Source organism: Marmota monax, unplaced genomic scaffold, assembly GCF_021218885.2.
Source record: "Marmota monax isolate L192 unplaced genomic scaffold, Marmota_monax_Labrador192_F-V1.1 WCK01_AAM20220418_F8-fsc00076, whole genome shotgun sequence".
Lineage (NCBI taxonomy): Eukaryota > Metazoa > Chordata > Mammalia > Rodentia > Sciuridae > Marmota > Marmota monax.
The window spans coordinates 8274637-8509756 of NW_026692843.1; the positions used below are offsets into that span (position 1 = coordinate 8274637).

Below are 235120 nucleotides of genomic sequence, written 5' to 3' on the forward strand. Positions count from 1 at the left end.
GAGAGATGCCCCATATCTGTCATGGCCTCACCCAGACACATTGTTCCCAGGACCCCAATGTCTTCTAAAACAACCCCAAACTATATGTGGTCACTTGTGCTTTGGCAGTGTGGCTTTAGCTTGGAAACTTCTGGGCACCAAGTGCCACATTCCAGAACAGGCCCTGGGCATCTCCTGATGCATGGGATGCTGGCCAGAGGAGAGTTGTCAATAGGCAGGACCTGACCAGCATCTGCTGCTGGGCCAATTGGGACTCCAGGTGAGGGGTGGCCCAACCTCCTCCATTCTCTCTGCAGTTGGGCAGGAGGCAACCCAAGGAGTGTGATGGGAGAGGTGAGGGCAGGGCCAAGAGGGTCATAGGCCCGCCCTGCAGGCGCTTCCCAGCTCCTGAGGCATACCTGACACCCCACGTGGACTCTGGTTCTCTCCCTGCAGGATGTGGGCTTTCGGAACCAGCGTTCTTTCAACCTTCAGCCCACTGATCTCCAGTCACTGATCTCCAAACTGGTGAGCAAATGCTTCTTTGAAACAATTTTAAGACAGGCGGATGTGATGCCGTTAATGTTAGCACCTGTGATCATCTCACGGCAGCTCCCAGAGGCTGAGTCCAAAATGGGATGCGCCGACTGTGACCTAGTTTCTGCTGTCAAACCTGCCAGGATGGGTCCTGGAGTCAGCCTGGGCTGCGCCTGGCTGCATCACAGCTGATTTGTGTCCACCGTGTCCTGGGTCTGAGACCTCTTGGATGGGAAATCATTAGAGAAATGCAAACCAAACTCTAGTGAGAAACCACCTCACCCTATTAGGATGGCTACTGTGGTTACTGTCAAAAAGCTAGCAAGTGCCAGGGCTGGTGAGGATGAGGACCGGAACCCTTTTGCATTGCTGGTAGGAACATAAAATTGTACAATTGCTGTACAGAGGAGGTTGGCGGTTCCTCAAAAAACTGAAAATATCATTACCATGTGACTCAGCAGTTCTGATTGTGGGTGTATACCCAGGTGAAATGGAAAGTCAACAGCAGCACTGGTCACAGTCGGCAGGGTAGAGCTCATGTCCTCTGACAGGACAGAAAACCAGGAGCATGGCCTGCAGGCTCCATGAGGTGTGCCGCAGGAAGGAGCTCCGGACTGCTGAGTACAAGTGGACCCAGAAGGCAGCACCCGAGCGAAAGGGTCAGCTAAGCAGGACTGGAGGTGCCAGGCAGTGGGCACAGCCGTCCCAGACACTCGGGAGGCTGAGGGGCAGGGGCAGGTTCCAGGTCAGGGGTGTCACTCAGCTTCAGAGCACTTGCCTGGCTTGTGCAAGGCCCTGGGTTCAATCCTGGGTAAAATGACCAAGATGGTAAATTTCATCTAAATGTGTATTTTACCACAATAAAAAAATCAAAAAATAAAATTCTGAACGTGCAGTTTGTAAAATTATCTTTTAAGCTTTAAGCTCAGTTTAACTTGAGGTTGACCTGCTGGTAATGCATTTCCTGACAGCTTGGGTTTGATTATTTTACAACACTTTTCTTCTTCTTGAGGAAGTCGACCTTGCCAACGAGGAAGGCAGAGGCCTTCCAGAAGCTTCTGGGATGCTGCAAAATTCCTGTCCTGGAGGTTGGGGCTGGACCTCCCAGCCTCCACAAGGTCACACTGGTGCCACAAGCCTGCTGGCCACCCACCCTCATGACACATGGCCCATCCAGGCTGAGGCCATTTTTTTTTTTAATCTCTTTGGCATTTAAAATAATTAAATAGCTGCCCTCCAACTCTGAAGACTTCAGCCATTGATCTTTTCCTTCTGTCTGTTGGACCACACCCCTCAGAGCCACTAAAATGTGCTTTCACAGGGAAGGAATGGAGTCTGAGATAACACCCAGCCCCATGTCGTATGATTCTGTTTCCACAAAGCTCCCAGAACGGGGAGCATCAAGAGGGGCAGGAAGTTGCCAGGCGTGGTGGCACATACCCTTAATCCCAGGGACTAGGAGGCTGAGACAGGAGGATCACAAGTTCAAGGCCAGCCTTACAACTTAGTGAGGACCTAAACAACTTAGCAAGACCCTGACTCCAAAAACAAAATGAGTTGGGGATGTAGCTCAGTGGTAAAGTGCCTCTGGGTTAAAACCCTAGTACAAAAATAATAATAATAATGAATAAATAAAATAATAAAAAACCACAAAGACATGCAGCAAAATAGATTAGGACTAGGCAGGGGGCAATGCCAAAGAGGGCATGGGTCCACCTCAGGGTGACATAGGTGTTCTACACATGGCTGCAGGGGAGTTTATACATATGTACGTGTATATGTATATTTCTTACTAGGGATTGAACCAGGAGCACTTAACCACTGAGCCATAACCCAGCCCCTTTTTTTTTGAGACAGTCTCACTAAGTTGCTTGGGGTCTCACTGAGTTGCTGAGACTGGCTTTGAATTTGTGATCCTCCTGCCTCAGACTCCCAAGTCACTGGGATTACAGACGTGTGCCACTGCTCCCAACTGGTTACTCATATTTGTGAATTTAGTAAAAGCCACACTTCAGGTGGGTGGGCTGAGTGACCTGTTAGCCATATGCTAGTGAAGCTATTTTCAAAACGATGACATTTCAGTGGTGCAACTTAGACCCTGTCTCAAAATACAAAATAAAAAGGATAGGGTATAGCTCAGTGGCCTGGATTCAATCCTCAGTATCAAAAAATAAATAACATCTCAAGAAAGGACTTTTCTCAGAAGACTTTAGAATAGCAGTTTTGAGCAGGGGGCTGGGTCCCACCAGGGCCAGGCCATCTTGACGGCTGGTGGAGGGGCTGCTCTGCACAGGGGCCGTGAGGAGCCTGCTGCTCAGGTACACCTGACCCGCCTGCCCCAAGGCAGTTGAAGGCTGGGTCAGCCTGACTGTGCACTGCCCACTCTCACACCCCCACCCACTCTGTGACCCCCACCTGCTCCTCCTCACTCCCTGGCCCCCTTTTCCAATGGATGTGTGAGAAGTTGGATATGGATATGGGCCGAGCCCTCGAAGGCCAAGGAACTCTTGACTGTTCTGCCCCTCCTTGCGATGCTGTAGGCCGATGGTCGGGGGCCTGCCTGTAACTCGTTCAGAGCCTCAAAGGGAGCTTACTGCTGAGTGCCACCCAATCTCAGCCCAGAGCAGGTGGTCAATCATTGATTGCTAGAGAAAAATCAGTCCCAGGCATAGCTCTGAGGCTTCCGGGTTTCCCTCCTGGAAGTGGCACCTGCTTTGTCCTCACAGAAGTTTCCAGAAACAGCCCTCACAGCAGCACTTTTGGACAGCAGGGATGCCCATTAGTTGACTTCCTTTGCAGGACTCCAGGGCAAAGGAAGGGGTCCCCATGTACAGGACTGCAAGACCCCAGGGCCCCACAGAGTCCTGCAGTGTTTTCCACCAGCCCCCAAGGTGGTCTTCCATGGCTGCGGGGATAAGCCTTTCTAGCCTCTGCCCGGACCACCAGAGGGGCCCCCATCTCCTGGGTACCTGCCACACACCTCCCCTCTGGGAAGGGCCTAGCCTGGTGCAGGTCTAGGGCCAAAAGGCACAGCCCCCCACCCCCCCGCCCCACATGCCACATGTAAAAAGCAGAGGAGCTGCTTAGGCCACGGGGTGTCCACGGCCCACATGTCCTAAGGGGAGAAGAGCAGCTGGGGCTGACGCCCTGGCTGGTGACTTTGTTTTGCACCACACACAACCTGGAGAACCACTGTTTCCTGGGGAGACAGCTCTGGGTGATGTGCTACTCAGACAGTTTTGGGGACAGCCGTGTCCAAAGCTTGTCGATGCAGAATGGAGATGTGGCCTGGCCAAGACAGGCAGCCTTGACAGCCGCAGCCCGCCTCCTTCAGGTAGGCCCAGGCTTGGTGGACTCCATGGCCCCTGTACTCAGCTGCTCCCCTCCCTTGGGGCGTCCTGAGGTCCCCAGGAGCTGTTGGTGCCTAGATGTCAGAGTCTGGCACTTGCTTCCCAGGGCCTTTCAGCTGCAGGGCACGCCAACCCCTCCTGATGGACAGTAGAGAACTCAGGCTCTCGGCCTCTTCCAGGGAATGCTGTCAGCCTTTGGGGACCCCAAAAACTCATTCTTATTGAAATTTTCTGAATCTCAGATAAAAAATAATAATAATAAATTGTCTGTTTGTCCCAAGACTTGGACTCCCAAGTACTCAGGTTAAAATTGTGTCTAGGCTGGTAGATATAGGAGGTGACAGAGGGTCCCAGGGGGCCACAAGTCTACTGACAGCTTCCCCTGAGAAGCTGCCTACCTGCTCAGCAGGTCCTGCCATTTCATCTTGGGACTTGTGGGCATCCTCTGCCCTTCAGTGTTTCCTGGGAAGCATGTACTTGGAATGGCTGGTGGGGAGAGGTAGGAGTGGGGGAGCCCTGGTGGGAACAAGAACAGAGGCACAGGCAGGAGGAGGGCCAGGAGAATGGGTGGACCCAGTTGTATTCATGGCTGGATGGTCAGAGGTGGGCCAGCTGGGGCCATGGCTTGTGCCTGCTAGGATCTGCTGGGGGCCCCCACCAGACTGAGGGGGGCTGTGTCTATGGGGAGGGTGCAGGGAGAGCAGAGCTGCTGGGCCCTGCAGGGTCTTTGGGGTCACTCTGAAGATAGCCTGGCCTGAGGCTGTTCCACCCTCAAGCACTAGGAAGGGTAACAAGACCTGGTCCCCGTGTGCTCTGACTCCGCGGTCCCTGCGCGGACCACAGCTCTGGATGTGGGCGAGCTGCATTCCCGGCCTCTGTGTCCCCTGAGCCTTGCCTCCTTGGTTCCCTGACAAAGAGCCCACTCGCTGACAGGTGCGCCCCCAGTGACCAAGCACCAGCAGCTGCTCCCAGGCAAACTCGACACTCCGCACCTGGCAGGGACGTGGCCTGACCCTCTCCACTCACCGTGGCCCTGCAGCTGCTCATCTCTTTCTGAACAGAGGTGGAGGCTGGCTCTTTTTCAGACTTCAGGGAGGATGAAACACAGAGGGAACAGCCCTCCATAGACAGAGGGAGCCTGCTTCTGCAAGGGCAGGGTGTTCCAGTCGTAATTAGGTGGCTCACATTTCAATTCGGCAAAGATATTAAAAAACATCCCGGAGGAGGCCCTTGGAATTCTGGGCAGAGGAGGGAAAGCTGCATGGAAACCCTCAGAAAGAGGGCATCCAACAAACCTTGGCCTCTGAGGGCCCATAGCGTCCGGGGTTTGGGTCGCATTTCGTTTCATTTTCTTCTTGTTGGACAGACAGGTGGCTCTGGGAGTGCAGAAGCCTTTCTCTGTGCACCCAAGGAGGCCACTGAAGGTCATCTGGCCACCACAAACCCTGAAATACTACCAAGAGGCCAAGGAGACAAGCACCCTAATCCAAGGCTGAGGCCAGTGTGGGCCCCTTTCTCCACTGAGTCCACCTGGGGTCACACTCTCTCCCCCGTGCACCTTCACGGGCATACCCATCCTTCACAGGACACCTGCCCTGGGCACACCCCTCCTGCCCGGGTACATCTGGGGATGTCTCACTCCCACAGAAGACGCTCATGGCCCATGCATCATGGACAATGGCAGCCTGACCCTCTGGCAACACACCTGAACCCCTTGGACCCTGCAGGCTCAGCCCCATTTCCAAGTCAGTCCTCCAGCCTCCTTGAAGGTGCTACTTTATTGATGGACTCCTGCCACCTGACATACCTATTGACCACTGAGCCAAACTGAGACTTTAAGGAAGGGCGCCCCATACAGAGCTGGCCTTGCAGCACTGAAAGCTGAGCTAGCCCCACAGAGGCCCCCACCTGTCCATGGCCTCTCTGGTTTCCCCCGGCTTCCTTTCTAGGAAGTCTGATGCATTTCTAGAGGAGTCATGTGGCCACTGACAGGTGACGCATGGCTCAGGCCCTGTTAGCATTAGGTTCTCTATCAACAGACTCCTGGACGGGGGGACTGGGAACCAATCAGTGTAATATTATCTGCCAGGAACCATTGCCAGCAGGGCCCAGTCTGCTTCTTATCTATCTAGCCTGGACATGGGCTGAGGGGAGGCAGACCCTGATACCCAGTGGTCAGCCTCAGCCAGAACCTAGGTGTCTGAGAACCAGGTCTTGGGCCAATTTGAGTTTAGAGTTTATTATGCAGACTAAGGAAAATCTTCCCAGATCAGTGCTACCCCAGATCAGCGCATGTGCACACTCAGGCCCCAGGCTTCCCCAAATAGAAGACAGTGGACATCTAACAGATAAGGCCTCCCAGCAGAGAGAAGTGGACACAATCTGGATGGAGTAACGGGGAAGTTGCCCTTCACAGACTTGCCTTACACAAGGCAAAAACATTTTGAGTGCTTTACACGCTGTTCCTCAGAGCCACACCAACAAGTGGCCACACACAGCAGGACACCTGAGCAGAGCCTGCCCTGGCCTTCTAGGATGTTCCTAGGGAGGTGAGCACATTTTCCAGAGAGCAGAGAACCTGTGGCCCTGCTTCTCGCAGGGCCGCCTCCAGCTGCTGTGGGCCTGGACAGCATGAGCTGGGTGGTGCAGGAGGAGTGGCTCCCAGGGAACAAAGCAGTGGCCGTCCTCACTCTGGTCAGGGGTGGGGTCCTGCACTCCCCAGGCCTGAGGGCATGGCCAAGACCCCACATTTCTGCCTCCCAGGCTGTGCCTCACACTCCTGAGAGACCCCCAGGAGCGCCTCGGGCTATACCTGCTTCACCCTCAGGAGCAGCTGAGCAGGAGTGTGCCTGCCCAGAACTCTTCCAGTTCCCACGCCAGCGCCAGCACAGACCTCCTGCTGCCCGAAACCAGCCCCTCCCAGGCCCCAGGCCCCAGCTCTCCAACAGGGGAGGGCCCAGGCAAACAAGTGAACTGAAGCTCAAACAAGGTCATGCCACAGCAAGATATTCTGGAAGTGACTAAAGACGGTGGCAAGGTTGAGTGAGGGACCAGGGACCAGGGACCAGTCAGGGGGATGGATCGGAGGAGGTCTCACAGAGGCCAGACCAGAAGCCAACCATGCAGTCCCAGGGAAAGGGCTCAGGCAGAGGGAATCACAGGTGCATAGGCCCAGCGGCTGGGTCAGGTTGCAATTTCCTGGTTCAGGAGGAGGCCGGTTGTCAGGAGAAGGGAGAAGAAGAGAAGGGGCCAAGCGATGGGCAGGATGGAGCAAGGCAGTGCCACCCACAGAGGCTGAGGCTCACTGTGCCTGGTTAACTCCACAGGATGCTGCTTCACCAGAGCAGCTGGGCAAGGAGAGAGAGGACAGAGCCCAGGGAGAGAGAAGACCACCATGCTACAGAAGGAGACCCAGTGGGGTTCTGACGTCAACTCTGGAAGCAGGGGACAACAGAAATGAGGGATTCTGGCCAAAGGATGGGGTCCAGCCATCAGAGTCCCACAGTGGAGGCTCCTTGGTTTTCTGGAAAGGCATGGACAGTGTTCCTGCTGCTCTGGGTCCTCACCAGGCTGAGCCCAGGCCTGAGACTGGGGTTTCCCACCAAAGAAACCTGTCCCCAGGACTGGCCTCCTCTGGGTGGGCCCTCAGCAGGCTGGGCTGGGCCCTACCCACCCCTCCCTTGGGAGGAGCTCCAACCAGTTCTCAGGTGACCTGATACCTGTGCCTGGACCTTGTGCCCTGGCCTTGTGGCCACACCCTCCCTGTGGCTGTCATATCATCCCTGCCCCCATCCCTGCCTCTGCCAACCATGTCTTTTTCCTGGAGGCCTGCCTTGTGTCCCTCCCTGTCCTCGAGTGGTGTCCCTCCCTCTGTCCTACACAAAACTGTGCCCGGCTCCTCAGCAATGCGGTCCCTCCTGGCTCCCATTTGTCAGGCCAGGCCAGGGCCAGGAACCACTTATGGAAGAGACTAGACATCCTTGCTCTGGGACCAGAAACCCAGCCTGGCCAGCCCCATGATATCCAGGGTGAGGACCGAACTCCAGGCCAGGCCAGGTCCTTATGAGGAGCCCCTACTGCCTGAGGGTGGTGCAAAGCCACCTGGTTCTGAGAAAACTGCTAAAGGCCTGGGCCAAAATGGCCAGAGTGCTGCCATCTCACAGGACACAACTGACCCCTCACGAGCAATCGATCACACTATAACATGGAGAGAAGAGGTGGGGTAGGGCAAGGCTAGTCCTGATGTCCGATTCACTCTCCGTCCTGCAGGACAATCCAGCTGTGAGCCCTGGGGAGGACTCCAGAGCAGGCAGGAGACTGTGGCCAGTGCAGCCAGCACGTCTGCCTGTTTGGCCTGCAGCCTGCCCCGGAGAGTCAGCACAGCCCTAGGAGTAGAAGCAGGGTCTCCACTGGACCCCAGTCCCTCAGTGGCCTCCTCACTTCCCAGGTCCTCTGGGAGCCCTGGCCCAGCAGTCATCTCCACTGCACACACCCAGTTGGAAGTGAAACCCCAGGCAGTCCTGACCCTCCTGCCCAGGTGCCCTGGGGTCACTGTGACCTCTCTCTCTCTCTCTCTCTCTCTCTCTCTCTCTCTCTCTCTCTCTCTCTCTCTCGCGCACACACACACACACACACACACACACACCACACACCTGAGCCCCTAGCCCAGGTCTGGAACGGTCTGCCCCTCTGGTCGCGTGCCCTCCCTGCCAGGTGAGCCCACTTACTGTCATCTGGGAGCTGTGCTTACAGCTGTCAGGAGACGCCACTGAGCAAAGCGCTGTGGTGAGGGCCTCCCCGAGGTGGGCTGCTCCCCAGCCTCCTCTACCAGCTGGCTGGTCTCCACTGGCTCCACTGCAGACTATGAGGTCTTGTGGGGAGGGACCAGGAGGGGCTCCCTCAGCGTCCCCCCACACCTGGGCCTGCCACTCCATTCAGCTCCGCTCTGTTGGCCCCAAACAGCCCTGGCTGAGCACCGGAGGCTCACCTCCTGCTTCCATGTTCTCTCCTGAGAGCTGGGCAGAGGTCACCAGGGGCCTGACCTGGCTCCACGGCTCCTGTGACCACCACCTCCTTCACCTCCCTGAGCCTGGGGCAGCCTTAGGTCCACCTTCTAGACTAATTGGGACAGACTCAGCCAGCCTTTTTTGTGGCCCATGGCACACAATAAAGATATTAGAAGAAAAAAATAGTGTAAGAATGTCAGGAGTGGATTTATAATTTTTCTAATTTTCTAATTTTTTTTTAGCTGCAGATGGACACAATGCCTTTATTTAGTGTTTTTTATTTTTTAATAAGGTGCTGGGGTCAAACCCAGTGCCTCTCATGTGCTACGCAAAGCGCTCTCCGTGGAACCCCAGCCCCAGCCCGGGATTTGTAATTTTATCAAATCCCTGCTTGGCATTTATCGAGGTAAGGTTTTTCTTCTTCGACCTTTGGCTTGTAAATTACTTGAGATGAAGCACTCTGCATTCCTGAGATAAACCCCCTTGAGCGTCAGAGGTCACTCTGCTCATATCCTCTTGGGCTTGACTTGCTGATGCCTCGTTCATGATCTTGGCCCACAATTTTCTTTTCAAATCAGTTTCAAGGTCCCAGTCAGGTTTACACCAGCCTCACAGAATGAGTCAGATGCTATCTAGCCTTCCTCAGAACGTCGCTGGCGCTCCAGACGGGTTGTTCTGGGAACATCTGGAAGGCTTACCAGTCGCATGTTTATTAGCGAGAGGCCCAGAGAACTCTTTACAAAAGCCCGTTGTAGCTCCTGGCTGTTCAATCCTTATGCTTCTTAAAACCATTTTATTAATTTATGTTTTTTTTTCTTTTTCTGGTACTTGGGATGGAACCCAGGGGTGCTCTACTACTGAGGTGCATCCCCAGTCCTTTTTATTTTTTATTTTGAGACAGGGCCTTGCTAAGGTGCTAAGGCTGGCCTTGAACATGTGATCCTCCTGCCTCAGTCTTCCAAGTCACTGGGATGACAGGCGTGCACCATTGAGCCTGGTGTATTAATGAACTTTTATTATTTTCCTATTTTTTTAGTTTTTACTTTCAAAATGATCAGTTCTTTCCCAGTGTTTGTTTTTAACTACTGTAGTTGAATACTTCAAAAATAACCTATTTGCTTCTGGGAAGAGTTTTTTGACACATTCCAGAATTTTAGCAGGTAGTATTTTAGTTCTTGTTTCCTGAGCAGGCTGTGATCGTGGTTCAAACCCCTGGTGGCTGGGGGCAGCACATGGCAAGCAGGGGACTCCGGCCCCCTTGGGCGTCCTGGGGCCCCAGGCTCGCCCTATGCTGGAACAAGTGTCTGGGCCCCTCTGACCCTTGCTGAGAGTGGCGCTCATCCCTGGTTTGAGAGAAGGAACTGGGGCACCTAGTGCAGCCCTGGCTCCAGCCCGGGCTGTTTAAAGGTTGCCATCCATGGTTATTCACTTCTAGGATATTTCATTAGGGAAAAATAATGAATAAGTGGTCTTGGGCTGGTGGAGGGGCACTTGCCTGGCATGCGTGAGACCCTGGGTCCATCTCCAGCAGCCCCAAAAGGCCAGCAGTGGTGTCTCCCAAGCCAGCTCTGGAAGCCAACCTCAGCGTCTGAGTGTCACTGTGGGCACTTTGACTGTCCCTCCAAGCCAAGTCCCAGGTTGTCCCCGTTATCTCCTGTTGCCGTTTCCTCTTCTCTCCCTTGTGTCTCCCCAGAGAACTCTGCTGCTCCCCAGGGTGCAGAGCTCTTGGGTTTCCAGACGTTCATCAGAGGTGGGTTCTGCTGGTCTAACCCCAGAACGGTGCCTCAGTCCTGCTGCAGGACGCTCCTGTGGGCCCACGAGGTGGTGGGGAGGCTCAGGGAGTACGTGGGTTGGGTGTCGGGGCATTGTATGAGTGTGTGGTACATGTGTGTGCCTGGGGTGGGTATATGTGTGGCACGTGTGTGTGCGTGTGTACCTCTGCATGTGCAGGACTCTTGACTCTGTTTGCCTCAGGCTGGATGAGTGGGTGGGATTTCTTCTGTGGCAGTCCACTAGGACTTGTTCTTCCCCTCCCAGAGCTGAGGCTGGACAGTAGCCTGGGGAGTTGTTCCTGGGTGCCCAAGTGCATGTCCAGGACACTCCTCTGTCCTCTGAGCACCTATGCTGGAGCCCCTGCACTCAAAGCCGGGACAGCGTGTGCACTTGGCTGCTGCCTCCCCTTGCCCAGCTTGTGGTGCCTGAGCAACAACTCTGAAACCTTGTGACACAATTACAAGAATCCGGATTTGAAGAGGGGGTCTCCGTGGCTGCCTCAGTTTCCTTGTAGTCCTCTGCCCTGTAACATCCTCCTGGGGCTGTGGGGAAGGGTCCCTGTGGCTTAGTTGGCAGTCCCTAACCCTCCACCTGCTGGATTCTAGAGATGGGAGCCCAGCACAGCTGTCCCTAAAGTAGACCCACAGACATTTCCAAGGGGCACTGGCCAGGATTTCCAAATAGAAAGCCACCACTTTCCTGTGCCTCAGCACCCTGTGACCACCAGTAACATTGCCCAGGGTGTCTGCCAGTCTCCTAGTTGGTCAAAATCCCTGCCAGATGCCCATGGAAGATGACAAGTCCTAGTTTTGCTGGTGCTGTGGGGTTGGTGTCTTCATTTCAGGGCATCTCCCTGGGAAGTTCAAGGAGGAAGTACACAGTCAGGTGGCCGGCCAGGTACTTTAAATGGAAACCGTTTTCCAAGGGACTTTGAAGTTAATGAAAAACAGCATAATGCTTTCATTCTAACTTATTATAAATCTTTCTATTTTCCTTTGCTTCATTAAAGTCAGACTAGGAGACAAAAAAAAAAAGTGCAGGATCAACAAGGTATAATTTGCTGTTATTATCCATGTTTAGGAAGCAATTTTCTTCTCTAAATATAAAGCACCCTAGCTCTTGAAGCAGAGAAACAATAAAGAGGGGGTTCCATGTGCTGTGACCCCCAGTGCGGACATGTCTTCCTTGGAGAATTCCATGGACACAGATATGGGAGCCAGTTGCTCCACGGAGAGATCCAAGGGAAGCCTTGGAGGGCTGGGTGCTAGTCAGCCTGCAGACAGGGACTGGCCCCAAAGAACGCAGAGGGACTGCCTCACCCTGCCCCCACCAGAGCTGGTCATACAAATAGAAAGCCACCACTTTCCCATGCCTCACTCACTACAAGGCCTCCTTGTTTTCCAGGAGGGTCCCCAGTGTCCCCTCCTCCTGCAGAGACAAGTGGTGTGGTTCTGATGGAGCCACAGCCCTGTCTGTGTTTGCATGCAGTCCCCGTACATGATGCACACGTGTACACACGTGACTATGCGTGTTCATAGGTGTACCTGCACATAACGTGTGCAACGCAGAAGCACGCACACATACAGTGCACACCCCAGCTCTCCTGGTCTGCTACTTTCCTCCATCCTGAAGCAAGACTCTTCTAGGAGTGGGGAGTTGGGGCTTCAGCAAAGCCCAGGAGGTCCAGGGCTAAAGGCTGGGGCGGGTGCTGCCCCATGGCTTCACGACCACCCCCCATGACCAGCCCCTGAAGCTGTTCCAGTGTCAAAGCTCTGGGCAGCTGCACCAACAGTCTGGCTGCTGAGGCCAGGCCAGTCCAGGGACATGCCGTGTGGCACATTTGGGTGCTTAGCAGCAGGGCAACACTGTGGGAGCCAGTCAGCCAGGATGGCAATGGGGACCAGGCAGAGGGGGAGGGTGGAGGGCCCCCAGGAGAGGTGGCCTGGTAGGAGGAGGTGGCCCCAGGGTGTCCAGAGATGCTGGGGGGGGGGGCCCAAGCCTGCGCCCTCAGGCGCTGGGCATGGCGGCTCTGGGAGGTGAAGGTCAGGCCACATTCCTTGCTGACGCTGGAATTCTGACATCAGATTTTCCATGCTCCAGTTTGGGGAGGAGCCCGCTGGGAGCCAGGAGGGCGGTGGTGGCTGGGGGCGGGGAGAACACTGCGCTGTTCCAGGCTCCGCAGGCCATGCTCCCAGGCCCCAGGTCCTGTGGCGGGCCTGGCGCCCCGGCCCTCTGCGTGCCCCACCCCCCAACATCCCTCCAGTGGCAACCACAGCTCTCTCATCCCAGCTGGCCTTGCTGAGTCACACCAGGGCTGGGCAAGGGGACTCTAAAAATAGCTGGGCTGGCGCTGGGAGTCATTATTAGGCGAGGACAGAGCCCTCCTCCAGGTGGCCTCTCCTTCTGGAAGTACAGGAGAGTGAAGAGCATGGCGAGGCCTGTGGAGTTGCTGGTGCCCCACGCTGGTCACTGGAGCCTGGGCCCTCTGCTGACCTCCACCCATGTGCCCCATGGTGCTGTGGGGGGTTGGCTTCTGGCTCTTCCTCCGGGAGCCCTCCCAGGAGGAGGCCTCTCTGTCCTGCCCTGCCCTGCCCTGCCCTGGGGTCATCACAGGCAGGCCTTTTCCTGGACTTGAGGAAGCTCTCTTGGACTGCTGCTTCCTACGGGAGGCCTGTGAAAGTGAAAATGTGGGCCCCTTGTTCACAAACGACTCGGGGTTTCAAGGCAAGCGTAAGGCCTGAGAAGAGTCTCTGGGTCCATGTCACGCTGCCGGGAAGCAAGCCTGCCCCCTGCTCCAGCAGTCAGGTGGCTCGCTGGGGCTGGGGATGTGGTGGCACATTTGCCAGGCAGGAGCCAGGCTGGGTTTGTCCCCTGAGAACTGCCTGCAGTTGTGTGATGTATATCATGGTGGCCAGGAACACCCAGGCCTAGAACGGGCTTCTTGGGAACAGCAGCTGCCACGGGGCCAGCACCGCGCCTTGCCAGCTGCTTTCCATTCACATCAAAGTCACATGAACAGGGACAGTCACTTCTGCTGGTACAGGAACAAGCCACCTCCACATAGCCCCAGGGCACCCGTGCCTCACCCAAATCCTCAATTATCTTCTGAGCTCCTTATTAGGGCCCTGACCCCCTCAGAGGTGGCCTGCTGAACCCCCGCACAGGCCACCGCCCACCCCATCTGACCAGGGGCCACATTTGTAACCAGGGACCAGGGTAACTAAGAAAGCCCAGTGCAAACTGTGCCAACCCAGCGGCCCCACCCCTGAGCCCAGTACCAGCCCTCCCAGGCAGACTGCCTGGGGCAGGCCTGCCCCCATCCAGAGGCACAGTGAAAATAGCTCATGCTTTGTCTGATTCTAGAAAATGATACGGGCTTTTTGTAAGAATCCATACCCTAGAAAAAGCAGAGGAATGTGTCCACCGGAGCCTTCTCGCCACAGGCTGCGGACCCCCTCTCGTGGGATGGGTGGGAAGGCATGGCGAGCGAGCAGGTGCTCTGCCCACTGTGTCTGCATCACCAGCTTCACCAGGACATTTCCTCCTGCCCTTCCGTTCAGACAAACCTGCCCCGTGTGGAAGGCATATTTGAGAGCCGTGTAGTCATTTATTTGAGCCATACTGGTCAATGGACATTTGTGTTGGGCCTGTGCTTTCTTTTTTGGGGGTTGGGTGGTGTTTTAACCCAGGGTCAGTAGTACCCATGCATTTACCAGAGGCCTAACCCACTCGCTCCCCAGCTGCAACCTCCCACACCTCTTCAGCCCCCTCTGGGCCTGGCCTTTCCTTTCCTGTCAAACAGAAGCTTGAGGTTCCTTGGTTCCCAGTGATATTGCCCAGGTCCTGTGAGGCCTCGCTGAGGCTGAAGATGGGGCTTGAAAGGGGCCAGCACCTCCTGATAACAGGGTGTGTGGCTGGCTCCCCATGGGGGAAAGCCCTGGTCCCTCTGGACTTCTGGTCTCTGCTCTGTCTCTGTCAGACTTACCTCCTGGCTTGTCCCCTGGGGAAGGATGTGAGAAGATGCCAATGCCCTGTCCCCTCAAGTGCATAAATAAAGTCCCATTTATTTATGGATGGCCCAGCCCTTGCTGTCCTCGGACACCCCTGACAGCCCCAGACACCCTGGCATCACCCTAGCAGAGCAGGTCCTCTCTGGTGTCAAGCTGTGTCCACAGGTGTGCAAGGAGACCACAGAGCACGGGTCTGGCTCTTGGGTCAGAACTGAGTAGAGCATTCTGGGGAGGATGGGTTTGAGGGCTGCTGGTGAAGCTCTTGCAGCCAGGCTCCCACGGCCCAGTTCCTCAGGAAGCCCTAAGGCAAACAGGAACTCCTGCCCAGCACAAGAGCTGTCCCCGGAACTTCCCTGGGCGGGGCGGCACCGACCAGATACAACAGGGACTTGCCCCAGCACGGCCACTGGGGATTGTCAGGGCTGGTAAACAACACCTGGAGGGACACTGGGCTCTGTAGGTGAGGGACGGGGCAGTCTGTGGCCACACCTGAGCACAGGCTCGAAGCCCTCATGGCCATGACAATGAGGGTCCCACGGCTGAAGCTGGGGTACCTATGTTTCTAGGAGGCACCTCCCTCCGCTGGGCCCTGCTTGCCACTGTGTGGCTCTGTCCTTCACTGGATTTGCAGAGGAGAGAGCCAGGCCCAGGGTCACAGGCTCATCAGCTGAGGCTCATGGGCACTTCCACACCCACCTGGCCCTGTGCTCTTTCATATCTGAGGAGAAAACCACCGAGCCTTGTCTGCTGCCCTCTGAGCAGTGGCTTGTGGGCCCCAAGGGGCTGCAAGCCGGCCTCAGTCTCTGCCTTGGGGCACTACTCTGGGCCTTCGAGTTGCCAGAGCCCAGCACACATGTGGTGAGGCGGCTGTGGAGCCTTCCTGCTAAACAGCCACCCCCGAGGAAGGACCCCCAGTGCGGAGGAAGCTCTGAAGGAGTGCCCTAGCCCTGCACATCGTGTGTGGCAGGGCCAGCCCACGACACCAGGACTCAGGACACAGACACAGGACGACACCAGGACACAGGACACACAAGACACCGAGCAGCCCCATCTGAGCTGCCAGGGAATGGCTTCTTCCAGGGTCCAAGGGCTGTCGTGCACTGACGTGCCACCAAACACCTCCCGTATGGCAGCAGCCACCGGTAAACATCCCAATGTCCCTCGACAACAGGGGACACTAAGACTCCTCCTGTCATCATCAATAAAAATGTTGAATTTTTTAAAGGCTGAGGAGAAAGCCAAGGTGGTGAGGGGACATGAAGCCACAGAGCAGCAACCACTGTGTCCCTCACCAGGGTTGGCTGGGTCAACGCGCTGGCTCACTTGGGGAAGGAGGCCAGCCAAGTGACGTCAGGCCCCAGAGGAGCTGCAGCAGGGAGGCTGTCTGTCCACCTCACTTGGGCCATGCTGGTTGATCCCTGGCAGGGGAACGAGGAGCCACTGAGGACGCCAACCCACAGGCAGCCCACGGGGCTCAGGGCAGGCCCTGTCAGGCACCTTTGGAGTCCACCTACACAAGCCCCTCGTAGACCTCAAGTGGGGTGCCTCAGCCCCCGTCTGTCTGGACACGGGACAAAGCTGGTGCCATGATGGGGTACACAGGGGTTCTCATCAGGTCACACCGGGTACATGCCTCACCTGTGCTTTGTGTCTGGTCCAAGTGTCCGGCCCTGACATGGCCAGGCCAGGCGAGGGACAGAGCAGACAGAGGTGGGGATACAGAGATAGAGGGATGATGAAGACGTCTACCCCACACCAGTCTCCCCTCCACACTGGGGAGGTAGGGAAGGCACCTCTGTGACCACCTGAGTGGATGCGGTATCCAGGCCACTGCAGGCCCCCCCCTGGCCTATGGAGCTGAGGGCTCAGGCCCCAGGTGGCAACAGGCCTGTTTAGTGGGCGGGGCAGATCTTTTGCCCTGCTGCCCCGCGTGGGCGAGGGTGCAGCGCTGTCCCTGCCCTGGCTCCACTGCCTTGGGCTGGACCCCTGGGACCAGGCATCTGAGCAGGGGCTGGCAGGGCAGTACTCACTCACGGGGCAGGCACACAGCCCTGCTTGGAATTCCTTGGGGCTCTGACTTGATGGCAGCCCTGTCATCAAGGTGGCACTCTAGGTCCAGCTCAGACTTTGAGCTTGGCCCTGGGGCAGGACATGCTGGCCCAGTGTCTTGACAGGGCGCCCTGGGGGCTTCTGCCCTGAGGCAAGCTCCCTGGCTAGCTCACCCCCCAGAGCCTGCTCCTGGGATCTGACCAGAAGCCCCCAGCTAGACCCCTAGCCTGGGAGGCAGAGGAAAGCCAGAGGGGCACCCATGATTCTCCCGGGCTCGCCAGAAGGCTCGGCTGGGCTGCAGGTGGGGAGGGAGAGTCACAGGAGGACAGCCGTGGGGCTGGCCAGCTCTGAGAGGGCAGGGCCAGGCAGGCATCTCCAAGCTGTTCACTCTCCTGAGCCCCAGCATGCGGTGGGCCCCTGGTTGAGCCCCTGCCAGACACAGCAGACAGGGCCTCTGCCACCATCGCCACTGGATGCAAGACAGCAACTTGGCACTGACGTTGGCCAGGATCATTGTGGAGAATGTTGGGCCTTGCCCCATGCCAGGTGGAGCTGGTGGACGCCTGGACACCAGGCTCTGTCCAAGCAGCTGATCTGGCTGCCAGGCCCACTGGCAAGCCTCTCTGTCCCATCATCCAAGGAAATGGAAATGTTCCTGAAACTTTTCATTTTACAGCTGCTTTTACTTTATAAGTCTGTGCTTAAAATAGCTCCTAGTGGGGCCTCTGGTTTACCTTTTTCGAGGTTAAAAGCAGCTAGCTTTGCACTGTTGGGAGCCGCGGGAAAGGCGGTAAGGAAGAAAAGCTCGCCGGAAAGCACTCTTCTTTTTATATAACATCAGGTTGTGATGCTTTTATTTTGAAAGTTAAGTAAATACTGGGTTTGATCCTGGGACTTAGTCTTTTCTGGTGGATTAGAAGGGTGGTATATGAGGAAAATGCAGGAGACACCAGAGTCTCCCAGCACAGCTCTGCCACAGAGGCTGGACTTGAGTCAGAGACTGTAATCAGCAAACACCCCTGGGGGACCCCTGAGCCAGGAACTGCTGGGGGTCTTCTGTCCAGGCTTCTGTCCTACAGCAGTCTCAGGGGCAACACAGCTGTGGTGCATCATCTCACAGACAGGGAAACCAAGGCTGAGGGGCAAATGCTTAACCAAGCGCCGGCCACCATAGAGGGCAAGGGCTCAGAGGCAATGTCTGGGGGCCCTGTCCACACCCTGCATTTCCCTGTGGAAATACAGGAAGCACCCCCCAAGCTCCAGATCTCCCCAAAAAGAGATTGCAGAGAACCAATCTGTCTCAGGGCCCCTGCATCTCCTGAGCTCACTTTCTTGGAACAAGATCCTGAGAGCTCTGGCTTTCCTGGCCCCAGGGCCCAGTGGAAGAGACAGCATCTGCGTCTGGGAAGCGCATCCATGAGTTCCCTGGTGCCCCACACCCTGGCTCTACCATAATCTGGTCAGCCCTGGGAAAGGATCTTCCACCACTGGATGCTCCACAGGTGCAGGTGGCCAGGGGACTCAGTGGTGAGCACCAGCCCCTAACTACTATGATGGCCATAAGCAGCCACTGCACACAAGGACCCTGGAAGGACCCCCTGAAAATGGATGACAACCAGGGTCCCATTTAGACCACCTCAAGAGGGCCTGGGCAGGCCTGGCCAGATGCCTGCATGCCACCAACCACACAGGACTGAGAGTGTGAGAAGGGTTGAGAATCTGCAGGGTCATCCAGGTCTGCCCTCTCCCTCGACTGCGGGCTCCGGTGCAAGGTCTCCTTTGACAGTGGAAATTCAGAAGGGAGCCTTTGTGCACACAGCCAGCCAATCACATCATCTATGGCCTATAACGTTGCCACCGGTGTCAGGCCGTGACTGGTAGCTCACAAGATCCCAGGGTCCACCCTCCTCCTCCTCCTCCTCCTCCTCCTCCTTGCTCTGAGAGACCCAACAGTTCCCACAGCTGGAGGTAGGAGACGGTGGTGCACCGTCTATTCCAGGTAGCTCCTTTGCTTCCTGCCACTCCTCAGCCCTGAGGCTGATGCACCAAGGACCTTCTAGGTCTCCATCAGAGTCACATCTCCCTGAGCCTGTCTGCGTAGCCAGCTGAGCTAGGTGCTGCAAACCCCACAGGCTCTGTCCTCTGCTTTTCCCCGAGGGCTGCAGCCCTGCCTCACTTGCCCACTGACGGCTGCAGCCAGGCTTCCTGGACACACTGGATGGCACTTAGCCTGGGTCCAGGGAAGGATGGCTGTGTTGCCTGGTCTGGGGCAGGCACAGGGGCAGCTTGCTTCCCTCCAGCATACATGGCTCCCTGGTGGCCATAGCAGGGCTACAACTTCTGGAGGTGTGATCTGGTCACCTGTGTAGCCAAGGTCCTGATTGGGGTGCTTGGAGGACCAGGACAGAGCATGGACCATGAGCTCCAGTGACAGGGCAGAGCTGTGCAAATCCAAATGACAGTGATGATGGTTTGACACAACTGGCCAGAAGGACCCGGGTCCCTGGAGAAGGACTCTGTCCTTGGACAGGATACTCCTGAGCTGGTACCCAGGCTGGAGGTGGAGCTGCCGGTTGAGTCCTGCGTGAGTCGTGTTCTTCAGCCCCCCAAGCCTCACTGTTTTGGTTCCCTGTGCACACAGGGCTCCGTGACATCCCAGCAGAAACGCTATGCAGAGATGGACATCCACGAGCTCGTTCCGAGAGCTGGCCTTCTGCTGTCTCAGTCAGAGCTATGGTGAGTCTGCTGAGAGAGGGCCTGCAGGCAACAGGAGAACCCCCCATACCCCCTGGCAAGCCTCTCTGTCCCATCTTCTGAGCAGACAACCCCTGGAGGAAGGGAAGACTCTCCTCGGCCACAGCACCCCTCACGGTCACCCCTCCACTTCAGAGTAGCTGGCAGAGCCCAGACCACCAGGGGCAGCCTCATCCTGCAGGTGTGAGGCCATGTATGTGAGATATGTGAGCGTCCCTTCCCAGCCCTCTCCTAGCTCACAGTCCGCAGCCAAAAGGACCACTGTGGGGGAGGGATGGACCCCGCCACACTGCTGTGCCCTGCTCCCTCTGTGCTGCCCATCTCACGCTGTCCCCTCTGCTGTAGCCCCAGAGCCAAGCCCAGTCTCCTTTCCTGCTGGTGTCCAACAGGGCCCAACCTTGGGGTGGGGGGACCGTGGCAAAGTAGCAGGTGCTTCTTCCCACTCCTCCCTGGGGGGCTGTCCTGATGGCAGCTCCTCAGGAAGGTGGCCCTCCTCCACCTGCTGTCCTGGGGCTCTTGCCTGTGACCTTCCTCCCCTCCCCATCCCCTGGGGCTAATGATTCCCACACCTGGGTGCAGTCCCTTCAGTAAAGGGTCTTCTCCTGCCAGCCTGCTGACACCTTCCACGCCCTGTGTTGGCACGCCTGTGGCTCATCCACGGGCAGATTTTCTCCTTTGGCTCAAATTCTATTCTAAGGTTTTATTTCCGGTCTTATGAATATTCTATGTCATACTTAATTAATGTCGTCCTTTGCTTCTGGCCCCTCATTTCACAACCACTGCCCTCACAGCCCCACCTTCTGTCCCTGATTGTGATCACAAAGGAAGTTTCGAGGTCATATCATCACTCAGAGGACTGGTCAATGTTGGTCCCAGCCTCCCAAATGGCTGGGGACAAGCTCAGCCCTGGGGCACCAACAGAGCAGAGGAGAGGGTGCCTGAGTCTGGCTGGGCTTGAAGAACACCAAGGAGAGCAGGGAGCCGGCGTGCTGAGCATGGCACACAGAGGACTCTTCCCTGCCACCGGGGGCAGCCAGAGGTGGGACAGCGACCCCACACCCTTGGGCAGTGAATGGGGGCTTCACCCTTGCTCCATCTCCCCCAGAGAAGACAACTCAGGAGACCAGTCAGGAGAGTGTGGTGGGTGGGACAGACCCTGCTGGGCACCCTCAGCTAAGTCCATGGGAGGCCTACAGTGGACAAGGACAGACATACAAGAGGCCACGTCACCTCTCTCCCCCCAGGATCAGCAGACCTAAGCAGGCCAGGTGCTGAGGCAGGGAGACACTGTCACAGGGTTGTGCTCTCAGCAGGGACTATACCACCTGTTGGAGGGCTTTTGTTGTTGTTTTTGAATGGAGATTAAACCAAGGGGCATCCTACCACTGGACTACAACCCTAGTCCTTTTAAATTTTTTTTTATTTTGAGACAGATTCTCACTATATTGCTGAGTCTGGCTTCAAATTTACCAGCCTCTGCCTGATGAGTTGCTGGGATTACAGCTGTGTTCTACCACACCTAAAGCTTCTTGCTTTTAAAGAATTATTTTGGAATGGCTTATTACTCAAGGTGATTCACTTCAAAAATTATGATATCACGTGTTGCAAAGCAAGTATTTTACTTGACTCATACTTTAAAAAACAGTTTAATTAAATTTGTGGTTTGGAAAAAACATGCATCAAGTATTTTCCATTCTCAGGCATATCCTAATTTAGCTTTAAATGGCACCATGGTCTTCATTTCACCTGCTAATATGATGGTCTGCCTGAAAAATCCAAAACATCATAAAAAGAAAACCAGAAGTGAGAGCTTTCAAATGTTAAATGTAAGTTCAGATCCACACTTCTATTTATACACCAGAGCCAGTGGGAATCTGTGGCAGAAGTCGACACATGACCAGTGAAACACAGAAGATTAAAATACCCAGGAATAAATTAAAGTGTATGACAAAAATGATGTGGTACCCCTTTAGTATGTACATTTTTATGTTTTTATGTATCAGTTACAAATAGATTAAAAATAAATAAATTGGGCAGTAGTCCCAGCTACTGAGGAGGCTGAAGCAGGAGGATCACAAGTTCAAGTTAGCCTCAGCAACTTAGTGAGACCTTGTCTCAAAATAAAAACAAAAAATAAAATACAAAGACTGGGGGTATAGCTCAATGCTTTTGCTTTAATTTATTAATCTCTAGGATCAATAAATTAAAAAATAAAAAAAAAGAAAGAAAAAATTTAAAATGGAATAAAATAAAATGGTGGTTACAAAATTGTACTGAAGGATATATAAGAAACTTTGTATTGATAGAAAGTCCTGTTTTATATTAACATGCTTCAATTTTATAACTGAGAGGGATAATAAAAACTTTTTCCACCAAAGAAAGAAAGGCATTATATAACGGAATACTCCTAATATCACCAACTGGATTTTTCTGTTTAGTTGAGAAGTCAGAAAACCATAAGCACAAATAATAAGAAAGTAAAAAAGTCGAATGTTTAAACTTGAATTATTCTTACATTTGAATAAATTGCAAACTGCAGTAGCTGAGTGAGTCAGTGAGGAACTGTCTTAATCTCAATTATTCTAAGACATTCTTGTTTCAGGTGTGAGCCTGTTTCAATAACGCACACTTGCTTAAATGTGTAGAAATTAACAACACAGTAGTTGAAATGAAAAGAGTTTTGAAAACATTAGCCTTTATGAGTCCTGGGGACCAAGCTGAGATCACAGTCAGCTACAAGTAGACGGGGCAGAACTGTTAGTGACCAACTGCTTTCAACACGTGAGAGCTGTTTCAAAACCCACACGTGTCTTCTTTCCTAACTCAGAAGAGCTAGCCCAATCGCACTGTGTCATCAGTTGTCCAAGCACAGTGGCCGCACCTGACATCCCAGTGACTCAGGCAGGAGAATTGCAAGTTCAAGGTTAGCCTGGGCAACTTATGGAGAAAACAAATAGAGGTCTGGGGATGTAGTTCAGTGGTGGAGCATCTCTAGGTGCGGACTGGACACCTGTGCTGGTGAAGGGACACCTGTGCTGGTGAAGGTCCTGAGTGCAGAGGAGACCAGCCCCCTCACCGCTGACTCATCTGCTCTGCTCTAACTTGGTGCTTTGGGTGTGGTCCCCCTGAATCTGGAGGGGATGGACATCTTGCAAGTTGATGGGCCTGCTTGCCGAGCTCACCCGTTTTCCCCAAAGCCTGGGGGACTTTCAGTCCTCTCATTAGTCATCTGGGCAGGTGCAGCTGCCCCTCTGTGCTAGACCATAGCCGACAGCGCCTACCACTTGTGTCTGATCTAACCACCCTGAGTCTACTTTAGTTTATGGAGAGTTCCCTGATTTTCAGGGTGGACGTGTGCTCAGCCATCCCTCCCCTCTCAAACTCTTCGCCTTCCTCCTTTCCAGGCAATGTTCCCGGCTGTCTCCGTCCAGAGCCTCCAGGTGCCATCTCCACTCTGTTGCCTGCTTTCTTGGTCACCCCATTATGTTGTTAAGATCGCTCTCCACCAACATAGAAAATGACCCTCCATGTCAAAGCCAAGTCCAAACTCCGCCCATGCTCCTGGACTCCCTCACGTCTGCGGCTGTTGACCACCCTCGCCTCTGATGGCCCTATGTCACCCTTTCCTCATTCTTCTAAAAGACAGGGAAGGAAAGTGGCTGGCCAGGACCACCGGAGCAAGACTACTTGGTTGAAAAATTAATTGTCATATAGAGAAATGTCTAATGTATCTATCTGGTGAGGTTTATTTTTGAACAGAAGGTACCCAGTATAATAATGTAATTGAATAGCATCTTCTCCCCAAAACCACTGGGTTTCGCGTGATTGTTCATTCACAGGCTCACCTGCTCTGGTGTCTTCTAGGGCTGGAGTCTGGCCTGATCCAGGGATGACAGTTAACCTCCACGGTAAAAAGGAACAAACTCGACTCACCCTCTGTGCATCGCTCAGAGGAACAAGAGACAACGCTCACCGGAGGTGTTGACTAAGGGCTTAGATGCTTGTTGAGTTTTTTCCATTTAATATAAGTGAGGATATTTTTTAATCTTCTGCAGATTTAAACAATGGACAACGCAGAGGAATCTTTATAAAGATGATTTATTAAATACAAAGTTGCAAAAAAGAGGTCACAGCTGAGCTGAGAATTCTTGACAATCTATTGCCAACGCCAGTCATGCTGATTATTGGAGCAGGAAGTGGTACTTTAAAACTTGGTTGTCAAGGGAAAGTGTTAGTGTTCTTACTTTACCTTCAAGAAAAGCAGCTTTGGCAATTTCAAGTGCATCGTCAACCCAGAAAAGGTCATCTTGGCATGGTTTTCCTGACTTGTTTTGGTCGTTTTGGGGACTGAGTGGTTGGGAGCCCATTTGTTCTTGTGGCATAGGGTTAACCCCTCCTTGGGAGCGAGGCCGTTTACTGGGGCCTGTTCACAGGTGGCCTGCCGTAGGGCTGGGTTGGTACAGGCCCTTCTGACTCACCCCGTGCCAACATTTTCTGCCTACATAATTTTATGTAAATAATTTGGCCCTGTCCACAATCTGTTTCTGCCAAAGGACAGGGATGCTTTCCTGAGGAGAGCGGCCACCTGCGTTCACTCTGTCCACCTGGGAAGGTGTCCCTCAGCTGCCACAAGGAATCAAGGATCATTATTTACTTTCCTTCAAAGCCAAGAAGAGGGACAAGTCCTCCTGCCTCCAGGGCTGTAAGGAAATGTCAGGATCACACATGCTGACTTGAGGGCAGAGGCCCAGGTCTCAAGATGTACCTGGGTGGGGTTGCCCCACCTGCTGAGAACCATTATCAGCACCTTGGTTTGCAGAGCTGATTAAGAACAAGCCAGAAGGAGGGCTTGGCCACAGCCCTCTGAGAGCAGAAGGGCAATCCTCGGATGAGGTGGCAACTCTCACTGCCAAGGACTCATGACGTGTCTATAAGTATACAGTGATCTTAGAGTGGCTTAGTGGAGCAGGGAGGCAAGATGTGAAGTCAGGGTGGCGACAGCTCTCAGAGCCAGACTCAGCCTCTTACAGGTGTGTACCATGGGTCCTGGCTCTACTTGTGGTAAGGTCAGGATGTGGTGGCATGTGCCTGGCACTGTCCGGGCCTGCCCACCCAGGTGCCTACCAGAGTCAGACTCTGTGGGTGTGTGCCATGGGTCCTGGCTCTGCCTGAGGCTAGATCAGGACATGGGAGCTGTGGACCCTGGCTCTTCCCGGGATGAGGCCAGGACGTGGTAGCATGTGCCCGGCACTGTCCTGGCCTGCACACTCACAGGCCTCTGCTGCTGCAGGTCCTGGGTGACAGTGAGCAGAGGTGTCATTTCTGCCCAGGGACCAGGGGGAAGCACAGCAGCCTCTGCTACTGTGTTTCCAAAAGTTCCACTTTTGGAGTGTTTTCCTAAAGAATAAAAAGGCGTCTGAATGCACTCTGCTTTCTAAAATATTGCTATTGTTAAGGCTCCACAAGTGCTGACTGAAGCCCTGGGAACTGATGTGATTTAGAATTCAGATTCTGTCCCCAGGGACAAAAGCCTGCACATCCCACAAATGACACTTTAAGTGGCAGGAGAGCACCCTTACAACAGTGTCCCACATCTCAAGCAGGAGGGCTCACACAGGCTGGCTTTCCTTATTTTGAATTAGGCCAACAAATGGATTTAAAGACAACTTTCTGTGGATTGTTATCACACCACACATAAAAATCATAGAAGTACATACTCATGATTATGAAATCATTTCCTAGAAGTCCCTAGCTTTTGTGTTTGGGTCTATGAGCCATTTTAAGTTTGGCAAGGTGTGTGTTGAGGTCTGGGTTGACCTTGTCTCCCATGGGCCTCTAGATTCCAGCTCCACTTGCTGCATTTCCTTTCAACTGGCATCTTTGTGTAGACCGATGGGTCTACTTCTGGATCCTCTGCTCTGCCTCCTCTATGTGCCAACCTTAGGCCATCTTGACGTGACCTCAATGACTGACCTCAGCTTTGTGACACACCTTGTACCTAGATGGTGTGAGTATCCCAACTTAGATGTTCAAAACTCTTTTGGTGCCAGGCACGCGGTAGTGTACCCCTATAATAGGCTGAGGCAGAAGGATCGCGAGTTCAAAGCCAGCCTCAGCAAAAAGCTAGGTGCTAAGTAACTCAGTGAGGCCCTGTCTCTAAATAAAATACAAAATAGGGCTGGGGATGTGGCTCATTGGTCGAGTGCCCCTGAGTTCAATCTCCAGTACCCACCCCCCAAAAACAACAACAAACCACCTCTTTTGGCTGTTCTGGGTCCTTTGCAGTCCATATGTATTTTAGAAATAATGTATCGGTTTCTAAAAAGAAGGAGGAGGAGGAGGGAGGGAAAGAGGGAAGAAGAGGGGAGGAGGAGGTAGCAGTGGCTCCAGTTACCTTGGGTCTATAGATTGATACAGGAAAACGGGCATTGAAACACCCCGAATCTTCCAGCCCAGGACCTCGGTGTGCCCTCCATTCACTGTGATTTTTTGATATTTCTCTGCCCTGTTCCATAGTTCTCATTGTGTAAGTTTTGAACATCTTACGCTACCTTCACTCCTAGACATTTTAGGTTTTATGTTATTTTCAGTGGAAGCACCCAGTACTTCACTTTGTTGTTCATTTCTGGTATATGGCAACACCCTTGAGTTTTGAGCACTGACTTATGCATATCATGACCTTGCTAAATTCACTCTCATGGTATTTTTTTTTATAAATTTCTTAGAATTTTCTATCAGAAGATTGTGTTGCCTGAAAACAAAGACAGCTAGCTCTTCCTTTCCCTCTTCAATCTGCATGCTTTATGTTTCTTTTTCTTATTTTATTGTTCAAACTGGGGCCTTCAGTACAGGGTTGAGCCGCAGAAGTGAGAGTGCATGTCCTTGCCTGGTTTCCAACCTTAGGAGAGAGTATATTGCCTTTAGCACCAGTCACCATGTTCTCAGAGGCAAATCTTACCAGATTTAGGAAGGTTCCTTTATTTTTTCATTTGTAGTGAGTTTTTAATCATAAGGGGATGTTAAATTTTGTCAAGTTTCTTTTTTGTGTCTATTGACCTGATTATATAATTTCCTCTTAATTTATTAATAGGAACTACATTAATTCATAACTATATTTATATTAATAGATTAAGTAAATCAATATTAATGGATTAATTAATTGCATTGATTCTATTAATGTGAGTTAAGAGTCTTGGATGTAATCTAATCTTGGGTCAACATTACTTGAGAATGAGGTATATTCCTTCTACATATTGATCAGAATTACAATTAGTTTGTTAAGAATTTTTGCTACTGTCTTTATGAGTGACATTGGTTCATGAGTTTCTTTCTTTTCTTTTCTTTTTTTAGATTAGAAAATAACTTTATTTTGCTTTGGGGGGTGGGCAGGCATCCAGTCCCATAACTTCTGGAACGGCTTCTTGGTGCCAGCAGCCTTGGTGACCTTGAGTGCATTGAAGCACACTTGTCTTGCTCAAGGGGCTGCACTCGCCCACTATGATGTTGTCACTGATCTGGACATCCCTGAAGCAGGGGTACAAGTGCACAGACATGTTCTTGTGGCGCTTCTCAAAGCAATTGTATGTGCAGATGTGGTGGAGGTAGTCCTGGGGGATCACGATGACCCTCTGCATCTTCATCTCGGTCACCACAACAGTCAGGATCCTCCTTTGGATAGAAATATCACCATGAAGGGGCATTTCTTTTCAATGTAGGTGCCTCAATGGCCTCTTTTGGTGACCTGATGCACTGGCCAATATTTTTATAGTATCGAGGGAGTTTCTCCTCCCCAGTTGCTCCCAGCAGGACCTTCTTGTTTTGAAAGATATCAGCTGCTTTTGGTAGGCACGATCCGTCTGGATGTCTGCCATCTTCCCAGATGCCTGAAAAAAAAAAAAAGAGCAAGAATTTCTTTTTTGATATTGTCTTGGTATTAGGGAAATATAGCCTCATAGAATGAGTTGGAAAATGGTCCCTCCTTTTTTTTTTTTCTGGAAAAGTTTGTATAGAATTGCTTTATTTATGCCTTAAGTGTTTGACAGGATTTACCAGTTGAGTCACCTGGGCCTAGAGCTGTGTATATGTTTAAGGAGATTTTATCTTTTATTTAAAATTTTCTTTTCTTTCTTTCTTTCTTTCTTTTTTTGGTCCTGGGGATTTAACCCAGGGGCACTTTACCACTGAGCTCCATCCCCAGCCCTTTTTATTTTTTATTTTGAGACAGGGTCTGGTTAAGTTGCTGAGGCTGGCCTTGAACTTGTGATCCTCCTGTCTTTTCTCAGCCTCTTGAGTCACTGGGGTTACAAGTGTGTGCCACTGGGTCTGGTTGTGTGAGATAATTTTAAATCATGGATTCAAAATTTTAATAGAGTGCTATTCAGATCATTTATTCGCGGATGGCCTTTGGTAATTTGTGCTTTTCAAGGAAATTGCCCATTTCATCTAAATTGTTAGTTTTATTGGTATAAAGTTATCCACAGTGTTCTCTCATTCCTCATGAAGCATGTAGGGTCTATAGTGTTACCTTTCCCTCGTATTTGGGTCATTTGGTCTCTGTCTCTGTCTCTGTCTCTCTGTCTCTCTCTCTCTTGGGTCATTCTAGATATTGGTTATTAATTTTATCAATTATTTAAAAGAACCAGTCTTTAAATTTTATGTAGTTTCTGCTTGCTTTATATTTCATTGATTTAATGCTTGTCATTGTTATTTCCTTTTTGACTTTAATTTGCTTTCTTCTTTTAGCTTTTTAATTTGGAACTATATGTCATTTATTTTCTGAAATAAGCTTTTAAAGCTATGCATTTCCCTCTAAGCACTGCTTTATCTGCACCTCACACATTTCCATTTTCATGCTGTGTGTGTGGGACGCTAGATATTGGCCCAGGGGCTTGCACATGCTAGGTAAATGCTGTACCTATGAGCTGCACCCTGGCCCTTTCATGTCTTTTAACATATTATTTGACTCTAACCTAAGGGGAAAAAATCCTAAAGGGGCCAATATTGTGGCTCAGTGGTAGAGCACTTGCCTGGGAATGTGTGAGGCACTGAGTTCGATACTCAGAACCGCATAAAAATAAATAAAATAAAGATAAGGTTTCCATCTACAATTAAAAAAAAATCCTAAAAACCAAAAATGCTTCATGTACAAGGATGTTTATCATAGTATTTTAAAATCATGTACTATTGGAACCAATCTAAACTTTCAAATTCACTGGTCGGTGAATCTCAGTGTTTCTATCAGGTGACACTACACTGGCATGGAAAACCCGTAGGAAGGGTCTGTGGTTGCATCAGGAAACAGTGTCGCTGTAGCCTTGGTGTGAAAGGAGACAAGCTGTGTGTATGGCAGGATCCCAGGGCTCACTGTTGGACAAACAGAATCAAGAGGCACCTTCAAAGCAGCCACTGTGCTCCATTTGTGGAGTGTCCCTCTTGCCAGACTGTGTGCCATTCCATAGTTCCCTGATGTTCTTGACTTGTGAGGACAAGTTCAGGAAGCTGGGGTACACTCGCATCATTGGAGGCAGGCTGTGTTGACTGCAGACTCAGCTTTTTTGGGACAGGTCTTCTGTCTTGACCATCTCCTCCTGGGTGTCTGCGTGGTGCAGCACAAAGCACCTGACGATGTGTCGAGGGCATGGTTGAGTAGTACGTGTGTGTGTGCGCAGGTTTAGGCTGTGTGGTGCTGCGGGGACCAGCTGGCCTGGAGTCCCCCAGGGCTTGCCCTGGCTCACTCTCTTAGAGGCTGTGTGAGGGTGGCAGACTTCTTAATCTGACAGCTTCAGTTTTCTCATTCATGAAACAAAAACATCTCATGAGACAGTTGTGAGGATTAGAAATGAGGATGGTGAACCCCTCATACACAACTGGTACCTATGAGAGGATAACTATTACTGACAAACAAGGAAAGTATCCAAATAACTCAGAAGGAAAAGTCCTCCTTTTCCAGATTGGTCCCAGGTCCAGTAGAAAGTGTGCCATTAGCTTACTATTGGCTCAAGTGATGGAGGCCAGTCTCTCCCAAAGAGGACCAGGCCCTGGATTCTCTTCACTGTGTATCTGGCCAGGTTCTCTCTCTACAGGAATTATCTTGAGCGAATAACTTAGCCTAAGCATTTTGGTATACAGTGGTATAAAGCTGGTCTCCTCTGCAGGAATCCTGAAGTTTGCTTATTATATGATTGAAACGTGCTTTGAAGCTAAGAGTGCCATACATATATATGCTGAAGGATGACTTTAAAAAAATTTTTTTAGATGTTGACAAACCTTTATTTTATTCATTTATTTGTACACGGTACTGAGAATTGAATCCAGTGCCTCACACATGCTAGGCAAGCACTCTACCAGTGAGCCCCAGCCCCAGCCCCTGAAGGATGACTTTTAAATAGGATTGTGGATACCCTTGAGGAGTTCAGGTTCAAAACCCCTAAACCTTTTGATAACTCTGAATCCATAAATAAATTGGTACCATCTTTGAATAAGTAAAGATGTGATGTTTAGTGGCCACTCTAATGTAAACTTTCTAAAAACATTACAACATATTGCTATTTAACAAAAGACTTGTGCCAAATTTCCCTCCTGGGAGCCCAAGAGCATTGAGGCTAGTGGCCAGGACTAAAGCAGGATTGACATCACAGCAGCAGGAGGAGAGAGCCACCCACGGCCTCCACTGCCATCTTTAGCCCTGGGCAGACCAGGGGGGCTGGGCTGCTCTTGCTGAACCTGGGAGGCAGCCCTTCTCATTGTCTTGGCATAGGTACCACAGGAGACTTGGGATGATGTTCAGACGGGAGCAAAAGCACAGGGCAAAGAGCTCCTTCTTTCCCTGATTTTATCTCTTAGCTTGGGGGATGTAAGTGCTCAGTGTTTTTCTGAAGATTGGACCACACTGGACCCAGCTCTGTGATGGGCCTGACATGTCACCAATACACATGATAACTATTTATTGAGCATTTTCCGTATGACAGCCACATAAGATCAAGGAGGCCACTCTCAAGCTGTTGATCCTAAGGGGTGGGGGATGCAGCCAACAGTAGGCCAGGGAGGTGGCAGGTGACAAGGGCTGTGAGATAGACTGTGGTGTGATGGGGTAAGCAGGGCATGGTGAGTGGGTGGGTGCAGGGCCCATGGAGGAAGGGGCATCATGACAAAGGAAGCCTGCCAGGCTGACAGAGAGACACCATGCCAAGGCCCTGAGCTGCTGTGAGGCTGGTGTGTCATCAAGCTGGCGTTCTGAAGTCTGAGGCTCCGGAAGAAATGTGTGAATCAGGAATGTTTCCACTGTGGCTTTGACACGGCCCTTCCAGTGCAGCAGTCAGGCATGGTGACAAGATCTAAGGGGTGTGCCCAATGAAGTCAACCAGGAGGAAGTGTGGCCCCAGGAAGGACATACGCAGGACAAAGACCTAGGACACCAGGACCTCAGAACCCCAGTCAAGGAGACCACAGATGTGGTCATTAATGGCAGGGGCAGAGAGCAGGAATGTCATACATGCCAGGAGGGAGTTAGAGGTCAGTCATGATGGGAGACTGGCTGAGAGCAGGCCTGGGGAGCTCTCTGAGGGTCCCTGGTGGGGTGTGGGCATGCAGAGCTTGAGTTGAGGGTCTGGAAGAGAATGGTACTTTGGCATGCTAGGCAGAGACTCTGGGAGACTTGGAGCAAGACTCACAGCAAGGCAGCAGTAAGGTGCAAGGGAAGGGAATTGTGTAGGGTGAAGGAAGATTTTTTTTATAGGAACCGAGTCAAAGAGACTGCCTACAGGCTGATGGCACGGACCAGGAGTGGGTAGCCTTGGGTGGGGTGGGCACCTCATCTGTGCAGCAGGACCCAGGAAGTACAGAGAGGTTGCCAGATGTTGGGGGGCTATTGACTAGGCAGGAAGATTGCAGTCTGTCAGTCCTTCCTCATTGAAGTGCCAGGGCATCTATCAGTGGTGGCAAGTGATTTTGAGAGAGGGGCAAGTAGAAACAACCAATATCTTTGAATGACAAGGGCACTTGTGGAAGAAGCCGGGGATGTGGGAGTGGAGTGCTCTCCAATTTAGCTCTCTAGTTTTTCTCTAGTTTGGTTTTGTCTAATTTAGAGCAAGCTCAACAGAAGAGGATAGTTCAGGTATCAGTCTTGGGAACCAGACAGGCAAGGGAAGGGGACAGGAAGAAGCAAGGGATGGGATCCATGGGGGTGATTCTGCCCCCAGGAGGAGCACAGTAAGGCAGGAAGCAGAGGCTTGTGCACGCATGTTTGTGTGTGCAGGTGTGTGTGCTGGGGGTGACTGCTAATGAAGGGGTGGGAACAACAGCAGGTTGGAGGTCAACAGGTCCCATACAAGTGAACTTGAAGGAGAGGGAGTACAGAGAGGATTAGGAGTTTGGACTAGGACAAGGTGTGGTTATTGTTGTTGAGAAGAATGGGCATATGACCTTAGCAGTGGTGTTGAAGTGGGATCAGCAAGAGACTAGGACCACCCACACAGGTGCTGGAGTCTTTAAGAATGGACACATGAAGGGGGGACAGGAGTGAAGCCAGATTTAAAGTTAGGTAGTCAGTGTAGATAGGTAAATTGGGTCTAATATCGAGTGAAATCTAAAATGGAGGCCATGTTGAGAATGAATTTGCGGAAAAGTTGAGCAACTCTCGGAATGTTAATGAAGTCTAGGAAAAGCCCAAAGAAGTGTTAATAAACAGCCCCCAGCAAACATGAAGATAGCCCATCCCAAAGAAGTGTTAATGAACAGCAACTTGAAGATGCTGACTCAGAAGTGCCCAGATTACTTCTTTGGCCCACCTGTGTCCCACCCCTCGGGCCTTCCCACCTACATGCCATCACTGAAAGAAACTATAAAATGGAGAGACAACCGGACTTCCACGGATTTCATCTCTTGGGTCCCCTTCTTCCACCGGGAGAAGTCTTTTCTGCTGTCCTTTAATAAACTTCTATTTTCCACTCTAAACTTGCCTCGGCGTGCTTCTCTGGTGTTATACTTCAACATTGGGGAAGCAAGGACTCGTCACGGTCACCAGCGGTAACAGGAGGACTGTGAGGGTGCTGAGTCTTGAGTAAGTGTTTGGAAGGAGAGGAGATTGCCGCTTCAAAGAGGGCTAGCTAGAGAAGGAAGGAGGACCAGAAAGGCTGGATATGCTACCCCAACTTGGCCAGGGTGTGCTGGGTTGCTTGGGAGAAGATGGCTGAAGGGGAACAGGAAGGTGATACCACCTCTTGTAAACAAGGCCCAGACCTCAGCAATGCCCTTACATTTGTAAGGTTCCTGACTTGTGAGACAAATCTGCTCCCTGTGTACTTCCAGGACTTAGTGTGCAATGAATGAAGGGGTAGAGAGCACATGAGCTCTCTTATGTCTCCTTTTAAAAGGACTCTGTCCTTTTGGATCAGGTACCACTCTTAGAACCTCATTTAATGGCAATTATCTCTAGATAGGCTCTATCTCCTAACATATTCACATCCAGGGGCTAGGGCTTAAATGCATGAATTTGGGGAGTATGTAATTCAGTCCGAGGCAGTTACATACCGAACAAAGTGAACACCTATCAATCAAATGGATCTTGGTGGAATCAGGTTGGTGGTCAGTGTAAGCAGAAATCTTGGATTTAGTATCTCAAAGCGGTGATGCCTACTGCTCTCTGGCCTGCCACCTACCAATTTGTGGCTCACCAACCTGCCCAGCCATCACCCTCACCCCTACAGGTGCTGTTTTTTTTTTTTTTAATAGAACATAATGAGCATGATATACCATTGGACACTACTATGCTCTCAGCAATTGAGGGTGGCCTCCTTGGAGTCAGAGGGGGAAAGCTGTGTGTGTGTGTGTGTGTGTGTATGTGTGTGTGTGTGTATGTGTGTGTGCGCGCGGGCCCCTGCGCCTTGTCTCTTCTCGGTGGGCATCCTCCACCCCCACATCTGTGTCTGAAAAACTCTGGAGTGACCTTGTCCAGCATGGTGGCCCTGAGCATGGCCCTGACACACGGCTGTGCGCCTGGAGCTGGGCTCCCAGTATCAGATATCCATTTTAAAGTCCGGGTGTGAAAAAATATTAACATTGTTAAATATTATACACATTTTCAGGGTGGATCCGCCTCAGGCCTCAGACTGGGCATGGCTCCCCGTCACCCCCAGCACGAAGGTCTCTGCCCCAGCACCACCTTGTTCTTGCCTAGCCCCCTGAACTTGCGTGGTGATTAATTAAAAGACCCTGGCCCAGCTCTGCCGCCTCATCCTGTCCAGAGAAGCAGACCCAGAGAGCTGTCTCTAGGTGCGGGATGTGGGCAGCAGCTGGCTGCTAAAGCACCTCTAACTCAGGGTCTGCCTCTTAAAAGAACTTTTCCTTTTAGTGTTTTCTTGGCTACAAATGCCTTCTATTTCTTTTAAGTAGTCAGCATCAGGAACTCGGTTGTCATATTAGGAAGTTGCAAAATCCCGTACACTTGCTCTACAGGGAGGGGCTGGGGTGAGCGACTGGTCCCTGCAGACCCGACTCCGGGAGAACTGAGGCGCCTCCCCAACCCTCAGGGACGCGGCCTATTCCCGACCCTGCTGATCTCCCCACGGGCCGGAACCATAGCTGAACAACAGCTCTACACTGCGCTGCAGGGTCAGGAGGAAGGGTCTCTGAGTTCCAGGGATCTTTTTGGAGCCGCAAAGCTGTGCGCTGGCCGCTGGCTCCTAGAGAGAGAAGCCTCTTTAAAAGGAGGGGTCGGATTCGGGCTCTGACGTCGAAGAGTGCGGAGGCGGAGTCTGCGCGCAGCCGCGGTGAAGGGGGCGGGACGCGACTCGCTGAGGCCGAGCGGGCTAAACCGCGGCGCGGTCACGGAGAGGCTCCGCCCCTCCCGGCGCAGGCCCCGCCCCACCAACAGGCGCGGCCCCTGCATAGACTGCCGGCCCCGCCCACCCCTGGCCCCGCCCCACCCCGGCTCCGCCCGGCCTCCACAGGCCTTGCTCAGGCAGGCAGATCCCTCAGCCTCAGCCCGCGCAGCCCCGCCCCGCGCAGGCCTTGCTCCGCCCCCCGGGGGGCGGGCCTTGCTGAGCCCGAGTCCGCGGCGGCGGCTGCGGGAACTTTCCCGGCGGGTCTAATGGCTGCGCGCGGGCCGCTGTGAGGCGCGGTGGCGAGCGGGCGCGGGGCCGCGGAGCAGTGAGGAGCGACGAGCGCGAGGCCGGAGCTCCGGCCAGGCCCGGCCCGACCCGCCGAGCCCGCGATGCGCCCGGGGACCGCCCCCCGGCGCAGCTGACGCCCCGCGGCCCCGCGGACCCCGGCCCGGCCCCGCAGGAAGCGGCGCCGCCGCCCAGCCCAGCGCCCGCGCCGCCCCGCACGATGGCGGGGAAGGCGGCTGCTCCGGGCACCGCGGTGCTGCTGGTCACGGCCAACGTGGGCTCGCTCTTCGACGACGTAAGTGCCGCGCCGTCCGCCCTGGAGCGCGGCCCTGGCGCCCCGCCGCTGGCCGCGGCCCCGCGCCCGAGACCCTGCGCCCGGACCCCAGCCGCGAAACCCGCGGGCCCGCCCCCAGCTCGGCTCTCACCCGTGTAGGGCCGCTAGCCCCTGGCCCTGATCTTGGAGCCCAGAACTCTAGGACCCAGCCCGTTCCCAGCCCCTGCCCCGATCCAGACTCCAGAAGCCTGGTCTGGGGGCACCGAACCCCCCACCTGGCTTGACCGTGGTCCTGAATTTGACGCCGGTGCTTGAGTTCCGATCCCTGATTCCCAGCCTGGCCTGCTCCCCAAGACTGTGGTCACTGAAATCATGAGTCTTGAGCCTGGATCCCTGGTTGCTGAACCCTGGCCTCAAACCTGTCTCTAGCACCCCCGCCCCCCGCAACTCTGGCCTCCGAACCCTGAGACCTCACAACAAACCCTGGAAAAAATTCTGGAACTCCTGACTGAATCCTGGCCCCCAAGCCCCTGAACCCCAGGGTCCCCAAACTCCATCCTATGGCCCCTGTCCATCTGCCCCGTTCTCCCTGGGTGCTTGAGGTGTAAGGTACCCTCATTTCCCCTGCTAACTTGTGATCTCCTTGCTTATCGAATGAGGGGACTGTTGGAAGCTCTGGAGGACTTATTTATGTAGGAAAAGGTGCTGAGAAACTCATCAAGGGCAGAGTGGGATGCTGGCTACTAAGGCCTTTGCCGCCCAGCCCCCCAACCAGTCCTCAGTCCCACCCAGGAACCCTAGAGCCTGCCTTGAAGGCAGGAGGCAGGTTAGGCCCAGGGTGCATTGGGAGCTCCCCAGAGCAGGCCCAGGCTGACCTAGTTCATTATTTCAGCCATGGTGCCACCCCCTGCCAACCCAAATAAAGCAGAATGCGGCTCCAAGTGGCATGCTTGTTTAAGAAGAAAGGGTAATGTCACAGATGGAGCTGTGGAGCCACGTCCTCCCTCCCTCCCTCCCTAGGTGAAGAGTTGGGGCTGTGCCAGGGTCGGGAGGTGTGTGCTGCAGATACAAGCCTCATGTAGACTTCAGGGGATGTTCGTGTTTCTTTACTGACAGCAAGTATGGTTGAGGAGTTTCATTAAGCTGAGTTCATGCACAGACTAGGTTTTTTTTTTGGGGGGGGGAGATTACTGGGGCTGAACCCAGGGGTACTCTACCACTAGGCTGTATCTTCAGCCCTTTTTTCTTTTGAGGCAGAGTCTCACTAAGTTGCCGACGCTGGCCTCGAACATGGGATTCTCCTGCCTCAGCCTCCCAAGTAGCTGGTATTACAGGAAGGTGCCACGGTGCCAAGCTAGTAGTTTTTGTTAATAAAAGGTGGGCGCAATTTTTGTGTTTTGTAATTTAACTTCCAGGCATCTGTGTTATCCTTACCTGCTGGAGATGGACTGTTTCCCTTTGGACTTTGTTGTAGACAACTTGTAGTTTCATATGTGATCCTTCTCTACTAGAGCCTGTATGGGTGTGTGCTTGTATATTTAGCATTCTATTCTAAGCTTTCCAGTAACATGTCACTGTAACATGGTTTTGTTCAGATGATTCAGATCCGTTAACTGTGGCTTCAAAGCCTCAGAAATGTCAGGAAAATTAAGCATGGTAGGGCATTTTAGTCTCAAAGGGAAAGAATTTTTCTGTGCAAACATTCTTTCCAGTAATCTTTTGATTCTGAGTTCTAGCATTCTTGTTGTATTTCAACTGTATACACATATTTCTCTGTGTAGGTATTAAAATGGGTAACTTAATTCACTTTTGTTTAGTGATATACTCTCTCTGAATCTTTATTTTTTCTTAAAGTCTATATGGAATTTTGCATTATGTTTGCATTTGGAAGGAGCATTTGTTTTAGTAGAGAGTACCTGGGTAACTCCATAAGGTGACTTAAGATTCAAGGCCAAGTAGAACAACATCTGTCCGTTTCCTTCTCTCTTTTTTGGTACTGGCAATTGAACCCAGGAAACTTTATCACTGAGCTACATCCCCAGCCCTTTTATTTTGAGGCAGGGTCTTGTTAAGTTGACAAAGCTGGCTTCCAACTTGCGATCCTCCTGCCTTAGCTTCCTGTGTCTCTGGGATTACAGGCATGTGCCACCACGCCCAGCTCCTTTTCTTAATGTGTGGAGCTCTGTCCCTGTGCCCCTTTTCCCCCAGTGACCTGGCAAAGCCTGGCTCACTTGCATTCTAGGGCTTCCCTCCTTGGCAGAGGCTTGGGTGATGGTGCTCATGAGATATAACCCTGTGAAAGCAGTGGGTTCTCTAGTGAAGGAGACTTTACTTTCTTGGCTTATACTCTGTTTCAGATCCTCGGACTCTTGCCTTCACTCAACATGTGCCCCTCCTGACAAACACCCCTCCCACAGTATTCAGCCTTGTTAAAAGCAAGCTCTTCTCTGTGCCTTATGCCTTAGCTGCTTCCAAGGGAGTCTGATTCTGGGGAGAAAGGTGTCCAGTTTGAAACAGACATGCTGACTGTGAGGACATTTTTCTTTTTATGCACAGTATGCACAGTGATAGGAGGTTTGTTTCTGATTTTGGAATTTTGAAAGTCTCCCTTTTCCTCTCCATGTAGTGGCGACCCCTCTTAAACACTGCATATGTAATTAATTAATTAATTTATTAGGTGCTGGGATTGAACCCAGGGCGTTGCTGTGCTGGGCACAAGCTCTACCGCCAAGCTCCCTGCTTGTGTATGTAAATATTAATCATAGATTTGTTCTTAACTCCCTGGAATCTCCAGAACATCTAGTTTCCTCTTCTCTTCTCATTGACACTCCTGGCATCCTCATGTCCAACAGGATGGCCAGGCTGCAGTTGCTGAGGGTCTTCAGGTTGTGTGGAGTCCTTTGACATTACAGACAGTGTGCCATAAATGCATTGCAAGACATCAGTCTTCAAACTTTTATTCCTTCCATTCTTAAAAATTACAGAGGACCCCAAGAGTTCTTGTTTGTGTAGGTTTTACCTATGAATATTCACTATCAGAAGTTGAAACAGAGAAAGAGGTAAACCCAGAAACACAGAGCACTTTAGCATTAGCTGGCACTTTAGCATGGCATGCTACATGCTCCCAGAGGCAACCTGTGCCCTTGGGCGGGATCAAGGAAAAGGAACTCATTCCATAGTTTTAGAAATGGTTTTGGCCCAGTCACCCTTTGAAGAGGTGCCCTCCTCCTGTGTGTTATGCTGTTGTCAAGGCCTGGTTGGTCCCTTGTGGCAAGTTCCTGGTCAGTCCTTCTTACTTGCTTGCTAGAAGCTCTAAGGCTTTGGGTCCTTCTGCAAGGAGTTTTTGCTTGGTAATGGCTTTACAGAGGTAGAATCCACATGCCACATACAATTCAGAGGTTTTAGTGCATTCACGAGTTGCATGACTATTGCTAGTCAATGCTGAAACATTGTCACCTCAGATAGATGCTGTACATTATCAGGTGCCTGCATTTCCCTGAAACCCCAGCCCCTGCCCACCAGTAGCCTCTTCCATCTCCATGGATCTTCCCCTTCTGGATTTTACATACATGGAATCACAATGGAGGCCTTTGTGCCTGTCTGCTGTCACCCAGCAAGGTGTTCTCAGTCACCCTGTTGTGGCTGTGTCAGGGCTTCATTCCTACTGTGGATGGATACTGTCCCATCACATGGATGTGCTGCATCTTGTCTACCGTTTGGACTGGTTCCTTCTTTTGGCTGTTGTGAACACTGCTGCTATGAGCATTGGTGTGCAAGTCCCTGTGGGTATGTGTGTCAGCTCTGTGGGGCGTGTGCCTTGTGGTGGAATTGCTGGGTCGCACAGTAACTGTGTTTAGCCTTCTGGGGGATTCACGAGACTCTCCAAGCGGCTGCACCATCTTTCATTCCCACCAGCAGGGTCTGGTTTTCCACATCCTCCCCAGTACTCGTTACTCTGTCCTTTTTCCCAAGGCTTTTTTCCTTTGCCTGGACACCCTCATTTGGTTCTCCTCACCCAGCTCTCAGCATGAGTGTGCTGGGGCCAGACTGGCTGCCTTTCCCTGGCCACACTTGCTTCCTGGGCCTCACCTAGGTTCCCTTTCTCTGCATTATGTGGAGAGCTGCAGCCGGGGAGAGTGAGGCTGTGTGCAGCAGCCAGCCTGTGCAGAAGACCAGCACTTCTGAAGGGATTTGGGCTTGTCTGTCTCTGCTGTCTGTGAGCTGGTGCAGAGCATGGGGCTGCTGGAGGCCTAGCCCCTGCTTCAGGTTCCTGCTGCCCCCAGGCCTGGTCCCCTGCCGGGGCCTGGCTGGAGGTGTCTCAGCGTTTTTGTTTTTGGCGTTGCTGCTTCTGCCCTGAGAGTGCAGTAGACTCTTCTGTGAGAATTATGGTCACTTTCCTGAGTCTACAAGACAGGGCTCTGCCTGTCTCCCAGGGTGGCAGGATCAAGACAGACAGTTTCCAAGCCTTGTTGCAATCACTGGTGCTACTCTCCTGACACAGGGAATAACTTCTGAATCACCTTTGACTGGCATCTTAGGTGCCTTCAATGTTGTTTGGGATTTCTAAGTAAATGTGGCAATCACCTGCTTCTGTACTGCTCATACCCCCTCCAACCTGCCCAATGTCTGGGAATCATGGTCTGAGGACCATGCTCTGTGTGGTCACTGACCAGCTTTGAGCGCAGCTGTGTTCCCTGGTCAACTACCACCCTCTCTGTCCTGTTTCCACCCTTCTAGATATGTGGAGGGGTCTGGGCACCTGGGGTGTTTGAAATACCAAGTGTTTCCAGGGTGGAACTGCTGGATGGCCCTGTGAGAATAGGGAGCACGTGTGCCCATGCTGTCCACCTAGAGGCCCCAAGAAGTCTCAGTTTGCAGGGTGTCACTAAGAAGTACCTTCCATGTGGGGGCTTGGGGCCTCCTCTCACAGCAGATGTAGCACAGGAGGAGCTGTGCTGCTCCTAGGGTGGCCTCTACTTGGTTTCAGGACAGGAGGCCTGTGGTGGGGTGTTTCTGTGGATTTGCTTGGTCTGATTCAGAACTTGCAGAAACCTCACACCCAGACCTACCTCCCAATGAAGTTAGGGAGTGAAGTTAGGGAGGGCCCTGTCTCTGCTGGAGGGAAGGCCCTTGGAAGGCCTTAACTGGATGGAAGAGGTGGGGAAAGGAGGGGAGAGGGAGCAGGTTGCCCTGAGCCCAGGGAGAAAGGAAGTTCCCCAGTTGGAAGGTGACTTCTGTCCAGGAATGACCTGAATTGCATGGTGTTCACCCTGCTGTCCACAGTTGTCTGAGGATAGCCCCTGCCTAGCCCCTACCTAGCCCCTACCTAGGCTGGCGAGTCCCTCTGATGTGCACTACTACGTCAAACAGAAGGAGAAGGCAGGCCTGCCCCGTTGGCCAGCACAGGAGGGACTAGTCCTACTCTCTGTTGCTCACTGTAGTTAATTGGAATACCTGGGCATCTCCTGCTCAGACAGACTCTTTAGAGGCCTGTCAAGCAAGGAGTTTAGAGGCTGGAGGCTGATGCCCACTGTGGCCAGGCCTGGCCTTCCAAGTGGTTACCTCTGAGAGTGCGGGGAAAAAACTCTGATGTGTGGGCTCCCCCTCTAGGACTCTTCTTTCCTGAGAATAGATTATGCTTGGGGCGTGCATTGGAATCTAGGAAACGTCCAGAGCTGAGCTCTTCAGGGAGGGCAGTGCTGAGCTGGCCCACCCTAGTCTGACCTTGAGCCCCTTGAAGCTCAGGACCCTCATAAAAACTCCCTGGTGTGAGAAAGCTTTCTGGGCTCAATGCTGTGTGTGAACAAGCATCCAGTATGTGAGCCCAACATCAGGTCACTTGGCTCCTCCAGGAGAATAGAACATTAGTCCAGCAGTGGAAGTCGTGCAGTAATTCACATAAACTGGGGTTGGAGGATGGTGGTCACCATGTTCTGCTGCATCCCTGCAGGCTCTTGGAGGGGGCTTCTAACTGTTGGTCCTTGGCTCATAGTTTTCTACATCATGGGTCTGTTTTGTGAGTTTCTCTTGGGACCTATGGCTCTCATCTTTGAGGCTCTTGAGTCTTCTGTTTGTTTGGTCTCTGAGGGTGAGAGCTTCTGTGGTGCCCACATTGCTCCCAGTTTGAGTTTTAATTGTAGAGGAGATTTGGAGAGTGGACATGGCACTAGAGAAGTGTCCACTTGGATGTAGGGGTGTGTGATGCTGTCCTGCTGGTGGGCTATCTGTAGGATTCTTGGTGTCTTTGTCACGTGAGGATGTTATCTTGATGACACGACAGTGGGCCTGGGCCCCTGTCAGGGGCTTCGGGTAGACTGGACTTGGTGCTTGACAGAAGGGCTTCCTGGCCAGTGAGGTGCTCTGAGTGTGGGGACAGCACATTGGAACCCTCCAGGCTTAGATTATCTCTGGCTTTCTTTCCCTTCAGTAGATAGCATGTCTGCCCCACTTATGGGCCATCATGACCTCGATTGTCTTCTGGTCCTTCTCTTCGACAAGGGCTTAAGATCCCTTTTTGGAGCTGCCGAGTCTGTGGGCCACTATCACTATCTTAGAGGTGGGTGGGTGTTGAGCAGAACTGCCCTGTGTGTTGGGACTGCTTGTCCACTGCCTTCCTTGACATCCCTCACACCTTACCCAGCCTCTGAACTGCCCCTGTCCCTCCATCATCCAGACTCCAGTCTCCATGCAGAATCTGCCCTCTCTGTCTGCACCCAACTCCAGTTTCTACACTTGAGGTATTCCTCAAGAGCTCCCCCGTCCTCTTACTTCCATGGAGGGAGCTCATCTGTAGGCTCCTCTGGGGTAGCAGCCTCATCTTTGCTCTATCCCTGGGGTGCTGAGCAACACACTTGGGCTGCCTGGGTGGCTGGCCACCCGCTCAGTGAGCCTGAGCACACCTGCCTGTGGCTAACGGTTACCAGCTTTGCTGTGTGGCCTGGTGCTGCTCCTAGGGGAGCCTCATCTGCTGGGCTCAGCTGTTTTGTGCCTTCTGCCTGCTCCAGCACCCAGGCTCTCTGGATGCTTGCTACCTGCATTGTAGTCACCCAGCTCACCTTTCAGATCGCTCATTCCCCTCTCAAGCACCTATTGCTTGAGCAAGATTTGATTTTCCATATCTGTGTGCCTCTGTATCAAGATTGTTTCTTGGAACTCTTTTTTTTTTTTTGTACTTTACTTTTTAAAATTTATTTTTATGTGGTGCTGAGGATCAAACCTAATGCCTAACACGTGCTAGACAAATGCTGTGCCACTGTACCACGATCCCAGCCCTCCTTGGACTCTTGCCCCTTATTGGTCCAGTAGAGTTGACTCCTCTTTCCAGGACTGACTTGGGCCTGGCTTTGGGTCACAGATGCGTTGCTCTCCTGTCCTCCACCCTGTGCCATGATCTGCTTTGTCATGTTTGCTTCGTGTTGATAGTGATAATGTTCTTCATGTTTTGTTGTATCCACATGGGCTGGCCACTGACCCTAGCATTTGGGATGGGCCAGAGTGTCCTGCTTTGACATTCTACTCTAGTGAGTTAGGGCGGGAATGGAGAGGATTGGGGGGCTTCCTGCCCCCTCTGTCAGGATAAAGTGGAGACTGGGGAGGGTCATATAAATGGGCCAGACATCAAAGGCAGGCTGCCCTCAAGTGGACCCTTGCTGGGCATGTTGATGTTGGCTCTCCTTGCACTTTGTGGGCAGCTGGGGACTCTTGGTGTCAGTGGAAATTCTTTGGTTCCTAGGGTCTAGTGAATTTTTTCCTTTCCACTTCAAACAGTTCCATTGAGGTACAGCTTAAAGACCAATTAGTTTATCCAGCATAGCCAAACTATTAAATGATTTCTAGAATTTTCCAGAAGTTTGTAGTTGTACAGCCATCAGCCCTTGATGCAGATTTGCAGCATTTCCACCTAACCCTTTATGGCAGGCAGTCTCTCCTGCTTCCACCATGCCAACTCCTGCTTTGCTTTCTCTTGTAGAATTTTGCCTTTACTGAGGATTTTGTGTCATGGGATCGTACAGTATGGGATTCTTTTGTGTCTACCTTTTTTCACTGAGCAGAATACAATGTTGCTGAGGTCCATCTGTGTGTTCTTGTGTATTTGGAGAATTTGTCATGGTTCATGGCTGTGTGGATGCACAGTATATCTGCCCTCTGGTTGACGGGTGTTGGGGCTGCTGTTGGTACTCTGAGCAAGTTGGACATGGGTGCGTGTATGCTGCTCTTGGGCTGGTTAAGTGGTCAACTGATGGCTGTTTTCTTCTGCATCCTGCCCAGTGTATTTGCAGCAGCTACAACCATTTTGCACCCCTGCAGCAGCATGCAGGGCTCAGCTCCTCTGTCATGCCAGTGCTGGGTGGTATCTGAGGATAGGGGTATGGTGCATTTCCTTGTGATGGCCTTTTTTTTTTTTTTTTTTTGGTACTGGGGATTAAACCCAGGGGCATTTTGCTACTGAGCTATGCTCCCAGCCCTTTGTATTTTGGGACAGAAGCTTGCTGAGTTGCTTAGGGCCTTTGCTAAGTTGCTGAGGTTGGCCTCAAACTTGTGATCCTCCTTCGTCAGTCTCTTGAGTCACTGGATGACAGGTGTGTGTCACCATGTTTAGCTCCCTATGGTTTTAACGTGTATTTCTGGCCTCTATTCTTAAACCATGGACTTTCCACAAGTTGGTTCTTTTGCCCTATTGGTAATGGATTTTGAAAAACAGAGGACTATGTTAATGGGGGAGGACCCTTGGCTTTGCCTTCCTGGTCATCCCTCTGAGAAGGGTCACAGGGTTGACCCCCTTCCCCAGACCTGTTTGCCTGGACACATGGGCAGGTATGATAAGTCACAATATTTGGCAAGCTTAGTGAAGGTAAAGCAGGAGCAAGGACATGTATGAGTCCTGAAGCTCCACCATGGGAGAAGCAGGCTAAGCTGTGAACACAGTGGAGCACAGTGCATCAGCCTCAGTGCCACACACCAGGGCATGCAGGGTCAGCTGGGGCTGGTCACATGCACCACGGGTCAGTTTTGTGCCATTGGTATTGGTGGGGGAAGCACAGAGAGTACTCAGGTGCCAGTTTCCCATTCTGTGGCCTGTGGGTATTGGGTACTGCCACTGTTGAGGGTGTACCCATGTTAACTTTAATCTTCTAGCCTCTGAGGGAAGTTTGTTGTGGCCCCTTCCAGGGAACTATCTCTGGCTATTGGCCTGGTGTCTCTGTCCTTTCCTTATTACCTACTCTCCTGGGTGTCTGGGTGGGTGTATTTGTGGATTCAAGTGTGAGTCCTGGAAGCACTTGTGACTGTGGCTCTGTGAATACATTTCCAGCTCCTCTCTGATGACTACCCATGGTGTATATATGGGTACCCAGGTGGGTGCACTGATGCCCAGGCTGGGGATTTACGGACCAGGAGCTGTGTTTCTTTAGGTTGCATGGGAAGAGCTAGGCTTGGTGGGGAGGTTCAGGCATCCTTGATAGCTAGGCAGCTGTTCTGTTCTGTTCTGTTCTGTTCTGGATCCATGGCCTCAGCATCACTGGGGGGGTATTAATTGCAGCTGGGGGCATCTGGTCACCACGGTGTTGGAGACCTGAATTTGGTACTGTTTCTCCATGGAGGGAAGCATTTGACCATCTCCCTGGCTTGTGTGCTTCCATTGTTTCTGTTGGACAGTATTACAGGCTGTTTCCTCCAGCCTGATTGTTGTCTCTTCACCTGCCTTGCTGGCCCCCGTGGTCATTGGCCATCAGGGAGAGCTTTGGGTTTGTGACTCTCCATGCTTGGGCCTGCACATGGTTGGATGAGGGCTGGCCATGTGCTTGGGAACCCTCAACCCTCTAGGAAAGGGCTGCCCTGGGTCCATTTAGTCCAGTGACTTATCAGCCACCTGCTCTACCTAGAAGGAGCCTGGTGGGTCTGTATTCCCAGCCCTGATTACCTCCCTTACCTGCCTTTTGACTTTGGTTGACTGACAGTTGACCCCTGCTGGCTGTCTAGGTATGAGGATGGAGAGTGGGGATAGGGTAGCTTCCTTGGGTGCTGGCCTTGGACCACCTGGGTGACCTGCACGTGTAGAGCTTTCCATGAAGCCTCTTTCTGCAGCACCTGGGAGCCTGTGCTGTAGGGAAAGGCTCACCTGTCCTTGGTTGCCAATGATTCTTCTGGGATTTCTTGGGGTTCTGTATGCATTTAAGGTTATAAGGCTTGGGTAGGGTGCTTCAGTGGGCACTTGCTTTCTGGTTAAGCAGGTGTCTGGTGCAAGGCACACACATTGCTTTGTGTAATTTGGGGTCATTTGGGGTCAATTTCCACTAAGCTTGTTCTATTAAGGATGACGTCTGCATGAGTAGCGGGCAGATTTGTGGAATTATGCTTTTCTTTTCTTTCCTCCTTTGTCACTGTTAGGGTTTTTCAGATCATCATGATTTCCTGTTTTGCTGTAACGACCTGGTGGCCCTTGCTGCTGCAGTCAGGCGTGCATACTGTGTATACCACTGAGGTGGGAGGCAGAGGGCTGGGCCATTTGTGCAGGAACGGGGGTGCGGGGCACTGTGGTGCGTGCCTGTTATCCCAGCTGTGAGGGAGGCTAAGGCAGGATGGCAAGTTCGAGGCCAGACTTGGCAACTTAGCGAGACCCTGTCAAAATAAAAAGTTCTGGAAAGTAGCTCAGTGGTAAAGGGCTCCTGGTTTCAATCCCTAGTACCACACACACATGCACCAAAAGTGACACCCTTGTGACAAGATGGGGCTTCTGAGATCTTCACCAGGGCCAGTTCTAATCCAAATACATGGCCCCATTAGGGACACTTGGTGCCAGAGTTGTGGGCTCCCCTTGGGCCAGGCCAAGGGGCTCCAGTTTCATGTAGTTCTGCTGAATTGCAGGGCAGGGTAGGGCCTGGGCCCAGGAGGCTTATGAGTGGGGACTGTGTTTGCCACTGGACTCGTCATTTTGTTCACTGTAAGGTTTTTTGTGAGCCTGACCTTGGCCCAGAGATTGGAGCCAGGTGGGGGCTCCCACCTCTGCCGGCTGGGCCATGGCTCCCTGGAGGTTTCTCTGTGTCTGTTAGGCACAGCAGTGGGGAAGCAGCCCAGGAAGGCTTCCCTCTCCTAGGCTCTCCTTGACTTCTTGGGCTGGGGATGACCCACCTCTTGCCTCTGCTGCCAGTTCTTGTCCAGGGCAGGGTATCTGAGTATGGTGCTTAGGGAGTGGTGAGTCCCAGCAGAGGAAGGATAAAGCCAGGAGCAGAGTGGGGCACCAGGGCAGAGGCAGAGGGGAAGGTTGTGGGTTGAGGTGGGGAGAATGGGAGGGGACCTGGGTGAGTGAGTTGGGGTGCGCTGCTGGTGGTGGGCCAGTGCCTTGTTCCACTGGATGTTGTTGGAGTGTTTTACATGTCAACCCTGCCTTCCTCACAACCCTGGGGGTTGCCATCTCCTCCACCAGCTAATCTGCCCTCCAAGCAGCCAGCTCACTGCTCTGGCCCCACTCTCGCTGCCTTGGCCTTGGAGTACAAGCAAGATCTGCTGGTGCCTCAAGAATGACTTCAGAGAGAGATGCTCTGGCTGTGGATACTACAAATGGTTGCTGGGCATATGGTTGGGACTGGAGGATTAGAACTGACTGGAGAGCCAGGGAAGGGTGGCCTCTGAGACATTGCAATGCAGGAACAGAGCAGGCAGCCTTATGGCCAGGGAGCAGCAGGAATGGGTGCTGTGGGCAGAGGGGTGGCATATGCTGCCAGTACTTGTGCTCCATTCCTTAACAGCATGGGGAGCAAGGCTGTTGACCTGTGTCTGTGACCAGAGGAGGATGCGGTGAAGTGTGGGTATGAGAACAGACTCAACGCTGACACTTGATCTTTCCATTTTACTCTTTTGATAAGTTCTGCTCAGGGAGAGAGTTCAAACGTTCCCTAACATTAGGAGAAATTGTTATCTGTGAGCTTTGGCTACCTTGATAGCTGGATGGTCAGCACAGTCTATAGAGGGGTTTCAGTGTCTTGCAGAAGGTTTTGCATTAGGAGTCTACATTACTGATAAAAACAAACTTTCAATATTTTGTAGACTACTCAACAACGTACCTCCTGGAATGTAGCTTGATCTGGAGGCTTAATGCTTTTTCTTGGAGAAAGTCTAGTTTCTATGTTTGGTAGGACCCAGCTAGGTCTGCTGAGCCCTGAAGCTTGTGGGCGGCCAGGATCCTGAACTACCTTTGCCTAGGTGTCTCCATAGCCTGGCGGCTCCTTCTCAGGATGGGGAAGGAAGGACCCTAGACAGCCCATCTCGTGCCCTGTGTGAAGTTTCTATGTAGGCAGGTCACTGTCAGCAGCATGCTTGCGTCCTCCTCTGAGAACTGTGAGACTCGTCCTGCCACATGGGCACACTGGAATGGAAGGTGTTTGTGGGCTCCATGGATGGTAGGAGGGCATCTGTCTCTGGATGTGCCCTGTGTTGCTGCAGCAAGCTCTTGGGCTCTGTGGTCTGTTGGAGCTGGTGTGGGCTGCTGCCTGGCAGAAGTTTTGCACACAGGCACACATCACACACTTCCTCTGGGCTGGGGGAGAGGGCCTCATATTTCACGTTTGACCCCTCTTGATACTTAAAAAGTGGCTGGTCAGTGTCTAAGATGCACCTGTTGGACTTTATATTCAACCAGAGATATGAAAAATTGTACTCTATATGTGTAACAAGAATTGTAATGCATTCCACTGTCATTTATTTTTAAAAAATCAATAAAAAATTAAAAAAAATAAAAAGATAAACCTATTGGAATCTAATGCTCATTTCTTGATTACTTGTAGACAGAGTATCATTGTGAGATTTTTCTCCTCATTTTTGGATTTTAATGTTGGAATTACGTGGCCCTTTCTTGCATCTAAGTTACTGGTGTTGCTTTATGGAGTAGGTGATGATAGGTTTGTGGGACAGATGCTCTTCCTGTCAGTCATTTGTGACACCTCTTTTTATACTGTGCAGTTTCTCAGGTGTGTTGAGAGGCCTGTGGGTATGGGACCCTTTTCTGACATTGTTCTTCCTGTGTCTCATGTTGTGCTCACTTTTTTTTGTGGCTCCCTTGTGTTTTTTTCTTTTGTATCCCACATCTGTTAGGAAGTTGCCACATGGACATGTAGTCAGTCTCCTCTAAAGGTAGCCTGATGGCCTGTATCACTAGCAGTGGTTTCTTCTCACACCTCTTGTGTTGGAATCAAAACTGTACCCTTTGATGTCTTCTACCAAACCAACACTCTCACGTGTGGGGTTTGCCTGCCTTGCTGGCTGGAATCACTCTCAGATGGCTTGTGATGGAGTATGTGTCTCTTGCTCATGAGGTGGCACATCCGTGTGCCTGCAGTTGGGCAGACTTGGGAAGGTGGTGCTCTGGAGCACATGGTGCTCCTTGCTAAACGCGGGCAGCCAGCGTGGCCTGTCCTTAGGAGCCCTGGTGCTGTGGAGCGGAGGGTTCCTCTTTACAGAACAACATTGGGTTGTGTTCTGTGAATGCCTGAATTCATTCTTTTTTTCTTTTATGTGCTGGGATTGAACCTAGAACCTTGTACAGGCTAGGCAGGTGCTCTGTTGCTGAGCCACACCCTCAGGGACTCCTTTTTTTTGAGGGAGAGGCCTCTGCACCAAAGTCAGAAGGAAGGCATTTGGCTTTGTAGACCAGCTATTTGTCTTCTGTAGATTTTTTCCTTTGCCTCTTTTCTGAGTTGATGTATAACTGCCAAGAGGAGAGGTTTGTTGAGTATTACCTCATCCTTGGTGCCTGTGGGCCTGGTAGCCACAGGTTGTGAGGTCATTTTGGTGGTCAGACTACACTAAGGTTGGAAGGGAATCTGGAGTAGGTCTTGGTGGTGGGCTAGGTCTGCCTGGCGTACTTGCCAGGCGTCCTCCGTGCGATGCGTTGTGACGGGCACGGGGTCTCAGCCCCAGGTGTGCTTTTCATTCTGGGTATGTGTCTGGAGTGTGGGAGCGCTACCCATAGAGGGAAGAAACACCGAGCCCCATAGATTTTGGAAGGCCACCTCCTCCCTAGAGTCACTGCTTCTGGCTGTCTCTTGCTTGGAGAGTTCTAGTCCCTGTCCTCCAGGAGACCTAGGAGCCTGGCTGTGATTATTGTCACTTTTGGAAGTGAGCAAATTTTCTTTCATAATGAATTAAAAATTTAAATGTCGATTGAGCATGAATGCATGACCAAGACTTCTTAGCTTAGAGGAAAAGCAACCTGGTTGCCAGGTGTGAAATTTGGGCAGGGCAGCCAGGAGAATCTGGAGGTGTCAGGTGGGGAAGGGATGCTCTGTGTCCCTGGGTTGCTTTTCTGCATCCTTGAATGTGACTGGGGTGCCAGGGCCCATGGCAGAGCCAGCGCCTTCTTGAGGCTACTGTGAGTGCTCTGGTCCCATGTGCTAAGCACTCTTGGGCGAACTCACTGACACGAGGCTCTCCCTGGAGGCCACAGGCACCAGGACCAATTCGGGCTGATTCTTCCTAACTGTCAGCCCTCCGTCCTTAGGCCCTAAGGACCTGGATGGCAAAGTTGGTATTTCCGCCCCTTGAAGGCTTGGGCTTATCAGGCTCCTTTTTTGCATGGGACTCTCTCTGGAGGCCGAGGGGTGGTGTGTGTTTGAAGCCACTTGTTCCTTTGCCCTCATATCTCCTGCATGGGTTGGCAGGGTGGGGTTGCAGAAGCTCCAGTGTGGGCAGTACCACAGGAGGAGCCCTACTTTCTTTTCCCCAAGTTGGAGCGAACGCTGCAGTGGGGAGAAGGGAAGTGACATGTGGTCTGTGCTGTTTGTCGAGTCACAGGGCTTTGTGGCTGTTAATGTGCAGTCTAGCCTAGACTCCTTGGAGTCAAGGGGGACCAGGAGATTCAGCGGGGTCTGGAGCTGGATGTTCTGAGGCTCCCCTCCTAGGCAACTTGCAGGCTGCTGTCCTCATGACTTCTGTGCCGTCCCAGGCTCCCCAACTCCCCGGAGGCCCCAGGGCCCATGGAAGCATGACTTATGGGAGCCACAGTCACCATTGCTCCTCTACTCGCCACGCTCAGCCCTGACCTGAGCCAGACAAACAGCGTCCCACCAGGCCTGCTCAGCACCATCTCCTCTTGGCCCTCCTGGGCTGTACCCCTGTCCTTGACTGGGTGGCCAGCTCCCTGAGGTCCTGAGCATGCTGGACAAATTTGAGATACCATAAAATTTATCCTTCTGTACAGTTCAGTGTTTTAGTATATTCACAAGCTCTGCAACCATTGCCACAGTCTAGTTCCAGAGTATTTTCATTATTCTGAAAAGAAGCACAATCCATTTGTAGTCCCCCATCCCCTTTCCCTGCAGACCCTGGCAGACACTAGCCCACTTTCCAACTGTGGAGTCACCTGTTCTGGGTGTTGCATACAAATGAGATCAAACAGTATGCAGCCTTCTGTGTGACTTCTGCTCAGCAGAATGTCTTCAAGGCTGAGCAGCATTGATTTTTATTATGAATGCTGCTTCATCACATAGACACAGCACAGTTTGCATGTCTGTCAATCAGTTGATGAACGTTTGAGTGTTACATGTAGTGCTACTTTGAACATCCATTTACAAGATTTTGTTTGCATGTACGTTAATCCCTCCGTGTACATACCCAGTTGTGGGGTTGCTGGGTCATGTGACTGCTCTAACTTTTGGAGGAACCGCTGGATGTTTCCTGGTGGCTGTACTATTTTGTTCCCACTAGCACTGTTTGAGGTTTCTGATTTTTCACATCCCAAAGCACAAGTTATTGTCCATCTTTTGCTGGCGATGATCCTGCCAGGTGTGAAGGGGCATTTCATTGTGGTGTTAGTGCTTTTCCTGCTGATGTGTTTTTTCATGTCTTGTTGGGGATTTGTATGTTTACTTTGAAGACTCAAATCCATGGCACTATGAAATTTTTTTTAGAAAATCATTGAGTTTTAAGAAGTCTTTATGTATTTTGGGTACTAGACTGTTACCAAATATATGATTTTCAAATATTTTCTCCTGTTCTTTGTGTTGTTCCTTTATTGATAGTATCTGTTGAAGCATAGTGTTTTTGATTTCAGTGGAGTCTAACTCAATTTTTCTTCAATTGCTTGTGCTGTAGGTTCTAAGAAACCACAGCCAATTTAAGGTCACAAAGGTATGTATACTCATTAGTCGTGAAATGGATGGAATGCTATGGTACAGTCAATAAATTATTATGAAGCTGTTAAAAAAGAAAGGTATGTATACTCTTCTTTTTTATTCTTAGACTTAGTTTTAGCTCTCATGTGCCCATCTTGATGTATTTGGAGTTAGTTCTTGCACATGGTGTAAGAGCTTTTGCTTGTGGATATCTAGCTATCCCAGCACACTTAGTTGAAAAGATGTATTCCCACTACATTGTCTGACCACTCTTGTTGAAAGTTCACTTTTTAAAAATACCTTTTTATACCTTATTTCATTTATGTATTTTTATGTGGTGCTAAGGATCAAACCCAGGGCCTCGCATGTGCCACACAATCACTCTACGGCTGAGCCACAACCCCAGCCCAAAGTTCACTTTTTTTCTGGCTGTCTGTTCTGTTCCATTGATCTGCATTCACCTTCAGCCAGTACTACACTGTCTTGTAGCTACACTGTGGCTTTGTAGTAAATTTTGAGTTGCGGTAGGCTGAATCCTCCAGCTTTAGTAGTTTCTAGTGAATTGTTGGAGCTATTCTGGGTCCCTTCTGTTTTGATTTGAGTGTTAGTATCAGCCAGCTAGGTTTTGATAGGGGTTGTGTTGACTCCAGGTCATTCAGGGAGCCTTGCCGTCCTGACAGTGGTCTCCCGGTCTAAACGGCTGCATCTCCATGGGCGTGTTTCAGTGGTGTCTTGTGCGTTTTGGGTAGAAATCTTGGGCTTCTGCTGGACTTGGTCTTTTTCCTTGTTGAGTCTTTTCGGGTACTATACTTCTTCCAGATCAGCTTGAGCTGAGAGCTGTACCAGTGGCAGTTGCCACAGGGGCCCTCTGGAGTTGTCCAGAGTAGAGGGCTCTTTTTGGGGCTGTGGCTGAGAGGCTTTGACCCCTCTGGGCTGTCAGGCTGGTCTCACTCTCCTCTGGGAGAATGTCTAGAAGTCTTTCTTGGCCTGGTGGTGGGCACAGTGTCTTCCTCTAGATGCCCTTCCCTCTGAGGGACCTCTTGGTTCCACCACACGACCATGAGCCTGTCCTGTGGGGGATTGGCCCCAACCATCAGCTTTGTCTTTGAGGTGTGTGCATTGCCAGGCCCAGGGGTGTGTGGTTTAACTGGAAGGTGATGGCAAGATGGCTTTATTGCATTTCTTGTGTGCTTATGAGCCTCAGGTTCATTTAAGCAGAAACAAAGTTGAAAAACACAAAATTAGGGGCTCCCATGAAGGGCCCTAGAGCTAGTTAAAAAGTCGCCTTATTCATCTCCACCTGCTTCCCTGAGCTAAAGGTTCACATACCTCTTTTTGCCCTTCTGCCTTTGTCCGTGTTGGTTCCAGGTGCTATCTCCACATGTGGCTGTATCCAGAGCTTGGCTCCATGGATAGGCTGCAGCCCAGGAAACTTGGAGAATGCCCCTGCCACTCTGGGAGGACAGCACATGTCCTGTAGCCGGGAGACTAGAGCTGGGAGCATGGAGCAGGTTACTGAGACTAGTGTCCTGAGGCAGAAGGCAGCACTTTGCCCTTCTGGGCCCACACTTTGTTTCTGTTTTTGGGCTCGTTTCAGGAGTTGTGATGTAGCATTGCATGGCCCCTGCTGTCACCCCTGCTCCACTACCACCTCTGCGTCTCTTTCCCAGGTAGCCCTGTGCCTCTTTCTGAACCTTTGACTAGTGGGGGACTGGCCATCCCCCGAGGTAGTCTCTATTGCCTGGTGGGGAGTTGGCTAGCCTTGAGGGTCCTTTTGGTAAAGGGCAGTGGCCCTCATAAGAGGGATGGATGGGGGTCTGAGGGGGGCCTTTGTGTCTGTAGCTGCTTGGCTGCTCCTCTTGTGTGACTATAGGCCTTGATGGACTGCTTCCTGGACACCCCGTGAGGAATCCTTATAGAGGTTTCAGAGTCTTGGTGAGCCCTGCAGAGGCCCAGAGGAGGAGCTTTGGCTGTGGAGCCAGATGTGAAATGTGATGTCAGGAAGGTGGGTGTGCATGAAACTCACACTTGTGTGTGGACAGCTTCCACGTTTATGGACAGCCCTCAGGTCCTTGGTCAGCTCTCATGTTTGTGGTTAACTTTCATCTGCAGCTAGCTCTCACATTGTGGTCAGCGCTTCACGTCTGTGATTAGCTCTCACGTCCATGGTCAGCTCTCATGTTGCAGACAGCTCTCAGGTCCGTGGTCAGCTCTCCTGTTGTGGTCAGATTCTACCTGCGGTTAGCCCGCATGTCCATGATCAGCTCTCCTGTTGCAGACAGCTCTCACGTCTGTGATCAGCTCTCATGTCCGTGGTCAGTTCTCATGTGTGGACAGCTCTTAGGTCCATGGCTGGCTCTCATATCTGTGACTGATGCTCATCAGTGCTCAGCTCTCCTGTTGTGGACAGCTCTCAGGTCTGTGATCAGCTTCGTGTCTGAGGTCAGCTCTCATTTCAGCAGTCAGCTTCATGTTCATGGTCAACTCTCACCTGTGGTCAGCTCTGATGTTGCGGTCACCTCTTGTTCATGGTATGTTCTTATGTCCACAGTTAGCTGTCACGTCTGCAGATAACCTCTCATTACAGTCAGCTTGCTCATAACTGGTTTGGTGTGGCCACAGGTCTGGTTCTGGCAGCTAAGGGTCTCAGACAATCTTCAAGGGTGACTCGATCACGGGGGACAGAGCCCCCACTTTGTATGTGTAAGCAGCTCTCTGCTAAGGGAGAGCTCTGTGTTTAGGCCAAGGAAATTAAATATTAGCACAATCATACTCATGAATTTTTTAAAAAACGTTCATGTTTGATATTGTAGTAAGTGAATGAGGAAGGGTAGGAAGGGTAGGAAGAGGAACAGAATATCAGTATGTTTGAAAAGATCCTATATTGCTATATTGAATAACTTTAAAATAGGACCCCCTTCCCCCGACTGCAGAGGTGTCTCTATGCTGCTGGTCAACTGTGCCTGGTGGGAATAGTAACTAGTGCTTGTCCCTGGTCTTGGGTATGCTCTCATAGTCTCAGCTGCTTATCAAGATGCGTCTTTACTCCCCAGGGTGGCTCTGTGTCCATTCTGTGCTGATGTGCACCTGGCGGCAGATCTCAGGCTTGGTTCATCCTTGGGCCAAGAAGAAGGGCCGTGCTGTGGTCTGTGAACTCATGGAGCTGTTTTTGCCAAATCAGCTTGAGCTGAGGGCTGTACCAGTGGCAGTTGCCACAGGGGCCCTTGGGACTTGTCCAGAGCAGAAGGCTCGTTAGCCATGGGGATGGACTTGGTGACTCTTTGTCAGTTAGGATGCCTTCAGCAGTAGGCTCTTAGGCCCCCAGCCCACTGTGACACCTGGTACTAGCACAGGTCAGATCTCTGGGTACAGAGATCTGGCAGGCTGCTCTTGGCTCCTCTCCTGGCTGCTTCATGATTTTTCTTGCTGTTTGTTGCTGATGTGAGAGCATGTCTGGAGAAATGGGGAGGCTCCTTCCTTGGTGTGGCCTCCGTCTTGAGTGGGAGACTACAGTTCGTCATTGGGGGGCTGATGATTCTGGGAAGGGGCAGTGATTTGACTGGGGATCTCTTACTAATTTTGGGAAGGAGTGGGACTTCTCCTCCTCCTAGTCCAGATGCCACACATCTTGCTCATTTGAATCCTGCTCCGCTGGGTGCTCAGGCCCTAGCCTGCACCAGTGGATACATAGTTTATGTCCTATGGAGCCAGTGGAGTGCCTCCCCTATCACAGGACCTCACTCTTTCTCCTGTGTGCCAGCCACCTGTCAGCCTTGAGTCCTAGCTGCAAGATGGGGCTCAGGGAGTTGAGGACCATTTCTAAGTTTCTGTGTTATTTGGAACAGAGGTGAGCAGCTCAGGAGACTGCAGTAAGTGGCCAGGCACGTGGACTAGAAACAGAGCAGAGTGGGAGTGGAGGAGTCTGCTGCTGAGTCTTGGGTTGTGCTGGGCCTGCCAGAGGCCACATGCCTGCCGGCCTGAGCACTGAAAATGGCATGTCACCCATGTGCTCTCTGAGTTCTCCTTGTCAAAATGGCTGCATCAGATTATTTGTTCATGCAGCAAATATACTTTAAAGAATTTAGCAATCAGATTACTAAAATTAAGCTAATTAAATGTCACAAAACCTGGATGTGATGGCACATGCCTGTGATCCCAGACACTTGGGAGGCTGAGGCAGGAGGATCCAAAGTACAAGACTGCAGCCTGGCAACTTTACTGAGACCATATCAAAAAGAAAAATACAAAGGGCTGGGGATGTAGCTCAGGGGCAGAGCATACTTAGGTTCAATCCCGAGTACCACAAAAACAAAATAAAACAAACAGACCCCTCAGAAGTCCGTGTGCCCTGTGTATCCAAACAGTAACTAGAAGTGATGCCCTGCATAAAGTGAGAGGTATTGGTGTGGACTGGGGCCCTGTGTGAAGCAGGGCGGGACCGGGAGAAGTGGCTGGAACAGGTGGAGACAGCTGTTCCTGAGCAGAGAGACTCAGCAGCCTGAGAAGCACCAGCCCCTGTGGCTCGCCCTGTTGGGGTGCTGCTGGACCTAACAGAGGGTCCTCATCCTGGGAAGTTTGAAGGAGGGAGGCTGCTGGGTGGGCTGCGGGTCTGTGCACACCTCCCTGCTCTCTGCACAGCCACCTCCCGGTGCAGCTGACATGGCCCATTCAGGTGCCCCATCAGATTCCCAGACCTGCAGAAAGGGGCACACCCCATACTACCAGAACACAAGCCACCAGTTCCTTGGGCAACTTCTTCACGCTTTTTTTTTGGCAGTCCTGGAGATTGAGCTCAGGGCCCTGTGTGTGCTGGGCAAGTGTTCCAACACTGAGGTCCATCTGTAGAACTTTTTATTTTATTTTGAGATACGGTCTCTATAAGTTGTCATTGCTGGCCTTGAACTAGTGACCCTCCTGTCTCAGCTGCCCAAGTAGCTAGAATTCCAGTCACTGCGCTTGGCTTTCCAGGAAAATTCAGGATAACTTTAGATCTGGTTCCCTGTGTTCCCCTGATGTGAACATCTCACATAACCATGCTGCATGCTTGACCAAAACACTGGCATGAGCTGTCACTGTGTCCAGCTTCATTTGGACCTCACCAGTTCTCCACCATGATGTACCCTGCCCAGCTCCCTTCACCCCTCCCTGCCTTTCCTTAAGCCCCTCCAGTCAGAGGCCCTCTGCATGTCCTGGCACTGTAGAGACGGGACAGGGATTTTATTGCCTGCCCTTTAGTTTGGGTTTGCACGGTGTCTTCCATAGTCAGATTGCGGTGCTGGGTTTTGGGAGGAAGACCCCAGAAGTGAGGTGCTGTCTGCTTCCCTCAGGGCATGTGCCCTCCATGGGTTGTGATGGCCTGCTGATGTTGCCCTGTCACCTGTGTGTGGGGGGTTGCCTAGTGATTTCCCTGTCTGCTCTGGCCACTAGGAGCCAGTCACCTGTGGGAGGGCAGTCAGGCTCCACCTCTAGGACGTGTGCGTGCAGTTTTTGGGGTCTGCTGTGAGGAGGTGTCTTTCCTTCCTGCTATATCAGCTATTCGTGTCCATATGAAGCTGTGGATATTTTGTTTCTTGGCTTATAACCTGCTGTGGTGGGTACTTTGTTGCCCAGGTGGTCTTTGCCTACTGGGGTCTCCTGGCATCTTGCTTCTGCCATCCTGTTGCTTTCTGGACGTGTGTCCCTGCTGGCATTACAGAGTGCCCCTAGTTCGTCACCATTCCCCACTCCAGCCTGGTCCCAGCCAGTTCCCCAGGGGCCCTGGCTCTTCTCACAGAAGACTTCCTGAGCCCTGTCCTGGGCTGAGTGTCCTGCCCATCTGGGGTCAGACAGAGGGAAGTGGGACTGCCATGGCTGCTCACGTGGCCTGAGGTTTATCCTCTTGGTCCGGCACATGTGCACCTGCAGACTCTGGCCCTTTCCCCAGGACTGCCAGTGCATTTCAGATCTCAGCAGGACTGCTTTGGAGTTTGACAGCTGATTTCAGAGCTCCCAATGCAAGCAGCAGCCATGAAAACTAGCAGGGAAACAGGGAGGCTGCCGTAAGGGGATTGAGTTCAAAGCCAGTCTGGGCAATTCAGTGAGACGCTGTCTTAAACAAAAACAAAACAAACAAAAACAGGAAAAGCACTGACAGTAGTGAAAGGAAAGCCCCCACCCAGAGGAGCGTGGCTCAGTCTGCACACTGCCCACTGTGTGTGGATGCCATGGGTACCAACATACCCAGCATCCAAACTCGGGCTCAGAGGAGGTTGTTGGATGCACTCTACAGATGCTTGCCTGTCTGTTTTCCCGGGAGTCATTCTAGCCCCTGGGAGATGCTGGGGGATAGGACAGAGAGTCTGTCCACAAACAGCTCATGCTGTAGTGGATCTCTACGAGGTGTCGTGTTCAGATGGTACTTTTGTGTGACAAGGCCTGGTGTAAATTCTGAGGCTGCTTTTTTTTTTTGAAGTAAAAGCAACAGTATTTATTATTGAATCCTCAGTAAAATGTCTGAGGCTGCTTTTGCAGCAGTGACCTGAAACCCACGAATTCCAGCCTCATTATTCCAGTGCCCCATTAATTCTCTCTAAATATTAATTTTATTCAGAAAGATTTCACACACATTTTACGCCTCCCTCTCATGAATGATCATGTGATAACTGCTTAATTACCACATCAGGCAAAATCCATGAAATGTTGGGCTGCACACTAGTGGTTCCTGCCAGTCTTCCTCTGGAGGAAGCTTGGAGGAGCAGGGTGCGTCCTCCTCCCGCCACTGTGTCCAGGAGCGCTGTCGGAGCCTGTGAGGGTATGAGGCTGCTTGAGAAGTTACTCCCTGTGGCTCCCTGAGAGCAGCATCTTCTTAAACTGCCTTTAATTAAGCCTCATGTGCCCCACTGCAAGTAAGTTATTAAGGATTTTTTGTGAAACAATGGAAGCTTAGGAAATAGGGACCAAAATTTCACTGCCAAAAGCATGTAAATTATTGCATGTTTTGCACAGAGCAAGGCAGTAAGCATAGACTGCAGTGATGTGTTCTTGTTGGTATTCTCTTTCTGACATTTTCTTAATACTGGATAATTGAAAGCAAGTAATTCTAGCTGTACGCAGATGGCGTTAGATTCCTGTGCTTCCATATTTCTTTCTCTTAGGTTGTTGATGTCCACTCTTGTCTGTGAAGCCCACGTGATCTTCTTGCGGGTGTTTTCTCACTGATAACTACATGTCTGCTTTGTTTGAGCAGGGAGCTTTCGCAGTACTGCTAGGCCTGGGCTCACCTGGTGACTGCCTCTATTCTGCCACACACCTGCAGGCATGCCCGTGGGCACTTTGAGTGTGGGCCAGAGAGTCTCCTTCCAGATGATGTCAGTGGAGTCCTGCTGTATCCTGCTGTGGAACAGGAGGGGAGGTGCCCTGGCTTTCCCTCTCAGACACCATCCAGTTGCTCCCTGGGTGCCTGCTGGACTGATTCTAGTGCTCAGTTACTTGGCATTTTATAGGGATGTTTGGTGGCCTGGGCACTGCCTTCACTTTGGGTGTTTACTGTAAGCACATGTGGGTTTTTTTTTTTTTTTTGGTGTGGGGGTACCAGGGATTGAACTCAGCACTAGACCACTGAGCCACATCCCAGCCCTATTTTTTTTTAATATTTTTACTTTTTAGTTTTTGGCGGACACAACATCTTTGTTTGTATGTGGTGCTGAGGATCGAACCTGGGCTGCACGCATGCCAGGCGAGCGCGCTACCGCTTGAGCCCCATCCTCAGCCCCATCCCAGCCCTATTTTATATTTTATTTAGAGACAGGGTCTCACTAAGTTGCTTAGCATCTTGCTTTTGCTGAGGCTGGCTTTGAAGTTGTGATCCTCCTGCCTCAGCCTCCTGAGGATTATAGACGGGCACCACTGAGCCCTGCAGCTCGTGGGTTTTTTTTTTTTTTTTTTAATTATTTTTTAGTTTTGATGGACCTTTATTTATTTATTTATTTATTAATATGTGGTGCTCAGAATCAAATCCAGTGCTTCAGGCATGCTATTCAAGCACTCTACCATTGGGCTACAACTCCAGCCCAGCTCATGAGTTTTTAAACTAAAAAATACTTGGGATATTTTCCCCACGGATTCCAGGTACCGACCATTAAGGCATTTGGGGACAGGTGAACCTGTAGTTTGAGGACCCTGATATCATGATGACTCCTGGGTGACTAACCCTCACTGGATGTTTTCTCCGTGGTCAGGACAGCAGGAGGGGGTATCCTGTGACAGTGAGCTTGGCTTTGCTAATGTGGAAAGAGGAGTCCCCCTGCCTCACTGCTCTGGTGCTGCTGCACGCTGGGAAGGAATAGGCTGGTGCATTGGCTCCCTGTGTGGAGATCCCGTGGGTCAGGGCCGAGGAGAGAAAACAGGACCTTCCCTCTATGTCGCAGCCCTCCCAAGCGGTGGGATCATTCTTGGAGCTTTTGGCTGCCCAAGCAGGGCCATCTGGGCACAGGCAGGCTCCTGCCTGGCCCTGCCTACTCCAGGCTCAGCACTCTGACCTAGGTACTTTGGGCATCTGGCCTGCCCTGATCACCTTTAAATGCAGCAGAAGGCAGGTACCTTTTGCTGAATGAGGGGAAGGCCAGAGGGATAGTCAGGAGATTGCATGGCAAAGAGAGAGACTGGGGCTTCTGTGGAAGAGAGCCTGAAAACCTGCTGGGGCAGAGGGGAGCTCTTAGCATTCCTGCCCAGACCTACCACCCTCTGCTGCTACCCCGGGCTCTGCCACGGGGCCTGTTATGCCCTGCTCTCTGGGGCCTCTCTGCAGGGCCCTCGCTTACTGATGACCAGAGTGGGGACTGGAGACACAGCAGGGCTGCACCCTGACCACCAACCCCTGTCTTCCCTGTTTCCATGCCCCTTCGTTCCTCATGGCCAGGGCGACTTTGTGATGCCCTTTTCGGAACCTCTGGATTAGAAGAGAGAAAAGCCTGGTGGATGGTGATGCAAGAGTCGGCAGTTGGTAGAGTCCTGAAGCACACTGTGGTTTGGAACTCCTGACTGGCATCTGTTCAGGCAGGAAGAGATAGCGCTCCTCCAGGGAGCCAGGGCAGGGAAACCCACAGGGCCTGGCCCAGCCGCTCCTGAAGCTGGCTGGGAGCTGTGGGAGCCAAGGCTTGTTCTGATGTGAGGCCGCAGGCATAAGCAGAGGAAGGACTGGCAGGAGAACAGCGTGGTGGCAGAAGGTCTTCACACTGTGCTCAGTGTCTTCCCCAGCTGGCAGGTGCCCTTGGAGTGGGCCTCTTTCTGTGCTAAGGCATCTTCCCGAAGGCTCTCTCCATGGAGGGTGGTCACTGGGGTGGCACAGCTTCCTGCTGGAGGAGCATGGCATTGGCAGGGTCTGAACATGCTGATGCCCTCTGGTGTTCCCTTGGTTGTGAGGGTGCTGGGGTGTGAGGGATGGTGGGCTGCCTGTCACTTCAGTCTGGTTTTCAGAGCCTGCAGGGTGGAAGGGCGAAGTGCTGTGGCTTGAGCCAGGTTGTCCCTTCGACTGCCTGGCCTTCACAGAGTTACCATGCTGTAGCCCTGTGGCTGGGTCTGCGTGCTGGCCCTGGCTTTGTGACCTAGGGCAAAACTGAGAGGAAGCCTGGTTGTAGGGGAGGCTGTGACCTTCCACCACGTGCTGTGTGCGTCCCCCTTTTGCAGGGAGCTGTGCAGTGTTTCCCTTGCTCTGTTGCTGGCTGAGTGCTAAGGCCGGCTCTCTTCAGAATCCAGATGAAAGCACTGTTTTAGAGGTGCCAGGAGAGGCTGCTTCGTGCTCAGTTCCTTTCTGTAGAAGGCTGTGTCAGATGTGGTGCTGTGTGCCGTGAGCTCCTTGAGGGTAGGTCTCTTGTCTGCTGCCATCTCCCACGTGCAGTGGTGTATGAATGAAGGCTTTGGGGAGGGTTTCCCTCAGAGCCCCAGGTGCAGCTTTGGTAAAGTCCTTCCTGAAGGGTGGCTGGGCAGCTGGAGCAGGCCAGGCTGGAAGCCTCACATCTGCATGGTAAACAAGAATGCAGAGGACCACTCTGAGGAACAGCACCAGTGGCTTGGGTGTTCAGGATGCTCTGAGTGCTCCATCTGCAGTGTGGCAGGTGACGCATCTCTGGAGCAAGTGTCTGTGGTGTTTCTGTTTCCTGAAGTCTTAAGAGTACATGAGGCACTTTTGATGGCAACCTTAGGGCACCAAGATGCAGATGGCTAACGTCCTGACAGTGCTGGGCGTCCAGGCTCGTTGGCTGCTTTGCTTCCTGCGCACTGCATAAATGCTATGCTCTTCCTCAGCAGGCTAGCATTTGCACATCTCTGTGGGGTGGCCCTGACACCAGCCTCATCCAGGGCACTAGTTGCGGCTGGCATTTGCCTCCCATGGGAGCCAGAGAGTGGGTGAGGAATGGGAGGGCCGCTGCAGAGCCTGCACATCATCACCATTCTGGTGAAAGTCATAGAATGAGTAACCAAACCCAGAAACCAGCAAAAAGGGAAAAGGCCAGTGGCACCACTTCCCTGGCCAACCACAAGCCCTGGAGAGTGTTTACTTCCAGGCTCTTTTTCCTGTAGAAATCTGTTTATTTGAAGTCCTGTGAGCAGTGTTTACATTGGTGAGGATGAGTCAGGCGTGAACTTGAAAGTTAGCACTCAGACGTCCTGCTTCCCTCTCTGAGCAGCCTCGCTGTGCCCTGAGCTGTCTTGCCAGCTGGGGTCTGCATGCCAGGGGGGAGTTCCTGGAGCCGTGGTCCACACTGGCTTTTCTTCCTGGTGTCATTGTTTGCCTCACACTCTCTGCAGAGAACTGCTTGATGCCACTGACATTGGGACTCTTGGTCCCTGCCTGGACCACAAGCACCGTGAGGAAGTGGGTTCACCACAAGTCTCCCTGCCCGCAGATGCCACCCATCCACTGCGGCCCTCTGCACTGCTGCCACGGCCCTCCTGGCTTGTTTCTGCCCTTCTCTGCCCTGCTTGTAGAAGACCAGGTCCCTGTGTGCACCTGCCCCATGCAGGCCCATCCCCCTGGTAGCTGTGGGTGGGCTGTACCCTTTATAGTCCTCACCAAGCCCAGGAAACCCACTGGTACCCCCTTCCCCCAGGACTGGCATTTCCTGTCTGCTTCTCCTAGGATCCTAGCACCGTCCTTGCTGGGTGGGGTTTTGGTTGTGTCTGCAGGGAGAAGGGTCAGGTTCAGGATGAGGTGGGTTTTCAACAGCTGCTGGTTTTCCTTTCAGGCATATGGCTACATGGTTTAGAGTTCTCTGCCCAGTGCTGGGGGGGAGGGCCTGACCTAGTCCTGAATAGAATGAGGGAGACACTCTCTGTGGCCTCCATTTGTGGTGCTCCTGAGACCCTGTGGCTGGAGGTTGTTCTCCCACCTTGGTGGCCTCTAAGGCACATAATGCTCTATTCACCTTTTGGTCATCTAGCAGGCTCACCAGGACGCTGCACACAGCTTCTGCACAGCTGTACCTGCGCAGTGTTCCTCTTCGGAGTCAGCCTCCTTCCTGCTTACTTGAATCAGATGCTGCTGGCATGCACCCTGCCTTGCCTGTGCTACATGAAGCCCGGGCACTTGGAGGCAGGCTATGTCTTGAGACCTGCCCCTGGCTTGACCCCTAGAACCCCAGCTTCAGAACAGCTTGCCTGAGTCCCCGCTTATGTGCCCTGATAATGTCCACTTGGTTCTGCCTGCTTCCCAGAGACACTGGTCACTATGTGCTCACTGGTCACTGCATCTGGCTGCACTGTGGGGATCCCTGTTGAGAGCCCTTGGGCTCTCGGGAAAAGGATGTTATGTTGGGCTCCAGAAATTTTGAGGGGACCTTAGAGGGTGGCCAGGATATGGAAAGGGCTTTGGTCAAGTTTCAGCAGGAGCAAAGGAAAGGGAAGCAGAGGGACACTCCCAGGTAGGGCCTCTGGGCCCAAGGAGAAGCTTGCAGGGCACAGGCAGAGCCACCTCCCATATGGAGGCCTGTGTCGTTCTAGTCCTTTTGTCTTATTGGGTCTTATTGCTCCATTTTATGTGTCGTCCATTTCCTAGCCTTTTTAGAGTAGCACTCTGGTTATCCCACAAGGTGCTTTTGGGGTTTTAGTTTGCACCTAAAGCCATTGCTGGGAGGAGTGTCTGGGAAGAGGGGCCAGGTCCCACCAGCATCTCTCCTTGTTTGCAATTCTTGCTCCTCACACTTTGACCCAGGGCTACACCTGCTGGCCCCGAGCAGGGAATGGGATGTGGCTGTGACACACACTGTTCCTGGGCCTCCTGAAGGCAGTGGCAGTGGAATGAGAGTGAGGGGCATCTGGAGAAGGGGCAGGTGGAAGTAGCATCCAGGAAGTGCCATTGAACCTGAGGCCAGGGTAGGGCAGGAAGCACTTGGGGGGATGGCCTTTGCTAAGTGGGCAAGACTGGACTGGGATATGAGGCTGGCCATGTTCAGGTGGGCAGGGAGTGTTGGGCTGTGCAGTACCTCTCAGTGTAAAGCATTGGTGGGCAGGGGGCAGGGGCCGCTCTTCAGCCTTTCCTGGACCCTGTGCAGTAGTCTCTGTCTACTGAGGCATTCTGTAGTCCCAGCCAATACTGGACTCCTGGTGGAGAGGAAAGCTCGGCTCCTTGTCTTGGAGGATTCCAGTGCTGCCGTATAGGGCAAGCTTTGAAGTGCTGGCGGCCAGACATCTCTTGATGCGGGGACTTCTTGGGTTGTTTTAGTTGTGGGTGTCTTTGCTAAATGTCATCAATTTGGCCTCACTCAAAAATTTGGTGGAACTGGGCTCAATTTGAACCACATTGAGGAAGGAAAAAAAGAGGATTCTAAAGTTGAAATGTTAGGGAAAGAATTACTTAACTCTTGGGAGATTATTATGCCCCTCACAAAAAACTTGTTGCCCAACTTTGATTCAGCATCAATACCAAAAAGCCCTCACTTTTTTTTTTGGTCCATGTCTAATCCTTCACGGTATACACCTGGGCATCAAAGGTGTCAGAACTACCCTGCCCTGCCCTGCCCTGCCCTGCCTACCCAGCCCTGCCCTGCCTGCCTGCCCGCCCCAGCTGGCTGTAGAGCACTGTCTTGTGGAGGTTTCTGTAGCTCAGATGAAGCCTTATGAAAGACCCACGTTCCCCGTGCTGGGCACATGCCGGGTGCTTCAGTGATCTTGGTTGTACATGTTACGTGCCGTCCCTCTGTTAGTCTTGTGCAATTGAAGGCGAGTGACAGTCCGAGAGGCTCTGTGTGGGGCAGGGAGTGGGTGAGTGAGAAGGACACCATGTAATATGCTCAGGGTCCAGTTCGGAGAAGTGGAGAGAGGATGGAACAGGAGGAGAGGGCCGAGGGGACCCTAGGGAGTAGTCTGGTAGGTGGGAAGTGTCAGGGGCAAGTAGAAGGTGTGGGAGGAGTCTTGCAAGTGCTATAAAGGGACCCACATCAGTGGCAGCAGCTCAGTGAGAAAGCTTGGGGCCCAGAGCCAGTCTGCAGGATGTGTGACCTTGGGCAAGTCACTGGTCTTCAGTTATGCAGCAGGGCTGGTTATGGGCCCTGCTTCACAGCTGGCATGGCAGGGCTCAGTGCTCTGGGGAAGCCCTTTCATTGGTGCTGGCCCAAGTGAGGACTGTGGACCTTTAATCTAGGTGGCATTTCAGTGTGGGCACTGATGTGGATTTCCTCAGTGAGGGCCACAGGCAAGACTGGCCCAAGGACAAATGAAGAAGAATTGGAGACGTTGCGGAGATAGAATTGATGTGGCTGGTGACAATGGAGAGATTGGAGTCCAGGTGTTTGGGGAACCAGCTAGGGTGACTGTTGGTGCCCCTAAAGTGGGAACACTTAGAGAGTGAGGTCATGAGCTTGGTTTCCCCTTGTTTTTCTTTTTTCTCTTTGCAGTGCTGGGGGTAGAGCCTAGACGCTTGTGCCTGCTAGGCAAGCCTCTACTGCTGAGCCCCACCTCAGCCCCTTCCCCACATTGAGGCCCTTGACACATTGAGTGTTATGGTGTGCCATGAGGGGAGTAGGGCTGAGGAGAGGGTCGAGGAGTGGGTCAGGAAGGGAGCAGTGGCATGTGCCTTCTCCCAGGTGCACGCAGGAGAGTACCACCCAGGCCGTGGGACCCCATGGAGGGGCACCCTCATCTGGCCTCCTGTCCTTTTTGCAGACAGGGCAGTTTAAATGGCTGGGTTGGAATGGGATTCCTGGGTGCCTCTGCCCACTCTCTTTTCTAGGACCACCCGCCCCTGGGCTGTTCTGATATTCAAACACATTGAAATGTTAGAACCCATTTAAAATATATTTTCTAAAAATTGGTACTTCGTATTTTACTTCTGGATCTTTTGATAGATTCTAGACTTTTAAAAAACAAATCATAACCTTGATCATAGCTTGCTGGAGGAGTCACAGGCTCCAGATGCCTGGGTCAGCTTGAGCTATTCTCAGGGGATGTGGGGATTTCAGGATTTCATAGGGACGTGGGGGAAAGTTTGTAGTTTTCCTTCGATTCTCTGTTTAACCATCTGTCCTGGACGTATTCCTTTTCAGCTGAATATTCTAAAGGGCCCTGCCTGCCCAGCCAGTTCGTGGCCCTGGGGCTGGGCTGGGTGTGTCTCCTGCAGGCCTTGGAGAGTATGTATGGGCTGGAAGTATTTCCCTGGAGCTGTTGTGGTCACCTGCGGTTTTCCTTCCCGTTCTTCTATGCTTTGCCCATGACAGTGGGGACCCTTTACAGGTGACCTGCGAAGGCCACACTATATTGTGGGAGAAGCCAGAGCCCTGCTGAGAGAGGATGGTTGTCATCAGGTGGCTCTGGACAACATTAGGGATGGGGTATGGCCCAGGCCTCCAGAGGATTGATCTGGCCATAGCTTGAGTGAGTAGTTTAGTCTGAGTGGTTGTCTCAGGGTGAAAGGAAGGAGCTGGGCGAGATGGGTCGTTGCTCAGCTGGGGCTGGTGATGGAGCAGTAGGGAGCAGTGGATTCTGGGAGAGCTGAAGTGGGGGATGTATTAGCTCAGCTGTGGTGACAGGTCCCACAATGGAGGTTTCTCACAGCTCTGGAGCCTGTAGGTCTGAGTCTCCCACTTGCCTTGTGGATGGCCAACTTCTCACTGTGTCCTCCTGTGGCCTCTTCAACATGTGCCTGTGGAGGGAGCGCTCTGCTGTCTTCTCCTTGGGAGGTCAGGCTCCCCAGGATCAGGGCTCACTCTTATGGAATTCAGTTCTCAGCAGGGAGTTCTTGTCAAGTGGGTGTCAAGCCTTGGGCATGAGCATCTGGAAGGAGGACGTTGCCTTGGGGACCTGGGATGGTGGGCGTTTATGGTGTGGGTGGGCTTGGTTTTCTAGGATTTCTAGGCATCCGGGGTGCCATCAGGGCAGAAGTTAGGGGTGTAGGCACATGTGCATGCACACATCAGAGGTCTTCTGATGCAGCTTGCCTTGTGTGGGGACTCTTGAAGGAGAAGGGGTGTGTGTTACTCTGGGATGTCAAGGAGATCCATACTGAACAGAAGAAGTGAATTTGGGAACATGATCTGGGAGGAAGTGAGGCCAGAAGTGAACAAAGGAAGGAAAAAGAGGGACCAGATGAAGAATACAGTGCTATCATGACAACCCAACTGAGGGGTCAGTCTCTGAGCTTCTGGGCAGGGGTGAGCTGTGGAACCTCCTGAGAGCTTCCCTCACCTCCATCAGCCCCACTCCTTGGGGCCAGCTGGGCAACCTTCTCAACTTGGGGAAGGACCAAGGAGAAATTCAGCAGAAGCTAGAGTTTGTGCTGAGACACAGTGGGGCTGAGCTATGTTTGTGGGGGCTGGCTAATGGACAGTGCCTCTTCTGGGTTTTGTATGGCCTAAGCAGAGCCCCTGGCTGGGGTGGAGTGAGGTCCCTGGGTGCCTCTGCCCCACTCTCCTTTCCAGGCCTACCCACCCCTAGGGTGTTCTGATATTCACACACATAGAAATATCAGAACTCATTTAAAATATGTTTTCTAAAAATTAGAACTTTTATTTTATTTTTGGGTCATTTGCTAGATTCTAGACTTTTCAAAACCTGATCTCAACCTGACAATGGCACAGGTCCCTCTGGGCAAGGCCAGGCCTCCCACCCCACCTCTGCCCGGCACCTGCATCTGGGTCAATTAAGAGCCCTGCATGGGCACTCAACCCCTGAGCCATATCCCCAGCCCTGTTTTGTATTTTATTTAGATACAGGATCTTACTAAGTTGCTTAGTGCCTTGCTTTTGCTGAGGCTAGCTTTGAACTTGCAATCCTCCTGCCTCAGACTCCTGAGCTGCTGGGATCACAAGTGTGCATTACCGCGCTTGGCCTCATGTTAGTTCTTGAAGAGAAGGGTCACTCGCAGGTGTTGGTCCCAGAGGGCATGTGCCGGTGGTTGGGGGAGGGGTACCTGTGCTGTACTATGCCAGGCTGCAGCCCCAGCCTCTGGGTGCTGGCTATCTGGGAACGAGGGTCTTTGCATGGTTCCTTAGGTTGGGGTAGGGGGTTGTTTGGTCTTTTACAAAGCAGGATATGTGCACGTATCACAGGTCTGATGGTAAAGGATGCCTGAAGCATCTCTGGGCTTTCAGGTAGATTGAACCTGGAGAAGGAATATCTTTTGAGTTCAAAGGGCTCCTGCTAGCCAGGTGACCCTGTAGCCACCACTGAAGGCCCTCCTGCACGAGGTGCTTTCTGGGTTGTATGCATGTCACCCGAAGGGTGTTTCCGTGTGGGAGGCACTAGTGTAGTTCAGAGCCACCATGTGGCTCTGTGTAGGTGGAATGCAGGCACATGTGCATGCACACGCACATGTGCTCTCTCATTTGCAGAGGCCAGAAAGGCAGGTTGGGTGGTGGGAGTCTTGGGGCAGAGCCCTTGCTGGGCCTGGCAGAGAGAGGTATGGGTTCCTCCACCCTGTTTGTGGTGGGGTGTTGCTATAGCTAGGGCTGGTCTTGCTCATGGTTTGGGGCTGTGCGGGCTTCAGTTGTGTCAGGTGTTCATGCTGCAGTCTGCACAGGGGCCCAGCATGTTGAGCAAGTCCATTCTGGGATGCTGAGTGGTGCTGCTGGCCGCCTTCAGCAGGCTGGCTGCACCTGTTGGGCACTTGTGCTAAACAAGCCCTTTGCCAGGCTAGCTCTCCAAGGAGGGTCAAACATTGTTTTTTGGGTCTGTTAATCCAATTGGCACAGGTGCCTCACCCTCTGCAGTGGAGAAGCCTCTTGGCAGAGCCACATCTGGGCATCTCTCATATGGAGCTCCTCTGAAGGCCTTGTGAGGCATCCATAATACCTCCTCCTGAGTTGCTCCTGGGGCAGGCCTGGCTGGGTGGCCTGCACTCTGCAGGCGCCAGTGGGGGTGCCACACCTTCCCCATCCTGCCAGCTTCCCACCTTGGCTTCACCACTTTACTACCCTCCTCACTCCTCTACTCCCCATGTGAGTTGAGTATCATTTTGTCTGTGACATGCTACCACATTCTAGATCCGTTGGGAGCTTCGAGGGGAGATGGGAGAGGCTCAAGTAGTCCTGATGGATGCTGGCTTGGCAGGACAGCAGGCTGACTTTCCTCTTGACATCAGCCTTAAAAATTGGATGCATACACACTTCCTTTTGTCAGGAAGCAGGTGGGGGAGCCAGGGACAGGGAGTCCAGGCCCCAGGTTTGAGTGCAGGTGCTAAGTGCCATGCTAGCTAGAGGCTTAGAAGTAGTTTACCTAAGCCAGTCACAGGGCTCAGGGCAGATGGCCTTTCCCACCCAGGTGGGAAGAGAGGAAGGGAAGGTGGCAGTGGGAACTTTTGCCTCATGTGCCCTTCTCCTTTCTCAGGTTGCAGTTTGGGAACATCTCTGTGGGCCTGAAAAGAGGTGTGTTCTGTTTTGGGCCTGGATCTGCATCTTAGATGCCTGTTTTCTGGGCCTGCTGTGTGCATGGCTTTGATGTGTTTCACAAGGCTGGGGGCTGTCATGGCAGAGGTCTGCTTGCATATAGCCCTTGGTCTTGCTTGTTCTACTCTGGTCCCTTGTGGCCAGCTGTCCAGGGTCTTTTCTGCTTTTGTACCCAATTTTGGTTGTCAGACTATGGGCTTTTGAGCCTGGGTTCTGGTGTGGACCCAGAGTCCCAAGCCTTGTGCCCTGCACTCACTGGTTGTGTGATTTGAGGTACCTTGGTGAGCTCTTCTGAGATGTGGGTAGTCGTGCTTAGTTTTCCATTAGTAATACTGCACAGATCTGACAGTGTAACTGCGTGTGGAACAGCACTCAGAGTCTAGGTGTCCTTTTTGATCTGAGGGTGCAGTCACCTTATACATTTTCCTGCACGTGTGTCATTGGCCATAAGAACAAGGTTTGGGAAGAGAAATAGTCCTGTGGGTATTTTGAGCTGAGCCAGGGCCAGGCCCCCTTGTCTTTCGAGCCTCCTGCAGAGTGCTCTGTCCCTATTCCTGCCACCTATGTTGGCTCTTCTCAACCTTGCAGATAGGTATGCACAGTCAGTACACTAGCATGTCCACTGAGCTTTGCCTATGGCACTGGCCACTGGCTTCGGAAGTGTTGGGCTAGGTGGGTGGATGCTAGAGGGCAGGGTCCTTGGGCAGCACTGGGTTTTGGGGAGGAAGAGCCTGGTTCCCTATGTGAAGAAGCAGCTCAGGGACAGGCGAGGAGAGGGGTGTGCAGGCTGCAGCGGGGCAGGAGCGGGGTGGGGGTGGGAAGGCCATGGTGTCCCTCTGTCCTAGAGAGGATGCACTGGGAAGATCTGTACTTCTGGACAGTGCTGCCATGCAGAAAAGGGGCTCTGGGGGTCCTGACCTGCAGCAGTGAGAAGCAAGGGGTGGGGATGAGGGACAAGCTCTGTTCCCCAGAGTGTGCCGCCTGTGTCTGACAGTGCGGCTTGACCTTTCCCTGCAGCTGTGCCTGCTCCATCCCTCCTCCGCCAGGTGGGTTTCAAGGCGTGGGGATGGTGTCCCACACTCCTTTAGTGATTAACTGTATGAAGGAGAAAAGCAGGAAGTTTTAGCAAGTGTTTATTTTACAGGGGTCCTATTTTTAGACTTGTGTTATTTTGAACTTGGATGTTAAGATTTAAGAAGTCCTTTGAGGCTGGCGCATGCATGTCTAATTGCTAGAGAAAATGGGTGTTTTCCTTCCTTCCTTCCATCTTTCTTCTTTTTTTTTTTTGCCTCCGGGTCCTGGCTTTGCTGCTGCTGTGGGCGGCAACCTGAGCTGCCCTGCCCTGCCCAGGGAGTCCTCAGGCTGCTCACCATCCCCCCAAAGAGGCTATAAAAGAGGCTGTAGGTGGTGCCTAGTCTGTCCCCACACAGGGTGCCACCCTCCTGTTCCGGGGGACTTTCCTTGCAGCTCCCAGGGGGAGTTTTCATGGAATAATCTTCCCAGAAGATTCCAAGGGCTGTGTCTGACTGTGTGACAGTGGCCTCTGTAGTCACCAGCAGTGGATTCTATTTGAGAAGGAAAACAAATCATATTGTCTTTGAGAACAGTTTCTGCTTAGCTGGGGCTTAGAAGTCTGGGAAAGGGCCTTAGAGATGTTAGAAGTACAGGGGTGCCACAGGAATGGAGCCCGTGCTGGGAAGCAGCCGGCAAGGCAGACTTCACTTCTGCAGAAGGGTGTGCTGTGGAGGAGCCCAGCAAGTGCCATAGCGCGATTGGGCGGGCAGTCTGCCTGTCTTTACCGCTGCGGCAGCACTGCCCCTTGCTCTGATAGGAGGAGCTCGGGGTTACCATCTACGTGGTTGGCTAATTTTAAAATTGGGGTGGGAAAAGGGATGGGCTTTAGTTAAATCAGCTGCGATTGAATCTTACATCCCAATTAAGTCTAAATACTATATTCTGAAAATGGACACCACTGGTCTTTCTTTTTGTCATGAGACCATTGACTTCAGCCCTTTAATTTTCTATTCTTAAAGTCTTCTCCAGAATTTATATGACAATCTCAACATCTACTGAGGTTGATTAACAGTTGATACTTTTCTGTCTGTGCCTAGATTTGATCATTGGCACCTTGCTACACATTTACACATCTATTTGTCCAATGGTCCTTCTCGTTTTTGATGGATTTAAAAATAAATTGTAGCTGTGGGTACAGTCCCCTGAAATGCTTCACTGTGAATGGCATTAAATGGATCTGGCTTGGTGTGTTCAGTTTTTCCACCTGACAAATTTACATACAGTGAAACACACAGGTCTCCAGTGCATGCTTACTGAGCTCTGGCAAGTACAGGTTCCTGCTCACCCGACCTTTAGCATGTCATCCCTAAAGGCCCCCACCTTTTCCCTTCAGCCTGGGGTGTGGAGCTTCCGTACCTGTTGGGTCCTTGGCCTATGCTGCCTATGGCTCGGGGGCATGCATTCTCTGTGAGGCTTCCAGCTCTCACCTGATGCCTTCGGGTTGGTGCCTATTTTCCCAGCAGGAGTGGCATGGTCCCTTGTAGGACTGATTTTGTGGTTATTCTGGGGGCGGGGGGGGGGGGCACACCTGGGCTGTTTGTTCTGGCTTTTCTGAGCAAGGAAGACTGGCATCCCTGTACTGTGAACGTCATCCCTGTACCGTGACCCCACCTCTACGTGGAGTTGCTGTGTCCTGGGGGAGATGTGTGGCCTTATCAGAAGCTGCTAGAACTCTCCCAGTATCATTATACCTTTTCTGTTTCACAGCATGGAGGTTTTGGCTGCTCCTCATCCTACTGATATTCGATCTTGGTTTTTCAATGCCAGCGATCTAGAGGGTATATGGTGGCATCTCCTTGGGATTTTGCTGGCCTCCGGTGACCATTGATGTCAGTGAGCATCTTTTCAGTGCTTACTGGCCACTCCTGTGGCCTTCTGTTCTAGCAGAGTGTCTGCGTGCATCTCCCGTCTATATGTTCTCATCTGTGGCATTGGCCTTACTGTGGAATGGCCGGAGTTCCTCCTGTCACCAGCACACGAGTGACTCACGAGCCTCTCCCATGCTGGCCTTGTCATCTGGCACTGGTGTCTTGGTGCTCAGCACTCTTCAGACCTGAGACTCTGCTTCCCCCAGGCATGAGGGCTGCTTCCCCGTGGAAACTCTGTGGTTTCGCCTTCTGCGCTTTGCTTTCCACACGGGACCTGAGGTTGTGGTTGAGGCGTATTTTTTCACATGGGCATCCAGCTATCTTGTCACCATTTGTTGATAAGGTGTTTGCTCTTAATCAGTTTGGGGGGCTCCTTTGTGGAAGTCAAGGGGTACAGGCATCTCTTCTGGACTCTGCCTTGCCCTTCTGCTCTGCGGGTCGAGTCTGGATGACCGTGGCTTCACGTAAGGCTGCAGGTCAGTGAAGTGCTGAGTGGTCTCGAAGACTGCTCTGGACAACCTAGTATCCAGCATCTGTAGGAGCCTGCTGAGGTTAGGACATGAGTATGGGAGAGTCAGCAGCTGCCAGTGCTGTCTTCTGATTCATGGTCAGGATTGATGATCACTTCACTTATTGAGGCTGCCTTTAACTTTGCCCATGAATATTTTATGGCTTTCAGTATGGCGGTTGTATAAGTCTTCTGTCTCGTGTCATATGTGAGGGGCCTCTGTGTGCCTGTCCTCTGCTAGACGCCTGTGTCTCCATGGCACTGCCAGGCCTTTGCTGTAACTGAGTGGAGAGCTGTCTTTACCAACAGTGAGTTCTCTGTGGGTCATGCAGGTGGAGCAGCCTTCTGGTGTTGCCCAGGTTGCTGACAGGTTTCCAGGGGAGTGCCCGGTGCCCTGCTGTGCCGGTTGAGAAGAGCCAGTGCCTGTTGCTTTGTGCTGACAAATTAGAGGGTTACCTTGACTATTGAGGCCAGCTGAGCCAGCCTTCCTGGATCAGGGTCTCCTCTAGCCCGGGCTATCTGGCCTAGCCAGGGTCTCTGGTGGGCGGCTCTGAGGCTTGCAGCAGGATGGCCGCAGGGGCTCCCTCCATGGCTCCCTGTCAACAGGCTGTTGGTGGGGACATGGCTGGCACATGTTCTGTGGGCTATTTTTACCTTCAGTGTATTCGTGACTGCACAGACATAACCGCCTTCTTTGTGAAAGGAAGCGGTTGTCCATGGGGACAAGTGTGTCCCGGGCAGGATTTCCTGAGGAATCCACAGCACCGCCCTGGTCACTGCGTGAGGCTGGAGGCCTGGACCACTTTGGTGTTGGGATCCTGGGCACTTGTTCACTTTGTATGAGTCGTGCTTAAGGTTCTAGGGAAGAGTGAGTGTAGAGAGCCTGCTGCAGTCTGCTGTGCCCTGGGCCCCGCCCCCAGCGTTGAGGATGTGGTTTGGCCCAGGTCTGCCCTGAGCCAGGGCTCCTGCCCGGCCTCGACCTGACCCATCCTCTTCCTGTTAGGAGCTGGTGCTGACCTGCTGAGGGAGAGCTGCTGGACACGCCTAGCTGTGTATGCCCAGTGGGCCTGCAGGCTGCTTGGGTGGCTCCTGGTACCTTTCCTCTGTGAGGGTGCATCAGTCCTTGAGGTGGCGGGAATGGTGGGGCTGCAGAAGGCACTGGAAGGCAGGGGCCAGAACATGGGGCTTCTGGGCCCCACCTAAGAGTCCCAGGTGGCCAGCAAGGAGGGTGTAGTGCCTGGGGCATGGTGTCATCAGGGGCTGTTGGTCCTGCTGGGTGAGTAGTGCAGCAATTACCCTTCTTGCCTGACTAGGTATCAGGCTCTTTTCAGCTAGACCCACATGCTCACCTGCCATCCTGGGCTCTGCCAGCCCAACCTTGTGCCAGGGGCTGCAGAGGGGCAGTCTGGGGTCAAAGTGCCTTCCCCCTCCTCCTGGGGGTTTCCCTCAGGTGGGATGCAATTGCACAGTCCTGACTGTTGGCTTCCACGGGAGGTGCCTGCTGCCAGCAGGACTGGTGGAACTGTACATTTCTAGTTACTGTGTGTCCTAAGGTCATCTGCACTTCCTGCCTCCAGGCCCTGGAGGCAAGGGTGAGTGTGGGAGAGATGGTCTTTCTATGCCTCCTTCATGGACCCTGTTGGCTTCCAGTCTTAGGGAGCAGGCAGAGGTGGCCTGGACTCCAGAGGAGGCTCTCCGCCCTCCAGGTGCAGGGCAAAGAACTGGTGGGCAGGGGGGTGTGTGAGGCCTTGGCAGTGACATGCTCATCTCCACCTGGGACAGATCTGGAGCGATCTCGGTGGGGAGTCACAGAGCAGGATGCAACAGAGTGCATTGTTCACATCTCCAAGAAAGGAAAGGGTCTCAGAAATTCCAAGTTTGCAGTGTGGCTGCCAGAAATGCAGTGCTTGTGACTGCTGCCCTGTGCTGCAGTGAGGGCTCTGGTGCTGCTCCAGTGCTCTAGGGGCTAGTGCCACCTTATAGGGAGAGTGCACTGCCACCTGCCACCAAGGGGCCAGAGCCTTTCCAGAGCCCCACCTGAGAATCACAGTTTGAATCTGGGCTTCCCCTCTGCCCTGTTCTCATGGTTCCTTCTTTGTTCTCTGGCCTTAGTCCTTTTTTTTTTTTTTTTAAATATTTTTTTAAGTTATACATGGGAACAATATCTTTATTTTGTTTATTTATTTTTATGTGGTGCTGAGGATCGAACCCAGGGTCTCACACATTCGAGGCGAGCGCTCTACCACTGAGCCACAACCCCAGCCCCATGGCCTTAGTCTTTATCTAAAACACAGGCCCCGCTCCGTGGCTTCAGGGTGACAAGTGTGTCTGCATGAGCGGGTGGTGTGTGGCACAGGTGGGTGTGGAGTATGGGGAGGTGGGTGCTGCCTGGCCGTGCAGTCCTTTGTGAGATGGATCTTTGCCCAGCTTCTATGTTTATTTTTTCTTTTTTGATTTTTGAGTGTTCTTCAAATATTTCCAACCATTTTGGAACTTGCTTTTTGGTTTTGCCATGCAAAAATTCTTATGGCAGTAAAACTTACTCTTCCTAGAAGTTGTGTTTGGACTTTGAGGTGCAGCTCATCCACCTGAACCTCAGTCTCAGCCTGCCTGGTCACTGGCTGGGTCGCCTTTGCCTCTCAGGACAGCAGGGTTTCCCCGCTAGACTCAGTCTCTTCACCTCTTTCAGGAATGCTCGAAGTTTTCCTCTTAGAAAGTTTCACATGAGAAGAAATTCATTCCTAACTCTCTGTGCTGCCATTGCAAGTAGGGCTTTCTTTTCCAGCATGTCTCTGCTGCTGTTGGTTCATCGGTGGCTGTTGATTTTCTAACCTGCTTTTCCCTCTGAATTCTTCACTGTTGGCTCTGGTTTCGTTACCTGCTCTGTGGGGTTCAGATGTGCTGTCCTGCCACCTGTGTTCAGGTAGGTTAGTTCTTCCCCTCTTGAGGTTCTGCCCTCCCCCACCCCCCAGTTCTTTTTAGTCATACATGACAGGGTGTATTTTGACATATTATACATACATGGAATATAACTTCCCATTCTTGTGGTTGTGCCTGATGTGGAGTTAACTGGTTGCGAATTCACCTATGAACATAGGAAAGTTGTGCCCAATTCATTCTGTTGTCTTTCGTATTCCCATTCCCCCTCCCTTCCCGTCATTCTCTTTTGTCTAGTCCTTGAACTTCTCTTCTCCCCACTCCTTATTGTGTTAGCATCTGCATATCAGAGAGAATATTTGACCCTTGTTTTTTTTTTTTTTTTTTTGGGGGAATTGGCTTATTTCACTTATTGATAGTTTCTAGTTCCATCCATTTACTGGCAAATGCCATAATTTCATTCTTCTTTATTTTTTTGTATATATGCACCACATTTTCTTTATCCATTCATCTGTTGAAGGACACCTAGGTTGGATGCATAGTTTGGCTATTGTGAATTTAGCTGCTGTAAGCATTGAGGTAGCTGTGGTACTGTAGTATATACTGATTTTAAGTCCTTTGGGTATATACTGAGGAGTGGGATAACTGGGTCAAATGGTGGTTCCATTCCAAGTTTTCTGAGGAATCTCCATACTGTTTTCCAGAGTGGTTGCACCAATTTGCAGGCCCAACAGCCATGTGTGAGTGCCAGCAGCCATATGTGAGTGAACCTTTTTCCCCACATCCTCGCCAACATTATTGTTACTTCTCTTTTTAATGATTGCCATTGACTGGAGTGAGATGGAATCTCAGTGTAGTTTTAATTTGCATTTCTCTAACTCTTAGAGATGTTGAATATTTTTTCATGTGTTTGTTGTCCAATTGTATTTCTTCTTCTGTGAAGTGCCTGTTCAGTTTTTTTGTCCATTTATTAACTGGGATTTTTTTTTGTGTGTGTGTGTGTGTGTGAAGTTTTTTGAGTTCTTTATATACCCTGGAGATTAATGTCTATCTGAGGTGCAGGTGGCTAAGATTTTCTCCCTTTCCGTAGGCTCTCTTGATGTTCTTGATTGCTTCCTTTGCTGTGAACAAGATTTTTATTTTGAAACCACTCCATTTATTGATTCTTGATCTCACTTCTTACGCTTCAGGAGTCTTGTGGAGGAATTTGGTTCCTAAGGTGGCATGATGGAGATTTGAGCTTCCTTTTTCTTCTAGTAGACACAAGGTCTCTGGTCTAATGCTTAGGTCCTTGATCCACTTTGAGCTGGGTTTTGTGCAGGGTGAGAGATATGGGTTTAATTTCATTTTGCTACATATAGATGTTCAGTTTTCTCAGCACCATTTGTTGAAGAGGCTATCTTTTCTCAATGTGTGTTTATGGTGCCTTGTGTAGTATGAAATAACTATATTTATGTGGGTTTGTCTTTGTGTCCTCTATTCTGTACCATTGGTCTTCATGTCTATTTTGGGGCCAGTCCATGCTGTTTTTGTTACTATAGCTCTGTAGTATAATTTAAGGTCATATATTGTAATGCCTGCTGCTTTGCTTTTTCTCACTAAGGATTGCTTTGGGTATTCTGGGCCTTTTATTTTTCCAAATGAATTTCATGACTGCCTTTTCTATTTCAATGAAGAACGTCATTGGAGATTTAGTAGGAATTGCATTAAATCTGTATAGCTCTTTTGGTAGTATGGGCGTTTTGATTTTCTTCTGTTCTCATTCCTGCTCCTGTGGGTGCAAGGTTAAGTAGTTCTGCAAAGAACAGGCATCTGGGTCTTCTTGCGACGTAAGTGTGGTGGCTTTAGGACAAGGGTACATACTTGTGGTTTGTAATGCTTCTAACACATGTGCTATACACCAGAGTTGTTGGCTATGAAACACCAAGTGTAAAAGTAAATGAACCCCACATGCTGAAACATATGGCTCTGCCGTACTGTAGGAATGTAGGAAGGTAGATATGAATCCAAGTATTAATGAGTGAAAAATAAGAGAGAGAGAGAAAAAAAGAACAACAGTAGGTTCGGGAATTACCAAAGTTGTTTGTTTGAAAACATGAATGGCAAATATTGGACAAGGCTAACTGAGAGGACAAGGGGAATAGACTGCCCGGGAGCAGTGTTGGGACAACGTGGGGAGATTGTGGGCTAATATTGCGGTAAAGTTTTAAATTAGATCTTTACCATGATAGTTACCCCAAAACAAAATTCAGCAGGGGCGAGCACATTCAGAATGTCTACCCTATTTTATCACATGTACTCGTGTGCTGATGCTGTCAGGCATGCTTCCCAGTTTGTCATGTACCATGTATATTTAAGCTGTGCTATGTTTCTGAGCTCCTTTTTCTGTGGGGGGCTTTGACTCTGCCCAGCTGGTCCCTGTGGGGTGCCTGGGGCTACAGTAACTAGTGGTGGGTGGGCTGTGATCTTCCTGGAGCCCAGGAGAGGGCAGGATCTGTTTTGGGCTGCCTACGTCCAGCCTATGATCTTCATCTCCAAAAGGGTCATCTGGTAGAGTCAGGCCTGCCCAGGACATCTGTGTCTCTAAGGCCTGCTGAGGATGGTGTTGGTCAGATGTGCGGTGTCCTGTTGGAGTACAGGAGTTCGCTTTGCCCTGTCCGGAGCCCAGCACTCGTGGGGAGGGCTGTGCTGTGTGTACGAGTGTGCCCAGTGGACCTGGCCTGTTGCCTCGGCCTGCACACCGACCTGGAACCCTGTCTATCATGGAAGAGCTTGTCACTGGACACTCGTCACCACTTCTATATATTGGGCTCCAGCCCTCCTCCTTTCTTATGTGCATTTTGACTTGTTGATTTTTCTTCTCCCTGAAAAAGTTCTAAACCTTGCTTGCAGTGTGCGGATCTGTTATTTGTCTGAGAAGCGTTCCTTTCTGGTTTACTTCGGAAGGGCACTTTCCTGTGTGTGTAATTCTGGTTTGGTGCTTTATTTTTTATTTTGCCACCTGAAATGCTTCATTGCCTTCTTGCTTGCATGTTCAGAAGCTGACTATAGTTCTTGTCATTTTCCTCCACAGCTAAGGAATGTTCTTTTCTGGCTTCTCTCTGGACTTTTCTGTCAGTGGCCCTCTGCAGCTGAACATGCTGGGCTAGGTGTGGACTTGCTCCTGTTTATCCTGCACAGTGCTCTCTGAGCTTCCTGGATCTGTGGTTTGGTGGCTCATTAATTTTAGAAAATTCCCAGCCATTGCTGCTTGAAATACTTCTGCTGTGCTTTCTGTCTGGTTCTTCAGTTGTGCTGTTTGTCCTTTGGAAGTCGCCCCCACAGTGGTGGGTGTTCAGCTGCTCCTGGGGGCAGAGACTGTCATGAAAGCACTGGCACGGGCACTTTTCCTTTGGTCTTGGCAGAAGTGCCTCCCCAGCCCGTGCAAAGTGTGTGTGTGTGTGTGTGTGTGTGTGTGCGCGCGCGCGCGTGCACACTGGTACATGGGTCCGCTTGCTGCTGTACATCTAGGGTGCAGGTGATGGCTGCTGTGCTTGCCTTGCTGCCCCTGAGCTTCTCATCCCCTCTCCCTGCAGGTCTTGGAGATGACCTAAGCGTGCGTGGGTGGCATGGCTCGGGCTGGCAGCCTGCAGCTCGCGCCACTCCACAGGTGCCGGGAGCGAATGTGCCCATGCTGCCTCAGTGGGACATTGTGGTCACTATTCAGATCCTCACATTTTGGTCTAGGGTGTGAAGCAAATGCAGGATGGTGTAACTTCAGTTGCGGATTTCAAGAAATCGCACATTTCCCCCTCTCATGTAGGGGTGCATGGGGGGCATGATGGGAGGGCTGTGGGGCACTATCTTGACACAGTTTTGAAGAACAGTGTCCTCCTCTGTGTGCTGGATCAAGGTGGGTCTCTTTGCTCCTGTTCATTTCCAGCGTGCTGTCCTTTGGGCGAGCGTTGCAAGGTTTCATGGTGTGTGTGGTTTCGGCTGGGCCCCAGGTGTCTTTTGCCTCAGTTGGTTGGGCTTAAAGGACCTCCCCTTCTTATTGGTGGGCTTGAACACCCCCTTTATAAAACAAGAATAACATGCAGTAGTGACTGTGAAACAGCTCCACAGGAATGGAGTTTGACCAGTAGCCTGGTTGGTGAGGACCCCAGTGACTGCCTTTCCCTCCTGTGCCCAGGGACCTTCTTCTTCCATCTTAACATCTGCCCTTGAAGGCAAGGAGTGCTGGTCCTTGGGAGCGGTGCAGTGTTCGCTGGTTTGTGTGTTCATGGTCAGTGTGTGTGACCTGTGAGCTAAAGACATCAGTCTCACCTCTTACAGGTTTCCTACTGAAGTAGAATTATTTTTTGAAGATCTTTTTTTTTCTTTCCCTTAAAGAATAGCATTATAGAAAAATACACCCCCTCTCCCCAAATCTCACCACCCAGAAAGAATCACCATCTGTGTGTGATAGCTGTCAGTGCAGAGGGCGGGTTGCCGGATTTCCTGATGGTGTTGAAGGTTGGAGACAGTCCTGTTGGAAGAGGTGCTCAGTTGGAACTGAAGGCACTTCTGAATCTGAGAAAATTGTTCATAGGGGCAAGAGATGTGATATCCTTGCAGGTTTTCTAAGGATGAGAACACATCTAGAGCTGTGAACTAGTTTAGACCAGGAGCATGAACGCCCTGCCTGTTTTGAAAGACAGCTGCTGTCAGGCAGCCTCCCCTTCCTGATGTGATGGCTGTTACTTGCTTCGGTCAGGCTGTGGCAGCTGGCTGTGGCAGCTGGCTCTGCGGGCTCCTCACCCGCCCTGTGGCTGGCCTCAGCTGTGTCCGTGGCACAGTGCTGGAGGCACGGCTGCTGAGTTCTGCAGCACTTGCCCCATCCTCTGCCTGGGTTGCTTTGCCGCCTGTCTGTTCGTTGGTTCTTTTGGATGCCCCTTCTCTGCAGGCCTGTGGGTTCCTTTCCTTCTAGGGAATGTGTGTGCTCTGTCTTGACTTTGTCTCCCATGGTTTATGCTGCCCTGCATCCTGAGCATCATCATGGGCCCTTCTCTGCAGACTCCCTGCCCACTTGGCTGCCCTTCCTGGCAAGGTGTGAGGCTGTACCAGTCTTGTTTGTGCGGTTACTAGGCTTGCCCATGCCCTCACCATCTTTGCCCCAGTCCCAGAACTGGGTGGTGGTTGAAGAAGTTGTTATTGTTTTATTGACTCTTAGAATTATCCCTACTGTGTACTGTGGGGTATGAGGCTGGGAGGGAAATGTCCAGTTACTTTTGCCAGTTCCCGAGCCCTTGACCCCCCTAGCAAAGGCAGGGGAGGAATAGGAGGTGGCTTACCCACGCCTGCTGGACGGGTGGTTTAGGATTGGCTGGATGGAAGTCTTGGTGACTGGTAGAGGAGATGGCCTCTGCTGGACCCAAGAGCAGCACAGGCCCCCTGCGACTCTGAGGAGAGAACATGCAGAGAGTGGAGAGCTGGCCCCAGAACTAGGAGGGAATGGAGAGGGTCAGGAGCTAAGGCCTGGTGCAGGCTGGGGGAGCTTTGTCTTTTGCCAAGGTGGGGTGGGAGGCAGTGGAGGGTTGGTGGGCTTGTGCCTGCCAAGAATTACCCTGGCTGCAGTGTGGGGCATAGACTGGAAGGGGCAAGGCAAAAGCAGGGAGACCCCTTCTGAGGAAGAAAGCCAGGGCCACAGACCCACCTGGCAGGCGTGGGCAGTCGTGTGTATCCTGATGGTGGAGGAACAGATGTGGCTGGCTGTGGGCTGCATGTTGAGAGAGCTTGGACAAGTTGCAGCCACTAAGTTGGAAGAGGAGGGTCGCCTCCCTGGAGGCCGGCCACTGTGTGGGGAGTAGGGGTGTGGGAATGTGAACACCAGAGTGTGAGTGGGCAGTGTGTGTGAGAAGGGCTCCTGGGTGAGGACAGGACCATGCGAGGAGGAGCTCTGTGTCGTGCTGGGGGCTGCGCAGTCAAGTTCTGTAACTTGTGCTTCCCTTGCTCTTGCCTAGCTTGCCCTGCCCTGAGGCGTGGCTCCTTCCTTCCCCTGCAGGGCCTTAGTCCTCTGCTTCGGAGTCTCCAGGCCTCCTGGCATGCACTCCCAGCCCCACGAGGGCTGGTGTGGGCCATTGGCCCCTGGGACAGCAGCTCTGGAGAAGACTGCTATGGAAGTACTGCCTCCAGTCGCTCCCGCTGTGGCATCTCAGGTTTCAAAAGACCAGTGCACATATTTTGCCCTTCACCTTGGAGCCCTGTTGCTGGCTGCCCTTGAAGAACTCACCTGGGTGGGCTCTCTGTTGGTGGCAGTCCTTGGGAAGGCACTACTGGGCTTTCCCCATGGCCAGATCAGGACCTGGTATAGGGGTTGATATTTGTTTCAAAAAGTGAGTCCTGCCTTTAATTGCTGAGGGCTTTGGAGTGAGCATTTGGTTGATGTGGAGGCCAGGTGCAGAGGTACAGGCAGGGGCTGAGTCCCTGCAGCATGGCTTCTGGTTGATAGGACTCTGCCTGGGCTCAGAGGAGCATGAGGCCTAAGGGCCAGACCTACCAAGAAGTCTTCCACCATTGTCCACACTTTGCATGTCCATTAGGTCTGTGAACATTTGGGTTGTGTCCACCTTCTGACCATTGGATTGTGCTGCTGACAACATGCATGTGTAGGTTTCTGTGTGGACTGTTTCCACTTGTCAAGTGCACACCTGGGTGGACTTGCTGGCCAGATGGTACTCTGGGTTTAGCATTTCAAGGGGCCACCAGTCTGTTCCTTGCAGCAGTGTGGACAGGCTCTGCTTCCTGGCACCATTGCCGGCTCTATTCTAGCGTCCCAGCAGGTGTGTAAGCACCTGGTTCTGTTTTCTCCATGGCTGGTGATTGAGCCTCTGCTTGGCCATTCTGTTCAGATCCTTGCAGGCTCCAGTTTGTCCTTTAGATGTCTTGCTGTGGCTCCTGGGGTCAAGGGAGGGAGGCTGTGCCTCCTGTATGAGGGCCTGGGATCCCTGCTGGGCACTCTGGGTCAGTGGACATCCAGGTCCCCTCATACTCTGAGGTCTGTGAGGCTCTTGGTCCTTGCTAGTTGTTTTCCCTTCATTTTTTTAATATTTATTTTTTAATTGTAGTTGGACACATAACTTCATTTTATTTATTTAGTTTTATGTGGTGCTGAGGATCGAACCCAGGGCCTCGCACATGCTAGGTGAGCGCTTTACCGCTGAGCCACAACACCAGCCCCTTCCCTTCATTAGTTGATCTTAAATTTCATCATCTTTTTTTTTTTCATAGGTGTATTTTTAAATCATATTTTCTTTAGAAAATAGGCAAAATTATGAAATTACATGGAGAAAGTTGGATTTAAGTTTTAAGTTTTTCCTTGAAATACATATGGGTTAAGGCTTGTAATCTTGTATCTATTATCTCAAGATTAATTCAACAGTTATAACAAACAACAAGCAAAACTATATTAACAAAGACAAGGAAATAAATTGTATTAGGTAGATTGTATTAGATAATTTATTTCTATGGTATTCTTTTAGCTGAAATATCTAGATAAGAGTTTCATTTTTACTTTTGTTTTAGTTTTACTTTATAAAATGTTCATATAATAACTTTTCAAACATCTGAAAATATTCAAAAATAGCTGAAGTTAGGAGAAATATATTTATTTTTATATGTGTATTTTTACATGTGTAAATATAGACCAATGAAATAATCTGTGCATTGAGGTAATTAAATTTCATCATCTTGATTCCCAGGACACTTAAAAACACTTGCAGCAGGATGTGGTGGCCCATAATCCTAGCCACTGGGGAGGCTGACGCAGGAGGACTGAGGGTTCAAGGCCAGCCTAGTCAATTTAGCAAGACCCTGTCTTAAACGTATATCCGTATCTGTATCTGTATATCTAAGTCACTTGGGTGCAGCTCAGTGATAGAGCACTCGTGTCACCTGCATGGGGCCTGGGCTTGATCCCTAGCACCACACACATAAGAAGCCCCAGCTGGCAAGGGGAGAATGCACCTGGTGGGGAAGCAGTGTGGTGCTGTTGGCTTCACCGGTCGTGGCTTTTGGGGCACCCAGGGGACAGCTCAGCCCAGGCCCCTGCGGTCTGGCTGTGGGTGCTCAGAGGTCTGCCCGTAGGGGCCGAGGTGTCAGACTTTGGGCCCCCAGTGGCAGGGAGCATTGTTTTCATTTTCCTTATTGTTGTTAGGACACATTACATTCAGCACCTCAGGTGTTTTTAAGTATGCAGGCTCTTTGGGCCAGTGTCTGTGGTCTGACTGACTTTTCTTTTTTTTTTTTTTACCTTAACTTACAGCCAGCAAACCTGCAGAAGAACTGGCTTCGTGAATTTTACCAGGTAAGAGCTGCAGCGGGTGTTCCTTTGGAGTGAGCGCTCTGCGGCGAGCTTCTAGAGGGCTACAGCGTGTCTGCATGGAGAGCAGGTCTGGCTGCCCTGAGCAGGATGGGCTTCCTGTCTGTTTCAGAAGTAGTGCCTGTCACCATCCCTTGGGCAGCCAGGCCCAGGTCCTCCTCAGGGGTCGCTGTTCATATCTTGACTTCCGCCCAGTCTGGGATTCCTTCTTGCAGTTGGGGGTGAGCACTGTCACTTCTCAGAATGGTCCTGCGGCTGTGGTGAGAGGCCTGGACAGCTGTGGGTCTGGGCAGAGGTGTTCAGGGTGGTGCTGTTAGCTGAGGTGCGGATCCCCCAGTTGACCACTGGCTGAAGGTTTATTGAGCACCTGTGCTCTTAAATTCTATCTCATGCCTGAAGATGCTTTGAAGAGACAAGCAGGGGCATCTAGCAGTGTGCATTCTAATAAAGGGGATGGGAGATGGACATGACAAGGAGCCATGGGGTCCTGTGGTTTGCCCTGGGTGGGCAGCAGGAGAACTTCCCCAAGGCAGGACCCAGGGAGAGAAGGGCCGAGTACCAAGTGGGTGCTAGGGTAGGGAGGGTAGCGGTCGGCCCCATGTGGTGAGCACAGTGCTCTTCTGTCTGCTGCCTGTGGCAGGGTAAAACCTGGACATGGGTTGACTTCCCACTTTCTCTTGGCTGCAAATGGATGGAGTGGGACCCAGAAGGCCTGTGGAGGCAGAGGTGTAGGATGAAAATGGGCCCCAGGACACCTGGTGCAAACAGCCAGTGGTTCCAGAAAAAGGGTGCTAGAGATGGGGGACAGGTTGGCAGATCCAGGAAGACTCAGATATGAAGCGGGGAGGCGTGTGTCAGAGGTGGTCTCAGGTGTGGGCGTTGGGAATTCTTTTGTTAGGGTAGGGTCTGTTGTCAGTGGGGCAGGTGAGATCTTGACCTTTCCTGCAGGATAATGGGTTCTGTGGCATGTGGTGGAGTGGGATGTGCGGGGGGATTGTCTAATTTCTTGTGTTGAGGGTAGTCACTCTGGAGGGCACTGCCTCATTCTGTCTGTGCCGTCCCTGGAGGCTGATTCATGCCCTCAGGTGAGATAGGAGGCACAAATGCCTAGGGATTCTCAGGGCAGTGGGGAGCCAGCCATGCAGGTGGTGGTGCCACTCTGTTGGCTGTGAGTCAGGTCCAGGGCGAGACAGGATGATCCCCTTTGTCGGAAATCTAGAGAGGCAGGTGGGAGGCAGTGGGCCATAGTGAAGGGGAGGCTGGCTGTGTCAGTGTGGTGATCTGGGATGGAGGAACCTTGTGTGGCTGTTGGCACCTGAGTTGCAGAGAGAGCCTGCATCCTCTGGGTCTTTTCATCTGCCCATTGTGCCATGACTGGGTACTGGTTAGGGGCCAGGACCCCCCTATGCTGTCCCCTAGATGTTCAGCTGGGTGGGAGATATGGCCTCCTTTTGTTGGTGGTAGGGAACAAGTCCCTCTTCAGGCGGGGACTTGGCTCTTCTGCAGCCTCAGGTCAGGGCCCCATGGTTCCCTGTGGAGCCTGGAGCCTGGAGGACCCCTAGCCACCTAGTCTTCACTAGAGGAGGCACTGGGTGGTACCTGGTCTGCTGATGAAAGTGGAGCGTGGAGGAGAAGAAAGCATGGACACCTGCAAGGCAGGGCCAGGGCCAGCCACGTCACAGAGTCTGGGCTGTTGTCTTGGAAGTCTTCCTAGTAGGCCTGGGGGGAGGCAGGAAGCTGTCTTAGACACACACCGACAGCCTCATGGCCCATTCTGTGTGTCACTGACTCGTCTGTTCTGGGTGTAAGCCTCCCCGCCCTCGGTGCTGCTCCAAAGACCCTGATGGTTCACGAGGCTTCTCCTGCTGCTCTGTTGCTGGCTGTGCCCTTGTACACATCTTGGTGTCTAAGTTGTGAGGCCAGGAACCTGTGCCCCACCAGAATGGGAGGGAGATGGGAATGAGTGGAGAGCCCACCTCTGCATTGAGGATGAAGGGCTCATATTTGGGAACAGGGGAGTGTGGGAGCTGGAGTACCCATGGCAGTATGTCTGTGCAAGTGCAGCATTACCCAGCAGCCCACAGTGAAGTTGAGAGTTGTCACCTCAGTCCACTTGTTCACTCAGACCTCACAACTGGGCACATCTCAGAGGTGCCATGGTCATCATTATTCCCTGGCCCTTGGAGTGCCTCTCCCCTTTCCTGGAGAGGCTGAGACCTGGAGGGTTGGAAGAGCCCTTCTGCCTTGCTGGTGCAGGTGAGGTGGGAAGACAGGTTGACTTTCTCACTGACTGTGCTCTCAGGAGCAGGGCCCTGTCTGCCTTGCGCAGGACTGTGTCCAGGCTTCTGATGGTTTGCACATGGTGTGTGCTCAGCAGTTGTCTGTTGAGAGCCTTCTGAATAAGTTAGGCAAAGCAGAAAAGTGTCAACTCAGTTTTCTCTGCTTGCCCCTTCCAACTTGTTCTCTCTACGTCTGGCTGTACCTCCCATAGGTGGGTCAGAGATATGTGTGTTTTCATGGCTCCTTCTCTCTTGTCCATGCAGTGTCCCCGTTTTTAGTACATTGGAGATGTCTTTCTATGTAAACAGTATCCACTCTATTCACAGATCCTTTTTCTATATATATATTTTGGTCCCATTTTTAATTTTTGTCTTTGTACCCTTTGGTATATAGCCATCCTAGTCATTTCAACTTGTTGAGGTGGTAATGAGTCCTCCCCTTTTAGCAGTTCAGATAGCCATCCTGATGATTAGCAGTGCTTGGTAAGGTCCTTTCCAGCTCAGTTGAAGTTTGTCTTCTTTCCAGGTCTTGATTAAAATCAAGTTGCTAGGCTGGGAGTGATGAATTGCAAACTCTGAGCAGCAGCTTATAATAATTATTCCAGAAAAAAAAAAAAAAAAAAAACAAAACACACAGATAGGTCTCAGATTGACTCAGAACAAACTTGTGATGCTGACAGAGCCTTTTGCGATATTTATCAGGCACTCCTGTGTAAAAACCCTTCCTGTATAACCCCCAGCTTTACTTACTTTTGGGAGAACTAACACAATGTACCTCTCAAGTGAAAGAAGCATCGTCTTATTTTTTAAATGTCCATGTATGACTGTGTTTTGATTATACTCCCTTGCCTGGTGTTTTAAGACCAATGTGGTCAAATTGATCTTCTTCCTATCTGCTGTTAGAGTCAACTGAGGTTTGTCAGGGATCACTTTTGGGAACTTGTGTGGCGCATGCCCCAAGGAGGGACCTCCTTTCGTCCCTTCTCAGTCAGCTCCCCACAAGGCAGATGAGATCTGCCTTGCCTGGATCCAACAGAACATCCCTGGCCTCCCTTGTTCACCTGCCAGCTGTTGGCAGCTCCCAGGTGTTACTCTTGGCAGGTCCTCCTACACCCCTCTGTTGCTGTGGCATGGTATGGCTCCTGCGTTCTGTCCTTGGGTCTGGACATTGTGTTCAACCTTCTGTGGACATGTCATGCTCTTCTTGGACCCACTCCCAGGAGAGGTGTGCTGAAAGCAGGAAGATACTTCAGGGCCAGGGTGCTGTGCCGAGCCAGCTGGTGCATCCCCAGCCCCACTCTGCTCCCTGAGGCAGGGCAGGGCCTGAGACCACCTGGGTAGCTCACTCTCACTGTAGGGTGCAGATGTTGGTAGTCTTTACTGCTCTCGTGGTAGCATGGGGTAGGGCTTGGGAGCCATGTGGCATAGTGGAGGAGATCTGAGAGTGGCCGGGGCTGGGATTAGTGTCCCTGTAAGAGCCTCCTGAGAACACAGCGCAAGGCCTATCTGCAAGATAGGAATGGCCTCATCCGTACCGAATGGTCTGGCACTTTGCCTGGACTTCCAGTTCCAGAACTGTAGGAGATAAGTCTTCGTGTGAGTGTCTGTGTTACCTGGCAGTGGCAGCCCTTGCTCCCCAAGGGTCAGGGAGGCTAAATCTGAGAGCTGTTGCTGGCCCCAAACCCGTACTAAGAGGATCAATCCTGGCTGGCGACCAGGGGATCTTGGAGCCTGCCTTGCTGTGTGGGTGAACCCAGGGGTCAGTGAAGTTGAGGGTTCTGGGCACAGTGCCCTGAAGACTGCAACTGTCCCTGTGAACAATGCGCTGAGCACCATGTCTCCTATGGAAGTGGGGTTCCCCAGCCAGTGCTCCTGTGTCCTGGTTTCTCCGTCCCAAGCTGTCAATGTAAGTCTGGCTGTAATTGTGGGATGGATGAGTGAATGAAGCTGTAAGGGAAGCGTCTCCCAGGAATATCAGTGTGAAGGCAGGAGGTCCGGGCAGATTGAAGCTGGGTCAGGGTGACGGGAGCATATTGAGAGAGGGTGGGACTCAGGCAGGGGTGGCCTGGGACGAGTTCCTATAACCATGCCAGGTACTGGTAGTTCACGGTGAGTAGCACACTCAGGTCTATGAGGCTGTGGGCTGGAGTGGAAAGCAGGTTCAGAGGGGCTGGGGGGCTGTGGAGAGTGGGGAGTGCCGAGATGGTGAGAACTGTCACTTGTAAATTTGGAGACGCAATGCTGATACCTCTGTAACTCAGTTGCCACTGTTGAGTGTGCATATGATGTGTGGTTCTGATTAGGAATCCTAATTGTGTACTTGGTGAAGAGAAAGGCAGTTAGCCTCAAGTGTGGGTGAATACTTTTCTAGAAATTAATGTCCTAAAAGGAAAAAGAAGGAATGAATCTCCAACAGAAAACTCCAAAAGCAGATCTCCTGCCAACGATATCTTAGCATCCTTGAAGACAGCGTGATCCTGCCTGATGGTGCTTTGTTTCTTTTGTAAACAAAATCTGCTGGCACACACAGACTGAGCGCAGGCCCTTCCTTGTCCACCTATAGGAGGCAGCACAGCCGAGAGCCCATTACAGGCTCTGAACCTGCAGGGACTACTCAAGTCCTCACACCCTTACTCGCTGTGTGACATGGGCAAGCTGCCTGCCCTCTCTGCCTCTGTGTCCCGATGGCAGGCAGTGTGGCCACCCATGAAGGTCATTGAGAGGAGAATGGGCTTGCTGCAAATAAATTTCAGCCTCAGCCATCATGGGACTTGGGCAAGCCAGTCACTGCACCGTGGTGAGGAGGCCTGTCCTGCCTCTCACCTGTTCATTCACATACTTGAGGAGGGGAGCCAAGGAAGGAAATGTAGCTACTCACTCTTTCTGGATAGGAAAGGCTTTTCTGAGCTGCAGTTAGTTGAAGGAATTGTATAGGAAAAGGCCAGTAAATCTGACTCAGCACAGCTGGCCAAGTTCTCTTCACACTCTTGAAGCCTGCATGTTACTAAAAGACAGACTAGGAACACATTGAAGAGACGACAGTCTGGTGTTAACATTCACAAGAGCCCTTCCAGGGAGGGTGTCGGCCTCAGCCAGAACCTCTCTGCTGCAGTGGCAGTGCCATGTGAGGCACCTGTGCAGCTCCACGTCTTCCCAGAGGCACGTTTAAGGGGTAAACGGAGGTGAGATTGGGCTTAACAGTGTATTTTGTTTGACCCCGGATTTCCCCATGTCATTCTGACATGTATTTCGTGTTTTTGTGCTCCCTTTGGAATCGAGTGTGCATATTGCTCTTAGAGCATGTCCATTTCAGATGACAGGTACAGGACACTCAGTGGCTGCTGTCTTAGACACTTGTTCTTCTCTCGTGCAATCTGAGCACTGTGCCTGAGCTCTTGCTCTGCCTCTCGGGTGAGAAGTATATGCATTTGGCTGCTCAGGGCTTGCTGTTGTGGTGTTGCAGCATGCCCAGAGCTACAGATGGGAAGCACCCTTCTGGAAAGAGCTTGGCAGAATATATCAGGGGTCTCAGGCCTGACTTTGCTCTCCCCAGCACACGGTGCAGAAACCCCCATGGATGTGCACAGAAGCCCAGCCCAGCTGTGTCTTGAGGGTCGGGCGTGGAGGACTGTGTACAGCTTCTTGGTCATGTGATCATCAGCTGTTAATGATTTGGGAGAAGGGCTTAAGTTGGAACATTCTCGTAAATATTGTAGGACAGTGGTGTAACATATGCATAGGAAAGCTTGGTGGTAGGGTAACAGGTGACCTTCCCATTAGGTTCCTTCTGCTTCCTGGTGTGTCCGCGTGTTTCTGGAGTCAGTACAGCCTGCGTATGGTTCTCTTGCACTGCCAGGCTCTGCTCAGCCCCTTACGTGGTCATCTCAGAATGGCTGTGCTGCAGCTGCCCTCTATGCTCCATTCTATAGGTTGGAAAACTGAGGGTTAGAGAGGTTGAGAGATGTGTCTGAGACCACATGGCGAAGCAGTGGCCAGAATAGGGGCCCCTGTTGCTGTGGTTTTGAGGTGGTGCTTGCTGTGAGCAGTAAGAGGAGGGAGAAGATAGGCTGGGGTTCTGTAGATGGATGAGAGGAGGCCAGCAGGAGTGAGGAGCATGGTTCTGGGAGGCTTGGAGGAAGTCCTGGGAGTTAGTTCCAGCCTGGGAAGCAGGGCCCTGCAGAGGGGTCCACGTGACCTTGCAGTGGTACAGTGGGGCATGGGGACTCAGAGCTGGCTATTGGATTCTCTTCTCCAGAACTGGCAGGTTGCTTGCTGTGGGAAGGGGAATGGGGAGATGGGGACACTGGAGGAAAAAGAAGGGTGTTTGGACCATCAGGTGGCGGTGAAACATGAAGACCCTAGGAGAGGAGGGGGTCCTCAAGAGTTTCCAGCAGCCCAGCTGAGGATTCCGGGTAGCCCTTGGAGAGAGTTATGGTGAACATTTTCTTGAGTGATTCCTCCGTGCCCAGGAAGGGAGAGAGGAGACAGATATGTTTGCTGGAGCCTGGGTGGGCCCTATGGACCTGGACTCTGGAAGATGCCGTTCGAGTCAGAGTGGGCCTAGTTGTAGAGGTGGGCGGGGCTGGTGCTTCCACACTGGGGAAGCCTTTGCAGCTCTGGACCCTGTGCGGAGGGGCTCCCCTCATGCGCTCATGTCCCCTGTGAGCTAGTAATGGCCACAGTGAGGAGGGCCCTCACCAAATTGTGTGATGGGCAGCTCCCTGAGAGCTGTGAGAAGTGCCCAGGCTTCTCTTGCTGTGCCTGTGGGGCTGTGGCCGCTCACTGGCTTCCAGGTCAGCTGGAAAGCCAAGGTAAATGGTTGGGAGGTGGGCACGAGGCCCACAGCTCTGCTTTGTGACCTTCAATTTAACTGTCCCCCTGCCTCAGCTGAGAAAGTGCTTCTCAGTTTAAATTGCTGTGTTCACATGGTACTTTGATGTTCTCCAGCAAGATGCTGGTCCAGACGGAAGTGAGCTCTGGGCTGCTTCTTTCTGTTACATCCTGACAAGGAGCTTCAAGTTGCCTTCTGCCTGTGAGGGGGAGGGGCTCAGCAGAGGTCCTGGTCTTGCAGAGAAACTCAGACACTGTCCCCAGGCGTTCAATACCATGCAGACCCAGGTGGCTGCTGCCTACTTTCAGTGGCCACACTGCTTGATACAAGGTCATGAGACTGTGGCATCCTATGCAGGGCAGCAAGAGGAACATGCCTGCTGCCCACACAGCTGGCTCCTTGCACCCTGCACTGCCTCTGGCCCTGTGCTGGGCATGAGCTTGTAGAGAGGCCATAGGACAGGGCTCTTGAGGAGTTGAGTCTAGTTGATCCCCAGCTCCAGCTGCCCTTGGGCTTGTTGGGCCTGGAGGAAGAGCCCGACCTGAGACCAGAGGGCAGCGGGAATTTGAAGAGCAGGGCGTTTCCAGCATGACTGATGATTGCTCTGTCTCTTTCTGGCCCTTATCCTGACTGTCAGGCTCCCAGTGGCGTGGCTCACAGGGTGTAATTCCTTTTTAGGTCACTCTGATACTCCTCTCTGAAGGAGAACTAACAAGGCCTGCCTGTTGCTATTTTTAACTTGGCTCTTGGCAGTGTGCAGGGCCAGTGGCTATAGGCCTGTGCCACAGGCTTCCCCGAGCCAAGAGGGGCCTTCAAGGCTCGAGTATCTGCATGATGTCATAAGCAGGGGGCTGCTTATTGTTGGTGGGTCAGTGTGTGTGTGTGTGAGAGAGAGAGAGAGAGAGAGTGAGAGAAATAGGGGGGGGGGGGAGGCGCCTTGTGTTCCTTGCCAGATTTCTAATTCACTCTTTTCCAAAATACTTTTCCAAAACACAGCCTTCTGTGAAAAGTATAGTTCAGGGAAATAATAGTAGAAGAACCCATGTATTTTTACCAGCGTCCATTTTTTCTTTTTCTTTTTTTAAACATTTATTTTTTTAGTTGTAGTTGGACATAATACCTTTATTTTTATGTGGTGCTGAGAATCGAACCCAGGGCCTTGCCTATGTTAGGCTAGCACTGTGCCCCTGAGCCACAGCCCCCATTTTTTCTTTAAGGTAGAAATCCTTTTCTTTTTTTTCTGTAGAACCTTGGTCTGGGACACATGCAGCTCTGGGCATTGATTTCTCTGGTTGTCCCGGGTGCAGAGCGTGTGGAGCAGGAGGGCCAATACAGGGCAGGGGAGCTCCTGCAGGGGTGTCCCTGCTTTTTAAGGCATGTTTGCAGCTGGCTGTGACGACTGCCCTGCGCCCCAGTGCGGCCTTTCCCTCCCATGCACAAGGGGCCCCTGCTGCCAGGCTACTTGTTTTGCCTGAATGATTCTTTGCTCACTGTCTTCCAGGATCCAGAGATCCTTCTGGTAGCCAGGAAAAGGCCAATCCTAAGCTGCTGGACTTGGCTCTGGGCTGCTTGGCTGGACAGTCCTCCCATTCTGAGGGAGGCAGTGCTGAGGCCTGGCGACTGTGTCTGCCCTGCCACTTCTCCCTGCACCTGCTGTAGCCCTTGGCGTGAGTGCTGATGTCCAACTGGTAACTGCCCACCAGAGCCTGTGCTGTGTGCCTTGGTGCCTGCCTCTCATTGACGCCCCACAGCCACCATCCAAGGAAGGCACCAGAGTGGACCCTTGATACCAGGGCACCAGGCATGGGTCCTCATAGGAGGTGGCAAAGTGAGAATCTCATTTGTTGACAAGCTGCAGCCAGTGCCTTCTGCATGCAGGAGTGGACTGAGAAATGCTCAGGAGCCTGGGGGTCAGGTTTCAATGTAGCCATTATAAAAAGTCAGATTACAGGTTCTTATAATGAAGTAAATCACAGTAACCCAAGGTAATCAATAGTTGCTCTATTGCTCTGTGCATGATCCTGTTTTTTCTTAGTGTCTGAGTGAGGCAGTATGCCATTACCATGCATGGCTGAACATCTCCCTAGCCCTGTTTTTCCTATCATGCTGGTAGCTTAGCGTTGTACAGAGAGGGCATTTGCACGAGGCACATGGGTAGATGCTGCACCCCAGGGTTCCTGCCCAGAGCTGGCCATGGAGCCCTTCAGCACACTATCTCAGTGGGTTGTCCAAGTGCTGTCTCAACTGATCCTGAGGAGACATCTGTGCCAGGGCAGCAGTTGCTGGGGGTTTCAGAAAGGAGCAGGATTGTGAACCTGCTTTGCCCAGTGAGGATGTGGCAGCAGGAAGTATTACCTGTTGCCTTCTGTTTCTGAGTGCTGGTGCTTCAGAACCCTGTTGTAGAGCTGTCCTGGCTTCCCTGGGCACTGGTCCCCCTCCACGTTTTCCCATGAAGAGCTGCCGTCTCTTACTCTGGTGCCACCAGGATTTGTTGCTCTTTCAGTGCAGTGTTCACATATTATTCCACAGCTTCACTCAGTTGCAAAGGAAAAAAAAATTTTTTCTGTTAGCCAAAAATTTCTAACAGCATGTCACAAAAACTGATCTAATGAACTCTTCTGTGTTTCTCATCATGTGCAACAACTGGGTTGGATTTCTGCCTGTGCTCTAGTCTATGCCAATCTAGCCAGGCACTGTGTCTACAGAGGCCTACGTCTATCTGGCATGGCTGTGCGGCACCTGAGCAGGGTACTTCACCAGGTAATGGCAGCATGTGTGTGTGTTTCCACGTTGTGCTCCAGGGTGGGATGCTATGATAGTGATGCCTCCTTTCTCCTTCCTCTCATTAGCAGGAAACTTGGAAAGATCAGAGACCGCACAGGAAGTCCTTGCTATCATTCAGACGCATTCACTGTGAAGCATTTGGGGTGGGTTGCCGCTCTGGTCCACAGTCCTGGCAGAAGGGGGATGGGTTTTTTGTTCTTACCAAGGTAAATGCTGAGCATGCTCACTACATTTTCTTGATCAACTTCAAACCTATAAAGGGAGAGGATAGTAGGGTAAACCAGGCCTAGCCCCACACCCTATAGTTGAGTTTGGCCAGCTTATTTCAAATCTGTCTCCACCTGCTCCTGCACCCCTAATTGTCTCTAAGCAAAACCAGATGGTGTATGGTTTGATTCTTGTGTATTTTATTTATTTAGTGATCCTGGGGATTAAACCCAGGGCACTCTACCACTGAGCTATCCCTCAGCCCCAGCACCCCCTTCTAAATTTTGAGATAAGGTTTTACTTAATTGCCGAGGCTGGCTTGAATCTGTGATCCTGTGTCAGCTTCCCACCCTGTTTTGTTTCATTATTGAACATTTCCATAGTTATCTCTAAAGAATTAAAAGAATATCACTGTCATATCCAAAAGGATTAACAATAATCCAGTGTTATTAAACATCCAGGCAATATTCAGGTGTTCTTAATTGTTTCCTAACTTCTTAAAGTTTATATGTTAAAATTGATTGCTGTGTTGGTAGAAATTAGTCTGTGATTTCATTGAGATATGTGTTTACGACAAAGGGCCTGACATGTCATGCCTGCGAGACCATCTCAGTGATCAAGATGTGACAGCTCCATCATCCGCCTGGATCCTGGTGCCCTCCCTCTCTCCCCTGATGTCATTAGGCAACCACTGCTTTGCTTTCTAATGAGTTTTGTGTTTCCTTGAATTTTACATAAACAGATTGAATACTGTGTATACTTCTTCTTGGCTGGCTGCTTTCAGGCAGTGCGCCTGCTCCCTGTGGTCAGAGGACAGTCTCTGTGCTTTAATTCCTTGAACCCGTCAGGACTTGGTTTGTGGCCACATAAGGCTTTTCTTGGCGGGCATACCACGGGAAGGCAGAGGATGCGTGGTCTGTGTGCCTTGGGCTGGTGTGCAATCGCTGTTCTGTCCTTGTGCATCCCCGTGAGTGCTGAGGCCTGGATGTGGCCACTGTTGAGGAGGTGGCGCTCTTCTGAACGACTGCAGGGTAGCTGGCTACTGCCGTCTCCTGGTCAGTTTCCATGTTTGTGGCTGTGCTGTCTCCCAAGCCTCATCTCTGATGTCACTCACCAGTGCCCTTCCTGTCTCCTGGCTCCCGCTGCATGGCATCCTTCTACTTAGTGTGACCCCGGCAGGCAGGGCATGCGAGGTCCTGGTTCTGTGCACCCTGCCCTCTCTGCCTCTTGCTGGAGCATCCAGGCCAGGGCACTGTGGCAGAACTTCCAGGACTGTGCATGCGGCTGGTGACCACCTGAAGTGCCATCAGTGCTGTTGAACTGACTCTTGGAATTTTATATAAACTTAAATTCAGCTCAAACAGCCACCTGGGCCTTTGGCTGCTGCGTGCCCAGGGCAGGTATAGGCAGCTAACACCCAGTTTAAAACTTCTGGTGTGGTTGGATTTGGGCTGCCATTTTATAACTTGTTTGCATGCTCCTTGTTCCTTTCCGTCCATTTCTTTCTTTATTTTAGATTTTGTTTTGTTTTGTTTTGCATTTCATTTTAATTTTATCTTTTGACTGTCTTTTAGAAAATGTTTTTGCGGCTGGGGGTGGTGGCATACACCTATAAATCCAGGACTCTGCAGGCTAAGACAGGAGGATTATAAGTTTAAGGTCAACCTAAACAACTTAGTGAGGCCTTCAGCAACTTAGCAAGACTCTGCCCCAAAATAAAAAATAAAAAGGGCTGGGAGTGGGGTGTGTTGGCATACACCTGTAATCCCAGAAACTCAGGAGGCTGAGACAACTTAACAACTTGGTGAGGCCCCAAGCAATTTATTGAGGCTCTGGCTCTAAATAAAATATAAAAAGTGCTGGAGATGTGGCTCAGTGGTTAAGCATGCCTGAGTTCAGTCCCCTATACAAAATAAATAATAGTGAAAAAAATCCAAAAAAACCAAAAAATATATTTTGGTGGTTGGCTTATGATATACAGTCATGCATTACCTAAGGAGGGGACGTCTCTGGGAAATGTGTTGCTAGGTGGTTTCATGCTTGCATGTTGAACATTGTGTGCAGGCCTTGATGGTGTACATCAGCTGGGCAGTGGGGAGACTTGGTGACTACGAGGTGCCGGAGGCTGCTGCTAGTCACAGGGCAGACTGTCCAGTTGCCTTTTCTTTCTAACAAGTAGAAGGAGTGCCCACTCCAGCGATGGTGCAAGTGTGGTATGCTAAACGTCTAAACCGGTCGTGCCCTCTGTGCGTGTATATGGCTGTGTGTGCTGTGCCCTTGTAGGACTGGCAGTGGAGTTGGTTTGCTCCCACTGCACCAATGGACATGTGGTGCATTGTGCTGAGGCCTTGCAGTGGCCCTGCGTTGAGTTCTCAGGACTGCAGTCATGTGCATGGCTTGTCCTTGCAGGAACGTTGTTTTCAGTGCATGAGTCTGCGGGCCTTGATGCACAGCGTAGAGGTCCTGCCATCGTACAAGTTTCCATACAGCACATGCACATCTGCACACTGAGTGCCCAGCAGGCAGGATTATGAAGGGTAAACCCAGGTCAGCTCCTCGCCGTGTGCAGCCAAGCCAGCCTACCACCTCTCTCTGGAAGTTGGGCTTTACTAGCAGTGGCTGCTTTTGTGTTTTTACAGCACAGTGTTTCCTCAGAGCCTCAAATATGCATCTGGGTCTTATGCAGAAGAGCCCACCCTGTTCTGGAAGGTCCCCAGAGCCCCTAGGGGTAGCGGAGTCTGTTTCCTCTAGGAATGGTGCTCAGCCGGATGTGCACCCCTTGAGGTGTTCCACGACCGCCTGGCGTGGTGCCCTTGCAGTGCTGCTCAGGTGAGGAGGCCTGTGCAGTCCAGAGTCCTAGGAGGCTGTGCCTCAGCCTTCCACCTGCAGGCCTGGGGTGTGGTCAAGGGCGAATGCTTCCAGGGTGCTTTCTCGTACTCCTTAAGTATTGCCATGTGTGTTTTCGGCCCTTTACCGTTTCTGAAGCTTTCTTGGATGGTGGTCCTGAGAGCCAGCCCTGCCCCACCCGCCTCCTCCAGGCCTGGCCGTGCTACTGTCCCTCATGCCCTTGCTTCTCTGGCTTCTCACTCTCTGCTGTCCAGCGCTGTGTTGCTGCTGCTTTCTTGGTCCTCCCTCCTGGCTCTGAAGCCCTGGTTGAACCTTCCTTTAAGCTGTTATCCCTGGAGTGCTTGTCATTGCTAAAGGTCAGTCACCACTCCCTTCTCTTGGTCCGTTTCTGTCCTGGTTTTGTTCCTGATTCCAAATGCTTGAGTGGGTTTGATTCTGTGTACAGTGGAGACGTGAGCCTTCCTCCTCTTCGTGCTTCCTGGCCCGCGTGTCCTCTACCTGTGCAGCATGTTTCTTTCCCTGCTCTCCACCGCAGCCCTGCGGGAACCCTGAGAGCCTCTTCCCTTCAGTCAGCAAGCCTGTGCTCTGGGTTCCTGGTGCAGAGGCGCCCTCTTCTGTCGGTCTTCATGGCCCAGGGACAGTAGCTGGGTGGTTTGTTGGGGGTTGGCACTTCCTTGATTTCATTTGTCTGCGGGGCCCTGTGTTTTCATCCTCTTCCTTGCTCCCTCACTGCTTTGTTGCTGGGGGCTGCTGCTTCTTCTTTTGTATCTTTCTTGTGTGCGGGCCTCGATGCTTTTACTTAAGCCTTTACGCCCACCCCCTCTAACCCACAGGTCCCTGAATTCACTTCCCTGGAGTCTGTGCTCTGGTGGCCTGGAGACTTCCTGTTTGTGTGTGGAGGGCTCTGCCTTAGGCCCTCCTAGTGCCCTGTCTTTCTGTTCTTTCTGGCTGCCTGGGCTGTGCTCCATACTGCCTTGCCCCAGGTTCCCTTGTAGTTCCCATGTGGTCCCCACCTGCACCGAAGCAGAGGCTCAGTGTTCCCTGCCCTACCTAATTACTTAGTATGTAAATTGTGCGTTATAGATGTAGTACATGTTTAAATGTATACACATATGCATGCATGATATTTGGGGACAGGTTGTCCTCAGCTACCTTGGAGGCTTACCCAAGAAGCAAGAGGTACTCTCTCAACACTCAAGCAGACCCTGCCTTTGCTGCCTTTTCTTCATCTCGAGGCTGGTGCCCTCTGGTGTCATCTGTCCCCAGAGCCCCTGTGTCCAATAGATGGGTCACCTTTCCTCTGGCACAGTGCTCTCTTCTGAGCCCAGGTTTTTCTGATGGATGGAACAGTTCAGGGTGACGGAGCTGCCTTCTGTCAGGGCGTCCCTTCTCCACGGGGGTCAAGGCTTTTCCATCATTGCATTCATCAGTTGATCATGACATGTCTGGACATGGGTTTTCTCTGGATTTTTCTCCTTAGGCATTCACTGAGTTTCTCGAATCTCTGAATTTGTCTTTCTCTAAATTGAGGACAATTTTAGCCATTGCTTTCTCAAGTACTTCTATCCTGCTTCATAATCTTTTTGCTGTCCCGGGACTCCAGATATGGTCCCTTGCCACTTAATGACATTTGGTCACCATGTTTCAGCCAAGGAAGGACCCATGAGCCACAGTGGCCCCATGGGTTATCAGGGAGCTGGAGAGTTCCTGGAGTGTTCAGTCTTGCTGCTGAGTGCTCCTCAAACCCTTCATGTGCTCTCTTCCCCTGTCTCTTGTGTTGGGTTGGGTTGAGGTCAAGCTGGGTGCACTCTTCTGCATTTGTGCAAGGTCACTTCCAGCAGGCAGCGTGCTCCCTCCATCGGCTGTCCTGTCTCCTATGAGCCTGGGCTTTGGGAAGGGTTTGTAGGGTGCCTGCTCTGCAAGTCTGAGGTGCTTGTCCCCGTAGCTGGATGTTTCCCTAAGGAGGCCTGGCCCTCCACTATTTGTTTCCAGAGTTACAGGTCATCTTAAAAAGGCAAGGTACATTCCTGCTTCGTTCTCTTTTCTTGACGGTTTTCCACAGATTCTCCTCTGCTAGATAGCACCCTCATGTCATGGTGACAGTACTTGGGTTCTCTTTGTTTTGTCGTGTCCTTATGGATGTAGATTGCGTTCTGCCTGGCAGCGGCTCGTCCTGGGGGAGTGTGTGGTGTCAGGTGCAGTTATAGTTCCTGGGGTCATCGAACCCCACTGTCCTGTCCAGTGCACATGCCTGACCTTTCTTCACACACACAGACACAAACCTGCAGACTGCGCCTTTGCAGAAGGTGCCTGGTGCCCCGAGACAGAGTACTCTCCCTTTGCCCTTGCAGAGTCACAGTGCTTGGTGTGAATCCACCTCTGGTCAGTTTAACGAAGGCTGCTCATGGAGTCTTGGTACAGCATGTACTTGCAGACTGGGCTGTAGGTGTGGAGACACCAGAACAGAACTCTGGTCTTTCCAGCACCATTCATTACTTCTCCCCTGAAAGTTTGCATGATAAAGATATTTGTCTGTTTATAGTTTTGAACACAGGGGATGGGAGCCAGGGGCACGCTACTGAGCTACATCTTCATACCTTTTACTTTTTTTTTTTTTTTTTTTTGAGACACGGCTTTGCTACATTGTCCTGGCCTGAACTAGCAAACCTCCTGTCCCAGCTACCCGAGTACCAGGGATGACAGGCTTAGTCACCACACCTGACAGAGTTTGCAGTTTGATAACGCAGATTCCATGGAACCAGAATGCTTCTCAGAGTGACTGTCTGTGTGCAGGAGACGTCATCCTTTCCTTCACCTGTGGTCCTCTTCTCAGAGTGACTGTCTGTCTGTGTGCAGGAGACGTCATCCTTTCTCTTGTGCATTGTTTTGAGTTTTTAAACCTCCTGTTGGTAGACCATGGGTTTGAGGAGGTGCCTGAGGACATTGTCACCTCTGTTGCATATATCCTGGTTTCACCCAGGGCTGGGTGAGTTTTGGTGGGATTCTCCAGTGTGGTCACATGATAGTGTTCAGGCTTCAGGGCTTTTGCTGCAGTAGGAGGGTAATGTGGAGAACTTCCATTGACCACAGAGGACTCTACCTTGGAGCTCAGGGGTGATAGTGGCCGTTCTTTAGGCACATGGTTCCACCTGAAGACAGTGGTTTGGAAACCTGGGTCTGGTGGGGTTGGGCCTGTGGAGGAAGCAGAGCTGCCTGTGGAGTGGTCAGGTGCGGAGAGCTTGGGCCAACTCCAGGGCCTGCTATCGTGCTCTTAGGCTCGCCCCAGCCTGTTTTTATCAGGGCTTCTTGTCCCATGGCCCCTTTCATCTTCTGGGGAACCCTGGTGTGTGGCACTCAGACCCATATTCCACGCCTCATGTGTTCAGCACTCCAGCCCCAGCGCCTGGTGGGGTTGGTGCTGATGCTCCTTGCTCAGGGGCCATTGGCGGTTCTGGAACTGCCAGTGTTGGGCTGCTCTTGCGTGCATTCTGTGTCACTGCCAAATTCCTAGTTTTCAAGAAATTATGAAATTCCTAAGAAAAACGTAACTGAAAAAGTGGATGTGAGCCTCCCTGCCTCTAAAATATTTAGGGTTTGAGGCCTGAGGGCTGTCGTTCTCAGAAGGCATGGTGCTTGCTGGCCAGGGGCTTTAAGAGCATCCTGGTCCGAGGGTCCTGGAGCGAGTAGTGTGGTGTGGAGGAAGCTCTGATGGGAACCAGGGCACGTGTGTAACAAAAGAGGAGCTGCACCCTGGCCACAGGGTGGCCTCTTCAGGTGGAGCTGGTGGGTGTGGGCAGAGAGATGGCTGACTGGAGGCGGTGCTACCATGGGAGTGACAGAGTAGTGGTTTTGGACAGTAGCCATTTATGGCTCACTCTTGGGGGCCAGGACTTTGGAGCTTGCTGTGTGGTCTAGCCTCAGGCCTCTCATGACATGGAGATCGGCTCATTGCCCAGACTGTGTCCCCTGAAGTTTTGCGTTTTCCTGGAGATGAGGAGCCGTTGTCCTGTCAGCTTGCTCACCTGCCTGCCCACGTCACATGGGCTTTGTGTGGGAGACCACAGTCCTCCACAGGACTGCTCTACCCAGGGCAGCCAGGGGAGGGGCTGCAGCGCTGGCCACAGTGGCCTAGCCCTCACATCACTGCATTCTCTTGATCTCTGGTCCAGTTCACACCTAGGAAGGGACTAGCCTTGCGGTTTGGATGAGAGCGGGGGGAGCTGACAAGAGCAGGTGAGTCTGGTGAGCCGGTGTGGCACTCAGGAGGAAGTATGCTGGGAAGAGAGTGAAGTCCCTTCCGTCCTCAGAGGAGAGTCCCTGGCTTGTGCCAAGCACTCTGTTACTCTGAGGTCTTCAAAGAGTGTTGTGCTGAAGACTGCTCCCGTGAGACCACTTTGTCTATTCAGTTTAGATGTGGGAACCGAAGGTGGGGCCACTCAGCACAAGATGCAGGATGGTGTGGCATGGACGAGAATTTTGCCTAACATTCATGGTTTTATGCATCCTTTGGTCCTGGGGGAGCTTTGTCCATGTTGTTGCTTTCCTTGTGAGTCATTCAAGAGCAAGTGCTCTTAAGACCATGCTGGACCTGGTCTGAGCCTGGTCCAAGGCACTGTGAAGCTGAATGCAGGCCTCCCCTGGGCCTTGCTCTGCAGAGCTGGGGTGTGGTGTTGCTGGAAAGTTGGCTCCCTGGAAATTGGCCCTGACTCAAGGGGACTGCGGTGAAGCCTGGGAGAAGAGTGACTTCAATGGAGATCAATGTAGGTTGACAGGTTTTGGGGAGGAAATTGAGTACATAATTCCACTTAGTATTATCAAAAGTGGCAGAAAAACCATGGGTCAGAGCAAGTGGCATATTAACCGCCAGTTGTTGCTGAGATGCCAGCAAGGGAGTGTCATGCCTTGTCGTTTTAAGCTGTGCCAGGACTTCTGCCGGCCTGTCTTCCACTCCTCCCAGGGCTGCTGGCCACATGGTGTGGCTTTCCCTGTTTCATGGGTGGGCAGTGGGGGTGGGGGAAGGGCAGCTTAGGCCCCTCAGGGCTGCATCAGACACAGCCTGTCTTGACAGGAAAACAGTGAGACAGTGAGCCTCACCTGCAGACCTGCAGGCAGGGCTGGGTTCTGTGGGCTGAAGAAATAGATGACCAGACTACCTGGCCAGGAGAGTTAGCCCTCTGTGTTCTGTGGGTGGGCATGGGCTGGGCTCCATCCACCCCTTGACCCGCTCTGCTGTGCTGACTCCAAACTAGGGTTGGCAGCCTGGGCCACCCTGTGGCTGCCTTCTGCAGACCAACAGTTGGGACATCCCCAGGTGTAGTGTAGCGATGGGGAAGTGCTAGGCTGTATCTCCAGTGGCTGCAGGCCTTGTAGGTTTGGAGGCCAGTGCAGGTTGTTCTTGGTGGGCAGGGTTGTGGGCCAGGTGGCCAGACCTGGTGCTGGCTTGGCTGTGGATGCAGTGGGCCTCTTATGAGATTCTCGGGCAGTTCCAACCTCCACCCGAGCCCTGGGTGCTGTGCATTGAGAGGACCTGGCCAGTGTCTTGCTGTCAACATGGAGGATTATGTTTTGAGAACTTTTTTTTTGTTGTTGTTTTAAACAAGTGGACAGGCTGTCCTTTGGGAAAAACCTCCAGCCATCTCTTAGGGTGTGAGGTACAGAGCAGCTTGAGCCCAGGGGCACTCGGGTGCCTATTGGGGGACCTGCCTCTGTGTCTCCTTGTGCTGCTGTTCATGCAGGTAAGGCCAGCTCACCCTTGTCCCCAAGACATGCACCTTCTTAACTGGGCCCGGGAGGCTGACAGCATCCATTTGCTGGGTCTGGCCACAGCAAGTGTGTCCTCATCATTGTCATGTTGTGAGCTCCTCCTATACCCAGGTACCTAGGTACTCAGGTCTGGCATTGGCAGGACCCAAGCGGAGCAAGCCCAGACACAGACAGAAGAAATGAGTCCTGTGTTCCCCTAGCTCAGGGTCTCCTCCCACTGTCTGTGGCTTGTCTCTGATTGACGATGAAGCTCAGACAAGTCAGGAGTGGCCTGAGGGCTGCAGTGGCAGTGGTGGAGTTTCCTGCAGACTCCTGTGTGGAGGTAGGTCCCTGTAGTGGGCAGTGGATGAAGTAGGAGAGGAGGTGGTTCTCTCAGCAGGAACCCAGGCCGTGATAGGGTGCTGTCCTTGGTTCATACTCCGCCCGCTCCAGGAAGCAAGGGTGGTCAAGTTAATGTTATAGGAGCCTGCACAGTCCTGGTTTTCAGAGAGTGGTAAAAAAAAAAAAAAATGGGTTTCATGTACACCAGGAGAGCTGGGTCTGAGGAGTTTTAATGAGGTTTAAGGAGGAGGTGTCCTGGCAAATCCTATCAGCCAGAACCTGCCCCCCCCCCATCCCTGTTCTTGCCTAGGGGTTTCTGTGACTCTGACCACCTACTTCCTGTTCCTTTAAGCAACTTGTAGTCATTTTTTAAAAATATTTGGATTTTAGTTATAGGTGGACACAATATCTTTATTTTACTGTTAAGTGGTGCTGAGGGTCAAACCCAGTGCCTCACGCATGCGAGGCAAGCACTCTACCACTGAGTCATAATCCCAGCCCCGCAACTTATAATTGTCATACATAAAATCCTTACCTAGAAATAGTACAACTTACCTGAGAAGCCTGAAGCACCTTTGACTGTCCTTCCAGGCCAGTCTGTGTGGTTCTGCGGGAGCCCTGATCCCAGAGGGAGGAGCTCACTGTCCTGCAGGACCCCGGACTGGCAGAATTGTCTGTAGCTGTGGCTCTGACAGGACTGGAATTGTGGATCATCTTCCTGACCGAGGAGTGGCTCAGGTTTTCTCTGGGTGGTTCTGAGCAGCCATATTGCACCTGTACTTGTAGTACGTGGCATGCTATTGCACACACGTCTGTGTGGGGCCTGTGTCTCCAGTGGGTCAGTGTGCTGCTCAGCTGCTAGTGCTGGCCGTGGCTTTGCCCCCTGTGTTCTGCGGGTCGGCCTCGCTCTTGTCCTGGACCTGTGGGCACCTGTTGCAGGCTCTTTCTGTCTTCTGCTTTCCTTGGGTCCAGCTGGCTGTTGTTGGTTGGTGGCTGCCCCTTTCGCAGGGGTCCTGCAGCTAATTGTGACTGGCCAGCCTGGTGTGGTGCGTGCTGCCCCTCATGATGTCTGCCTCCTCTAGGTGTCTTAGGGCAAGGCTGCCTTCTCGTCTGTCCCTGAGCCTGGGCGCTTGTCAGGTCCCTTCCCTCCCACCAGGTGGAAGAAGAGCATTACCTAGGGGCACAGTCGCCTGCCCGCCCTGGGGTCTCACCAAGTGCACTCCTCCAGCTCTTCTTCTCCTGGGCTCCTGAGAGGGCTTTCTGCTCATTTGGGCTGAGTTAGTGCCACTGGTCTGTGGTTTTTCTCCTAAAAATCTACCAACTTCTCCATGTGCCCTGTGTCCCCTTTCATGACCTGGGTTCTCCTGGGTTTTAACTATTTTTTTCCTTTGTGCCCATGTCCAGGCTGGAAGCAGCAGAGAGCAGTGGTACTGTGTTGTCTGAGGATGCTTCTTGTATGTGGATTGACTTGTCACTTCAGCACTGCTTCATCTGCTGGCTGAATTCCTGCCCCGTACCACCCTTGGCGTTCCGGCGAGGCTTGTGGAGGAGGAGCTGGGCTCATTCTGTTTGCCAGGGCTCCCAGCAGAGATGGGCTCTCTCTGAGCAGTGCTGCGCCGTTGCCTGGGCAGGGTCCCCTGCAGGCACCAAGACCTGTCTGTCAGAAAGCTGGTGTCTTCCTTGCTCTCCTGTGGCTTCCTTAGGGAGTGCGGTCCTGCCTGGGACTCACTCCCACCACAGTGTTCTTCCGTTGCATTTCTTTTTTTTTTTTTTTTAATATTTATTTTTTAGTTCTTGGTGGACACAACATTTCTGTTTGTATGTGGTGCTGAGGATCGAACCCGGGCCGCATGCATGCCAGGCGAGCGCGCTACCACTTGAGCCACATCCCCCGCCCATTCCGTTGCATTTCTAACAGTGCATGTGGCATAGGAAACTGTAAAGGAGAAGTGCGTGTGATTCCTGGCACATGCAGGTAGCTGAGGGGCCCACATATTTCCTGTCTTCAGCAGATGCAGCCCTTCAGTATATCTATCCATGCTCTTGCGCTTGGGCCATGGCCAACTCCTATGGCTGTTGAGTTTGGATCCCTCCACTATTTTGGAGGTACACAGGACCAGAGTCAACCTTGGAAGTTTAATGTCATGTAAATGCTGACTTTTGTGCCATAGAAGGCTACTTCTGTTTAAACAAGTGATTTTGAGGGAAGTGCTCCTTGGAATTTAGATGCAGGCCATCATACCTGAAGATCTGAAAGAGTGGTGGTGTGTTTCTCTTCATGGAGTGAGGGTTTGACTTCTGCTTCCACATGGTCTAGGCAGCCTGGGGGGGAGCATGGCCCACCAGTGCCTGTGCCTGTGTGCCGACGGGGAGGGGTACCCCAGTCTTCCTTAAATAGGAAGCTTCTAACAATGGCTTCTGGTGCCTCTCTTGAGGATGGTCTAGTTTCGAAGACCATGCGCACCATGGCTCCTCCCTTTCCAATGGAGAAGTTGCCAGCACAGTGCACCGTGGACATACATCGTGGTCTGGGCTCCCCGGCACCTTTCTGCTTCCTTTCCCTCCAGCCCCTTCACCTCAGCAGCTGGGTAAGAACTTCCTGCAGTGTTCCAGGAAGCTGGATGCACTGAAGAACCACATCTGCTGAAGACAGGAAATATGTGGGCCCCTCAGTTACCTGCGTGTGCCAGGAATCACACGCACTTCTCGTTTACAGTTTCCTATGCCACATGCGCTGTTAGCAATGCAGTGGGAGACACTGTGGTGGGAGTGAGCCCCAGGCAGGACCGCACTCCCTAAGGAAGCCAGCGGAGTGCAGGCTCTGCTGCTCAGGCTCTGTTACACTGAACCCACAGTGATGAAGTTCTAGGTAGGCTGTGGTGTGCACATGTTGCTTCAAGAAGTGACACAGGGATGAAGGAAGACCTGTGGTGGAGCTAGAGGAGATTTGTTTTGAGATGAGAGCCTTCTGTCGCTGGCACAGCCAGCCACTCAGTGGCCCTGAGCTCCTTGGCCTCTGCCATGGGGTCATGGCCGACATTGCTAGTGTGCATGTACTTCGTTGAGGACCCTAGAGGAAGCCCGTGTAGTAGTGAGGCCCAGAGCACCATGCCATAGGCAAAGGAACAGATCAGGAGTGTTCTGGCAAACGTCACCGCTGCAGAGGTGGCCCTGTGACCCTGTGAGGGCACTGTCCCATCTCACAGTGGAGCTGTTTGCAGAAATGTCGCATGTGTTCATGTCCTTATTAGAATTTTCCCCTTTGGATAAGTATATCCTGGGTTTTTATGTCACAACCTGAAGTCGAGTTGGTCCTGCCTGGGGCTGAGCCACATGTGGTGGATCTGCACTGTTGGTTCCCTCTGGTTTCTTGTCGCACAGCAGGGCTGTGTGGAGGCCTCCTGGCCATTGGCGGGCACTTCTGCGTCTGAGTGTCTTCTCAACCCTGCGGCCCCACTCTGCCTGTGGGTCCAGCTGCTGCCCCCATCCTTGGCCTTGGCGTGGCAGTGAACCTGACTGTGGCTTCTCTTCTGCTCCTGCCCCCCTAACATCCCAAAGGCCCTTTCTGCTCTCAATGACTACCAGGTATGGTCACCCTGTCAGGGGACGTCCCTGCAAGGCACTGCCTGTCCTGTGCTCCAGAAAGCAGGGCAACAAGGCCATACCACCCTCTGCTCAGATGACATCTGGACTCCTGGGTTGCCTTATGTGTGTCTGTCTGAGCTTTGCTGCCTGGGAGTGTAGGTCTGCATGGCCGGCCGTGTAACTGTCAGGATTCGGGAAGTCTGTTGTCAAAGGGGAATACTGGGCCGCTCTGAAATGGCACTTTAGGGCAAGTTGAGCATACCGCAGAGACATGGAGTCCTTGTAGTGACTTCAGAAACATGAAGTTGGGGATCTTGGGACCTCGGAGACAGTGCAGTGTGGGCACAGGGATGGTACTGCAGTTGGGTAGGCCAGTCTAGGCTCAGGCCTGAGTCCAGGCTCTGCTGCTCAGGCTTTGTTACATTGGGCAAGTTATGCTCTGTACCAGTGTCCTCCTCTGCTTCACAGCCATGTAGAATTCCCCAAGGATATGAGACAACTTTGGGACCTGGTGCCTGCTCATCAGTTGGCTTCAGTGATTCCCATACGGGTCAAAAGTGCCTATGTGCAAGTGTGCACATGCTTACACATATGTGCCAGCTTGTGCCGACACAGGCTCATGTATACCCTCATGTACGTTCTCACAATCATACTTTGTACAGGTGTGCTTATACAGTCTTATGCACACTCACATTCTCACATTCATACACACCTTGCAAATCATTCACACATATGCCTGTGATGCTCGTGATAGCGCTCACACATGCTCATACATGAGACTCACATACACAATGCACACACGTTCTTGGGCACACTTGTGCACACATGTAGAGCTAAACACATCCACACACATGCTTACTCCTGCAGTTGCATTCTCTTACCCAGTTTATACACACATGTACAGACATACGCTGATGTGCACACATGCTCACACATGTATATACTTGGGTGGCATTCTCATTTGCTGGTGGCCTACAGGTGGTGTCTTTGAGATGATGACCTGCTTGTTCAATTTTTGAGAGCTATCCAGACTCTGAAGCCCAAAGTGTTTCTTTTTCTGATTGGAGAATGATGCCTCTAGATTATTGAAGAAGTTCTAAGAAACTCTGAATCTTTTCTAAGGAATCTATGGTGATGGAAAGAGGGAGAACACTGGAAATGAAAGTAGCTGGGCATGTCAGGGAGGCTCTTCCAGCCTCTGTGGAGAAGCACCCTGGTGTAGAGGTGCAGCACCCCAACCTGTGATGCCAGGGCTGGGGGTGGCTTGTGCCTGACCTTGTGCTCTTCCTCCTCAGGTCGTGCACACCCACAAGCCTCATTTCATGGCCCTGCACTGCCAGGAGTTCGGAGGAAAGAACTATGAGGCCTCCATGTCCCACGTGGACAAGTTTGTCAAGTAAGTCTCGGGACAGGTTTCTGTGGGCTGCAGGGTGGGGGTAGGGTGTGTCATCTCCGTCTTTATCATTCAGGACTAAAACGTCCATCATGTATATACATGTGCCTTCTTTGTCCATTCATTCCTTGATGGACACTGAGGCTGGTTCCATAGTTTGGCTGCTGTGAATTGTGCTGCTGTAGACATGGGTGTGCATGATCACCGTAGTGTGGTGACTCCAATTCTTGAGACTAAATGCCGAGGAGTGGTATAACCGGGTCATAGGGTGGTTCCATTCCTAGCCTTGTGAGGGTTTCCATAGCACTTGTGCTGACTCTCAGTGCCACCATCAGTGTAGAAATGTTCCTTTTCTCCATGTCCTCAAGAGGGACTTCTTGAACAGGGTGCTTCTGCTAGAAATTTGTCCTGAGGTCTGCAGAAATCCCAGGCCTTGAGAATTGTAGTGAATTGTACTTCACTAACATTCTGTAAAATACAATGCAGGTAAAAGGTAAAATCTGTATAAGCTCGTTTTGGAAAATGTTGAAGGCTGTCATTATGGGTGGTGTTTTCCAAGCGGGTCATGACATTAATGTCCTTCCTTTCTGTCTCTGACAAGTGTGGTCTTGAACCTGCTGGGTCTTGTCCCCAATCCTGTGCTCTGGCCTCCCGTGCAGGAGAAGTCGTGCCTTGTGGCTTCAGGGCTGGCCATAGAAGGCCTCCATGCCACGAGGAAGGCACGCCATGTGCAGGTCCACATGGGGGCACCTGGGTCCACGGAGGGGGTTTGAGCCCTCCAACCTGGTGTCTGATTTGAGGAGAAGAAGGCTTGTGGGGACTCTGTAGTGTCCTGCTGTTCTAGGCCAGGCGTTGGGAGTGACATTGCCACCCATCCTGAATTCCTACCACTTGAGTTCCTCAAACACGACAGGGGTGGCTTTCAGGCTGAAAAACTTGCACATTTCCTCAAAATAATTTGTAATTTGGGCAATTTTAATTTTTTTCCCCTAACACTCACCAAACTGATATAAAATGCTGTGGAGAAGCAGAGTGAACAACAGCTGGGACAGTCCTGAAGGGGAACCAGGTGGGACTTCTGCCCGCCTGACCACAGGCTGATCTGCAGCAGAGGGACCAGGGCTGCAGGCTGCAGACACGCAGGGCAGACAGCAGAGGCAGGCCAGGCTACGCCCCTTATGCCCGGCTTGTGGTGCTGTGGGCTGTGTTTCCTGAACTGGGATCCACAATTCCTGTCAGACAGGGCCACCACAACCTGCACTGGCAGTTGCACTTGTAGAAAAGTAAAACTTTTCTTAAGCAAACTTTTCTTAAGACTAAGATATAGGAGAATAGCTTCTTCATAGGTTGGAGACAGGCAGAGATTTCCTCACAGAGGTCCAAAAAGTGTGGCTGATGAAAGGTAAGACTGGCAAATTAATCATGTTGAAATGAACCTCCTTGTTTATAGAGAGGCACTCTACACACAGGGCATTTGGCCACACTGGGAAAACATCTGCAGAGCACTTCCTTACAAAATTAGGGTTTAAATATATTAACAAGTTGCCAAAAAGAGGAAAGCAGGGCGATTGAAGAGCAGGGAGAAGATGTGATGGAGGCCAGCGCACTGGTGGGGGAGTGGCTCCACCCTCCTGGGCTCCTTCCTCCCTGCCAGCCTCACGGGCCTGTTGCTTTTGCTGTGAATAGCCAGCTGTCCTTTAAGAAGGTCATGCAGTGGGCACTGCTGCCGCTGGCTATTACCGGCTCCTCTGCACTCAGTGCTCACTCCTGGGATCCATTCCTGTGGATTTCAGCACAGCTCTCCTCTGTCTGAGAATGTCTGTCTGTCATCCTGGAGGCCATGTCTGTGGCCTGGAGCGCAAGCCTGTCATTTTGCTTGCCCCTTCAAGGCTCTCAAATGGCCGCCTGTGGCACTGCCCCACCCTTGAGAACTGGCCATCGTTCTTGACTATAGTGTACTTCACCCCTGACTGCCAGATTTGGTCTTCATAGCTGGTCCTCAGTGACTTGAGTATGTCGCTCTTTGGTTTGATTTTTTTTTTTTAATTTTAACAGTGGATTTATAATTTTAATAAAACCTGGAAATCGTGTGTTCCTAACTTCTCTCAACAGTGCTCTTCCTCCTCCTCCTCGCTGGTCGTCAGAGTCAGGGTGCTGGTGTTGCCCAGTTCTGGAGGCAGCAGACTCCCTTGGCCTCAGTGGGGGTTTCCGTGTGTGTCTGAGGGTCACTGGTCAGTTCTTGTGCAGGATGAACCTGAAGTCCATCCCATGAACTTGTTTTATTTCTGATACTGTATTTTTCAGCTCCAGTTTTCTTTGTGATTTTGGGTTTTGTGGCTTTCTTCATTACCTTCATGTTTTCTTTGAAGAAATACCATGGTTTACAACCAGAGATATGAAAAGTTGTGCTCTATATGTATAATATGAATTGTAATGCATTTTGTTGTCATATATAATGAATTAAAATTTTTAAAAATTTTAAAAAAGAAATATTATGGTGTGCTTGGTTGTGTCTGAAGTTGCTGTTTTAAGATTCTTTCAGCTAATTCCATCACTTTTGTCCTCTCTGTCTCTGATTACATTGTTGGCGTTTGGTGCTTCTCTTTGGATGTCAGGTAATTTGGATGTGATGCCAGACATGGTGGAGTCACGCTGTTCGGTGTTGGAGCCTTGCTGTCCTCCTTCAGGCTCTGCACATTGTGGGTGCCAGCAGCTGGCTTAACGAGGCCCCTCCTCCCTCCCTCCCTTCTCGTCCCTCCCTTCATCCCTTTTATCCCCCCTCCTCCCTCCCCTCCTCCTTCGTCCCCCTCCCTTCGTCCTCCCCTCCCTCTTCTCCCTCCTGTCTCTTCCCTCCCTCTCTCCCGCAGTGGTTTGTGCAGGTTTCAGGGTGACGTGAAGATGCTCTCTGAACTACACCCTTGCGCCTCGTGAGGGTCCTGCTGCATGAGGAGGCCTCTGTTGCTTTTCCTTAATGAGCTTGCTTTTCTCCTTCCAGGGAACTACTCTCAAGTGATGCAATGAAAGACTACAACAGGGCTCGAGTTTACCTGGATGAAAACTACAAGTCACAGGAGCATTTCACGGTGAGTCCTCCTCCATGCTGTGGTGGACGCACCAGGCTAGGCGAGCCTGCCCTGAGGCTGGCCCTCCCAAGCCCAGAGTTGCTTCACACTGCGATTGGCCTCAATTCAGTTGTTGCCACCAATTGCAGGCTGCTGGGTGTTCTGATGCCACTGTGACCTGTGGGGTGGAGGGTGGAGTAGTGATGGTGGCACACAGGTGCTTCAGGACTGCCTCCTTGTCGGCTAGCCTGGTGGGAATGGAGGTGCAACTGGCCAAGAGAGGGAGGCCCTCAGCTTCGGGTGTCTGGGAGTAAGAAGGCTGCTGCAGTCTGCAGGTTGTAGAGACAGGAGATTGCCCCCACACCTGCACTGCTCTGCTCCCCTGTGCCCATGTCCCTTTTTGAGCCCCTAGGAGACCCCTGGGAGCCGGCTTGCTTCAGGATACTATGGGATGCAGCCTCTGCAGAGCTAGGAAAGACCTGTCCCTCCTCTGTGAGAGTCTTGGGTTCTGTGGGACGGTGGCCCCAGTGAGGTCAGCAGCCTTGGGAGGTAGGAGGGGCCTGGGAGGTAGGAGGGGCCTTGGAGCTCCCCCAAGGAGATGTTTGCAAGGCTTTGAGTAACTATTTGTTGCTTCAGAGATGAAGTCTGCTTTAGTCTGCTTTTTTGCTGCTGTCACAAGCAATTTTATAGGAGGAAAAGTTTATTTTGGAGCTCACAGTTTCAGAGGTCTCAGTCCACAGACAGCCAGCTCCATTCCTTAGGGCCTGGGAAGAAGCAGAACATCATGGTGGAAGCTTGTGGTCAAGGAAAGCAGCTGGGAATAGGACATCCGGAAGCAGAGAGATATTAAGTTCAGCTCACCAAATGTACACCCCGAAGGCAGCCCCATGGCTACCCCCTCCACCACACCCCACCAGCCAGCAGTCACCACCCAGGTGACCCTGTCAGGAGATCAATGCACTGATCAGATTCAGGCTCTTATGGCCCAGACACTTCACCTCTGAACATCCTTGCACTATCGCACACATGAGCTTCTGGGGACACCTCATCTACACCCCAACAGCATCTCAGGCTCTTCCTCAGAAGCTTCAGGCTCCTTGGGTTGGGCTAGGTCTGTCCCTTGTCCTTCACAGCACCCTCTGTCACACCATCACATTTACAGCTACTTGCTTCTCTGACTTTCCACAAGGTGGAGTCCTGGTGGAAAAGTGGTCCTTGTTCTTCAGCCTTTCTCTGCCCCTAGAACCTGACATGGGCAGAGCAGAGATGAAACCCTTGGTGAGACAATTTTCTGTCAAGGTTTGTCTCTGGATTTGGGGCATTCGGTGCTGGGTGAGTGGTGCCCTATGGTCACGGAGACAGTCACAGAGCTGCAGATTCCTGGCAGAGTCCAGAATCCCTGCAGCACCTCCAGACCCTTCTCCATGCCCCTCCACCCACATTCAGGGCAGTGTGCCTCCAGCTCTGACCAGTACCTGCGTCCATGGGGGCTCAGGACACAGCCTCACTGCTTCCCAGTGGCCCTCCTCTCTGTGGCTGCCACCTCCCAGCTCTGGACTCATCCACCCCTTCGTGGAAGCTGGCCTCCCTTAGCCCTTTGCTTTCCTCTGCCAGGATCTAACTTCCTTCTTCCTAAATGGGACTTCTGCAAATGAAAAGACAGAATCTCAAAGAAAAACACACTGGTTGAATATACATCAAATTGGACATGACAGAGAGAAGAGAAAATGGCCCTGCAGAAAGCAGTGGTACTGTTGAGTGGAGCACACCTAAAAATGTCTTCCAGTGGCTGGGCAGCATGGCTGAGAGAAGATGTCACGAGCCTGACCCTTGTGTCACTGGGGCCCCGACGGGTACAGAGGGGATGGGTGAAGGAATAAGAGCTCAGGTTTCCCACAGCAGGCCCTCAGATCCAGGTATTGTACCAGCTCCAGGCAGAGTGAGCATGAAGGCGGCACGCGACACACGGTGCTGAGCACAGGTCCTGCAGGGAGCTCCTCGTGGCTGCCTGTCCTCAGAGCCTCTCTGACTGCCTCCTTCCTGCCCTGCACTGTGGCTTACTTCACTATTGGCATTGCTGCAGGAAAGTCCCTCTGCTCTTCCCAGCCTCCTTTAACTGTAAAGACACAGGTGTTTTCAAGTAACGGGTGAGGAGAGGAGCCACGCTAGCATGGCCAGGAGAGAGCAAGGGTGGCTGTGCTGCTGTGGAAGTGACCTTTAGAACCGGGGCTGTGGTCAGAGCAAAGAGGGCTGCCTCCTGATGGCAGAGAGGTCTTCTGCACAAGCCCAGGGCAGTCCTGAGCACCCAGTCTCCTGGCTTTCACAGACAAGGAAATAGCAGAACCTGGTGGAGGAGTGGGCAGGCCTGCCTGGCAGGGATCTGAATATGCCTGCTCTGTTAGCTTATGTGCAGGTGGACAAAGGCCTGTCCAACAGCCTGCTCTGCGGTGTTGGTGGAGCCACCCGAGATGCCATACACCAAGAGGCAGAGCAAGGAGGGACGTCTGCCCAGCATCTGTGGCCCTGAGACCACGAGGTAGTGTGAGTGGGCTTAAGGGCCCAGTGTGAGGCTCACTGTCCTCACAGGCCTCTCAGCAGGAAGCTGAGGGGAGTTTTAGTAGCCCTGTGGACCTCTGAGGGCTGCACATGCCTGCCTGTCCTCAAGGCTGGCTCGGGCTTTTTCTGGACAGGTCCCCAGTGGCCTGTGCTTGGGGTGTTCTGGTCCTGACCCTCTGAAGAGGACATTCCCAGGTCTGGATGAGTTCTAGGGCTCTTGGCTGCCTTCTTTCCAGGGTCCTCCCTGGCTTTGGCACTGACCACAGACCCTTCACCAGCACATGTGGGAGTCTGGGCCATAAACAAACACCTCCAGGAGACTGGAATTATGCGACATGTGTTATTGGATGTTGAGGGATAAAATTAGACGTTAACTAAAACGCTTTCTGAGAAATTGTCAAATATTTAGAAGTCAACCAAGTTGAATCCCATGATTCAGAGAAATGCCACAAAGAAAATGAGAAAATATTTTGAATTATACAAAAAACAAACTAAAAAACCTTCAGAATGTGTTGACTTGCCAAACAGTCTGCATTGCGGATGTGCAGTGGTTAAGCTGGGTACCCAGCAGAGGGGGTGCCACCCTGTTGCTCAGACGGGAAGTGCCAGGCAGGAGCCTGTCCAATCCTGGTCAGGAACTTACCTCCAAGGGCACCTCACACCACCTTGGACAGCACTACTCCTAGCCTGCAGAGGACGTATTCTCAAAGTCAAGGTCTCTGAAGTGCCAGCAGCCAGGGCTAGGGCTCAGGGCAGCTGGAAAAGCTGCCTGAGGCCATTTTCTTGATTGCCCAGAGAAGTGGACCAGGGAATTGTGCTGCTATAAACACTGATGTGGCTGTATCCCTGTAGTGTGCTGTTTTTAAGTCCTTTGGGTATAGACCGAGGAGAGGGATAGGTGGGTCAAATGGTGGTTCCATTCCTGGTTTTCCAAGGAATCTCCACGCTGCTTTCCAGATTGGCTGTACCAATTTTCAGTCCCACCAGCAACGTATGAGTGTCTTTTCCCCCACGTCCTTACCAACACTTATTGTTGTCTATATTCTTAATAGCTTCCATTCTAACAGGAGTGAGATGAAATCTTAGTTTTGATTTGTGTTTCTCTAATTGTTAGAGATGATGAACATTTTCACTATCATATATAAAAAAATTAATAAAAATAAAATTTAAAAGAAGAGGACCAGGGAGGCAGGGTGTGATGGTACACACCTATAATCCCATTGGTTCAGGGGGCTGAGGCAGGAGGATCGTGAGTTCAAAGCCAGCTTCAGCAACTTAGCAAGGCCCTAAACAACTCAGTGAGACCCTGTCTCTAAATAAAATAAAGGGATGTGGCTTGGTGTTTGAGTGTCCCTGAGTTCAATCCCCTGTACCAAAAAATAAATAAATAAATACATAAAAAATAATAAAGTGGGCCAGGGAACAGAAGCAAGTCCTAGAGCTGTTTGGTAGGAGGCGGGGCGTGGTGTGCAGTGTGTCTGCTGCTGTGCCTGGCTTAGTGGTGCCTGCAACCTGGTGTCCCTCCTGGGGGCACCATCCTCTGGCCTGCAGCATGGTCCTGTGTGGGCTACCTTTGTTGTTGGTGGGTGGCTGTGGGCAACAACCACCCACCAAGGTTTGGTGGTGGTCCGGCTGCTCCAGCTGCCTGCAGCCATCATGGGTTGGCACCAAAGTGATGACACTGTTGTCCCTGGTTGTAACCGAGACTAGGGTCCTGAGCACCCCCATTTTATGCCCTCTCAGCATGTCATGACCTTGAGTGAGCCTCTAGGTGTCTTGATGGAGAGCACCTGACTCCCTCAGCAGAACTGGGTGGCATTGGCCAGCCAGGCAGCCCTCCTACCCAGCCTGGTGCCCTCTGGCTTCAGACCGAGGGACATTTAATCTTTACAAGATTGATGGTATCAGAGCAGTATTTTCAGCTGAGTCTGGTTCAAATAATAGGCCATTAATTGTAGAAGGAAACTGAAATGAATTTATCTTGTACATAAATGCTGTCATGGGCATTAATAGGGATCAGACTATAGTGGCCTGTTCCCAGAAAGCTCCTGAACTGGCTGCACCTGCTGCGCAGGCTGACTGTGGGGGTTGACTGGTGGTGGCAGGGTCTGCTGCTCCTCCAGTGGGGATGCCCTGGGAGCTTTGGGAGACGCAGGGGACTTGCGAATGACCTTTACGGCCAGGAGGTGGCGCCAGCACAGCACCTGCAACCCTAGTGCTCCCTGAAGGAGATGCTTTTAAGGGGATGGGTGTACTTTAATGGTGACACTGAATTTCGAGTGTTTGCAAGAACCCTCCTATGTGGCTGTTGGAATAAGCAGGAGGCTCATTGGGTCTACACAGAGACATAAAGACAAGCACACCTCCCTCTCTGGGCTCCCTTGGTGGCATCCCTCTCCCCAACCTCTGTCACAGCTAGTGCCTTGCCTGCCTGTGCTTTCTATGGAAAGTTAGTGTGAAGTCTGTTTTTTTCCAGAGGTGCTGCTCGTCTGGCACATTCAGGCCTTAGCACTGGAAGACCAGGTCCTCATCCTGCTCCTGGGAACGTGTTTGAAAATCTCCATTATCTGGGCCAGGGATGCCGGCCAGGGTGTTGGTGTCACAGACAAGCTGTACAGGAGGCAGGAATGCCTGTGCTGTGAACCGGAAGTGTCCCTGACCTTTCCCCCTGGCAGGGCCCACCCTGAGCCTAATGTGGTTCTGCTTGTTGTCTGTCTTCTCCCTGGAATCACACTCCTGAGAGCAGCAGCTGCGCTCTCCCTGCTTGGCCCTGGTGCCCGGGCTGTGCCAGCACATGCAGATGTTCAGAGTCAGAGGACAACAGGGGGTCCCTGGGGCGGAGCAGCCCTTGAGGCAGGAGCAGCTAGGACTGGTGGACTCCACGTGGGTACCTTAGTCCCCAGGTGGAGGGTGGAGGAGGCAGGGCATGTGCGGGGTGAGTGCAGGGGACAAGCCCCAGACGGGAGTGGAGGCTGTTGGTGTTCAGTGCCGTGGACTGGTGCAGTCCCCTGGGTCTGGCTGCTCGGGGCCAAGCATGGGGCTCCCAGAAATTTGGAGAGGAAAGACGGGTAAGGCAGGTTCATCTAAGGTGCAGGGGTGTGTGATGTACCAGAAACCACCCGCCAGCCAAGAAGGATCCCAAGGGGAAGGGGACTGCCTGGGCAGGGCCAGAAGTGTCCCTCCAAGGCACCTGCCCCGCCAGCCCACACCTCAGGCCCCAAGAAGAATGGGGGCACAGTTCTCACCGAGGAGGAACCTGAGCCGGACATCCCCTGGTCCCTGGTGGCAGCTGGGTCTGTGGCATCTAAGGGACTGCAGACAGTGCTGACCAGGCTGCTGGGCATACATGATGAACTGACGGCTTCAGTGGCCTCATGTCCTAGTCATGGTTTTGTGTTAGCCTCAAAGATACAAGATGCTCCCAAGTCAACCCTCAGGAGTGAGCTGGCTCTGCCTGCAGAAGAGGGGCTTGTGCTCAGCTTTGTGGTGCGAGAGAGAGAGAGAGAGAGAGAGAGAGAGAGCGAGAGAGAGAGCTGCTCCCCCCGGGGAGAAGCGTCTGGCACGCAAGCAGGCTACGCCATGCCATCTCCCTGGCCAGGCATCAGCTGCCACCTGCTCAGTTCCTCTCCACATTCATCCCAGCACCACTGGGGACCAGGCCTGTGTTTTTGGACCTGAGAATATCTGATGAGGAGCCACAGTGACCTTCCTGCACAACGCTACCTCATGGTGACCCTATTCCTGTGGGCATCTAGAATCAGAGGTAAAAGAAAGAGGGGTGCTGCCTGTGGCTGACTTGTCTTCTGTGGGCCAAGGATGTGGCTGCCAACCTCCTGGTTCTTCTGCCTTCCCAATACCCATTCCTTCTGCCCCAGGTCCTTTGCACTGGCCCTGTCTGCTCTTTCCCCCTTCCTGGAGGGTTCTGTCCTGCTGCCTTCTCCTTCTGGAAGTTCTGTCCCACTTTCTCCTTTTTGAGGGATCTTGCTACCCAGTGTGAGCATGATTCTTCAAACAAGTTCTCCTTCCTCAGGGCCTGTCTCCTTGCTGCGGTTGAACCAGCTCCATGAAGGCAGGGATCTCTGCTTCTTGGTCCAGTGGCCCATCATGGGTGTCAGATGGAACAGCCCTATGTGAACCGTCCACTCTGGAGATGGAATCTGTACAACGCATGGAATCCATGTGTTTGAGCAGCTTGGCATGTGGCATGAAGCTACTTTGTCAGAAAGTAGCAGGCAAAGAGTTAAGAGAAATCTTTGTTACAGAGTTGGGTCCTTAGGTGAGGCTGGGCTTTTCCTCAGATGTGCTCCCCTGCAGCACAGAGGGGACTTTGGGCAGCCTGTGAACAGGAGCCATTGACTGGGCTTGCTTCCTGACCCTGCCTGGTAAGATGGGCCTGGTCCGGGGAGGAGGGCTCCAGAGAAGGTGTCCAGGCCAGAACCCGAACTCTGCTTGTATGGGCTTGTGCCAAAGAGGGGCCCAGAGGGGAGACCTGCTGTCTGTCCCTGAGCTGCCTTTTTCAGGCCTCACTTTAGCTAGCCTGTCGTCCCTGCCCTGGAACACAGCTGCCACCTGCCCCACTGGAGATGGACTTGGGAGGAAGTTCCTGGGGAGGCCTCGGCACCGTGTGATCCTCGGTTCAGCGTCTCGCAGCCCAGCATGCTGTGCAGGCCTGGACACCAGGTGGGCCTCTGAGTGAAGTTTTGCAAGTCCATCCCAGCATCTGTCGATCCCGCGCTCCAGCTGTAAGGAGTCCAGTGTCTGACCTCCTGGGCCCCACGGAGCAACATGGAGAACGCAGTGGCATCCTGACAAGCCTGCCGGTCCATCGTAGGACGTGCGGCGCTGCCTTCCTGTACCACTCTGAGGAAGAGGCTGTAGACCTGTCTCCCTGCACTTGCTCTGCTGTCTCCTCTTGCTACAGAAGGAAAGCCCCACAGCGCCAGGCTCCCCTTACTGCTTCGCTGGAAGCCAGAGAGAGAGAGAAGGCCGGGTCCCATTGTGGTGGACTTCAGGTGTGGCTCAGGACTGAGGAAGGGCCCTGAGGGCCTCCGAGTCCTCCCTGGTGACTTGGTGTCCAAGGTGCTGGCACCTGAGAGTGGGGTCTGGGCCAGGGCTCCTGGCCTCTGGGCTGCCTGCCTGAATCCGAGCAGCCCGTCTTGAGTGGCTGAGCAGCATTTCCACTGGGAGCAGAAAGACAGTGTGTCTCCTGCACTGCTGCCATTCTCCCCCATGAGGGGCGTCAGCCTGGACCTGAGTGCTGGTGCCGACCTGTCTGAAAGCTCTGGTCTCTGGAGTGAAGATGGCCGTGGGGCCAGGGCAGGGGAGGAGTAGCTCCCCTCTCCACGTGGGCTCTCTTCACCCTCCTAGGGGAAGTTGGGGAGAGCATGGCTTACTGATGGCTCTGGGTTGGAGCAAAAGGATGTGCACTGGTACTTAGAGTAGCTGCAGAGAAGTGCTAAGAGGGCCTGATCTGGGACTCCAGGCTCCAGGAGGTGGCTGCTGCACAGAGCTCCAGCTGGAGCCAGGACAGGAAGAGGTATACAGGGTGCTGGCCTCTGTAGCCCTCCTGCTTGGGCCTCTGTGTGGCCACACCAGCCCGGGGCATAAGGAGGAGCTAGTGCCTCGGTAGGTACCATGCTTTTAGACACGCAGATGCTTGGTATGTTGGTGTGCTGTGCTTTCCCTGTGGATAAATCACAACAGGGAGGCTGATGTGGGGCTGGTTGTCAGGACACTCACTTTGTGGCCCCAAACCCCAGCATGGCAGGGGAGCCTTGGGTGGACCCAGCACTGTGGCTTACTCCTGGACCCCCACAGGTGCAGACCCTTGTTTCTGCCAGAGTTGCAGGTGGCAGGCGGTGTGTGCAGTCTTGCTGTGGCAGCATGTCCTTGACCTGGATGCTTGGTCATTTGCTCCCTTAGCTGTCTCCGTCACGTAGCCAGTGTGGGGCTGTGCGGGTGGCTGGGCAGCCTGAGGCTGGTTCTGGGATGGGGCAAGCTGAGGCACAGTGTGGGGTGGGCATGGGTCTGCTCTCCTGTGGAGGAGGCCCAGCGGTGGGGCCTAGTGTGGAGTGGCTCTAAGGCCCACCCTCAGTTATCCACTGCTCGGTGAGCCTGCCTCCTGCTTACTCAGGGCTCCCGGCTAGAGGCCCACATCCCTGTGAGTCCTGTGGTCTGGACTCCCAGGAGTGGCGGGCTGCTCAGCAGGTGGGCTGGTTCCTTTCCCCTTCACTTTCTGTGTTGCTCATTGCGCTGCTGAGAGGAAGGTCCTCACTGGAGGGGTGGATGAGCTCCAGAGACTTGCACACCTGGCTGTGCTCTGGCCTGAGCATCATCTGGGTTTCCCACAAGGGCTCTGGCCTGCGTCTGCAGAGCAGGGCCTGCTTTCTCTGACTGGGAGCTGCTGAAGGCTGACGTGGGGTGTTAGAGGACCTTTTCCATGGTGCATCGTGGTTCACAGCATCTGGGTCCTAGGACCTCCTTAGAAGGCTTTTGTCAGGCTGCCAGCCTCAGCCAGAGGCCCTATTGTTGAGGGTGGGGCCGGGGTTGAGGCTGCTCGTGCCTGGGAGACCCCTTCCCATGGACCCAGTCCCCTGCCCCATGTACAGCCCTCTCCCCTCTTCTTCTGACAAGACTTGAGGGAAATTCAGGGATTAATGAGTTTGCTGCTGGTTTTTGATCTGAGGATGGGGAGCATTTGTGTTGGGGCCCGATCTGCTGTGGGCCCTGGCCCCTCGCCATCTCCTCACCTGAGACAGGCCTGATGAAGTGAGAGGTGCAAGATTGGTTTTCTGAGGGCACCGGGCGCTCGGTGCTCAGCTAAATCACAGCTGTCTGTGCTGCTGGCGGGTGATGACCTGCTCTCCTGCCTCGGCACCTGCAGCCCCGTGGGACGCGATGATGTGCGGCCGGGCAGCGGCCGGGCTGCAGTGAAGGTGAAACTGTCGTATCGATCTTTTTAGCACTAAAATATGAGCCACTTTACGCCTCTCCCCGCTGCTGTGATGTGAAAAATAATAACTCGGATCCAAATTAAAAATATTGATCTCTGGAAGGTGTTGAAAGTAAATAAACACCTTCCTAAGTTTTCGGTCAGCCGAGAAATGGTATTCAGCAGTAAATGTGTCGGCTCGTCAGAGTCAGGGTTCTTGATCTGTTTTTCCTCTGAATTGATTTTTCATTATTTACTTCCTAAAAGTGTTGAAACTTGGTCCTCTGCTGTTGGATCCCAGCATTTGGGCAGATCATTTCTTTGGGGCTTATGAGGCACTCCTGATCCACTCCCTCATTGATTGATTGATTTTCAGCTCAATGAGCCTGCAGTCCCACTTTATTCAGGACTTCCATCATAATTTTTTATACATTTAGGCTTGACTCTTTTATTTTCCACTAACAGATGAGCTGACATTGAGCTATCAAACAAGGAAAACAATTGCCATGAGGTTAATTTTGCCGCAGGCCCTGTGCATCCCAAGGAGATGCGACTGAGGGGTTCCCTGACCACAGGCTGGGCCCGGAGCCAGCCTGCCGGGGCCCTGGGGATCTGCTTAGTAGAGGCTGAGTTCAGCATCCCTGGGAGGGGTGGTGCCTACGGGGGTCCCCTGTGTCTGCCAGCAGCCTGTGGCTGGACAGGCTGTGGGGCATGGAGTGCTAGTTCTGTGAGCTTGGGGACAGAATGAGTAGTGTGTCTTTGGGGAAGTTTTCCTTTTAGGAGGCAGCCAAGGGGCATAGCTGACCATGTGGCTCTGTGTGGCCCGTTGTGGCTGGCCAGGAGAATGCCACACACAGGGGCCAGGGCTGCTCAGGAATTACAGCAGAAATATTGCAATGGCCTGGCTTCTCCATGATTTTTCCTAGGGGGTTAGACAGTCTCCTGGGGAGACATGAAAGTGTGGCTTGTTCTGCTAACACTTAAAGGCAGGGTTCCTGTTCACTGATGTCCAGAAGGGGAAGTGGCCAGGTGGCAGATTCCTCAGCTGAGTGTGGGACAAAGCAGACTGCAGAGGGCGGAGGGTAAGGCTGGTCTTTGGCTCTTTATGCCCAGCACCAGCCACTGTGCAGGATGCACCCCATGCATTGTGCTTTTGATGCTGGCCATCAACATGTGTACCTACCTGTTGGCATCTGGCCAGCTCCACTTTGTGCCTGTGTGTGTGGAAGTGCTGTTGAGCTGCCATGTCTCTGCATGTAGTCCCCTTGTGGGGACAGTGGGGGAAGAGGCATGGTGGTAGGGCAGACTCCCTTCACACCTTGCAGCACACTCCATGTCCTTCAAGACAGACGTCTCAGGATGGTCGTGTGGCCTCTGGGCATAAAGCACTGAGGCCTGAGGAATAGTAAGCCTCTCCGTGGTCATTCCATCTGAATCCATGGCAGCGAGCCTTGAGAGGCTGGGATGTTCACTGACTGAGGCGGGACAGGGCAGCCAGACTGGCAGTCATGCTTGTAGGAGGGCACCTGGCTGGGGCTGGGGCTCCTGGACAGAGGTGAGGGCTTTGCACAAGGGTGAGGTGGCCCTACCCAGCTGTGATGCCTGTCTGGGAGGGACATGAGATCTCCAGAGAGAAACCAGTTTTCTCTGACTGGACTTGGGGAGCAGGACTTGAACAGGTAGGAGTGGCAGTGACAACGGTGGCCTACGCAGCAGTGGTGTGCATCCTTTGCTCACACCTTCCATGTTACTCTTGCATTGCCTGTATCCCCCTATCCCCCAGGTATGACCCTGGGCCTACAGGATGTCCCCTGTGCCTGGTTTTGGGTAGGAGGCAGCAGGGGCCTAAACCATCCTGGGTGCATGCTGCTGTCCTAGGCTGAGAAGGTCACTGCCAGCACAGCTCCCCTCTGAGTGCAGATGTCCGCGAATGAGCAGCTGCTCTGTGCTAGGGCCGTGGTGCCCATCTCTGCCACTGGTGCCTTCCTGCCTCCAGCAGCGCTTTGGGTGAGCAAGTAAGCTCAGAGAGAGGGCACACCCTCCTGGCCCTGAGATTTGTCCAGTGACTGGGTGTTCCAGATGCCACACTCCTCACAGCGTAGACTGGGGACGCTAGGTGTTGGCTTTCTCCTCAGGAGCCTCAGCTGGCTCAGCAGTGGGCTTGGCCCTGCTCCCAAGTGTGGAGGCGAGTTGCAGTTTGTCTGTTCATCCCCAGAAATGCAGAGACCGATGGCCATGCTTGAGCCCTCCCTTGGGACCCACGTTTCTGGTGGCTGAGCAGGGTGGTGTGTGAGAATCCAGCATCCAGACCTCCTGGCAGGGCAGCTCTGACAGAAGGGGAGAAGCAAGTCCAGGCAAGGGAGTCTGCTGTACCTGATTTGCTGTGTTACCCTGGAAGCTACCTCCTCAGGGCTCGGTTGAGGAATGTGCTGAGGACACTGGAGTCCCATCAGAATGAGGAGGTGCTAGGGATGCATTCTTGCAAGAATCCAGAACTAGAAAGGCTGAGAGCTGCTGTCAGGCTCAGTTCTGGGGGTCACCTGGTGAGGGACCCCAAGCAGAAAGCTGTCTGCTTCCGGGCAGAGGCTGGTGATAGTGCTCTGTGGTGCTGGGCTCTTGGGCCCTGGAAACACACCTGCAGAACTGGGCTGGGCTCCTGTCATGTCACACGCATTCTCCGCTGAGTGCTGTAGCCGACGTCCTGGGGGCGAGCATTGTGCAGGCAGGAGGGCAGAGCCAGGGCACGGAGCGCCAGCTGGAGGAGCTACTGTGGTGAGGCTGGAGCTGCCCGTCAAGCCAGCAGCTGATTCTCTGGTACCAGGAACCATGCCTGCTATGTGCTGTCACTACCCAACAATGAGTCCAGGACCTTTGTGGGAAAACCTTTCTCCAAATCTGGAATCTGTCACAGAAAGCATGTGGGTCGTGACCAGCTTCAGGCTTCACATCCCCGCCTTTGTCCAGTTGCAGAGGTTCTGCTGTGAGGTGGGGTCTGAGGAGGGCCAGGGGCGGTCCTGTCTGAGCGTAGCAAGGAGCACGGGCTCTGCTGACCCGAGCAGCAGCCCTGTGCCTGCATTTCGTACTTTGAGCAATCATCACACCTGCCCCCCAGCCCCGCCCTCTAGGCTACTCCCCCTTCACACACCCTGCGCTGGTGAACAGGAGTTGGTGCTTGTCCACGGTGCCCAGCCCACCTTGGGGCTTTTCTGATTGTGGTGGTGCTTGGTCTTGGCCTTCCCTTTCCCATGGGCCCCTTGCTGCTGGCACAAGGTAGCCGTGTCCATTAGATGTGAGCCTGGCTGTGGGCTGGAGGGCAGTGTGGGTGTGGACATCCCCACCTAGGACATTCAAGCCACCTCCCCTCCAGGGCTATCCTTCCACCCCTTGTCCCGTGCTCCCTGGTGGGAAATTTGTAACAGGCCTGAACCAGGCATGAGGTGGTGGCCGATCCGTCAGGCAGCAGACAGGCATGATGGAGGCCGTGTCACACAAGCCTGGGAAACAGATTTGCTCGAGGAAATGTACTGGTGAACAAACCGAAAGACTGTAGAGCTCTTAAGGGGTCCATGCTTGTTAGCGTTTTTGACAGAAAATCACTGAAGCAGTGAACATAAAAAGTAGTCCTGGGCGGCTCGCCCCGTTGCTGCTCGTCCTGGGCGGCTTGTGTTTGCTGCTTGTCCTATTTGTCTGGCTTCAAGTGACATTTCACTTCCAGAGCCCCCTGTGAGCTGCACCCTGCTCACCTAGCTGGCATTTCCCGGGGAGGTGGACGAGCCCTGGGCTCTGCTCCACCCTGAGGGTGGTTTCTGTGCTTCCCTGGCCCAGGCAGGCTTGCCATCCCACCTCCCCAGACCTGGTTCACAGAGAGAGGGTGACCTTCAGAAATGGGCAGCGCCAAGGGGCCCGCTGGTCACTGTGCACGTGCCTGGAGAGTGCCTTGAATGGTTCGCTGGAGGAGGTCTCACTGCTGCCCCTCTGTCCCCTGTTCTCACGTCCTCCTTGCAAGTCCTCCTTGCATTTACTGTGATGGTTCAGGTCACAGGATCAGCACATGCACAGGTGTGTGTTGCACCAGAGGTTCGGTTCCTGTGCCATTGCTAGAGCCCCACAGCCTCCCGCGCCATCTGGCAGGACACCATAAGGCACGCTGGCCAACTCCTCTGAAACCGTCCACAGCCCCAGCCCAAGGGGGAGGTGTGTCTGTCCATGCAGAGACGTCTGCCTGCTCAGGGACATGGTCAGGATGTTGTCTGTGCAGCTGGTATGTGGCTGGCTCAGCACAACTGTGGGCACTTGAGCCGGGGTGGTGGGTAGACCTGTCAGATGTGCTCTGCAGCCTCTGATTGGCCTTTCAGTTCCATCCAGTGCCCACGTGTGTAGACGTCTGGGGTACTGGGCATTCTGTCCCTTGTGACTGGTCCTCTGCCCCCAAGGGCATGGGGCAGGGTGAATGGATTCTTACTGGGCAGTATGGTCATTATGAGCATTTTGGGATTTATACCCTTTAGACTTGCTGCCTCCTAATTTGCAATCTCAAAATCATCTTTGTATGAAAGGGATGAAAGCACCCACCCCAGAGGGAATAGCTTGTGGCCATCAGAGTTTCCCTCTTCAGTGGGGTCTCATGTGGAGGCTCCACATGTCTGCTGCAGGAAGGGATGGAGGGGTCAGGTCCAGACATCAGGGTGCCCACTGCCTTACCTCACCAGAGCTTGGGCCAGATGTCAGGGTGCCCATTCTCTCACTGCACCAGAGCTTGGTCCAGATGTCATGGTGCCCAGTGTCTCATCTCACCATAGTCCACTGCTACCAACATGTAGGGCCACCCTTAAAGTTGTAGAAATACCTGCCAGCAGGTGAACATGTTCCATGTTTCCCCTCAATTGTGTGTCTGTCCTTTTAGAAGGAGGCCTGGTTTCTCATTCTTGCAGGGAAGGTGCTGGGTCAGGTTTGGGGATTTTCTCTCACTGTGATTCTTCTTGGCGGTAAGAAAGGGTGACATGACCACCATCTTCCCGCGTCACATTTATCTTGCAGTCAGATGTGTGCCTGGCCTGTACTCCTGCTTCCTCCCATATCCCGGTGGGTCCCAGGGCCTCACCTCACATGCCACAGTCTGGCTGGGCACAAATGCCGCAGTCTGGCTGGGCACAAATGCCGCAGTCTGGCTGGGCACACAATCACGAGCCACCACACAGCTTGTAGATTCAAACAGCAGCTCTTTATTCCCGAACTCACACCAGCCGTCTACAATCACGTTCTGGGGAAATCCACGTTCTCTGCCCAAATCCCCCTCCACTGGGCTTCTATCTCCAAAATATACTGTCTGAATCCCGTGAGAACTCAAGGGGAACTCAGGCAGCAGGATACGCCCTATTCCCAGCAGGAATAATCTTAAACCTTAAACCTGGAACCTAAACTGGGAACGCCCTAAACACGATTATCTTAAAACCGGGAACACCCTAATCTGCCTTGGTCCTTGAGCAAGGTCACGTACATTCAATGTCACTGCAACATGGGGTACGCTGGCAAGGAAATTGTCATACCTACTTGGGTAATGGCTCCCAGCAAGGCTAGGCAACCCCTGCCTCTGAGCTGCACTCCCTGCCCCGGCAGGGTGGCCCTGCCGCCTCAGCCTCCTGTGGCTGCAGCTGGATGACAGGCCACGGCTGTTGCCCTAGGTCTTCACTTGCTCTCTGGCTGCTCGTCTGCAGGCTCATACCTAGGGGTGTTTACGTTTGGCCTTCCAGAAGGGGACATGCGTTTGGATACATTCCACGTTTCCTCTGGTTCTCAGTCTGGTTTCTGCCAGCTGGGGGAGGATTTATGCATAGTGATGGGGGACAAGAGGTCCTGTCCGCTCTGCAGGGGACATAGGGAAAAAATGCCTATTAGAAACTTCCCTTTGCTGCAGAAAATCTGGAATTTGCACGACTAATCGGTTAGAGAACAGCCAACCAGCTATCTCATTGCCTGGCAGATGGGTCTGCGAGTGCGATGCAGAGGTGGGGATCCTTCCCCTGGAGTGGTCAGTGCCTGGGATTGTCTAGGAAGCCCTGGGAGATGGGCCACTGGGCTTAAACATCTTTCAAACGGAAATTGTTACACCTTGCTCTTCATCTTGAAATTAATGTTTGGTTGTCAATTTTTATTGCTGGTGTAGTGGATGGAGCAGGCGATTGTGGCTGTCCCTGTGGTGGGCCCCGGTGTGTGCTGCACAGGCCCACCCCACCACTCCTCAGATAGAGGAAGTGCTCATGACCCATGCTGTGCACTCAGTGTTCTGGGAGTCACAGAAGGGAGAAGCTGATTTTTTTTCCCCTTAATTTTCTTTGTATTTTTACCCCTCCCCGCCCCAACTGCTGCCCAGAAGAAAGACGTCTTACTGCTGTTTCTAGGCGGGGCCAGGGCTGGGCAGGGCAGGCTCTGTCTGTTTTGTGTATCTGAGTGCAGTAATGTAAGGACATGCTGAGCTTGTCTGCCAAATGCTGCTGTATGTGCCCAGGACAGCAGCTCCTCTCTTGTGACAGGCATTGTCCAACCCACAGCCTCTTTTGGGCTAGAGCGAGACTGTTTAATAAATGTTGGCTGTCCTTCCAGCCATCATAATTATTTAAAGGGTTTTCAGAAGAGAGAGAGCAAATTAAATCAAGCCATTAGTGTTGTGTCCCATCGTGGAGGTAAGTGTATTTGTAAAAACTTGGGTCTCGTTAGAGTCTCCTCCCAGTTTTCATCTATTATCACAATAATTGAGTTTGTAGCCGGAATTAAATTCATCAAATTGCGTTATCCTCTTTAGAAATTGGATAGGCACCCTGGCAGGGCAAGGCAGAAGTTAATCCGCTTTGCTAAAGCCTCCAGTGGCACTGCGCAGCAGGGCTGGGGAGTGCAGACGTCTTCCTGTCACCCCGACACTGTGTGATTTCTCCTCAATCCCCTGTGCAAATAATGACATTTGAATCGAGCATTAACAGGCTTAATTACTTTAAAATTGTCATTTTAATTTACACTGATATAGTATTGATCATACAAGCAGAGATTAAGCTGTTCAGTGGAGCGGATGATGGGGAATTAAACATTAAAGGGTCCTCGAGGGGCCACGCGCTCTGCCCGGCGCGCGCCGGAAGAGGGATGATGGTTCTCCGTAATGAACTGGCGGCATGCGGGGACATGAATCTTGGGCTCCTGGAGAAGGGGAAATAATGGGGTTTGGGACGCATTTGCAGGTTATTCATTCGCTGCCATGCGCTGGTTCTCCAGTGATTCATCCGCCTCAGCAGCGTTTATTTATCCAGCAAATTCCGGAGCTTTGACCTTTTCACTAAGTACATTGAACATAAGTTGGTGTGGAGATTTTTTGGGTGTAACTTTTATAAGTGTTTGTTAGTTTTCCTTACTTCTTGTTAACATCAGTTACCCAGGTTTGCAGTTACCTCGTTTTTGTGCACAGGCCCTTGTGGTCCAGTGGGACTACCAGGTGGGCAGCGGGGGACAGGCACTGGCTGGGTGGGGCCTCCAGGTGCAGCTGCTGTAGTGTGCCTGGAGCCTGGCTTTTAAAATCCCAGGGGAAATCCTGGGCTCAGGCCACTGGCCCTATTCAGACCAGAAGGGTGGAGGCTCACTTCCGTGTGGCCCCCTTTGCCTGTCTTTAGGCCTTTGGTTTGCTGTGATCAGCACACAGAGTTGTGGCCCGGAGCTTTTCGGATACTGCTACATGGGAAACATGGAAAAGACGTGGGGATTTCTGTCTCAGAAGCAAGTGCAGCTGATGGATGCTTTGGCTAAAATTGGAGCCCATCAAATTCTTCAACCTCAAACTGGTCACTTTCCAGAGGTTGCATCATAAAAACTGAAGTGATTGATTCTGCGCTCAATAGGGAGTGATGAAATTCTTGGTCACCATCCATAATGGCTTTATCTTAAACCGTGGATAGATTCCATTCCAGTGTGACCAGGGAGAGCAAGAATGCAGGCATGTGTGTGGGAGTCCGAGCAGGGCTTGTCATCCGGCTCTCTCCCGTGTGACTGAGAGCCCATTGCCATGGCACCGAGGCTCTACGCAGCTCAGTAGCCACAGTGCTGTTGGTGGCACCTGTGCTCTGTTGACCTCTGTGGCCTCCTGTAAGCACAGCTGTGTCCAGCACATGGCCTCCTGCCAGGCTACATGCTGGGAACTCACCCTTTCCCCCAGGGTCTGGGCCTGGTGGGGTGGGTGGAGGCTGAGGCATAGAAGGCAGCATACGGCTGGCAGGTGGTCCAGTGCTGTGCCCCCTGCTCCCCTGCAGAGTGTCACGGGGCAGGCATGTGTACTTTGCTCTCCTCCTGCCACTTCAGCTGCATCAGAGCGTCTTCTCAGGGAACTGCAGGGAGCCCCCGGCCCTGTGTCATGAGACAGGAACTCCAAGGTTCAAGGAGACGCTGGGCGCTGTGCTCTGCCTCTCAGGGAAGTGGCAGGGGCGCTACACTGGTGTTGTGCATATGACGTGGAGTGATGTCAGCCTGCCACCAGCGTGACAGCGATTCCTGGAGCCTGGAAGACAGGCAGTGCTTCTCTGCTGGCACAGGTGTGCCTCATAGGCAGGAGGGACTGGGTGTGGCCCATGTGGCTTTTTTGACACATCTTGCAGCGAAATTTCCTTTCCGAGGACCTAGTAGGGTTTCAGTCCTTGAACTTTGACCTTGATTTCTGGAATAGCTTGTCCCACCACATGCTCCCTCTCCACTGATTTTCCTCTTCACTGAGTTCATACGGGCCCTATGTCCACCCATGGAGACCTGGCTTCTGCATCAGGCATAGCTTCACGTCCTTTAGCTCCTTGCATGCAGACACGCGTCCGTACCAGCCTGGTGACTGATTCCATTCAGGGCTCCATCAGGCACCGGCCCCTGTGCAGGTGGGTCCATTCTCTGTCCCATCTATTTTCCGTCCCGAGCATTACTGTCATTTCATCTTCTGTCCGTCTGCACTGCTTGCTGTGGAGTGCCCAGGACTCTGGCCACTGCCATCCCAGCTCCTCCACATGCCATAGCTCTGCACATCCTGTTCTGGCCCTTCTTAGCTCTTTCTCCTGCTGACCCCCTGCTTCCTTCACTGGGTCTCTGGGAGTGCCACAGCAAGCCCAAGGTCACATTCCTCTTCCCAGAAGACCTTTCTGCCTCTGATGCTTTGATGTGCCCCTCCCCCCCAGCCCCAGCACCCCCATCCTCAGGCTCTCCCACTCCATTATCTGCTGTCTCTGCTCCGTTTGTCACTTGCCTGCCAGGCCCTGACCAGTAAGCAAGGATGCTGTCAGCCTCCCACACCAAGGTGACGGTGCAGTCTAAGGGCCCACTGGCCCTCCAGGAGGCCCTGCAGCCGTTCCCCGTGTCAGAGCACGTTAGCAGCAGCAACCCGCCAGCACTGTCCTCTTCTCCTGCCTGCACCTCCCCCTCTGCCTGTCCTGTGGAGACTGATGTCCCAGCATGTCTGTGTCTCTTAAAGGAGATGATAGATGCTCCTGAGGTCAGGACAGCAGTGCTGGAGTGCAGAGCACCAGCAACAGACTGCTTGACGGGCGTCCCTCGCCTTGGTCTTTGTCAGCAAGGTCTAATTTATAACAAGGCCATTAGAAGGAGGTACTGTCATGGACATCTTTCCCATAAGGGTTCTTTGTGATTTGGCCTCAGAAAAGAGGTGAAGAAGAAAGGTCTTCTTGCAGGTGGTGGGAGGCACCAAGTGGTTCCTACCACATTTCTCCCCCACCTGAACAGGAACTCCCTTGTCTGCTAGGAGGGGCTCATCTTTTCTTTCTGGTTGGGGCAGTAGGCTATGCTGTGGCCAGTTAGTGCTCTTGGTCTGTGGCTTCTCCCACTGACCCTTAGCACCCCAGGGGGAGTCTGCCCACAGGGAATTCTGCAGCCAGCAGAGACACTCCTAGGAGTAAAGGCTAGACAGGCACTGTGCTCAAATGCAACCGGAGAGGCTCTCTGCCGGCAGGTCACGGAGGGACAGTGGATGCTGAGGGGTGTCCTTCAAACAGGGACACTTATCCTTGACATGGTCAGAGGTAGAAAGGAGCGAAGAGCACGGAAAACGGGAAAGTGGAGTGAAATAAGGGAGCCTCGGGGTGTAAAATACAGTAGCTCCTGCAGCCAAAGCAGAAGCAGTGGGACGCATGAGTGGGTGTGGCCAGGCGGCAGCCCTGGGAGAGCCAGAGAGGTCGCAGAGCAATGTGGACTTCAGGAGAGGTCTGCCATCCTGGCCTTTCCTCGGGTGGGGAGCCAATCTAGGTTATGTGAAACACAAGTAGACGGCAATTTCCCAGTATAATTGGAATTTAAAAGTCACTTAAAGCTTTTGGTAGTGTTTTATGTTTCCTGAGCTTTTCTAGTGGTGGGAGGTATTTTGTAATCAGCTTTTGTTCTGTGTTGGCCATCTCTGAAAGGGCACTGTACTTTAATTATCTTACATTTATAATGCACATAACCTACTTCTGCAGAACACCCATAAGAATAAAACTGTAATGGAAAAGCTAATGATTTTTAGAAGACAAAAGGTAACTTGGAGCCACTTTAATGATGATGCAAACTCTCTGCGTAATTTAATTGGCATGAAAATTTATTGATTTACTTTTGTAATCATCTAGATGTGGAAAATATAGCTTCATAAATTTAATAATTAAAACTAGATATTATTTTAAGATTGATATTTTTTTCCCATTATCGAAATTTTCAATTTGCAAAATATATATTATGAAAAAGTAGCATTCAGATTGTACGTGGATCTCATTTTGAGAGGCAAGCGCCTAGGTGATGTGAATTGAAGGCTGACTTGGAGTGCCTGTGTGGAATTCCAGGTCCTTGCTCGGCTTCATTTTCATTACCTAGGCAAAGGAATTCTGGTTTGGGGGTGGGAGGTGGGTGGCTCCGGAATTTAGGGAGCTTGTTGCCTGCCCATCTGCAGTGGACGTGAACAGGGAGTTGTCTTGTTGCTCTGCTCCGGAGACAGATGGAAGCAGGTCGACGTGCCAGGATTCCCCTTTCTAAGATCTGCCAGGGTAGCCTCTGAACAGGCCCCTGTTGGCTCCATGCTGATTAAGTCAGCCAGCCTGGGGCCCTGGGCCCTCTGCAGTGCTTATGCAGTGCCTTCTGTGTTGTCAGAGGGCTGGTCCTGGGAGCCACCCACCCTGCCCAGGCCGGTGCCTGGTGGAGTGGGCCCCACCATCCCTATGAGTGTCCGTTGCCCATCCACTTGGGTAGCAAGGCACCATGTGTGGTTCTCCAGGGCTTGGGCAGGGGCTCTGCCACCACTGTGACATGTGTGAAGTGGTCAGTCTCTTTGGGTGGCCTGGGCGGGGCTACACAGTGAGCCCTGGGACCCGGTTTCATCCCTGTGCCCTTACCCTGACAGTCGCACTGTGCACCTGGAGTCACCCCCTCTACCTGCTCTTGGTTCCTGATCCTCCCCTGCTTTTCCTCATTCCCCCAGACACTCTGTCCCCTTGATGACTTGTCCCTCCTGTCTACCCTTATCACCCGTCTGCTCCTTGTCCCCCTAAGCACTCTGTTCCCTCTACTTCCCCTTGTCCTCTCTAACCTCCTCTGGCCCCCACTGATGGCTCCTGTCCCTTGGCTGCTCCTTTTCTCTTGAAACATTCTTTGTCTCCTCAACTGTCTTCTGTCTCCCTGACCACTCCTCGTCCCTCTTTTGCCCCTTGTTTCCACTGACTGGTAGCTTCTTCTCTGTCTACTTCAGGTACCTCTCTATTGATGGCCAGGTCTAGTCCCTTGCCCTGTCCTTTTCTCTGGCTCCAGCCCCTCTGTAAACTCATCATTCCATGGTTCTGAGGACTGTCCAGGCCTCTGACCTGACCTCTTGACCTGTGCATCCAGCCACCTTGGACGCTCCCTGTGGTGCTTGGGTGTTTGGCCCCAGCTCTTCTGGGCTGGATGCCTATTTGAGCTCCCTCCATCCTGAGCATGGTGGTGCCCACTTGGTTTCCCGAGTCCTTCCTCACTCATGTGCCTCTGCCAGCTTGGGCTCTGCCTGTTGCCACCGATGTGTCTGAGATGCCTGAGACTGTGTGAATGCTGGTGGGGCCCGAGGGAATTGTGCTTCCACAGGGAAGGGCATGGCCTTTGCACACTAGTTGTGGCCTTCTCTGTAGGGGGTTCTGCAGCTTTGGGTGAGGCACCTGTGGGACTGCAGTCCTTCCTGACAGCTGGATCTCAGGGCCCGGTAGGAGGACCACCTGGCGGTGCTCCTGGCTGTGCTCCTGCCACGTTCACCGCGGCAGGGAGGATGTCAACAGGCGTGTGTGAGGTATTGAGTGGCTGCTGTGAGCACTGTTTACCCTTGCTGTCAGGATGACTTGTGCTTTGCCCTGGCAGACAGGCTCTGCCCTTCCTGGGCTACTTAATTGGGGACACAACAACCAGGAGCTGTGACAGGGTTCAGCACCCCGTGTACACATGCCAGCTCCCATGGTGCACGCTTTATAAAATGCTCTTTAATTCAGGGACGGAATATCATTAACTTTGTAAGTGGATGAATACAGTGGACAGCCAATTTAATTAACTGCTCATGTCGGCCGTTGGACGGGAGGTGGAATGAGATTACGTGTGCATCTGGTAGGCTGGCGGCCAGGCTGGGACTGGCTTGGTGCTGAGGGTCAGGCAGGGGCCTGCCCTGTGCCGTCATCTCCTGTCCATCCTGGGAGCTGGACTGGGAAGGGCAGTGCTATGAGTGTGTCTGCCTTCCCTCAGTAGTGGTGACTGGCTTCTGGAGGGGGCACCTTGTGAGTGGGGCTTGCTGCATTCAGCTCTGGGTGGCACTGGGGAACGGGAAGTTTCATGGCCTCTTCCTGGCCATCGACAAGCTTGTGACACAGGGAAAAGCCAACGGAGCTCTGTTGACTTACGTAGAAGCTTTGTTTGATATATTATTGGTTGTAATCTATTGAATGTTATAGTAACTTTGCTTTGATTTATTACTCGATGTGTTAAGGGGCTTACATTGGTGATACAGTGAAGAAAGTTGCGTTTTTTTGGATCTCCTCAGCTTCAGAAGTGCTGTGAAGCTGCGTCAGGTTGTGTTTCGGAGCTAAGTGCGCCGGTCTGCTTGCTGGCCGTAGCTGCTTAGCCAGCCACTCTCGGAGTTTAGTGCAGTTGCTTTCGTGAGCTGAGCACTGTGCTGGGGGCTCATGGCCTGTTCCTGCCCTGTAGGAACTCCCTCCTCTGTGAGGAGACAGAGGAGAGCACACAGGCAGCTCCAATGGGCAGCACCTTGAAGGTGGGCCAGGCCTGCCGGAGTCTCTGCAGGGAGCACTCAGGGAAGGCTGCTTGGAAGAGCCAGATTTCACGGGGACCTGGGGCAGCAGGGGGCTCATGTGATAAGCCTATAAGAAGGGAAGGAAAAACACATCACTGCTTCAGTGGCAGAAGAATTTGTTCTACTCCGGGGCATGAGTAACCAGTGTGGCTGGAGCTTTATGAGCTGGGAGGTGTGGGAACCTCTGCGAGCCACTGGGGACTGGAGCGTTAGAGAGGAGCAGATACATATTGTAAAAGCCCGTCCTGGATTCTAGGCAGAGAAGAGATCTGGGGGCAATAGCAGTAGAAGAAGCAGGTTCCATTTGGGAGATGACAGTGGCCTGATCTGGCTTTGGAGAGAATGGAAGTTGGAGATGGGTAGTTGTGTGTAGTTCATAGAATGTGCAGTGGGTGTTTGGGGGAGAGGCATGTTGGTGGGATGATGCTGGAGGAACGGGAGAGATCTGTGGTTCTCTGTGGGAGCAGGAAAGGAGTGAGAGCTGGCAGACCTCCTGAGCTGTGGAGGACGAGACTCAGGAGAGATCAAGGTGGGGACTGTGCAGCCGCCTGGACGGGTGATGCTGGAGTTGGAGGAAAGACTAGCTCCGTGCATGTGAGAGCTCCGGGGGGAGGCAAGGAGGGGGGAGAATTCTTGGGGTGCACTCCCTGGATAGTATGATGGTGTCACTTGGAGAGAAGAAAGAAGAGGTCCTTTGCTATTGAGAAGCCTCACGACCCTGACCAGCCAATGTCCAGGAGTATTCTCTGGCCCTCTATGGCTTCACAGCATTAGTTAGCCCTATTCTGTCTTTGCACATGCTCCCCATTGCCTCAACCTTGTGCTGACATGATGCCCAGGGCTTAGGCCCTAGGCCTGGACCTAAACTTGTCCCCCAGCATCCTCACGGTTTCAGGTATCGACCTTTAAAGACAGCTCAGAAATGTCCACTTTTACCCACACATTGTCCCTGAACTCCAGACTGAAGTCAGATGTCTGATAAAAAGTCAATATCCAGGCTATATAGAGAACTCCCAGAACTCAACAATAAAAGGAAAGAACCTGATTAAAAACAGACAGGAGACTTGAATAGACATTTCCCCAAAGGAAATAGGCACATAAACACATGAAAAAATGCTCAGCATCACTAATTACTGCAGATATGAAAATCAACTTCAGTGAGCTGTGATTTTGTCAATTAAAAATAAATTTAAAAACTAATTATACCTGTTGTGATGGCTCCTATTTAAAAAAAAGCAGAAAATAGGAAATATTGATAATGATTAGGAGAAATTGGAAGGGGCCCTTAACCATTATTGGGAATGTAAAATGAGGCAGCCACTGTGGAGAAGAGTATGGCCACTCCTTAAATTTATGGAAGGAATCACCATGTGATCCAGCAATCCACCTTTGTGTATGTATCCACAGTAACTGAAATCAGGGGCTCAGAGACATCTATCTGTACCCTTTTACAGCAGCGTGGGTCACCACAGCAGAAACGCAGGAGGAACAAGGGTCCATATGTGCATGCATGCACATGCAGAAGGCACACGCCTACAGTGGGATGTCACTCAGCCTGGAGAAGGAAGGAAATCCTGTCTCCTGCTGTGGCATGGATAAACCTGGAGGATGTGATGCTGAGGGTCAGAGGCAGTCGCAGAAAGACAGATGCTGCGTGCTTGTACCTGGAGCAGGCCTGTGCCTAGAAGCAGGAGGTAGAAAGGTGGCTGACAGCGCCTGGGAAGAGGGGAGACCCTGAGCACCTGTGTCACATGTAGAGTTTAGAGTTGGGAAGCTGAGAGGAGCTCTGCAGAGGGGTGTGCTGGTGGCTGTGCAGCATTGCAGGTGTGTTTAACACCATTGGATTGTGCACAGAGAAATGGCTAAGCGGGTAATCATTTATGTGTATTTTACCACAATAAAAAAATCCTAGACAAAAGGAGGGTAAAATGGTACCTTCTAAAATGGTAGAGCACATGCCTATCATGTACAAGGCCCTGAGTTCCTCCCCAGAACTACAAAAGAAAAAAATAAATTTTCAATTATGTTAGTATAATGAAAATGCAAAATAAAGAATGAGGCATAATTTTGTTACTTCTCCAGTAGCAAAAATTATGAAGCATTTGGCCCATGGGAGGGTCCCTGGCCCTCTGCTGTAGTTCCTCTACCACCCCTGCCCTGGCTGGCTTCCTGGGAGCTCACTGTGGTCATCTCTGCGGTGCTGTTGGTAGTCAGCTGATAGTTCACAGGGACCTGGCTGTTGGTCCATGGCCCTCTTGCTACCTCGGGGTCACACAGATTTTGGGTGGTTTTAGTATCTGAGAGGAAGAGGTCCTCCTGTTCACTCCTCAGTGCTGAGTGTTTCGATTTGAGCGTATGAGTTTGCTGTTTCCTGGAAGAGCAAGCCTCCTGTAGAAGGCCCCAGGTTAGCACAGTGCTTTCTTGCTGACCTCAGGGTGGGATACATTGGTGCAGGTTACTGACTGATGTGCTGCTGGTCAGCAGTGATGGGGGTGCAGCTCATGTGCAGCTTTACATCCACCCTTGCCCCACAGCCTGCAGCCAGAGCTTGGGCCCACATTCCTCACTGCCTCGTGCTGCGCAGCGTGTGTTCCTAAGTCCTGTTCTGCTCAGGCGTGCGCAGGGGTCTGCCGCAGCAGTTCTGGCTCTGTTTGCCAAGTGGGTCTCCTGCTGTCAGACTCGGCTTCCAGAGCTAAAGAGTGCCATGTATGAGCCTTGCCACATCACTGTGCCCTGACTGAGGCCAGAGACATGTCTGGGTGGCCTTGCAGACGCTGCATCTCAGCCAGGAGCCCCACGTTGCTGCCGAGTGCCCTGAGAAGCCTGCTTCGCCCCAAGGAAGTGGCTGCTCAATGTGAGGGGCAGTGCCTGCCATGTGCCAGCTGAGCAGGGAGTCTGGCCCTGCGTGGACAGCCACCAGCCTGCTCCTCAGCACTGTGGGGAGCTCTGGCTCCTGTCACTGCCTCCAGGGGCAACAGGGCCCCTGCCCTGCACCTGCAGTTGTGGCGGAACCAGCAGCAGCTGTATGGCTTCTCACTAGTGGAAAATTAAGCCCTCCTGACCATCAGGTTTATCAGTGTGTAAGAAGTAATTCAGTTTTTCCTCGCCAAACAGGCCATGACAGGAGTCTGTCTACATGGGCCATGGTCAGGGCCCTGGGCGCTGGCAGCTTCCTTCTGGCAGGCCCAAATCACTGTCACACAGACACCCAGTCCCTGGGCCCCTGGTCATATGGACAGAGTGGGTGGACACAGGGAAGTTGGGTTGAACTTCAGTCACTCACTGATTGTGAATTAGTTTCTGTATCTAAACTGGCAATGTTTTTCCATTTATCTATGGTGGACTTTATGGAGTGACATCAGCTTTAGTCACGTGGTGAGAGGTGTGTGACTGACTGTGTGGCCTTCCTCTCACCTCTTCAGTTCCTCCATCTCAAAAACAGCTCTGGAGAGGGGACACTCTGTTCACCTTGGGCATGGTCTTGGCATTTTCTTCCCTGGGTCCTGGAGGAGCATGGTCACTCTCTCATACCAAGAGGTGGCCTCAACTCGACTTTGCTAAAGAAAGCCACTAAAAGCTGGCTGCTCTCAGGGCCTGCAGTGAAGGTGACTCCTTCCCTGTGAGGATGCTCACCAGGGTGCCTGCTGGCTGGAGAACATGCTGCATCCGGTCCGCCAGCTCAGGACCTGTCGGCAGCGTGCCATGAGGCAGGCCCTAGAGCCAGGGATGTGGAAACACTCAGGGTCAAAGTCACTTCACGGGCCAGGCCTGGGGTCTAGTGTAGGGCCCCACGCACAACCTCCTGACCTCTGGCTTGTCTGTGAGGCAGAGATCCTGTGCACTGTGTTGGACCAGCTGCTAGAGGAGGTGCTCTGGAACAGTGTAGGCCCACCCACAGGTCACCAGAGGCACCTCTCAGGGCTTCCTTCACTCTGGCTCCTGGACAGAAGATTTTGAAAATCTGTGGGCCCAAGTGGCTTGCAGTTGGTTGGTGGCTAGGATGTGGGGCTGGGGCACTCCTGCCTTCCTCGGGCAGTGTGTGTACACGTGTGTGTACATAGGAGCTCACATCCTGCCCCAGCCCTCCCCAGCTGGAGCAGGATGTGCACTGCGGCTCAGCTGTGGCTGGTCCCCTTTCCTAGGTCTCAACAAACACTGCATGGCAGTCCAAGCAACCCCTCGCGTCCAGGGCCTTGGGGGCCGGAGAAGAGCCCTGTTGTGCACCTCAGAGTATGTTCTGATCCATAGCAGGAGCTAGCTGCTGTGTCCAAGAGTTTCACGTTGTTCTCTGGTGAGGTGTCCTCTGACCTTAACTCAGTCCATCTTTCTGAGCCCAGAGGCAAGTGCCTTAGTGGATCTGCTGGTCTCTGATCACAGTGCACAGGAACCTGGCTGCTACTATATGAATGGAGACAGAGGCAGACACGGGCCAGTGGAAGCTCTGGGTTCTTCCAGAGACAGAGGTGATGTGATGAGCAGGGGACTGGGCAGGAAGATGGGCTGTGGGGTGTGGGTAGAGATGGAAAGAGTGGATGGTGTCCACAGGAGTCATAAGAGACTGGACGCCAGGCTCCATGGCGTGCGGCTGAGTGGGTGGGAGGGTGGAACCTGGGGAGCATGATCAAGAGGAGATTTGGGGAGAGGCAGAGGACATAGGTGGTGTGCAGAGAGCCAAGGGTCTAACACTGGGTTTGGTCATCTTGGACCCAGGACAGCAGGTGGCAGTCCACACACATACACAGAGCAACAGAAGCAGGGCACAGCCTCCCGGAGGTGTGGCTCGCACCACATCAGAGACCAGGGTGCCCTGCTTGTGAGGACTAGATTGGGGTCTCCTGCATTAGTGATCATGAATTTCAGGTGTCTGACAGCTAGAAAAGAAATTTTAAAACCAGATGGTGTTCCAGAAGAATCTGAGTTTTAGCTTTGCAGATTGGAGTTTCTACTCACGGACTGTCAGTCTCGTCCTAAAAAGCAGAGGTCAGCGAGGACCTATCTGTATTTCGATCAGGGGCCTCACCAGGGCCTCACCATGCTCACCTGCCCCCCGGCTCTGCAGGGGCACAGTCTGGCAAGTGCAGTGCAGACCTGGCCCTGGACGGAGAATGACGTGGCATTTTTCGAGGCAAGAGTTGACTGATTCTAATACTTTTTGTTCATTATTGTTAAAACAAGTTTATTTTCCATCTAAATTTTACATGGTGGTACATTTCACCTTTGTCTACATTGTTAAATATTTGTTTATGTGGAACCAGATCAGTGGATTGTGGAAAGGTAACTGTCTGTCTCCTTGAACATGCACCTCCTTTGGAAGTGCTGGGACCACGAATGCAGGCTTTTGAAGGAGGCTTGCTCTGTGTGCTGCTTGTGAGTTGCCTCTGAGGAGCTGCCATGGGTCCAGGGCGGGATTTTGTGGCCGAGGACTATGGGATTTGAAAAGATCTTCTGTATGTTGCTAGATTGCCTTTTCAATAAAAGTTGTCAAGGAGGTAGCACTGAGGCTGGCTCTGGTGTTTCAGGGAGGCCAGGTACAGGGAGCGTTGGGCTTTACATCTCTGTGTGCACAGTCACCTGGGGAGCCCGTGCTCCTGGCCTGCTGTGCTGCTCTTAGCTGGGCCTGCCAAGCACAGCCTCCTTGGCTCCTTGTGCAGTGGAGACCATACCAGTGGGCTGCAGAGCCATCCAGGGGCCAAAGGGATGTGAGACACTGGCAGGGACCGGGCCAGTGTCGCTACATCCCATCCACGCCCCACAATCCTCCCTTAAAAAGTTCACAACATGCCCCAACCTGGCCGCTTTACTTCCCACCTGGCTGCCCCGCAGCGCTGGGTGGCTTCAGTAGCCTCCCATGTCACAGTCTTTGTCCACCATCGCACCCAAGCCAGCTGTGTAAGGCAGCCCATGTCCACAGAGCTGCAGGGCTCAGTGTGTGGAGGGCTGTGGAAGACACTTGGGGCAAGGGGGAAACTGATTGGGCTTTGATGTCAGGTGGCATGTGGATGCCACTGTCGATTTCTGCAGTGAGTGGTACTGTCGTGGTCATGGAGGAGAGAGGTCTTGTCGGAGTCCCACACTGTGAGTGGGAGTGAAGTACCATGGGGCCTTTCATTGTTCAGCCAGAAGCAAAGCCCCAGGTATGTGCACGTGTGTGAGGACATACTGCATCCTTGGCCTGCACATTCCCTAATCTGAGGAGTGGACTCAAACAAAGTTGAGACAGAACCAACTCTTCTCCCACATGCAAGGCCCTGTGTGGTCTGGCCATGGTCAGGTTCCCCTGACCAGCATCCTTGTGCCCCATCTTATTAGCTCAGCCCTCTGTGGACTTCTTATGTCTTTTGTGTAGGGTTGAGGGGTCCACAAAAGTAAGCCTTGTTTGTTGAGTTTATAAAAGCAAAATTTAATTGTAAAGGACAAGCCAGTGAGTTCCGACGAATGTGTGCAGTTTTGTAACCACCACTGCAGCCAGTGGTAGAGGTTCCCCAGGGCTCTTGTCAGGATTGATGAATTTAGCAAAAGAAAAATATGTTTATGTACATACATACATGCATGTGCGTAAATATACATGTATGAACATGCATACACTGTATATATACATGTATATGTAAAAGCAGCAAGCGAAAGTTGAATTTCAGATCAGTAGCAGGTAACTTAGCACAGTGTGCTGTTTCACGGCCAGCCTTGCCCTGTGGGTCTCCCTGCCCAGAACGCAGAATGCCGTGTGGCATGCAGCAGGCATCCGTGATTGCTTATTCAGTCCACAGATGGGGCATGTCTGATGGTTGTAGGGCATGCAGTTGCAGGCCAGTCCTGAGGAAGGAAGAGGTGAGAGGGAGGCAGGGGCTAGACAGATAGAGGCCAGTGTCCAGTGGGTGGGTGTGCAGAGCCCACGCCACGTAGGGACAGCTGAGCCAGCCAGGGTTGGAGCTAAGGGTCAGCCCTTGGAGACGCCCAGCCCAGTCCAGCCCTGGCCCCCATCTCCCAGTTTAGTTGTGCACCCAAGCCTGGAGGTGGGTTGGGTACTGGCAGGCCCTCAGGGCAAGCCTGTGTGGCAGTGGCCACAATTAAGTCAGAGGTAGTTAACCTGCTGTGGCTTAGGTGCCACTGCTCCCCACCCCTGGGGTTCTGGATCAAGCTGAGGACCCTGCACATGCCAGGCAAGTACTCTGCCCCTGAGGTAAACCCCAGCTCTTAGGAATGCCTTCACTCATTGCTCAGAGCCTCACTGAGGCTGGGAATGCTCCCAGCACAGCCTCTGATCTGGTCTTTCTTTTTCCTCTTATAGGCACTAGGAAGCTTTTATTTTCTTCATGAATCCTTAAAAAACATCTACCAGTTTGACTTTAAAGGTAAGAGTCCATTCTGACTTCTGTTGCCTGCTCTGGGTCCGCTCTGCCTGTGTCCTTGTGAGAGGGCCTGTGTGGTCTGGGTTTGGTGTACCATGTAAGCTCCTGGCTGTCCTGCTTGTCTGGTCCTGGGCTGCTTCCCCAGCCACATCTTCTGCTCTGGCTGAGGCCCTGGCTGGGGACCTGGCTTTCCCACAGGAGTCCCAAGGAGAAGGAAATGGTGTTCCTGTTGAATGTGAGAAAATGAAGCAGAATAAGAGGATCGTGTCCATCAGAAGCAGAAGTGGGCAAGAGAATGTGGTTGTGGCCATGGAGAATGCTGCCCTCGTTTCAAGACCAGCATCTGTACCTGCACTCTGAGATGCTCCTGATGAGATGCCTGCCACCCTTGTCCTTCCTGAGGCAGAAGGGAGATTTCAGTGTGGGCCCACCAGATATGGGATATCCATGTCACCGTCCATGTGATTTCTCTGTTCCTGTTGCACATAAACCGTCCTGAGCTCCATGCAGGTCTGGAGTCAGGCACATCACCCTGAGATGTCATTAAGGTTGTGCTAGCCGTGACAGCAGCTCATTCTGTCCATGGATTTAGGTGGTGATTTCTGCTTCTCCCCACCAGGCAGGGCCCTGTGCTTGTTTGGGGAGCATTCCTCTGCATTGCTTGAGCTGCAGTCCTTCACTGTCAACAACGGGAAGCTTTGTCACTGCTTGCTGTCTGTGGCTTTTCAGATACTTTTAAATACCAGCACCTGGTGCTCCCATGAGGCGTGTGTTGGAAAGGGAGCTCTTGGGCCTTTGCCTGTGGCCCTGTAGGCACCATGTCCTCAATGGCAGATGTTCAGACATAGTGTGTCCTGGGTGAAGCTGAGGGCAGATGGGGGTAGCTCCTGAGAAGGTTGTATGTCAAGCCTAAAGGGATCTCAAACCTGTGCAACTTTCTTTTCTTCTTTGTTTTTTTCCCCCAAAGGAATCTCTGTATACGTATTTTACTACTAAATGAAATCAGTCAGACTAACTTACAGTTTGTTCAGAACTGTAGCATTAGACTGGTGTGTAACTTGAGCAAAGCCTTCCTGAGGGGCTTCCACTTTGTTGGAAGGGCATAAATGAGGTAAGACAGTGGACACGAACTCAGGTGCTTGTGTGATTCCAGGATGGTGCAGATGCTCACAGTGGCAGCCCAGCAGCTGTTGTGACCGACCTGTCAGTGTCACCTGGCATGTGTCTTATGGGGTCACAGGCTGGGGTGAGTATGGCTGCCCCCTGCTCCTCATATCTCTTGTTCTTCTGGCTTTGAGTTACGGTAGAACAATTTAGAATTTGTAAAAAGTTTGAATAAACTTTTAAAAGTAATAGCCTGAATTAAAAAAATAAGGACCTATTTTGAAATTTAAGGAGTACCCAAAGATAAAGAAACGAGGTTGTCTGGACTCCAGTTCTGACCAACATGTGAGCAGTTTGAAAGGCCCGGCTCCTATTCTCAGAGGAAGCTAAACAAACTTCATATAGACAGCCCTTCCCAGATCCACCAGGGGCTGAGAGAACAGGGACATCCCGTGCCCAGGACACACACACACAGGCACAGGGTCATGGCTTCTGAGGAGCAGGAGCGGCCCCTGGAGTCTGTGCTGTGGGAACTAAGGCTGAGCGTGGACTAGGGTGGGGAGAAAACTCCCGGGACCACACATTGTGGGTTCTACCACCAGGAGCCCTGCCCTCCACATTCTCATGGTCAAGACCAGGAGTCTCTCTTCTTCTGCACAAGGTCTGCCCTCAAGAGGACTGTGTCACTCGGTCCAATCTGCTGGGAATATCTGTTATAAGAAATGTGTACTGCTTATGAAGGAGATCAGTGGTTTTTGAAAGTGAATTTAAGCTAGACACAGTGGTTCATGGCTGTGATCCCTGCAACTCAAGAGGCTGAGGATTGCAAGTTAAAAGCCAACTAACTTTAGTAAGTTAGGGTTAAGGTCCTACGCAACTTAACAAGACCCTCTCTCAAAATAATTTTTTTAAAAAAGCTGGGGATGTGACTCAGTGGTAAAGTGCCCCTGGTACAAAAAAAAAAAAAAAAAAAAAGAAAGTGAACTTTTATTTAAAAGAATGGAACCATATAAAATGCTCAATAAAAACCACAGAAGACAGAAGGAGTAGGAGACAAAATGAAACCAAGTAGGCTACAACTTTCATAATCTAATAATTTTATCTCTGAAAGTTCTTTCATTGTCTCACACATGAACTTGTGGGGGATACCACATGTCCAAACCTTAACAATTCAGCCTATGACCTCCAAAAGCTCATGCCCATCTCACAATGCAAAATACACTTAGTCCATTTTCAAGAGTTCCAACAGTCTTAACAGTTTTAGCATTGCCCAAAAGTGCTAAGTCCAGAATATCTGACACTCCAGGAAAACTCTTTCTCCTGTAAAGATTAAAAAACAAGTTTCATATATTCAGCATATAATAGCACAAAATAAATATTTCTATTCCAGTAGGGGAAAATAGAGGCATAAAAAGAAGAGATGGGACGAAAGCAAGACCAAAATCTAGCTGGGCAAACAAAAACTATAGTTGCACATCCAGCATCTGGGCTACACAGAATACTGATATTCTCTCCACGATGCTTTTTTACACCTCTTCCCCTCTGGCCTCTCTGGTTACAGCCTGGATAGCCTCTCTCTTGGCTTGTTTCTGCTGGAAGCTGCAGCTTCCTTAGCAGATGTCCTATATTACTGGCATCTCTTAATCTCAGGGTTTTTACTGCCATTTCAGCTTCCTTCCTATATCTTCATGCATCACCCTCTCAGGGGTAGCCTGCAGGGACTCCAACCCTGCTACATTTTGCCTGGCCTCTCAGGTTTTCCTTTGAAATCTAGTAGAAGCCCTCATGACCCCCTAACTAACTCCAGCATCCTTCAATGCTGCAGAATCAGCATCAAGTAGTTGACACCAAGGTCTGCCACCATCTCGAGCAGTAGCCAAGCTTCCTGGACCATGGATGGCTGCAGCAGCCTCTGAGTGCCTCATAATAAAACAACTTCCTGCAAACCCCCTTACTCCCCTACCCCATGCCACAAGCAGGGCACCATTATGAGCCTGAGATGCTCTCAAGCCATTGTATCTATTGTTTCTGGGTAAAGTACTTAGCATTTCTTTAGTGGTGTAATCAGTTTAGCAACCACACCATCCTTAGCCCCAGTTTCACTTGCCAAACTGCAAGTTTCTCAAATCTTTCTGCTTTGCTCTGTACTCCTGATATCAGAGTAAACCCGGGTAGAAGATGTCAGCAATATCCATTCAGGCTACCTGAATTCTCTGTTGCTTTGAAATTTCCTCTGCCCAGTTAATTAGTCCATCACCTTTAATGACAGCCTCACAGAAAGTCTCAGGACATGGACAAACTGTAGACAGTTTTGTTGCCAGCACATTACTTGAATGATCTCTAGTCCAATTTCCTATAGAATCTTCTTATTCTGAAACCTCGTGAGCCCAGTCTTTATTGTCCACAGTCCTGTCAGCATTCTGGTCTTCTGAACTCCCACCAGAATTGTCCATTGAGCTACACTTAGAACATTGGAAAGCTTTTCTAGCTTACATCTCAAAAGTTTTAAAAATTCTTCCTCCAAATTCCAAAAAGCTCCAAAAGTTTCTGAACCATGTGGTCAGGTTAGTCACAGCAATAACCCACTTCTCAGTACCAATTTCTGTTTTAGTCAGATTTTTTTTTTTGTTTTTCATCTCTGTGTCCAAAAGACCTGACAAGAACAATTTAGAAGAGGAAGATATCTATTTTGATTTACAGTTTCGGAGGTCTCAGTCCGTAGACAGCTGACTCCAAACCTCTCGGCCCAAGGGAGAACATCATGACAGCAGAGCATGGGGGAAGGAAGCAGCTTAGGACATAGCTGACAGGAAGCAGAGAAAGCTCTACCCACCAAGACCAAAGACACATCTCCACCTCCTCCAGCCACTCCCCTCCTGCTTACAGTTACCACTCAGTTAATCCCTATCAGTGAATCGATCCACTAATTAGATTATAACTCTTGTAATCTAATTATCTTACCTGGGAACATTCTTGCATTGTTTCACACATGAGCCTTTGGAGGGACACATATCCAAACCAAAACTTGAATAGCTATATTACTTTCAGACAAATTAAACTTCAGAGCAAGGAAAATTATCAGCAATATAAAGAGACATTACATAGTGACAAAGATGTCAGTTCTCCAAGATGTAGCAATCCTCAATGTGTATGTACATGACAACAGAGCATCAAAATATGTGCGGCAAAGGCTGATCTGCAAGGAGAAATGGAGGGACTCACAATTAGAGTTGGCAACCTCGGCACCCTCTATCACAAATGGACAGATCCAGCAGGCAGAAAATCACTAAGAACATAGTTGAATTCAACAGTACCACCAAGCGACTTGAGCTAATTGTCACTTATGGAGCAATTCATCCAACAACAGCAGAACATACATTCTTCTTTAGCTGACATGGAACATTTACTAAGATAGCCCATGTTCTGGGCCACAGAGAGCACCTTTACAAATTTGAAAGAAGAGAAATCATATGAAGTCTGCTCCCAGATCACAATAGAGTTAAATGAGTTATCAGAAACATGGGGATTGCTAGAAAATCCCCAAATATCTGGAGATTGAGTACACATTTCTGATTAACACATGGGTGAAATGAGAAGTATCAAGAGAAATTTTTAAAATATTTTAACTAAATGAAAAATGCAGCCTATTAGAATTCATGGACTATTAGCAATAACTATGCTGCGAGGGAGATTTATAGCATCAAATGCATATCTTAGAAGAAATATCTGAAATCAGTGATCTACCCTTCAACCTTAGGAAAGCTGAGGAAGAAAAATTAAAGCCAAAGTAAGCAGAAGAAAAGAAATAATAGAAATCAGAGCAGAAATCAACAGAATTAAAAATAGAGAAATCAAAAAAACAAAATTAGTTCTTTGAAAAAAAAAAATCAATTAAATGGATAAACTTCTAGCCATACTAACCAAAAAGAAAAAGAAAGAAAAGACACAAGTTATTAATATCAGAAATCAAAGAGAGACCAACACTACTGATCCCTTAAGAACACAATAAAGGACTGTTATGAAAAAGTCTATGCCTTTAATTTAACAAGGTAATAGACCAATTCTTCATCCTCATACAAGAAGGGCTAGGTAACCTGAATAAACCTGTAGCCATTAATGGAAATTAATCAAAAAGAAGACACCAGGCCCAGATGGGTTTCCTAGTTAACCTGTCAAGCACTGAAGGAAGATTCCACTAGCTCTCCACAGTTGCTCTCAGGAGATAGAGCAGTGGGTGCCTCCTTAGTTCTGTGGGGCCAGCATGCATTACCACCTGTAACCGAAACCAGAGGGCCATCCTGAAGGAGCACTGCAGACTGTGTCTCTCGTGCTCACACAATGCAAGTGTTCTCAACAAGATTTTAGGGAATTGAACCCAGGAATGTATTAGAAGGGTTTTACACTGTGACTGGGATTCATTCCAGATATTTCAGACTGGCTTGGCATTTGAAAATCAACTAATGTGACCCATCATATCAGCAGGTTGAGGAAGAAGATTATGTGATTACTCAGTAGATATGGACAAGCATATGATAGAATATAGCATCCATTCATGATGAAAACTTTGAGCAAACTAGAAATAGATTAAAAACTTGGTTAAAAAGAGAGAGGAAATGTCTGCAAAAATAAGTAAACTACAGCTAGCATCAAAATTAATGAGACATTAGTAAACAGAAAATTTGAGGAAGAGATCAGGAACAAGGCAAGGATGTTCCCTCTCAACCACTATGGCATCCTACTGGAAATCTTAGCTCTTGAAATAAGACGAAAAAGGCAAAAAAGAAAGAAAAAGAAATGAAGGAATATTTGGGGGTGGGTGTTCTCATATGGCATGATTTTCTATTTAGAGAATCCTAAAAAGTCAACAGAGCCTGAGAAGGTTGGTACTTAGAAGCAATTATAGCAGTGTTGCAGGATACAGTTAACACAGCTTACTGCTTTCCTACATATGTGCAAATAACAGGCGGAATTTGGAATTAAAAGAACAAACTGTTTACATGAGCACACACTAAAAGTAGTACTTAGTAAAACAAAACAAAATATGGTTTAAACCAAGATCTCTGTGAGGAAAACTATAAACCTCTAATGAAAGAAATCAAAGGTCTGGGAAAATGGAATTATGCCCTATTCACGTGATCTGAGTGCTTGTGTGCGCACCACCCCCCATTCATATATTGAATTCCAAAGTGAAGACATCGGGAGACAGGCCTTTGGGAGGGCCCTGGCCACGAGGGCACAGCCTTTGAAAGAGGCCCAGACCCAGCTTGCCCTTCTAGCATGGGAGGACACTTGCCAGACTCAGAGTCCACCAACGCCTTCATTCTGGACTTCTAGCCTCTAGAACTGTGAGAAACAAATCATTCACACCCTCCAGGCTGTGGTATGTTGTTGCAGCACCTAAATGGACTCAGAACGATAGGAAGATAAAGTTCTCAAGATTTCAGTTCTTCTCCACTTGATCTACAGGTAAAGCATGAGTTACTTCCTGTAAGTGGACTGCTCATAAAAGTTATGTGGAGAGGAACATCCTCAGAATCTCCAACAGCTTTGAGGAAGGGCCATCAGAAGGCCCATGCCACTGGCTTCCAGATGTCCTCTGCAGTCTTCAGGCAGGTGGTGAGCAGCCTGGAGTGCTGCTCAGCCCCTGGAGGACACGGGAAGGTGGAAGAAGAGTCTGAATTGCTGACTGGTGTAGGGTCTCAGTCTGGAAAAGGAAACCCAAGTGGACACTGAAAGACCAGTGGCTGCGTGGGGTAGAGCAGTGAGCCTGTGGCCCAGGGAGCGTTTAGGATAGAGACACTGCTTTGCACGACCTATACTGGTGGACACAGGACATTCTTATGCATCTGTCAGAGCCCTTAGAATGTGCAGCAAGAAGAGCGAAGCCCCAAATGGACAGGGGACTTCATTTGTAATACTCTGTCCATCCTGGTTCCTCAGTTGCCACCTGCATACCAGTAGAGGGGTTGGAGGGTACACGTGAGAACTATGTTGCTCCTTTTTGTGTAAACCTAACAGTTTTCCAAAAACCAGTTTTTTAAACAAGGAAGGCCCTCCCTTTACTCCTGCCCCAGTCTCTTCCCCATCCTCAGAGGAAAGCAAGACAGTCCTTTGCTTCTCCTCTCAAGCACAGTGGCTTCCTGCAGCCACCTGAAACACCATGGACCCCACAGCCTGCACCGCCTTCTGTAGCTGCATGCTAGCGTGGTACCTATCCTGCATGTCCATCGTGAGCAGGGTGCTGAGACCTCAGAGGCTGTCATGGTTTAGCTGGTGGATCGTTAAGAAGTGCAGCTTTGGTTATGTGGGCAGTCCCCAGTCATGGGTGCAGAATCCCATGTCAGAGAGTGCTTGTGTGTGCTGCTCAGTGCCCTGGCCCAGCCTCTCCCCATCTGAGCTGCTTGGGTCACAGACCCAGGCAGGCCAGGCTCCAGCTTGTCTCCCCAGGCCTGGCTCTCTGTGAGTCGGCCCAGTGTGGGCTCAGCCCTGGCTCTTGGCACCACATCCCTCACTCTGCTCCTGTGCTGCCCCAAACTGCCATGGTGTGGTTAGCGCTCCGGAAGCCGCAGGTCTTAGCTGCCATTCTGCACATAAGCTGCCAGTACAGCTTGCCACATGTGCCAAAGCTGGAATCCAAGAATCTATGTGACACCGCAGGAGTGTCGCCCTGAGAGTGCTTGCTCTTGGCCCAGGGGACTTTGGGGTGCCATCTGGGCTGGGCCCTGTCAGGCCCTGCCTTGACTCACGGCAGCCTCTGGACCACGTCCTGCTCGGGCTCCCAGCTGTCTTTCAGAGACTGGCAACCATCTGCCCCAAGCCCCTGCCTTTGGAGCCATTTGAGAAATGGAGTCAGGTGCTTTAGTCACATACCGCTGAGGACGTGGGGATGTGAGACAGAATCCCGGCCAGCCCCATCCACAGGCCTTGCCAGCCTAGGGAGGCATCGGGGAGCCATGTCCTTGGGACTCGAGGGGCTCTGGGCAGCAGCTGGTCAGGCAGGTGCGTCCCTCCCTCCATCTGACATGGAAACTCTTCCCTGGAATATGAGTGATGGGGCCGTGTGTGTGGAGGAAATCGATGTTATTAAATAAATTCATGTGACGGTCTACGTGAATGGTCATTCCACAGCCCTCTTCAATATATTCATGGCTTTAAAAGAGGGTGCCAATTAGCCCCTGTAAATCTACCCGCTGGGAGCTCCTAGGGGATAATGAAGTGGAGTGTCAGGGTCCAGGTCGTGGAGCAGGAATTTACGAGCCACAGGGTGTCCAGAGCAGCTGCCAGGGGTGGGCCTGTCTCCTCCCCGCTGGGGACCTGCCTGAATGCCAGGGCTACGCAGCAGGGCACAGCCTGAGTGGCACATGCTGCTTGGATGGGGCCCAGCGATGGGGTCATTCACGTCATTCTTCTGGTCTTTTCCAGCTAAGAAGTATAGAAAGGTCACTGGCAAGGAGATCTACTCGGACACCCTGGAGAGCACCCCCATGCTGGAGAAGGAGAAGTTTCCACAGGACTACTTCCCCGAGGTACTGGCTTTCTCAACAGAGCATTTGTTTCTCAGAGTGAGCAAAACAGGAATGAAATTTAGTTACCAACTCATGCTCTGTTGATGGTGACCACAGCGTGCCTTTGCCATTCTCCAGGATTCTGTCCTGGGAGGTTCTGATGCATGTGGGTTGACCTGGCTATCCTAGATGTGTGTGGAGGGAACCTGTGGAGTCCAGTAGCAGATGACTGGTCAATTCTTTGGCACCTCCTTTCCAGGAAAAAAGACCCTCCCCCAAGCATGCAGGAAAGTTACCCAGCCCCCTAGAGAGCATGGAGGCCCAACTGACTGGCAGAAACAGCCCGCACTGTGGCTAGGAGTCACTATGTGCCGGGACACACGGGGACGTGGTTCGCCTCTCACCTTCCCAGGGCCAGGGGCTGGGGCAGGGTCCTCTCACAGACAAGGCCTTGGGCCCGTGTCAATGGGCAGGAGTGTTGAAGCCAGGTGGAGCTGCTGGGCAGCTAGCCTCCAGCACCAGGACATGCCCAGGGTTGTGCTGCTTCACACGGAGGCCTGGGAATTAAAACGCCAGGGAGTGGTTTACTGTCTCACTGCCCAGAAGCGCACGGTCCTGATGCACTGTGTCCCGCGGGCTTTGGAGCCTTTCCTCTTGTGTGTGGCTGTTATTTGTCTGCAGCTGTTGGCTGTATACACCACGTGGATTCTGCCACTTGGCAACCCTTCCTGAGAGCTGGCATCTTCCGAGCCCTCTGAGCCTGTGCAGCTTACCTGCTGATTACTGTCTGTGGCCTTGCCCCTTTATCATCTGTCAGGTCACAGTGGGGTTTCTATCTGGTGGTCAGAGTGTTTCCAGTGCTGAAGTGGCACTGAGCTCCTTCCCCGATGCCTGCTACCCTCGGCCCGTCCACTCTTACCAGGAGGCGGGGACGTGTCCAGGCTTGTCTGCTCAGCCCAAGAAGGCCTTTCTGCAGTTACTGCTCTGTGAGGGGCTGCACAGCACAGTGGCCACGCTGGCCTGCAGAGCTGATGTTGAGCAAGGCCACAGCTTTATCAACTTGCTTTATGACCATGCCTGAGTGAGGGGATTGTGGCGCCTCATGAAGGATGGGCACTCTGTCACCCTGTGACTCGGCTTCCTCATCCATCCTCCGCAGGCCAAGGACATGGTGTCAGTGGGCCAGCCTCCTGTGCTCAGCTGGCGCAGGCCTGCCCCCAGGCTCCGCTTCTTTGCCCCCTCTGCACCCAGTGTCTGGGGTTCAGAGAGGAGGGCAGAAAAACTTGGGACCTTCCATGTATCAATACAACATTGCTGTGGGCAAAGCCAGTGGGGACTGTAGTAACCTCAGAGCCTCTGTGGACAGGAAGCCAGTTATAGCCGAGCTCAAGCCTCCGTCTGCCCCACACTGGCCCTCAGTCTGGTAGATACCTCTTTGGGGCCGACCCTGACCCAGGTCTCATCTTTGATCAGAGCAGACCTGAAGGGTATAAGAGGAAACAGTGGGTTCTGGGGAAGCCAGGGCTGGACCAAGGCCAGGCAGGGTGAACTGAAGGGGGCAGTGTTGGACACAGGGCACAGGCGGTAGTGTAGTGGTGATTCTTGGAGAGGGGTTGGCATTTGAGGTATCCCCAGGCAGTTTGAGTATCTTTCTTTGCAACTTTGTCTTTTAAATGCTACTTTAAACTGGCTCAAATGTTGATAAGAGGGTGGTGAATCTATAGCAGATCATGGGCCCCTGAAGACAGAGCTGGTGTGAGCCTGTGCCCAAAACCTGCTCCCCGTTGTTGCATGTCGTCTCCCAAGAGCCTTGTGCCCATATCTATACCGTGTGCTCAGCTCCCACGTGTCCTGGGAGAGTGGTGTTCTCTCCAGGGCCCATCAAGCAACCTTTTTACCTGGGAGTGTGCGTGGCCTCGCTGGTGCCCGGGATTCCAGTGATTACCTCACTCATGATTCTAGAACCTGGGTTGACAGGTCCTCTTGTCTCACCTTCTGTCCATCCTTGGAGGGTGGGGATGCATCCTGGACTCTGTGAAGCACCACGGTACTCTTATTGAACAGGGAAAGGCCAGGAGCCAAGCACTGGGCAGAGTAGCCGGACAGGAAGGTCTTTCTGTGGCACCTTGTCAGTCCCTGATGCCCTCAGCAGGGCTTCTTCTGAAGGTGTCACCTTGCCACCCCGTAGCCTTGGTAATACAAGGAACCAGACCAATGAGGTCTGGGGGCCTCTGCTGTGCTGTGCTGCCCCTCGAAGGGAAGGTGCTCCGACTCGGCCCCCGTGGGCAGTGCTGTGCGCCCTGGGCTAGTGGGGTGAGGCGTGCTTCCCAACGTGAATGGTGCTCTTCCTCCCACAGGAAGGTGCCCGCCTGGGTCCAGGCCCTTCCTGTACCCTGTGGCCTCACTCTGGGGCCATGCTGTCCTGTCCTCCGGCAGGGGACAGAGTGTGTTTCTGGAAGAGCAAGCTCACAGAAAGGAAGGGCCTGGCGTGTCTTTGAGTGGGCTCCAGCCTAGACTCCAAGAGCAGCAAGTTGCCATCCACAGCCTGGTGGTCAGCTGACAGCAGTCCTTTGTGGCAAATGAGGCTTGGGCCTGTGGGGACATTGGCTCTCTTGGAGTTGTCATCAGGGAAGCTGTCTTAGGACCCTGTGCATTTGCCCTTATGGCCTGTGCTGTGCAAACAGATTTGTGTGCTTCCTTTCATTCTGGCAATTAATAGAAGCGAGATCTCAGTTTTAAAATCATGAACTCCAATATTATATTGGAAATGTGATACTGTTTAACGTGCAGGACTTCACAAAATAAGTTGTGCTCTGAGGGCTTCCGTGCAGAAGTGTTGCTGGGGACAGGCTTTGGCTGGAGCCCCTGCAGCCCTGCGTGGGCTCGTTGCTCCCATGCCTTCTGCCAGGCCCTTCACTATGTTCAGGCACATTTTGGGGGAGGGAATTAGTTTAAGACTGATTTCTCTTTCTTTTATTGCCATCACTTAGGGATAATTTAAATGTAATTACCTTGATAGAAGCATAATGCAATTCTAAATAATTATAGCCCACTGCATCTAAAACTAACAAAACTTTCTCTGTTGATTTATGGGTGCTTTTGGCTCGGCATGAATTTCAGATGACGCCTCTGGGAGCAACACTCCAGATAATGTGAGGCCATTTTTAAAAAGCAGATTTGTGTAGTCGATCGGGCTGAATCATTTTTTTCCTCTTGCCCGTAGTGAGAAATTGGTTGTTACCATAGATCATAGGCCCTGCCGCCAGCTCTGGTGAGAGATGAATTAATTCCACTAATGCTCCAAGCAGGCCTTCCACGGCAGGGCTGCAAGGCGATAACCTCCCCCAGCCCCTCTTTTTCCTCTGCTGCGATTTATGCGGTCTTTTAGTAGATGAAACCGCCTGTACTCGCAATCTGTCTGCAGGCTCAAGGAGCCCTGTTAACAGGGACTTAAGCAGAGACCACACGTGGTGAGTGAGAGGTGTGGGCATGGCTTGGACTTCACCTGAACTTAAGTGGCTCCTCCAAGAGCAAGGGTGCCACCTCCCCAGGATTGTGAAGTTGCTGCCACCCCTATCTAGTCCTGGGAGTCCACAGCTGAAGGGTTTAGAAGGTGGTCAGTGACCAGAAAGTTCTAGAACATGACCAGGAGGGCAGAGACCCATCAGACATTTGAGGGGCCTCCACTCCACCCATAAATGTGGTTTCATTTGCAGCAGCCCAGGCAATAACATCTACGTCTGGGGACTTCCAGGAGCCCCTGAGGTCCTGAGCATGTGGGCCTGTAGCAGGACCCAGGATTCTTATCCCTGTGTTTTCCACCATGTACCCTGAGCACAGCCAAATCTATGCATGAGAATATCTGTGTGTACATCTGTGCATATGGCTGCATGTGTTCATGTGTGGGCCTGTGTGTGTGTGCATGTGTATTTTGGGGGGAGTACCTGGGGATGTCACTCTGAGGATCTCTGTCAGAAAGGTTCCTGTACCATTGATGACTTGGGGGAATCAGTGCCTTTGGGCCACCCCTCCCCACCTTGACCCTGAGTGCTCAGGCTGGGCCAGAAGCAGGAAGGGGAAAGGAACTTTGGCCCAGGAAGTAGGGAAGTGGATCCCAGCTCTGATCCTTTCTCAACAGGCTGGTGGTCTTGGACAGGTGGGGCCCTACTTTCCTCTCTGTTGACCACCTTTTGGTGGAGAAGGGTACATGGGACACTGAGGGTGAGGCTGTCTTTCTCATGGTCTCTGAAAGGACTGGTGCTGTATCCCAGCCCAGACAAAAGAACATGTGGGAAGATCTCAGGGTCACAGGTTGTAAGTGTCAGTGTTATGCATTGTGCCATTTTTCATGCTATAGACTCTTTCAGAAATGCAATTTGAACCAGTTGTGATTATAGTTCCTCAAAAGGAACACGTTTTCTGCAAATATCTCATCAAAACATTTGACTATAACAAAATTACTCTTAAATTTATCTGTAATTTAGTTAAAAATGTCTTCAGAACTCTTAAGACATTACCAATTTATACTATACCAAATTATACTATGCAATATTACCAACTTATACTATACAAAAATAACATTGTGTCTTCTATTGTATGTCTTCAGTCTACTAATATAATTATTGCAAATAATGCCCCATTGTTTTGGAAAGTGAAATATTTAAACAGGACACACGTGTATATGTACACTCAGGATATACATGCCTACGTACCTTCACTTACACGAAGCAGAAAACTGAGGGGAACAATAATTAGTTAATTTTTGGTCCAAACATTTGTAAGTGTGTCCCACGTGTAATGGCAGTAAGCTGTTGGCCGCTGTGGCGAGTAAGTGCATCATAGAGGTGCTGGGTGTGTGACAGGGTGTACGTTTACACAGTGTGGTGTTTGAGCTTGGGGAAGGCAGTCAGATGATGGGCCACTGGAAAAGTCCAGGAAGACGTGATGGTCCACTTTGGAGGCGCCTGTGTGCTGAGGGAAGAGAAAGCAGGGAGCCTAGAAGCCACCAGAGCCCCTCCTCTGATGACTCATTGAGAGGGAACCGTGGTGGCGACAGGATCAAGACCAGCTCTCAAAGCAACTGAGTTGCCTAGGCAGGTCCTGCATGGTGGGCCTGTGGGGCCCGTCCTTCATTCCCTGATTCTGGAGTTAGAGTCCACCTAGCCACAATCAGGTGACCAAGTGGAGAGGAGGCGATGAGGGTAAAAGAAGAAGGGAAGCCTCAGCTGTGCCCTGGTGGTGGGTGACAGCCCTCCCCATCTCACAGCATTCCCGGGGGCGTGGGCTCTGTCCTCTGCTCTTGGTACCCGAGGCCCCCTATCTGGGCCCCATCCTCACAACTGCAGAGAAGCTGGGCCCTGGCCCAAGGGGCATTGGTGCTGACCATGAGACACCTGGGCAGGCTGTAGGTGGAGAGCTGTGGCTGTTGCTGGCAGCAGGCTTCCCAGGAAAGCATGGACTGGATTCAGACATGAACAGGATGGAGGAAGCCGACAGTCTGTCTGGGGTACAGGGTGTATGAGGAGAGGGTCCACCAGACTTGCCCTCCCGGGTTGGTGCCTGACTGTGGAGTGGCCTCTGCAGCACCAGCTCTCCTCCCAGCTCAGATCTATCTGTTTTACCAACGCTCCTGTGGGCACATGGCCTTCCTAGGAAGCTGCCTGCTGATTCTGAAGGCCTGGTCTGTAATGACAGCAAGTGTCTGACCTGGGACAGGTAAGCCCTACATTCCTTTCAGTGCCACTCTGTTCAGGTGACACCTTACCAATGTCCAGGAGCTTTTGTACAGCCTTTGTCATCCTGCAGGTAGTATGACCTGAGCCCAGCAGGCTGCGGGGACAGAGCCAGCACACCTGGACAGGCAGAGCAGGAGGGGTGGGAGCAGCATGGGGGACCCTGCTGTACCTTCTGCTTGATTCTTCTGTATACCTAGAACTGCTCTGAAAAATAAAATCTGTGATTTTAAAAAAAGTCTCCTTCCTAGGCCTGGAATGTCAGAAGTGAGAGGAGCAAGACTAGTCCTGGAAAGAGACAGGCCAGAGCCATCTGTGGGCCCTGTGGGCGCTCTGTAGGCACCTCGGTGTCACCAGGGAGTGGGGCCTCCCAGGATCCATCTGGTGCTCCTGTGCCACAGCCAGGGTATTACAAGGTGGAGTGGGCAGGGCACCGCCTGTTCAGGAGATGGCAGACAAAGCAGGTGTGTGGGCTGCAAACCCCGGGGGGTGAGGCGAATTAGGAATAAATGAAGTAATTGGGGTTGAATGAGCTGACAGAGACCTGAAAATGAGTATGTTTAGAGTGCTCAGAGAGACACGTGATAAAGTTTATTAATTAAGATGTTATTCACTCACACAGAAATAGGAACAAGGGTCCTGAAAACCAGTCTATAGAAACATAGTCTTTAGAAGGGACATGATAGATTATAAATCAGAGGTGAACAGAGAGACTTAGTGAATTGGAAAATGTTATTAAGGAGTTTATTTAGAGCATAGTCAAGAGATAGGATTTTTGCTTAGGTTCATGTTTTTACTTCCTTTCCCATACTTTTTGAATCGTATGTGATGGTGGACTCATTGTGACATGTTTGTACTTGCACACACTGTAACGACGTGACTTGCCAGTATCATTCCCAGTGTCCCCTTCCTTCTCTCCTCCTGCCCCAGTCCCTTTCCTCTACTTCCCTCATCTCTCTTTAGTTTTCATGAGATTCCCCTTACCTTTCTTTTTTTTTTTACCTCTTTTCCTCTTTGACTTCCATATGAGGGAAGCATACTCCTTTCTGAGGTTGACTTATTTTGCTTAATACGGTGTCCTCTAATTCTATCCATTTTCCTGCAAATAACATGATTTCATTTTTCTTTTTGGCTGAACAAGATTCCATTATTATGGTTTAGATATAAAGTGTCATAATAGTCCATGTGTGAGGCCACCCAGGACTGTTCAGAGGTGAACTGAGCTGAGGTAAGAGGTGTGACCTGATCAGTGGATGGAGCCTTGGTGTGGACTAACTGGGGACACCTGTGGGCGCACAGATGGAGAAGCTGGGTCACTGGGTTTTCATTCTGTCCCTGGTGAGTGGAGCCCCTCTCAGCCTCTGGGTGGCCGTGTTCTGAGCTCTTTCCTCCGCTACACCTTTATACCATGATGTTCTGCCTCATCCCGGGTCCAAAGTTAGGTGTCAGCAGACCATGGACTAGACCTTGGAACCTGTGAGCCAAAATGAACTTTTCGTCCTCCACACTGTTCTTGTCAGTTCTTTTGGTCGCAGTGATGAAAGCCGCCTGAGACGTCCACTGCGCATGTGCGCATCACAGGTTCTTCCCCATTCATTCGCTGATGGACACCTAGGCGGTTTCATAGTTCACCCTTGTGAATTGTGTAGCTGTCAACATGCTATGCATCATGTTTTTTATTTTTTATTTTTTGGCACCAGGGACTAAACTCAGGGGTACCTAACCACTGAGCCACATCCCATCCCTTTTATTTTGAGACAGGGTCTCCCTAAGTTCCAGAGGCTGGTTTTGAACTTGTGATCCTTCTGCCTCAATCTCTTGAGCCTCTGGGATTTCAGGTGGGCACCACTGTGCCTGGATGTTTTTTATTCTTATAGAAAGGAGCAGTGAAAAGACATGATAGCCCCACCAAGTAGCTCAACAATTCATCCAAAAGAAATTCCAGAGAGAAACAATGGGGAGCAGTGTTGGGAAATGTAAGGGGAAAATTCCCAAATAGAGAGTTGAGTTTTCCAGCTTATGTCTTCAGGGTTCAGAGCAGGGCATGTAAGAATCGGTCCATACCCAGGTACTTGAGAACATTGGTGACCAAAAAAAAATTTAAACTGACGGGAAGAAGACATGCCACAAGGACTGACAGCTAGAGCTGCCCAAGTGTGGTTCTCTAGCAAGAGAGCAATGGCATCAGAGCCCAGCAGAAGGTGGGCAACAGGCCAGCACCCAGAGTCCCCAGCACAGAAGGAGCTGGAGGCTGGGCAGAAGCATCCCAGGGGCTGGCAGGAGCACGTGAGTCAGGAAGAGGAGCCCCTAGTCCTGATGTCCCAATACCCAGAGCCCCATGTGGTAGGGGAGAGCAGGGAGGACACTGGCAGAGGGTGGCTGATGAGGTTAAACACAGGAGGAGCAGGCACCTTAGAGTCTGTGTGGAGGTCAGCGTGACCTTGAAGGCACTACAATTAGGATCTGAACTACCCTTGGAGATGGGATGCGAGTGGGAGGACTGACAGCCATGTGTTTGGACTTCTGTGGTCCAAGGGAGCGTGGCGAGTAAGGGAAGCAGAAGAATTGGGGCCATGCCGAGAGATGTGAGGTCAAGGGCAGAGCTTTATTTTAACCACCAAAACTGTTTCTATTAGATAAGGAAGTAAAGTGCCAAACACAATATTCCTTGGAGCTCATTTCTAAGGACACTACTTTGAGGACTGAGGATCTGAGTGATCCGCAGCCCATTGGGGTACCCCAGGCCCAGAACCTTCTGTGGCCTCACAGACTGCGCTGCACAGCCAGGTGCTATGCACCTTGCCTCCCCACAGGAGCGTGGGCACACATCAGGCAGTGATGCTGGGGAGGGCTGCCCAGGCGCAGGGAACGTGGAATAGTGGTGGACAGGCACTCTGTCTAGCCCCTGACTTGCCCTGCCCTACCCCTTCCTGCTGCTCTGGACCAACCTGAGGAGGGTGAGGAAAACCTGCAAGTGTCCTCTCAGTTTCTGGGAGAGAACATGTGTCAGAGGGATGCCTTAGGCTAGTGGCTTGGAAACAGCAGGGATTCATCTCAGGCTCTCCACCTGGGGTCCTATTTTAATAGTCAGCTTTTCTTGCTGCGGTGACTAAAGGACCTGACCAGCACAAATGTAGAGGAGAAAAGTTTTATTTGGGGGTTCACGGTTTCAGAGGTCTCCATCCATAGACAGCAGGCTCTATTCCTTGGGGCTCGAGGTAAGGCTGAACGTCACAGCAGAGTGTGTGGCAGAGAGAAGCAGCTCACATGGAGATCAGCAAGCAGAGAGTGAGACTTCATTCTCCAGATACAAAATATATACACCAGAGCCACGTTCCCAATGAACCACTTCGTCTAGCCACACCCCACCTGCCTCCAGTTACCACTCAGTCAGTCCCATCAGGGATTCGCCGATTAGATTAGGGCCATGACCCAATCATTTCTCCTCCAATTCTTGCACTGTCTCACATGTGAGCATTTGGGGACACCTCACATCCAAACCATAACAGGGCCCAAGACCCAGATGCTGGCAGATTTAGTGTCTGGTGAGGGCTCTGTCCTCTTGGAGTCAAATGTTGTCTCCCTGAGTGGCAAAAGGAAAGGAAGGGGCAAAAGGGCCCAGACTCCCTTTGGCAAGCCCTTCTGTAAGCACATTAGCATTGGGAAGGAGGGGCCCTGGTGACTGGCTCCTGAGAGGCCCCTCAGTACCGGTGCACTGGCAGTAGGATTTCAGCATGTCTTTGGGAACACATTCGGACAGCAGTTCTTCCTTGGGGCCAGTCCCATGCTGTGTTGGGGTGGTACTTCTCATGCCTTCCCACGCCAGGCTCCTTGCTGTGGATGTCTCGGGTGGGCTGGCTCGCTGGCCCTCAGGACCCCTCGCTCTGGCGAGCATGCCTTGCAGAGTGCTTTGAGCGCCAAGAGCACAGCGCTCGTCTGTGCTGACTCACTGTCTGACCTTTGTTTTTCAGTGCAAATGGTCAAGAAAAGGCTTCATCCGGACGAGGTGGTGCATTGCTGACTGGTATGTTCCTGGGTGCAGGACCACCTGTCTCCTCTTCGTGACACTCAGAGTGCTCTGACCTCCTGCTGTGTTCGTGGTCTTGCCTGACCCCCACAGGCACTCTGTGACCTTTTTAGTTTGTGGGTGATGCACACGGTGCAGAGTTGTTGCTCGTTTTCTGTACATTGGAACTTTGGGTGCTTGACACAAATGAAGACACAGCCAGGTCCTCAGGGAGCCTCCGGTGGGCCCTCCAGCTGCAACCTGTTGTGACCAGGACCTGTGCTAACCAGGACCTGAGCAAAGCTGGGTCGGAGTTGTCTATGACCACCTTCCTTCAGACAGACCTCCCATAGCTCCTGGCCTCCCTGCCCTGTGATGGTGGTGGAATCCCTCATGAGGTTTTACCCCCCCTCCAGGGATTTCTGAACCCTTGCTGCTATAGAACAGACCCACCCTCTGCTCCCAACTTCAGAGTCAGCCATTGCCTGGACTTTGGCTTCTGTTGCTCAACTGGGGTCTGACCAGGGTCCTGTGGGCTGTGGGATACTTTTCTGAGCTTGCCCATCATAGTGGTAAAAGCCCATTCCTCCCCATGCACTTGGGCAGGGGGAAAGGGAGACAGAAGAACACAGGTGGGGCTCTAGTCCCTTGTGATCTAATGCAAGAGGAGGGTGGCCACCGTCCTGCTGCCCTTTGCCCTGGGTCTCGGGGACTAGCCCTGGTACAGTGTAGGAGGGACACCATGGGTGTGGACACCTGGCGTGGTCATTGGGCTGGTGAAGGAGAGCACAGACCTGCAGGCTCTCCTGTATGGCTTCTGCTGCCAAGGGGATGAGGCCCAGTGTCAGTGTCCTACAGAGGAATCTGTGTGGCAGTGAGCACTTGGAGTAGTGGTAAGACCTCCTGATGAAGGGCACAACCACACCAGCTGGGGATCCATGGCATTCTCCAGGGTGTGGGAAAGGCTTCTCCAGATCAGATTCCAGCCTTGCCACGTCCTTGTGTGTGGAGGGGTTCCAGTGAGGCTGCTGAGGGTCTTCCTCAGGCTGTGTGCTCTGCCTGCCTGCCTGCCTGCCTTTGTGCACCTGGCCCCTGTCTCCCACTGTGGGTTCCCTGATGGTGATGCAGTGGGCTGGCCTCAGCAGCGTGGGCTGCTGGGACTGAAGACCGGAGGGGAGCTCCCCTCTCCCTGCTCAGAACACAGTTGTGGTAGGTTCTGAAATCCTGTACAGGTCCTTTCCTTAAAGACAGCCCTTGCTTGACCTGGCCAGGGTGCCTGCATTTGTAAGAGTTATTGGAGACTTAACGAGAGGTCTCGCACCCCCTGGCCTCGGGTGCTACTGCTGCAGGTGTGGCTGAGGACAGGTGGGTGGGTGGACCAGTGGCTCCCCCACGGAGGAGGCAGGTGCTGACGCACACTCTCCAGGGCACAGGGAGGGGCGGCCCTGCTTAGGGCAGCCAAGGATGCTGGCTGACGATCGCCTGGTCCTTTTCTCTCTTTACCACAGTGCCTTCGACTTGGTAAACATCCACCTTTTCCATGATGCATCCAACTTAGTGGCCTGGGAGACAAGCCCTTCTGTGTACTCGGGCATCCGGCACAAGGCCCTGGGCTACGTGCTTGACAGGTAGGTGCTGCTGTGCCCTGTCCACTTCAGAACGTGGCGTCGTGGTTCATTTTTTTCTGTTTGGCAGTGGCCCTTGGAATGCCAACCATCGAGGCTCTGAGAGCCCTAACCTCATGCCCTGGCTTGAGCAGGCCCTCACCATAACATCCCTTCCCTGCCACATTTGTGGGAAAGAGAAGAAAACAGCACCGTGAAGATGGTGGCAGGACATAAGTTCTGACAGTGATGTGACTCCACATCACAGCAGCTGAATCTGACTCTGGGCTCAAAAACAGATGCTTCCTGGGTTGCACTGGCAGGGCAGCGTCTTCCCACAGCTTTGGCCCTGTCTGGTGACTCCCAGGTGCTGCACTCAGGGTCTGGACAGCGTAGAGCTGCACCCAGGTGCGTAGGGTCAGCTTGGGGGGTCTTTCTGCACAGCCCTGCACAGTGCGGCTCCACCTGCTGTGCCCTTCTGCCATCCAGCTGGCCAGGCCTCGCTTCCTGGGAAGGGCTGTGGGCCTCGGTGACCATCAAGATAGGGGCTGCCCTCCTTCTGCCTGGGCTCCCGGCTGCCCTGGCTCCTCCTACCTGGGTGCTCCAGGTCCTCCATCCTCTGTAACGTCCCAGGTGACCTTCAATGGGGTCGGAGCTGATGTGCAGATGGGCCTTTTGCTAAGGTTTAGCTTAGGCAGCCAAGTCTGGGTGTACTCTCTGCTCACTCTTTGTGGTCCTCACATTGGAACCCTCTTCTCCCAGCTTCTTCCCATGGCCAGTGTCAACTAGAGCTTACAACAAAAACATCCCATAGGCTTAAGACAGGCATTTGCCCTGAGGGGTCTCTGATTTCACCAGAGCCCACAGCTTCCCAAGGGACCTCCCTGACCCCCAGCCCCATCATGAGGAGCACAGCATTGTGCCTGAGTGAGGATGGGGGCCTCCTGTGCTCTGAATCATCCTCTCCCCCATCAGACTTTGGCCTTTCCATTGCCAGGGCCTGGCCTCCCTTCTTCCTGCACCTGCCCACCCCCGTTTTTTTTGAAATGCCATCATAGGGCACTTTTTATCCATACTCCTGGAAAAACGTGAGGTCTGTGAGCACAGCATCATGCTCAGCAGAAAGGACATGCTGTTCCCAGGCCACCACCCATGCCTGGAGTGGTCATACAGCTAGCTGTCCGTGGCCTGTGGACAGAAGCCACGGCCATGGTGTGCCAAAGGCTGGTCTCAGGAAGCAGAGCCAGGCCAAGGCGTTGGGTGCTCCGAGTCTCTGGGAGGCTTCTCAGGAGGTCTCCACTGAGGGAAGAAGAGTGCACCTGGAGAGGCCTGCCCCTGTGTCCTTTGTGTGTGCACCCAGCACTGTCTGGTCCCTGAGGGCAGAGCCCGGGTAGCCCACGAGAGGAGACCCTGAGTCTGGGCATATTCCTCCCCAGCAAGCAGGACCTGTGGCCTGAGGGGTGTCCTGAGGAGTCCCTGGGGTCAGGTGGGGTCACAAAGGAAGGCCCCTGCACAGGCATCTGGGTGCAGGCTGGCCGCCTCACTGCCCTTCCTGAGAATCGTGTGTACAAGTGCATCCATGTGTATACACGTGCCGTATGTCAGCCCTGTGTGTCCTGAGGAGAGTGGGGAGACTAGAGCCACCTGCTTGGCCATTAACCTGGCATGTGGCCACCACTTGCCTCTGGGACATGCCTCCCTGCCTGGGAGAAGCAGCCCAGAGCCCTACAGAACAGCCCCTTTCCTTGTCTGATCACTTCCAACCCAGTCCTCAGCATGAGGGCTCCAGGGGCTGCTGGTGTCTTCCAGGCCCTTGCAGAAGAACAATGGGTGTAGGATGTGTGTCTGGATGCTTCTGCTAATACTGCCTGGCACATAGCCATGCCCTAGCCGGGGCTGGGCCCTGATCATGGAGGCAGGCCTCAGCTGAAGGCTGGGCCCTTGCTCTCCTATTGTGAGGTGTGGCACTGGCAGACCGTGGGGCTCAGGTGCTTTGTCCTGTAGCCACATCCTTATCCAGATCCCTCTCTCTTGTGTGTCTCCTGCACTTCACACACCTGCCCTGGAGTACCTTCTGCTGTGGTCCTGCATGGCCACCACTGGGCAGGGGCTCCTCTGCAGCTGCTGCCCACTTGCTCCTGGAGTGAAAAACTGACCACAGCTGCCCTGAGCAAGGCCAAACCTTGGAGGATGGCACCAGACTGGTGTACTTCAGGGAGATCATCACGGTCAGTTTAGGCCTGAGGCTGCCTCAGTTCCAGGCAGGTGGCCCAGACTGCTTCCCGCTGGCAACTCCTCAGTGGCCAAGGACTGGCTATACCCTGTGCATTGTCTGCGGGGCCTCCCTCTCTGGACAGGGAATGGGCAGCCTTCTGGGCGGGAGCCATGGCCAAAGCAGTCAGGTATGGCTTTCCTGCCTAATCACTTCTTTGCTTCGTGGCACCAAGTTTTTCATGAGCCTCCCAGGCAGCCTAGGAGCCAAGAAAGATCTGCGGGCCATTCAGTCTTGGTGACCATGGTCAGGTTGCCAGTATGGTGAGACATTAAAAAGTGTCATTGCCCCATGCTGCCATGCCTATATGGCCCCCAGAAAAGCGATCTTGGGGGTTTGGGCCACTTTTCTGCATCTTTGCATTCCCACGAATGGCTTCTGTGGCGAACTCAGCCAGCCGCAGATCCGGACCTCCGCGGTGCAGGGTTGGGCCACCGGGCACAAAGGGGTGCTCTGTAGGAGCAGTGAATAATGGGTCGCCCTTTCATCAGGGCTGCTAACCTTTTGGCAGCCACCAGCAGACTGCATTCTGCTGTGCTGATTGGGGAGGACAATGCCGCTCTGGCCCTTTGAATGGACATTGCCACCAACAGCGCCGCATTCACAGCAGCACTGGGAACTGCTGTGAGCATTGTCTACTGTCTCTGCTGAGCTGCAGGAAACAGCAAGAGTGTCGTGGGGAGGTTGCCTGCTCCTGGCCAGGTCTCCTTGCACAGCGCTGGGTCCCTTTCTCCATCTAGCTGCAGGAGGCAGTGAGAGTGCCCCGGGGAGGCTGCCTGCTCTCCGCCAGGTCCTTCTGTGTAGCTCCTGGGATTCCATCTCCAACTGAGCCACAGAAGCAGAAGGCAGTAGACCAGGAGCACAGTCAGCGGTGTGCCTCCATCTCAAGAATTGGGGCAGATGCTATATTAAAGCTGGCTTTTCTCTAAATCCAAGATTATTCCAAAATAAACAGGTTATTAAAGAAACAAAACAGAGACAGGTGCTCTGAATCCAAGTCTCCATCCAGCAGCCCCTGCAGTGAGTGGCATGGCCACACGTAGCAGTTGTGTCATGCACAGGGTGCCACCTGGCAGGATCGCACAGGTGTCTGACGTGCCCAGGGCCAGGGAGGATCTGCCTCTCATTCCAGCTTGTGATTAGCCACTGCCTTTGGGTGGGATTAGTGTTTGAGGCTTCAGAAAATGCCATTCAGATGTCAATCAAAAATAGTGTATGGGTTTCTCAGGATTTCTTTTCTTTCTTTCTTTTTTTTTGAGGTGCTCTGGATGAACCTAGGACATTGTGCGTGCTATCACTGAGCCACATCCCTAGCCCAGGATATTCTATCAGAGATAATAATCTCTATATTTTTTTTTTGGTACAATTTGTGATTTTTTTTTTTTCTTGCCTCCCTTGTTTTGTAGGTTAGGACAAAAGTGCCTGGTTAGTGAAGAGAGTCCCGGCATGTTCAGCTGGTCTGAGCGATGCTGGGGGAGTTCAGGTGCTGTAGGAGCCCTGGGGGTGGCTCTGAGCAGTGCCCACACTGGTCCTTGTTGCAGACTCATCCCTGTCCTGATGCGAGGTCAGCTCTGGGTGGGGGTTGGGGGGTCCTTGTATTTGCCTTCCTGAAATGCCAACCCCAGATGTGTCCTGAAGTATTCCTGAGTGCTGGGCCATGAAGTGAGAGCCTTCTCCACGAAGTGACAGCACTCTTCTCTGTCCACCTTGAAACGCAGCCTCCCTGGTCCGCAGACATCTCCACATTACAACTGTGAAATCCTGGCATAAAGCGCCCCTCTGTCCCCCATTATTTTCTCACAAACATAGTCCATTGTCACAGCACTGAAGTTAATTTGATCAACATTGGGACATTTAACTTTTATGTTCAGTCAAAAGAGTTGTTTCATGCTCATTTTGGGCATTCAAAGGAAATGATTGCCAGAAAAATAATGTTCCTCTGAACAATTCGGAGCAATTAGTTTCCCAGGGAGAGGCGATGTGACGCGGGCGGCCACACAGCTCCCTTTGTCGCTGTGTGGATGGTCATCAGTCAGCTGTCAGCCAGCTCAAAGACCCCGCCAACCAAACGCTTCTCTGTGGGCCGTTCCCAGAGCTCGCCTCGCTCCAGAGAGCAGAAGGGAAGCCCTGCGCCTCCAGGCAGGGCCGCTCCTGGCTGAGGGTTCCGACCATTCAGGTGCTCTGCCTGGTGGCCAGTGTGGTTCCGTGCCACCCAGTCAGGCTTTCTTAAGACCCACTGGCTCCAGGACAACTGCTGTCCCTCTGGGACTTGCCCCACCCAGCACGGAGCCCTGTAGCACCCCAAGTGCCCCTCCATAGTCTTGGCTACTTCCTATACAAGGCTCAGGATTGTTCTAGTATTTCCATAGCATCCTCCAGGAACAGGCCTGCTGAGGCCATGTCGAGCCCAGCTGCAGTCCTGGGCCTCATGCCTCGGATGGCTGATGAAGTCTGTAATTTGTCCTTGACCCTACTGGTTCAGGCCTCCAGAAAAGCAGTGAGGGCCCTGGTGCCAGGAGCTGCCTCTTCCCTCCACACAGTGGCGTGAGGTTCCGCACTTTGCTTGTTTGTGAAGAATGGGCGTGTGGATGCCTCTGGTGCCCCTGCACCCTTTGCCCTCTGCCTGCCTTGCTCTGTGCACCCCCTGGCTCAGGCCTGTCACTGCATGTTTCTGTGCAAGACATGAGCACACATGTCCGCCTCTGTGTACTGGGTGGAGGCAGGCATGCACCTGTCATCACACGTGTGTGGTTCGTGTTTTTGCACACGGGGTGTCTATAAGTGATGCTTTAGCTCCATCTGAATGACATCCAGCTCATCAACCATGGTGAGCATTTCTGGTTTCACGCCCATTGCTTCTTCACATCTCTCTGCTCTCCTTGAGACCCCTTGGGGGGAGGTTTCTCAGTATTTTGCCAAAAATCACTGACCACCCATCCACTCTGAGCCCGTGTGGAAGGCCAGGCAGTTTCCAGTTCCTGGGTGCCAGTGAGGCTGCTCATCCCTGTCTGAGCTTGTGGGTTTAGGCGTTCCACTCCCCAGGGTCTTGGCTGTGGATTCTCTGCCAGTCACCTGGAAAATGAAGCACTGAGGAGCCTGAGCCCCTTCTGTGCCTGCCCCTTGCCTGTTCTGTGGCTCACTGTGGTGTCCAAGCAGTTAGATGGGCTGTTGTCCCTGCCTTTGTGATAGACAGGCTCTCCTTGCCTCTGCCTCCACCGTGACAGGCAGACCATCAGAGCTGTGGTCTGCGGTGCCCAGGGAACCCCAAGGCTGCAAGCCCTGCCAGGGCAGAGCCATGTCCAGGACACGCCTCCAGTGAGGGCTGAGTGGAGGCAAGGCGTGGAGTTTCAAATAGGCATTGTGTTCATTCCGTTGGAATGAGTTTATTTAGAATGGCTCGCACACGTCTGTGCCAGGCAGCCAGTCAGATGAGGGAAGATCAGGAGAGCTTCCCAGTGATTACATTACTCTAAAGGTTTGGGATAGTTTTGGTAATTTATGGTGTGAGTGTTTTTGCAGTTTCAACTTGACTAGCAAACTTGGTTTCTCCCACAGGTGAGAAACTGACTGTAGTCAACTCCTAATCGAATGCAGGCAACACATTTAGAAGCACAGTGCCAAAGACTACCACATCTCCTGATTCAAAATAAGAAAGGAAAGAGCAGTCTCCGGTGTGTTGGGAGCACTGGGCACATCGTGGCCAGGCAGGCGCATCTGCCTTCCAGCCCACTGCAGCTCTGGGGGTGAAAGGGCTGGATATGTGAAAGCTTGCTTCTGGGTCTCAGCAGGACTCTGCAGCCCTCTTTGACCTGGAGACCCACCAGGGGTATCTGAGGCACCGGGCAGCCCCACTCAGGGCTCCCTTTTCCATACTAGGGGAGTTGCCACCGCTGGAGATGTGATTCCTGTCTTCTGGGACTCTCCCAGAAGCCTCGAGTCCGCCATGTCACAGGATGCAGTGTCCTCCAGACACAGGTGGACAAGGCTCTGACCGAGCAGAGAGCTGGCACCTCCCCCAGTGAGGCTGTCACATCCTGGAATCAGCTGTCAAAGCAGGAGACACTATATCCAGGCCTAAGAAATTGATTTTTATGGCTCTTCTTTGTGATTCTCTTTCTGAATCAGGCTCATGATATTGATGTGGATCTACTTTTTAATCATAATAGCTACTGACAAGGTAATTAATTTTAAAACAACTCTTTCTTCTTCCTGGTCCAAATGGCACTATATTGAAATTAACAGTGAGTGCGCGAGGCCGGGGCCTGGCACTCAGGCGATTGCGTGGCCAGTGACAGCCTCTTCATCTTGCTGCTGCTGCATGACCTGCAGAGATGGGTGTTGCTGTTAATTGGCTCAGGCTATTATATCAGAGAGAGCAGGGCAGGGAAGCATGATCAAGTTTAGGTTTTTAATGATAGTCTTACAGGAATCCAGACGTGCCCATGAGATTGCCTGGCTGAGTCCCTGGGAACCCATGGGAGCATCCTGGCTGGACCTGTCAGCACCATCTCAGTGAGCAGGAAGGACCCAGGAGGCAGCATGTAACTGTCTCCCAGCTCTTGACTTTCTAAAGTTCATTCATTCTGGAGCTAAATCTGGAGTTTATTAATTGTTTGTTTGTATGTTTGTTTGTTTTTTAAGAATTTAGCTCCAAATGTAATTCTGCTGCTTAGCCCAGCAGACATTTGCTTCTGCAGTGAGCATCTGCTGAGATCATCTCTGCACGTCCCCTTGTAGGCCTCGGCCTCCTGCCTTCAGAGCTCAGCATGGTCCACTGAGCTCAGAGCTTGTATCAGCTAGCTGGGAGGCCCAGCTCCGCAGCTCCAGAGTGTGCACACGAGTGCCCACGCACGTGCAGAAATCGCTTTGGTGTCCTGTGACCTGGCTCTCCCTGCAGCCTTACTGGGCCAGCTCCAACTTGCCTGGCTCCCCTTTGGCCTGTGGGCCTGCAGCCTAGTGCAGAGGCTCACTTGACCTCCTGAGGTAACTGTAGCAGCTTCACTGAACACTCACTGATTGCAGAGCTTTGTACAAGAGAAGGAAATCCCTTAGAGTGAAGATCTGTTCAGTGAGGAAGCTGAACAAGATGGCAGGGTCACCTTCCTCCCTGCTTTGCCTGTAGACCCTTCGAGAGCTCCCGTGAACAGGGAGGGTATGCGTATCTGAGGTGTGCACAGGCCACGCAGCACCCCACTGTTGGAGAGCCCTCGTCTCTGCAGTCATGCATGAAGTTGGAGTCATACTTTGCATCCCCAGTATCAAGTGAGCAAAGTGTGAAGAGAAAAACAGTAGCAAACTCTTGTGTTTTAGTCCAGGGGTGTTGTCTTCATGCTTCACGCTTGCCACTGGGCGTCTGAAGGATGAGCACTCCTGCTCTGGGATGGACACCAGCAAGCCACACCAGAAGCAGCACAGGTGTGTGGATGTGCAGAGCTGCTGCTTTAGGGGCGCCACCTCCTCCAGTCACCCGGTGCCACAGGAGGCTTCCTTCCTCAGCTCTCTCTAAAACAGAGGGGCCTGGAGCAAGAGAAGGGAAGAGGCCCAGCTGGAGGAAGGCAGTCTTCCAGGCCAGCAGGCCTCGGCCCTGAGCCACACTCCCAGTGTGTTTTTCTTCCTGCCTGTGTTCCTTTGCCACATCTCACATACAGCGTGCCCTCTCACAGCATGGCACTGCTCAGCAGAGGTCACTGCCACCTGCCCGAGTGCCTTGCCAGAGGTTACCAGCCCTGGGCTTGTCACCTGTAGCCCCTGTGCCAAGCCACACAGGAGCCATGGTGGAAAGAGGTGAGGAGTATTGGAAAGAGAGGACCAGGTGTGTCCCTTTCTGGCACCAGCCTGTGGAAGGCTCTGGGGGCATGTGACCCAAGTGGGTCCTTGCCAGGACAGCTCCCTGGCAGCCTCAGGCTGGAGGGATACTCGGGCAAGTCTAAAAGTGAAAACAAGATGTTAGAAACTGACAGAGGACAAGATCTCTGAGACAGAGGGTACAGGGTGGGTGGGGAGCAGGTCAGTCAAAAGCTGGCAACCCTGTGAGCACAACAGGGCCAAGCCTCCTGGTTCTAACAGACCAGGGTATGTTGGCAGGGTCTCTCTCCTCCCCAGGACTCCTGGTGAGATGCTCTGCCCAGGGAAGTGCCTCATCCTCAGGTAGCTGTTCTTCCCCACAACAGAATTCAGCCTCGGATGCTGGGAACAGGCGATATAACCCAGAGTGGCTTCTCTGCTGCCTTGGTGCAGGGGTGGGTTGGCAGCAGCATCTACAGAACCAGGGTCTCTGGAGTCTGTCTCCCCTTAGCCAGAAGGGGTGGGGCCTCCCAGAGCACATTAGCTCTTCCCTCTTCTTGGTAGGCGTCAGTGTGCAGGACTGTAACCTGGTCCCTCAGCTAGGACCCTGGAAGACGTGGCCCAGGTGTCCTGGTAGGCTCTGACCTTGGGAGAGCGACGTGGGTTCTCTGAAGCCTAGGTTTTCCCTTTTAAAGACGTTTATCAGCAGAACAGTGTTTATTCCAAAGGTGCTTCATAAACATTCCTACCTGGAGACCCAGTCACTTTAGGTGGTCCTGTTTCCCCTTACCAGCAGTGAGGAGGAGGCTGAGCTTCTGCCAAGCCCTGAGCCACTGTGACACAGTCTGTTCCTGAGCAGCTTTCTCCATGAAAAGGCTGAATTCTTTTAAAAAGTAAATGAAATTACTGGCCACTTATGTTTTTTATAATAACCTGTTAAAATCTGGCTTCTCTTTAATTAATATTTAAATTGAAAGCAGTTCCAATTAAAAAGGAAAATAAGACTGTGGAATTTAGCGAGAAGATTTAACAATTAATACGCAAGAAAAATATGAAAAGTGCTCAGATTGTCTTTTAAGAGAATCGTCAAGCTGGGCATGGTGGCACATGCCTATGATCCCAGTGACTCTGGAGGCTGAAGCAGGAGAATCACAAGTTCAGAGCGAGCCTCAACAACTTAGCAGGGCCATGACTCGAAAAAATAAAATAAAAAGGAGCGGGGATGTGGCTCTGGGTTAAATCCCCAGTACCAGAAAAGAAAAAGAATTGTCAATAAGAAGGGCTTCCCGGGCTGGGGTTGTAGCTCAGTGGTAGAGTGCTTGCCTAGCATGTTGGAGGCACTGGGTCTAATCCACCACATAAAAACAAATAAGTAAATAAAGGTATTGTGTCCACCTTTAAAAAAAGAAGGGCTTCTCTATATAAATTCACATGAATTATTAGGGATAGATAAGAAAACAGTAGGTGATCTGTGCTGTCCTGGGGTTGTTTTGGGTAGCACCAGCTCCTGAAGCCCCTGCTCAGTCCTGTGGCTCCTGATTGATCCATGCTCACCTTAGTGCCCCACCACAAAGGCAGAACTGGCGGGGCTTCTGTGCCTGGCTGGGACCAGGGCAGGCGAGGACAGCTGTGGGAAACATGGATGTACTTGCTCCTGTGGAAGGTAAAGCTTCCACCTGGCTGAGGTTGCCCGGGCAGGATGGCAGCAGCCGCAGGCTGGTGAGGGGCATCCCACGTCTACCACAGACATCTGGACCACTGCCCAGAGTTGATGGGGCCGCCCTGGGATTCAGAAAGAAAGGGGCAGGGGACTGCAGGGAAACTAGCCCTGACCCCATTAAAACCAGGGGAAATGCAAACCCCAGAAAGAGGGCTGACGGGTGTCTGTGCTCTCTGTCACCAAGGCCATCAGGCTGAGAGAAGGCCATCCCTCTCAGTAAGGAGTCCGTGAGCAAGGGTCCAGGCCTGAGATGGACTGCACAGGGCCCCTCCCTCCCTCATCAAGGCACTGAGCAAAGAGCAGGGCAGAGGCTGGGTGCAGTGGCCACCCCCATTACCTCTTAGCAACCTTGTTCTTCCAACCTGGTGAGTGGACTCCCTTCAGCAGCTTGCCACAGACCCCGACGTGACATCACACCTGCAAAAGCTGGAAGTCAGGAGACAGGCTTTTCACTTCTCTTGATTTCTCACACCAACACATCTAGTTGGAAACTGCCCAGGCTGTAATTAATCAGCTACTGCCCTCCCTGTGCCATGGACCCACGGTGCCCCTCACACTCCGACCCCAGCTCCAGGTGTGCATAGTGCCAGAGCAGCGTCCCCGGACCTCCCCTCAGCCTGTGTTGGCACTCACCAGCACAGCAGCAACACATATGCCTGCTGAGCCAGGACCTGTGGTGCATGGTGGGCTGCACGCGAAGCCCGGAGTTGATCTGAGTGAGGAGCTCCCACTCCTGCCTGGTTGATAACTGAGTTCCCTCCCATTGCAGAGGCGCAGTGAAGCCAGAGGTGGCCTGGTGCCTGGGCCCTGGGAGACCGCTCTGCCATGACACTCTGTTCTGTCCCAGCGTCCTGCTAGCAGACCCCTGCTGCACACAGGCTTATTTTGCTTTCATATCAGATGTAACTTGAGTGTTTACTTTCCTCAAAAGTATGAGTATTGACCGTGTGGCTGTGTTGTCAGGCCACTGGGAGGCTCGGGCAACGTCTGGAAGGGATACCACTTCACATCCTCCTGTTTTTCAGTGGGAAATGTTCATGAAATAGGGTGTGATTGGCTGAGAATCCTCAGCAGGGCGACACCCAGCTGGTAGATCACATCTCTGTGCCTTGGAGACCTTCGGTGGGAAGATGTGTGAATGTTCCTACATAGGAGGAGCGTCTCAGTGGGTGGGCGGCGTGGCTCTGCTCGGCCTGCTGCCTGTCTGCTGACAACCCACCGTCACCTTGCTTCTCCCAGATGGTGTTTTCTTGGGCTTGTGTCATTGGTTGCCTTTCCTTTCCCCATGAGGTGGTTCTCTACTAAGCCCTCTGGCCCAGCTGACTTGGGGGAGCTGAGTGCTGGCTTCTCTGTTGGGTTCTGGGACACAGAAGAGTCCCTTGCTGAGGATTCCCTGAGGGAGGGAGATTTGGCCCATGTCTCCACCTGTGGTGACCTCTGTCGTCTTCTCTCCTCCCAGAATCATCGATCAGCGATTCGAGAAAGTTTCCTACTTTGTTTTTGGCGATTTCAACTTCCGCCTGGATTCCAAGTCCGTGGTAGAGGTGAGCACTAGGACTTCCCTCTTAGGCCTGGGTAGCATGCTTTTTTTTTTAGCAGAGTGGAGCAAATGACAGAGTGTTGTCTTGCAAGCGACTCCCCTGTCTTTGCTTTGACTGGTTACACTGTCAAAGCAAAGCTTCTAATAAGCACTCTTCTACTGCCAGAAGATGGGTCTTTCCCAACTACATTTCATCTATTTTGTTGTTGTTGTTTTTTGGTTTTGGGGGTTTTTTTGTACTGGGGATTGAACCCACAGGGGCTTAACCACTAAGCCACATCCCCCACACTTTTTATTTTTTTATTTTGAGGCAGATTCTTGCTAAGTTGCTCAGGGTCTTGCTGAGTTGCTGAGGCTGGCTTCGAACCTGTGATCCTCCTGCCTCAGCCTCCTGTGCTGCTGGGATTATAAACATGACTACTGTGCCTGGCTGGAAACCCATTTTGAATTTCGTATTTACCTGTCTGCAGACTGGTTGTTCTATTTGACTTAATAAGGCATTGCTGTCTCTCATTCTTTGGGAACTCAGAGGCCATGCTGGCTCCTGGGGTTCTCAGAAACCAGGCATTAGATCCCCGTTGACCATGAAACTGTCAGAGCATCGCCCACAGATGAGCAGCAAGGCCCTCGAGGTCAGTGAGAACCCGTGTGGCCATCATGTATCACCAAGGGAAGCAGGTTCTGTGGCATAGGCATAGGGCTGTCCTTCCTCCATGGTGAGGTCTGTGGCAGGTGGGTGCCAGTTTTGCATCCTCAGTTCTGGGATGGCAGGCTGAGGTCTCTATCTGCTCCTAGCTGTTCTCTCTCAGTTCCTATGTAGGAACTGTGCCACCTTCCCAGGCAGCAGCAAGAGAGGGGGCTGAAAGCAAAATGCCCACCGTCTCCACCCACACCACACTGTGGCATAGTCAGCAGGCCCGTTGCTTCCTGCTGAGCCCAGCCGAGCCCAGCCGGCCCTTTAGGAGCGGGGTGTGGCCCAGCACAGACTGGGGCCACAGGAACAGCAGCGAATAGATGTGCACCGCCTTGAGCTATTATCATTATCTTCCAATTAGTAGTTTCCATTCCCAAAAGTGTCGCATCAACCTTCCATCCTTGGTGGAGACTCATTTCTTAAGGACAGCTGAGCAGGCTTGGGCCTGTCCTGTGGTCACTTTGGTTGATGGAGCTGAGTGATGTGCTGGTAAAACACTCTTGTTGTTCTTGTGTAATTGAGCCGAGGGCACATTGCCAGGTGGGCTTCTGGGCATACCCGTGTGTGCATGTGTGTGCACACTAAGCTGCACAAGTGGTCTTCCTGGATGCTCAGTGGCTCCTGGCAGGGACGCAGCTTCACCTGACTTGGAGGAGGAGGAAAGCTGCAGAGATTCCACAGGGAACTGGGGAACCTTCTGTTCATGCCACCAGGTCTGCTGGAAGCTGATGGCGGGGTCCTCAACTGCAGGGGCAGGGCCTGCCTTGTGGAAATCTCTTGGCTGCATCCAGCCTGTTCAGAACATGCTAGGAGGTGGGAGGCCTCACTGAGAGTCCCTCCTCGATGGAGACTGAGGTGGGGCCGAAAGCCATGGTTCCTGGCCGAGACTCTCACTCACTGCAGAGCTCTGAGCCTGGCCACTGGCCTGCTGCTTGAGAGCGGTGCGGCATCTCTTCTGCTGACTGAGAGCATCTGCCCCGTTCAGAAGCCTCTACTCCTAGCACAGTGGCCAATGGAAGGCTAAAGCTGGCCGGTGCGGAGCTGCCCACAGTTAGGAAGAGGTCAGAAGAGCTTCAAGTGGCCTTTTCCTGCTGTGTGAAGCAGACATCAGCCTGTCAAGCCCAGGCAGAAGTGTTACCTGGTGGGTGTTCCAACCTGCCGTAAAGAAGCGTGTCTCTCTGGACAGTAGTGGTGAAGCTCAGAGTGGGTAGGGGCAGCTGGGTCTGCAGAGCCTCTGGGATGCTGGGCAAGAATGTTGTGGCCACTGCAGAGCAGGAGGCCCCAGCTCTCCTCCCTGCCCTCCCTCCCCACGGAGCTGCTGGGTGTGGAACACCTCGGTGAAGCGTGCAGTGCGAGTTCACCTGTATCCCCTTCTGTCCCTTGGCCCTTTGGCTCCGCCATCTGCCCCTGTCTCCAAACGCCAGTGTCCTGCCCACCAGGGCTGCATAAGTACATTGTGGTAGACATGACACTGGTGAGTGGACACCCATTGCCCTGGATGGGTGGTCAGCAGGACCCACAGCAGCATCCCTGCCTGCTCTGCATCAGGGTGGCCCCTCTGGAGATCAGCTAATGCTCAGTAAGTTATCTGCCCTGTCAGTGTCCAGGTGAGGCCATGTTGGCTGTTCTACTGGAGAACCCCAGGTGAGTTGTGCCGCGGAGCCCAAGTATGGGTGGGATAGCTATGCACATTAGGCCACTGTCACAGGGTGGGCCTGTGGCCCCCTGGGGCCCTTGGGAAAGCACCAGGCAACCCCACTCTCAGCTGCACAAGGCTCGCAGCGTCTTTTTACCATAGCCAGATCAGTGGGTAATCCAGGTCCTTAGGATCCCTGGACACCGTTTGGGAAGGATTCACCTCCTGGGCTGCCAGGGTTGCCTTTGGACTCCCCAGCAGTGGTTAAGTGCTGGGACCATCTGGGAAGCAACTAGTAGATGAGTCCTGTGGAGGGTAAGGTGCAGCTCCCAACCACATGTCACCTGGGACAGGACATCCACCAGCATGCGCCAGGTCTCTGCAGCCCCCTCATGTCACAGTGGTTAGCTTTGTGAGTTTCTAGGTGTGGGGAGGAGTGGCTTCCGAGTGCCACTTCATGCTCCCTGGCAGGATTCATCAAAGGTTAATTAAATCTATCTCCTAAACAATGAGGGCCAATGAGCCAGTGCCCAGCCACAGTGCACTTTAAGATACCTGCAGTGAGGTTTCCACACTTCACTTGAGCATCATGGAAGACTGAACTAAGAGAGGGAAAGAACGGCCATCTCCAGAAACTGTTCCTCTGCGGCCCAGGTAGAGTTCCCGGCAGGACTGCTCAGGCCCAGCCTGCACAGCATTGTCCTCCTCTTACCTGTGGTGCGTGCCTCCTGCTCTGTCCTTGCCAGCTGCACTGCACATGCAGCAGCCTCAAGACTGGGGTGTCCTGTGGGTGTCTGGGAGCACTTCAGGTGACTCAAGTCCTAGAGCCATGTGTCTCAGGGCTCGCCATGCCAGCAGGTGCCACAGAGCCCCAGTGTGGGTGGGATAGTCTACACCACTTTTAGCGTAGATGCAGGTACTTTGGTGTTTGAGACAGCACTATGTGAACTGCGGTCACGTCTGCCTGGAGTTTGGCTCCCTCACCCTGTCCTTATTTGTCCTCGAACCACAGCTCTGAGTGTGCCCAGTGTGGGGTCCACTTGTCTTTCTCAGCACCCCAGATGTAGTGTTGTCTCACACAGGACAAAGGTGGCCAGTTTTGTGGATCCCAGGGGCAGGACAGACCGTCGTTCTCAGGAGAGGGGATGGTATGCAGCAGGTCAAAGGAGGCCCCTGAGTGGCTCCCATCATTGAGAATGCTCACCCCACCAAGCCATCACCCCTGGTGCCCTCTGTAGCTAGTGAACGATGGAATGAGAGGTATGCAGGCTGCGCTCCCAGAGCTGGGGACCTCAGCCGGGTCAGGGACTTTGCAGCCACAGTGTCATCTGCGGGAAGGCACTTTCCTCACTCCTGCATTGGCCACGACCACCTGAACATCTCAGGAGTGTAGCATTGCAAGTGCACCATGTGATCACGCTGGCACTTTCTAGTATGTCTGTGATGTCCTCAGGTGGGACAGCGTGCCCTGAGTGGCAGTGACACCCCTGGGGAGGCCCCTCCCCAGGAACACCGGTCATCCCCAACATGCTGCCTCCTGGCAGCACCTAGTTGTGTGGCTGGTGGATTTTGGTTATGGCCCAAGAGAAGCCCAAGGCTCCTTGTCCTGGCTTATTAATTCATCACCTGCAGAGGGGTGGGAGGAAAATCAATGGTTTTTAGCTGAATTATTTGCTCAATAAACAAACAGATGTGTCTTAGATCCAATCTTAAGTTGTTGAAGAGGTTTTGTGGCTCTTTAAAACATATGGATAGCTACTGTTCATTTGGCAAATAAAAATGACCTTTGGTTACATTTTGAGCATACCTTACCAGATGAGTGGAGCAGGCTGATGGAAAGCATGGACTGGGGCTTCAGGGTAGTTTTATTTCAGAACCGCTCAGTCAAGGGAAGCCTGCGGCTCTGCAGATGGAGACCTCTGCCTTGTGGCATCAGCTGGCATCAGCTGCCCATGAAAATTCCATGGTACACAGGAGGTAGCCCACACCACCTCCCTGGAGCCTGCCCGGGCTGCTCCTCCCAAGCCACCTACCCACCTACCCTTTCTTCTCCACACCATGTTCTGTCAAGAGGGAAGGGAGAGCCAGTCTCAGGGACAGCCCCCAGACTAGTGCTGGAGGATCCTGTAGGGTATTACGACTCCATCCACGCTCACCCTCAGGAAGCTTCCAGCCATGGTGGCCCCTTCTGGCGATTGTTTGATGGCCAAATTGCACAGAAGTGGCCATTTTGGGATACCAGATGCCCATACCTGCAGACCCCCTCCTTGGGAGCAAAAGAAGGAAGCCATACCCAGCCTCAGTCCCTGTGATTTTGGGGACATGTGCCCTCAATGTGGGTGGGTCACCCCCAAGTGCTTTTCAGATCACCCAAGTTCAGTGTGAGAACAGGAAGGGTGCAGCGTGCAGTCAGAACTTCCCGAGAGAGTGTACGGTGCTTTCATAGGTGTCAGGAGGTGTTGCCCAAGGGCAGACCTGCCCCTGTATGTTCCGGAAGTGCAGGCACCCTGGTTGCATGGCATGTGGGCTGGGTGGGTGTGCTCTAGAGTTGGAGCCAGCTTTCCTCCCAGAATGAAGGGGAAGCTGTCTATGTAATGCCTTAACGGCGAGGTTTTGCTGCTCTGTCCTGGACTGCACAGCCATGCCTGTTCCATCTTCCTTCTGCCCTGCGCTGCTGAAGAGGCCCTGCTCTTTTAGGGGGAGAGGGCCCATTCCATGACCCTGCCCCACAGAGTGCTTGGGACACCTTGAGCAGCCATGACACTTCATGCTCCCTGGCAGGATTCATCAAAGGTTAATTAAATCCATCTCCTAAACAATGAGGGCCAATGAGCCAGTGCCCAGCCACAGTAAATCAAATGCACTCAGTCCAGCAATTGTTCATCTTGCTGCTTGAGCAGGGTCTGGGGAGCCTCCAGAATGGAGACTAGACTTGGCCCCAGAGGCTCTGGGAGCTCGGTGGGGACCTGCTCATCATTTGCAGTGGACAGAGGACTCCAGGGGTTGGATGGATCTGCCAAAGTCCCTCCCACCCTGCCTGTGAAAGAGACTCTGTGTGTGCAAAGCAAAGAGCTCTGTCCCCTGGAACCAGCAGCTTCTAGTGTTTCAAATGCAAATTAATGCAAACATGCTTGCGGAGCAGAACTGAAACGACGATACTGTAATCAAATTTGGCACTGCTTAAGCCATAATTAAAACACACTCAGATTAAACACGATCATCTTGTGCCGTCTAGGAGACCCGTGCATCATTACACTAATTAATAATGCAGTCTCCAGCTCAGGCCCGCGGGGGATTGTTCCCAGGGTATGTTTTATGCCTTGCACAGTGGCAGCTGGCAGCTGGAGCGCTCAGCTGGCCATGGTGACGCATGGTGACAGTGGTACCAGGCGCACCCATCTCCATGTGGCCTGGCTGTGCCACACCTGCCGCCCATCACCTCCTGACAGTGGTGGTGACGGATGTGTTTGGGGGGTGCCTATGGCCGTTTTCAGAAACTAGTTGCCAGTTGCCTACAGGTACATGTGGAGCCAGCTGGACCTGTTAAGAGCAGGGTCCTGGGAGGATCACTGCCATCCCAGCCATTCTGGGCAGAGCCTCCCAGCTGGGCTTTCAAAGCAGCCCCAAAGGAAGGCCCCACTTTCGCTCTGTGCCCCTGGGAGACCAGTGTGGGAGGGGATCGCTCTGTGTGCCCAATGTCACATCCACTGTGTGAGGAAGACCATGGCCAGCTACAACTGCCAGCCTGGTGGCATGAACCCTGGCCCAGACCACATGCACTCTGTGTTTTCAGGGCTGTTATCAGCCACAAAGCCAGCCACGCCCTGGTCAGGGCTCTCGTTGACCTCATGGGAGGACCCCTGGCTGCTTCTGTCCCTGCCCGTGAGCTGCCATGTGGCTGCTGCTGGAATGCTTGCGCATGCTCACCCAGGCCTTGTGGAGCCACGTTGCTAGGCCCTCTGCACAAAGATCCAGTGGACACAGACAAGGCCCCCAGCCAGAGGCCTGGGCTCTTGTATCCATTGCAACTCCCCTCAGAGACTCAATCGGCAGGGGCAGCTGTGAGGATTGTTGCTGGCCTATGTGCGCATGCCTAGGAATGAAATGCCTTCAGGAGCAACTTCTGGGTCTCTGTGCGTCTGCCTTGGCCTCAGCCTCACCAGCGCATGGGTCTTGCCACATTGCAGCCATGGATGTCAGGAACCTAGGACTTGGTGTGCCAGTGCAGCTGAGTTGGGGGCTGGTGGAAGGGCCCACAAGAAGCCTGCTGGGAGTGCCCTCCACAGACCTGGACGTGATCTCTGATGTGATGTGGGTCTGAACAAGTGTGGCCCGTGCTCTTGTGCCCCATCACCAGGCCTTGAGCACTTCATTCACTGGACTCCCACAGCACTCCACAGAAGTGTCCCCTTCCTCTGCGGCTGCAGCTCCCTCAGGTCACCACCGACTGGGCAGTGGAGGACAGAGTCAGGGTGCTGGGCCTCAACAGGTGTATGAGCAGACTTCTGCTCACCTTGAATGTTTGCTCAGAGAAATTGCAGTCTTTAAACTCATTAAACTTGTTTTTAAGTGGCTGACTTATTAAAGACCTCTATTTGGACTATTATTATATAGAACCTGTGATATGACATCAGTAGAATGGCCTACTGAATTATTATTATTTTTTGTAATGAGGATTGAACCAGGGACACTCTACTACTGAGCTACATCCCCAGCCCCTTTCATTTTTTATTTCAGAACAGGGTCCTGCTAAGTTGCCAACACTGGCCTAGAATTTGCCATCCTCCCACCTCAGCCATGAATTGCTGGGGTAACAGGTGTGACCACTGTGCCCATCTGTTGTCCTGAATTACAGCAGCTACTCTGAATCTTATATTCAGGAGTTTTCCTCTAGGAAGACCACTTTGCACATTTCAGTTAGCATTTCGGACAGGTAGAGTGACATTTAAAATCACATTTCATAGGAAAAGAAGATTTTAAAAAGTTGGGTGCTCCCTCTTCTCTCCCAGGACTTTGTGCAGGAGCCAGATTTGTTCACTTCCCTGTGTACACACCCTGCCTGGCCCTGGTGTGGCACTTGCATAGTTTTGAGAGTCTGTGGAGACCCTGAGGCCAGGCCTGTGCTCCTTGGTCTACCCTCTGTCTTGCCCACCTGGTCTGAGCCTGAGGACATCCTGAGGGGTCACACTATGGCCTGTTGTGGGTGAGCCCCAGCCCATGCCACTCTCTCCTAGGAAAGTGCACTGTGCCCTCCCTGGTGTGGGTATGGGTGGTACGGGCCAGACTGCTGGAGCACCGTGTCCACCCTGCCCACTGTGGGGAACCAGGGAACAGTCTTGGAAGGGGAGATGGAAGGGTCTTATGGCACGCTGCTCCCGACGAGAAGGAAGGGTACTGACACCAACAGCTCGCAGACAGTGCCCGTCATTGCACCAGTGCACCATAAGCTGGGCACAGCCCACCCTTGTGCCCAGCACAGTGGTGTCAGGGCAGGGGGAGTTCTCTTAGCTAGCAGTGATAGTTTTCTCTGATCTTCAGGAAAGTGGAATTTTCCTGCAGTCTGGAAGTGAGGTTGCAGGAGGTGAACTAGGGTGGAGCCTGGAGCCAGTCCTAACTGAAGCAGTAGGCCGTTAGCCCCCAGGCCCCTTCCACACCAGAAAGACCACCCTGTCCCTAAAAGCCCGGGAATGGTCATCATGGGTGCCTTCTTTGTCGAGTGCCTTCCCTGGTTGTGCTGCAAGTTGGCATGCCCTGAGGACCCTGCCTATGGGCTGGCCTGTAACTTTCTGCAGTCCCTGCCTCCTAGCTCTGCATTTCCTGCTCCCAGGGCCTCCTGTCTCTGAGTGCCCCCCAGCCCCAGGCAAAGCATGCTTGAGTTTGTATGAAAATGTGTGGGCCCTGCTGTCTGGGTGTCAAGAGTGAGGTGTCCACCAGGACTGCTGGTACTATGGTGATCTTTACCTTGTCCCACTGCGAGGTCGTATGCCTGGCCCTGTGAGCCTAATTAACAGGCCAAGTATTCACCCTGATGCTGGGGGACAGAGATGCATCACCCACAGTCTGGCCACAGACTGCTTACTGCCCCCTTTCCGCTCCCTGGGCTTCAGGGTCCCCATTTGAACTGTGTGGGCATGTGTGGCCCCAGGCACGTGAGAGGCTCAAACCCTGGGGAGAGCCAACTTGGGACCTTTTCCTGCACCCTTCAGTCCTGCTGTTCCTGTGAAACCATTACTCTTGAGTGTGGAATTGCCCTTGCCAGTTTCCTGCTGGCCTCCAAGCTCTGGAAGGCTCTGATGGCCTCTCCGCATCTGTGTCCCCCATGGCCTGGGATCTGGTCCCCACATCAAGTGAATTTTGTTGTTGGTGGCTGTTGATATGTGCCCCTGTTGCATGCCTGCTAACTTTTGGGGTGCAGCCTGTGCTCATCCCAAAAACAAATGTTAAGAAGCTGTTTTCTGGCATGTTCATCAAACTTTCAAATCACCAGTGACAATGCAAATTTTAAAGCCATGGGTGTCTGTCTCTGAGCTCGCAGTTAAATGACAGGTAGCCTCATTTTCTACTGCATGAGTGTGTTTAAGACTTGAGAGGATGTCTTCATGCATTAGATCAAGGAACAGGTTGTTACCTGGGACAGACAATGCTGACTTGGTGTCCGACACTCATGGGCACCCAAGGACTCAGTGTCTCTGTCAGGATTTAAGATCTGAATTCTTAAATTCACCTTGCAGTGACCTTCATTCACACCTGGAATCTTTGCTTGCTGACACTTGGTGGGGTCAGTGGTGTTCTGAGATGCAGCTTTGGCCCTTGATTCCTGTCTGTGGGGTCAATACATCCAGGTCCCTTGGATCCAGCGGAAGCATGGGGCCTCTGTGCTCACTACGGTCTTCGGTAGTGACTCGGTGGTGCCCTTTGAGGGGGAGCAGTGCATGTGAACCTTCAGCATCCCCAGGAGGACTGTCTGAAAGCTGAAGGATGTCTGTGTTTGGTATGCCTTCTGCTTCCTGGAGACATTCGCAGGATCTGAGCCTTGCAGGGCTCTCCTTTACTCGGATTCACTGGAACCCCCTCCTGCCTCTTCTTCCCTTACTCCAGCCGCTGTCACCACCACCCCCCCCGCCCTTTTCTCCCTTCCCAGCCCCTCCCTCCTCTTTACCCCTCCGCCCCTCCTCTCTTGGTGGGCGCTGTTGTGCCCCAGCTGGCTCACCCGGGAGCTTCCCCCACTTTTGCTGTCCTGTAGTCTTTCCTGTTTTTCACTGAAGCCTTAGGGATTGTGGCTTTTAGGCCCTAGTATAGTAGAGTCACGAGAAGCCAACAGTGCCTGCAAACGCCTCAGACACAGCGCAGGTGTCTTCCTCCCCTCCGGAATCCAAGACGAGCCTGAGAGACTCATGATCCCCACGTGGCCTCTGCTGAGGTCCATCAGGACAGGCTGTGGCTTCCTGTGGCCCCGTCTTTAACCTGTGGAAGACCTTGTTTTACAAGCATCTTGTTTCAGAGATCCTAGAACATCTGCATGTGGCTGAAGTTTGGCCTGGCAAGCCCATCTGCTCCTGTCCCCTTTGTCCCTGGGCCTTTGTCCCAATTTCATGCTATCAGAGGGTCTGGTTGTTTGCCTTGTGAACTTGTCAGAGGGATAAAAGCTCAGGAGCAGGGTCACGTTGAGAGGGATGGGCATGAAAAATTGGCAAAGTGTATCTTTAGGCCCGCTGCTCCTTGTCTCCAGCGGGAGGAAGCACAGCCCGGGCTCTGCTCCTCCTGGTCCATCCTTTGCCTTCCTCCTTAATTCAACACCCCACGGGTACCCCTTGAAGGCTGCAGGGTGCCAGCAGGCAGTGTGCTGGGTCAAACTTGCCTTCAAGGGCCTTCTCTGCCCTTGCTACAAGGGGAAGTGAGCAGTGATCCACGGTCACTGCAGCCTGAAGTGCTCCCTGGGAGTGGCTTCTGGATCTCCAACCTGACAGGCCCACAGAGCCTCAGTTGTCAAAGATGCCCTCCAAGTTTGGCCCCAGGGCTGCATCAGATGGGTGCCCCCGTGTGCTGGGGCCCATTGGAGCTGCCTGGTTTGAGTGGCCTTCACACAGTGACACAGGCCATGGCCGAGTGGGTTCCCAGTTCTGCCCTTACCATTGTGGCAGACTTCTCTATAAGGAGCTCAGCAGCCAGTGTTTGCAGCTGTCTTCGTGGCCTGCACAGAGCTGCCTTCTCAAGGAAGGGGGTTGTTTTGTTGTTCTCAAGTTTAAGGTTTACTTTTGACTTGCCGACTCACTTGTGGCTGCTCTGCAGATGTGTCAGAACCCATAGCCCTGGTAACCGCTGCAGCTCCTCCCGGGAAACCTACGGGAGCACCACTGTCAGCCAGGGCCCACAAGGGAGAGCCAGAGTCCCTCACACCCTGGGCTGTGGGCAGTGGACTTGGCGTGTGCTTCCCTGTGGATGTCCTCCTGGAGTGCTGGGCAGGCGTGGGCGTCACAGCACAGTTCCTTCGGGAGGCCCCAGTTTGCGTTTGGGTCGTTTGACTGTTAGCCGTGGACCCACAGGGAGGGAAGCAAGAGGAGGCAGCTCCTGGGGAGGTGAAGAAGTGGGCAGCGTCCGGCCCTTTGTGGGGCCAGGGTCTCTTGCGCCTTGAACAGCCTCTCGACAGCTGGCTGCTAGGTTTCATCTGCCCACTGAAGTCAGCATGGAACTTGCCCCCACCTCTTTGTGCTGCCACTGGTGAATGACAGGCCACCCAACAATGGCACTGTCAACCCCTCCCCAAGTGTTGTCCTGAGCCAGACAATGCTGTGTGCGGTGGCCTCCAGGTCCAGACCATGTGTCCAGGAGCCCTCCCTACCAGCCTGCCTGTGCTCCCCTGGCACAGGTTTTGGAACAGGCTGTGCCAGAGCCAGTAGGTGGAAGAAGCCAACGTAAGGAATCTGGTCCTTCTATGCTGCCCTTCCCAGGCTGCTCCAGGCGGCTCCGGGCGGCCTGTGCATGGGCCACTGCCAGGAGGTCTGCAGCAGCAGCACCTGTGGCCTGTTGGCTTTTGATCTGGGTAGTGGAGCTCCTCAGCTGCCTCCCTCCAAGAAGGTGCTGGCACTGACAGCAGCAGAGAGGCAGCCCTCCTGTCCCGTCGAGCAGTGTCTTAATGCCAAGCACGCCTCTGAGCACACATGGCCTGCGCTCTCCCAAGTGGGTACACCTGAACTCTCTGCCTCTGAGGAGCAAAGGCCACTGGCTGTGCTGGTGCATCCTGTGTCCGCCCGAGTCCCCCAGGGGTGGGACCCACATCCCCTTCTCCGTGGCCCACTCCATAGTTCCTGCCTCAGTCCAGAGCAGTCTTCTGCTGCTCCCTGCTTCCTTGTCCCTGCTGCAGTTAGGTGGCCTCCCTTATCGCCTTACTCTTCACTGCTGGCCCTTCCAGTCCCGGCCTCCTCTCCAGGGTCCCCCACAACCTCTCTCCCAGTGCCCAGACCACACTGCCTGGTCCTGTGTGCACCTACGTGCTCTGGTCTGACCCCTGCTGTTCTTCCTCCAGCAGGGCTCACTAGCTCCCCACTCAGATACCCCACTAACTCCAGTGCAAGACTGTCCGCCTGGCTGCCCACAGGACCTGGCACTGGGCATGGAGAGGAGGCATGCGCAGCATGCACAGGTGGTGGCTGGATGCTGAGGGCAGCCGTGCCCACCCCAGCTCTAGTACTGCAAACCCAAAAGGCATGCTGATCAGTGGTGTCACCTGGGAGTCCCTGTCTGCCTGGTCCTGGGAGAGAGGGAGCCTGCCCGTGAGGTCAGAGTTGAAGGGGAGGCCACATCTCACCAGCTGCTGGAATGTAGGCTGAGATGCTTCCTGAAATGGCCCCTGACCCCGGAGGGGGTCACACAGGTGCCCAGGAAACAGTCATAACTCTGGTCCACAACGAGCAGCTCACAGGTGAAGAATGGCTGTAGAGCGGTGGTCCTGTGACTTCACTCTGAGCTGCCTTACCTGGTTTCCATTTATGGTCGAAATCTTAAAATCTATTTTTATGTAGTTTTGCTTGTTGTGCCTTTTTTGGTTTTGTTTGTTTTTGGCACTGGTGATTTAACCTAGGGGCACTTAACTACTGAGCCACAACCCCTAGTCCCCTTTTTTTCTTTTCTTTTCTTTCTTCTTCATCTGTTTTTTTTTTTTTTTCCTTTTTTTCTGTTGAGCGGAGTCTTGCTAAGTTGCTGAGGCTGGCCTTGAACTTGTCATCCTCCTCCCTCAACTTCTCGAGTTGCTGGGATTACAGGCAAGTGCCCCCACACCTGGATGCTTGGTAGGCCCTAACCACCATAGACCAGAAATTATCCCATGGGCCTTAGGAACATGCTTCCTGAAAGGTGCATCGTGTCCTGAGCTCCCCAAGTCAGACTCTGTAAGGCCGGGAAGGATGTGTTAACTGGGCTCCTGGCAGATCCCTGGGCAGCCCTGCTCCTGAGAAGCCCCTGCTCCTTGGACACCCATGCCTCCCCTGGCAGAGGAGGTGTCCACAGCTCATGAGTGGAGTCTCGGTTCTTGTTCTGGGTTGCAGGCTGTGTCCCTGGCTCACTGCCACCCCAGGTGAACCCGTGTGTTGTGGTACTCACTGTGTCTGCCAGAGGGCACAGTCTGACTCAGGTCTTCTAAAGGGCTCTTTAATATTGGTTCAGAGGTGTGGGCAGTTGGGCTCCACAGCTCCTACCTTTCATAGATTTTTGGACTTCTTGGGGCAGCATTTCTGACAACACTTGTGTGGACATTGAGGGTCAGACTTAGTTCCTGGGATGAGTCAAGCTGGGCCACTGCACACGTGTGCACAGGGCATCTGACCTCTGGGACACTTTGTGCATGTCAGATGGGCTGTAAGAGTGTGATGCCTGCAGAGAAGGCAGCCTTCTCCCACTGTCATTAGTGCCCTGGGCCTGAAGACCTGGGTGCAGGAAGCATCCTTTGATGGTTGTGCAAACAAGAAGAAACCAAGAATCTCACGGGCCTACAGATAGGTGGGCACCTTGGTGCGTGGCATTCCAGGAAATTCAGGGGAAACTGTCCTTCAAGTGCCAGCGAAGCTCTGTGCAGGCTCTTCCAGGCCCTTTTAGGCAGCTAAGAATAATTCAGTGAATCTTAGATGGCCTTTAAAAAATAGCATTTGGGGGTATTTTTTCCTCCTTTCAAAAGAGCAAAATCCCTTCTGTAGTAGTTGAGCCGGAAAGGCCGTCCAGGCGGTGTTCTGCATGAGTGGTCACGACTCTGGGTTGAAAGGCAAAGGGGAAGGCCCAGCCCCTGATCATTTCTTTAAAACCTGTGAATGAGGTGGCTCCATGGGAGAGGGTGCAGGAGAAAGGGGTGGGGGCGCCAGCCCTTTGCATGGCCAGGGGACCATCAGATGTTTGGCCTTTGGGAGCTGCCTGAAGTGGTAGGATAAAGCAGTTTTTTAAAAAGTTTCTAGCAGATGCCTTCAGGAGACAGAGCCATGAATTTCCTGGACCCGGTCCTGCCTGGCCACAATGGCAGTCTGCAGCCCAGAGCCTTCCCCATTCACGCAGGGGCTTAAGCCACTTAAGCGCATTAGCATCTGGATGGGGCTAGGACCTCCATAGGACACAGGGCTAGCAGGGTGGCCAAACTGCCTGGGTTGTTTGGGTGCTAGTCCTAATCCTCCCTCTTCAGGGGCAGCCAGACTGATTTCTGACACAGGAGTCCAAAAGCCACTCTGGCTGGGGCTTGGCCCAGATAGCTGATCTGTGCCCTGAATGCCAATGGCCTGCCCTGGAGTGTGCTTTGGGAGTGGTGACCCAGGTTATGCACATCCCTCCACACCTGCAGGAGCCTGTCACTGCTGCAGGGCGCCTGCCTGGGTAGGAGGCTGGTGGTCCTGCAGTGGTGGACTTTCACAGTGGTCTTTCCTTAAAGTAAAAATTCTGTATTCTCTCTTTTAAAAGAAGGCTTGTGAGGTGTAATTTACATGCAAACTCCAACCCGGGACAGACTGCTATTCCACACACCCTCGCCAGCCCCAGGCAGTGCTGCCCTGTGCTGCCTGATTAGTAGCTCTAGCATTTTGTGAGAGTGCCCTCTTGCCCTATCCCCATGACCAGGGGTGTGGGGCCTCACTCCTCTCAGACATCTTGCAATGCTGGCCCCCCCAGGTCCTGCACATCCCTTCAAGTGGTCCTAGTTGGCCCTGTGGTGTGGGCAGGGGCTCTGCCCGGCTAGTGCTCCTCTGCCTGGGGTCTCCAGCTTTGTCTTGCGTTTGAGGAGTGGGAGAATGACCTCCATGGTCTTCCTGAGTTTAAGATAAGAACCTTCTGGAAAGGCTTGAATTTAATTGTTAGCCAGTTGGATGGCCTGCACTCGCCTGCCTAGACCCTGCCTTATGTACAGAGCTGCAGCCGCAGCCACCGCCACCGCGCACCCTCTGAGTGAGGAGCAACCGGGGAGGTTATCAGAGCAGGCGCGAGGAAAGTGGCCAGGGAACCCTGATTGTGACCTGAGTTCCCTGGTGTCTTTCTGCAGACCCTATGCACCAAGGCCACCATGCAGACTGTCCGGGCCGCTGACACCAATGAGGTTGTGAAGCTGATATTCCGGGAGTCAGACAATGACCGGAAGGTGAGTGTCCCCCAGCCACGCCTGCCTGGCGAGGAGCCTCTGCAGGCGCCCTGAGTGCTAAGGCCGCTCTGTCCTGGCAGGTGGTGCTGCAGCTGGAGAAGAAGCTTTTCGACTACTTCAACCAGGAGGTCTTCCGGGATGACAATGGCACTGCGGTGAGCTGTTTCCCGACCCTGGACTCCTCTCATGTGACTTCTGCGTCCTTGGTGGGGCCCCACCAGGGCTGCTGCTTACACAGGACCATCTAGGCCTCAGCTTCCCAGGGGTTCAGGCCATCCTGGCTGGGGACGGCCTGTAGGCGCATGCAGCACCTGGGCTAGGCTGGGCTCCCCAGGCCTTGTGCATGTTCACGGGCAGCATGAAGCTCACTCAGCCCATCACTTGAAACCCCTCCAGGGAAGAGGCAAGGTCCTGGGTGTCTTGGTGGACTCAGCACTTCCTGTACGTAGTGATGGGTGTGCACATGAATGTGTGAGCATGTGTGTGTGCGAGTAGGTGTGTGCATGTGTGTACATGACCACGTGTGTAAGTGGATGTCTGTGATACTGGGAACTTTCAGCTTGGTCAGTGAAGAGGGGGTTCCTGGCAGAGACACTGACTGCAAGAGTCTGCCCTCAGTCCCAAGCCCTGCCCTCCCTCCAAGAGCTCTGCACAGCTGGTGCTGAGAGGTGCCTACATCTTCCTCTTGTCACTTTTCATCATGGAACAGTTTTGTCCTCTTTTTAATGTATTGGCTGTACACTGCCTGCTGGATGCCTGTTGTGTGCTCGTAGCTGTGTTCTGGTGAATGGGGGACAGTGCTGGGGGGAGGGCTGCACTTGTGCATGTACCAGTTTCTGTGGCGTAGACTTCCTCTGTGGGCGAGTTCAGGCTGCAGAGTAACAGCCACATCTAGCAGCAGCTCCTGAGATTCCTGAAACGTGAAGACTTGGTCCTGGAAGGTGGAGGAGCCACTGTGGCCCCTGTGGGGCTGCAGTGGGAGGGGGTTTCTGCTTTCAGGCAGCTGCCAGTAGTGGCAAATTAGTGAGAGGAGGTGGAAGTGAGTGGGCAGGCCCAGGGCAGACCGTGGCCTTGCAGATTGGGCGCTGTGAGCTATTCACACTCATGGGCTTGTCCTGGACCAGCTCTCCGTCTCTGTGTACCTCTCATGAAGTGTGGGAGTATTCACAGGTCAGTGTGTACAGAGTGCTTACAGGAGACCAGGGCACATCTGCATACCCTATAAAGGGAGCTCTCCAGAGGTCCAGCAGATTCCACCCACCCCATGTTCCTGGAATGGTTCAAAACCAATTGTCCTGCTGAGTGTGGTGGCACACACCTATTACCTCAGCAACTCAAGAGGTGCAGGCAGGAGGATCACAAGTTCAAGGCTAGCTTCAACAACCTAGAGAGGCCCTGAGCAATTTAGCAAGACCCTGTGTCAATCCCAGCACTGAAGACGAAACACACAAAAATGAGTGACCCAGGACTGCATCCTTTGCCTTGCCTGCTCAGCCCCCGGCCCCTCTCCTGCCTCATTGCTTGGGAGGTAACATCTGGCACTGGCCACGCACCCAGCCCCGTCCACAACTTTCCCACTGCTCAGTGCCACCGGTCCTCCTCCTGGCTTGCCACCTCTCTCCTGCTGGAGGATCTGCCCGCTCATGCCCCCACTGCTGCTGGTTGGTCACATCAGGACTTTGCATCCTTTGTGTAAGCAAGCCTGTTGGCCTCAGAAGCCAGAATGCTGGTGTCACTGGCCTGACTTCTGCTTGTCTGCAGGAGGAGTCCCTGTGCTTTCTCCCCACTGTCCACTTCTGCCAGCAGCCTCTGACAGAGCACTTCCCTGCACCCCTCCTCCCTGGGCCTCTGGGACCTAGTAGGTTGACTCTCCCCGGTGCTGTTGGTGCCCTTCTGCAGACCTAGAGCTCAGTGCAGTTTCCCCCAGAGGGGCAGCTCTGCTAGGGCAGTGGCTGTCATCCAGTCCACCTGAGCAGGGTGGCATCCCAGCTCACTTCAGTAGAGGCAAGGGGTGAGCCTATGTGGAGAGTGAATGCCCAAGGAGATGTGGGGACTGCATGTCCATCTCAGCTTGGAGAAGGCCAGATGGAGTACTGTGGGCCTCCCGTGGAGCAGGCCCCTCAGAGTCAGGGGAGTAAGATCACCGAGGGCCCTGTGCAGGGCAAGAAATGAGTAGAGGAGCCCTCAGGGGGTGTGGGTGTCTGCAGGGCCAGAACATTGCAGAGGGAGCAATGACCCTGGTGAGGAGGCTGCACCAGCCAAGAGAGAAGTACCGCCTGGCTTTGGGTGTGCTGTGAATGGAGGCGTGCGCTTTCTGGAAGCAGAAGGGAGTGTCGGCACAGTGCCAAGGGCGTTTAGAGCAGTCATGAAGATGGACATTCTACCGTAAATGAAGTTCACGTTTACTGTATGACTTTGTTTTTAAGAAAAGCAAGTATTTTGAAGTTTCAGGAGAACTTTTGAATTGATTCTAATAGAAGAAAATGCCACTGAGTTGAAGTGGAGACTGGGATCCCGGAGGCCTGTGTACCTGTCTGCAGTGAGCAAGGCTGGGCATGCAGGCCCCTGGAACCCCAAGCCCTATGCCTGCCCAGGCAGGGCTGTGTCATTTTCAAAGAGCCAGGCATGAACGGGACCTGGGGTGCGCCTCACCCATCCTCCTGTTCAGACCAACACGCGGCCTTCAGAAGTGTCTTGCAGATCCTGGCTAACACTGGTGCCCAGGCTCTTGCCCAAGTTCTACAGTGCTCAGAGGAATCACCCACCGCCAGTCACTCCCAGCATCTGGAAAGTCGTGCCCGCAGCCCTGGAGGGGACAAGATAAACGGCCTAACAAGCGTTGGAGATCATCTCATCTTCATGGTCTGGCTAAACACGCCGCGCTGCGAGCACTAAAAACAAACTACGTCCGCAGGATGGATGTGCCTGCGCCGGACGCAGCCCCCAAAATCCATCGCATCCTTCATCAACCACCGGTCTTGTACCCATCTGACAGAAATTTAATTCAAGCTGGCTCCTGAAAATAATTATTGTATTTTAAGAGTAGTAATCATTGGCCGGGACATGATTGAATGTGTCCATGCCTATTGACTTTTTCTATGATTTATAGCTTTGTTTAGTCGATATTCCCATCGAAATTGTATAATTAATTATAAGTGTGGCTGTCAGGGCCGCAGGATGGAGTGCCCTGGTGAGGATTTGGAGAGATTAAATTTTCCTTGGCTGTCCCAGGGCAGGGCTTGGGAATTTCCGAAGCACTTGGCCTGTTGGATGGAGATGTTTTCTGTGTGTTTAGCAGCCGCTGCGCTCCGAGGGCATTGATTTTCCGGGCTCTTTTTTCTTTATCAGCACAGTGTCTCTGCGGCAACGGTGGAATCCGTGCAGCTGGGCGGCTCCTGACAGATACGTGGGGCTAGCAGCCGCTTTGTCACTGTCCACACGCGGGTGCTGCTTTCACGTCCTAATCAAGAAGAGTGTTTACGGTACACGTGAAATTGGTTATCATGTTTGTGAAAAATCTCAAAGAGATACAAGTCATCAGTTCAGCAGGAGTGCAGGGTAATTTCCCGTCAGAAACGGCTGGCACCTGATGCTTTATGCCGGTGGCAGCTGTAGCTTTAGTCCACCTCATCCCATGTGGGTGTGTGGGCCCAGAACCTTGGGCTGTCTCCATACTAGTCAAGCAGGGACCCCAGTGGGGACCCAGGTGGGGACACTGGGCCCACCTGCACCCACCCTCCACACAGTGCAGTTATGCCCTGGTCTGTATGGCTGTCACCACTAGATATAAAGGTCCAGGAAGCCAGAGGTCATGTCTGGTTTGCTCATGGCCAGCAGGCACTCAGAGGGCACAGTTGTACGAATTCAGGACATGTCTGTGTCAAGAGAAGGCTGCGAGTCCATCTGGGTGACTTAGGGGTGGTATCTCCCCCCAGGTTTTCTTTCAGCATGAGGACAATGTAGGTATGGTGACAGAGTGGGCATGTCAGCCTGCAGGGCAGAGGAAAGGGTCCCAGCCCTCCCCTCCTAGGGTCTCATACCATCTAAGTAGCTAAAGATCCAGATTCATTCCAAACCATGTTTGTCTGCTTTTCTTTTTACATGGAAACATGGTAGAACAGTGGCCTCAGTGTGCTGGGTAATACTTAGGGCCACCACTCCAGGCAGAGCGGCCACTGGCGAATCCCGGGAAGTCCAGACAGGACAAGCTGGACTGTTTACTCCCCCCATGGCTGGTGCCCCAGGCAGTCTGAGCCCCTCCTTCCTGCTCCCCGACTCACCCTGACCATGAGACTGTGCATACTGGAGCGTGTGAGGATGTCTGCACTAGTAGCCGCTCTTCATGTGCATGTTCCAGTGCAGCTGTGTAGGGCATGCAGGTGATGCCCACATGGGTGTCCCCAGGCAGAGGCCAGAGAGAGGCTCTGCCACTCCAGGAGCAGGCCCTGGCACACAGGAGCCCACAGGGAGTCTACACAGCTCTGTAGTCTCATGCTGTGGAGTCTTGGGTGGGTGACAGTGAAAGCTACCCCCCATAGGTTCAGGTGCACATGTGCCCATGTGAACATTGATGTGAAGTCACTTCACCCTTGCACGAGTCCCCAGAGCTGGTTATGAGGACCTCCAAACCGTGATCATGTCTACATATGGTGGTCTGATGCAGAATGCAGAGCAAAGATGGTGAATGTAGTCAGTCTAGCTTGTACTTCCTTAGCCTAATCAGATATTTAGAAGCAAAACAAATGTGTATATGTATGCATGTGTGTGTGAATATCTGCATGTGTATCTGTGCCACGTGTGCATGAGTATGTGTATGCACATGTCTATATATACATGACACATGTTTTGCTCATGTGTATCCTTGTGTGTGTGCTCGTGTGTGTCCTTGTGTGTTGCACATGTGTATAGATGCATGTCTGTTGATGTTTACAGAACCCTGAGCCAACATGTTGTAAGGCGTGACTTTGGGGAACTGGGCCGGGCTGATGCTGGGGTGCTGGCTGGGTGGGCACTCCACTAGCCCTGCCCCAGTGTCTTCCTCCTGTGTTTCGTGGGCAGGTGCGGATGAAAGCTGAGATGTGTCTGCAGTTGGGGCTGGGCTGCCGAATGCCGCCTTGTCATGAGGCCTGCCTACTGTGTTGAGTCAGGGTGTGCTTCTCCTGAGTTGGAGGTTTTGGGTCCTGATCTTCCTGGCCCTGCTCAGACCCTTCCTCACATGTCCCTTAACGTGCCATCCTGTATCAACAACATGCCCACAGGAGACCCAAATGCTGGAGCTGTAGTGCCTGCTCAGAGACCCCACCCTATGGACCCTGGCTGCTGGAGGCAGGGACGCCCCACCCCTGAGCAGCAGCATCACCTTGCAGAGAAACATCACTTTTTCTTCAGAGCCGCATGAGCTTGTGCTGGCCCAAGCTCCACCTCTGTGCACTCCTCTATGTGTTCCTGGTCCGTGCGTACCTGCTGCTTCTCGGGGTTGTCTCTAACATAGAGTGAAGGCAGCCCAGGCCCAACGCCCCTGAGGGCTGGACTCCATGCCATCTCCTCTGTGGACCACACAGGTCCCTGGCCGGCACTGCAAACCAGTGTGCCAGGGACTCTAGGGACACAGATAGGCCAGAGGAGCCAGAGCTGGGAGGGGATATGCCACACTCCCTCCATGGAACAAGGCTCCTTCTTGGGAACAGAGCTCTCCAGATGCTCTACGCAGAACTGTGGGCCCACCATTGAGCAAAGGCTCATTCAAGGCCATCTCTGCTCACACAGGTGTGGCAAAGCCCCAGCTGCAAATCTCTGGAGATGCTGCAGGAGGCTCAACAGGTGGCCCATAGCACCCTGTGACCCTGAAGGTCCCAGCTGGGCTGGCTTTGCTCACAGGGGAAGTGGCAGGTTTCCTTGGAGGTGGCTTTTGGTCTGCATGCTGTCAGCCTCCTCATGAGGCCTGAGCCTTTCTCTCCTACAGCTGCTTCCCAGAGGCCTGCAGTGGAGAATACTGACTGCCCACTAGCCCACCCCACCCCCCTACCGCAACCCTTGCTGACATCTTGAATGGCTCCCCCCAGGGTTTTCTTGCAGAGAACTTGGAGAGAGCTGGGGGGCTGCCTGGCCTGCACTAATCTCTGGAGTATAGCATCTGAGGTTCCAGAGGTTTCCTTCAAAGCCCAAGAAAAAGGAGAATTAAGAGTTCATTACAACTCCTCATAAGAGGTGAAACTCTGAAGTGTGCGTTTGAGAGCACCTTGCTGGCTGTGTCCTCTCAGTGAGCGGAGTTTCTTGGAGGGCGGGCCCTCATTCACAACAGTTGAAAATCTCATAGGCAGAACCCGCAAAGATGAGCCCACAGTCCCAGAATGCAGAGCCCAGGAAGCACCCCACTGACCACACCCCACTGTGGTCAGGAGGTACAGCTACAGCCAGGTGGACAGGTGAGAAGTTTGAGCAGTCAGATGACAGACGACGGTCATGTGGTAGTGTTCTCTTCTATCATACGTTCTGTAAAATTTTTGAAAACATTAAAGAATCAGAAACCTAAGTACCCATCATGAAAAAAAGAACCAGCAGACCAGAAAACAGTGTCTAGGACATCGACAAGAAGCTACAGCCCCCAAGATGAGCCCAGGGCGGAGGGCACAGCAGAGGGGAGGACTTAGGACCTGGACGCTGCATGGTGAGCAGCAGAGACACAGGAAGAGGGCCCAGTTCTCATCCAGCAGGACATCATGTGGCTGTTTTCCAGAACTCTTCCAAGTCATATGCCTTCAGGAAGCACAGTAAATCCTGAGCAAGAGCCATGAAAACTTCCCACGTAAGAATGAAGTCAGGCACTAAGTGTAAGGGGGGCTCTGCAGGAGCTGAAGGAAGCACCAGGCCTCCTGGACGCAGCAGGCAGGGGCTCCAGAGCAGCGTTGTGGCTCAGCGCCAGCCGCCAGCTCTCCCTTCAGAGGTGCCGACCGGCTCCACGCATTTCCCCCAGGACTGAGAGAGGGCAAGAGGAAGAGGACAGGACAGTCCCGTGGCGTGGAGGCACACCAGGCAGGGCAAGTGAGCAGGCATGTGCAGTAATGGCATTCTTCAAGTATCCTGTCCAAGGAGTCGTCACTCCCGTCCCAACCGGCTGGGGGTCTCACAAGTTTGGCTGCATTCCTGAAAATCTCTGCAGTAAACGTAGGGGCAGAGAGGAGCCCAGAGCCCCACCTGTACTTTCCTCTCCAACAGCCAGTGTGTTGGCCAGGCATATCCATTGGCCATGACCCTTTCTGAGTCCCAGCCCTTTTCAAGGGCTCCCACCTTGGCCTTTTGGAAAAGGTGGCTCTGCTCTCAGGTTGGCAGGTGGCTGTGGAGCAAGCACATCTGCCCCTCTCATTGATCACAGGGACCAAGACCACCATGTCCGCAGCAGGCCAAAGCCAGCAGCCTCTTGGAATCCCATCCTCACCCAGCCCTGTGGCTGCTGCTGCAGTGCTAAGTGGAATGAGGGGCTTCCCCTGCAGCAGCCGGGGGCCCGGGCCACAGCCCCTGGTGTGTGATGGGGATCTCGGCTGTTTCTGTTTCTGGCTGCCAGTGAGGCCAGGCCAACCCTGCTGACCTGCGACGGGGATGCTGCAGCAAGCAGGCAGGGGGCTGGCGCCAGGGGGAGGCGGCAGCCTGGCACACGGGTAATCACTGTGTACATGAGGCTGCTAATTGCACATTCAGAGATGATGGATGAGGTGGCAGGAGGGAGGACACGGTATGGTTTCTGAGAGAGCCCTGTCACGATGCCATGGTCCCACACAGCTGTGGGGTGGGACGTGATTAATGAACAGTGTCCCAGAGGGTGAGCACAGTGACCACCAGAGATGTGACTGGTGGGAACCTGTTCCTTTGGGGGCAGATGCCCCCCCAGTGTTTGTTTCTGAAGCACCCTGAGAAAACAGAGCATTTTGTTGCCTCCTTTGTACAAAGAAATGAACATTTCTCCCCAGGCTGCTGCTAGAGTCTCTCTGGTGTGCAAACTTGGGGCCGTTCTTCCAATCCACTCCACACAGAGTTGATGTTGCTGGCTCTACAAGTTACTTCAGGCATTGGGTGCGGTGGGAGCCATGTCCTTTCTGTGAGAAAGTGTGGCACGCTCTGGAGAGGACTGCCCAGGCCCAGCCCAGGGAGGGAGTGCTTGCCAGGGTGGCCTGCAAGGGTCTCGGGCCAATAGAGCTGGGCAGCCTGAGCACTATGGGCAGCAGAGGCAGCTGGACAGCAAGCCAAGAGGACTCCTGTGGGTCTTGCTGGCCGTGTGACCTGGCTGCCCTGGGTAGGGCAGGTGTCACTCTGAATGCTTGAGCCGGGTGAGTTTTTAGAAGTCACAAATATCCCAGCCGCACACTAACTACCATGCTTCAGTGAAGAAAACCCAAGTGACTTTATTCTCTTCTTTGTCTTTTCTTTAGCTCTTGGAATTTGACAAAGAGTTGTCTGTCTTTAAGGACAGACTGTATGAACTGGACATCTCATTCCCCCCCAGGTAAGGACACTGCACCTACGGAATGGGCCCGGTCACCTTTTCACCTTCCACAGGTTCATCTGTGTGAACTGCACCTTTCCCAGCCTTTCTGTGGCCTGAAGAAAGAAATGAGCTGGGAATGATAAAGAATTGCCCTATCTTCATTTTTTAAAAACATTTCCTAGTATGCAAACTAAAGCCATGTTGTACGTGCATACCCAGGACTCACAGGGTGGTGTGTGCTGTGTCTGTCTGGAACCTCAGGACCATCACAGTGCGGCAGCTGGGGATCTCTGGGTCTGTGTGTCTTTCAGGCAGGTGCCTTTCTCTGTGTTCTACTCTGACGTTTTTGAATCTACAACACTAACCAGTTTCCCCACACCAGCACAAGGACTCAGGGCTGTGGTGTGAAGAGAGGAATGAGTGACAGAAAGTGGCTTACGAGGTGGCCAGCTCTACAGCTCTTGCATGGGCCTCAGCACACCAGGTGTTCCCGAGGAGGGCACTCCCTGCCCACGGAGCCTCTCCTGCAGGATGCCCCTCTGGAAGCAGCATGCACAAAGGTGGTGGCTGAGGTCAGGTGCCCATCACAGTGCAGCCTGCTTTCTCCTTTCTCAGGTCCAATTGAAGCGCTCAGGACTAAGTGAGAAGTGCCTAGGTGTGAGGAGGCTTCCTAGTGCACTTGGGGACCACACCTGCCTGGCACCTGTTCCATGCCCACTGGTTTACATGAGGCCAGCGGTCAGCTCTGAACCCTTGCCTCAGAATGAGCAGTTGCATGTTTCCATGTGCCTGACAGCAGGCAGCCTTTTACCCTGTCTACCCCCACCTCTGTGCCAGCTGTCAAGGGTTGGGTCTGTACAGGCTTGAAGGGGCCTCTGGCTTGCACAGGGCTCAAGACTCTTGTGGCTCCTGGGTCATGGGCTGTGGTTAGCTGCACCCCTATACTGGGGGGTGGGGGTGTTGCTGGTGAGAGGGCTAGGTACCCAGATCAGTGGGTGGAGACACAGGGACTGTGGGCCCCATTAGGCATCAGGTCATCTGGTCAGTGCCCAGGCCAAGGCCTCAACACGTGTGTATATGTGGCCTGCAGCCACAGGCCCATGGAGGGGCCTCACAGGTGCTGGCTGAGCATGCCTAGTCTCATGCTCTGAACCCACAGCACCGGCTCTGGATCACAGTTAGGCGTGCAGTGAAAAGTCTTAAAGTCTTTCCAGACATGTACTGAATCTAAAATGCACTCAGGATTGCTCCTGGTCTTGTGCTGAGTGTTGCCAGTCAGATACCATGAACATCCCTCGTTCTCTGAACAGCGGAACTCTAGACATCAGGGCTTCTCTGGGCTGGCTGGGAGCAGGGAGGCTTGGGGACCACAGCAGGCTAGGGATACCACCCTGAGGAGCACAGGCCCAAGTTATCACCTGGGCACCAGAATTGTAGAGCAGGATCTGGCTAGACTGGGAGTCTAAAGGGCCTCCTGGTCAGTGCCTGAGTGGGCAAGGGAGATCGATCCCCTGGCCCACACAACAGCAAAGGACCTACTGTTCACCCCTGGGCAGGAGAGGTTCCAGGGCTCACAGGTTTGGTGACCCCTTGCCATGCTGGTGTGCTCTAGAACTCTGAGCAGCATGCTGTCAGGAAGGGGCTGTGTGGTGGCCTCTGGAGACTACAGGCACTGGCCTCCCAAGATCATGGCTAGAGCCCAGGCCTGCTGAGCACCAAGGCCAGGCTGGCAAGATGCAGGGACCAGCAGCTCTCACCCAGCTTAAAGGGCCCTGCATTCCCTGGACTAGGGCAGGAAGGGCAGCCATAGGTTTTATGTACTTTTATTTAATTTTTTTTTATTTTGTAGATGGACAGTATACCTTTATTTTATTTATTTATTTTTATGTGGTGCTGAAATTGAACCCAGTGCGTCACACAGGCTAGGCAAGTGCTCTTGCTCTGCCACTAAGCCACAACCCCAGCACCAGCAGTAGGTTTTAAGAGGGAGACTTTCGCAACAAGAGGACAAGATTTGGAGCTGGGGACAAGCTCAATTGGTAGAGTGCTTGCCTCACACGCACAAGGCCCTGGGTCCAATCCCCAGCACAAAAAAAAAAAAAAAATGGGAAAGAGGACAAGACTTGAGAGCTACCTTGTTCACAGGGATGCTGGGGTGGGCTGTGTGCAGACAGCCGTGCCCCAGCCAGTGCCTGTGGGGTGTGAGCAGGTAGGATGGTAGGAGGTACGTCAGGGTTCTCTCAGTAGCAGAACCAGGAGAATGTAGATGGAGTGGTTAGATTGGCTCAGGGTTGGAGGCTGGAGAGCCCCGTGAGGCTGTCTGCATGCTGCAGAGCTGGGAAACCAGCAGCTGCTCCGCCAGAGAAGCTGGAGCCTCCAAACAGGAGGGACAGTGGTGACGCAGCCGAGGCGGAGGGCCTGGGAGCTCCCTGGAGAGTCTCTGGAGTGAGCCCAGGTCCAGGTGCTGAAGCCGCTGAGTCTGAGGTCCGTGGTGGCAGCAGCCCCGAGACGCACCTGCTGGAGGAGAGTGGAGCTGGCACGCCCTTCCTCCTGCCCTCCACGCAGGCTCCAGCCCACAGGGTGGTGCTGCCCACACTCAGGGTGTCTGTCCTGGCTCCGTTCACCACCCACACTCCAGTCATCTCTGGAACACTCACGGGCACACCCAGATGTTTCAAAAAGCAATGACATTGGCAGTCATGTTTGACCATCACAAAGGGTAGCCCCCAAAGGTGTCTGTGTCCTTACTCCTGATCTGGATTGTTTTCCTGAGTTGCCAGAGGGACTTTGTAGAGGTGATTAAGAAGAGTGTCCTTAAAAGAGGGATAGTAGCTCAGATCACCTGGTGGGCCCAGTCTAGTAATGTGAGCCCTCAGAAGCAAGAGTTCTGGCTGGAGGCCGAGATGGCAGGAAGCAAGCCAGGTTCACAGTCAGGAGGTGACTGAGTCTCTGTCGGCTTGGAAGAGGCAGACAGCCTTGAACTGAGGTGCTGGCACCAGCTTCAGGGCCAGCGAGGAGAGGGCACCCATCTGCCAGCACCCTTCAGGGACTGGAGCTGACCCCGGCCCTTGGATAAAGCCAGGCTGATACCTTGGCTGATACCTTTGAGACACTGAGCTGAGCCCACCCAGGAAGACTGAGATGGCCATTTGTTGTGCCTGTGTTCTGCATGTGCAGACTGTTGGAAGGCAGTGCAGGAGCCGAGTGGAGGGTCTGGAGCCCCACGCTAGCTGTGGCTGTGAGCTGTGCCCTTGTCGTCAGACCTGAGGCTCCCCAGCAAGTGCAGCTCACCTGTCTTCTGGGGTCATGGTAGTCCTCTCAGCAACACCAGAGTCTGCACCCCCTCACTCCCATCTGGTGGTATGTGCTTTGCCCTGCAGCCAGGATCCTGCTGTGCTTGGCCACCTGCCCATGTTGCCCTCCTGCAGGATTAAGGACCACGGCCTTCAGTGAATAGACCCCTTTCTCCCCTACAGCTTGAATGGATTGCCCCATAGTCTGCTCATCTTCTTTCCTTCCTAGCCTTCTGGCTTCATGGGGCACCTACTTCCCAGAAGCAGGCATGTGCCCTCACCCAGCTTCCTGCCCTACAGTCCTGCACGCCTCGGGGAGTGCACGTGAGCACGTGTTGCCTGCTGAGCACACAGGACGGGCCAGCACGTGTTGGCTCATTGGCTTAGTTACAAATGTTTTCCTTTAACCTGGAAATAGCACTGAGGTGTTCTGAGGCAGTGGGGTTAGGGAGAGGATGCTCCAGACTAAACCATTGACTTTCAAATGCCAGGGTCCAGTTCATAGTCAGAAATACCTTGACCTCTCTGCTCAGTTACAGCATGCACCTGTGTGTGGGCCTCAACCAGAGGCTCCTGAGGGTGTCCCTGCCACCCAGGACACATCCAGTGTTCCCCCATTGCCAAGGGTACATCTGATGGTCCTTCTTCACCCAGGATGCACCTGACATCTCCCCACTTCCCAGGATACACCCACTGGCCCTTCTCCCATTGGTTCTACTGTGTTTTAAAACTCTGTGATCACTGAGTAGCATTCATGGGCCCCTGATGGGTGCCATGTCGGGTCTGGGGAACCGTTTTTAGACTGGGGAAGTGGCTTGAGCAAAAGGGAGAGCTGGGAAGACCAAGGCAGTGGTTAGAGGTGCTGCTTTGTGCTCCATCCTACTCAGACATATCTCACGGCTGGCTTGCAGGTCAGTGGAACCCACACTTGGCACGTACCAGGACCCAGCACAAATAAATAAGTGAGGACAGATGTGTTCTCAGATGACAGTAATGCTAGCTAGAGCATGGTCAACTTGTGCAGGGAACCCCAGCACACCCAAATGTGCATGAGCAGCATGCATGTGCTCAGGAATAAGAATTCATGCAGATAAGTGTAGATGTGGTATGAATGTGATGTGTGCAGAGAATTGTGCAGATGGCTGTGCTATGTGCACGTGTTAGCATGTGCTCATGTGTGTGCAGCACGTGGGTTTGCATGTGTGTGTCAGTGTTTTCACACATGCAAGATGTGTATGAGTGTGTGTATGTGGTTTTGAGTGTGTATACTTTGAGTGTCCATGTGTACATGTGTGTGTACATGTGCACACAGATCAGTCATATGCATGTGTGTGCTCATAGGCCTTTGTAGGCATGTGCATGTATGCTAGGTGTTGGAAATTGCATGGGTGTGTTCATGAGTATGCATGAATGTGTGTGTATAATTGTGTGCATGTACAAGTGCAGGGCTTAGGCACACAGGATATGCATTCTGTGATTGTACACACGTAAGTAGGCTTGTGTGCCCATGCATGCTTGTGCATGCATGCTTGTTGATGCGTTCATGGGTGCATGTACATGAGTGAGCATGGGTGGCCGTGTGTACATTTGCGTATGGTTGCCATACAAAGCAGTCTTCCTGCTGGAGGTGGTTGAGGACTTCAGCCTGCACATACAGGATTTATTCTACTTGGAGTAGAGGGTAGAAGTCCGCCAAGATGCTGGCCTGGGAGAGCTGAGGGTGTAGACTTTCCCATAGCCTGGTCTGCCTGTTGCTTGCCACAAGGTGAGCATTGTAATATGCAGGGACAGTTTCTGGGTGAGTTGGGAGGAGCCTTTCTGGGAGGCATGGTGGTTGAGGTACCCTGTCCTCTTCATGAGCTCCTTCCTGCCCTGTGCTGCTGCTGGTGTCTCCTCACCAAGTGCACCCACACCAGTCTGCAGGAGGGCAGCAGTAGCTTGATTGCTATGCAGGGTGGGGCACTGTGGAAAGCCCCAGGATCACCTCAGGGCTGTACTGCAGGTGGAGGCCTGGGCCCACAACTTGGGTCTGAGGTCTGCTGCTAGACATGTGGCTACCTGGGATGCCCCAGAGACCCTGTCGAGCTGTTCTCCCAGTTCCAGGATACCCAGGGGTAGAGTGAGTCCACAGTACCTGAAAGCAGCTGGCCACACTGCTCCTGGATAAGACACGTGCCATCCCAGAGCTGGTCCTTCCATCTTAATATCAGGACGTGTTTGGGCCCAGTCATGCTGTGCGCCTTCCCAGTACCTTCTGGAAGGCTGTGAGGACTCTTAACTTGGGGCTCGCCCCTGATAAGAGGCAGTGTCTGCCTTGGCCCATGAGCAGCAGCAATGGGATGGCAGTGCCCAGAGGCTGGCCTCTGTCTGGCAGGTATGCCAGGCCAGCAGACCTCAGGGAACCCTGCAGGCTCTTCTTTTGCATGCAATTCTGGATTTTCAGAACCTTTCCAGAATCTATCTGGTTTTGCTCTTTCATTCCAGTGAGCAAGTTGCAAACTCCTTGATCAGCTGGGTGTGTCTCGTGTGGCCTCTTCCCCCTGCTGTCCGGTCCCTCTGTTTTGTGGGAAGGACCTCCTCCCTGGTCAGCAGGAACTCCACGATTGAGCCTAGCACCTGGTGGCCCCTGAAGATGCGTCCCCAGTGCACTCTATAGCAGATGGTCTTTGTGATGGTGGTGACAGGGCTCCTTCAGCAAGGGCCCTTGTGGCTGTTCCACTGTCCCCATGGGCTAGTGGGTCTGCATTCCTAAGGGACTGAGCCTCACCAACCACTTAACTTAGAAGGTGTTCGTGACCAGGTACTGCGAAGCCCTCCACCTTCACTATTTCCCACTGAAGCCTCGTGTCCTGGCACTTTTTCTTAGATGACCACAGGCCTGATGGCTGCAGGCAGCTGGCCCAATCCAGGCTGCTGCTGCCTCTACCAGAAGGAACCTTCTGGAGCCCTCACCTGCCGTTGAGATGCCCCGGTGCAGGCCTCTGTGCCCTGTTTTTACATGGCTGTAAGTGCCTGCCTTGGGGACTACTGTGCCCTGGCACACCAGCCCTGCCCTCACCAGTGTGCATGGAAGCAGCTGCACTGGTGAAGGACGCACCCCAGGGCCAGCTGGTTGATGCCGGCAGAGGCAGGACCCTTGCACATGTTCTTTGCTGGGTCCCAGGACAGACCGAGGGGTCCTGTGTCCCCAGGAGGCCTAGATGCTTGCACTTGCAAGCCCAGATCCAGCATGTTTCCACTTGTGAGTTGTGTAAGGGGTCTTTGTGTTGGTTGATGACTCATTTTCAGCTCTGCTGATGTGAACACTGCCTGTGTTAAAGATGAGGTGTCTGCCATAGTTCTTGCTTTGGCAAATAGTAAAGAGTAGCCAAGTATTTGTAGGTGTCCTTAGAAGGTAGAGCAATGGATCTTATCATGTATTAAACAGAAAAACCACGTCCCACTGAAATAAAAGTTTGAGATGAGACTTGATTCTCCACTTCTGTTGGTGGTGGGTCTGTGTAAGCTGAAGGATGTTTCCATCCTAGTCTAGAGTGCTGAGGAACAGGTGTCTCTACCGGGCTGGGCTGAGCTGCCTCGGCAAAATAGGTTGGTGCTGGCTGGCCATGCCTCAGGTCCACACTGGCATGGCGGGCTGTGCACCACCATGACCCATGATCTCTCACTGCCTGCTTCCAGCTCCTGGGCCACCACTCTGTGGCAAGTGCTGGGCTGCACCGTCAGCAGATGGCCCTGATCACTGCTTGGGGAGAGCTGCAATTCTGTGGGCCTGGATCCCTACACTCTTCAAAGTGTCAAGGACCCCAAGGAGTTTTCGTATCTGCTGATAGTTTCCATAAATTTTAAATATTTAATTATTCATTTTAAAATAACAATAATAAACTCTTAGGTTTCTATAAACATATTTTTATAACTTTTAATAAAATGTAATTATTTTCCAAACAAAAGGAGAAGATGAGAAGGGTGGTGGTAGTTCAGATTCAGTCTGTAGTCTGACTGAAGGCGACCAGCGGGGCAGAGCTGGCTTCCCACAGCACAGAGCTGGAACAGAAAGGAGCGTCCTAACCCTCCCAAGCTGTGGCTGTTCTCTGCTCTCTAACTGAGAAACGGATTGCCTAGAACCTTACTGTGCCCAAGCCACCCAGGTGCCCTGGCTCTGTTGAGGGGAGCCTCTGCCCATGGGAGGGTCCTGTGGAAGTAAGTGCTGGCCCAGCGGGCAAGTGATGGATGTCCACATGGCTCCCTGGCAGAGCCCAGGGCACCTTCTTCAGGAGGGACACCGAGTCTCATCAGAAGAGTCTTCAGGAAGGGATGCTGTCCAACTCATGGGCAGATACATTTTCCAAAGTTCTAGATTTTTCTCAAAAGCTTGAGTTTTGTCATTGGCAGCAAATGCTGTCAGTGCTTCTGAGAGGCAGGCTCACCTCATCTTGTCCTTTCTCAAGAGGATGGCTGCCAGTCGCCCATCTGAGGAGCCCCACTCGTCTGCCAGTCTGCAGGAGCAGCTGCAGAGGTGGGAGCTCAGGGAGAGCAGGCCGTGGTACAGCTGGCTCTGGGTGCTCGTGGGCCTGCTGGCTGCCCCGCTCAGCCCAGCACTCTGCATTGTGGCCTAGGCCTCTCTGTGCAGTAGCCACACTGGGAAGCAGCAAGTTGTCTTGGCCATGCTGTGAGGCTTGCTAACCTCTTTGCCTTCTGAGCCCTGGAAGGTCCCCGAGATCCCCAGAGACCCACATGCCAAACGCCAATAACAGCCCCAAATGAAGCAAGCGAAAAGCACCCAGTGCACGTGTGCTGGGCGCTGAAGCAGAGGCCTCGCAGCAGGACAGCGCCGTGTCAGCCGCACAGACGGGGCCCAGCAGCCCTGTGTGCCCTTCCCGGCCAGCCGGAGCCCTTGCACAAGCACAGCTTGTCTCCCAATTCCACACTTGAGCAGGCCGTTCACAGAGGAAATGGGAAATGCGCACCTGCGCCTCCCTGTCAGAACTTCCCAGAACACGTCAAGTGGGGAGAGGTCAGTGCCCAACTGTGAGGAAGGAATGTCTTTAATGAACAGACCACAGAATAGGATCAGGCTCTGGTGTTTGAAAAAGACGAGGCCGTGAGTGACACAGGCTGAGGCCCTGGATGGCCAGCAGAGGTGGCCTCTCCTGGAGCACCTACTTTTATTAAGGGCTACAAGGGCCAGGATGTGGTGCCCCACTGCCTGCAGGTCTCTGCTGGGGTCATGGCAGCAAGGTGAGCCTTCCTGCCACCATCCAGGCCAGGAGCAGGGACGTCCTCCGGCTGGCGGAGCCCTGGCTGGATGCAGGCTGAGAGTGTGAGTGGTGTGTGGAAGGCCCTGCCCACAGCCTGGCCTCCCGGAGGAAGCGAGCCTTGTGTGTGCAGCCTCCCGCTGTCTGTGGCTCCTCCCCCGGGTTTAGCGTTGCCTCCAGTCTTGCTGCTCAGTCCCTGCCCTCCATCTCAGGCTCTGTCCAGGCGTCTCCATGGCAGCTGGCGACTGTGCAGTAGGAGACTGCACCACCCTGCTCACTGTGACCCAGGCCTCGTTCTCCCTGTAATGAGCTCAATTGTCCCCTGCTTGGTACTCCTGAGGTAGCTGTATCTAGGTGTTCACCAGGTGAGAGCTAGAGGAAAGGGTGCCTTCCCAGGGTCAGCAGCCTCACAGCCGCCTGCTGTTCAGGCGCAGGGAGACCCGTGGCCCTGTGCTCAGCACGCACGCCTGTGCTCGCCCGGGCGTTGTGGCCACAGAGCCATGGCAACACTATCCAGCCCAGCCACCCAGGCCTCAAGCCCAGCCGCCCAGCCACAAGCAAACAACCTGCCGGCATAAGAGCTGCTGCCCACATCCTGCGGGAGCACGAGGGCCAAGGAGGAAGGAGGCTGAGTGGCTGGGAGCACAGGTGGGCGATTGTTAATTTTATCACCACTGCAATTAATTATGACGATCATTCCCAGAGCTATATGGGGCCAAGATAGGGCAGTGTGTCCTGCCTCCTGCGGTGCAGGTTTGCATCCAGATAAGTCTGGGGGCATAGCACCACCTGCGACAGCCCCTCAGCAGACAGGCCTTGCTCGTCCCGCCCAGGTGTCAGCTTTGCAGTGTGAGTGGAGCAGGACCTGAGACCCTGGTGTCCACACTGGCCTCCCAGGCCCACCTGGGACCAGAACCTCCATGTTCACTCTTTGGGCATCAGGATGCACCCCACAGTGAGGGCCAGGACAGCCCTTCAACCTGGGTCTCTCCCTTGGCAGCCAGGATCTGTCCTGAGATCCAAAGGAACCAGAGCACAAGGGGCACCAGGGTCCTGGTACAGCTGGGTTGGGCTGCACAGGGAATCCGTGCTGCCATTCCTGATTCCTGGCTTTCCTGTGACCAGCACGGAACCCAGTGTGTCCATCAACCACCCTCAGTTCCTTTCCCTGTGGCCCAAAGGGGTGGCCCTTGCCTTCTGCCAGCTCTGGCTTCAGGGGTCAGCACAAGCTCCCATGCACCATGGTGTTCTTGAGGAACAGAGCCTCATTTAAAAGGCACCTGCCATGCTTCAGACCCAGAACTCATGTTTACCCTGGACTCGGGCCCTGGGGCGTGTTGTGGTGCAGACTCCAGGGCACCCAGGCCACAGGTGCTCATGGGCAGGCTTTCTGCTGCTCCTGTGCACATAGTGACAGTCTCTCAAAGCACAGGGTCTCAGTTCTGTGTCCTAAGCCAGCTCCTGCCAGGGACATGGTTGAAGCTAGGCTTGGTCAGACCCTGCCAGGCAGTGCAGTAGCTGCACGCTAGATCTTGTCCGGAGAGAGCTGGGAACAGCAACTGGGACAGACACAGCCACTGCCCGCTGAGACCTCACTCTTGAGAGCTTGTTTGGAGGTTCTAGCAGGGGAGCGCAGCTACTCGTATACCCTTGACCGAAGAACGGTCCTCCTCTATCGGGGAAGGTCGTCCTCTTCGACCGAGCGCGCAGCTTCGGGAGGGACGCACATGGAGCGGTGAGGGAGGAAGGGGACACCCGCCTAGCCAGCCAGATCAGCCGAATCAACCCTGGCGATCAATGGGGTGACAGATGTTGCAGCCAGATCGCCCTCACATCCTAGAGACCTCACTCTTGACAGGGAGAGCTGACACTCACTCCATGCAGAGAAGCCAGCCAGCTCCCACTGGGCAGCTGAGGGGCAGGCAGTGGGTGAAGCGTGTTTTCATGGAGATTTCCGTCTGCGCTTGAGCCAGGAGGACCTCCTGGTGCGTGGAGGGCCTGCTGCCTGGTCCTCATGGGGCTCCCTCCCCAGCACAGCCAGAGGAAGGCAGAGCTCACATTGCAGCCTCCTGCCCAGCTGGCCCAGCCCCACGCCCTTCCTTCCCCTGGTCTCCTGCCTGCGTGGGGCAGACTTGTACGGCCTGATTCTGCAGCCCAGGGGCTGTGCTGCCCTTGACCCCAGGGCCCACTCGAACCCTGGTGCCATTCCTGGGTGGCTGCAGCAGAGCCGGTGGGGTGAGGTGCGGCCCTGGAGGGGCACCCTTCCTTCACAGCCCATGGTGGGGAGACGCACACTGGAGCAAGGTGACCGTCAGCTTTAGACAGGCCATCAGCTGCGTATGCTCCCTGGAAAACAGGCAGAGGTCTCTAGTGTCCTGTACTCTTAAAAATACAGTGTTGTTACAAGTGGGCGTTTGTGGATTTTGTTTTTAGCCAAAAACAGGCTCTGGTTAGGCCAAGTGCTGACTTCCTGTGAGAGGCTGGGGTCACAGGCTACAGTTCCCGGGATCGTCTGCAGGATCCCCCCTGGAGAGCCAAAAGAAGGCGTGTTGCACCAGGGTGTGCCACTGGATGGGTGAGGCGCAGGGGTAATGTTAGGTCCCTGGGCCTCCCCAAGGCAGTGGGAGCGGGGCCCGCCTGTGTGTGAGCCGCCCTAGAGGCCCACAGAATCAACACCTGGCAGCGCCCAGGGCAGCCTCCACCTGCAGAATCGATTGCACTCTTCTCTGCCAGTAAAGTAATAGGAAAAAGCTCATGGAGCACATGCCATTCTCGGCAAATGCTGTGTGGCATTTTGAGATCAACTTGAGCAAGCACAGTGACAGCAGGCTTTTGGAAAGACGGCCTGTAGAGTCCTGAGGACCCTGACTGGGCAAGCGGGGTGCACAGCGGAACTCAGAGGTGTTCTCCCACCCAGCCACGCGAAGCAGTTATTACCACGGGACAGTCCCTGTCAGAATACCCAGACAGGCAGGGAGGTGGATGTCAGGGAACTGGCAGTGCCGGAGGTGGACACAGACGGAGCCGAGGGCTGCTCCTCAAGTGCAGCACATGTGGGGATTCTCTGGGCAAGCTATTCTGGGGACAGGTGCCTGAGGCACAGATACCAGCCCCCTGGATGATGCAGGGTGGTGATGCTCAGCTCATGGTCAGCAAGTCCAAAGGGACTGTCACCTGCAGGTCAGGCACTTGAGGTGGTGATTTGAGCCCCTTCCCAGGTTCTTAGAGGGAACTGACAGGGACAGAGAGGGCACCAAACCAGGGACAGCCATGCCCACCATAGTGTGGTGGCCCCAGGGTTGCAGCCTCAGCACCTGGACCCTCAGGTGGGCACTGCAGGCACTGGAGCAGGTGGAGGAAGCATGCATGCAGCTGGGTTGCCCTGAGCTGTCTGCAGACCTCGTGCAGAGGACCGTTTGATACACGAACTTAAGCTGTGAGTTTGCCTTTAAATTCTAGAAACTTCTGTTCGTACATTCTTTCCCTGAGTAGCCAGCTTCCCTTTGGAGTGTGGAGGCTGCCTGGAGCTGGGGTGCTGATGACCCTTTTCCTCCGTGTCTCCCCAGCTACCCGTACAGCGAGGACTCCAGGCAGGGTGAGCAGTACATGAACACCCGGTGCCCAGCATGGTGTGACCGCATCCTCATGTCCCTGTCAGCCAAGGAGCTGGTGCTCAGAGTAAGTGGGAGCTGCCTGGATCGGCCACTGGGAGGCACAGAGCAGGCCTGGGCTTCAGGGCAAGTGTGATGAGCTGCTCAACCTGGGAACAACGTAGGTAGTGTCCTGACCTTTCCCTGGGCAGCTGAGCCGAAGCTCTGGGGTTCTTCCAGCTAGTGCTCAGGCCCCAGTGAGAGCCACTGTCTCGGTGGGACATGCAAGGTAGGGTGGTGGGCAGGGTCTGGAAGTCCCAGCTTCTGCACGCTGGCACTCAGGGCTCGGCCATGGATGAGCAGGTAGGCCGCGAGCCCGGAGGTGTGTCTGTCAGCATAAGGTGTGGTCAGAGCAGGTCCACCCAGGGCGCCAGCAGCCAGAGAAGGGTGGGTGCCATTCTGGGAGGCCGTAGGGTTCCGTGTCAGGGAACGGCTAGGCTACATGCGATTTCCAGGGTTTTCCCACCTCCCGACACCCGAGTGTTTTTAAAAGAGCCAGCATGTGAGTGATGTCACCCATCAGTGAAGACTGGCGAGGGCAGCAGTGGGTGCACAGGGCAGGAGGCTGTGGGTCTGAGGCTTTGTGTGCTCTGCCCCCTGCCTGGGCCCAGAGCAGCGGGGACCCCCTCTTAGCAGCCCACCATTAACCTGAGTTGCCCTGAGCTGCCGCATCCATGCCCCTCTGCCAGCCAGCACACCCAGCTTCTCTGTGTGCCCTTGAGGTGGCCTTCCCAACTTGCTGCCCCACTGGCCCTCCCGCTGAGGCCTGGCTGGCTGGCCTTTTCCCTGTGGCACTGTCTCCGGCCTCCGTCCTGCACCTCGCTTTTCCTGCCCCACCCCCAAGGCACAGCTGCACTCAGTCTCTGCCCTGCGAGGGTCCTGCTCCCACAGCCAGAGTTGGGACAGAGGGTCCTGAGCTCTTGGGTCTGTTGGGAACGTGGGCAGGGCAGAGGTCTGACCGGGGGCAGCTGTGGCAGGCAGCCCTGCCTTCTAGCCTGGGGTCAGAACGTGCACCACTGTGACGCCCCTTATCTGGGCTGAAGAGAGGCCACCCGGGTTCTGGCTAGGAGCCTCCAGACCCAGGGTGAGCTAGGGGAAGGCCTGCTCTGGACACACCCTGGCCCCTCTGGCTGGGGTGGTCATCAGCCCCGTGGAGGTGACTCTGCAAGCACTGGGCAGACAGCAGAGGACACAGTAGCTTAAGCTGGCCAGAACAAAGTGCTGAGAGGACTGAAGTGGGGAGGGTGGCCATTGACCCCCACCAGGAAGACATCCAGAGCCAGGAGAGCTGCCTTCTGTGGCGAGACCTGGGTGTGGCCGAAGATGGCAGGACCCTGCTCAGCCAGGCCAGAGTCTAGACAGCACCAGAAAGCCAGCATCTGTCATGTTTGTCAGCTGCCCACATTTCCTCTGGTCTCCAGACCCGGACTCCACACTTTAAAGTCACTGTGGGCAGCTGGGCTCTGCTTCTGGCCTCCACCGAGGCCCATGGTGCCCAGGAGGCCCTGTCTGGAGGCTGAAGTCCCACTGCCTCCCCCGCCCAGGCTGCCCGTGGGCGGAAGGCATCACAGCTGAGCAGATGGTGCCGTGAGCAGCCTCTGGTGCCATCCATCACGCCATGCTCTGGTTCCCCGTCATCATGTTCTGTTCTGCTTCCCGAGCCCTGAAACACGGCGAGCTGCGCGCAGCCTGGGAGCCGCGGAGCTGAACGCCAGTGAGGTGTGCCCGCGTCTGCCTGCACCCGCTGTAATTTGTTTATCTGTCCAAAGATCACGCAGTTGAAAATCCACAATCTTGTGCTGCCTTTGCAAATCACCACGCTGTGTTTGATGAATGTTTCCCCACTTCCACGGCAGCGGCTCAGGCTCATGAAAGATGGGCAGTGCTGGTGCGTGCGGTGCCGAGGTTGTGTTTTTATGCTTTCTGGCAGATGACCATGCTGGAAAGTAAATCTGACCTTAAGCTTCCTACTGCATTAAAGATAATTCAGTTTCAACTTTATAGTCTTGGATGCTTCAGTTGTGGATGTAAAACTCCAGCCCCATCAGAGCTGACTGATTGCCATCAACAAACCCGCTACCATCCACACTGCAGCATGGGCACCTGCCAGCCTCCCAGGTGCTGGGTGAAGGAGGTGTGCACACAGTGTCCACCAGCACACACACGCTGAAGTTGGTGTGTCTGTGCGGTAAACGGGGTTGTGGGCTGACAGCAACATCAGAAACAGGTGTCCTAGGCAAGGTAGGGAAGCAGAGGGCCCAGGAGGACCTTCAGAGCAGCACTGACACTCTGGTAACCAGGCCCCATCCACCTGTGGGCCAGGAGGAGGCCTGGGGGAGCCCTGATGCCCCCACACCTCCATGCCACCTCTGTCTTAGGAGCAGGGTTCTTCTCAGTGGGAGGGGCTGGCCAAAGTGCTGAGGTGATGTGAAGTCAGCAGACATCCCGCCTGGCTGGCTGCTCACTCCCTCCCAGTTACGCTCCCACCCTCCAGAGCTCCGCAGATGGGCAGAGCAAACAGTGTCCCGCCCCTCTGCCCCCAGGATACCCGAAGCCCCTTTCACCTGCTGGTGGGGTCACCCACACCACCCTCTCTCTGTTTGCTTCCAGTCTGAGAGCGAGGAGAAGGTTGTCACCTATGACCACATCGGGCCCAACGTCTGCATGGGAGACCATAAGGTGACGTGCACCGTGCTGCGGTCCAGGGGCCAGGAGGCTGGGGGACTGGAGGGTGGGCAGCGTTTCTCATCTCCTTATTTCTGGCTTTACAGAGTAGGCTGAGTTGGTGGGTTTTTATTTAATCTTAATAAAATGCTGAGAGAGAGATGGCCAGGTAGGGAGAAAGCAGAGGAGGCTAATTGCAGTCAAACAAGATACCTCATTTTGCACTTGCCAGAAGCAGTAGTTAGTTCTGCAGCTTCCTGTGTGCCCAGGCCACTTCTCCCGCTGCTCCAGGACCTGCAACATTTTCTGGCCTCACACCTGGCTCAGGCCCGCCAGGCAGAGTAGCACCACGTGCATGTTCTGTGGGTCCCGAGCACTCAGGGACAGCCACAGTCCGCACAGACCACTCGTTCCCCAACCCAGAACAGCCCAGCAGTCCTCAGGGACACTCGGGAGCACGTTAGGTCCTCTGGTCCTTGGCCATGGAGCGTGGTAGAGGCTGGACACACTTTCCTTCCCCACCGGCCTGAGGCTGACTTAGCAGTTCTGTAAACCAGTGCTCATGCTGATTTCTGTCTGGAACTCGAAGGGGCTGTGTGGGGCCCTGTGACTGGCCCCAGGCTGCAGGCCCAGGCCAGCTGGCTCTCGGCCTGTGCTCAGAGCACACACCTGCTCGGGACACATCCCAGCTGCCCTGAGACTCGAGGTTCTGTGGGAGGTGGCGGCGCGTGCGCACTGACACCCTCCTCTCCCGCTGCAGCCCGTGTTCCTGGCCTTCCGCATGGCGCCCGGGGCAGGTAAACCTCATGCACGTGTGCACAAGTGTTGTGTCGTGCAGTGACGTGTGGTAAATATGCCTCCTTCCCTCAGTTCTCCTTTTCTGCAGCTTTTCCTGGTGTGTTTGTACCTTTAACAAATTACTGACTCCAATTCAGGGAAGAGGTGCCCACGCAGCGAGGGGACCCTCCGTGAGACCTCCCTGTAGCAGTGTATGAAATACTCCTGCAGCAGCATCAGAAACCCGCCCAGGCAGCACCTGCTCGACGGCCGGCCCACACTTCGCTTCAGCTCCGGACCACGCCGGGAAAGCCTCACATACCTCACTGTTGTGTCTGTTTGTGTGACATTAAGTAGAAGCATTGGGTTTTTTAAAAAAATAATAAGTCACATCCTGTTGCCAAAACTCTAATAGCAAAGAGGTTCTGTATTTTAGATTTCAAAATCTTCCATTTTTAATGATTGTCTGTGGAGGAGCTTCTCCCGCCTAGGAACCCCACGGTGTCGGTGCCCTCTGCCAGGAGGCAGCCTCCAGTGCCTGCCCGGGCCCAGGCCGCTCCGTGGCGACTCTACTGCCATGTTACATGGTGTCCGAATCACACTGCAGCTGCTTCCCATTTTTATATATATAAATACATATAAATATATACTTTTTAAGAATAATTTATAAATCTTATCAAAACTTATGCTACATACACTCTTCAGTATGAATGCGCGTCGTAGCAGCAGGCAGAGCTGCGGCCGAGGTGTGTGGAGTGGGTGTGGACGCAGACAGGTGACCAGCAGTGCCAGGAGCAAGGCCTCTGCACCCGCTGGGCCAGCAATTTGTCACTCCTCTGCCTTTTCTGTAACATTAAGAACTGAATGTGAAGTTTATTGCTACCCTGTGTGTACCTTCTAAGGATTTTGTAAACTGTTTTGTCTGTCCTTTGTTACCGTTTTATGGTGCCAATATTCTACATTAAACCATAATCTCGTGGGAGAATTAGAAATAGCCTTGTCCGCTTCCCACAGAGATCGCTTCTAACATGGGCTGTACAGACCACGGGAGAGAAGCAGCACTGGGCCGCTCTGCGCCTGCGTGCCCACCCTGTGGCCACCTCTGCTTCCCGCCTGAGCACAGCCGGGGCCACTGCAGGGTGGAGACGCAGCGCCGGCATATTATCTACTTCAGAACACTACAGCTCCTGGACTGGGCACGGCGTGAGGTCGAGGTGGGTGTCTGCACAAACACCACCACTACAACCGCGAGTGATTTGGTCTCTGCTCGGACCCAGGCTCTCCACGCTAAGGGCCGGTCTGTGAGTGCTGCCGTCGCTGCTCACCAACACGCCATCGCGGCACCACCCAGCAGTTCTGTCTGTGGGCTTCAGCGGCGGTGACTCTCACTCGGAAGGCCTTTGGAAGTGACTGCTCGGTTCCTAAGCAATAAAATTGATCATGGTGAAAACAGTTCTCCCTGGCTTTGTCCTCCTTGCTTCCCCTGTCCGTCACCTCTGAAATGCAAAGTGGCAGGAGGGGCCTCTTTTGTGCCCTGTTGTTAAGCTCAACCCATTGGAACTTCAGTCTCACATATTTTCACAGGGTCATTAGTTAGGAATAGGAAATAATCTTTTGGGCTTTTTATAGTAGTAAAAAAAGACATATCCTTCAACATCGTAACTGGGTTATGTGAATACTTTGCTTTCCTTAAAAATTTAAAACCGGAAACTCAACTCTTCCCTTGTACTCAGATAACTCACAGAAATGATACTGCTTCCCTTTTTAAGAGCGTGGCTTCCCTTTAGGACAAGGGACAGGGGCTAAAAAGAATTGATTTAACCTTGGTATGTCAAGTGGCAAAAAGCAAAACCTAGACCTTCATGATTCTCTTAAACATTTCTGAAAACACCTTCCGAGAGAAATGTTGTAATTAACATAAAAATGGGACCATTTACACTTACATGAAGTCAAAACTCAGCGACCCAGGGAGCCCAGTGAGGTGCATCTAGAGAGTGTGCACCCAGCAGATGGGCTTTTGTAACAATTGCAGCTTGTTTAGAGCACTGGATGGGTTTTGTGGTAAGAAAACTGGCCTAGGAAAGGGTCAGCTGTAGGCTCCAGGGCTCTGTGCCCATGGGTTCGAACCACTGAGATGCAGCCCTTGCTGATGGGGTCCAGCTCTGACCAGGAGCCCTGATCATGGGCTGTTCCTTGTGACCTGTGAAACAGCTCCCCCAGGTTGTGCCCCTCTGAGAAGCTAGCCCTCCGCCCTGGGAGGCCATCCCAGGGTCGCTCTGCATGGAGATTTATGAGCTGTCCTTCTTCGGGCAGAATTATTTCAGATTTCTCTTTGCAGCCCTAGCTTGAATGAAATAGTGCTTTCTGCAGATGAAAAACCTATTACAATGGGAGCCCAAGGGCCACAGGGAAGAACTGCAAACCTGATTTCAAACGAGGTGAATTTGGTAGACATATTAAAAATATTTATCGTTCTGGCTAAAAGACTTAAAAATAATCATTTCAAAATATCCTTGGATGAGGCAGAGCCAGCCTGGTCTGAAAGTAGGACCGCTGCTGGAAGGACAGGGCCAGCCCACCCCCATCAACTGCAAAAGGAGAGAGTAATCGCTCCACTGCTGGGTCCGGTTGGGGGGACGGCACGCAGCTTACTCGCTATTTGGGAACACCCAAGTGTGGTCAGTTGGCCCAAACTTCATCCACATGAGCCAATGCAACCCTGGGCCTGCCCGAGGTGCGGGGCTGCCTGTTCCGGGCCGCGGGGGTCCATACCTGCTGAGCACCGCGCTTCCGTCTGGCTCCACTGGGGCCTCCGCGGCGGCTCCTTCCTTCTAGTCAGCTGCCCGAGGGTGCGCGGCCGGGTCGCCCTCCCTGCGCGTCGGCCGAGTCCCCGCCCGTCCTCGCTGTCTCCACGCTCCCGAGAGCTGCCGCCTGCCCGCCTGTGCCAGGCCCCGCGCCTCGCGGGGAGGACCGACGGGACGCGGCCCGGAGGCCCTTGCTGCCCGCCCGCAGGCGCCACGCTCGGTACGGAAGAAACACGCGGTGCAGCCTCGGGAGCCGCGGCTCCGACCCGGACGTGTTAAATAATTTATTGATTATACAAAGTGATCGCCCGAACCCCGCGCCCACACCAAGGGACGCCGCCGGGCCCCGCACGCCGAGCCGGAGCCGGGCCGCTTTATAACTTATTTGTAAAAATATATATACACGCTGCGGCACCGGCGGCGGGCTTCTGGGGCGCCGGGCGCCCGGCTTCCTGGTCCTCCGCCCGGCCGCGTCCTCACAAGGCGTCCCCCGCGCCGCCGCATGGGCTGACCAGCGCCAAGTTCGAGGGTTTGTGCTTCTTGAGCAGCCGCGTGATCTTCTCATCGTCCGAGTTGGGGTCCAGGGGCCGGTTGTACTCGTCATCGTCCTCCGCGTCCGAGCCTCCCACCTTCAGCTTCTCTGCGTCTGAGTCCTGCTTCTTCTTGGCCGACGCCATCTCCGCCGCGTGCCGCTTGCGCCACTTGGTCCTGCGGTTCTGAAACCACACCTGGGGGCGGGAGAGGTCCGTCAGAGGGGCCTCCGAAATTCCGAGTCCTCTACAACGCTGGCCTCCCCGGCGGACCCGGCCCGACCCCGCCGTCCGCCCGTGGCCAGCACCGCGCACCCGTGCAGCGGCGCCTCTCGGGGTTGGCCGAGGCCGGACGGCCGCTCGCCGACCCTTCGCAGGACGCGGGCGCCGGGATCTGCCTTCGCGCAGCAAGACCCCAGGGAGGCCGCCCCTGGCCTGCGCGCTCACCTTCACCTGGCTCTCGGTCATGCCCAGGGAGTAGGCGAGCCGCGCGCGCTCTGGGCCCGCCAGGTACTTAGTCTGCTCGAAGGTCTTCTCCAGCGCGAAGATCTGCTGGCCAGAGAAGGTCGGCCTCGAGTGTTTCTTCTTGCCGTCCTTGTCCAGCACCCCGCCGGCTTGGGCTGCGAAGGAGGGCGGGTGAGAGCAGTCCGCGCGCCCAGCCCGCCCCACGCAGAGCCCCGCGCGGGCCACTTACCCGAGCCGGCCAGGCGCGGGTCCCTCCAGGGTGAGCCCTGCACCACGCCGGGCCAGAAAATAGGCGGGCGCCCGGGCAACTCGGCCAGAGGCTTGGGGTAGCCGCGCGCCACGGCGGCCGCGGGCCCAAAGTAGACGCCGGCCGACGAGGCCAGCCCATTGAGGCGGGGCAGGCCGCCCAGGAGGCCGCCGCCCGCCGCGCCCACTGGCCGCCCCAGGATGTCGCTGATGCCGTGCGGGGTGCCCAGCGGCAACTGCGTGCCAAGGCTTCCCAGTGCGGGCGCCTTGAAGCCAGCCGGGCCCTGCAGCGCGTACGGGAACAGCGACGTCTTCATTTCGGCCATGTTGTGCAGCGCAGCCAGCGGCGCGCTGCTCAGCACAAACGCGCCCGGGCGGTTAGCGTCCATGGGCGCCGCCGCCACCGGCCCGGGCGCCCATCCGGGCCCCGTCGCCGCCGCCCGCGCCCGCTGGCCCGGAGAAGTTTGTGCGCGGCGCGGGCGGGCGCCGGCTGCAGCGGGGCGCGCGGGGCGCGGGCGGGCGCCGACGGCCCGAGCGGGCGGGCGGCTCCGGCGCGCGCTGGAGAGATGGGGTTTCGGGCGGCGGCGGCGGCTCCGGGGCCGGTCCGAGCGGCGCCGCGCGGGACGGACGCACTGATAACCGCGGGGCCCGGGCGCGGCGCGCGCGCTGATTGGCTGCGGGCACCGGCGGCCCGGCCATTGGCCAGCGCCCCGCCGTCTGCGCGCGCCCCCGCCGGCCGCGCACTCCATGAAGGGCCCATTAGTGCGGCAGGTGCTTCCTGGGCTGTAAATTTGTCCCCTGATTTATCTCCCCAGGGACGAAATAAATCCCGTTGGATGGGAGTTTAGTTAGGCAAAGGTTTTAATGGGAAATCAGAAAAAAAATACGAGAACATATTTTATCGCCGGAAAGAATGCAGATTTGAAGATCAAGCCCTCTCGTTCAGTGCGTCCTTTTCGGGGGAGAGCCCCGGGCGGCCAGACGACGAGGTTCTGCGGGCGCAGGCAGGGACTATGGTCCGAGCCGCGCCCTGCGCTGGTCAGCCTCTGCTGAAGGCTTACAGCGAACGCTGTCCTGGCGGGCCCTGGCCGAGGACGGGAGGAAGAAGCTGAGGCTCGGAGTACACGGATCGAATGGCCAGACTAGACTCGGGCGAATGGGCTGCTGGTCTGGCCAACGAACGGCCCGTTCTGTATCAGGGAGGGCCGAAGGGACAGGGGTCACCCTCCGGGCTTTCAATTAATACATACTGGGTGGAGGTTCTGGGTTACCTGCAGCTGGGTGGTGATGTGGCGGCCCCCAGAGATTTCCCGTTGGGGAGATCAGGGTCTCCTATTAGAGGTTACCCGGGAGGTAACTCTAGGCAGGGGCTGCGACCCAGGACCACCAGTGGCCTATGGAGCCGTTCTCTCATAAATCGCAGCCCCAGCGGGGAGAACTGGGACCCCAACTGTCTCAGAGCTCTGAGGCCCAGGGTGCGCAGGGTGTCACTTTCAATTCTGAACGTGGGTGCGCTCTTGAAGAGCAGCAGGCAAAGCACGGCCTTTATGTATTGTTCATGTGGCCCTAATGACCTCCTTGGGTCCAGAGAACTCTCACCCCAGAGAATTGCTGCAAGGTAAAATGAGGCCAAAGTCGACTGGGAGCCCACCCTATGCAGGCTCTGAACAGATGCTGAGCGCTGTCACTTTCTTCCTCTTGGGTAATGCTGTGTATTAACAGTAACAGGTGAAGGCTATTATAATTATCTGCTACCGGTTGGGTGGGAGCCGTGACCCAAATGTGTGCAAGAAGACGACCATTTCGGGTCTGGGTTTCTGGGTGGAAGCTGTGTGTTCGAGGTCGGCTCTCTGGGGCCTGGGCCAGTTCGTTACCAACGACTTTTCCATTTTGCCCCAGCCGCCGGGGTTTTGGTGTCGTGGAAGGAGGAGACCTCCGCGGTTCTGTGCAGCGGCCTAATGTCCACTCCCTCTTCTCCCTCCCGGGGTTCATTTTCGTTTTATGTGCCATGGGTTAGGTACCCATCAGGTCGAGGTTTCAAAAGCCACTCTTGGCTGGGGCGTTGTGTGGGTCGGGATTCTGAATCGCTCCTGACCGAGCTTGCGCTCACAGTGCTGCGGAGCCTGCGCGACGCGGCGCTGCACGTCTGGTGTTCCACCCCTGTGAGGTGAGGCCCCGCGCATAGGGGTTTTGCTCTTCTGGTTTTCTAGGCGGGGTCAGCCCTCCTAGTATCCGATTGTGCGCCTCAGCCCGCCGGCGATGGAGCCCAGTTGAGGCAAGCCTACGGCCCTGGACACAGGCACTTGGGACCCTTACACTGTCAATGGCACCCAGTCCGCCTGGCCCCAAACACTCTCGGGGCCTCGCTCGCCCCCACATCTTCGGAGGAAATACACAAGGCGCGCTACGAGTGTCCGAGTGTCCGAGCACAAGGGGAACCCTCCCGAGTAGGGTTTGGATCCTCCTGGGCTCCCGAGAGGTATTAAGGCGGGAGGCCAAGGCCTCTGCAGGGACGCGGGAAACTGTGGGGTTGGGGGCAGGGCCGGAGAGGGCGGGGCGGGAATGAGTAGGAGGGGCCGGACTCCATCGCGGGACCCCAGCTCCGCTCCACCCAGCGCAACCCGACTTCAGGCAGCGGCGGCCGCTAAGCTGTCTTGCAGGAGCGCGGGCCTCCAGAATATGAACAGGGAGAGGCGCGCCCAGACGGGAGGGCAGGTGCGCTTTATGTTCCCGTAGGATCCGGGGAACCTCGGCGCTAGGCAGAAGGAATACCACCGCTCCAGGCTGCACTCTTTGGTTTCTCTCAGCCGGCCGGGAGACCCTTTAGCGCCGTTTAAGACTGAGAAAACAGTTTTCGGTCGCTGCCCTGCGCACCAGCAAGCCTGGGTCTGTGTAAACCAGAGTCCTTCCTCGGCTGTGGCCTGAACGCGCGGGGTCGCGAGTGGGATGGCAGACTCACTGGGTAACAGAGTGTGCGGCTCTCCAGGGGCTCCCAGCGTGCGGAATGAGGGGGCTGTGGGTGCAGGATGAGGAAGATGGTGCGAGTCTCGGCGCCCGAAGTGCGGTGTGCGTTCTACGGGTGCCTTGTTCTTCCTTGGACACCCTGGACACTTCCCCTCCCAGCTGGAGGACTTAACGCGGAGTCCCCTCCCCCGGTTAGGCGGGCTGCTGCAGGGGTGCTAAACTTCTTTCCCGTGCGCGGTCTCTGGTCGCCGCCCAGAGCTCCCACTCACAACCGCTTCTGCTGCGTCCCCAGGCACCACCCCCTTGGTAGGATCCAAGGAAGCGCCCCTCTTGGAGAAAGATCCCAGAAGCCGCCCTCCCCAGAAGGCGAGCGCCGCTGGGCTCCCTCCGCGCAGCTGTGGAGAGGTTCGCCAATGCCACCTCCTGGTTTAGCAGAAAATGTCCTACGACTGCGGGCACTTTCTTCGCAAACAGTTTGCAGCTGGAAGATGGATCACGCGCCATTTGGCAGAACTCTTTCAGAACTTATTTCACCCTTTCAGCCTGTGTTTGTTGGGTACCTGCTATGCCAGGTCACCCTGAGTAAGCGAAGTGAACAGCTGGGAACTCCAGCCTCTGATGCTCTCCCCTGGCAGTAGTGGGCCGATAATAAACCGTTGGTGAATAGAACACCCCGAGTGCCCGCTGGGAGGACAGGTGACCGACCACGCAAGGCAGGGGTCGGGTATCTCCCAGAAGGAACCTTAGGGCAGGGGGAGACAGGCAGGTCACAGGGACATGCACGCGAGAGGAGCTTGGAAGCTATCTGTGGCCGCACAGGGAGCCCGAGGAGTCCCCCGGGAACTCATACACGAAACAGTGACCCAGTGCAGCTCTGGGCAGCTCCTGGGCTGCCCCTGCCCTGGCCTGACCCACTCTAGACTGGAGTTTCCGAGGCAGCCCTCTGTGTAGCGTCTTGGCTTTGTTCTGTGCACAAATGAGAGCGTGTTCACAGCCGTCTGTGCACGACTCGGCTAGCAGGGTGCTTCCCGGCGCCAGTGGTCCAAAGGAACGAAAAGGGACCACTGAGACTACCCAGAATCATCTCTGTGGTTGCCATCCAGCTGGCTCGGGATGAAGAGGAAGACGTGGGTTTACGGAGCCGGAGCTGGAGGGTCCCCAGAGGTGGAGCCCAGGGCGCAGGTGGAGTTACAGGGCCTCTGCGGGGGGCCCACCAAGACGTGTTGCCCTCAGAACAAAGCAGCCAGGAGGAGACGCCAAACCCCCAGCAAAATGCAGGGAGAAGGGCAACCTCTCTAGCGCCCTCCAGTGGCAGATGCTGCGCTGCGACAAGGGCTGGGGCAGAGTGCCCTCCATGGCTGGGTGCCAGAGCATGAATCAGGGGTGGGTGGCCTGGGGCAGGAGGGGTGGCTGAGGCCTCGCCCACGTCTCCAACCTGCGGACTGTTTGTGGCTCAGCCGGCCCAGACTCTTGTACAGCCCATTGCCAACAGCCTGGCTGCCCATCCCTCCCACGGGGATCTGCAGGTAGCCTCCTGTCCTGGGGCTAAATAAGTGCTGTAGAATAAGTGAACCTGGCAGGGGTCGCAGGCTTCAGAGGTTTTGGGAGGGCAGAAAGTTAGAGAGGGGAGCCTGTGAACGCTGGGTTGGGGCTACTAAGGAGAGAGAAGCAGCGCCCACTGCTCCTGAGCAGAAGGGCATCATCTCAGGGCCAGGGGCTGTCAGTAGCCAGCCCTTGTGAGGTGTCTGGTGGCCCTTGAGGTGTATGGAGACTTCATTGGCAGGGACCAGGCCACTTGCCAGCAGTGGTCAAGGGGAGGACAGCTGAGGTTGGAGAGATCACAGGCTGGTGGTCTCCAGGCCGAGAAAGACTGGGGCAGAGCTCTGGGAATCTGGGATCCTGAGGGTGGCAGGAGGCCCCACTGGTAGGCTAAGGAAGAGGACATTGGGCAGAGTGGGCAGGGGTGCCAGGGCAGCCCACCACTTCCTGCAGGAAGCAGCCTAGACAACAGGCAGACCTGCAGGCCCAGGTGTCAGGAGGGAGAGGACCCCTGGACTCTCCTGAGGACCCCTCTGGAGTCCCCCAGGCCCTCTGGCTTTGTGGGACCTGGCCAGGCACCCAGCCAGGTACCTCCTGCCTTATGCACCTCACTCTGGCTCTGGATCCCTGGTTCTCATCAAGCCCCTCTTATTTCTTTAAGAGTGATTTATTCTGGTAAATATAATGGTGCAGGCAGGTGTCTAGAGTAACTCAAATTCTCCTCATCCCTCCTCAGAGCTGAGCTCCCTCCATTACCCACTTGCTGGGCCTTATAAGGGAAGTACCCGGAGGCCCAGGACCCCCATTGGCCCACAGCCACCCTTCCAGTGTGTGAACTGTGGGGCACTGGGTACATCACACAACCCATCTCCTGGGCAGCTGTCTGGCATCAAGTTCCAGCAGGCTGCAGGGAGGGGCGGAGTGGGGATGTTCCTGATGCCTTTTCCTCTGGTTTGCCTTGGGTCCTGGAGGTCATGGGGAGGAGCCTCGGGGCCTGGCAGTGCAGGGTGGCCCTCAGGTGGTCTGTATGCACCTTGCTCCCTGGGGACGGCATTCAGGGATCTCCGCTTGACCATGGGGTGGAGTGAGCACAGTGACCGTCGTGGGCTCTGGAGAAGTGGCCCTGCCCCGCCACAGCCACCTCAGGGGACCACAGAGCTAGCAGGTGCCTGTGGGTATGATCAGAACAGGACAGGGCCTGACCAGAGGCTGCGGAGCAGTGCATGGGAGGTGCAGAGGACAGCAGGAGGGTCCCACGGGACTCCCCACACCAGATGCCAAGGGCATGCCATGGGGAAGAGGAGGCACTGTATCTAGCAGCAGAGGCTGTGATTCCTCAGCTTAGGGCCCTCTGCTGTCCATAGCCAGGCCTGGCTGGTGGCCGGGCAGGCTGAAGGGGTCAGGTGGCCTCTCAGGAGTCTGAGATCTGACAGGAGTATTAAGAGGGCAGCTTTTGCCCAGTCTCAACCCTGCCGAGGGGTGTTTCTGTGTTCTGCAAGGTCCATGTGGGCTGCATCTGCCCACCCGACCTTCATGACTTTGGGGACCCATGTGGGCAGTGTCTGTGGCTGCTGTGAGGTGCCAAGTCCAAGGCTCTTGTTCCTAAAGCCTTGGTACCCTTCCTTCCTGAGCTCACCACATCTGGCTCTGGCCACTGGGCTGTTCCATCTTTGGGGCAACTTTCTGGCTACCTAATTTGGCTATTGGCACCCACCTGAGGGGCCCCTGCCTGAAGCCCCAAGTGTCTTTGGTCTTCCTCTCAGGACCCTCCTTCCCCTCCTCAGGACAGCCTGGATCTTCTTCTCTTCCCACTGACAAGTGCTTTCCAAGTCCTCCCCACTCTCCTGTGAGGTTAGAGGCCCCCACCCATGCTGTTGACCTGAGCCCACTTCCTGGACCTCACTCTCCGTGCAGAGTCTGTGTCCCCCCCCAAGAGATGGAACCTTTTTTCTTTTTTGGTGCCCTGCCTGGTTCTCTGTACAGATGGGGACCCCCCACACACACACCCAGGTTTCAAGGAGGCACCCGAGGTGGAGTAAGCTGCTCCGGCCAGCAGCGGGGTCTGGAGGATGGAGGTCCTGTGTGCAGTTGCCTGGGGGTCTGGTCCAGACATGCCTGAGCCCTGCCTGTCCCCAGGCCAGCCAGCCCGACTTCAGCTTTGGGTGACCTTTCTACTGTGCATGGCTGCTGAGCTTCTGAGAGGTTCTGGCTCTTGCCTAGAGATCTGCAGCCACCTGGCCCTCCACAGCTACATCCAAGCCAGTTGGGCCAAGTGGGCTCCAGTGCCCTCTGCAATACCCACCAGGTGGGGCCGGCCGGGGTGCGGATCTACGCACTGGAGGTCACCCCACCCACAAGGAAGTAAGAGCTGGGGCAAGGAGAGCAGGGAGAGTGCTTTCCAAGTGACCAGGAGACGGTGGACCTGCCCTGTGACCATAGAGGTCAGGATGTGGGGTGGTGCCAAGTTCTCCTAGGGGACAATCATATGCCACCTGAGAAGCACTCTTCTCTGGGTCCCAAGAATCTTGTCTCCTTCAGGAAGGACAAAGAGCAGGCCATGGGTCAGGGCACAGGGCTCATGTGCCAGGACCCTTGGGCCAGACATGCTGGGCGTGTGAAGACCCTCTCTGGGGTCTTCATGTGCCACCCGAGGAACTGAGTGCCTGTTGTGTGACAAGATAGAACCAGCAATGTCCAAGTAGGGACTGACAGAGGGGCTCTTGGCCACACTCAAGACCAGGCCAGGGTCCCTTGGGGCTTCCTGGTGGATGAGAGGTCACACCGGTGTCATGGTCAGAAGTCTCAGGAGCCCTTTCCTGGTCACATGTACGCAGAGCTGGGGCCAGGGCACCTGGCAGCAGGAGCTGGCCGTGTACTTGTGGGGAAGGCCGGCTGTGTCTGTGGTGGGGCTGTCCTGGGTGCAGTCTGAGCTCTCCCGCTCACAGCTTTGCCTCAGGCCTTGTTGAACATCCTGTCTGATCCGGTGGGGGCAGGAAGGAGGCACTGGGCACTTCCACGTAGAGGAAAGTATACCAACTCACCGAGTGCTGCTGACCACCACGGGCCTCCGACTGTTTGCACTGTGATGTGGCCTGCTGCCAAGGATGCGGGGAAGGCTGCTTCTGAGGGCCCCCAGACCTGAAGTCAGAGAGGACTGAGCCGCCAGGAGCTGGGGATGGCCCTGGGCCAGGTCAAGTGTTGGCTGCTGGCCAGGAGAAGGGCTGTCTCCCGCAGCAGAAGCCCCTCCCAGGCTCAGCGGGAGAAAACAAGGAGAACCAGAGCAGAACGTGGACCCACCAGAAGGTGTTTCCAGACAGGAACAAGGCCCTTGGCCTCCAGGGTGGCAGGAGGCAGGGCCTCAGTCTCAGCCAGGCCTTCACACTGTTGTCTGGTGTACAGGAGAGGGCCCCTGTCCTGTAGGGCGGGGAGCAGGGGGTTATGGAGATCAGCACCTCAGGCATTGGGTTCACCTGCTGTGGGAGGCATGCCTCTTCCTCACTGCTAGCATTGCAGAGGGGCTTAGGGCCCTAGGCCACCTACCAGGCAGGGGGTTCAACAGGAGAGCTGTCTGCAACTAGCCCATCACCCCTCAGCGTCGGCTCACAGCTGCCAAACAAGCTTGCCACCCCACCCCGGGGAAAACTCCCCAGTGCACAGGTCTGGTCCACAATAGTACTCCAGGCAGTTCTGGGCCAAGGCCTGCAGGGCTCAGGTCTGGTCCACAGTGGTACTCCAGGCAGTTCTGGGCCAAGGCCTGCAGGGCTCAGGTCTGGTCCACAGTGGTACTCCACGCAGTTCTGGGCCAAGGCCTGCAGGGCTCAGGTCAGGTCCACAGTGGTACTCCAGGCAGTTCTGGGCCAAGGCCTGCAGGGCTCAGGTCAGGCCCACAGTGGTACTCCAGGCAGTTCTGGGCCAAGGCCTGCAGGGCTCAGGTCTGGTCCACAGTGGTACTCCAGGCAGTTCTGGGCCCTGGGCCTGCAGGGCTCAGGTCAGGCCCACAGTGGTACTCCAGGCAGTTCTGGGCCCAGGGCCTGCAGGGCTCAGTTCAGGCCCACAATGGTACTCCAGGCAGTTCTGGGCCAAGGCCTGCAGGGCTCAGGTCAGGTCCACAGTGGTACTCCAGGCAGTTCTGGGCCAAGGCCTGCAGGGCTCAGGTCTGGTCCACAGTGGTACTCCAGGCAGTTCTGGGCCAAGGCCTGCAGGGCTCAGGTCTGGTCCACAGTGGTACTCCAGGCAGTTCTGGGCCAAGGCCTGCAGGGCTCAGGTCAGGTCCACAGTGGTACTCCAGGCAGTTCTGGGCCAAGGCCTACAGGGCTCAGGTCTGGTCCACAGTGGTACTCCAGGCAGTTCTGGGCCAAGGCCTGCAGGGCTCAGGTCTGGTCCACAGTGGTACTCCAGGCAGTTCTGGGCCAAGGCCTGCAGGGCTCAGGTCAGGTCCACAGTGGTACTCCAGGCAGTTCTGGGCCAAGGCCTACAGGGCTCAGGTCAGGTCCACAGTGGTACTCCAGGCAGTTCTGGGCCAAGGCCTGCAGGGCTCAGGTCTGGTCCACAGTGGTACTCCAGGCAGTTCTGGGCCAAGGCCTGCAGGGCTCAGGTCAGGTCCACAGTGGTACTCCAGGCAATCTGGGCCAAGGCCTGGAGGGCTCAGGTCTGGTCCACAGTGGTACTCCAGGCAGTTCTGGGCCAAGGCCTGGAGGCTCAGGTCTGGTCCACAGTGGTACTCCACGCAGTTCTGGGCGAAGGCCTGCAGGGCTCAGGTCAGGTCCACAGTGGTACTCCAGGCAGTTTTGGGCCAAGGCCTGCAGGGCTCAGGTCTGGTCCACAGTGGTACTCCAGGCAGTTCTGGGCCCAAGGCCTGGAGGCTCAGGTCTGGTCCACAGTGGTACTCCACGCAGTTCTGGGCGAAGGCCTGCAGGGCTCAGGTCAGGTCCACAGTGGTACTCCAGGCAGTTCTGGGCCAAGGCCTACAGGGCTCAGGTCAGCTCCACAGTGGTACTCCACGCAGTTCTGGGGCAAGGCCTGCAGGGCTCAGGTCTGGTCCACAGTGGTACTCCAGGCAGTTCTGGGCCAAGGCCTGCAGGGCTCAGGTCTGGTCCACAGTGGTACTCCAGGCAGTTCTGGGCCAAGGCCTGCAGGGCTCAGGTCTGGTCCACAGTGGTACTCCATGCAGTTCTGGGCCAAGGCCTGCAGGGCTCAGGTCTGGTCCAAAGTGGTACTCAAGGCAGTTCTGGGCCCAGGACCTGCAGGGCTCAGTTCAGGCCCACAGTGGTACTCCAGGCAGTTCTGGGCCCAGGGCCTGCAGGGCTCAGGTCAGGCCCACAGTGGTACTCCAGGCAGTTCTGGGCCAAGGCCTGCAGGGCTCAGGTCAGGTCCACAGTGGTACTCCAGGCTGTTCTGGGCCAAGGCCTGCAGGCTCAGGTCAGGTCCACAGTGGTACTCCAGGCAGTTCTGGGCCAAGGCCTGCAGGGCTCAGGTCTGGTCCAAAGTGGTACTCAAGGCAGTTCTGGGCCAAGGCCTGCCGGGCTCAGGTCTGGTCCACAGTGGTACTCCAGGCAGTTCTGGGCCCAGGGCCTGCAGGGCTCAGTTCAGGTCCACAGTGGTACTCCAGGCAGTTCTGGGGCAAGGCCTGCAGGGCTCAGGTCTGGTCCACAGTGGTACTCCAGGCAGTTCTGGGCCAATGCCTGCATGGCTCAGGTCTGGTCCACAGTGGTACTCCAGGCAGTTCTGGGCCAAGGCCTGGAGGCTCAGGTCTGGTCCACAGTGGTACTCCACGCAGTTCTAGGCTAAGGCCTGCAGGGCTCAGGTCAGGTCCACAGTGGTACTCCAGGCAGTTCTGGGCCCAAGGCCTGCAGGGCTCAGGTCTGGTCCACAGTGGTACTCCAGGCAGTTCTGGACGAAGGCCTGCAGGGCTCAGGTCAGGTCCACAGTGGTACTCTAGGCAGTTCTGGGCCAAGGTCTGCAGGGCTCAGGTCTGGTCCACAGTGGTACTCCAGGCAGTTCTGGGTCAAGGCCTGCAGGGCTTCAGGAGAGTCAGGGTCTCTGGGTAGGGATGGGAGGGCAATCCTGATGGTTTAGGGCCTCTAACTTGCAGACGGGATCCCCGGGGCTTGGCTGGGTGTGGTCAGCCGGCCCCCAGGTCTCAGGGTCTTCTTGTTCTAGGTGGCCTGTGATGACTATGTGAGCTAGCCCCAGCCCTAGGCCCAGTCCCCAGCTCCCAACCTCTAGCCCTTATCCCAGCCACCCATCCTCATCTCCCACAGCAGCCTCCCCCGCCACCACGGCCAGGAGTGGCTGTCCTTGACCTAGGGAAGCTGACCCACCCTCTCCAGGGAACTGTCTCCTCCTCCCCAAGCCAGGTGCCTTGCTTTGCTTTTCCTGGGAGACCAGAGGATATCCCATCAGCTTGGCCGACTGAAACAGGCACAGAAGGGGTGTCTGCCAGGCTGGAAAGGACCGCAGGAGCCCCTGTGTGTGCCCCCCAGCGTGTGTTCTCCTCTGAGAAAGATCTGCGGGGTCGCCTGGGCCTCCAGCGTGAGCGAAGACCTGCATGGGGCCTGGTGGCACTCCGTGTGCAGTGCTGGGTCAAGCCAGGGAAGATGCAGGCTGTTCACACCCCTGCAGGGGCAAATGGTGGTGTTCCGGAGTCTGGCTGGGTGGCCGGGAGGGCTCCTGAGCGGGGTGCTGTCCTCACTGTCGTTCCCCTTGGCTCCACACAGTGGCTCAGGCCCAGGCCCCAGGCCGTGCACAGGTATGAGGGGTCTTCATGTGGTTCCTTCCCTCATATAGAACGCACAGTGGGGTCAGAGCCAGCAACCTGCCAGGGGTCCCAGAAGGCCCCTGAGGAGGTGACCCGGAGCTGAGCCCCCAGGAGGCGAGGTGGTTCTGGAGAGTTCTCTTCCACTTGGGAAGAGGGCCAGAAGAGGGTCCACTCATTGCTGGCTGGTCCTGCAGTGCCACCCCCCAACAGGACTCCCCATGCCCTGGGCAAGTGGAGTCCAGCTGCCCAGGAGTGGGAGGCCAGGGCAGAGCCAAGCTGCTTGAGATGTGGCTGGAGGAGATTTGGGCCAGCCTTATCCCAGCCCCCTCCTTATTCCCTGGTGCAAAAGCAGAGAGCCAGGGGCCCATGTGGAAATACGTACCCACAGCACCCCAGAGAGGGTGCTCCCTCCCAGCCACAGGTCTCCAACACACTTGAGGCCTCAAAGACAGAAACGTGGAGTCCAGTGCTGATGTGCACTCCAGGGGCTCTGCATTCCAGACGCAGGCACACTCGGACAGCTGCTCAGGGAGCATGTGTCCTCTCAGGCCATCTGCACACTCAAGTCTCAGCAGCTTTTTTTGGTGGGGGGCAGGTACCACGGATTGAACTCAGGGGCACTTGACCACTGAACTACATCTGCAGCCCTATTTTGTATTTCTTATATAGAGAGAGGGTCTCGCTGAGTTGCTTATTGCCTTGCTTTTGCTGAGGCTGACTTTGAACTCTCCATCCTCCTGCCTCGGCCTCCTGAGCCACTGGGATTTCCGGCATGTGCTACAGTGCCCGGCCAAGTCTCAGTAGCTTTTGGATCCAAAATGATAATGGAAAACTTGAGAAATAAGCCTTTCATAAGTTTTAAGTTGCATGCTGATCTGCAATGTGATGGAATCTCTTGCTGCCCTCTCTGTCTCCTGAGACCTGACTTGTTCCTTTTAATGGATCCATGCTGTATATGCAGCCCTCCTGGTAGTCACTTAGCACTTGTGTCACTGTCCGATTGCATGTTGAAGTTGGGCAGTGTTATGTTCAGGTAACCCTTATTTTACTTACCAATGGCCCCAAAGCACAAGAGAAGTGTTGCTGGTGATTCAGATACACCAAAGAGAAGCTGTAAAGTCCTTCTGTTAAGTGAGAAGGTGAAGGTTCTCAAAACCACATGTTGAGGTAGCTGAGAGCCATGGTGAGAATGCATTGAGTTATCCCTTGGTATCTGTGGGGGAGCCATTCTGGAGCCGCTCAGGGGCCCCAGAATCTGTGATGCTCAAGTCCTTGTAGATGCACCCACAGAGACTTGGGACAGACCCCCGTGGGTAAGGGGAGCAACTGTATCTGGAAGTGGGGCCTTTGCAGATGTAAGTAAGTTGACATGAGACCATACTAGGGATACAGTGCAGCACAGGCGGCCTCATAAGGCAAGGGAACGCTGATAGACCTGGAGAGTGCTTGAGAAGACGGAGGCGGGGCACGACCCGAGCCCACGAGTGCCGCAGAAGCTGAGGAGGGGGAAGGTCTTTCCCAGGCCTCCCAAGGAAGCAGGGCTCTGGCAACACCTTGATTTTGGACTTCTGGGCTCCAGGACCATGTGAGTATATATGTCTATTATTCAAAGCCACCCAGTTGGTGGCACATCTAGTTGGTGGCACTTTGTGACACTGAAGATGGACACCAGTGAGCAGATGGCATTGAGCTGCTGACAGTTTCAGTCCCCCGTGCTGTGGTAGGCAACCCTACCTGAGGGGTGCTGTCCATCTCCCATGTCATGTGGCCATACCATAGGTGTCTACACCCCAGGTGGAGGAGGGAGTGGGCTCAGAGGACTAGCATGAAGGGAAACTTCATTCCCAAAGTGACATCTGTGTCAGCCACTGCAGAGAGAAGAGCCGACGCTGCTGACTGTGGTTGCAGGTCTGAGGACGTGCTGTGAAGGCACAGGGCAGGAGGGCCACCACGTGCCCCGGGAGGGGTGGAAAACAAGCCAGAGCCGGCTCTGATCTTCTCTCTCTCTCTCAATTTTTTTTTGTTGTTAAAAGTTTGGTACTGGGGTATTTGCCCTCTGAGCTACAGTTCCAGCGCTTTCTATTCTATTTTGAGACAGGGTTTTGCCAAGTTGTTGAGGCTGGCCTCAAATTTGCCATCCTCCTGCCTCAGCCTCCTGGGTCTCTGGGATTACAGATGTGCACACCACACCTAGAATTTGATGTATCTTGTCTAGCTGTGGAAGAATCAAGCAGACCACAGACAGGCCTATTAATAATATGTTGGTGTAGTTTCTAGAAATAATCTTGATTTGAAAGCACTGATGTGCATGCAGAGGACGAAGGTGTTGTTTAAGAAGCTCTCCTGGTCAATTCTGAGATGTCCTTCTCTCTCAAGCTATCCTTGAGGAAAGGTGTGACTGTGGCTTGGCTGTTCCCATGGTCACGAGGTTACAAGACGAGGAGCAAAACTCCCTAAATGTCGTCTACTGGCTACCGCCATTTGTCAGAGGTGACAGTGCTGGTGGGGTGCCCTGTGATGGGCACACTGAAGTGCGGGCAAGGGGACCCCACAGCCTCACTGGGGGCAGGGCTCCTGCAGCCCCTCTGGCAAGTTCAGTCTGGTTTGTCACCAGCTCTGGGAGCTGTGGGCACAGAGTTTCCCTCATCCTGGCCTTGGCCACTGTGGGGCAAGGACTTGGGTGAATAGAGACTGTCCCACACCTGTGGCCACTGACCAGCGGTCTCAGCGAGGCCCCGCTCAGCGGCTTGTTGAGGTGGAGACTGGCCAGCTTCTCAGCTCAGGACTTCGGAGGGTTCTCCTGGAGGTTGGACTTGACTCCTTCCCTGGGACCGGATGCTGCTCCCCTGCAGCTGTCACCCTCTGTCCTGGGACCCGACTGCCACCCCACATTCTCCCCCCAGCAGCCAGCTCTGCTGCCTAGGCCCAGGTTTCCTCAGCCCCCATCCAGAGCCGGAGTCTGTCCAGGTGCAGCAGCCCTGCTGTCAGGCCAGCCCCTGGAAAGCCTACTGCCCCAGGCCCAGATGAGCCTCTGGCAGGGTCCCCGCACTGCTGCCAGGCACAGAAGGGAGTGTGCAGAGTTTTGACTCTTCAACATGAACATAAGTGAGACAAGTCCTCAGTGGAGCCTGGACAGCTTCAGGACGGGAAGATCCCTGAGCAGGGCTGCTCTCCGTCCTGGACGTCACGCTGGGGATGCTGGGTGGTGCCCCTGTGCCCTGGGCATGGTGGCCTGGGGCAGGCCCTGTCCTCACCTGCTTCGTCAAGGGTTAAGGGACTTGCAGCCGGCTGCGCAGTTTGGAGAGGCAGCTCCTGTGCAGTCTGAACCTGGAGTCGTCTCTCCTACAGCTCACGTGTGAAGACTTCGCGGTGAGCAGATCTAACGGTGAACGGCAAGCCGCGTCTAAGACAGAAGAGAGTCGGTGCCAGAATCACCCCAAAGATGGGGACTGATTTTGAAAAAGCAAGTGATCCAAACTGACAGAGGAAAAGGCCCAGCCACAGAGCAGGAGTCCCGCTGGCCTCCAGGGGCGGAGGTTCACTAGCTGACACCCTGAGGTCTTCCAGTGCGCTCCCTGGGAGGCAGGACCAGCGCCCACGGAGGCTGGATTTCTTTGGGAATCCAACAGATGAATTCTAAATTTTACATGAAAAAATTGAAGTCTCTCAGAGCTGAAGTTTGAAAAACAAGTACAAAAGGGATCGGTTAGATAGACTTTAAGGCGTGTTGCCAAGCTGTGATCAAACTCATACAGTGTTGGGTGCAGCCCAGGAGGAAACACATACAAAGGGACCCCAGTGACAGATGTGGAGGAGCCAGGGATGGAGCAGGAAGTGGTGCTGCGAATCTTGGCTGGGGAGTAAGGAAAGCAGGTCACTCTCTGGTTCTCACCAACAGTGTCCCCCAAGGCCTCCTCTCAGATGCCCTGAGCAGGAAGAGGGGCAAATTTGAGGGTCCCCCAGGCCCCCGCCCTTAGCTTCCTGTACAGGGTCAGATTCTGAGGAGTTGGCCAAGCAGGACGATGGCTCCCTCAGGGAGTCCTGAGGAGAGCTGCTCGGGAAGGGCACTGTGAGCCCACGTGCATCAAGGGCTCAGGCTCCTCCCAACTGTGGCTGTCCTCCTGACACGTGGTCCTCCCACATAGTAGGAGGTGGCTGCCACACTGCCTTCAGAAGGGAGGAGGAGCTCCGCCCCTCCTTTCATGGTGGCACACCTCTTGCAGAGAGGCTGGGAGGGTGGTCTCTGTACAGAATGGCTGTGCACTTAGCCCAGAATGGAAGGCTCTGCTGCTGAGAGAGTCAGTTCCCTTCAGTGCCCTCAATAGGCCAGGGCATGGCCCAGGGAGGGGACAGGGGTTCTGAGATGTCTGCAGCTCTGTCGGCCCACTGCCGGATCCCCACAGTCCCGCGTAAGCCCAGTTGCCTTGGGCCATGGGCTCTTCCTCTCAGGGGACAGGAAGAGAGGCATCTAGGTGAGCAGCCTGGGTCACCTCAGCTCACTGTGGGGCGCCAGGGTTTTGGGGTTGGGTCTCCAAGTTCGTCAAGGGTGGCAGGACATGCAGGGCTGGGCTCCCCGGGAAAATTCCCCCTAAGCCATCTGAAATGTTCCCCCACCCCTGACAGCCTGGTGGTCTGCTGTGGCAGGGCTTTGAGTGGCCCCAGCAGTCCATGTTCTTGAGGGACAGTCCTGAGCCCAAAGAGCATAGCCCAAAGGCCTGTGTCCAGGCAGGGTCCACCTGGTCTGCTGGGTGTCTGAGCCCCCGCCCCTCCCCTCCCTACCCCAGTGTTCCTCAGCCTGGGCCTGGCTCAGAGCAGGTGCCCAGGGACAGGGAGGACAAAGAGCACTAGAGAGGACAGTGTGTCCACCTTGTTACCTAACGCCATCTCCTGCCTCCTGTCACAAAGAATCAGCATCCGTAATAAGAACATTTAAGGGGTCCCCTGTAATTTGGCCCATCAGCTCCATCCCGCCCATTAGCCAACTGTGTGGCGGAATTAATCGAGTCGTCTCTCTCTGGCCTGGGTGAATTGTGATAAAAATGTCAGACAATTAGATTAAATTGGCCGCAGTGCTGCTGTGATTGAGTGGCGAGGTGGGCACGTCCCCTGGATCGCCCTGACAGAGGAGCTGGGCTCCCGGGACTCGGGGCAGATCCCAGAAGCAAGGGCGTCATCCTGGGAGGACTTGCGGTGGGTGAGCAGGGCTGCTCCTCACGACACTCAGGGGCCCTGGGCCCCTCAGAAGGGGCTGGAGCCTCTGGGGCCTGAGGATCACCAGTGGACTCAGGTCAAGCGGCCCCAGGGGACAAGGGGCTGTGGAGACCCTGGGTTCAAGCTGAGCCCCCAGCTCCACACAGGAGGGTGGCCTCGGGTGGGGCCCAGTGCCTGTGTGCTATCTCCCTGGGCCCTGGGACTAGGGTTTGCAGTGGCCGCTGGCTGCAGCCTGCCCGGCTTGCCCTTCCCAGGGACCATGGCTGCTTCTTTTTCAGGGGTGAAGACATATTGCAAATTGATCTCACTGTTGGAAACAGGATAATTAAGGCCGTTGTTTCTCTCTTCATCACCGTCATAATAAAATGAGGGCACAGAGGCTTGTGACGGCATGGAGCAGGGTGCGTCTTAATGCAGGGGAATCTTAATTGAATACAGATGGCTGGGCTTGAAGTTGCTGAGCTATATTCCAGAGATATGGGATAACGATGCCATTTAATCATCTTTACAAGATATAAAATTACTGGCTTCTCCAGGAAGATCATTAAGGAAAACAATTGCTCACAGAAATTGAAAATAGGGTTTTAATTATTTAATACAGAAATTAAACTATTACAGACCAGGTTGGACAAGGCAGCTTAATGGGAATTTATGGAAAGTGTCTGTGAGCATTTTAGTTTTATTAACCTCCCTAATTCCTTAATCCAGAGCAATCCGAAGGCTGGCCGGCCAGGTGGGTGAGCACTGGGGTGTGGACTCGCTTCCCTGAGGGGCCTGAGAGTGCCAGTGGTCACCCAGGGAAGCCCAGGAGCACCCCCTTCCAGGGAGAGGTTCCGGAGCTCAGAGAGATTCCCAGAGGGAGTACAGACAGGCAGGAGGCCACGTGGGGAGGGCGGCCCTGGAGCACTGGGGCCGGCAGACGAGGCCTGGCCTCCCATGCTGCGGAGGAGGCAGTGGAGGCTGGGAAGGTGGGTAGAGAGCTGGGCCTCAGGCACTGGTCTTACGGTGGAGTTGCCAAGGACATGCCCAGTGCTGCCCTTCAGGACCAAAGAGGAGGTGCTCTGAGGTCGGTGGTCAGCTCTCCCCTAATCCCCGTCGGCAGCAACTTCAGGGCACCTGTCAGGTCTCAGGTGTGGCTGGGGCAAGGGCTGGCAGAGCAGGGCCCTGACCTGGGGGCCTGGTGCTGATTTGGGTTGGCAGGGTCGCAGTGCACCCCTCACCCTCCCTGAGGACCTGGACTGGGGCCTGCAGCCGGACACTGGGCTTTGCCTCATTCCTGCCTGACTGCAGGCGCTTTGGGCCAGCTTGAGGGCTAGGGCTGTTGGGATGGGTGGGACCCGGGCTAGAACCCTGATGTGGGAAGTCCTCCCCATGGTCAGTGAGGATACTGTCGCTGATGGTGCCAGGGAGAGGCCTGGTGCTGGCCCGGACGAGGCCTCACACTTGGCCATGAGGGAGGCTTTCCCCTCTGACCTACTCTTTTTTTTCATATTTTCCAAATTCCCTATAATAAAACCTTTTGTTAATAAAAACCTTGATTTTAAAAGTATGGAAAATTTCAAGAGAAAAACTAAGGACATTAATAGTGGAGGTCTAGGTGGGGGCTCAGGCCTCAGGCCCTGCTCCTCCCCGCCCTGCCCAGGGGCATCTCTCACCTCCCAGGAGGCACAGCAGGTGCCTGCTCAGTCTCCAGGAGAGGAGCTGGGCTGTGGAGTGGCCTGCTGGAGGCCGTGAGCCCAGCAGGATCTAGCTTGGTCCAGGTCCCTAATGTCCATCCAAGGTGCATCCCTCAGCTTTGATTCCAGGAGGCGACTCCTCTCCTCCCTGCTGCCCCAACCCACGAGGGTCACTGGCAGTGGACAGCCCAAGGCTGGGCATGCTGGGGAGGTCGTCTTCTGGAGGCCAGGCCCTTGAGCCCAGCGCCCTTTGCTGACCTGGTCTCTCTGCTGTGTTCAGAACCCTCAGAGCCGGGCGCTCTGTCTCAGGCCATCTACCATTCGAATTGCCTCCTGTCTCCCATTATTACCAATAAATCCCTCGAGATCTTTTTTCTTCTTATAGTTTTAGGGTTACATAAATTTCACCTATACAATTTTTTCATGCGTGAATATATTACAGAAAGCCACTTCTGCTGTAGAAGCTAATTGATAATGTGATTTGTTATGTTGCCGGCACATAATTCAGAAAGTTATTTTAAGGCTCTGATGCGTGGAGAGCACTTGTGTTCCATATTTCTCACTCGGGGTGGACACGGCCTGCGGAAACAGATGTGCTGCTGCAGGTGAAATATTCTCAGAAGCTTTTACCCTTGTTGTTTGGGTGGGTGCCAGCGTTTCCCTGGAGAAAGCTCATATTTCCAGGGCGTCTTTGATTTGAATTTATTCCCTGGTCATTAGTTAGGTATTTCATAAAAGCCAGAACAAGTATGTGTGTATGTTTGAAAAAAAGGGAAATCAACCAAAGAAGAGTCGCACATAGGATGGGGAAAGAGTCCCTGCAGGACGGGGAAGATGTGCGTTTGACACATTTTTATGTCAATCAATGATTGACCCCAGGAAGCTGCAAAAGCAAGGCTCAGCCCCTGCCCTGTTCCACGTTGTGGCTTCAGTGACTTGTGGTCCACCTGCTGGAAAATAGGTGGAGAAAGCCTAAAAGAACCAGATGGCTCCTAGTCCTCCGGGTCAGGGTGCTGTGGCAGCACAGGGAGCCTGGCACGGCCCCGGTACAACGCAAGTCAGCCCCGGCTGTGGATCCTGCTCCATGGCTGCCTGTACCCCAGGTCAGTGCCACCCCCTGGTGTCCCAGCACTGGTGTGGACCCTTGCTGTACCCACCAGAGGCCCAGTACAAAGATGGTGCTACAAAGGAGGCACCAGCCCATACACACAGACGGCAGGCCGACTGCATGGCCCATAAACACGGACGGCGGGCCAATTGCGTGCTGCTGGTCCACACTGAGGGCACTGGGAGGAGGGCACAGGGTCCCCCTGCTGCAGGCAGGGCACCTGGCCCCTCCACCTCTCTGGGGGAGGCTTTTGCACAGCTGCAGGAAGTGGCAAAATCAGGAACTGACCTTGGCTCAAGTTGCTGGAGAGCCTCATGAGACCTTCAGTCCACCTAGTGTAGAGCTGACACTGCCACAATCAAGACACAGAACTGGTGGTCACAGGCTTCCTCTGCCACCCACTCCCATCCCTGCCCAGGGCAGCCCTAATCTGTCCGTCACGTCGCTTTCATGGTTCTGCGAGTGACGTTGTGAGGTCCAGTTGACACTGGAACCCTCGTGGCCTCCCTGGCTGTGGGCCCAGTGGCTCATTTGGTGATGACTACTCTGGTTTGGGTCTGGAATGTCCCCAGAGGCCCATCTCCCCAGGGTGGTACTTTGGGGGGTGAAACCTTTGGGGGGCCCAGTGGAGGGTCTTCAGGTTAGTGGCCTTGAGGACCATGAAGTCAGCTCGGCTCTGCCATCCGCTGCCCACCACGATGGGCCTGGCCCCCACTGAGGCATACTGGGGCCTCCGAAACTGGAGTCACAGTGAAGGCCGGCTAACGCGGTACCTCCAGGACAGGCAGGCTCGGCTCACCTTTTGCCCGCCAGGTGAGGTTGGGTTTCCGGCTCCTG

General features: G+C 53.4%; 2 protein-coding genes and 1 pseudogene across 4 annotated transcripts; 1 reads left to right on the top strand and 2 right to left on the bottom strand.

The window, feature by feature from the left end:
- Positions 1-26809: 26809 nt before the first annotated feature.
- On the bottom strand, positions 26810-27329 carry LOC124095577 (small ribosomal subunit protein uS17-like; annotated as a pseudogene).
- A 7389-nt stretch (positions 27330-34718) lies between these two features.
- Inpp5a (inositol polyphosphate-5-phosphatase A) lies at positions 34719-212435 on the top strand. 3 transcript variants are annotated; one of them, XM_046448787.2, is made up of 16 exons: positions 34719-34857; positions 83400-83441; positions 107369-107469; positions 110462-110549; positions 140610-140673; positions 149197-149300; positions 158983-159035; positions 160526-160645; positions 171857-171941; positions 186773-186868; positions 186949-187023; positions 195292-195365; positions 207459-207570; positions 210153-210221; positions 210967-211003; positions 211142-212435. In XM_046448787.2, the coding sequence occupies exons 1-16, from the start codon at positions 34783-34785 to the stop codon at positions 211189-211191; spliced, it is 1245 nt and encodes a 414-aa protein (XP_046304743.1). In that variant the 5' UTR covers positions 34719-34782; the 3' UTR covers positions 211192-212435. The 3 variants fall into 3 exon arrangements, with proteins under 3 accessions (XP_046304743.1, XP_046304744.1, XP_046304745.1); XM_046448788.2 differs by having other exon boundaries at positions 34720-34857; positions 210967-211053; XM_046448789.2 differs by lacking the exon at positions 83400-83441 and having other exon boundaries at positions 34723-34857.
- Positions 212436-214062: 1627 nt separating this feature from the next.
- Positions 214063-215433, bottom strand: Nkx6-2 (NK6 homeobox 2). Its single transcript, XM_046448897.2, has 3 exons — positions 215012-215433; positions 214765-214937; positions 214063-214515 (listed from the first exon to the last, which is right to left on the bottom strand). Exons 1-3 carry the CDS (start codon positions 215415-215417, stop codon positions 214264-214266), a joined length of 831 nt encoding a protein of 276 aa, XP_046304853.1. The 5' UTR covers positions 215418-215433; the 3' UTR covers positions 214063-214263.
- Positions 215434-235120: the final 19687 nt, after the last annotated feature.

Excerpts from the sequence above, each read along its gene's own strand:
- Inpp5a (XM_046448787.2), top strand. The coding sequence starts at position 34,783 with ATGGCGGGGAAGGCGGCTGCTCCGGGCACCGCGGTGCTGCTGGTCACG. Across the intron at positions 107,470-110,461 it reads CACGTGGACAAGTTTGTCAA|GGAACTACTCTCAAGTGATG; the intron begins GTAAGTCTCGGG and ends TTCTCCTTCCAG. Across the intron at positions 140,674-149,196 it reads CTACCAGTTTGACTTTAAAG|CTAAGAAGTATAGAAAGGTC; the intron begins GTAAGAGTCCAT and ends GGTCTTTTCCAG.
- Nkx6-2 (XM_046448897.2), bottom strand. The coding sequence starts at position 215,417 with ATGGACGCTAACCGCCCGGGCGCGTTTGTGCTGAGCAGCGCGCCGCTG. Across the intron at positions 214,938-215,011 it reads CCCGCGCCTGGCCGGCTCGG|CCCAAGCCGGCGGGGTGCTG; the intron begins GTAAGTGGCCCG and ends CCTCCTTCGCAG. Across the intron at positions 214,516-214,764 it reads TGACCGAGAGCCAGGTGAAG|GTGTGGTTTCAGAACCGCAG; the intron begins GTGAGCGCGCAG and ends TCCCGCCCCCAG.